Source organism: Trichogramma pretiosum, unplaced genomic scaffold, assembly GCF_000599845.2.
Source record: "Trichogramma pretiosum strain Unisexual culture from Peru unplaced genomic scaffold, Tpre_2.0 scaffold71, whole genome shotgun sequence".
Taxonomy (NCBI): Eukaryota; Metazoa; Arthropoda; class Insecta; order Hymenoptera; family Trichogrammatidae; genus Trichogramma; species Trichogramma pretiosum.
In genome coordinates, this window is record NW_019640814.1 from 285,473 (window position 1) to 520,472 (window position 235,000).

The following is a 235,000-nucleotide window of genomic DNA, read 5'->3' on the forward strand; positions in this document are numbered from 1 at the left end:
GTCATGCATTTCTTAGTAAATTTTGTGAAAGACAATCTTCAGAGCGAGCTTGTCACGCATTTATACAAATCCGACCAAGCGGAATCTTTACTAAATGAAAGTGAACACATTGCGGTTCGACGCCGAGAAGCTGCTGATATGCTCAAAGTAAGCCTTTTATCTCCTAATTTGACGATTTGCATTATGATCATTTGAACATACTTGATGAATTTAATTTTTCTACAGGCGCTCACTCAAGCGGGTCATATCATCAGCGAGATTCGCGAAACGCATATGTGGTAACATGCACCAAAAAGCAACGTTTTCACCGTTTGATTTATATAGAATAGTTTTCAACTTAGCGTATTAACAGTGTGAAAACATGAATTTTTTTAACTGTTAAGTCGTTTCTGTGTTACGAACACTTCTCGCATCTATGTATATTGGTTATTTGTAAATACGTAACATATTTTTACTTTCCACGCGAGCAAAAAAAAAAATTGTGCCAGTCTGATTTACAATCAATTTTTATTATACATTTGTGGCGAAAAGTATATTCGCAAAAAAAATGTTTGATTTCTATGCAAAAAATTTGTTAAATTATGCTATTCACACTGTCGAAAAATATGATGTTGTATATCGAAAGATATTGTAAAACCATGATAATTGCCATACTCACAAACGTATGTGACATACGTACTAATTGAATAAAACTACGATATTATGATACTTAAACCGATGTAGACGATAAAGCGTTCAAGCATTGAATGATAGATTGTTGTGTTTTAACAGTCTCGAGACTCGGTTCCGACAAAATTTTATCGATACAGTCCGAGTGCTCGAGCAAAAGTGGCAGTGCCTCACTATAATTACCATCGTACATTTTCGTCAAAGCCGAGAGTCTCTTTTTCACCGAATTTTGAAGCATAATGTAATACTTGTTGATGTCGGTTTTTTGACCACACGATGTGCACTCTGCGTAACTGCGCGTCGTTTTCCGGCACTTGCCGAAGCATTTTTTGCATTTAAAGTCGAACTTATCGGTGGGTAATTGCATGGGCCAGTCGTTGACACACGCGTCACACTGACAATCAAAGTGATACTTTGCGGCGGTAAATTTACGTCTGGTGTCTCGATCGCTCTCGAGAAAATGTTGTCCGTAGCAATCGAGGACTTCAGCACCTTGTGGTATGAAACGTATCGATCTTACCACGACTGCACCTATGTAAACATACAAATGTCATGAATTTATAAAAAAGCTCACTTTTTTACGAAGCGTACGTACCACAAGGATAAGAATGCCTAACAACGTTCGGATAACAACTATGATTCGTTAAGCTGACCGTACTGTAAATCGCACCACCAACGTTTCTTGGCTCAAAAATTTTGGACGATTCGTCACGTACGTTCTCGACAATTTCATAGGCGTTGCAGTTAATTGCGTGCATACTGTGCAACATGGCCACTGCCAAAGTACGTAGTAAATCCTTATCCGTGCTCGATTTCTCCGTCTCTTCGGCCGAAAGCGACAACGCGTCGATGAAGCATCTGGCCAAAAATATCGACTGGACCGCCCGCTCGAAATTATCCTCCGGCGTAAAATCACCGCCGTGGGTTTTCAAAGCGAACACCGTCTTGTAATCGTCGGGCTTGTACTTTTCCGGGTCCGGAGCCACTGCGTCGATCGGCGTCGCGTCCTCGTCCTCGTGTAGTTTGAGAAAGTCCCGATTGATACCCCGCGTCGAGGATAAATCAGCGTCACCGTTGATGCCGCTCAAAGCAGCGGTAATCACTGTTCTGTATGCCAAAAGTGAACTGGTCCTCTGAAGTTTGTTGATGTGAAAATAATTAAAGATCCTGCACTCAAATCTGTGATATTTATTCCACGACACAGCCCTGCAGTTTTCCGAACAAAATAAAACCTGTAAGCATTAACCATTTAATTATTTGTGGTGTGCATTAGTAGAGAGCATGAAATGCCGTCGATTACCGATCGGCAGTTACGGCAAGGCACCGGAGCGCTGTGGTCCAGTCTCAGCGACGCGTGACAATGGAGACAGTTACGAGCGAGAGCAGCCGTATCGGTGCACCAAGCGAAAGGCCGATCGACGATGACAACGCTGCCGGCTGGGATGTTTCTCCTGGCGTAAAGACACCTTCCTTTGCTCGGATCGTAGACGAGATCTACGGCGTCGGAGGCGCAAGACAAATATTCATGATTCTTGCCTAGCACCGCTGGTACCTCTTTGTCTTCCTGAAATTATTATTTTTTTTTATTCTGGTCTTCGAAAGGTAAGTGTTAAAGGCCCGTTGCACCTGCAACATCCGTACCTGTGAATTTTTCAAGCGAGTCGAGGACGCCACGGTGGGTTTCTGCCTCCTGCTCAAAAAGCGTTTGAACAGCTCTGCTTTTTCGTCTTTAAACCGCTGACTATCCGCCCGGTCAGTTCCGCAGCTCGTCGCCGCGAATCGACTGATCAGCTTCATGGCTTCGTTGACGTGATTCCGGGCCTCTACGTCTTTGCGCATCCCCTTGCAGGCATCGGACAGCAGAAACAAGACGTCCACCGCGTCGTCGCTCTCGTCCCCCCTCGTTATCGAGGCTCTCCTGTCGAGATACAGTCGACAGTCCCGCGCGCAACTCTGGAATCTGCCGGTCGCGTAGGCCTGGCGAGCTCGACGCATCAGGCACTTGAAAAATAGTTCTGAATCCGGGAGCGCGGCCGCCACAGCCCCGGTGAGTTTGTCGTTGTGCTCGCGAGTCAGTTCGTCCGCTTGCTGCATGAGTCGTTCGGCTGATTCGACGTCTTTGCCGTCGAATTCCATTTCTACTGCTATCGGTGCAGGACCAAGAGCCGTTAGGATGTGATCGATCATGGCTCGTCGGTTGTTCTTTCTGCTCGAATCATCGAATTTCTTGCGGAATTCGAGAGACGAGCTCGAGCCTCGAACTCGTGATTCGAAATTTCTGTAGGAGCTGTTGAGACATAATTTTTGCAGACATTACCTATTAGTAACTTGATCAGTTCAGTTATGATACCGCCAAAACAACTGCGCATTCTATTGTTAGACTATCATCTACAAACGGCATTTTTTGAGCAGACAGAATTATCCTAATTGTTCAACGGTCACCCTCGCACGTGTTCTGTCTCAGCCCAAGTATACCGGATCGAACTCGCAGCGCACAACGTTCATTGTTCCATTTCGCCACGTCTGATCTTATTAGTCACATGGTGCACTTCACAAAGTCGAGACGCAAGAGCCAAATCAACGCGAGTTTTCACGAAGCTGTCCTAGGTATGTAGAACTCAATGATATAGAATTTATAATCTATAATCTATTCCCATAAAGTAGCGTTAATAAATCGTGCGGTCGCCGACATCACTGCTCTGGCAATTACAGACATACCGCCGCGTACTGCAATCGCACAGTTCGAATCCCGAAAACTTGGAACGGATTCAAAACGAGTTAATCAACGCGTCCGTTGCAAACGCGCACGAGCGCTTCTCCACTCGCGTGTCACAAATAAACATTCGATGTTCGGAGAATTTATGCACCAATGATTACTCTTAAAGCCAGTTCTGCCGAGTGAATTCGATCGTCAATTTATCACTGCTTTTTTCTTTCTTTCTTTTGAATTGTATACGTGAGGTAGTCGTATTTGTGCGTCGGTCAAAATCAAAGTTTGCTACACGCAAATACACGAGGGTGTGAATTGCACTCACGTGTAAATAAACGAAAAGAACTAAAACTTTGGAAGTATCAAAAAATCGTCGATGGCTCCCCGGGCCTCGTAAAAAAACTGCACAACATTTACCTGCAATTCGAGGATTGACTGCTCATCCTGACTCGCTTTCGCCGAACTTTTCAATCGTTGAGAAAACTATGGTGTATAAGGATCAAGCCTACAACGAAGAAAAAAACAATCGTAGATTACCTCGTTTACTTATGAGCAGTCATGCGCGCGTTCTCGACTCGACTAAATAACACGGCAGCGACCTGGTGCCTAAACTTCTTTCTAAATTTAGATTTTTCTCTCTCTTTCTATTAATACATATATAGTTGATACCGCATGTAGGTGGATTTTACACGTCCGAGGCCTTGGGCTCACTTTTTACGCAAAAGGAGGCACATTGACAACTTGTATGCTTTTCTCTTCATGAAAAGAATATTTTCCCCTTATTACATCGTGCTTAAAAGGTTTCTATTGAGAATGTAGAAACGAAAAGTACCCGATATGTTCTCGCTCCATTCCGTCAAATGTTCGAAACGTAAATTTATTTATCGTGTTGTATTTCGAATTTTTGCAGATGTCAAATTAAAGAATTCTGCAAAGCCTTCGTACGATCATTTTCTTTTTTTGAAGTGACTAGTAGATACAATATATGGTATCGATGTTGATTTATTTTTGTACGTGAATTGCACGGAAAATGCATAGATATACAATCACATAAATTAATTTTAATACAAAGATAAACCAAAAAATTTAAATCGACTCTCAAATGTTGATATTTTCTTTAACAATCAACAAATTTTGACTGATTGGTTTTCTGCGTTAAGTGCCTAACAAATCTAGAAAATTCAATCATAATTAATCCCAGTTTCCACCACTAATTTTCTTTCTACCACACGAATACCTTTCTTTGTAAATCCGCTAATAGTAAAGTAAATATAATTGTATAGTTAATAATCTTAAATAACCCAAAATATAGATACTCGCTTTTAAATATTTAAATAACAACGATTTTAATAACGCATGTTGTTGAACGCATTTTTAATTTCAGTGTCGACTACTCAAGCTTATCTTTTTTTTCATCGTCATAATTAAAACTACAGAAATATGAATTTTGGGAGAACAGAGGGATACGTGGAAAGAAACTTATATTTATTTAAAAATTTCTCGTTTCGTTTCAAAGGCCTGAAAGAAGATACGAGGGTGAGATTTGAAATAATAGTTAAGGTATGAAGAAAAAAATGATCATTTTTTAATTCTTTAACTGTTACAAAAATATTTTGTGTATTCTTGAAAAAAACCATGAAGTATTCGACACGTTCTCTTCTGAAGCTTCCTAAAATATTAATTTTACCATCGTTTTTTGTTTTCTAGAAATTAGGCGCTAAAGTTTGTGAGGATGCAAAATATACTTTAGTAGAAAAACAGTATGAAAATCTATTCGATGGTGAAAATTACTATTCACTAAAGTATATCCTCGATTCGATTGAGGCTAGTGAAGCGCTCGACATCGATAAATATAGGTAAGATATTAACAATAGTTCGAATTCTTATAAACATACTTTATTTTCTTCTGTTTTTAATTTTATTTTTCGATATTTCAGACTCGGAAGAATAGTAACAAATCAGATCAGAAACAAATCAATTAGTTCCGAAGTTCAGATAATTGAATCAGACGATAAAATGATATTAGAACCTATTATTGAATTTTCTCAATCATCAGAAAATTCTATAGGAAATTTTTCAGAAAATTCTGTAGGAAATTTCTCAGAAAATTCTTGGCGGTTTGAAAGCGATGCTACATTAGAGTGAGTTATATTCAAATTAATTAAATTTTTCGGCACATCATTTCGTCCTCGAATCTATATTTTTTGTTTTTACTTTTATCTACTTGCGCGAGATCAATTTATATTGCTCCGATTCGCTCTCTATCAAATGTTGTTACTTGCGTACATTAAAATTTGCTTCAAATCAACAGCGATAGTGAGAAATGGTGGCTTAATTTACCAGAACCAGACTTGATAAAAATCGAAAAATGTCCTGAAACAAAAAGTAGATCCAGACGTGGGTGAGTCTTATTTTAAATGATTTTAACGTACCAACTAAGATGATAATATATCGAAATTATAATTTTTGTATTAATTTCAACTCTTAAGCTCGGATTACTCGCTCGAAGAGAAACGCACGATGATAGCATATTTGGTGGTTAATGACAAAATACGGCACGTGAAGAGCCGAGCGCCTTTTCTGGAAATGCATTGGAACGGGGTAAGTTTTCGCGCCTACTTCAATATTAGCGTTAACAATTTACTAAATTAATCGAGCATTTTTTTAGTACATGAAGCATAGATCAGTAGAGTCCATGCACAACAACTTTAGGCGAACTATCCTCCCAAATATTTCCAAGTTCAATTTACCTGCTGATATAGAAAAAAAATTTAAATTTAGTGGATCTAAATTTTAAACTGAAAATGACAGAAACTTCACAACTTTGTAAATATTTGATGAATATTATTTTATTTAAAAATTCGCGAAGAATTTCACTTATTAATCATGAAAAAATGAAATGAACTTACCAATCTCAATACGAATTCAATTTTTATGTTTATAATACAAGAGGGCGTTTTATCCCAGTCAAGCACATCGCGCACTCGACACTGTGCGCACACACGCGTTTATTCCGTTATCCGAAGTCACTTTGTCGGCTTAGGTTATGTCAAATTTCGAACAGTGTATGCTTCTGCAAACTCGATTCATGTGCATTTTGAAGTTCTTTTATTCGTTGTTTTATTTTTTGACTGGGGTTTGTTTTTATTTACTTGTACAGTAGTGCTTTCATAAAACCAAGTGTTCACATAAAAACATTATGCCACCTAAAAGGCCAAGTAGCCCATCGAAGCAGTCATCTGAAAATAAAAATGTAAATAAGAAGAAAAAGAATGTTCCTGTAAATAATCAAAATAATAATCCTGGATTAAAAGTACCTGGTTCCAATTGGGAAAAGTTTAAGGCAATGCTCGCAGAAAGTGATAAAGGAAGCACAAATAATTCAAGTGTAAAAAAAAAGAATTCACAAAATAACAGAAATATGCTTCCGCGTAATAACGGAAACATGCAGCCACAAAATAATAGAAATATGCAATCACAAAATAAGTCTAATGTTCAGGTAATAAAAAAATTCATTTATTACCTTATTCGTCTAATTAATTTATTGTGCTTATTCGTAACAAATAATTTTGGAAACAAGCAACAGACAACTAATTTAAGTACAAAGGGAAATATTCCACAGGGTCAAACAGCTTCCAATAAATTTGGAATCGCAACAATGGATCATAGGCACAACAAGACCTCAATGGGAACAGATCCAAAAAACAGTGCACCCTATTTGAAAACAAATAACAGAGAGGTAATCAGACTTAATTACTTATATTTCACGTTTACGTTTTATACTTATAATTATTTTTTATTGAAGTTACTGAATACAAGCAAAGGATCCAGTAGTTCATCAAATAATTCAAATAAAGATCAGGATACTACTGGTCTAACTAAAGCTATTGCTATTGACTGTGAAATGGTTGGTATCGGTGACGGAAAGGAAAGTATGTTGGCAAGGGTGTCAATTGTAAATCGTTATGGGCACTGCTTGTACGATACCTTTGTAAAGCCTAGAGAACCAATTGCAGATTTCAGAACTGAAGTAAGTGGAGTGAGGCCTCAAGATTTAAGAAATGGACAAGATTTTGAAACTGTACAAAAAAAAGTCTATGAACTTTTTAAAGGACGAATTCTTGTGGGTCATGCTTTACACAATGATTTGGCAGTTCTATTTATTTCACATCCAAGAAAAATGCTAAGAGATACTGCAAGGTACAAACCATTTCGAAAAGTTACCAATGGCAATACACCTAGTTTAAAAAAACTAGCCGCTGCGCTATTAGGAATCAGTATTCAATCTGGAGAACACAGTTCTGTTGAAGATGCAAGAGCAGCTATGCAAATATATCAAATGCACAAAAAAGAGTGGGAAGCTTCACTTAAGAAAAAAAGAAAATGAAATTTATTTTATTGACATTGTGACAAAGCGTGCCAAAAAGTGAGATGTGACAAAAAAAACTTTGCATTTGTGACATACATTGTAAAATGTATATATAGTTTTATAAATAAAATGTACAATTTTAACGCTAGATCCATAGTAAACTCATTTTAGACCAACTACTTACAGAAAAAATTTTCGACACTGTTGACCAAATTCCGGAAATCCTTTGTTGAATGCGAGATAAAAGTTTATCCAGTGGTTAGCCGCGACGAACAAACGAGTCAAAAGTAAGTGCAATGGCCTTGTTATCAGTGCCGATACAGCCTCGCACGCACCAAGACAGCAAAATAACATGAAATTCACTTGCGGTCAATGAGTATGTATTGAACATATAAATTCTCAGCTCGTTTCGCTAATTGATCTAGTAGTGTTGCAGAAGGCAAATATACGATCGTTTACGCAAGTTGTTTCTATTACTGCTTATTTTTTGCTCTGAACTAGATAAAAAAAAAGGTGCTTTTGATTACATTTCTTTTCTTTAAAATTCAGGATTAATTGTAACAGAAATTTTTTTGTTTCAACTCGTTTCTTTGATTAATTAAAATATCTCTGTAAGCATTCTTTCGAGTCTTTTATTTTCTTGAAAATACATTTCATCATAAATATTGATATAATATCCGTAATAGATTGAATTGTTAACATTTTTTTCTGATGCAATGAATTTGAACTTTGTGTATTCTTCAAGCGTCAGTCTCAGCATTCATACATCAAACTTAATAATGTACTTAATATGCGATATTTTTACCTCTCTGCCAAGTCATTGTTGTGCTCAGTAAATTATAAGATTTGAGCCTTTTATTATAAAAGTAAAAACCATAAAATGTTGTAGTCGTTTAAAAATCGCATTACTTTGAACGTTACAAAGTGTCTTTTAAAACAGAATTATAAAAGTTCGTTAAGCCGTGCTTTTGCATTCATCATTACTGAAATTAAAAAATTTAAATATTATGAAAATTGAAAAAAATTGGAAACATTTTTTGGATTTTTGAAAGAAGTGCCAAGTTTTTGAAGTAATTCTGGAATAAATGTAAATGGGCCTTGGTAAATTAAGTAAGAGAGTTCATTAAAATGCTACGGTTGTCATTGCGAAGTGGCCGATGTCCAAAGAGTCAATGATTTCGAATAACTTTTTTTTTGTAACATACGTAATTGATTTTACATTTGAAACTTTCTAACGTCTTATCGGGAGGAGCTGCGACCAATCGAATTTTTGACTTTCTCCTACCGAATTGTAAATAGCCGATAAAATACACGCGGATGGATCGAGATGGTAGGCAGTTGCTCGTCACGCAGTTGCGCGTATCGCACGATTACAGTCAGTGGAGGCCAAAAAATCAAATCGCAATAGCCGCGAGTTGATAAAATTGACCGATCGATAGAGTTAGCATTAGAGAAATTAGTTAAAGGGCCCAAGGATCAGATCGCACAGCTGGTCTCACTGGAGAATCGAATTCATCACAAATACACATACGGTTAAACATCGTAAATAGCCGAGAAAAGGCCTATACGGCAATCGAAGATAAGGCTCGTTGTGAATTATTCGCATTATATACGTGTGTCGTCGTTGTCGCCAGCTCGAGAGAGAGACGATCATCTTGGCCTATCGAGCAGCTTATCAATTAAAAAAGCATCTTTCTCGCTTTCTCTGTGTAGTCGGCCGTTGGTGGGACGTGGTCGCGACTCATAATACATACTCACTTCCAACTGCTCTCCGTCGTACGTTTTTCAGTTTCAACTAGACTTCCGAATCCAACAAGATGAGAGTAGCTGTCATTGGAGCCGGATCGGCCGGTTTGGCGGCGCTGCACCAGTGCGACCTGGCCAACACGGCCGAGCATCCCGTCGAGGTCGTCGGCTACGAAAAAACCGACAAAGTCGGCGGCACCTGGGTCTACGTGCCCGAGACCGGCAAGGACTCCTACGGCCTGCCGATACACTCGAGCATGTACGACAGCCTGAGGTAAGTCGCTTTCACGAGTCACCAGTCCTTTTTTCGCTTTTTTCTTATTCTGTCTGAGTCGCGTCGAATCGCGTGGCTACGAGCCACGAGCGATGTAACGCAGCTCGATCGCCGAGCCCACGAGTTCACGGCCGTTTTTACATGCCGTACAAAATTGATCCGTCGCGAATTCGATCGAAAGTCGCGTCACGATCTCGTCGAATTGGCCCCGCGCGAGAGCAGCCTTGACCGCGCCTTGTCGTCGGCCATTGAGGCAACGTATGAAAAAAAATTTGATCGACAAAAAAAAAAGAAAGAAAGACCAATAACGAACGATCGCTGTCCTTTCTCCAAGGACCAATCTGCCAAAGGAAGTGATGGGCTATCCTGATTTCCCGATTCCCGAAAACGACAAAAGCTACCTGCACCGTACCGAGATTTTGGAATTCTTGAACAACTACTGCGACCACTTCAAACTGCGAGAAAAGATCAGGGTAAGTTTTCCTGGCTTTGCTCGTACGCAATCGATGCAATTTTCAACTCTACCGATCTTTTATACCTTAGTTCCTGCACAACGTCGAGCTGGTCGAGCCCCTGGAGAACAACAAGTGGCGCCTGAATCTGCGCAATTTGCAGACGAACGAGACCAGCTCCGAAGAATTCGACGCGGTGATGATCTGCAACGGGCACTACTTTGCCCCCTCGCTGGCCAATCTAGCCGGCAAGGACGTGTTCAAAGGCCAGCAATTGCACAGCCACGATTATCGCAAGCCCGAGCCGTTCGCCGACAAGCGAGTCGTCGTGATCGGCGCCGGTCCTTCTGGTAATTTACAGCTTCGCCAATTGCGGCCCCATTCAATATTTCTCTTCAATTTATATCTATACGTACGTATTTATTACAATGCGACGCATTCGTTTGTACAGGCATGGACTTGGCCCTGGAAATCTCGAAGAAGGCTAAGCGCGTCATTCTCAGTCATCACTTGAAGGAGACGATCTTGACCAAGTTCCCCGACAATGTCGTGCAAGTGAGTAATTTTAGGCAGTGACTTTTTGCTTTCGCATCGCAAGTTTTTTAAACCGATCGACTGATTGAATCGACAGAAAGTGGATGTGGCCGAGTTGAAGGAAAACTCAGCCGTGTTCAAGGACGGAAGCGAGGAGGATATCGACATCGTGTTCTACTGCACCGGCTACAAGTACAGCTTCCCGTTCCTGTCGCCCAAGGCCGGGGTGAGCGTCGACTCGAACATGGTCCAGCCGCTGTACAAGCACGTGATCGCCGTGGAGAAGCCGAGCCTCGCCTTCATCGGCCTGCCCTTCTACGTGTGCGCCTTCAGCATGTTCGACCTGCAGGCGCGCTTCGTCCTCAAGTTCTGGACCAAGGAGTGCGAGCTGCCGAGTCGCCAGGCCATGCTCCAGGAGCTCGAGGCCGAGAAGAGGGAGCGCTTCGAGGCCAAGGGCTTCCAGAAGCGTCAGTTCCACATGATGGGCCCGCTCCAGGGCGACTACTACAACGAGCTGGCTCTGGCGGCGAAGCTCGAGCCACTGCCCCCGGTCCTGACCAAGCTCCACAACGAGAGCAGCAATCGATTCCTCGAGGACCTCGTGCACTATCGCGAGGATCGTTATCGCATCATCGACGCCGAGAACTACGTTCAGCTGAATTGATGGGACGTAACGACGACTCCTTATCTACCGTGCAATCGTGTATACGAGTATACACCCATGACCCAAGAGCGCGGATTTCATCTATCCGCGCGTACATGACATTTGCAGCTGTTTATCGGCTTACAAATTCGACAGTTTTAACGATTAATCGAATGTATTAATTATTTTATGACATAAAAATATGTATTATTATTTTAAACGATTCATGTACATAACATTTTAATCGAAACGAGCTCCAATGGCTTTTATTTATATACTCTGCAGTACGCTTATAGATTGAAATTAAAAAAAAACTTGCAACGTCTTATTTGGTTCTGTTGATTCAATTCAAGTGCCCAGCACGAATATAATATAATTGTTCTTTGACGATTCTCTGTTTCTATCGTTCCAATTTTATGCTATTAAGACAACTTCTCCGCTTCTACATGCATGAGTGTATGTATATACGTGAGTTTGCGTCTCGTCTCGCTTGTATATCTGTGCGTTTTACCGCAAATCAACATTTTACGTTTCGCGTAATCTCGAGATTTAAATTAATTTCTCGCCACGTGCGGTGTACGATAAGTTTGAAAAAAAATTGTCGTTGATGATTTTTTTTTTTAATTAGTGATTGCAGTCATGGGTTCGACGCGGTCGCGCCATTCTCGATCGTTTGACATTTTACTCGCATGCTTGAACGATGATCGTCGAAAATGAGTCGTTGTCTTTTTTAAGTAATGAGATTTCTGAAACTTCGAATAGTCGCAGTAAACACGTGTAGCGAGTTTTCTATATTGAGGACGAAAGCGTGTGCTGGAAGGCAATTAACCGATTCGAACTGCATCAGACCGCCGTCATCGAAGGCGACGACGACGACGACGACAAAGAAGAAGAAATCGATGCGCGCGTAAATAATAAGCCTCGAGATCGGGATTACGTGAAAACTGCGCTTCGTAACGACTCGTGCTCGCGCTCGCTCGGTGCGTACACGCGCGTTTGTAATTCTACACGTTGTAAGGTGTACAAACAAACAAACTCGGTTATATGTAGATGAGCGGAGAAAATGAAAATCGTAGATAGTTTTATCGTTCACGCGGGCTTCGTTACGTCGCGTGTAAACACTCGATCGATCGCTTTGTCAATGTGTCAATAATTGTGAGCTCAGCTGGTCGACGACGAGAAAAGGTAAATATGTAATCGATAGAAGTAAAAATTCCGTCGAATTAATTCGTAATGGTTGGAAATCGGGTCTATTATATTCGTACGATTGCGCAATGCCTCATTATATTTGTCAGCGAGTGGAAATTATACTCGATGGTCTATCGTCGACGACGACTCGCGCGAGTTCGGCGCGAGAGAAAAAAAATTAGTCCTATATGTATGTAGCTTAGAGAGCAGCAGCGATGCGCGACTTACACGATGCAGATTCATGGCTCTATATGGAGCCAGAGATACCGATACTTTTGCTTAACCGGTTGCTACCAGTTTCGTTTGGCGATATTATAGTCTATGCGTCGTACTGCGCGTCTCGTGCATCGACGGTGGCTGCGTGCAATGTTGTGCTATACGTATTGGCTCGATTCGCGCGCGCCTCTATTGCCTCGATGTACGACGACGCCTCGTGTGCACGCATCGCCGCCAGTAATTATACTCGATGATCGACGCGCGACGTCTCTGTAAAAGAGAGACGATGCAACGAAATTTTCATCGCGACGTATATAGCCTTGCCAACTAGTTGCGGCTGCGGAACGTCTCAGCGAGTAGCATATCGTGATACTTGATTCGGCGAGGCGCATCGACACTTTAACAACGGACGATCGCGCGTCTAATTTGTATTTGTGCAGGGACGCACTCGACGAGCCGAAATGCCGTCAAATGGGGAGCCGACGACGAGAGCAATCTCATTCTCGTTTTTACTCTCTTCGCTGACTGCAGCAAAAGCAGCAGCCAATTAACGCCGCAATTACACCCACGCATGTCTGCGCCACTCATCTCTATAACGCAGACGACGAGAGCTCAATCGAGTCTGCGCCAGATGCTATTTAGCATAAAACGCGCTGCGATCCAAGATGCGAAAAAAAGCGTCATTAATTCCTCGCTCTCTCTCTCTCTCTCTCTCTCTCTCTCTCTCTCTCTCTCTCTCTCGTGTTTTAACAAGTGCGCCTATCTGATATAGTTGCGCGTGCCTTTGACTTGTTTACATTGATATATCACTGCACTGTCTCTGTGTTACGCGCTCGTTGATTCTTCTTCGCCTCCTACCTCGCGTTCTTCTCCACTTTTTTCTATCTTTCAATTACTTATTGACGCTCGAATATCGGCCACCCAACTCAACCTATTATTCTACATATTTTGCAATATGTGCCATTAAAACAAGGTAATCGGACCGATCTTGTTGACGTTATTGCATCGATCGCAAGGGTGAGAACGGCATTTATCGATGATCTACAACAACCGATCGGCCTGTAGCGACGACTCGACCGATGAGCAACTAATCGAATGTCACTTTTCCATCCGAGTCGAAACTATATCAATTACTATCCACGAACTACTATCGACATCTTCGACTCAATCGACTCAATTTCATAAGCGCATTTTCTTTTGACGTATTTAGCTTCATTCAGCGATGATGCAATTTCATGCGTAGAGTAACCCGAGTTTTTATCATGGTACCCGCATGTCACTACGAAAGGCTCGAACTGTCGCGTTTGGAACAGAACAGTGTTTTTTTTGAAAAATACCGAGCCTACAGTCGACCGAGAGAGAAAAAATCGTTTGTTTGTTCGACGCATGGATTAGAAGCGCATTTTTGCCTTCAGCGCGGAGTGGAGGTCGATATACTCGCGGAAACTATTAATAAGCGCCGAGTTTTCGAATGGAAATATGTATCTCTCGTCGTTCCGGGAAAATGAGAGCGATTTATAGAACGTGGAAAACAATGCAGATCGTTGATATCGAGCGGAGCTGGCGTTGTTTTTTCGCGCGATCCTCGACGCCGCCGGCCATGCGCGCATTCCTGCAGCTTGCGATGAACTTCTCGTGTTAATAGCTCGTGCCTCTGTGTTACGTCTTTTCGCACAAACGCGTACTATTTTTCGACTCGATGTATCAGGAGCCGCCCTTTGCCATTAGGTACGAGGCGACCGATCGCCAACAAAGTCAAAAAAGGAGCAATGGACTGGGAGAACGAGATGCGCAACGAAATGAAAACGTGTACGCAGGAAGGAGCCGTCGAGTGGCAGGAGACGCGTCGGTTGAGACGAGAGCAAAGAAAGAGAGCAAAAAAGAAAGAAAGAAAGAAAAGAGCCGTGAAAGAGGAATATCTCGGCGAAACGCCGAGTTTTGTAACAAAACGCGCGCGAGCAGCAAAGTCTCTCGTGCGTTCGTTTCTGCGAGGAGTAGGTGTACACATTGTGAATATTGGCGGGGAGTAGTATAGTAAAGAGAACCGAGAAAGAGAGACGGAGCGGAGCAGAGAGAGAGAGAGAGAGAGAAAAAGTCCGAGAGCAACGCAATTCTCCGATCGTCGTATAATACGTTATACTACGGCACGAGGCGCCGCCGCCGCCGATCGCAGCACTCGTCTTTCGCTACTCGGCTAAGTCGCGACTGCTGAGGAGAATTACGTACGCACGGCGACGGGCAGACTCGCTTTTCCTTTCTGCGTCCGTGCAGCGCGCGCTTGGCATCGCTTTTTCCCGCGCCGGAGATCATGAGTAGAGCTTGACGAGAAGAAAGACGCCCTCGCGGCTGCGCCTTTTTCACCGCCGCAGCTTGTCAACTGGTAAGTCCGACGCCAAATTTTTTTTACCCTCTCGATTTTCCGCATTCGACGCGTGTGAGAGTGTGCCCGGCAAAAAAAATTCAGTTTCTGCTTTCAAGCTCCATGCTGACATGCAAGTGTACAGGCGCGACTCGATCTAAATTTGAAATCCTACGCGCCCGGCCTCGTCGCTCTTTTTTTTTTTTTTTAATAACGCAAAACTGTCTGATAATATATACACGATGCGATTGACTCGACACTCGCCGCTTCGGCCCGATTACGTACTTTTTTTCACGCACTATATTGGTTTTCTAAATGTTTTTCATTCATTCGCACAATCATTTTTGAATAAATTCTTTAATCTTATCGTGACTCGGTGCGATATTATAATACTTGTAATTTCATTTTTGCTACACGCTGACGTTTTACATCGTGCATACGAAGAAAAAACTTTGGCGCGTTTCAACTTTATGCTAATTTGCAGCTAGTCCGCGAGTTCAGTTGACTCTCGGTAAACACGCGAAAAATAGTATATAGTTACCGTTGACCGTTGACAGTTGCCGCGCGTACGAGTCGCTCGTTTTGCGGTCACACTTTACTTTCGGACGAAAACATCATAGCGAAGATTCGCCAATAATGTTAGATTAATGTAGCTTAAAAAAACGGGTTTGAATATTTCGTGCTCGTTCACGCTCGAGTCTCGAGTCTCATCACGTGTTCTCCCCGTTTATTCGTACATCATGTGAATGAAAGACGAGAGAGAGAGAAAAAAAATAAGAAATTGATATGTATTTAGCAGGGAAATCAATCGAGCGTAGAGTATATTTTTGTAAAACCGTTCGTTAGTATTTAATTGATTCGGAGAATGCAGAGAATTGGCGCGCTAAAAGCAAAAAAACCCACGCGTCGGCGGCTTCGGGGCTAACAGACATGTATACGCGCATCGCTCCGAAAACATCGCGGCTATATCATATCGACGACTATACACACACACACATACACAGTGGAGTCATTATGTGTAGGAAATATAAATTGGACGTGCTCGAATGCGAACGCATGTCGCGTGTTCGTCGCTGACAACAAAAAAAGTGCAATCGTGCGCACGATGGTCGATATAGAAAATTTGCATGTGCACACGTAAAAATCAGCTGAGAAGAAGTGTGCAAACACACGTGCGCGAGAGAACGAAAGAGTCTCCCGTCTACTACGGCATGTTCATTATAGGAAATCGCTCTCGAGTCGCGCGAGCTATAAAAAAACCTCAAGTGAGCGATTAGAAACGAATCGAGCAGTAATCGTCCGTCGATACATGTGCAGTTGCACATCGACTCTACGGAGCTCGACCCAATGAACTAGATCCATGCAGACAGAGACGCGCTACGGGGATAAGCTCGCGAGCTGCGGTGTAGCGCCTTCAACCACCTTCGGGGCTACCCGTCTTTCCTCGCAAATTCCCTGTTCCCGATTCTGCGCGCTGCAGTCTGCCTGTCAGTCGGTCGGTCGGTCGGTGGCGGAGCGCAGTAGTGCAGAGTGCAGAGTGCACCGTGTACAGTATACACAGACGGCGGGTCAGAGTGTGTCGCGGGGGGCGCCCCGTCGTCGCTCGCTCAGCTCTCAGCTGATCCGTCGTCGAGCGCGAGAATATAATGCTCGAAGGTATATATAGTGTGCAACAATAGCTCGCGTTCCGTCGTTCGGCCGTCGAGCTGTTGCGTGGGGGGCGGGGGCGTTTACGTATCAGGTCGATAACCCACATCGAGCAGAGCTACTACTGCTGCTACTACTTTATGTTCGCGGCACGCATGTCTCGCGCAAATTCGAGCAATTTTCGTCGACTCGTCGATCGACCAAGTAAACATTGGATTCTCGTTTGCCGCTGACGCTCGCTCGCTCGCTATATAGACTTCTTCGCCCAATAATTGCCATGCTGCTCCCGATAATATTGATTATGTGCATTTAATTGTCGCGAAACAGATAATCTCGCTGAGATAAGAGGGGAAGAAAGAAAAAGCTCGCAAGCTCCAAGTGGACCGGATCCAATTTCCCGACATCGACCGAACCACAGAGAGACCAAAATGAAGAAGGACATCGACAGCTTCGGAAAGTATCAATTCTACATCTACACCCTCATCACCTTGCCGCTCATACTCTCGGCGGGCTTTACGCTCGACTATGTGTTTACCGCTGGAGAAGTCAAGTACAGGTGCGTAGACGTTTAATAACAACAACGACATAATAACGCGTTAACATGCACATACACTTCTTGGCTTACGTGCATAATCGACGACGTTGGCTCGGCTCTTTATTGTGTGCATTTACGAGTTCGACGAAGCGGAACATCGCTGACTTTTTTTTTCCTTACTCGCTCGAACTAAACGGACATCGCGCGGTATTTGCCATAACGACGCTTTTTATTTACTGAAAACATATTTTTCTTGAACGATTATCGACGCGATTAAATAATGCACTCGATTGTTGACGGACGGCAAATAGGCGTAGCGGAAAAATCGTTCTTTTTTTTTGTCTATCTTTCTCCTTCTTTTTTTTTCTCTCGCGGCCTCGAGAGTTAATGCGCTCGAGTTGTATACGTGTTTCGGCCCATCAGGTGCAAGATCCCGGAATGCGAGGACTTGGGCAGCGCGACGCAGCTCCGAGGCATGAGCTGGCTCAACAACTCGCAGTCCTTGACCGAGAACTGCAAGCGCTACTCGGTGAGCAGCTTCAAGAGCGAGACCAACTGCTCGGCGCCGGGCTTCTTCGATCACAACAAGACCGAGATATGCAACGAGTGGGTCTACGACCCCGACGAGGTCACCATTCACAACGAGGTAATATAAGTATTACCTCGAGCTCGTCTGCGCGGCAAGCTCGGATCATTTTCACTTTTTTAACGAAATTTTATTTTGCGCCGTCCGCAGTGGGACATCAGCTGCGACTCGAATCGCTGGAAGCTCACGCTCATCGGGACCATCAACAACTTGGGCCAACTGGTCGGTTTGACCTTCGCCTCGACCCTCTCGGACAAGTAATGGCTCATTACATTTCTTTACGATTCCAATATTATACAATAATTGCAATTGTCGATTTGTTGCGCCGCAGGTACGGCAGACGGACTGTATTGACGAGCATAACATTCCTGACCGGTATAAGCGGCCTCATACATTCTTTCTCCGTCAATTACTGGATGTTCGTTGCCTTTGAATTCATCGACGCGTGTTTCGCTGCCGGCATTTACAGCGCTTGCTTCATTTACGGTAACTTTTCTTTTCATACATGAAATACAAGAAACCAAACTACTTAAATATATCAGGAAAAATTCAATTCATAGAAAAAAAATCATACCTCATGAAATGAGATTTTCGTGATATATGTGACGTGAGCTCTAATTATGTTGTTTACGCGGAATATCTCATGCTCCTTTTTTTATCGCAGCTATGGAAATGACCGGCGTCGAGCAGAGGGTAGTAGGTAGCACCTTCATATCGTGTATCTATGCCGTCGGTGAAATATGGCTTGGCCTGGTAGCCAAGTGGACGCGTAATTGGCGAGTGCTCATGAGAGTCATTTACGGGCCTGGCCTGCTCGTCATCGCACTCATGTATCTGCTGCCAGAATCGGTCAGGTAATTGTCAAACTCTATGATGCTCGACTAATTTAATCCTTCTACTTTCACTACATTTTTCCTTTCTTCTTTTGTCAGGTGGCTCCTCGCTAACGACAAGCGCGACAGGGCCGAAAAAGTTTACCGAAAAATGGCCAAAGTCAATAAGCTCGACATAAGCGAGGAGGCGTTCATCGAATTGAAAAATATAAACGACGAAAAAGAGAAGGAAAACGGAGACACGAAGAAGGACACGAGCAAGAGCGAGGACGAGTCGGTGGCGGCGGATTCGAGTCCCGCTAAAAAGGCCGAGCCCAACATAACCCAGATCCGTCACAGCCCCAAGATCTTGACTCGGCTGCTCATCTGCTCGTTCTGCTGGCTCACCAACACCTTCGTCTATTACGGCCTGTCCCTCAACTCGACTGAGTTCGGCCAGGGCGACAAGTACATCAACTTCATCCTCGTGGTCGCCATCGAGATTCCCGGCAACATCTTCGTCTATCCGCTGCTCAACTCGATCGGCCGCAAAGCGACCCTCTGCGGGGCCTTCGTCTTCAGCGGCGTCTTCTGTCTGCTCATTCAGTTCGTGCCCAGCTACGGAATGTGGCACTGGGTCGCCCTGGCCCTCTACGTCTGCGGCAAGGGCTGCATCACCATGGCCTTCTCGACGTCCTACGTCTACACGACCGAGCTCTTCCCCACGACCTTGAGGCACTCGCTCCTCGGCATTTGCAGCATGACCGGCAGGGTCGGCTCGATTTTGGCGCCTCAAACTCCTCTACTGGTAATTTTGCCATTTTAGCTTGAACTCGAAATTACGAAAAACGGTCTACTCGAATTTTTTTTTCTCCCAGGCCAAGTACATCTACGACGGCCTGCCACTGCTGCTATTCGGCGCCATGAGTCTGACAGCGGGTATGCTGACGCTGAGCTTCCCCGAAACCCTTGGTACAAAACTGCCCGACACTTTGGAGGAAGCCGAACGCATCGGTCAGAAGAATCCCGACGAAAAAGCAACGTCCGACCACAATGGCTCGTCGACGTTGTCACCTGCGTGATTATTCCAATTTTTATCTTATTTCCCAAATTCGTTCGACGCCAAAACCACTAGCGCATTAAGTTTCAGCAACTTAAAAAATCATTTTCATATTTAGCTACGAATAGGGACCAAAATATTATTCAAGATCCAGGCGTCGGATCGTCACTGCGAAAACGTATTATGATTTTGTAATGAAAGTGTCAAAGCTCTTAATAAGTTCTTTGAATTTATCTTTAGCAATGAATCAGTGTGGCTGGATGAGTTCAATAATGTCTATTGTAAATTATTCATTTTATTTGTCACCGCACATGAGGCATAAATTAAGTGTATGTCATATTTTGATAGCTTAACCAAGCTTACGTCGTAACTCATGCGCAGGACATTCAATTGTACATTGTTTATACTTTGCTCTTGTCAACAAAATCACCCGTCGACTCACTCGATGTTTATATCATTGATATATAATTTAGTTGGTGAGCTGGCTATGAAATTTTGCACCTAACTTTGATGATTGCAAAATATGTTACAGTATTAACTTAATTCTTGATTTATCAAAACTGAGCGCTCAGTTTTTTATTTAATTTTTTTCATTTGTATTTATACTTCATTTTCATGTACGTTTTTACTCAATACATAAGTTAATGAAAAAAAAATAGCTTTTAATCGTTGATCGGTACAAAGTTTAATCGTTATTTCATTTTAACGAAAAAACAAACAAAATAATGATACTTTATAAAATATTGTGATGATGCATTTTATTAGCGTTAATCGCAATTTTTTATAGTCTGTTACTTTTTGACTATCTTTACAAACATTCCGATGATTTTACAATGCTACTTGATGATTATGTTTTATACTACAAATATAATGACTGTTTACGAGAAAAAATCATAATATAAAAAAGTATATTTATTCAAAGTGTCAATACTGAAAATGATTGTTGTAAGATATAAAAATAAATATAAATTTTCTTAATCAACATTTCTTTCTTACCTTTACGATCGAAGTCGAAAAATATTTTGTGATATTTTTTTGCATATGTGCTTGAGAGAAAATTATACAATTAAGCTCTCTCTAAAATTAGTAACAAATAAACACAAATGATCAGATAAACTCACATTTTTTCTCATGAATAAATAAGAAAATATTTAATTATTTTTTAAATTCATTTGATAAATAAACCAGCACTATCGTCTAGTTTTGTTATATGGTCGTGAAAATCAGTTAATATCGATGTATCATAACATCAAATCACTCAAAATATTTCTCAAATTGTTAATATGTTTTATTATATTTGCCTCGAATAGAGTAGATCCATGAAAACGGTATAAGACCTCTCAAAGACATTTTATAATTATAAATTAATTTACTCAAGTTTCCAGTGTGAGTAATATTTTTCTAACTTGATTTTTCAGCAGAGGAAAATCATGTTGCGTTTGTTCCATTATTTCGTTTAAATTCTTATTCAAATTTAACTGATTCCGCCATTCCTCGTCTAAAACCATTTCGCTCTTGATAACCGATTTATAACAGCCATCCTTTAATTCTCGTAGCATATTGACTCTGCGTTGTTTTCTCACCAAAACTTCCAAGTTCTGAAAATGTTGTCAAAAATCATTTACGATCAATGCTTTCGCAATAGTTAAAGGTTTGATTAAGAGTTAGATTTACATGATGCTTTATGAGCTCGGCTTCTACGATCTGCTTTTCTATATCGGGCACTATATCTTCATTTTGCCTCAAAAGCTTTTGTCCCTCGTTGAGGTATTCCAACAAAGTTTTTTGCTGATCTCCTATGCTAGCAATTTTATTCTCTATTTGTTTAGTCTCCTAAAAGAAAAGCTTGCTGAGTGAGAAAAAATTAACACTGAACCCCAAAATCACGTACCTTGATAACTTGTTTAATTTTTGTTTTCTGATCGTCCAATCGTTTCTTCATTATGATTCTCTGATTATGCTGATTCTTGGGATTTTTCTTTTCTCTAGCCATTGCTTCGTCAACGATATTGTCCCTTCTGGAGATGCAAAATTCCATATCCTGCACGAGCTTCTCCTGAGCTTTTCTCAAATACGACAAACGTATCTCCATCTTATGTATCTCGCTCTTCATGAGGGCAATGTCGCCGCCCGAATTACGCTCTTCCTTGAATGATTTATTCGTTTCGGTAATCAATTGAACCTGGAAAAAGGATTCGAAGAAAAAAACGTTGAAAAATCATTCCAGATTGCAGTAATAGGCAGCCGTTCACGGGATCACCTTCTTTTCCCAGGACAAATTATCCTGCTGAGCAGCGGTCAATTGCTCCTTCAAGTTGCACTTGTCCTCGCAGAGCCTCTTGATGTCGGCCTGAAGCTGTATGAGATGGAGCTCGGCGTTCTTGAGAGACTGTATGTACTCGTTCCTCACGGAGTTGTTCTTGTCCTCGAGCTCGTTCTTCAGCTCCTTCTGGGAGGCGAGCTTAACGTTGATCTGGAGCAGTCGGTGCTGGAGGCCGTTCATGCTGCGATTGACGTTGGCCTCCTCCTTTCTCTGCTTGTCGAGCTGGACCTCGAGCTTGTAGTTCCTCTGCTCCATGAGCATGATCTCGCGGCAGATGCAGCTGAGCTCCTGTATCTGCCTGTCACGCTGCTCGCTCATGCTGTACATGTAGCCCTGCTGACGCAGCCAGAACTGCTGGGCCTTCTTGATCTTCTGCTCGGTCTCGTCGATGTTCTTCTCCATCGACTGGATCTTGGCGTCGTAGGGGTCGATCTCCTCCTTGCCGCGCGACAGCTCCTCGATCTTCTTGTTGAGCTGGGCGACCTTGCGCTCCTTCTGCTTCTGCAGCAGCTCGTGATTCTTGATGTCGGCCTGAATCTTCTCCAGGTCCCGGCGCTTGTCCTCGTTCTTCTGCTCGATCGCGTCCAGGTCGAAGCGCTCGCCGGCCAGCAGCGAGTTGAGCTTCTCGATCTCGAGCAGGGACTTGCCGTAGGCGTTCTCGGCCCGGTTGAGATTCACCTCGCTCTCGAGGTTGCCGTCCTTGGTCTCGTGCAGCATCCGGTTGAGATTCTTCAGGGCCTTGTCGTGCATGACCTTGTCGTCGAGCCTGGCCAGCAGGTCCTCCTCCAGGGAGCGTTTCAGCTTCTCGAGCTTGACGAGATCTCGGCCGAGCTGCTCGTCGGCGTTGCTCGCGGCATCGTGCTCCATCGTGGCCGCCGCCAGCTCTCGCTCGTTCTGATCGATCAGCTTCGATATCTTGTTGAAGTTCTTCTCCAGGCTCGAGTACTTTTCCTTGTCCGTGTCGTAGAGCTTTTTCACGAGATTGATCTCGTCCTTGATTCTCGTTTGCAGCGCGGTCAGCCTCTCGTTGTTTTCCATCTCTTTGTTCGAGTTCTTCTTCAGATTTTCCACTTGCGCTTGTAGATTTTGCAGCGACTCCTTTATTCTCCTGCGAACACGGAAAATTTGATTGATTGCTCGGCTTGCGCAAGCTCGCTAGCTTTTTAATATATTTCGTCGAGTGCCAACCTTTGCTCGGCGCCTATTTCCTCGTTGATCTTGTCCCTCTGGCTGATGAGCACGAGCACGCTGTTCCAAGCGCTGTAAAGGGTCTTGTGCTCCTTCTCGAGAGCCTCCAGGTCGGCCGCGGCGTCGGCCAGAGTCTGGCCGAGGGCCATCTTCTCCTCGTCCTTGATCTGCAGCTGCTCGTCGAGGTCCTTGATCTCGCTCTGCAGCTTCCAGACCTCGTCCTCGAGCTTCAGCAGGACAAAGTCCTTCTGCTGCTTCTGGTAGATGAGCTCGCGCTCGGTGGCCGCGTCCTTCTCCGATATCCTCTGGGATATGCTGAGGTTCGCGGCGAGGTCCTGCTCCCACTTGGCGAACTGCCTCTGGAGCGCGTCGAGGCTCTCGACGCTCTGCTGCAGCAGCTTCTCCTTGGACTTTTTCGCCTGGAGCTCGTCCTGCAGCCTCTTGTGGGCCGACTTGATCTTCTCCAGGCGCTCGCTGATGTCGCCGCGCAGGTTCACCACCTCGGCGAGCATGTCCTTGTACTGGTCGATGGCCTGCTCCTGGCGGGCGGCCTCCTGCTGCACCTCGTACAGGGCGAGGCCCTCGTCCTCGCGCGTCTTGTTGGCATCCTTCAGAGCCGCTTCCTGTACTCGCAAATAGAAAAAACGAATTGAAGGAAAGGACGCTTGGCGAGTGGACATTTTTCACGCGCTTTGCCGAACGCTCACCAACTCGCGAATCTCCTCTTCGAGTTTACCGTCGATGCGCTGCAAGTGAGATTTCAGGGCATCCTGGAATCTCTTCATCAACGGATCGTCCGGGTCGAGGATCTTGAAGGTGTCCTCGTTGAATTGGTCCATCCATTGCTTCTCGTCGTAAAAGACCGAGTGCAGAGGGGAACTGTGGTGGGATCTGCCCTGCTGCAGCTCGTCCAGAGTTCTGCTGCTCAATTCGTCGCGCTGCAGCAAGTCGTTGCCGATGAGCGCGAAGCCCACCCCCTTGGCTTTGCCGTCCGTCATTTTGCCGTCGATTTATGTTATTATTTACTCGTGGAAATTATTAAAAGGCAACTTGGAGCGAAGAGTCGTCGAATAATTCACCGGCCCGATCAACAACGTAGCTTTGTCGATCAAACTTCCTGACTACCCGACCACTTGGCGAGTTGTCATGGTGATGATCGACACGAGTCTCGCTTTTCTCAGCCAATATATGATTTTTCCCGCGTTACATTATATTTGCAGACGACAAGTTACGAATGAAATCAAAGTCGATCGATAAAAGCATCGATCGACAACAGAGAAGGTAAAATATTGGAAAAACAACGTGGAAGAAAAACGAAGATTCAAAATTAGCGCTCGTAACGGAACTTTGTGCAATCATCCAATAGTATTGTTCGCGTATACATCTGCAAACGTCAGAGTAACAGACCCGAGTCACTGCCACGAGCCCAACACACCCGATTCAGCCAACGGAACACGGCTCGGGCTTAAATATCCGATGGTCTCCCGGCGTCAAATTCCAAGTCGCGGGAACGGCTAATCTCCGGTATTATCGGTCGCGAACATTGCTGCGCCGATCGGGCTGCGCGCGACCAAGACTTTGCGCGCCAAAGCTCGCTCGTACTCGCGCGCTTTTCTCTCGATAGATATACACAATCCACGAGAGATTGCTTGGATAGCTAGCCGCGCGGCACACAAGAATCACGTCTTGACTCTCGCACTTATTTTGCTTCGGCTGCTCATTCATACAGTGTAGCTCTAAGCAGCTCTCGCGAGCCGCCGCAGTGCCACACGTCTCGCTTCCTCCTCGGCCGACTCTCAACAATTGTTTACACGTTCAATTATTCGACCTAGAGCTATTCTGTCGTGACTCGAGCGGTTGTACGGACTATCGTTGAATCGTTGGGAACGATTGCGGAGCAACAACATCGTCGACGCACAACTCGACCGTTCGACGATTGCATAGATACGTTGCATACTTCCATAGGCTAGCTCTTCGTCAGTTATAATTGTGCGAAGCCATGGCCAAGGTGCAAGTCGTAAACGTCGCCGTTCTCGACAATCCGTCGCCCTTTTACAATCCCATGCAATTCGAAATCACCTTCGAATGCATCGAGGAACTCAAAGAAGGTAGGTTTTCTCGAGCACCCCGCTCAGCTTTTCCGACGCACACAATCGAGTGACGCGACGACGATGGGTTGAGTATCTGCGTCGTTAGCGCATGAATTCTGGATATGGGATCGATCGTTTTTTTTCTCTCTTCAACGATTTAAGGTTACAACTATTGAGCTTGAGTAATGAGAGATTCGAGACGCTTCTTTTGAGCGCGCAGGTCTCGACAGGAATTCATCGAGTTCCTATCAGCGAGCTTCGTACGCAAATTACAATAGCATGTTTATTTTCTAACTGTGAAGTTAACCTGTACTTCTCTATAATGACTCATACGCTTGATTTGTCCGCGAGTCGCGATGTATTTGAAACTCGAAAAACATCGGTAGTACTAAGCGGACCCGTAAAATAAAGCCTGATGAATGAATAATAATCAGATTCTATTAATGTTGCAGATTTGGAGTGGAAAATGATTTATGTTGGTTGTGCTGAATCTGAAGAGTATGATCAGATCTTGGACACAATATACGTTGGCCCAATCCCTGAGGGAAGGCACATGTTTGTTTTCCAGGTAATGAGTCATTCTCCTATGAAATATCAACTTTTACTATAATGTAGCAATATGTAACTAATATGTTTTTTTTTTACTATTTAAGGCTGATCCCCCAGATGTAACAAAAATCCCTGTCAATGATGCATTGGGTGTCACAGTAGTTCTACTGACTTGTTCCTATAGAAATCAAGAATTTGTACGAGTTGGTTATTTCATTAACAATGAATACACGGATCCAGAGCTAAAGGAAAATCCTCCACAACAACCTCAGTTTGATAAAGTGCAAAGGAATATCTTAGCTGACAAACCACGTGTTACTAGGTTTAAAATTAATTGGGATGATGGCACAAATGCGCAATCCAATACTATGAATGATGGAATGGATGTTCAAAATGCAGCTGCAGATGACAGTATGACAGATGTTGCGAATAATTCTCTGAGTTTTACAGAAAATACGCAAAACAGTATGGAAGTAATGTAAAATATTATAGTTAATGTATTATATTTTACTTGAATACCCAGACTTGAGGTGGTATTCAAGCTAATCTATTTGTAATTTCATAGAGACACGTTTGCAAGTGAAACTTGATTTTTATTTTGATTGTCGCCATCATAGTCATACAATTATTAATTTCTTCATTTATTTATTATTTTTTTTTAATTTAAAAATTAATGACTTGATATGGGTTAAGTTTAAAACCAATATTTTTCATTGATGTCAAGTATATAGTCTTAGATTAAATTTAAAACTAATCTACTTGTGTACTGCGCTATCTGCAAAAAATTGAAAGCTAATTATTCTATCAAAGATAGTTTTCAAATGTTACAAGGCAATGGCAATTTTAACTATTTAATACTTGATTTCAAGATTTTATTTTATCTGTTGAAAAATTATAACATGTCAAAACATGATCAATACCATTTCATGTTACTTTTAGGTTCACTTGTTCATTGCCCCTAGATCAATTTTTATAAATTCCCATAAAATAAGCTACTACTTAAACAATCCCTGTAAATATATACATATTAAATAGTATTTTCTACTTACATATAGAATTCTGGGTCATTTTTTCTCCATATTAATCAAATGAAACAATATTTTAATTATTCATATACAAACATTTATTATACAGGCATTTTATACTTATACAAAGGTATTGAAAGGCTTGCAACTGCATTAACAACATTTCAACTCTTTTAATCTTAAACAGACCAATTTGAGTATTTTTTACTTTATTATACATGACTTTAAAGTTAACATATAATTTATGTCATGAAATTATTTTTCATTAATTTGATTATTAGTTTATGGATATAGGTATATGTTACATGAAATTTAAATATTAAAATTTTCTCAAACTTGACCTCGCTGAGGAGTACTTTTCAATGATAATTCTTTGTTTTGTTAATACTAATTTTACAAATGAACTGAATGGAAAAATTATAACAATATTTCAGTATAATTTATTATGTATTCTTAATGATTTCATTATTATTCTAAACAAATAGTTATATCAATGTTTAATTTTTCAACATATTATAGTGAGGTATATTTAACTTTACAACATCGTTTCTTAAAATTTATAATTGAACCTTTGTGCAGAATTAGTCAAGTTGTTAACGCTCATTGACTATACATAGTAATCATGAATAACAGTGACTACAATTTGGTTCTAAATTTAACAAGTTTATACGTATTTTTATGAGTATAATTTTACAAGCACTCCTACACAGTCTATACCATTCTGAAATCTCCAGTAACTTCTTATTTTTTAATTTACGATGTTTAATCTTATTATTCTTGTTTAATTAAAAATTCATTGTGATTTACTTTTTTCCAATCTTCATATGTTATGATGTATCATATGCGGCACCTGTACCATGCTAAGATTGTTCGATACTTTTTCAGTACGTCAATAATTGACTGGATATTTATCTTTTCAAACACATTAACAATTCGTAGAAAAATTAAATTTATTGCTCAAAAATTTGACGTTTAGAAGCGATTAATTACTTTTAGATTCGTGATTTTATCGGTATACCGTTTATTTACTATCTGCGGAAATTATTTTTCAACGCAAAAAAATGGATAACTATCATTTTTGGGAGGCACTTTCATATACTTTTGGCGCTACAACAATTTTTTGTGCACGCTAGGAGGAAAAATTATTGTTTAAATTCATTTCTTTTAGTTGGCACTTTATATAAATACTTGTAAAAAGATCACTTGAAAAACTGATTGTTAATATCTTCATCGCGTTTATAATCTTAAAAAAGAAAATTACATTGAACTTAAATACAAGAAAATCATATCGATATATTCATAGCATGTATTTTGAGTTTGATGATTATGGTACAGGTGTATTGATTATATTCTATATTGTCGTTAAGCAATATTCATGAAATTATCAAGGGTAATCGACCCAGTGATTGACCGGTTTCCAGTAAATGATCGTATTTTTTAAATTTAACAAAAAAATATCAGCAAAGTATTTGTATGAATCTCATACAATTATCCAGGGAATAATTTTGTCTATTTTCCGTGTCCAGTTACCTAAAGACAAGGAAACAGTATAATTATTGTATATCCCAAAGTAGTCATTCACTGATAAAAAGTGGTTAATCGCCGAGTGTATTACCCTCTTTAAGTAATTATATTCATTACAATATTTAATTATTTGCCATCGGAGTAATATTTTCCATATTGCTTTGAATGTATCATTTAATATGTTACTTCCACAGATTTAAAAAAATTTTTTACTGTTCATTAATTGTAACAAAGATAAATTAGTAGTAATTTGCAATTATCAATCATCTATATTAAGCAAAAATGTTATTACAACGAAAATTTTTTTTATGAATTCAGCATTCTTATATTTTATATAAAATGTAATTTCCCCACCATCATCTTAAAGTTATATCAAATCCCTTACTAAAATTCATAAAAATAAACGCATAAATAAAAAAAAAGTTATAAGAAAAAAAAAATAAACGTATAGGCTCAAATTATATTAATATAAGATGATTAAATCGTTAAAAAATATTATTTTCATAAACATTTGAATATAATTTATTCTAAGCTTAGATTGAACATTCAAATTATTATGGCACATTTGAACAACTTTATTTGAATATAATTGCAGCTCAGAATTATAACGTTTAACAATTTGAACATTGATTGGTCCATCTAAAATTTTTTATGACTGTCAAGACTATTTAGCTTTTTTCTTTTTTTTATAAAGGTTTTGAGCACCAGGTGGAAGGTCTTTAAAAACAATTTTAATTATTTTAAATATTATGTTGCTATTAATATTTAATAAAAAAGCTTTGTAAACGATAAAAAGTTATTGTAGAAAAATGCTTAAATTTTATGCGCTCATAAAATAATTAATTAGGCTTTATAATTTTTATTATTTTAATTAAGGAGATACCAAGAATAAGGTAAAAAAATTCAAACGCGTTTTTTTAATTATCTACCAAATATTTTTATAAAAAGCTACTTTAATATTTTTGTTTTGTTGCTCTTTAATCGCCTGTCATTTTTTTACAAAAATATTTAGAAGAAATTTCGAAAAATGTTTTTGAAAATGTTTATTTTTACGTTAGTTTTGGTATCTCTCTAATTATTATACAAGACATGTAACAATACATGTTGCGATTTTGTCAAAAATTTTCCAAATGAAAAAATTTCTGTCATTTCTTTTTTGGCAAGGTATTATCTGGGTCTTAAAATATATATTTTTTCAAATTCCAACAGTACACATAGTCACAAGTACATACTTATTAGATTTACATAATTTCCATCCTGTTGGGACAAAAATGAAAGCTGCAAAAATCTTATAGAATAATTTATTGTAACATACTTTTCCGGGAGACATACTTGAACTCTAACGACTCTGCGTTTTCTTTTCATTGGCAATGCAAACATACACTGGCCTGTACAAAACTAATGGAGCTTGAGACCCAAGGGGTTCAGTGCCATCATAAACTTGTCCCAAGAGAAATTCCGGGCCGATATAGCAACCTCCTTCTACGTGCTCCATTGCATTTTCTGTTTAAAGGTGAAATTGTGTAAATTTCAATTAGTACAGATAGTATTAAATTAATTTTTTTTTCATCGCTACATTACGAACCATATTTAATTTGTGGTTGTTGCGTCAAGTTCGGTATCCTGAATGGCACCGTTGCCACAGTCAAGGGAAAGTGCATTTGCATATCCTCTCCAGATTTTTCCAATTGTACACTGACCTGCACCGAACGAATTATAAAAATATGAAAAATTTGTTTTTTTATTTTTGTATGAATAAATGATAATGTTTACCCACCTTCAAAACATAGTAAATCTGTATTAAGCGACACACACCAACGAGTGTTGGTGGGCACACAGGAAGAATCATTTTTTTCGATGAGTCCCATTTTATTGCTGTACCAGGAGGTACCGGTTCTCCTTTATATTCCATAACTACTTTTTGAAGTTCTCTACTTGTTCCAAGAACACCTCGTTCAATAAAAAATTCGAGGTACTAAATGATATTAAGAATTATTTAGGAGCCTACATTGTGCGTTTATTTTTCAATAAATCAGTTCAATGAACTATACCTGAGTTAATTTGACACTTAGCCAAGCTTTTTCTACACCCTTGTTATCGATAGAAGCTCGTAATTTTATACTTTCACCACAGACGTAAGCGCTTCGTTCTAATTGAGCACTTAATTCTACTGGATTTCGACGGCAACAAAAGCAACAAGATGTTCTTACTTCAGTACCAATCATTGGTTTCTATAAAAATTATCAATTAAAGTTGATTTTTTTTTGTTTTTTTAATAAAAAAAAATAATCATTACCAAGTATTGTTCATCCATGCAGTCTATATGGGGCCCAATTAATGTAAAATACTTCAAGCCCTGAGGAGGACTTGCATATGGACGATCAACTGTTGCTTTAACATAGTAACGAATATAGCCAGTGCGAGATTCAAAGCTGCATGGTAAAGAGCTCTCTGGTAATTTAAAAGTAAATGGAAACTGATGTTTCCCACGAGGTAAAATTGGAATAGGACCGTCTGAAGTATCTGTAATTTTTTAACAATTAATGCTTTAAATGAGCAATTCAACAAGCATTTGAATACAACATTGAATTTACCATGACCCCAGACTACAATTCGCTCATCAACAAAGTATTGATCATCCTTTACATTTCTTCTATCTCCACTGACTAAAATTTTCCATTCAACGTGTGCTTGACTTCGTAGAGACAGTCTCATCGCTATGAAAGTTGTATAGCAAAAATAAGTTGTTGGTATTGTTTGCAAAAATAGTTGACAAAAGTAAACTCCGGTAACTCAAGGTAAAGAACTTTTTTATGATTCACATCAATGAATGGACAAAGCGATGAATATTGTAAAGAAATAAAAACTCAACATATTGATACAGAATAGTAAATTTTTATTTTTCAACTCCAACTTATACTATACATAATAATTTTACATGCACACAAAAAAGTAATAAACTTCAAATCTATATACAGCATCAATATTCAAATTAATAAAATACATGCAAAATGTTTGCTATAAATAAACATAACAGATGGTTGTCAAAACTAAACGACTATTAAAATGTGTCTTTTACATACATCTTAGTTTGAAGTTTTCAGTTGTGTGTAACACAACATGACCCCTGATCATTTCTCCAGCATAATAAATATCTTTTTCCAATTTAATGTCAAACTCACTTATGTTATCCATATTTGTAAATCAATTATGTGTCAACAAATGGTTATAAATTCCTCAATTCCAGTACTAAACAGCTTTCAATATTTTAGTTGAATGGAAGACAATTGGGAAAACTTTATCTTGTTCGAAAATACTCAAGCTGCATTAAAAGGAATATTACTTACACGATCGCGAATATCGTCATTTACTATCAATAAATGCAGTCAAGACAGTGTAAAGGATATCCAGTCGGAAGAGTTACACGAGTTCACGTATAGATGAGGAGAAAGACATTAGCAAAATAGTACAGTCATGAGGTAGAGGAAAAGGGACAACAAATGCATCATCTGCTTTGGGTCAAAAGCACCAATGGTCACATTGATGACTAACTTTTTACTCGCGAGCTATACACCTCACCATATACAATCGGCAATCAGTGCAAAGAGTCTACTAAATTACACTGAACAACAGACAGGCTCACCGAATCAACTACCAAACAATCACTGTGTGCTCGGTCGCGAAAACTGAATTTTTTCTTAAAATTTGACGAACTATACATTTTTGGCACGATAATTGTTGACACAAAAGAAATTAACGCGAGTTTAAGAGTTAAGACGATTGAAGTGGAGTCACTTTGTTGTGTGTATACAAAGGCGCGCGCAGACTGATATTTCCAGAGAGCAAAATGTACTCGACCCTGTTTATCGCGCACGTCCTACACCTACATATATATGGGTCAGATTCAGAATTTTTCAAATAAACCTGCGGGCGAGGTTCACGGATTTTCCTGAAATTTTGGTATGTTATAGTACATGATAAAAAAGTGCCAAAACCAAAATTTTGGACCCCCTCCCCCCTCCTACCCCCCTCCTCCCCTATAGACGTCCATTTTCTATCTATATTTTTTCTGAAGGCCTGAAGCTATTAAAAAATCTGAAAAAATTCATGAAGGTACTTTTCAACAATCCAAACAATCTTGAATTTTTTCAGATTTTTCGAGTGCTTCAGGCCTTCAGAAAAAATCATTGAAAATTTAAATTATTTTATTTTCGGTGAAATGGTTCGATGTACCAGACCGGAGTATTTTTTTCTGAATTCTGACGTCAAAAAACGATTCCTTGAATTTTTTCAGAATTTTTCATTCATGTCCATTCAGCCTAGAGCTGAAAAACCGCTTTTTTTCACGAAAATAATTTTTTTAAGGCGCTACGGAGCCTCAAAAAATCTGGAAAAATTTTTTTCTCATTTTGTTCATCAAAATACATAATCTCAAATTTTTTCAGATTTTTTAATTGAAGGCGATAGCGTCTGGAGCCGAAAAACGTTATTTTTAACAAAAAAGGTTCCTGGAACCCGATGGTTCCGGTAAAAAAATTTGAAAAAATTTTTTTTGAATTCCTTGTCAAATTTTAATAAATTTTGACCGTCGCAAAATTTCGATTGGAGCTTCCTAGCTCATTCTAGAGCATAACAAAGATTAGAGCGAAATTCTGAAGACATTCATCATATTTAAATTTTTTTCAGATGTCTTCAGAATTTCGCATTAATCTTTGTTATGCTCTAGAATGAGCTAGGAAGCTCCAATCGAAATTTTGCGACGGTCAAAATTTATTAAAATTTGACAAGGAATTCAAAAAAAATTTTTTCAAATTTTTTTACCGGAACCATCGGGTTCCAGGAACCTTTTTTGTTAAAAATAACGTTTTTCGGCTCCAGACGCTATCGCCTTCAATTAAAAAATCTGAAAAAATTTGAGATTATGTATTTTGATGAACAAAATGAGAAAAAAATTTTTCCAGATTTTTTGAGGCTCCGTAGCGCCTTAAAAAAATTATTTTCGTGAAAAAAAGCGGTTTTTCAGCTCTAGGCTGAATGGACATGAATGAAAAATTCTGAAAAAATTCAAGGAATCGTTTTTTGACGTCAGAATTCAGAAAAAAATACTCCGGTCTGGTACATCGAACCATTTCACCGAAAATAAAATAATTTAAATTTTCAATGATTTTTTCTGAAGGCCTGAAGCACTCGAAAAATCTGAAAAAATTCAAGATTGTTTGGATTGTTGAAAAGTACCTTCATGAATTTTTTCAGATTTTTTAATAGCTTCAGGCCTTCAGAAAAAATATAGATAGAAAATGGACGTCTATAGGGGAGGAGGGGGGTAGGAGGGGGGAGGGGGTCCAAAATTTTGGTTTTGGCACTTTTTTATCATGTACTATAACATACCAAAATTTCAGGAAAATCCGTGAACCTCGCCCGCAGGTTTATTTGAAAAATTCTGAATCTGACCCATATGTTGTACGATAGTTATAATGTCCTATAGGTTTGCCCTCGTTCACGCGTCATGTTATATATTTCACAAAGACGTGTGCGAGTGAGCAACCCTCGTTAAACGAGCTCTATATTATTCCGATGTGGCTGCGATGACGATTGGTCGGATTTGCGCGAAAGCGTCGCGCGATTTGCGACTTCAGGGGGGCGAGAAAGGAGCTTTACTTCGAGCAGCGGATCTCTGTTATGTTACAAAGCAGAAAAGCCTGCGCGAACAACAGTCGTCTGCAGCAGTAGCGACATCCCAGCAGACTCCCAATTTCAACAATCGTCGCCTGTCTTCTGCTGCTTTTTCAAGACTTGTTTTGACTGTGATATTTCATATAGCTTTTGTAATTGTAAATAATAAAATGGAGCAAAAAGTTTTGGATGAAATTGGGTGGAATACACCCGGAATGACACCGGAATCGAAGCGCTTTAGTATGATACTTGCCGGGATTTTTGGTAATGCTTTTATTTCAATTTTTATTATTAATTGTTAGGTATGCGTTAATTGTCACATTGTAAGTGAAATCAAAATTTTAAGAAGAATAGATGTTGAATTTTTTTTATAATTAAATGAATACTATTACAAAATTCTAGTTCTGAAAGTGTTAGTAATTTACTCGAGTTTGTATTTTTTAAGGTTGGAGTTAGACTCAAATATAATAGAAAATTTGAATACAACTTTTTAACTAATGTAACATTTTTTTAGGGGGAGTTGGAATTGCAATTACTGCAATAAGTTTGCCATTTTGCAGTCCAGCATTCAGACGTATTTGTTTACCATTCTGTCCAGCATCAAATGAACAAGTACAAAATGTCATGAAAGCATTGAAAGGAAAGCAAGGAACTCTTCTAGACATAGGAAGTGGAGATGGACGAATAGTAAGATTTCATTAAAGTATTTCTATTTTAATAACAGCGTTTTATATCAAATAATAATTACAAAATAAATCTCTTTCAGGTTATTGCTGCAGCTAAAGCAGGTTTCATAGCTGATGGTGTAGAACTCAATCAATGGTTAATCCGCTACTCAAAACTTTCTGCCTTATTTAATGGTGTATCGTCCAAAACAAACTTCTTTAGAAAAGATTTATTTCAATTTAATATGCAAAAATATAACAATGTTGTTATTTTTGGGGTGGATGAAATGGTAAGTAGTGTTTTTCAGAGTTATTCAGAAATCATATAATAGTTGACTTATTAGAATTAAAAAATTACAGATGCATGAAATTGAGGCTAAATTTAAAAAAGAATTGAAACCAAATAGTTCAATAGTAGCTTGTCGTTTTCCGTTACCTAATTGTAAGCCAATCAAGACAATTGGAACAGATGTTGATACAGTTTGGCTATATGAAACACCATTGCAGAAGCAGTAAAAAAACATCCAAATGGTATCAATTGAGTCAAATTGTTATATTATTGTAAATATATAATATAAAATTGTAGATAATTTTACAAAAAATAAGAGTTATTCATTTTTTTATCACATTATTTAAAACAGTATATGTGGTAAAATTATAATACTATCGTAACAGAGAGAAATGCGTTCAATATTTACAACATCTCTATAAGAGATCATTAATTACTATGTACAAAGAGAATTATAAGATAAAAAAACAAATTACAAACTTAATAAGCTTGAATGAAAAATTGACTTATTAGATTTATCACACCTATGAGAGGAACGCACAAGTACAATAGCACCTTGTAGACCGTTATGGTTCCTCTACGATAGGACACGACGAGATGTAGCAAACTCGGCAGTGTGAAAACGTAAATCAGACCGCTGATAGCACCGGTATAGCGGATGATGGTGCCGACGTGTGGCAGAAATATGGCAAAGAGTACGCAAATCGTCACAATGACAAGATTGACGAGGATGATCATGCCGCGATTGTAATTGTTCGCTTTGAAAACGGATGTGAGCAGTTGAGTTCTCAGCATGTAAGCGATCAATGGGTAGACTGTGAATAGTTGAAATAACAGCACGACTCTGGCTCCAACGGTTAAACCGTCATTTTTATGAAAATTGTTCAAGAGATTCTGAAAAATAATAAAAATTAGTCAATTCGATTGAGCAAGAGAATGGTGCAATAAAAATGGGCAATCTCTGCCTCAACTCACATCTTCGATGCATCTCTTGGCCAGAGGAAAGCAAATATAAAAGACAATGCCGACTATGATGTAAGTAATGGTGACGAGCGCGTAGGCAATCGTTAAATCTCGACCCTGTGAAGCATCAAGACAATTAGCTCGGTCAATGCTGCCGCCGACAATCATGTTTTCATTACGACATATTATGCGTTAATGTAGTGGCTATAAGTAATAATAAGCTGCCTAGATCGGCATGCGCTACGTACATTTTTACTCTGGTTGCGATTGCTCTGCATAATTGTTATGATAATGTTGTGTATGAAGAACGATAGCGACAGCATACCAGCTAATACTGGAAAAGTCGGCCGGAGTATCCAACTATCTTCCCACTCGATTTTGTTCATGTTGACTCCCCAAGATGCCGATTTCACAGCGACGAAAACGATCAAGTAAACGATGGCCACGGTACCTGCGTTACAAATTCGACAAATAAAATAATGATTTTCTCCAAAAAAAAAAGGAAAAAGTAAAAAATTACCTAGCGAGTTGAATTTCGTGAAAAAAGTCGTCGTGTTGAAATTTAAAAAGGGAAAGACCAGGAGAGCCAAAAATATCGGGACTGTCTTGTACAAATCCCAGACCGGTCCCAAGTTGTCAAACGAGTTCTCGTACATGTCCGTGCCGTTGAGCATATCGTCCTTTGGGCAGAGCACTGCGCACCGATCACGAATAATTAAGTACACGTAAAAACATGCGAGCGTGCAAGAGTAATACTTGATTATGGTTTCGAAGGTAGTCGCACTTACGATTGAACTCGGAATTGTTGAACGTCACGGCGTTCATGAGCGGCAAGTTGAGAATCGTGTCGTAGAGGAAATTGACGGAATTATACAGAAAATTTGACATAAGGATCCAATAAGCGATGTTGGCTCCGAGCAATACGGTCACGCTGAAGATCTTGGCGGTAGTCGCTGCCCATCCACCGAGCAGCGCTTTGCTGAGCTCCATCACTCCGGTTTTCGTCCCACCTCCTTTGAAAAATTACAATAAACCGAATTAATTTTTGCAATTGGAAAATTACAATCATCGGATAAGCCAAATTCGTTGGATTATTTTACGAAAATCACATCAATCGCCTCGAATAAAGTTGAGAAAAGTTGAGGAATGTCGAGTTACGGGAAAAGAGATGTTTTATCGCTTTTCACGACTCGCGCAATGGGCGGTTGCGTCGAATTGGCCAACGGAACGATCTCAGCGTGTTTTCGCCGGATTTTAATCAAGAGCTCGATTGATCGGGGGGAGCGAGAGGAAACGAGAGAGGCATGAGAGAGAGAACTGCAGCCGAATCTCAATAATTGCGATTGATAATTGGAAGGAACGTACCGTGATACTTGTGGACCTGAAGCAGCTTGTAGGCCGTGAAGAGGCACAGGGCGCTCATGGTGAGGATGAGGATGATGGCGGGCACGAAGCCGGCCATGTAGATGCCCCAGGGCATCGTCAGCATCGACGAGCCGAGTATCGTGTTCCAGACGGAAAAACTGCATCGAGGAAAAGGACAAAAGAGAAAAGACGACAAATAAGTATATTTCGATCGAAGCAGCGCAGTTACACAATTTGACGTTTCTCTCCGCGCGAGCGCGAGAAGTTTAATATACGACTCTCGGAGATAATGAGCGTGTGGCGTGCGCCGACGGAATCCGCGTGCGTTCGCATGCGTTTCGTGTGCGCGGCGATTAGTTTATTTACGAATAAAAATGCATCGATTTAAAAACCGGGGAAAAAAGGCGTTGATAATGGGGAGCTCTTACATGCTCGATCGCTCGATCGCTCGCGGAAGAGAAAGAAAGAGAAAGAGAGAGGGAGTAAAATGTGCATAAACATTGTATGCACCACACTGCGAGCATCGACCAAATTATTATCAAGAAGGTCATGTGGAATATATTGCAAGTTAATTTTATAATTACGAAGAAAAGCACAAAAGAGAGCTCACATGCCCTCGCGCGTTGTGGATCTTTTCTCTTTCTCTCTCCTCGATAATTGTCTTTTTGCCATTTTCCGATGATATTACATAGCGTTTACTTGTAAAGCAAAGTAAGAGGCGCGTGCGTCATCGTTCGCGTGTTATGATATTTTTTCCATGCGCGCCCGAGCACATTATAACGAGACATTTATTTACGAATAGAAATGGCCTGGGGAAAATCCATTGGCCGTCGTATGCATAGGGGACGATATAAGCGCGTATTGTACAAGCAAACGTATTACGGACGCACATGGTGACTAGAGAGCTCTGCTTGGGCTTGAGGTCGTCCAGATCGTCGCCGTCGCCGTCCTCGTGCTCCTGGCTCTGCAACGACTGCATGAAGAAGCCACCGACGAAATTTTCATTTTTTCCGTAGTCGCCCTGATCGTCCTGTGAAGAAAGGGACAGAGTCGAGTGTAAATTTTTTTAACGAAGCACATTTTAATGTAGTCGCTCGAGTCGGGTAGTAGCTCCGATCGAAAGGTGCAGTATAGCTTTTATATGCGATTGCCGCGCGCGGCTGCACCTATATAATAATATTAAAAGACTGCACGTATACGGAGACGCGCTGCAAACTTGAAATTCCCGTGCAACGACCGGTTAGTAGTTTCACGCTGATTAGCATATGAATGTACACACAAGGCTCGAGGCGCGAGTGCACGCGAACATTGGCTTATGTAAGTTGACATTTTTCTCGCCAGTAGCCATTAAAATGGCCATAAAAAGAATTGCGTATACGCGCGCGCACACGCATTGTCGATTAAAAAATCTGCATCTCTGCAGGACGATCGACTACTCACCGTGGCAGGATCGTCGCTCTCGATGTCGTAATAGTACTTGGCCTCGCGGCCCAAATCGGCGTGCAGGGCATGAGGCGGCAGCTTCAGGGGCGCCACCCGGCCGTCCTTCGTCAGCAGGCCGGGAAATTTGTTGCTCCCGTAGGTACCGACTGTTTTGGGCCGATTCAACGCCTCGTAGCGAGTGGTCGGCTTGGACGATTTGCCCGAGGCGCTGCAAGTGCGTTTCGAGATCGTGACGATGGTACATTTGACAGGCAACTAATATGTGTGTAAATGTATAATACAATGCGTGGGCAAATGAACGTTACTTGATGGAGCTGGTGACCGAGCTCGAGTCAAAATCGCTCGTTTCCGAATGCCGGAGAATCCGATGATTCCGATCAGTTTCGTCCAACTGGACATTGGCCTGGCTGCCCGACGAGCCGCTGGACGACAGCAGCAGGGGTGTGCTCTCCGAGTTGCTGTAGTTCAGGCCCTCCCGCTTCGACTGGCCCTTCCTCGCACTTTTATCCATAATTATAAAAACGTCTGTGTTGCGTCAAACGTGTACCACGCTATATGGTTCACAACTAAGCTATAAAAATGCGACTCTGCGCGATGGTTTTTAAAAGTAGGATTGCGCGAGCCGAGTGCACTTGCGGCAGCAGCAGCAACACCTCATCGTCACTCGCGCTAAATTAAAAGCTGCGGTATATAATTATGGGAGCTTGGCGGTCGGTCGCGCTCGAAACAAGACTGATCGTCGTGCGCTTCGCTTCGCGGGGCCGGTTCGAGCCGCAGCAGCAGCGCCGCGAGAGAGAAAATATCCTTGACCGTTTACCGACAATCAACTTCTGCTTGTATCTCTCTCGTTCTCTCTCTCTCTCTCGCAAACACGCTTTTTCTCGAGAATCGTTCTTCCCTCTCCTGCCTTTCAAGTCGCAGCGCCGCGAAATCGCGAACGAGTTTAATAATAATATATAATAGCGATACAGGGAGCCGATGGCCGACTTCCCATCGCGACTCGTACGTATAATTATTTATATTTACAAGCCGCTACGAGTACAGTCAATTAACTACAGTCGCTTCTCTTGTATTTTTTTCATAATCAGACGGAGATGGAACTGGGAATCGTTTGCGTACGTTTGTGCATCGACGATCCGAGCGCGTTCGGTAGCGGTGTGGCCACCGAGGGGACCTTTTTTTTTATTGTCATTCTACGTTCGACGTACGTATCGATATCCGAAAAAGTACGCGGCAATTATTAACGAGACACCCAATTAAATCTGTCGCACATTCATCATCGCTGCTGCTGCGGGGAGATCCGAGCACTCGAAAACGAATGATGGAGCGATCGCTAAAGTTTCATCACTCGCACGCGATCGACGTGCACCACACCGTAAACTCGCGCTGTTTCCCCCCGAAAAAAGTCACTCGGCACAGAAGCAGCGGCACGACGAAAAAAAAAAGAAAAAAATTGCCATTTTTAATGCAACGATCTCGATAAGGCTCTATTTTGGAGTGGTTACACTCGAGCGCGCGCGCGCTACTGCACTATCTGCCGCGAGATTACGCGGCTCGATTTGCGCTTTCGAGAAACGCGCTCGAGTTAAATTAGTACACTCTTGTACTACGTGCTCGAGTACCGGCTTAATTGCCGAATTTGCTCAAGTGACGCATCCGAAGCGCCACAATTTCCAGAGCGCGTTGGCCCGTCAATATTTTGCTAATGTCGCTCATTGTTGTTCGAATCGTACACACACATTGAGCTTAAATCACGCGCATTGCATCGCTATAATTATAACAGCGAAAATCAGGCAGTGGCAGAGATCGATGAGTTATACAGCTGCTACTATATAAAATAAGTATGTGTCGTGCCGAGAAAATCAACAAGTTCACGCCGTCTCGGCCAGCTCATCTTATATTGAAACATTTATCCTTATTACATCAGTTTGTTTATTATAATTGTGCTCCGCTATAAAGTTCATTTGAGAAATTGGAACTTTTTGTCGAGACAAAACGTCGACTCGAGCGGCAAATGCAGATAATGATTTTTTTCATCACCGCGTTTCGAGTCTCGTATTACTTCATAGCACGCATTTTCGAGTCTCTCATTTTACGGTTTTAATTCGAGCGGACGCGGCCTAGGTCAACGAAAAATTATTAACTTTACTATATATCTTGGCTCCATTTAGATAATGGAGCAGATTAATCGCACTCGTGTGTAGAAATGATCGATTGATCGCCGACGAAAACAATCCCTCGTCTCGGAGAAAAAAAATTCGTTCTATTCATAAGATGATATTAAACCAATTATTTAAATTACCAGCTGTATTATCAGATAATATCGAAGTAAAGTGTCAAGATTAAAACTACAGCTCAAATATTTGATTAACCATTTGATATATTTTTGACTTTGGAAATAAATACGTATCAACCATGTTATTCATTATTATCCTCTGGTATTAAGATGGTTTAAAATCTTCATCAAAACTTGAATAATATAGATATAAATTAATTATATTAGGCACCAGCATAATAAATATACGAAATTAATTTAAATTAGATTTACTTAGATAGGAATTAAATACTATTAATCGTTTTAAAATACATCATTTGGTTTAATTCAATTTTTCAGTTCTTAGTTCAATTAATATTTTCAAATATTTTATCTAAGGTACTTTAAAATGAACTTTTTTTGAAAATTCATGAATGAGAACTGATTTTTTTACATGAACAGCAAAAAAAGATTTGATTCTATACTCAAATTTAAACATTTCGATTAAAAATTGATGTTTTACTACAGATTTATTATTGTCGAGAACTTCACAAAAAGTGTATAAAAACTTGATCATAACGAAATCTAATTTCTACCGCTAGAAGACGAGTACCTTTATGTCTATAAATCTGCAAGTGGCAAAGTGGAAATAATTGTATAAATCAAAATACATAGATCATTCAAATCATATCAAGATCTTGTTTGGAATCGGTCAAAGTAAACTAGCGGAAAATTTCAACAAAAATTGCTTGAAAATTTAGGTAAATCAGAGGAAAAAATTATCCTTCGTTTAGAAGAAATTATAATGAATTCTAATTGCTTCAATACGATGCTTTTGGATTAATTTTAATGTAAATCTTGTAATAACGCACCTGAACGCATAACTTTTGGTTCCTAAATAATGCGTATTATGAGCAGATGATGTTTAAAATATAGATATACAAAATACATGTCAATCCCGATTCTTTCGATAGCTCTGTGCCATTTTTCCACTTATTTTGTATACCCAGATATTGTTAACACGATTCCTCAGTATCGACAAACATTTCACAATTTTGATATTCAAAGCGAGGCTTGAAATAAGCTGAAGTTAGTCCTGATTGCAGAATCGAGTCGTCCCGTGTCGTGTCAGTACAAAACTCAGAAGTGGAGTAGCGGGCGGGCGGGGAGAAAGCCCACAATGAAGTTCGTCATGTCATTTTCCCTGTCGAAGATAACTTCTCGATAGATCGTCTGGATGCGAAGTATGTTTACAAATATAACACAAAGGTGTTTGCATTCTTCAATACGATCTCCCCTCGACATCAACTCGAGCGCGTGTTAAAATAGACGTGCGAGAGTGCGGCTTCATTCACGGTGTCACAGCAGCCAATTTTTGCAGCCGTAATCCGTTCGCATATTACGCGTTTATATAGTGAAAACTTATTTTCACATCGTCTACCAGCAGCACGCTAAGAATGAAAATGTTGCTTTGAAACGAAGCATTCGTTTTAAATAAGTCTTCTTTATCGTTTTCCAATTTACCAACAAGTGCCAAAACTCTTTGCCACTAATTTTGCGTTAAGGACAACGTCAACTGTCATTCATGCAATCCTAAAATCGTAAACATGAACATAGACGACGACATTGAAGCTTCCCCTGAGTCCAACGTAGCTGGCCCTCGAGATCTCGGACTTGTTGCAGTCCATCGAGGAGTAGATCCTTCAACTGGTGGGCAATTTTTAATGCTAAATGCTACTTGTTATTTTAATTTGGTTACGTTTGAAATAACCTATTTGAACTTCTTTTGCGTCGTTTTATTCAGGAAACGAAGATGTAGAAGAATATCATGTCATTGAAGATGAAGAAGAGCAGGATGAATCACAAATTGATAATGATGTAAATATCAATGAAAACATAGAGACCAGTAGTGCACCTGATAGTCCTGAATCATCTGCAATTCATGAATTTGACATGACCCTACCTTCTTCTCATTCTGTACGTTTTAACACATTTTAAACAGTTGACAAATACATCTTGACTAAAACTTAACTCATAATTACTTTTTTGTAGTATTTAGGAAGTAATTTACAAGAGTTAAGAGGACGTACTCTACTAGATGAAGGGATATATATGAACCTCCCATTACTTATTAGAGAATCTGTCGTCCTTTTTCCTGGCCAAATTTTACCTTTGGCTAAATTTGGACGAAGTGTTGTGGAGATGCTCTTGAAATGTATCAGCGACAATCGAACATTTGGTGTGCTTTGCTATCGAGATGATAAGTTGCAAACCATAGGTACTACTGCTGAAATATATCAGTATAATGAAGAAAATTCTCCAGAAGGATTTTGTATAAAAGCTATTGGAAGACAGAAATTTGAAGTCTTAAGAATCATACATGTAAATTAGATAAACTTAAACTCACTCAACTGATTTTCTTAAATGTCTTAACATTTATTCTTAATTGTTACAGGGTTTTCAAAAAGTTTCAGCAAATGTTAAAATTCTACCAGAAATTGTTTTGCCATCGCCATTTGCTGATTATAGATCTTTTTCTTTGGATTTTCAAAGAGGTCAATTCGACAAAATAAATAATCATAAAAAAGAAAAGATTGAGAAAGTAGAAGCAATGTTAACTCATTGGCCTTCTTGGGTTTACAAACAGTTTGATCCTCAATCATTAGCAAGTCATATAAAACATCATTTAACTCATATTGAAACAAGTAATTTGAATTAAATTTGTACAGTCAAATGTTTTACTTTTTTCCATAAATTACAAATAAAACTTATAATTACTAGGAGGAAGTCATGCACCGGATGATCCAATTGAATTATCATATTGGGTAGCTCAGAACTTGCCCCTTACCGATGATGAGAGGGTACTGCTTTTAAAATTTGATTGCGCCATTTCAAGACTACAATGGGAATTGAAATATTTGACAAAAGTAAGTAAATTATTGTGTCACATAGATTATTCCACTGCATTCATTTTCTATTTAATTCAATAACCAATTTCCAAATTACTAATTAATAGGACCGTTATTTGGCATGTTCCAATTGTGGAATACAAATTGGAAAACAATCAGATGTATTTCCAATGAGTAAAGAAGGCCCACAGAATACATTTTGTAACTCTGGAGGATTTGTACATGATACCATTACTCTCTATGATGTTAGTAATATAATTCTTAGTGGAGAACAGCCTTCAACAGAATATTCTTGGTTTCCTGGGTAAATATTTGAATACTTAAAAAAAGGTTGGAACTAATCTTGAGCTAAAATATTGTCTATTTACAATGTTCAGATATGCATGGACCATAGCTTATTGCGAACGATGCAATGATCACAAAGGATGGTGTTTTGAAGCACATAATGATAAAAGTTTAAGGCCTCAGTCATTCTGGGGCTTAACGCGTAGAGGATTGAAATCTATCAAAGGAGATCTAATTGAAGATCTGTATGAATTAGACCCAGGCCTAGTAGTTCCTTCACTTCTTGATACATTGTTACGACATTAAAAAATAGACTGAATCATGAGTGACTAAGTTACAATTTCTTGATTTTTTACTTTTTAGGCCAACATGTTAAGTTTAATCTATACTTAGATATTGATAAATTTTGTAGCAATCTTATTATATGTAAAAACGAGATTTATATGTAAAAACTGTATGATATAGATGTTAAAAAAATTCTCTTTAATGAAAACATATACTGCTTGTGTATTTGTTACTAAAATAATTTTTCAAACTTTTTTTATAATAATTCATGTAAATATAGCAAACAAAAAGTTATAGGGTTTGAGAATAAAAATGACTTAAATATCTTTAATATTTCATTTCGCATATTATATATTTTTCGATTACCTTAAATCAATGTATCTATATAATATAATCATATGTTCATTATTTACCTCAATCGCTTAAATTTGCGATGTACTCTCACACTTGTTTTTATTTCATTTCTCCGATGTTTATCGTACTTTCCTAAAATCATTTCAGCATTATATATCGGACGATCATGTCTTTTACGTGCAATCCGTAAAAGTAATACTAATCGGCGTTCATTAGTTGTTCTTATTTATTTTATCAATAACTCGCGGTGGAGCATAAAATTTCATGTCAACTAATCTTTGTGTCTCCATCCAGCTAATATTTTTACACATCTAAACCTCGCGTAAGAAATTCCCTCTATTCGCGAAATCTCAGGCAATTGTTGAAAATTTTTTCTCTTAAATTTTATGTTTAATTCGTGTCGATGAGTGCAAATTGAAATTCACAAGAATTTTCACAGTCAGCAGCAATTCAGTTAAACAGTAGATATTCATAATAATCTTTGCATCCATTCTGTCTCAAGTAATTTTCAATGTATTCGTATAAAACATCGTCACGGGAAATTTAAAAATCTCACCGCTTAATTTGTATATATTTGATCTTCACATTGTATAGTAAATATAAATCTCGTGCAATCGATCTTTAGCTTGACATTTTTTCAGTAACACACCGATGGTACAATATTTTTTTAATATTATCTGTGCAAAATCTACAAACCGATCTTTGTTATATTCAAGTAAACAACGTAGAAAATTCACAAAACACTTTGATGGAATGAGCATCTGGTAAGTCAGCAGCTTTTAACAGACTCACTACATACAGGTATTTTTAGTCAACAATTATCTCTCTGTCTTTCCGGAGTTTAGCAGTGATTTGAAGTAATAGTAAGTAGATGTATCTTTGATTAATTATGAAGTCTAAAAATTTTACCGTTATTTTCACAATTTTGATAAATAGTTCGTATCTTGCGTTCTAATTTTTTTATACGGATAAAATAACAATATCTCATCTATTTGAATAGAATAATTGAAGTCAAAGGCTCAAATGCAATAATGTGGCATTTTTTCTTTACTGTAAGAATTTTATAATTTTACATTGTCAAGTGCAGACGACCAAGCGAATACACATGTTTAATATTTCAATTTTTTTACTACAACTTGATAATTTTACAATTTTTTTTACATATAACTCGTTATTATCCAACTACAAGATAAAATAGTTGAATAGCACAAAGATATTTAATATTTTCTTTGTGACTTCATGATTGACATTTCAAAAACCAATACTTTTTATATGTACAAATTTTTTAAAAAGCTACATGACATTTACAATGAGCCTTTAAACCTTTCTGCATTAATCTGTTTAATTTAAAACAACAGCTATTATATTTTTATCGCGTAGCCAATTTAATATCATTTTCCGAGTACTTGTATGAGTACTATTCAACGTACCGAACTCGCAGTATCAAACTTTATCAAAATATAGAAATATTATTTTCAAATCAATGGAAATTTTAATGGAATTTATATTCAAAATACAATAGCTTCCATTAATATCATTGATTTGAACATGAACAATAAATAAACATATAATCCTGGAAATAAAAAGATTGGAGATGCAAATTTAGCCTAGTAACTCTAAAATCCAGTAGTAAATATTCAAAAAGAAGCAATGTGTTGATTAATTGTGATAACAGTATGAAAATTGAAACAGTATATATATTTATATAATAGCAAGATAAAAGTAAAAGATCATTTTACCCGATTAACTCATATATTCTCTTTTTTCTCTATAAGTAGATAGTATTGAATGAATAAAATATACGGAATGAGAAGGGATATATGTATAGACATTTCAAGTCAGGGAAAACATATGCTATTGACTTATATACTTTATCATTTTCTTTTAATTTCTGTTAAGTTTCGCTTTGCTGCTTTCCAGACTCCGGTATCGTCATTGTTATACTTTTTATGTATATCAAAAAGCTGCACTCCTCGCCGTGCTAGTACTTTTTCCCAACAGACTTCGACACACCTATACATCTAAAAAAAGCAAGACATTTAGTCAAGATGAAAATTAATGTTTGATGATAAATCAATTAAGTTACGTACGATTTTGTAACATACTTTCAATTTCGGATGCCGTAGCTATGAACTTGTGCGTTTGAACAGCTGTGCTGGCTGATTGAACGCCAAGAGGTACATTTGATGTTGGAGCGCTAAAACCTGGGGGAGGTTGCATTGCCCAATGTTGTGCTGGTGTTGCCTGTTGTTCCTGTGATGCGTAATGCTTTTGTAAAAATTTAGTTATTATTCGGTACTTTATTTGCTTCATTAAAAAGAATTATTGATTGCCGAAAAAGTTGTACCTGTTGGGAACTATGTGCCACATTATGGGGTGCTGAGTATGGATGTGGAATTTGCCAAGTAGTGTTTGTGCTCTGGAATGGAAGCAATCGAGAGCTAACAATGGCTGGATCTACTGTATTCAAATCCGAAATTGTATTAAAGCTATTCCAGTTATTTTTGGGATAGAGCGTCTGATGGTGGAACTGTTGTTGCTGTTGCTGTTGCTGTTGCTGCTGCTGCTGTTGTTGTTGTTGTTGTTGTTGTTGTTGCTGCTGCTGTGGTTGGCTATTGAAATCGCACCAATCTTTTAGGGAGTACATTGCGTCATTGGTGCATTTAGCCACACCTGTCAAATTGATAGCACATTTTATAATCAATAATATAATTAATTAACTTTCTTTTACAGCGATTCTACTCATATTTTATTGTTGCATCACTCAATATATATAATTTAACAAAGTACCTTGAGCACTCAACAAAGGATTTTGATTTTGTAAAAATGAAGTTTGTTGTGTCTGCTGTCCTCCATTGAATAATACTCCTGAAGAATGATTTACGAAGGGCAATATTTTACTTCCTGAAAATACAAATTATTTTATATCTACTTTTCTATATTTTAATACTCATGTATTTGCATTTCCGAAATTTTTACAGTTTTTTTTTAAATTATAAATAATTTAACATTAAAAATATTAAGTTCGCAAATAAACCTAAAATTTACTCCAAGTAGTTTTCAAACCAATAACAAAACTAAAAATTTAATTGATTAGAAGGAGCCTTGTTCAAGTTTCGTAAAATATTTACCTGCTATATTATTGCTATTTGGTGCTCCCCTTGGTATACCAAGCCCAAACGAATTCATGTGATTGGGTGTGGAACTAGGAAAGCCTGGAGGTGGCAACCGACTACGCTGACCAAGTGTTGCAACTGTAACTGGACTTTGGGCACCATTATTTTGCTGCTGTTGTACTTGTTGCTGTTGAAGCAATGTTGGCAGGCGTGAGAGTATAGGATGTTGCTGTTGTTGTTGCTGTTGTTGTTGTTGCTGTTGTTGTTGTTGTGACTGCTGTTGAAGCACTTGCAGGTTCTGCAGCTGTTGTGTTTGTTGTAAATGTGCCAAATGGTTCACCTGAAATTAATTTTTGTACTGCTTTATAATAACTCATTGTATGGTGCAAACTAAAAAAAATTTGAGTAACAAATTTTTCATAAATCCGCAAATTGGAACTACAAAAATATATTCAAAAGGGACGTTTAAGAACAAAGGTTTCATAGATTAAAGCTATATAAAATCACGAATTTATTAACTGTAAACACTGACCACATGTGTACTAATACTAATGCCAAATTTAAAATTACATACCTGTGAGAACGGATGATGACCAAGATTCATACCACCGCTATGTGAATGTAACCTCGTCTGCTCATCACGTTCCGTCAGGTGGTGTGGGAAGAGAGTCTGTTGCTGTTGCAGTATTTCATTTTCCATTAATTCAGCAAGAGCTTTTTGTGTTTCATGGAACGGATCAAAACCCAAATCGTCATCTGGTTTCATTGCTTTCTTCATTGTGGGTACTTGCTGTTGCTGCATTAGCATCTCATTGGTCGCCGACGACGCATGACCATTAAGTTTCGAGAAATCAGTACTGTTCTCGGATGTTGTCTAAGTTTTATCAATTACCCCAAAAATATACGATGAAAATTTTTGTTTGTCTAATCCGAGATTATAAATTTTTAATTAAAATTTTACCTGTAAATTTAATCTATGTTGCTGATGCATTGCTGCTTCTTGTCTTAATTCTGACACAAAGTAAGATCTCAAATTAAGAGATTGTGAATTGTTGAGTAAACTTGATGCAACACCATTAACAAGACCACCATTGCTATTGTTTACATGAGACTGTGTTGACGGATCTGAATCCAATGTGAAGTCTTCGGTAGTAAATGGCATACGACTGACCGTAGGTGGGGTAGGTGAATTTGTTTTTGACGCCGATTGAGGCACCCCAGAAAGTGAAGATATTTTTGATACAGACGTGCGTTGATCTACCGATGTAGTCGTCGCAGAAGCTGAAGTCTGAAATCCGAACGCTGCTTGCCAGTCTTCACTGGAATACACTGTCGGTAAAGAGTCTGGAATCGGCGCAATAACACCCGTCGTCCAGTCATGGGTAAGGGAATTGTTTCCATTGCCTGAAAAATGTATTAATGATTACGATAATGAATTTATTTCAATAAGAATTTGAAAAATAAATAATAATAATAATAATAATTATAGTAACGATGATATGGGAGATTGCCTTGAAATTACTGAGTGCTGGTGATAAAAAACGAAAAAATACACTAATTTTTTCCCTGAACTCACTGTGTTACGAAAATTCAATAAAATTACGAAATCATATTATTTGGCGTGTATGTGGAGTTATGTGTGCACCAATGCATATTTATTCAAATTGTAACGCTAGCTAAGCGACATGTGCAAAAGAGCGGAAAAAATTAAAAGTAGAACACTAATACACAAAGCTATCTAAATGAATCTACATTCATGATAGAACTAGAAAGAAAGAGAGGGAGAGAAAGATAGTATAAAATGGTCAAGCGTGAAACGAAAACCTCTCTGGCTTTTGACCTTTCACCATAATTTCGTAATAATCGTTGATTGCAGCGACAGAAAAAATACTTGTAACTCTTGATACTATTCGTGATTTTTTTAACATATTATATTATATCTGTGTTATCTAAAATTATTATTAAGTAAAAACCGTGTAAATCAAGCACGTTTCAGCGGCAAATAATTGTCATACGAGTCTTATATGAATATCGTAAAAAGTAAGCTTCAAAGGAATATAATAAATCGATCAATACTTTGATGGTACAGGACTATTATTACGCTTTGACGATAAGTTATGGATCTTTGTTGTATACATTATTGTATACTCATTGCAACGCTTCATGGAGAAAGGTAACTATTTTTACTCAATGTAGTATATGTAAGAGTGAAATAAAGTGTTTTGATTCATAACAACTTAGTGTGAACCGTAAGTGATGATTCGGAGTAACTCTTAATCTTTCAATTTTCATAAACAGAATATGAAATTCGGCGGTACAAAAAAACATTTAATCAGATCATTGTTAGTCTTACCAAGAGTTTGTGAAGTAGATGACGACTGTACAGAACTCGCAGATACATTTTGAAAACTATTGGAGCTGAAGAAACTGTTATTGTCCGACTGAAAGAGCGATCTATGCACTGAACTGCTGTTGTTCTCCGTGGAATGTAGCCCTGGGGGTGCAGTTTGCTGCTGCTGTGCTTGAAGTTGCATATGCACCGAACTTGACTTACTTGTTGGTGTACCTGAGACAAGTTGATGTTCTAATTAATGCAATTGTTCGATTTAAATTTTGTCTAAATTTAGATTAAAGCAATTTTGGAAGCTCGGCAAATGCCAGAATAAACAGAGGTGTAGTTGTGCTAATACTTACCTTAGCAAGAGAATGACAAATAATATGCGTTAAATCGAGATTTAAAAAAAATGATCAAAACAATAATAGCTATTGTGAGAATATCTCTTTATTTTGGCATTTGAAATATTGAGTTTTACAAGCTACGGTGTATTTTGTAATAAATCACGTTAATAAAATAAAACAATGATTGGTCGCATCAACTATTAATGAGCATCACACATTTAATCTTTATCAAAAGGTCAGACAATCAGTTATATTTTTCTCCGACCCATGTTTACATCAATAATATCAGATGAAAAAAAAGCGCAAAACAAAAATGTTTCATCAAAAAATAAATAGTCAATCGTAGAAAAGTCTACAGGAAAAAGCGCGTTTTTGGTTGCAAAGATAATTCAAGTTTACCAGCACCAGCAGCAATACAAATGGCAGCAATAATCAGTATAATAACAACTATTATCATTGACTCACCTAATATATTCAGGGTACTGATAAGGCTCATATCTTCAGTCGATTCAGGCAAACGCTCAACCGCGTGGTTAACGAGGTACGAGTCCTCTGTACTTGATGATACAGTACTCGCAGGAGTACTTCTTTCTCTTTGTATATCCACGTCAATTTCGGAATGATTATTATGTTGCTGCTGATGTTGCTGTTGTTGCTGCTGTAGCATCATCTGTTGCATTTGTTGCTGTAACATTTGTGTATCACTTCCATTTTGATTTGTGGCACCACCGTTAATTTTTATTTCTTGCACCTGCTGCACTAATTTAGTCATTTTACTGCTACTGGCACTAGTGACTGTGTTCTGTTGTTGCACATTATTTTCAGTTTTTAGTTTAACGCTGGCTGATTTTTGAGTTTGCTGTGAAACTTCTCCAGATGCCGATAACGTCGTTGTTGTCACTGCTGAAGATGTAGCTGCTGTCACAGTTTGTATCATTGATTCTGAATTTTCTTTCTGACCATTTTGACTGATATTACTATTTGAATCGGATCGCCGTGTTGTGGAACTGCCATGTTTTTCCTTGTTTTGAGAGTTCTTGTGCTTATTTCGTGCTGCTTGAGCTTTACTTTCGCTACTACTACTTTTTCCTCTGCGTGTACTAGCAGCACTGTCTGTTTTATTGTTTACATTGTTCTGTGTCTGCTGCTGTGGCAACTGTTGTTGCTGAGGCTGTTTTTGAGGTACAGAGGGATTTGTAGGCACTACTGCAACTCCATTCTCTTGCACATTAGTTGAAGTGTTATGTGCTTGCACAGTTAGTGTATCTTTATTATTGACATCTGTAAAAATATCATCACCATGATAATTGACAAATTATTAATAATTTTAATTAATAAATAAATAACCTTTTGTGAGGCCTGGTTGTAACGAAGGCCAAGCTTCTTTGGCTTGTGTATTTGGGGCTATAGTTCCGCTTCCTGTTACAGGTGGAGAAGGAGTAGGTTTTCTAAAAGCCAATTTGAGAGTAAATTTAAAATCTTTACCTTTTGATAATTAATGACATTAGAAATAAATTACCTTTGTGTAGTATTAATGTGTAAAGATTGCACAAGTTTCCGCTCATATTCCTGATGTTTACCTTGATGCATTTCTTCTTTAGTGAAGGATGCTTCTTGATCTCCTAGTTCATGCAAATACATGCAGTCAGGCTTTGGACAACTCTGGTTCCTCATAAAGTGTGAACAATACTTTGTAGTACCTAATGAAGTTTTCACAGGTCGACCATCCACAACTATGTTGTTTATAGCCTCTATAGCTCTCAATGCATCTTCGTGTCTCTGCAAAAATATTTCCAATGAGTACTTGATACATGATAATTTTGTTATCAATTGTTATAAATTGATTCGCCTTACTTGATAAGTGACATAAGCAGATGCACTAGGGCCCTGCGAACCAGCATAGGATGTGCTTTGATTTATCACAACTTTGTGAATTTTACCGTATTTCCCAAAAAACTCATGCTTTTTCAGAATCTATTAATAAAAACCACATATGGCACTTAATAATTTTAATACAATAAATTTGAACTCAAATTTTTTCATCACTCACATCTGCTTCAGCTAGACGCACAGGTAAACCAACAACAAAAACCAAATTTTTCTGCACTACTCTAACATTTGCCAGATGTTTACGGTTTTCAGTAACACGCTGTTTTCGTTGTTGATCTTTTGCCCGTTTATCTGCCTTTAATTTGGCTATTTCTTCCTTAGACAACGGTTTGAAGTCTGCAGGATTTTCAGAATAGGCCTTGCGGCATGCAGGACATAAACCATTTTCATCAGTTCGAATTCTATGCCAACAGAAGCGACATATTTGATAGCCACAAGTGCATGGGAAAAAATTCAAATCATCCACTTCAAAAGGTTCCATACAAAGTGGACACTCCACAACATCGTCCCCACATTGATTCAATACTGACATTGCGTTTGCTGAAATAATTTTTTTTTGTCTTGGGTTCTGCAAGTAGTATTGCAAACAATTTCTGTTTGTACACAAATAATAAATAATTTTTAATTACAAAATTTTGCATGATAATAAAAGAGTAATGGAAATCAAAGATAAATGCACAATACTTACATTGAACTATCTACAAATTTCCCAAAAACTCAACCGACTATCTGTATTGACTATGTCAGCTACCTAAAACAAGAATAAAATAAATTGGATTAATTTCATAGAATTCAAGTTTTTCAATTTGTATAGACATTAATTTATATTTTATTTATTGTAGAGCTCAAGTATTTTTTAATATATATTTCTTAATATCCCAATTATTCAGAGTTTAATTTATCAATTAAGACACGTTGAGGCTCGGAAAAAAAAATTAATAGTTTTGATCATCGTTGATACATGCACAAATGAGTTACGGAAATAATCGAGATCGGGCAGAAGAAAAGAATAAAAAGAGCAAAGAACGAAGGATATCATTTTCAGATAGTCAGAAGCAATGTTTGTAAACAGGCGTCTGCGGCAGCTATGTTACATACGATGTTACGAGCTGATTTGCAAAAAGTAAACTCGTAACATGTAATCGATCACTACATACTAAACAGCAACGACTTGTCAAAATAATTTGAGAAGTTCAACAAAGGACAATAAGAAAGATTTGCAAACGAAACAGCTGTTGGCGTTGCTGAGTGTTTTTTGCACTGAGAGAACCGACGGACTAAAGACACAGCGAGCGAGCAAGAGAGAAAGAGAGAGAGAGAGAAACGTCATTACACATACGAGAGTTACATTAACCAACAGACGGACAGACACATACGAACACCTACGAACACCTACGAACATACACATATAAAAGTGTGCATACAGTATCTCTCTTTCTCTCTTTGGACGTACGTACAACGTATACATAGGCACGTATATTGCATCTCTCTACCGTGCTGAATTCCCGCAATAATCGCCTCCTCTCTCTCTCTCTCACTCGCTCTTGGCAATATAACTCTCGAGAGAGCTCGCGAACGTACACAGCAAAATTGTTCGGAGGCGAGGAGGAAAGAAAGAGAGAGAGAGAGGCATGTTGCAGCAGCAGCAGCAGCAGCACCACCACCACCGCCACTACCACCATCGTCAAAAGCCTTTCACGATAGGACTCTTGTACACATACGACATAGCGTGTATTCTGTGTGCTAAAGAATTCAATATATATAAGGATATACATACAATAGAGGAGAGAGAGAAAAGGAAAGGTGGTGGAATGAGTGCTGGCTGTGGAGGATGATGATGACGATAACCGAGCAGAGGATAAACATATTCATCGCTGTTTTTTTGCACATGAAAATTTGACATTTCTTTCCAAACACTTGTCATATGCTCAATATCGATCTTTTCCTCGATGTTTGTAAGAATCATACAATACGAGAATCAATAGTAGTAGCTGCAGCAGAACTAGCAGCTGACACAAAATTAGAATTACATATGCAGATCGTGAATACCATGCACTGAAAAGCTATAATTTATAGATGAGTGTGTGCCTATGTATGGCTGGCGTGAGAGAGAAAGAGAGAAAAGATTATCGTGTAGATTCATCACACGCATTTTTCCACCTTTGTCCGTTCGTTGTCTTTTACCTAACATCTTTTATTCTCGCGTCGTTCTCACTCTCAGTGCTGTGTGCATTTCACGTTAATCAGTGCACTGCGCCCTTTCCAAGTGGCAATGTGATTATGCTCTCTCGTCGCATATACTCACACACAGACACACACAAACACAGACATGAGCAGCACAAGACGTATTTGTTATATATACACATAGACAGAGAAACTCACTTACACCGAGAAACCGAGCGCGTGAGTAGAGCGCGTATACGTGTGTACAGAAAAGAAATATCAGCAGCAGCAGAACGTGTGCATATGCGCTGCTGCTAAACGAATACGATGCCCTCGGCTCTCTAGACTCGCGGATATACTGCTTTAGCTACTCTTTGCAAAGAGAGACAAGCGAGTAGCTGCAGCAGGCAACCTTGATGATGATTTTAAATATAGGAATAATCATCGGAGGCGACGGTAAGTGGATGCACACGAGAAGTGGAAGAATAATAATGGCACATGTGCGATGAATCACTACACGATATCCGACGAGGAGTATCAGAAGAAGCAGCCACAGCACTCACACTACATGGCTCACAGACAGACAGACAGTAGCAGTAGTAGCAGCAGCACGTAAAGATGACGGCACGACGATGATCTCTGGCATTTTCGTAGTTATTCAAAAACACTCTTGAAATTCGCTCACTCCCCGTATATGTTTTATATCTATAATAAAATTTAATATATAATAGATACACATAAACGAGCGCACTCGAACCCGCGAAGAGAGAAAGAGAAAGAGAGAGAAAGACACACACTCACACACACAAGCCAACACATACGCTTTTATATACTCGAGCACACAGGCAAAAACGAGCGCACGCAATATGCCAGTGTGTTCGTATGTGTGCGGCGATAAAAAAGCTCGACGTAAAAATAATTACTATCTATCGCAACTGGTCTGCTGTTGCTGGGCACGCTGCGACTTACGACTACTACTCTCTGCCTACGGCTCTCGACTTTTTCCTTTATACCGTCTGTATATAATGCGTATAATGTATCAAGGCTTGCACACTGTCGCGCACTCCGAAGATGTATTTTACACGAGAGAGGTTCGGTCATGAACTGAGGCTAGTTCATCATTAGTAAAATTGCAAACACGTATAGTAATATACATATATATAGCTCTCGGTGGACTGCTGCGTTCTGCGACTGAGATCGTGCTCGACTGCTCGTTGCTGCCTCTCTAGGCTATATAGGTGCGCGTGTCGGTGTGTAAAATATAGAGAAACGCGCACCAACACTTTGAAGAATTATAATTTACACGCACACACACACACTTGGCGAGTCAGAGATTCGTATATGGACACGCATGCACACACACGCACAGATATATACACTCGCGATTATGCTATGTACAACGTAAGAGAGAGAGAGGGACAGAGACGGGCGTACAACGACACGACGTGTGGATGAGAAACAACACGCAGGCAAGCACGCAAATCGCACATATGGGATGGGGCAAACAACTCGCTGCTGTTGCTCTCTACAGCATATAACACTCGCCTGCTTGCCGTGTGTTGTTGTAACGCTCCTACGTTGCTCCGAAAACTCAATAATTGAAGCAACTGTGCAAAATAATAGTCAACGGCCGACGGCCTACTACAATCTCGACGGCGACGACGATCTCAACGACGACGACGAGGAGGATAATGGAAATTCTGAAGAAGGTGGCGTAGCGGTGGCGGTGGCTACCACGGCCACGAGTCACTTCACTTATATCTATACGATATGTACGAGACGGCGATCGGCGAAGAGAGAGAGAGAGAGACCAAGAAGCCTTGCCTAGTAGCACCAACTGCTACGACGTGAATGACGAGGATGAAGATGGTTCATCGAAGAGAATTTTTCGCATCGCGAGAAAGATGAGCTGGCTCACTTGCCACTCTAGTAGTGGTAGTGGCATAGTATAGTTGTGTTGTATACATTTGTGTAGGCAGCGAGCTGCAGCAGCAGCAGCACAGCACGCGCTAAGCGAAAGAGATACTAATGCAAAAAAAATCTTATACCCACACACATACACGCAGTTACACACAGTTCTCACGAACGAAGAGATAGGACGGAGAGAAAGAGAGAGAGAGAGAGATACACGTAGAAAAACTCAACACTCACAGGCGCATACAACACGGATGGTGCTGGCCATGTACATCATAATTTGACCCGTAAGGTATTATTGCTACATGAAAGAGTGCGTTATAGAGGCACTGGTCTCATTGACCGAGCAAATGATATTCGATAACGATAAACGCTTTGTAGGATGTGAGCCGTACGCACTGTTACCTATACATAATACCGCGAATGTAAGCACATATAAATTTATACATATAAGTGCATTTGCTGTTCATGCATATGCGCTAGCTCGCTAGCTCCGCTATATTTGCCTGCTACATATGCTATATCTGATTGTATGTTATAGGCAGAAAAAGACAGGACGGGCGTGTGTAGTGGGTACTGTGTAAATGCGCACGACATGTTCAGTAGTAAGTAAGCGCGGGCGCGTTTTTTACGCTAACCTTAATTCCGGACATTCGCTGTTTCGCTCTTTCTTTCTCTCTCTCTATATCTGGTTCTAGGGTCGTGGTGTTATACGCGCACAAATGCCTAGATTGTGCAAGTATACAGTACGTGTGCGTCCGACGAGAGAGAGAGAGAGAGAAAGAGAGACGTACTCGGTGTACATGTATGCGCGTGCGAGTGTAAGTTGCGTTCACGACAGCGATTCACAAATTATGGTATATATGGTACTACGAAACAGACAAGACGGAGCAGCAACCGATCGCCCATAAGACGATGACGACTATGACGGCGACTATGACGACGACGACGACGACCACGATGATGATGGTTGACTCAATTCACATACCAGGCACACGCATGCACTGAGAACACGGGCTGTGTGGACAAACTACAACACACCGTTTCAAAGAACAACCAACTGAAGCAACTCTATTTCTTTTTTTTTCACAGCTTTTTTTTTGGAGTGATGCTACTGAGAAACTCGCGAAATCAACACTTGAGTAAACACCAAATCATAATTTTCAATGCAGAGGCAGGAGAAGAAGACATTCGGCGACGACGACAACGACGATGGCTGCGGCGGCATTTGTTGTGCTGCAGCTCGCACATATATACACATACACTGTATATCTGATTACCTTTGCATATATTGCATCTCGTAAACAAGACACGCAGAGAAAGCGATAAACTTTGGAGCGAGACGCTTTTTTTTATCGTGTGGTCTCGCAGAGACGCGCACGAACACGGATAATTTCATGTAATATAAAAACTCAGACACGAACCAGTCGAAGTTGAGCTGCTGCGAGCAATAAAAGGTCTAAATGAACGTTTGCACACATACGCAGAGACATACACACACCTAGGATAGGACGGAAGAGCTGTTCTCTCTCTCTCTCCCGTTCTCTCTCCTTCAATTAGCCTTTTTTTTCTCTTACAGCTATTTTTTATCGAATGTATTTACAACAGACGTGTATGCGCCATCCGCAATTTACTTTTACGGGCGCAGTTGTAGGAATGTTGTGGCACACAACACACGGCTGGCGACAAATATACTTCATGTACGTCGCTTATTCCGCCGTGGAAAAGATGGTATACTTTGTTTACTTACTTTTACACACACACGATGGCCGCGCGAGCACTAGTGCTGCTGCTGGCCCGTCTTCGATGCGACTCTCACATACACTGGCGTAAACGAACGCTCGGCTCTCTTCTTTCTCTCTCGCTCGATCGCTCTCTCTCTCTTTCTTTCACTCGCGCTGTATATATAATAGGCCTGTACAGCCAGCCACTCACTCCGAAGTTTTCTGGCGCACAACCTATATGGCCGTCTCGCTTCCTCTTTCTGGCAACTGTTACGGCACGGTCGATCGACGATCGCAAGACTGTAGAGAGCAGCAACTCGTTACTGCGTACGGCCTGTAAAATGCCTGTAGGTACCTACGAGCATATAGCGATATACAGAGTGTCGCGGAAAGGCACATACATACGCGCACTATAGAGAGAGACAAAGAGACAGATACGTATAGAGAGGCGAACGGCTGCCTCGTGAAACGCGAGTGCATGGTGTACACTGTACACGAAGAGAGCGTTGTAGTCGCGGCAAAGCTCCATCTCTCTTTCTTTCCCATTTTCCCACTGCCTATGATCGTCACCGTACTCCTATATAACCTATCCTATATATTCGCAGCATGTATAAGCCGTGCAGATTTGCCCGCACACGAGTGGTCGAGTTTATATACACTAACCATCGCACGCAATAGCACGCATATACACACACCAACATGCGAATACTGGAGTGTGCGTGTCCGCTCGCTTGACGTATTATATTTACTCGTCGTATCGTCGGGCAAACCCCATCGATGGCCTGTATAGTATACATTCGTTACAATCGTAAACCGTACGTATCTCTCAGGCATATACCATTACATGCAGATATATCGATAAATCATTATACACGTTAATGTATCGCATATGGTAGTGTTTATATCATCATTCATTATTATCTAAGCGAGTAGATTACACGAGGAGAGCGAGAGAGAGAGAGAAAGAGAGAGGCATTGATTCATCCTTTGTTCATCTTCTCCATTCTCCATTATCCACGCGACTCCGACCAACTTGTCGCGCAGTTGGTGCGCTATTCTCCTTTTTCCAGCAAATTAAAGCTAATTGAGCAATCGGTACCGGACCGCTTATTAACTTGAAATTGCCACCCTTGCGACATATCATCAAAATAGTTTTTTCCTTTAAAAAATACATACGATGCGTCTCATTTTTCTTTTACTTTAAACGTCCAAAATCGACGATTAGAATTCAAATGCACGTCGAGGTGCGGATTCTAGGTGCTGAATGGTGAATTGGTTAATGGTCAGTATGGGTTTTAAAAAAATTTAAATCTCGGCTCCATATAAATTTCTTTGAAGTCAGCGTTAACTAGGCTCTAGTAAACATATGCATATTTCTGTTGCATTTTTAACCATTCATTTAATGCGCGTTGGTCCGAATTTCGACGAATTTTCACCGACTAGACAAAGCATACTAAGTGATGGGTTATTATGAATGGCATCGTCACTCGCGTTCCAGAAACCACTTTCTATAAGTTTCCTTGAATTCTTAATTTTTGTTGTTCTTTTCAACTTCCAAGTCATCGTTCGCCGTTCGCTTGCCACTACCGTATACATGTGCTACTCCAATTCTATACCACGTGCTTTTCGTAAGACGTAATTTTTTCTATATTTACTCTGGTTCATTCCGGATTTTTTGGGGATATTTCGTCAGACTGTAACGGTATACTAGCATGCCTTTGAGAAAGTATCATTGACTTTGGCCCAAACTTTTCCGTCCAGATGCGAAAATGATTCTTTTGAAGATGGGTAAATTGTTCGATGCTCGCGTCTTACCGTTTCTAATACACCCACGCCGTTCATCTCGAGCACCAAATGCACATGGTAAACTGCCTTCGAATAAAATCGATCAGGTTATTAAATGCATTTTTGTCGATACATGTTTCATTGAAATTAAAATGCAGGGGGACTGGCAATCACTTCGAGTTTATGCCGAGTTTTACTCGCTTCAAAAATAATTTTGTTTATAGTGAATTTTTCAAAAACTATTTAGTTAAAATTGTTTATTCATCGTAGTCGGATGGGTGTCACAGACAATTTAAATTACATGTTATCAGGCTATCAACAAGAGGACTAGATTTTTGATTAAATAAATACTTCGTCCTTCGTTGCATTATTGAGATATAAATACTTGGTTGATTTAAACAAAAAATAAAGAAAAAGAAAAAAAATACCCGAAAAAGTTATCGGAACGTCAGATGACAGTTCATTTTCACAACTAGTTCGGGTATGGTATGCAAGAATATATAACATTTCGGTGAAATGACTTCAGTATATCACCGTTTAAAAACCTTCATCTCGCAATAATTCAAATTTTTGGAAAAGTAATTACTCGTCACTTAGAAACAATGATTGAAATTTGAAGATCAGCGATTTAGTTACTAAAATCTATCAACAAATTATACTGAAGACTTATTTAAGTTCATTGTTTATTATTTATTTACGAATATCGATAACTATAAAAAAATTCATGGACATGGCTGTTTTACAAGTATTAGAATTATCGAAAATGAGATAAAAAATTTTTAAATTATTCCCGCGCCTCGAATCGTGATTTACGATTGCAGCGCTACTACGAGTTGTTTCAATTATGGGTTGCAGTAGCCCACGAGGTCTGCGAGAGACAACAATTTTCATGCTGTCTGCATGCTATCATTGTTATCTAAATTTGCCGACTAAAATATAATTTCTGATCAAAAACGTTGTGTTGTGTAGCGTGTGCGTGTTTAAGGTTATAAGTCATTGAATTTTACAATAGTGTGTATGTGTATTCTTGTATTTATTAACGACGATTAAAAACATAACTTTTGAACACAGGTCGACGTCCACGAGGTGATTTGCTTGACACTGCTCTTTTTTGCATATTTGCAGACTATTGATCATCACCATGTCTATCGAACAAGTAACAAAGGCATTCCAACATTCATTAGTGTTAGATGATTTTGATGACGACGAAGAAATATATTTAATGGAAGTTCCTAAAACAGTATGTATTTTGTCTTATAAATCATATCCGCGAACTTTGGCATGAAATAACTAATTTTATTTGTGTTATTTCTAGTTTGATCCAAAACTTTTAAAAGGACAGACACTACGATTTGGGGAAAAATCCAAATTAAAAATTGGAGAAGATAAATATTATGCCACACAAAAGGAAAATAAATCCAACATGACATTTATTTTAAGTACTGGAAAAGAAGAAAATGAATACATGGCTGGTGAGAAATTATTAAGGACTTTTTCACTCTATTGTACCTAAATATTTCAACTTCTTAACAAACAATGGAATAGCAAAGACACTCTGAACTTCAAATTTTTCATTTCATTTTCTTAAACTACTTACTTAATTACTGATCTAATTACTAAATATTCTGCTAAAAAAGCCATATAGAACTTCAAACTCTTTAGTTGAACCTTTGTTCATATTGAGACTTTTATAGAAATACTCAGTTGAAGTTTCAGAACACTGGATTAATAATTTGTTAAGAGTTTTTAAGATTTGTTTTTCTTTAATGTTAGACAAATTGATTAATTTTTTTATGATATGATCATTTTACGTGAAGTTTCTTTAACTATTTTAGAATACAAGTATTAAATATTTATTATTTTATTTGCAGTCAATATAAAACCAGCCGGAACATTAAATATAAGAAGAAAATTACCAAATCCGGGAAAAGAAGTTGTACCCACTGAAGTATCAAATAGTGTTCCATTTCCAAAGGAGATTAAGACCAGACATCCATTTTTTGGTGTGCAAGCTGGAACATCATACATAAATATAAAAACTGAAAGAAATTCTTAGTAATGCTTAAAATACATAATATTAAGTTACTTATTTAGTTTCAAGTTGATTTAAGTAATGAATTAAATGACAAAAAATTAGTCATTCAAATATTGTACAGTAATTTGTAAGCAAATAACAAATTGAAATAATGTAAATATTATGTCTGTCGAGTACACAAATATTTGTGTAACTAAGTAAATGAATTGACACTATGCAACAGACAGAATTGAACAAACAGATGAAAAAAAATGATTATTGAATAGCATTTTTTATATTTGTTATAAAACTGAGAATAAAATTTTTGAGAACTTAATTAAATGATTGAGCCTTTTTAAGTAATTCACCGTAACAACCATTCTTCAAACAAAAATGATCATCTATAACACATAATAAATAATAGTAGATTATTTATGCCACGTAGAAGTAATGAAGTACCCAACTAAACATATTTAATGTTAGTGAAAGTTTAAAATTGATTAACCTTCTTATACCTTACTGAACAAGTTTTATAGATGTTATTTATGTTTATTTAAAAAAATACATTATAAAGCTACTGGTATATATTATGTGTATGCATATAATAAAATTTTCACAATAAGGTACATATGCCTCTATTTTCGGTCATGTCTCTATATCCGGTCAATTATTAATATTGACAACTTAATTGTACGTAAGAAATATTTAAAAAAAATTGGTTGAATGAATAGAACATCTGCAACAGAAATATATTAATCAAATGCAGATATCAAGTTTCAATCCTATATAAAAAAATGAATTCAAAGTTGACCGAAAATAGGGCGTAACTGATCGAAAATAGGGGCGTATACCTTTCCATATTTTTTGAAAAGGATCAATTTAATATATTAAAATAATGAAATTATGCAAATAATGTTAAATTTTAACGTTTGATTTGAAGAACAAAAGCAGATTCATACATTTTATCTCAACATTCTATAAGACTGTTGCTTTGATTTTTAAGAATCAAAAATTTATCCACGAACGATGTTCAAATAATTTAAAAAATCAAATGTTCAAATAATTTAAGTCTTCGTTAAAATATTATTACCATCATAGACTTTCGCGATGATCTCTCTAAATACTTTTTTTAACGGTACATTTATAACTAAAATTTATTCCATAATTCAAATCCATTCATTTGATGGTTAACGCAAAGAATCACCAAAAAGACCCCTAAAGACTACATTTGGCAAACTTGAGCGACAACTGGCGATGAAGGCGCGTAATTTCTATGCTAAAGGCCAAAACTGTATATAGTAGCGTATCAGTAATACACTTCCATGGCGTACAGCGGCATCAGATCCAACTTGCCAGTGGATCTCTCTTGTCTTTGATGTGATAGAGAGTATTTATGAGTGTGGTTTGCTTCGTACTTTCAAGTGTCAAGACTACCAAAGTAAGTCCATGCATCTTTTTATTTTCCATTCGACTAAATAGTTCGGTCGCCAGTTGAAATACCGCGATGCAAAGACATAATTTTTGACAATGGGTTGGCCTATTTACGGATTGAATGGTGATTTAAAACGAAAATTATAACCGCTTGTTCCTCTACACTATATCATATTAAGTTCCGTGTTAAGTCCCAATAAAGTGAGTATGTGTGCGTGACGTTTGTATGAGTTGTGTAAGGTTGTAGCAGTGCGATCCGTGCGAATTGTGATAGCGTTTACGATAGTTTGAGGCTTGATGCAAACTGTATACATAACGACATAAACATACATAGGTATATACATTTATACATTATGCACTTTGAACCGTGCATACCACTGTAGGTAGTGGTTTGAGCTCTTTTTTGGAACATCCATCCTTCATGCTTCTAGTGATAAGCTCATTTTTCTCGAGTATTTCAGGTGGTACTTGGCTCGTATAGTATCGTGTACGAGAAAAGATAGGCTATAAATATGGATCCAACACATTTATTGTCAAATGTGAAGGTGGAATTGAATACAGCAGACGAAGAGATGGAGATGGAGATGAATGATGCACCAATGCAAGTGCAATCTTCTGAGTCCGAACAACGGGCTGAGAGGCCTTCAGAGCAACAAGCCGAGCAAAGCTCCGCCGACGCCCTCGAAAACTACGTCGGTGCCGAGTTCAAGAATATCATGCGTACCTGTGGCCTTTGCTCGAAACAACTTACTCAAGAGGATGCGACCAAGTTACTGGAATGCCTACACTCTGTTTGCTTGACTTGTGTGCAGGCTGAGCTAAGGTCGCCTACTATCCCCAAAACTGCAACTGATAATGACACAGGTGGTTAGTAATTTTTCTATAAAATATTGCTAAACTTGCTGCAGCCTTCAGGGATTAATTAAACTTTTTTTTCAGTCACAATTATGTGTAGTATCTGTCAATTGCAGAGCTCATCGAAAAATATCATTGAAAATCTGATGTTTTCAAAAGTTATAAAAGATGATTCCAATACATCTATAGCAGATGAACTTGCAGAAAAGGAAGAGAAAAAATGTGGCAATCCTCACGAAGGTAACATTGTTCCTGCCTCCAGCTGGTGTGTCGAATGTGAAGAATTCATTTGCGATAGTTGTGTTTTGGTATGTAATTCATATGTTCTTCAGTCATAAGATATTTTTTTTACACCATTGTCCTAGTCTTATAAATTTGCTGTTGTTATAGACTCATCAAAAACTCAAAGTTACGAAAGATCATACAATAAAACCAATAAATGAAATAACATTGGAATCGGAAAAAGATAAAAAAGAAGAACCAAATTTTATATTTTGCACTGTACATCCACATGAACAGAAAGAAATTTTTTGCATTGTATGCGATACATTGACATGTCGTAATTGCCAACTGACAGATCACAGAGGACACGACTACAAATTTATTCATGAAATTGCAAATGAAACTCGTACATCTGTCACCAAGTTATTAGAAGACTTAAGGTATGAATTTTAGTTTGTATATTTTTGCATTCTAAGTTATGCTAAAATAATTTAAATTGGTTTACAGTAATAAACAAAATCTCTTGAAAAGGGGTTTATATCTCAGTGCAGAGAGAAAGAAGATGATAAATGATAAATATAAAGAACTAAGTGAAGAAGTTGCAACATTATGTTTAAAGTATGTTTTACATTAATCTAAATTTGCAATGAATAATTTTTATCAAGTATCAATAGCTTTCAATATTATCATTTTATAGGATAACAGAAGCCATAAAAGCCAGAGGAAAACAGTTACTAGAAAGATTGAAAACAGTTTGCGATAATAAAAAAAATACTGTTAATGCGAAAGAACAAGAATTGCAAAGGCTCACAACTATGAATGATCATTTACTTGTTTACATTTCTTACACTTTAGAAAAAGGAACTGACGTAGACTTATTGCATAGTAAAAAAGTCATAAATAATCTTAAAGATCGACTAAACAGTACAACATATGTAGTTCCAAATCCAGATATGCCTGTGAGAATACACCTTAGTATGGAAAGGATGAATGATTTAATAAGAGGTAAATATAAAAGAACTGCATTATGCAAGAAAACTATTACAATTCTCCCAAAAATTTTAATTTTACAAGTTATTTAATGAGTTTCAATTGCTGTAAAAATTGACAATGATTTACTTGTTATTCATATTAAAATTGTCAGTATAAATTGCATCCACGTAAAAAATTAAAAATTTTACTATGATTTACTTCTAATTAATTACAAATTATGATGTTTTTTATTAGTAATACAGACCATTGGGAATGTCATCGTTGACGGCGTTGTTTTTCCACCACCAACTCAGGTAGCCACTCCTCCTTTAACAGCGCAGACACAAAATGCCTCCATGCAAGCAGCAACTGGTGCTTCATTTTATCCTGGTAAATCTACGACACCAACAAATGAAGTATCAGGAGATCCAAATACAATTTCTCATAATTTGATAGTTGACGGTGTACAAGGCTCAATAACTGCAATACATCCCGTAACAGCCAGTAACCAAGGAGCGTCAAGTATAAGTTACATAGCTCAGCCTTTACAATGCGTACTTGGGCCACAGCTTCATCTTCAACAGCAGCAGCAACAACAACAGCAGCAGCAGCATCAACAACAACCACAACAACAACAACAACAACAACAACACCAACAACAACAACAGCAACAACAACAACAGCAACCACAACTACAACTACAACAACAAATACTATTACAACAACAACAACAACAGAGGTTGCAGCAGCAACAGCCTCAAATATCTATGCAAAATTCAATGTTACTAAATCAAGGAAATTTGCAACACAATTATTTGTATTCTATGACACAACAACAACAACAACAACAACAACAACAACAACAACAGCAGCAACAACAACAACAACGAGCATCATCTCAAGCTCGAGCATATAATATAAATAATCGTCAAGTAAATGCTCCACATATACCACAAATGATGATGGCACCGCGACCAAATCAACAACAGGTACATTGGTCTTAATTTTTTTTTTTTTTTTAAGTATTTCTATTACATTTTAATTTTTATTCACAATAATTCACTCCAAAGTCACCTAAGCCAAAATGAAAATGATACTTTTCTAATATATTTCTCCAGATTTTCCTATAATTTAAAACAATAAATTATTTGAATGACTAGAAAACAGTAAAATAACTAAATTTACGCAGTTTTCATTGAATAATATTTAGTGCAAATCTTTTAAAGTGTTTACAAATTTTCATTTTTACCTTGGCTTCCGTATTTCTTCGAGAAACGCGTTGTAATGAGATTTTACATGAGTGAATGTATATTTTAATCTATGAATTAAAAGTGATTTAATCAAGTTAAAATATTTTTCTTCGTTTCTTTTCTTTACGACAAAGAGAAGTATGAAAATAGCAAAAAGAAACTAAAATCAAGAGTAGAGAAAAAAAGTAAGATGAATTAATTACTTAATCCTATGAAAGATCAATATATTTTTATATTCAAGACTCAATCAGAAACCGTCGAAATTTTGTTTTTCAAGACAAGTGAACATTAGTTGGCAACAATTTAAATTTTCATACACAGTATTATGTATAAAAGTGAATAAATTATATCTGTAAAAGTATCAAACATTCGAATTTTATTTTTCCTAGTCATTTGAACATGAAAAGCTTTTGTTGACACACGAATGTTTTTACGAATCTTTTTATCTCTTTCTTTCTCACTCTCTCTTTTGAAAATACTTGACAAATAAATTCGATTAATTTTTTTTAAATCGTATCACTTATAATAATCGGTCATCTTAAAAGCATGATAAAATGAATATTGCAAAACGCATAACAGGTAACATCCTCAACGCATCCACAGCAACAAATGCCGCATTTGACACCGCAAGAGAGCCTTCTAAATCCAAATGCCAGTCTTCGAGGTTTACTGGCACACAACCCCCCAGCCTACAGGTAATAACTTTTAAATTGATTGATAAATAGGATGATTTCTCTGACTTCTGATTTACATAAACTTTTTTAAGCATATTTTTGTAATTTATTTCACGATTATAATTTCACAGGACGCCAGTATCTAATGCCGCAGGACAACAATACAGAATGCCTCACTATAATCGTTACCCTTCCCCAAATCTGCAGCAGCAGCAGCAGCAGTCCCAGCAGCATCAACGTTCTTCTCAGCCAATGGTTTCAATGCATGATTCTCAACCTCCAGCGTACAATATGAACTTACAAAACAGACAAAATTATATGGCTGCATACAAGCAATCTCAGCAACATCAGCAGCTACAGCCACCACAAATGCCTCGATGGCATTCACCTCAAAATACAACTTCGGCTGGAAATGTCCATCAACCCATGGTCAGTCCCCATACTGCAAATAAAAATATGTCTCAACTTTTGCCCAGCGAGTATAAAATAACCATACCAAAATCGAATGTTAACAATAATAATACTTTAACAGTAAGTAGCTATTTAATGATGCATTATTGATCTATTCAATTTCGAACATAAAATATTTAAAATGAATTTATAATTGCAGAGTAAAAATAATGCATCGAGTCCGAAACCTGCCGAATTAACTCCTGCCGTCACACCACCTGCTAATTTAAACAGCAATGTGAGTCATACAGTTAGTTCTTCGATGCCAAAAACTCCAAGCCCAGCGCTCAATAATGAAAAAGTTGCCAATGACGAACCAGAAAAAAATATCGATACCATTTGTCGTAAATCCTTAGATGATTTGATGGTTGTCATTAGAAAACTCGATAGTAATGGCATAAGTGTTACAGCCGAAGCACAAGCTGGTCAAAGTGATGCCCAGACTTCGCAAGTTGATAGTTCCACTGATGAAACTAATAATGCTTTAGATAGTACCTCTCCTACCGATCGTTAGTATTATTTTCATTATTTTTTTATTTTTTTTTATCAACATGCCATCAAATTTTAATGAAATATATTTTAAAAATGGTTAATTGCAGCTATGGCTACGGAAAAAGATGATCCTAACGAAGATTGGTGTGCTGTTTGCATGGACGGTGGTGACATGGTACTTTGTTGTGACAAGTGTCCAAAAGTTTTCCATCTGTACTGCCACATACCAAAATTGAAAAACTTTCCAAAGTAAACCTAATTTACGATGCCTTATATAATTTAAAGTAAACTTTACTTTGATGTTTAATTCTTGATTTTCAGTGAAAGTGAGACTTGGCAATGTATGCTTTGTACAAATGTACACGATTGTTCAGAAGATCCACCAGGAGAGGAAAAACCAAATGAATTGAGCCCTCGCGATTTAAGAATTGCTCAACGTTTAGTTTTGGAACTGTATTGCCAATACGAACAAAGCTTACCGTTCCGAGAAATCGTTTCATCTGAGGTAATACATTTATTATTGAGGCTATATGATTGTTTATAATTTTCAGAAGTATTTAATAGCAAATAATCTTTTTCAGATAACTGAATACCATCGTATTATTAAAAAGCCTATGGCTTTGGAAGTCATTAAGGCCAAACTTGATCGAGAACACGAAAATCACTATACCGATCTGAAACAACTCATATCTGACGTTAGACTAATGTTTAAAAATGCTTATAAATTTAATCTTGTACGTATAAGAATATTTTTCTATAATATAATATTTTCTAATATGCAGTTATGTTGATCATTACAATTCAAATATATTAAAATAATCTTAAGTTTTATTCTTCAAAGGTTGGATCTCAAGTCTATCAGGAAGCACGAAGTCTTGAAGATTTTTTTGAGAAGCTATTGATAATTTGGGTACCATCATATACTGAAGATAATTCATATAACCAAACACAAGAAGAAGATGAAGAAGTCTTCCCACCGAATAGAAAATACAGACGTATCGTCACTGATTAATGATCTGATCGTTTGTGTTATAAAAATTTATTGAAACTCGTCGGTTTCTTTTCTTTATATCTCATACTGAGAATCGTTTTATAAATGGGTATAAATGTAAAATGAACTGCCTTAAGCATATTAACTGATTACTTCAGTAATCGAATTTTTTTACGACGGTTATATAAATATTATATTTGGATGAATTTAATTGTGAATTGTGATGTTATTGGTTAAATGATATGAACGTACCGCACGACATGTTGTACGTTGAAAAATTGTTAATTTGGTTGAATCATGTTACGTTTACGTAAAGCTTAAGTATTAGCAAAGTAGAATCTAAAATTGTAAACCCTTATTTGAAAAATATTTCATTTCAGTATGAAATATTGCAATCAATTTTCTTTATAGCTTTCCTATATGAAAATAAGTACGAAAACTTTTTCGAAAATTACTCTTTATTTAGAGGTTTATACAAGCTGGCCTTGAATTTTTTTTATAAAGCCTGAAATAATTTTAAGAATTTACAATGGTTTTTCGTAGATAACTTTCAAATTCAATTTTGATATTAATTTGTATGTGTTGTTTTAAATGTTTCATACAGATAGAACCATTGTTATTGATTACATATATTGAACATTTTTTCGTATATTATCACAGTTGTGTGGTGGGAAAAAATTTTGATAAAAAACATTGATTATTTGACCAAGTGTGTAAATATTTTGAAAAATGTATTTTTCTTAATTTGACTTTTATGTATTCTTTACGCTGCAGATGAATTTTACTAGTACTACACTGATTTTGATTTTGAATGCTTTTTTATCCATAGATTTTAATAAATATTATCATTTTATATATAATCTTATATGAATCATTCAACTATAAACATAACATCATTTATTTAGATTTGTGCATAAATATTTTTGATGAACAAATTATAAAAGGTGTATGTGGTAAATATTTCTGTAATTTATAGACTTGAAATTATTAATAAAACTTTCGACTAAATATTCATAATTTTTTATTTCTACAAAATATTCACCATCCAATATCAACTATCCATTATTTGGTTTTTGATAAAAAGGATATATCTAAAATAAAACTCAATTTTAATTAGTGTTAATAAATTTATCTTGATTACCTTTCGATCAGTATAAAAATAAGAATTAATAAATATTAGAGATGATTTAACATCAATTTTAATATAACGTCTATCATTTCTTTATTAAATTTTTGGAGATAAAGGTGTGTTTGGTGCTGATTCTGGAGAACAAAATTTACAAGTTGGAATCATTTTTTGGTTTGAATACCCAGATTGAACACTATTCATGATCATGCACCTTTGACATACAACATTTCCACAGCACCAACAATGATACTAGAACACAATTAATTGAAAAAATAATGTTAAGAAATATTTTCGTTACTCTCGATCTTAATTTAATCTTACTTTTTTATTGAAAGCATCGAAAGTAGTTCCACATTTACAATCATTTATACTTTTGATTGATTTCCATTCTAAGGCCACTGCATTGAGTTCAGTAACCAGTTCCTTGATGTCTAACTTGTTTTTGCTCATTGTATCACTTGTTAATTGTTTAATTTTATCTTCGACTGGATTACTTTTTACATTTTCAATGTCGGATTCATTTTTATTTGATGCTACTTCTGTATGATTTATTGAATTTAATTGATTTACCGAATTAATTTTCTGAAATTATACATTTGTTTCTTGTATATAATAATAAATATAATCTATTTTCTGCATTATTTGAATATTACTTTCATACCTTTACTAAACTTTTTACATGGTCTTCCAAACAAGTAATATGGTTACTAGCTACAGTTAAAACATCTTCAACAGACTCTCTAGGATGAACACCATTCTCAAATCTAAAGTAAAGGCTTCGCCATAATCTGTTGGCAAAAGATAGACAATTAATATTCAGGTATATTTACAATTCATAAATACTTACACTATATTTTGAGGAAATAATTTTGGTTTAAGTATATGACTAGCTTCTTCTTTCAATTGATTACTTGAATATAACGGATTTATGTATTCATGAATGTGTTGAGTTATATGACCCCAAAGTGAATATGTTCTTTCTGAAAGTCTAATAGCATATTTTCAATTGGTATACATTTAATTCATTTTTTAAGTTTATAAACTTACTTCCATGTTTGTCTGTCTTTTTCACAATTACCAATAAATGTTCCGTACTGACAGCTATGCACATGATCATGCAGTGTTATTAAATAATGCTCATTAAACTGAAACATGTACGGGAATTGCTTAAAAAGCTGATAAGTTGCATCAATAAATTGAGTAAACACTGGGGCTAGCTCTTTGTTATCACCAGTAGTAAAACCACAGCGATCACTAAACTTATGCCCAAAAGATAGCCAATCTTTTTCTATTAATACCTTTAAATAATATTCAATATTAACTTTCAGTCATATTTAATTTAGATTTAATGTTGTTCATAAAAAATATGTTACTTGGAAACCATGAATAGTTCTATAAAAAGGATCTAACATCAGAGCAGCTAATGAGCAAACTTGCGCAGTTCTGTCCCATCCATCACTGCAATGTACAACTACACTGATGCCATTTATTACATTTCGTGCTATAAACCATGAAGTTTCTAAAATGGCCCGGATGTGTTTTAACCATCCACTACTTTCAAGTCCATTTAAAAAAGTGCTCATCGATGTGCACTTTTGTACTACAACAAATTGGGATGTTACCAAAATTTACAGTGAAATTTAAAATCAGTAACTAAAAACATACATTCTATTAACTTTGACAAACTTGATCTCATGACATGTATATTTTCAATTCCAAAAAATTGAAATTTAATATTCTCATAAAAGTTTTCGTTTTCATAGCCCTTTCCTGCAGCTCGATTTGCCATTGCATTTATCTAGATAAAATTAAAATTATAGTTTAGGGGTAATGATCAATTATTCAAGATTCTTTTCCATAGTTATCATTTGAACTTACTCTTGGTCTTGTATCTACAACATAAAGATATTTGGCTTTAGGGTTTGTACCAAGTAAATTACACATCATTTGTTCGTCCATACAGCAGCGAGCATTAAATCCAGATAAAGGCTGACTACATCTACAAATGGAGGCCTAAAAATGACTCATGTTACATGCATTTATAAATAAACAATGAAATTTATTTCAAAATTAAATTTATTTCAAATCACTAACCTTATTATTATACAAATAAGTCAAAACAGGGAGCCTTCCTTTACTCCGAAATTTAGCACTACCTGATAGAATAGTGTTACTACAAGAACTAGGAACATATAAATATTTTGGATATGTTTCACAGAGCTGAAAAATAAATTTATAATAAAAAATTTGTATAAATTACATTAGCACATAAGTTTTGTAAAATCAATCGATTAAAAAATATTTTTTAATTGATATGGTCATGCACAACTAAATTAATAGAGATACTTTTACATTAACTTACTTCATAATTAACATTGAGGTAAGACAAAGACCACTCTTCATTAGGAACACCTTGTCTAAGAAATTCATCTTGCGTACTAAAAAAATGCCAACCAAATTCTTGGGACAGACCTTCATTATTGCCTTTATAGTCGAAACAGTAAATGTCATCAATTCTTACTGAAAAAAAAACAAATTATTATGGAATTTATTTATATTTAGGAAAACTTATGAAAATATTTTATCAAATTATTACATGGTGATGATAATTTTGAAAGTACCAAAAATACTTCATGACAGTCTCGTTCTCTAGGAATAATAAATGTAACAACAAAAAAGTTTTTACATTTTATATGCAACGGAGATCCACTTGTTGATAGAGGTTGCTTTTCAACACTTGCAATGTGTGTATTTAGAACCTGAACATTAAACTGTTCATTAGAAAAATGATTTATTTCTTAAGACTATTAAATCATTAAACAAACCCAAATTTTTTTCTTTCCACTAGGTTCCATGAATATAAAATGCGTTTCTGTCAAGTAAAATGTACCTAAAGTTGGTTTGACACCAAATTTATCTAACATCAAAACATTGTCAACCTACAAAAAAGAATTGAATAAAAATGTAACTGTTTAAATAATGGATAAATTAAATTTAATCTCTAAAAAGTAAAATTATTTCACTGACCTTGGGAACTTTGATAATCTCGGAAACGTTCATTTTGATGAAAAAATTGTCTTAATGACCCTAAGAGATTCGAAGGATTTTTTAGTTAAGGAGATGACAAATTAAGGATAAATGAAGTTCACAGAAAATGCATGACTCCGACTGATTGATAAAGGGTTTTAAAGTTCGGAGAAAAAATTACTCGAGTTGGCCAAACCACTCGCAGTGCAAATATATACACTGTTTGTTCGACCACTATTATGTACTACACATATTGCACACGATACGACTTTTTGATGGAGCCTGCGGCCCAGAGACTATCTTTTACTGTTCATTCATTGTCACGTCACAATCGAGCGTAGTATACAACATTCACGAATCGATCCTTGCAGAAAACTGCAATTATCGACGAACTCGTCATCTGTTCGATCAAGGTTTATTGCATGGGAAAATTAAAAATATATGGGCCAGACAGGTTTTTAAAGATCTCTCGATAAAATATGTGATTTCAAGAAAAAATTGCGCAAAATTTCTAAAGCCAAGGACGAAGTTATTAGCATTGAAAAACATTGCGGGTAAAAGTTAGTCCACCCATCTCGTCTGACGTCAAATCCAAAAGATATTCGTCCGCGAGATCCTTTCCTATAAGAGGAGTGCACCTGCAACGGTGAATTGATGTTTCAGCATGCCCGAATGTGTGTGCGTGCATTGTAATAGCAGGATAGGTATTAGGTGCTCTCGGCTTGCGCATTTGAGTATATAGCCAGTGGTTTGCGCCGTCGGTCTGACGAGTCGAGTCAAGCTATTCCATAAGTGGCCTAGCCCAGCGCATTATGATCGTCGCTCAGCTCGCTTGTGTATGCCTTATATTCGCTGACTGAGTCTATACGGGCGCAACTATATATATGTGCAGGCGGAGTACAAGTACGCGGGCTACAAGTGTTTGTGCGTGTTTATATCGTGTATCCGAGATACATAATAGTGATCATAGTAATCATCATCATCATCATCGTCTTCATCATCATCATCATCATCATCATAGTCGTCGTCGCAGTTTGGAGCAGACTTGGGCGCTCGGTCTACAATTTGATTTTGACCCCGTTGCATGTAATACGGTCGTCGTTAGGCTCGAGACACGTCGCCTCGCTGCGATTACTTGCAACTGATTATTTTGATGGACGTTGCTTTTTTTGAGCACAATCGACCGCATACATCCGAATGATATACATTTATAGGTGTGTATTTTACTCACGTTGACTGCTGTGTATGCAAATACATAACCAAATTTTGAAAAATGCGTCCGAGAGTCAATTTATCGCCAGTAGCTGGACTGTCCGTGCATAATGTTATTAATATAGCTTATATCGTACGCATCAGCAATGACTCGCGAGATGATGAAAATGCGTTGGCGAAGCTGACTTTACTCTGGCAACGTAATAATTTGTTTAATGAATGATTTCTCGATTTCCATTGTTGTTTATTACAATATCGTTTTTTCCCATTGACGTTAGGATTCATTTTCAACAATGATTATTAAAAATAAGTTTTGAGCGAATGCATATTTTTTAACGTGTATTTTACACGTAGTAGAGAACCACAATCTCGAGTCAAATATAGGAGTCACGGACCACAGTATTGCTAAAGTGCGTGTGCCGTGTGTGCGTGACGTGGGTAATTGTGTGAGTGCCCACTGTGTATACATCAGTATGTGCGCTTGTTTGTGTGCGTGTTTGTGTGGGTGCAAATAGAGAGCGCCGAGGCACTTGGCATTTGCAGCAGCCCGAGAGAGCAAAACGGAGCAACGTCTATTTTACCTATACACTTTAATGCTGCGTTGTGTTCGTGCACCGCTTTACTGCTAGTGCTCTGCTCGTAGGCGAGATATAAACTGAAGCTTGATAAATCCAACATTTTATTGTTTTAGTTGCTCCGATTGAGTCAGTATTCAAAAGTCGGCAGGGTAGAAAAGGATATTGTCAAAGCTATTTTCAAAGGGTACAATGGAACTTGATTGTTCTTCTTTCGATTGCAATTATTGCATATTTTTACGTGGTTCTTTTCGTCTTACAGATGTTCAGCTCGGTGCAAATAAAACAAGAGTATAGTGGTGTCGAAGACAGAAACCTCCAAAATATGCCTGTCGGTGCGAACGAGGTCGTGGACTGCACAGTATTCGATAATCAAAATACACAGTACACCTATCACCAATTGCCTCATCTGTGGGATCAAGCTTTACAAACACCGTATACAAAGAACTCGGTTCAAAAATCCGATAACCCTGGTAAAATGGATAGTAGAGCTGTAAATGTAAGTTTAACTAAATAATAAGCAATGATTTAATTTTTCGTTTATTTATTATGAATATTTCAACAAACCTAATTTTATTTCTTTATAGCAACAAATTCCTGCTGTAAGTGCCAGTTATTTAAATCAACATTTACAACTGCAGCAGCAGCTACAACAACAACAACAACAACAACAACAACAACAACACCAGCATCAACACCAACAACAACAGCAACAGCATCAGAACAATACTTTTGTTATAAATCAACAGCAATTATCAAACATACAATCTAGCATAAATCAAGCCGTGGATTCTTCAAATGCAGAGAGTGGAACTATCAATTCTGGATTAGCATCGGCTATAATTACGAATGGTATTTTAATGAACCCTGCCCTTGCTGCAGCTGCTCAACAAAATACCGCTGTGATCAAACGAAACACAAGTAATCGAGGAACCAAATCCAATAATGCAAGTGGTACTACAAAGAAACCTGCTAAATGTCAATGTGAAATTTGTTTTAAAGAATTTGGACATAAAAGTAATTTATTCATTCACATGAGGACTCATAATGGTGAAAGACCTTACAAGTGCAAAGAGTGCGATAAATCTTTTACACACAGTGGTAACTTAGCAATACATATGAGAACACATTCAGGAGAAAGACCATATGCATGCAAAGTATGTGGTAAAATGTTCAGTCATAGTGGAAACTTATCAACTCATTTAAGAACACATTCAGGAGTTAAGCCTTTTAAGTGTAATATTTGTGGCAAAGAATTTCGTCACAGTGGTAATCTTTCAATACATGAGAGAATACATTCTGGTGTCAAACCTTTTCACTGCAAGGTTTGTGGAAAACAGTTTTATCACAGCGGTAATTTATCAACTCATTTCAAGAAACATCCAGTTGCATCAACTTCTGAAGTACACAATGATAATGTTACTCCTTCTCTTAGTGGAGACTATGTTTGTAATTCTATAGATCGTTCAACTGAGACTGAAAGAATATTAATCTCTAATTCAAGTAATTTAGAAAGCACAATAACAAATGCTTCTGAATCAATGACAGAAACAGAAAACCGAAGAGAATCAAAATCAAGTTAATAATTTTAAAAAATTTTCTCTCATACTGGCGTGAAATAACATTTTGTCTCTTGCTATACTAATCAAAAGTGCCCACAGTGTAAGCAAACTAATCAAATGCTTACTATAAGAGAGAACTGCCTCAGATTTGATTTCAGAATGTTTTATACCTTATGTATTTGAATGCAGTACATACTATTCGATTATATATTTTTTAAATGGATCAAATTGAATTTCTGATTTTTACATTTACAAATAGTTCATTAAGTAAGTGGTATTAAAAATAGTTGATCTCTCACTATAGAAATTTGTTGTGTAAATAAAATTAGGCGACAAATTTACTTGAATGATATCTTATTTTATATCTTATTTTAAATATTTATAGAGTGTGAAAAATGATTATTGTTAGTTTTTCTTACAATTTTTTAATCAAAGAATGTATTTCAACAAAATGTAACAGCATAAATATTTTAATCAATATATTTTTAATTTTTTTACTAATGTACATTAGGATCTGGCTGTTCAGGATAAAATACTTGAACAAAAATTTTAATTTTAATTTTAAAACACAATTTTGGTTGATTAATTCATCTTTCCATTTTGAAGTTTCAAAAAATTAAAGAAAACTGATTGCTATTCAAATTATGTACATAAAAATGATTTTGTACTCCATTTTTGCCTGGATAGTCACTTCATATATAAAATACTGAACTATTTAAAGTTCATTTGTTTATGCTCTTGAGAAGTCAGTTATTAATTTACCTTTATTGAACAATTATTATGAGGGCTACACATAATATTATCCTCAGAAAAATTATTTAATTACAAAATATTCACATATTTTATACTTTTATACTGTTAATCTTGTACATTCATTTAACTTAGTTACATCTTTATTGATGATAATCTCACGATCTTGTTATTGGTTCAGTTGTGGAAGGGGCAAATATAATGTCAAATGATACAGATTACATTAAAAAGCTCAAATGTAGATTAAACTTTTTTAATTTTATGCAATATTATTATTTTGTATACATTTTGCCAACTAAATTTTAACAATTTACTAATAAGTCATCCAATGTAATAAGTTAAATATTAATAATATAAAAATGTCAACCAAAATATAGATAATATTGAAAATACATAATAAAATAGTAATTGGTTGAAGTAGTTTATTTGAATCCTCCTGTGATAAATAATTATTTCAGTATATTACTTATGCAGAATTTTTATATTACACTTACGATTCATGTTATGTGCATACCATTAAAAATTGTATTTTCAAGTATCACAGTAATTAAATATTTCAAACATAAATAATTTCCTTTAAAAAATTAATCATTTTTTTCAAAATTTTATTAGACTATTTTACAAATTTAAGAACAAACTCAAATTCACTCTGAAAACGAAAACATTGAAATGTTTCTTTAAAAGTTTACAAAATTGAATGCTTTTTCTATATTACAATCTGTACATATATTTCAAGTCACTAAATTGTGACAAACTTACACAATACACATTTACTATGGTATCATAGTGATAAAATCTTTTTTAACTACAAAACATATAAAGTATCTTCTAGAAGCTAATTAAATATTACTTCCAAAAATTTAAAAATAAATTTTGATTTTCAAAATGATGTTATATACAAAAATATATGCAAAAAAGGCAAAAGTTTGCATTCAGAGCATCAATCTCCAAGGAATATATGTCAAACAATCATGTTGAAAATATGTAAGTTTATTAACTAACGTCGTTGAAAAATTGCTGAATTGTTCTTTTTCTAGCATGATCATTTTAAAAATTCCAAGTAAATTTTTTCCTATTTATGTGGTAACCTACTCCGCATCTTGTAGTACAAATGTATTATATGAAACTAACTAACCAACTTGATGGTAAGTGTCACAATTCATCAGTATTTAATTAATCCACACTTCAACCCATTGTTTGATAAAAAAAATTAATTTTTTGATAACTTCAATTATAATAACTACAGTGAACATTATCAAAAATAAAAAAAAGTAATTTCAACAACTATTTAGCACCAACAGTGAATGAAGCAGTGTGAATTGTGATTCAAAATATTTGAATCATTTTATAATACTGAAACGTGAATTTAACATAATTTCAAATCATTTAATGATTTCGTTAGATATTTGCTTCTTTTGATTCTTTAGATGCTTCAGTGGGATTAACAAATAAAGATGTAACTGCAAATATTAAGAAGACAATTCCGCCAATGATAGTGACTGAAAAACAAAAAAATAACTTTTATAATCTAATCATATCATGTCATATTATCATTCAGATAATCTAAGTAAATCAATACCAGTTCTAACGGAAATCCTCTGGGCAATCATACGTCCTCCCAGCACAGCTAAACCAGTACATATGGAATGTCCCAAAATTCCACCAACCACCACTCCATAAACATCCTATAGATAATCAAAGTCATGAACAGTGTCAATGAAATTTGATGTTTTTACATAAATAATAATATAACAGATTTATAATTTTAAAGAAAATTTAACAAAAAAACATTACCTCACGCGCTCCAAGAATAATTGTTGTAAGTTGAGATCTATCTCCCCATTCCGCTAAGAAAGTAAGAGAAAAAGCTTGTAAAAATATTCTTGAAATCATCATTACAACGCTTCTTTTAGGGCATTTTCTGATTGCACCAGTTTCTGGGTCTTGTACAAGGGTAGAACCAACTTGTTTCTCAAACTAAATTTGTAAAAATAATCAAATTTAATTCATGTTTTCAAATGATAATAGTAGTATTCATGAAATAATTGACTTACATCTTCTTCTTTTTTTCTAAGATCAGATTGGACCTCTTCAAGTTCCTCTTGTCCTTCATTAGCAGACATGGAAAATCCATCTTTTAACATCTTCAGACCAAATAAAGCAAATAAAGCAGTTGATATGTAATATACATATTGTTTTGGAATGATGTTAGCAGCCCATCCAAAAAGAACTAAACAAATAAATAAATATTACAATTTTTATTTTCTTTTGGAGCATTCTCAAAAAATCAAATTAATAATAACTAAACTAGTTGAAAAGAAAGTCCCAGTGTGCTGGTTATTCAGACTCAATATCTGATTTTTCCTGCCCTGGGACTTTTGTTCTCTTGATATTTTTACTATTAAAAAATCAAACCTGATAAAATAGTCATTAGTGCAAGGGCACTTATAGCTCCAGCAAATACAGTCAATCTGGGATGTTTCATAGCCATGATGGCAGCTATGAAAAATGTCTTGTCTCCTAATTCCGAAACTAAAATCACAGATAAGGATGCAACAAATGCATGAATAAATCCTAAATCTGGCAATATATCACTAGACTCTGTGTTAGTGTCAATGTTCTGTGAAATGAATATTACGCATTAAACAATTGTTACTAAAAAATATCGATAATATTAAAGACTTACGTTCGACAGTGTGGTGTCATAAATTTTCTCAACATCGGTAGGCATTTTTTCTCCCGTGCTCGTGCCAATAAATAAGCAGACAATTAATACTGTCACACATAAACAAGGACCTACACAAGCTGGAGGCTTAGCCATCTTAAATTATAAAATTTTTCTAACTATTAAACACAATGAAAATCGAGGTTGAAATTTCAGCAAAGAAAAATTCCGACTCCGCTGCTATAATTTCCGAATCAACATTCCGTTTGTGAGCGAGACTGATAATTGATCGACTGATCGCAAAGCGATCATGGGCTCAATAAGAGCGCAATTGCCACGGGGTCGTTTTTAAAAGATCATATTTTGAGGTTATAACTGGCAAATCATCGCGATTGCTTGAGAAGGTATGATATTAAACATGTATTAAATACACATTATCCACTGGCACTGGGTCGCAATAAGCTCACGTACAGAACATCAATTACAATCGTAGAGATAGATCGACGAGTTCAGCCAGACAATCTCACTCGTGATTTGACAATTACCACTTGCTACTCGCAGGTAATCCGTGTAAGTCCAATGCATGATACATATGCGATTCGTATATAACGCAGAAAAAAACTCAATTAGTTGACAACGTAACGTATGTGGGTGTTTGGCACTTGTGTGCTCTTGATAAGTTCTTGCTGATCTTTATCGCGACAAACTCGGTTATCTCCTTCGTCTGATACTCGATTGAACTTTTAATAGGTTGAAATTCGTTCCTCATGGTATTTATAAGCAGTGGATTTCAGCAAACTGCTTACTTTGACAGTCAGGCAATGCCTATTTTTAATTCAAAATATTTATGACGCACAGAAAAATGGACTAATGAGTACATCTGAACTTAGATCCAATTTCGATGCTCGAGCTTTCAGTAATCGATTTATTCGAAAATAATTTTTTTATTTTGTTATACTTGATGATAAATGTATCTATGTAATTGTACATTTCGTCTTAAGCAGTGTGCATCATATGAATTTTGCCACGCTTTCGGGTATCTTGTATTCTTCCATCGTGCACTCCCATTTGAAAGCTGTATAATCTGATTCGTAATATTTCCCTTGTTGGATAAGATTATATAACATAATGATCGACTAAATGTATAGAATTTCACGAAAGAAATAATTGTTCAAAGTGGACAAAAAAATTGAATGAACAATTTTTCGTTACTTATATTGTAATAAGAATTATGAATCAAAAGTCCAAGTGTTACAAGCTTCAATCGATATCTTCTTAAGAATGACGCAAAATTTATTGAAATAACATTACTTAAATCTTGCACTTTTTAAAATGTCAGGTTTATATAAAATAATAATTTGAATTGCTCCCTCGCACTTAGGTTGGTCGTACTGCACCAGCTGATAAAGCGTGAAGTACCCAGCACGGGCGCACGTGTTGCTGATCGTCGGCTCGTGTCTTCTCAAAACAAACAACATTTTGCAGTGTGCACAGTAGCTATTGTTGCGGCTATATAGCATCATGGAAGATTTTCTCAAAATTGATTGGTAAGTGAAAGGTTAGAAAATCTTTTTTTGTATACGCAACATCGGTCGTTTTTGTTCTTTCTGGATTTATTTATCATTGTACGAGAAGAAAAGATCGTATCAACAATAGAAATTCTTTAACTACAATCCCGTGGAATTTGGAGTTCCAAAAAATAAGACTAAATCGGTGCAAACGTCGAGTGTTCTTAGAGATGCAACTCGTTCCTTTTTTCGTTACACGTAAATACGCTTGTTGCAATGCGACAATGGCGTGAATCAGTTACGATTCCGAGAAAAATGATCGAAATAAATCGTCTTTATCTATATGTGTGTACTTCGCGAAAGCTGCTGGAAATCGAGCTACGTTATTTCACACTGTTATACGCGAATGTAGATACTCCTTTAACATTTTTGATCGGCATTAGTCTTTGTCCTTAATGTAAAGTTAAGGTTTTTTAAATTACTGCGCACATTTTATCAGTTAACACAGACTCTCCATTCCTTTTTATTTCGATTAAAAACACATTAATGTTCATGTTCGCAGGTGTACCAATATCGAGGACATCGTCGACGAAAGATTCGTCAACGAGGAACGCATGAAAACGGAAAGCTGCACGTATAAACTGCTAGGCGATACATTCGTCGATCCGTTCGCTCACCTAAGATCCGCCGAAGACAACTTATATACCAATAAAAAAGTTATTACGCGACAGCAGGACAAGAAAGAACCGAAGAAAAAGAAGGGCACGCCGCGTACCGATGCTGCCGATGTAGAAGAATCGGACGATGCACCAGCCACTGCGGCGGCGACCCCGAGAAAGAGAACGAAGAAAAAGAAGACGACGTAATTATGAATCGTACAGCGAGGATGTATAAAAATATAACAACAATAAACTTTTTTATTTTTTTGTATTTGCATCTCATTATTTGATTTCGCAATGCGATTATTTAAAGACTCCGTTCTTACGTTCCGAGAAGGCGCGAGGCATTTCACGCACTCTCGTTTATTTTTATTCATTATTCTTGTTCTCCCTCGACGCACGAGACTCATTTAATTCTATTAATTCATCCGATCGATTGGTATTGTGGAATAGAAAAGGTGGAGGTAAAAGCGCCAACACTACTCCAACTCCGTATAAATGGAATTACTCAAGTATACATGGACGATTCCCATGCCGAGCTGATTTATGTGAACAGGCATGTGCCTGTTCGACACATGCCTGACGTACTGTAAGATGCAATATATGTATACATAAACATGCATGCGTATGTGTTGACGCGCGGCCACTACATAATGCGTCAATGCACTTTATCCACGCGCGCCGCCTTATATCTTATGTCAGTTTCTATCTCTTACAGTTTATTTGCACGAGAAGCAGATACAAGATTAAGATGAATGCTTTTATTTTTCAAATAATACCGTCGCTATTGCTATTTTTTGTAATCGTCTCGGGAATAACATTTATAGAAATGTTGATTACCGTCCAATTTATTTACAGTCGAAACTCCGAAAATAACATCCATTTATCTCGTCATCTTTCATCTGAAATGCAGTCTCGTGACACATCTATTATACGCTCGTTGTAAACACCAATACAACAAGACGCGGTAAATACGGCGCACTGGGACCGTATAGAGCCAGGAGTCAGGAGTGGGACTGTAGAAAAGAGTTGGATTGGAGACGCACACACCGACGCTCGATTCCGTCTGTGTGCGTGTGTTTGTGCGTGCATATTATATATACGCGAGAGCGTATGGTCGAGAGCGAGAGAGAATATACATACGCAAACTGGAGTGAGGGACGCGTTCGCTTCTGTAAAGCAATTGGCAGTCGACACGGACAAACCAAGCAATGCATTTACTTTTCAGTCGTAGCGTGTGCGCGTTCATAGTAGCATCGTAGTGTCTTGTGTAGTGAATTTCTCTCTCTCTCGCTCTCTCTCAATATTTTTATCAACAAAGAGCCAACGAGGCGCTGCTCCGCTCGTGCATCGAGCCAATTTTTCTACGTAGTTACAAGTGTTTACGTGCGTCTCGCGGCTGCATCTCGACGAAAAATGACGATGATGAAGCAACAATAGAAATTTTTCAACCAACTCGCTCGACCGCGAGACGAGACAGAAGAAAGAAAAAAGTTGGAAATGATGCATGATCCGACGTGGTTAGTATACTACACATATTCATAAAATAGGTGTATACGCGCATTGGCTTGTTGTTTTTGGACCTGTATCGGCCGTGTTGCGCGGACGGCACCTGTGCGTGCGCCCCTCTCATTTTATATATATGCGTAATATATAAAGTCTGTGCATGCACCGACGATGACGATGATAATGATGATGATGAGGAGAAGAACGATGATGATTTTTGCTTCTCACGCTCGTTATATTAGTCGTTTACGCGAGTTCGCTTTTCTCGCAAGTTTTGCGATACCATTTAATTACGCGCTCGGTTAACTTATTATACCTGCATTGTGACTTAACTCACATTTAATCGAATAGAACAAAAAATACGCGTTAGTTCGGTTAATCTATTGTGTATTTTTTGGACGAGATTCGGACGACGATGACATGCTGATTCTTTTGTTCTTGCAGAATTCATTGATTCGAATAGGATAGTAATTTAGATAAAGGAGATTTTTCATTCTCACTTTCTACTGCCACTAATCGTCGAAAACAATAAAATCCCGTAAAAATGGAGCAAAAACATAAAGAAGTTTTGAGGCGTATGCGTCAAAAGATCGTCGAAGATTTAGACGTTTTCAATGGGATTATTCAACCCTTGATGACAGAATATGTATTAAAGGAGGAAGATGCCAATGATATTAAGAAAGGTGTCAGCAAAGAGGAAAGAGCAAACATATTATTGGACTTATTGCCAGAGTATGTATAAAATTAAAGCTGCAAATGAATTAAGCTTGTTCTGTGTTAATCTCTAATTAAATTATAAATAATTTTTGATTTTAGGCGTGGATGTTATGCTTTTGAAGTATTTCATCAATCTCTTAGACATCAATATGATTGGCTAAGTGATGATATGGATAAACTATTGGCCCAATATGAACCACCACAATCTAGAAATAATGCCATGGATGTACCTATTGTATATCCTAATTTACCACCTGTTTCTCCATTAACAGTTACCAGAGAAGAAATGGTAAGTTTCTTAGTCATTTAGTTATTAATTTCACATGAAACAAAAATTCTTGAAATCTTTTCATCTTGATAATATTGAAATTATTAAATCCTATGTCTTGACCATTCAACTGGATTTGGATGTAAGTATCATTTTGTATGCAAAATGATATGCTTTATAAAATTTATATTTTTGAGAATATTAGTAACATTTTTGAAATTACTTTTATTTATAGTATAATAGAGACATGCAATTATTATTTTATTTATTAATATATTTTAGAGTAAAAAAAATGAAAACACATTTATGAGTTTATATTTTTTACACAGTTTTAAATACAATTTAACATTATTTTGATCTTCATAATTTCTTTTCTTATTTTTTAAAATTATTATCAAGTCTTTATAAAGATATTAGTATTATCAAAAATAAAAAATAATTTGAAAAATCTTATCTGTACACAAGGTTCAAAAGTTGAAAGATGCATTAGAAAATTTGGAGCCTAATGGATACATAGCTCTTCATGGTATGAAAGGATTTGGAAAATCTTGTCTCACAGCAAGCACCTTGAAAGACAAAAATTTTACATTGAGATTATTTAACGTGAGTCATAATAATTATTGTTGTATAAATCCCTTACAGAAATTGAGTTTCTCTATAAATGTTTTATTACTTTTATTATTACTTTTAAAAACCTTTATTAAGTTCAAAATCCGATTTTCGATTTATTTTTTTTTTATTAAATCGAAAAAATTGTATAAAAATTTTGAAATTTTTCGAAAGTTTATAAAATTTAAAATAACTTTTTAATTTTTTTTTTAATGTTTAAAAAATCATGTTTATTTTTCAAAAATTGTCCTAAAACTAATGAAAGTTATAGGCAAATTCGATTTCTTTCAGGGACATATAAATTTAAAAAATGTAAACTTCATTATTATTCTTTATATTATAGAATGAAATTTATTGGATTAAATTTGGGTACAAGCGCAATATAAATGAAGAAATATTAGTTCAGCTTAATAATCTATATCATCAAATAAAAAATTTGGGTTCAATTGAAACTGTTAATTCGGAACCATTGGAGAAATCCCTGAAACAAATTATAGACAATCATTTCAGGAAAAAAAATCATCAAATGGCTTTACTAATCCTTGATGACGTATGTCATAAAGAAATTGTAGATGAATTTGATTTTGCATGTAAAACTGTGGTCATTACTCCTGATCTTGGTGTTTTAAATAAACGAACTCATATGGTTGTTAAGGTATTGATCGTTTTGATATTTAACTAATTCAAATATTACAGTAGATACTTAACAAATATATTTTTGTTTCTTTTAGATGAATCATGGATTTACAGAAAATGAAACTTTAGGATTGTTTGCTAAAGTTCTTGATATAAACATGGATCAATTGCCAAAAGAAGCTAAACTTATTCATGAAGAATGTAAAGGAATGCCTTTACTGATTGCGATGTTTGCAGCTCAGTTTGAATATTACAAACATGAAATGAGATCTCATAGAGGGAGATGGAAGTACTACTTGAATTGTCTTCAAACAAAAAATGCAAAAAATATGTAAGTAGTACTTGATTTCTGAAATGATAAATACTCTTAAATATGTTCAATATTTTAATTGAATCATTACTTCAGGATTATCTCAGAATTCATGGAGTTACAAAAAGCAACATTTGAAATGTGCATTGGGCAATTAGAAAATGAAATGAAAGAACGATATGAAAATTTAGCTATTTTCAGTGAAGATGTGAATATAACACCAAAGGTTTGATATTCATTAAAAATTAAAAATTAAATTAATGTTTAAAATTCAATTACTCATAATATTTATTTTTGGTTTTAGACACTAGAAATTTTATGGGATGAAGAACCATATTCTGTTGAAGATCAAATGCTAAAATTTTGTCACAAATCCTTGGCAGCAAGAAAGTGGAATGACGAATTAAGATGTTACATTTATGGAATTCATGATCTTTTATTATGTCATATCAGAAGTAAACTGACACTAGAACAATTACGAGATAAACATGTGGCTTTTATTGAAAAATATAGAAAATATTGTAATGGTGATTTCTCAAAACTACCAAATGATAATTATAGTTTTTCTTATATTGGTCATCATCTTGAACAGGCTGAAATGTATCAGGAATTCCATGGTTTATACACTAATTTTGACTTTCTTCAAGCAAAAATTAATTACACTGGTTTAAGCGATCTGTTTATAGATTTGAAGAAGTATAGAAAGTACATTACTAAAAATGGTGATCCAATTATTGAGTCAAATTTAATAGATCTTGAACATTTTTTGGAAGACCAAGCAAATACTTTAGCTAAACATCGTTCAATGAAATGTCTAGACTTGGTTCAAATTGCTTTAGATCATTCTGACAAAAGCTTTATAAGAAATACAGCTGAAAAAATAGCATCATCTAGATCTTATTCTTTATATTTGTCTCGAAGTATTAACTCCAAAACTAAAAAGTATTTGAACTTCTGTGAAGAAGTAATAAAGAATACTAGCACTGTTGCTTTTACGAATGAACCTAATCATATACTGGTTGGAACCTATGATGGTGAAATTATTCTATGGGATTGTGAAAACCGTAAACCAAAGTTTTTCTCTGGACATAAAGCGGCCATTAAAAAGATTATTTTATCAATTATCAATGGAGATTATTTTCTAGCTTTGAGTACAGATGGTTCTTTGAAACTGTTTGCATTGAGTGAAAATGAGTATACATGCAACGGGCTTAGTATTCCAACACAAAGTCCTAGACATAAGCAAACATCATGGACACGTTTTTTTGAATCTCCCCATGATGATAGTAAAAAAACACTTGTAGTTTACGGAGAAATTATTACTGATATGAAATTTGCACAAACAAGTAACAAAATCGCAGCTTGCACTGATCATGGAACCATTATGGTATGTAAATAAATTAAAAATTTTTACCAATTCGAAAATATACATAATTCATTTGAATATTTGCAGCTTTGGGATGCCAATGGAAATATTGAATGGCAGGATAAACTCAAGTCGTGAGTATTGACATATACTTTGTTTAATCAAATAATTATTACTATCAAGCACTTGATAAAAAATAATTTACTATTTTCCAGTCATCGTTTTGGTGGTATTTCTTTTACAAGTGAAGATAATTTACTACACGTCATGGACGAAAGTACTTCAGCTGTAAGAATTTATCAGAAGAGCGAAAATGGTTACACCTATGTATCACAATTTAATTTACAATTAAACAATCCAAAAGTTATTTATTTCTCGCGTCATCCAGAAGAGCACAATTGTTTAGTGATTGTCACCAACAAAAATTCTTTATATTTCAAATGGTTTTATAAAAATAGGCATATTCATAGTTTTGAAAAATTTGCTAAAACTGAAGAAGAGAATGAAGATGTATCATATGTCTGTGCAACTTTGACATATGATGCAAGATATTTGATTATAGCCAATTCAAAAGGAAAAATCAACGTGATGAAAGCATTTTGCCCTGATGATTTAATTACTTGTTTTAAAGGCAATGTTACTTCTCTTGATCCTTATTGGATGTACTTTGAAGATTTTCATATGGTAATTTTTCATAGTTACTATTGAATTAATCATAAATGTCACAGTTTCATTAATTGTTTTTTCTTCAACTTGACCTTTTAGATATGTGGAAGCGATAAGAAGATGATTTATAGATGGAAAATTAGATCGGATGAAAAACCAAAATCAGTCAAAAAACTCTTGTTTGATGCAAAAATGAATACAATTGGAGAAGAAAATATGGTAGTTTTGAAAACTTCACCAATAACTATAACGACTTCCAACGGGAAAAAAATTGAGTCAGTTCACGGAAAAATCATCAGCATGAAGTTAATTGAAGATTCATCTAAATTAATTTATCTGACAGAATCAGGATCGGTTACGACTACGGTGTGCGTAGTATTATACGATATGACTACCGAACAATCATCACTAATTGCTAAGCTCGACTCTTTAAATGATTTCATTGATGTTATACAAATGAAAGGAGATTATATGGTGCTGTGCAAAGCGAACAATAATTTGCAGGTATGCATAGTTATTTTTAAATATCTTTATATTTAAAGATTGATTTTTCTTTATTTTGTTATATAGGTGTGGCGTAATACAAAAATATCAAAAAAAATCGATGGCTCGGATTTTGTACTATCTGTACACCAGATAGCGAATAATTGCATTTTCACGGTATCTAAACATGGTAAAATGAAGTACTGGAACATCGAAGATTTTTCGTGGAGTGTTATGTACGAGTTTATCGATGATGAAGAAACAATTGTCAGTAGCCATTTAAGTAGCAACAAAAATTTGTTGGCTTTACTCAAAAATGGAACTACAATAATGGTATATAATTTGCCAAATGTCGAAATAGATCAATCAGATAGTTTTAAAATAGAAGCTTACTTCAAAAAAGAATATAAACAGGGTGTGACCTTGTGTGAATTTTCTAACGATGAAAAGTTTTTAGCCGTTGCTCTTCAAAATGGTGACATTTCCGTAAGTTAACACTTTTGATGATTTCTGGTTAGCTTAAATAGCATGAGCAATACAAAACTTTGTTATTTTTATAGATAATAGACGTGCCAACTCAGGTAGAACTAGGAAAATTGGATCTTCACTGCAGTCCAATTTGTCAGTTGCATTGGTCACCTGTGTGCATCAATTCAGCGATTTTACTGACTGTCTCTGGAGACGAATTAGCTTGGTGGAATGTTAATTACTTGCGTGGACCAAATCGTTCCCAGAATAGACGAAGTCGCATGGGCTTCGACCGTAGTCAAATTCAACAGGGCATTAGTCCGCGCTCGAGCTACCAAGCCAAACCTCAAGAATCGATAAAACTTCAAATAACTCCACCAGTAACACTAAACCTCGAGGAATTTTGGAGTCGAAAACTCGGTGTAGATGTTGATAGACCGGCCTTGCTCGGATGTGTATGCTTACCTGGCACGTGCACGGATAACGTGAGAATATGCGTAGCTCCGGATTTCTCACAATTTTTAACAGTTGATATCCACGGTACAATAAGTAACTATACAATTTTCAGTGTTTCTGATTCATAGCTAAAGTCTATTGATTGGAATAGATTGACGTGTTTTGTTACTTTGATAAATATACTAGTATGTGCCATATGTCTTTCATGGTTTCTAAAATTTTGATAAATTGTATATAAAAAGTGCTTAATGGTTCATTTTTATATGGACTTGAAAATTAAACGAATTAAGAGTAAATTGATGGATTAAAGTAACAAAATACTGGCAATAAGTAATTGATAAGAGAATCGTGGGTTTTTTATAGAATATAGAATACTTATATTCATGAAATATTCTATTGTGATATTACAATAGTGCATTTTTATCGATTTTATTAGTATAAACATAAAACAAATTAGAAGCGACGTTTCTGATAATTAGCTTGGCTTAGTATGTATCGATATATATTATAAAAGTGAAATACTTTTTTACTGTTTTAAGTATGCATGGTACGTAAAAGTTTACGATACGTACGTACATGTAATGATCAAGCCACTGCCAGCTGCATTTAATATAATTTTATTTTCAAGACGAGAGTTTTTATGGCAATAAATTGTGAAAAAGTATACAAGCACAATCAGAATTTTATGATTATGAATTTACATCGAATGCAATAATTTTTTTTCTACTTTGATCTAAATAAGTAATACTTATACACTTTTTTAATTTGAATTTTGCTTTAAAAAAATTTATTTAGATCCATTATATTTTTATTCTTTAAAGATATAATATTGATATCTTTGTTTATTTTAATATTTTTTAAAATGATTCAGATTTTCTTGTAATAAAATAATAGCTATAAGAAATCGGTGCCTTGTAAAAATTTGATAATTAATTTATTATAGTTATCTGATGCAATGTAACTCTTGATCTCAATCGCATTTTTACGCTACAAATACGTAGGAATACGTGTCTAAATTTTGATTCGTGCGATGATGAAGTGAAACTTCTTCATAAAATTAGATCCGCTTCCACGCGTTTCGATGTACATTTTACTGGGACTTGAATTTTTTCATGAATTCATTCAAGTGTATTTTAATTTTTTTAGACTTCTTTCTGAAAGAAGTTTTACTTTTTAAGGTTGTTCTCAAAGAGCTTTTTTATATCAATGTTTTTTTATTTTAAATATATATCTTATAATATTTAACATGGTGTGTATTTAAACTTGATAATAAGTAAATATTTTTCATGTTCATTCAAATGCCGGAAATATGTTTCAAATGGGATAAAAATATTTCATTTGTTTACGATAAATGTTGTTCATTAATTTGTGATGAATAATTAGGAAATAGCATTTATTCAATAACCGCTGTCACGAACAATATAATATTCTTCGATGCCAATTCAATGAATTTTGGAAATGTTTATAATTTGTCCATCTTTTTAAAGCTTTACTTTATTCGATAAATGGAGTTATTTATAACGATGATGTAGCCTGAGGCGTAGCACACTACTTCTTGTATAAACAATTGTACATAACTTAACGTTAAGTAATAAAAAATGAAATGACAAAAAAAGTAATAAACTATTTACATACAACGAAACATGGTATTGTATTAAGTTCATCGACCCTCTCTCGATAAGCGTATACAATTATATCGATTACGATTACATATTTGTACGTTAGTGTATTGCGCGACATAAGAACGTCTTACGCGTATTACGATATAAAATTAGACACGCGGAAAGAAGTGCATTTGAACTTGACAGCTGAGCCGCTGCGCGTCAGTTGCTAGCTACGCGCGTTGTTATTGTATTATAGATATAAAATTCACTTGCTGCACGATGACGCCGTTATGTCAGCGCGCGAGCTTATAATTAGCGAATACAACGCGTGGCGAACACATGTGTGCCGCAAGTATGCTTATATATTATCTTGCGAATTTGCGCGTCTCGAGTGTGTCGTGTATACGAGAGGGACTTGGCGCGTGTCTCGAAGCATATCCGCTTGGAAGTCTCGCTATATGTATACACACGATCTGTAGGTCGTCGAAAGCAATCTTGACGATGTTTAAAGGCCAATGTCAACCTGGTGTTTCTCCGTGACATAATCGGTTGGAAGCTCCTTTTTCTTCTTATCGCATCGCTCGATCCGCAAAGTAATTCGATGCAACTAAGTCTCTCCCGACGCGCGTACACCTGTATTACTCGAATTTACCGCAGTTGCATGGCTCGTGCGGTTTTTCAGCGATCGCGCGAGTACACGTCAATTGTTGAGCACGTCATCGTGTGTAGTACACGTAAAATCTCTTTAAAGTTGCGCAGAAATATTAGCGCGATAATGTCAAACAGCGACTGCTCGTGTACATAGGCGTGATTGAGATGTTTTTAACGATTATTGGCATTCCGCACGAGTTGCTAAGAGGAAAAATCATTGGATCGCGAGTAGCAGCTCGGTAGATCGGCGCTTCACAAAGTATATGTGCCGCGTTTAGGTAATTCGAGCGTCTATAGCCGTACTTGATGGATCTATAGGCACGAAGATACAATCTATCGCTCGCTCGTCGGATGTACAAGACAATGTCCAGATTCAAGCGTTTAGCCACGTGACTGGCCAGTGTGGGATATATACACAAGTCCAGCTTGTATAAAAGCAGATACATGCGTGCGTGCGAGACGCACATATATATATTTTGTGATACAGAAATGATGCTCGGCAGCGAGCATGCGAGGGTGGGGAAGCTGAAATTTTCGAGTTCTCCTCGCGGCTTCGAATCGTCAGAGAGTCGTCGTCACTCTGTATCGCGCGCGCATATCGCCCCGCAGCCAAGCCAGCAAGCAAGCAACGTCGTGCGCGCGCGAGAACCTCAGCGTTGTCAGTGTATGATCGCCAGTTGCGAGTTGGGTGCCTTCGTGTACACGAGCAAGAGAGGAGACTCGCTCGCGCCCGCTACACTCGCTCCGATTGATTTTGTATATAGCCTCGCGCGCGCGCGCTCACAGCCAAACAAGGAGGAAAAAGGGTGCAAAAATCGGCAAAATGTCAACGGCGCTCTATCAGACCGCCATGGCCGCTATCGGCAAGAAGGTGCCCGAAAAGTTGCAACCACTGTGGAAACATCCGGCAGGTAAGACGACGATTCCAGGCTCTTTTTTTCCGCTGCTCCGTTTGTGCCACGCGCTCGCTCGCTCGACTCCGCGGGGTTAACTGGGTCAAGGTTTAGCCGTTTGACCTTAGCTGTATAAATTCTATATACGTATGTCGTACGCTACTGTGTACGTAATGACGTATGCGCTCGCTCCTCGTGTATACTGCTGTATGATGCTGATTTCCGCGTGTGTACGAGACTCTTACGCGATCATCGGGCCTTTTTACTTTTGCTCTCTTGCGACCAACATATGTGGGAACGTCGCTTGCTATCTTCTTCTTCTTTTTTTCTTTCTACCGCCGTGCGTAGCGTCGTATACACATATAGGAGCTCCGACTGTACGGCACGCGAACGGAGTGATCTCGCCCGGAATGATGAGAATTACAAAGCTGTAAGACGATACTTTTACGCCTCGACAAAATGATCCATGTCGCGCGCCTCGCACGACTCGATTTACATGCGGCAATCCTTTTTTTTTCTCTCTCTCTCTCTCTCTCTTTCGCTTTTTCGACACTTTAAGCTTCGCATCGTTTATTGCACGCATTCTTTGAACGCGCGCAGAGGGGGCATTTCAATCGGGTTCGAAGGTCACGTCATTTTAACTGACTGCGCGCACTCGATAGATAGAGCCAAATTTCATGTGCACTCTGCAGCGCGACGCATCTCATTGAAAATGCATTGTTTATAAAAAAAGTAAAGATAATGAAACGAATGTCGTTGACGCTAATCCATAACGACCTTGCGGCGATTGACAACTTTTTTTTGCGCGTGCATCAATACCGTATTAGCGGAAGTCGCGCTACTAGCACGACGAGGCATTTCTCGTTTCGCATTTGATGAAACAAATTTAGAAGCTCTCGATTGTGTAATAAATATTGTACAACCACGATCGTATACGATTGAAATTCTCGACCCCACTTAGTTACAACGTGACCCGTTATATACTTGTGTTATATATTATTATTTAGATACATCATTTCGAAGAAAATAATACAATAGCTCGTGTACGAATTCGTATTGATCAATAGATCATTGATTTTTTTTGGCAAATGAAAAGTTTGATGAAAAGCTTGGTCTGTCTGTCCGTTGATAAATTCATCACGAGTTTATTCGACGCTCGCTCGCTCGCGATATCTTATCAGCAAAAATAAAACATTCTAATGATTTTCTGCAATCGCTAATACAATACTCTCTGTAATGCGCAACTAATCATCTCTATGCAATGATTTGCAGGTCCGCAGACGATCTTTTTCTGGGCACCAGCGTTTAAGTGGGTAAGTCTCGTATTTCCTGCCTCGCAGCAGTTGGATCGCTATTACGAATACGTTAGTCACGTGTGTTGCATGCAAATTGTCTGTTGACGGCGTGCCAACTTGACTTTTCCGTCCTTGATTCTGTCGCGAATTCCACAAACATTTTGCTTATAGCTTTTGTCGATTGTGTATTTACGAATAACTTTTTTATGTTTAACAGGGCCTCGTATTGGCAGGTCTTAGCGATCTTCAGAGGCCAGCCGAACAGCTCTCGATCAGCCAGTCGGCCGCCCTTGGCTTGACCGGTACCATCTGGACAAGATACTCCTTGGCGATCACACCGAAAAATTGGAGCCTTTTCAGTGTTAATCTTTTCGTCGCTTTCACGGCCATCTACCAAATATCTCGAGCTCTGAGGTACACACATTATCCCCAATATAAATAAGCAAGAATACAAGAACATATTTTTATTTTTCATCTTTTCTGTTGTTGCAGACATCAAATGGCACAAAAAAGCTTAGAAGCACCCGCGAAATCGACAGTACCCAAATAACTATGAAAATTGACGAATTAATACATTCCTCACGAACTTATTTAGCTTGGAACAAAGTGAACTATGAGAAAAATATATATTTTATCTAATGTATCGGCTCAAAACAAAGCTCAAGCTCCTCTTGTGTTGTAAACCGTGTTCGAGGTGCATTGGACTGTTTCGAACTGACTATAGGAAATATTAAAATTATCTGACTCGCAGGTCGACGCAGAGTCGCAGCCCGCGTAGACCGTCACTACGCAGCGAAGATATTTATTTTCATTCGTGCACATGGAATAAGAATATTATTTTTTATGAAAATGTACATTCTAAGTCTGTAATAGAACTTGTTGTAAATATGAATATCATGTCTGTTTACAAAATAAGGCATGTGGTGCAAAAAGTCAACTGTGAGAAAAGATGTTATTTATGTTAAAATTGTACAGTATATATAATAAGCATGACGTAATTGTTGGAGAGAATGAAAAAAACTCCCTAAACTATCGGTGCAAAAGAATAAAAAACTTAAACACTTTTTAAAATTGAGCGTATTTCATTCATTCATTCATTGACTTTTTCCCCAAAATCGTAAATAAATTGATGATACAAACGATTACACAATGTTTGAGCTTAAATAGGATCGATATTGATTTGAGATCAAATAATTTAGTAGTGATTCGTTTAATGTATGTAATTCAACTTCAAATAGATAATTAGCAAGTCAGCAATAAAGTAATTACCATTTAATTTGCATTTACACGTGCTACTTTTAAACTATTTATAAAAACAATCTAGTTGATTGTAAAAAAATTATTACAATCATAAACAAAGTTTATTGAAGCACGACACTATGCGTACATTTGAAAATTAAAATTTGGCGCCATTAGCTTTTCGCGCAAAGCATTTGCCTGAGAGTAGTGAGAGTGCGCGACCGCGTCCTTCGCAGAAACGCCATTGCTATCGACGCTTGTGTGCGTGTATGTGTGCGTGTAACTCGCTACGTCGATGACAATTTATTTTATCATAGAAAAAAAACTTGATGAGCTTGATCGGGAACTTCAAGTCAAGTCACAAGACCTCACCAAATCAAGTGTCAGTTTCCGAAAGTGCACTAAGTTTCGGCTGACTGCCTCGTGAATAGCCAACTGTACATCTTATCTCGAAGGAAAAGTACTACGTCAGTTTGCAGCTGAGGCAAAGCCTCATCAAAGTTTACTACAAAATTCCGAGCCGAGCAATGGGTCGTTATAGAAGGTAATTATTATGGCTGAATTGACAAGGAGATACTGATTTACCATTTTGAAGGTGGTTAATTATTCGTGTTTTGTAACTCCTATACTTGTTTTAATATGGTGTTTCGTGTTTATTTTGCGAGCTATTCAGTATTTTTGTTATGACCTTATCAGCAATTCATGATTCTTTTTCAACATAGTCGTAGTCGTGACCGAGACCGGAGACGGAGATCACGCTCTCGTTCCCGTAGTCGATCAAGGGATCGACGAGGATGGGGTGGAGGTAGAGATCGGGGACCCGTTGGTGGTGGTCGCAATGGTAGAGGTCAACCTGGAGCAAACTTGAAGAAACCAAGATGGGACTTGAGCAGATTGGAACCATTCAAGAAAGATTTCTATGAACCATGTGAGGCAGTTAAAAACAGAGATCCAAGAGTTGTAGAACAATACAGAAGTGATAAAGAAATTACCTTAAGAGGTAAAAATGTTCCCAATCCAGTTTTATATTTTGAAGAAGCAGGTTTCCCAGATTATGTTATGAGAGAGATCAGGTAACACAATTTAAAATTGTCAAATTATTTTTGTTTTTATTATTTTGTTTTTACCATTGGTATAAAATTAAAACATATTTTAGACGGCAAAATTTCAAAGAACCAACCTCGATCCAAGCCCAGGGCTGGCCAATAGCCTTGAGTGGTCGTGATATGGTTGGCATTGCTCAAACTGGATCTGGCAAAACTCTCTCATATATATTGCCAGCTATTGTTCATATTAACAGTCAGCCAAAATTATGTCGCCGTGATGGACCAATTGCTCTAGTTTTAGCTCCTACTCGTGAGCTTGCTCAGCAAATTCAGCAGGTTGCTGATGACTTTGGTCATTCTTCAGGTATTCGTAATACCTGCCTCTATGGTGGAGCCCCAAAAGGATCTCAAGCACGTGATCTTGACAATGGAGTTGAAATTATAATTGCTACTCCTGGTCGACTTCTGGATTTCTTAGAATCTGGTAGAACAAATTTGAGACGATGCACTTACCTTGTATTGGATGAAGCTGACAGAATGTTGGATATGGGTTTTGAACCTCAAATACGAAAGATCATTGAGCAAATCAGACCTGATAGACAAACCCTTATGTGGTCTGCTACTTGGCCTAAAGAAGTAAAAAATCTTGCTGAAGAATTTTTGAAAGATTATGCTCAAATTAATGTTGGTTCTCTACAATTATCTGCGAATCATAATATTCTGCAAATTATTGATGTTTGCAGTGAAGCAGAAAAAGAAATTAAGTAAGTAGCATTAAATGAACATAATGAAAAGATACTAATAATTTCTTTTTTAATTAGGTTGAGTACTTTATTGAAAGAAATCATGGCTGAAAAAGAAAATAAAACAATTGTTTTCATCGAAACAAAGCGCAGGGTTGATGAAATCGCTCGAAAAATGAAGCGTGATGGTTGGCCGGCAGTTTGTATCCACGGCGATAAAAGTCAACAAGAGAGAGATTGGGTTTTGCAAGGTACGTCACGTAATCGTTATCCTATATCTGTCACAAATTGTCACAAAAATGAAATAATTTTTTATGAATTTTAGACTTCCGATCTGGCAAAGCTCCGATACTAGTAGCTACAGACGTAGCAGCGCGAGGTTTAGGTAAGCTTTTAAACACCTGAATGAATAATCCAGTATGCATCAATCACAATAATTTTTATTTGTTTCTTTTGTGAAAAAAAACATTGTTAAGTGGTGTAAAATTTCGAGTCAGTAGAATTTAAATGTATATAAAATTTTGTCTTTCAATGCACCATAACTTGTAAATATAAACTGCAGTTACATAAGTGCATGGTAAAGTTGAGCGAGAGTAAGCGAGTTGAAGGGTCAATCATAAATGAGTATGAAATGTATAGTGAAATCAAAATGAAAGGGAAACGGCGAGTCCGTGTGTGCACGGCTCGCTAGAAAAGCATCATCAAGTCTGTTTGAAGAAAAAAATTAAATCGGCCGGATGATTTTTTATGCATTGCAGAGGCACATCGCGCGCAGGCCCATGTCGACGTCGACGCCGGGTAATGCAAATGCCTCAAACCTCTCGCCTTGGCTCAACATTAGCAGCAGCAGCAGCTGCATACGAGCGTGTAGAGTCGTCGCTCACACGTGCAGGCAGTTATCGCAGTGAATCGCTGCTCTCTCGGCGACGACCGACCGAGCGGTCGAGCGTGCGATATTCAAATCGGTGAGCTGTCCAATTCACAGGTGGATTTCGGGCGGAGAAGGAGTCAGAGAGAAAAATAGAGCGATAGAGGACGAGCGCAGGCAGGATCCCGAAGACCTGGAGTCCTGATCCGTCCACGCGCTAGCGTCTCTCACTGCAACTCACGCTCCGTCGCTGCGCTGCTCACTTAATCTCATGGTGTATTTGCATTGTCTGGGCGTCTAGGCGTCGTCAGTCGTCTGTGCGCTGAGGTGCCTTGGGCTGCGACCGATCGGGCTGAGACGTGACTCGGCCGCACACACATAACTACCTACTCTCACGCGCGTGGTGCCTCCTCGTCGATCGTCCTGCTGCGTAGTCGTCGTCCTAGTCGGGACGCGCGCACAGCCTCTCCAGTAGGTGCAGTCAGCGAGCGAGAAGGGCGACACGTGTTTAAGACCGCCTCGATAATTATCGCCGACTCCCCGTTGACGAAGACGTCGATACGACGTCGACGACGATGACACGGCGTCGACACGGCTCTGGCAGTTTTCGCTTGTGCGACGTACGCAACACAGCCACGCAGCGTGTTGCGATAGCCCGCACACTTTATTGCCGAGGCACAGATTCATGTACGAGCGGAGAGTGCAGCTCTCTACCGTCCTCCTCCTCCTCGTCGTCGTCCTCCATCTTCCTTCTCTTCCTCGCGCGGCTCGTCGTCTGGAGGCGACGCAATCGCCGAGAGATCGAGACCGAGACCGAGAAAGAGAGAAGAGATGTCGGGCGCAGGCAGGGCACGCAAGCGGCTCCCCCGATCGCAGGTTGGCCGGCTGCAGTTCGCACACGCGAGACCTGATAGTCTCGATAATTGCGTTTATCGATGGCTTGGCTCTCTATGTGTGCCGTCCCCGAGACAGAGAGCGAGAGATGACGAGCCAGGCCCGGGTGGCGCGAGACGCCCACTCCGCCCGGCCCACGCTCTCCTCGCCGACCACCGCAGAGAGTGCGCACATTGTTCTGCGTGTGTGCTGCCTTGCATTTAGTATGATTATTACAATCTCAACAGTTTGTCCATCGTAATATTATCTTTTATTTTATTTTTTTTCCTTATTTTCTTCTTCTTCGAGTCGTGTATAATCTGTTCTTTGTTATATGCGACTGGCAATAATTTGTCATATTAAAAGTTCAAACAATCATGCTTTTACCAGTGAACGTTGGTAAATGATAAATGAACAGTTACGCACACATGTCTATTCGCGATCTTAAATTTTTATCCTATAAACAATGAATCTACAGTATTTATACATTTCTGTCTTAATTTTTATTATTATTTTTTATTTCTCTGATTATCCGGTATGAAACATTGTTTCACTTGATTTCAAATTTCTAGTATACGAAAAGTTGAAAAAAAATTTAAAAACCATGTAAACTTCCGTTTATGTAAGAAACTTTCGTGTTTGAAAAAAATCCCCGTATCACATGCATCAAATTGATTTAAGCGATCTTAACTTACTGTGTATCCATCAATAATAATTAACCAAAGTCACAGGTATTACCAAAGCTTTGCTTCATCATGCTTTTATTATCAATTTACAGATGTCGAGGACGTTAAATTTGTTATTAATTTCGACTACCCGTCCTGCTCGGAAGACTACGTGCATAGAATTGGCCGTACTGGACGCCGACAAAAGACCGGTACAGCGTACACCTTTTTCACGACGAGTAACGCTAGCAAAGCTAACGATCTCGTCCAAGTGCTGAAAGAAGCGAACCAAGTTATCAATCCGAAACTCCTGGAACTGGCTGACAGAGGAGGCGCTTTCGGCGGCCGTCACAGAGGTAAAATTAAAACAAATGAATATCAAGCTGCGAATTACGAGAGAAAAAGAAACGATTTTAACCCCCTGAAAAATAATTAGGTGGCAGAAGCAGATGGAGAACGAGAACCGCCAGAAGGAAGGAGCGCAGCTTGTCGAGGAGCAGATCTCGCAGTCGGAGTCGTGAGCGCAATGGCAACTCACGGCGGAGCTATTCGCGAAGTTATTCGCGTAGTTATAGCCGAAGTCGTAGCCGTAGCCCTTTAAGGCGTTAAGAAAATCTATATCGAATAAACAATCATGTAAATGTAGACAATTATTATTTCAATGTAATGATTTCATTCTCGTTCATTGTCAACAAAATTGTATGCAGAAAAATTTAGGGCATTGTTAGAAATTGTGTGCTTGGGCCAAAATTGTATTTTTGTCTATAATTTTAAATGATACATTTCCTGCATGGAAACAAAAGATCTTGTACTGTGTAAATACATTACATAATATTTATAATAAATATATTACATATTATTATGTATTGATTGCAATTTATGTAGCTTTTTGCGAAGAATTTTGAAGAGATTATAACATCTTTGTTATGCATTTTTAAGTGATCAAAAGATGTTGATTACATTAGCAATAACTCATTTTTTTTTGCATGATAACAAGCGATTGGCGTTATGTTTATGAAATCGAGTTCATGTCTCTCAGAATAAATTTTTTAATCAAACTAGAAAAAACCGCGTTATGCTTATAGAACCCGGAAAATGATGTACACAATTACTCTAGTATAGCAATGACTCAATTTTTAAAATTGTATTATTTAACATTTTTTAGCTCGATTATTTACTATTAATACGAACTAAGAAAGTTTTTTATTGTAACTTTAATATCTATCTATTACACTTGAAATAAGAAAATGTAATCTATAAAATTATTTGTATGTTGTCAGATGGCAAGAATAAAATAAAATTAAACATATATCTCTTGCGAAGAGCCGCTTTCAGTATTATTCCGTTGTGACATCCCTCCTGTCCGCATTAAAAAAGTGTCTCACATTGGTAGAAATCTACGAGCGAGAATCAATGTTGAAATTGCTGCGTTTAAAGCTCCGGGAAATTGCAAATTCGTAGTTACAGTTTCTCGAGCCTCGTCGCACCTTGCGTCTGCGCGCACTGTTTATGCCTAGCTTGTTGCTAAATGCTGCTGCTGCTGCTGCTACTGCTTAGCTGCAGTGCACAAAGGGAGGGGCTAGTTTTTCTGCAGAGGGGGTAAAGTTCAACTCTTGCCTGAGTTTTGCAAGGTTCTCGAGCTCGCCGTAGCCTCCCTGTATCTCAGCTAGGCTCCAACGGAAGTCCGTGTCAGCTGCTTGTTTCCGTCGCTCCGTACTCTCCTCGAGCGCCTGCAAGCCAATTCGCGCTCACTCTGCACCGGGTCTCGAAGGTAAGTCTCTTTTTTAACGTGCAATCGATTTTCATTGCCCCATCTTCCTCTCGAGCCATCATCGTTCCCCCCGAGTTCCGAGCACCTCAAATCGTATCAGTACACACATGCGAACGATCGCCTCGTCCGAGACTCGACAAAGTCACACACACCTGTTCTTTTGGCCTGTCCATCAAAGGTTTGGTCGTTCTACGATCGCACCAGCAGCAGCGAAGGGCAGTCCCAGATTAGAGAAGCATTTAGGCAGGCAGTACGAGCACGACACGCATCGTTCATCGAAGCGAGTGACTCAACCGTTGAGACTAGCTCAGAGCCTCTGTGTGTAGGAGAAATCATAAAGGGTCGTCAGGCGTCGTGAGACGAACACAGCTCGTGCAAAGGCAGCGAGAAACGAGGCGAGAAATTTGCTAGATCCTTGCAGTGATTTAGCCTATTACCAGCTGCCATTATCAGAATGTACAGCGGTGGTTACGCCAATCAGACTTCGTGAGTACCGACACAATTCTTGTTAGAACGTTTCCTCGTCTTTCTCATTTTGCGTGGTGCATGAGATTATCCTTTTTTTCATTTTCGCCCGCAAAAGCCAAAACGGGTCGGGCTTGTGCATGTGAGTCCGTGTGTATGTGCGGTCAAGCGTTGGAAAATCGATAATATGGCGGCTTTTATATACATGCACGTAGCTTGTATATATTCGCGTTATGTACACACTATGAAAGGCGCGCGCATGTGTGTGACTGTGTGTGCGAATGTGTTTATGTATTAGTGCGAGACTAGTCGGGTTTCCACCTCTCGTAGAGTTTGGCCCCCAACCTATAGTCTAGTTTTAGCCGATGCGTTTCTCTCTTTCTCTCTCTCTCCTCTCGACGTTGCATTTCAGAGCTTAAATAGTGGGGCCGATGTATACATGTATACAAGCTCGAATCGCTGCCAGCCGGGACAACTCTTTGAGCATCGGCGTAGCAGCAGCAGCACTGCACACAAAAAAAATCGCGCTCACACATACACGCACACACATTCAAGCTCTCCGCTTTCGCAGCCGCTGCTATTCCGCGATGATTAAACATATATTACAGCAGGCGGATCTGTGTGAGGGGACTCGGGGAGATGCCTTGTACATATAAGTGTATATTGCTGTATATACATAGCTGTCGCCGCGGGCCGCGCGTACAGCACTCGCAAATGTGTGAGTGTGTGTATATATATAAACAGCCTCGGCCATTTTGTTAACTTAGCAAAGACAGAACGAGAGAGAGAGAGAAAGAGAGAATATATTTCTGGGATATATGGCCAGACAGTAAGCAGGGAATTTCACTGCTGCTAGTAGAGTTATAAGCTGTGTGCTGTGCGCAAGCTATAACTCGAAAATCGAACGTGGCTATCATATCCTAAACTTCAATTTTTTATTACTACAAGAAAAAGAATACATTATGGCAATGGCAGCGGAAATTTTTACTGCAGATAATACTATGTACTGGAGGTTGGTTCTATTTTTCAAGCTTGCAAAACAACGGTGCAATATGACGGTCGTGCATTAATATAAGTTGTTCGCGAAAAACGTCCGCAATACGTGTTCGAATTTTAGCTAAAGTCTCGTCATCCCATCATATATACATACGTATATTATTCGGACAATGGACGTGTGCGTTCGTACGTGGCTATTGCATGGTTGCCAGCTTTTGTCTGCATTATTTTCACATGAAAATGGGCGACCCTGTTAGTCGCTCTTGCATGTATAACATCTGACACGATCGCGCCGATGAATATAATAATTAGAAATTACCTGGCACTGTATTGATAATAGAATGAATTGCAGATTCCTAATTATCTACTGAGCTTTTAAAAGCCGACCCAATTTTTAATGTGAATGCGCTTCTGTCAGTGCCGAATGGACTTACTAATATCTACATTATAATATTAATATAAAAATTATGATAAATCCAAACGATTTTAAGCATAATTTTAGCTTCGGAGTACATTTCCCTGCAAATGTATGTGGCTATTAGAAGGGTTGTGAAATTCCTATTTAATTTAATTTTTAATTCATTTATAATAAATTAAAATCCACTTAAAAGGGTTTTAATTAAAAAAAAACATTTGATTTCATAAATGAAAGTTTCAGACCCAGAGGAAACAGAGACTTTGGAAATCGTAAAGGAGGTGGAGGTATGTACTGGAACACCCAACATCAAACTCAACAACATCAGCAACATCAACAACAGCAGCAACAAATTGATTTTATCAATAAAAATAAGAAAAATCAAAAGAAAACTCCTGGTGATTTGTTGAAAAAACCAAATTGGGAAATCATGGCGTTGCCTATTTTTACCAAGGATTTATACGTGCCTCACCAAAATATCTTGTGCCGTACAATGGATCAAGTAAACCAGTTCAATGCTGGTAAAGAAATTACAGTTAAAGGCAACAACACCCCTTTCCCAATTCAGACATTTGAGGAAAGTAACTTTCCTGATTATGTCATGAATGAAATCAGGAAACAAGGATTTGCAGAGCCTACTGCTATTCAATCTCAAGGCTGGCCAATTGCTCTAAGTGGACGAGACATGGTTGGCATTGCTCAAACTGGATCTGGAAAGACTCTAGCTGTATGTACTTTTTTTGATATTTTAGATAATTGATTTCTACAATATGATAATTAAATTGTAATTTTTTTACAGTATATGCTTCCAGCTACTGTTCATATTAATAATCAGCCTCGTTTAAGCCGAGGAGATGGACCCATTGTTCTTGTCCTTGCACCAACTCGGGAGCTTGCTCAACAAATTCAAAGTGTTGCTCGGGATTTTGGTTCAGCGTCGTGCATTCGTAATACTTGCATTTTTGGTGGTTCTCCCAAAGGACCTCAAGCTCGTGATCTTGAGCGTGGTGTTGAAATCTGCATTGCTACTCCTGGTCGATTGATTGATTTCCTTGAACGAGGAACTACCAATCTGCGAAGATGTACTTACCTTGTACTCGATGAAGCTGATCGCATGTTGGATATGGGTTTTGAACCCCAAATTAGGAAAATCATTGAGCAGATTAGGCCAGACAGACAAGTTCTTATGTGGTCGGCTACCTGGCCAAAGGAAGTGCAAGCTTTAGCTGAAGATTTTCTTAATGATTACATTCAAATTAATATTGGCTCTTTAAGTCTCGCAGCAAATCATAACATCCGCCAAATCATAGATGTTTGCCAAGAACATGAGAAAGAAGGAAAATTAGCCACTCTTTTAAGAGATCTGCGATGTGATCAAGGCAACAAAACTATCATCTTTGTTGAAACTAAGAAAAAAGTTGATGACATCACCAAAGTGATTAAACGTCTCGGCTGGCACGCGATTGCTATTCACGGTGATAAATCTCAACCAGAGCGCGACTATGTTCTCAATGAATTCCGTAGTGGAAAAACTCAAATCCTCGTTGCTACTGATGTAGCTGCTCGTGGTCTTGATGTCGAGGATGTGAAGTATGTCGTTAATTTCGATTATCCCAATAGTAGCGAAGACTACGTTCACAGAATCGGACGTACTGGACGTTGTCAAAGTTCCGGTACAAGTTACGCTTTCTTCACGCCTGGAAATAGTCGGCAAGCCAAAGATCTTATGTCCGTTCTTGAAGAAGCTGGTCAGCCAATTAATCCTAAACTTGCAGAGATGGCAAATACCCAACGCGGCCAATTCAACAAAGGTCGTCAACGATGGAACGGTCCCAACAACCGTATGCCCGTACATCATAATAACAAAGATCAGATGAACGGTAGTCCACGCAACAATCGTCGCGGAAGCCCATCACAGCAGCAAAATGGCTGGCAAAATAATTTTAACCCCAACAAAATGGGTCAGCAACAGCATATGAACAATGGGCGTCCACCAATGATGCGTCAGCAAAATAACTACAACAACCGCAATCAAAATGGATATCAGTCACCTCAAGGCAATGGTTATCAACCTCAGCAACATCGTCAGAATAATGGAGGCTACCAAAATAGCTATCAATCCAACGCCAATGGGCTTCAGCAGAATGGTTATGGTCAACAAAATAATGGAATGCAACAGCAACGTTATCAAGGCTATGCTGGTAGTAACAACAGCTACCAACAAGGCAGTCGTTATGGCAATCGACCATCTACCAATTATGGTCAACCGAGGCAACAATCGAACTCAGCTACGATTCAACCTCAGCACACTCAAACCCAGCAACAGCAAGCTCAACAACAACAGCAGGGAATGTATTCCATCCCTCAAGCCTTCATGATGCCCTCAGCTGCTGCTGCAGCTGCAACTGACTCAACTCTTCAGAGTATTGTCAACAACAAGTTCTTCCAGACAAACAGACCACCAACTACGGCCAACCCTTGCGCCTATCAGTCAGCCATGAGTTATGGACAGTTCCAGGCTGTACCGCCGTATGGTTATCCATACCCACCAACTCCGGTACAACAGTGATTACTCTGCCCAAACTAATGGATTCTTTTAACAGCGATTTTTCTTCTACTTGCTTTATCGCACTCTCTATATCACTCTAGTAATACTACTTTGTTGTTGCAATGGGCACTAAAAAACTTGGGTAATTTGAAACCTCGAATTTTTAAGGTATAGTCCAAGAGGCAAAGCTTCATAAATTTATTCATTTTTGGTTTATATTATTACTACGTAAACTAGTTATAGTTATTACTATTATTGAATATTTCATTTTTTGTTTTGCGACGTCTAAAAGCACAGTTCATAAACAAATGCGCTGTGTTCTCTTTGTATCACCAAATTTATTATTGTTCTCGTGTTAAGAAACGATATATTAACGTTCTTAAATAATTCTTTCTTTACTATCGTACTTTTCTGGAATGATGCTAAAAATACACTAGTAAATGTATCCTCCGTCGCGTCCTTGACACGACCGTTGATCTTAATTATCCTACATTGGACGTATTTGTTTATTAACGAAAGAATTCAAAATTATGTCCAAAGAGATGCTGATAATATTTAGCATGAAATTTTTTTAGGATATAAGAATAATAAGTCGATAAATCATTGATTCACAATAAATTATAAAATATCGTGATAGTATTTTAAATCGGAACGAAAATATTCGGTTATTTTACTAAGCACATTCCAGTGAAGTCTGAAAGTAGAGATCTAGTTAGTGGTGGTACATCCATAATTATATGATAAATGTACCTCATATATCTGCATACACTATGGTATATTAATATCGATAAAACCAATATTCATTGTGACCAATTAAGTAAGTGCATAATCTCGTAAAACACTTGGTCATTTTCGTGGTAATCGATAGTGGAATAATCAATTTTTTGCGATTGGTACGAGACAGCAACAAAGCAAAGAAAATTCTTACAAAAAAACTATGTGTACTATCTGTATGCTTTTCTGAAATGCACGAAACATATAGAAGGGGAATGGGGGTTATAGAATTTCTAATGATTTATAATTTAATTATTATTTAACGATATTAATATATATCTGTTGAATGTATAATAAAGGGACAAAATAGGTAATGCTCTTTATATACACAAAGTATACAATTGTCGACAAAACGAGAGAGATTTACAATAATAGCGCACGATATAAATCCAATTATTTTATTCGACAAAAAAACGAAATAATCGTAACTAAAGAGAAAAAAATAAGTAATGTGACGCCAATCACTAAACTCAAGCAGTTGAGTACATATAAACGTTATACACGTATAAAAACATTAGGTTCTTGCTTGGTCGTACTACTGTAATACTGCAAAATGCCGAACGTATACATAAGAAACGCGTCGCTGTACTTTTTCTCACATACACGTTTAAAGTACGCGAACGAAGCAACTTTTTCTTCCGACGATAAGAAATATAAACAAGCAAAACGAGCGATGTAGGGTACGAAAACGCTTTACGAAGGTGAATGTTATGTTAGGGTATGCCACTTTAAAAAAAGTCAAATAAACGTATTCGAGCGGGATTCGATCTTTCTAAGCTTCATATGTATAAAAGTAAACAAAAGATAGGGCACGCTAAGTGTGCGACGAATGTTATTTTTTTTATTTATTATAATACTCCGCGAAACGAATAACAATGTAGTAATACAAAACGGCGAATAAATGCTACGCAGCGAAAAATGTCATTTAAATCTTAAGAGAAAGGAAAGCACGAGAAATGATTTTGATCTTCCATAAAACATCGTTCATTGATAAAGAGCAAACCATTATTATTAAGGCGCTGGACGAATATTAGTTGAAATGATAATAAAACTTGCATGCGCGATGATCGATTTTCGAGCCACGGCATGTGCTGTGTATTTTGCGTAACTGAGACTGTAATTACTACTTCGGCGAGTAGTTCAACCGTGGAAAAAGACTGGAAAATAAGCATTAATCGATCGCGTAGTCGAATATGGCTGTGCATTTACCGGAGCTCGGTGCGTTGACCGAGTCTTTGGTATTTTATTTTTCTATATATCGCAGAATAATCGATTGTTATTGTAGTTTCAAAGTTGAAAAACAAGAACGATGTTCGAGAGAAGATATAATAACTTAAAATAATGGACGAAGTGTTAACCATGATATTTCGTTTGTCTCAATTTTTTTTGTTGATGTTTTGTAATGTCAGTGAAAAGAAAACATTGAATAAATTAAAGATAAATAAAGTAGATTTTTCGCGAGATATATAATATACGCATCCACGAGGATCGAACGCTGTGATTCTCTTGATAAACAAATTTCTAGTCGCAGTAGCAGCGATCGCTGTACATATGTATTGAAAATAAGTATATAATTTTTGTAAATATTTAAACATTGATGCGAGCTATCAATGACTGTCAAATTTTCCTGCAGATCAATCACAATCTGAATTTATATTTATATATGTATACTTGACAACTGCAACAAAAAATTAAGTAACAGTGTGAAATTGTACTTAAGGATTTTTAAAGTCTTTTATCGCATAAAAAAATTTTCAAACTGATGAATCACACTGAATAAAGCGAAAATGGATATCACGTGAATGTCCAAGTATATATATATTTTTTGTACACTCGCTACTTTTGCGATGAGTAATAAAGCTGAAAATGTTGGAAAAGAAAATGCGTTCAGTAAAGTCGTATATAATATTCTCGTGTATAGAGCCGAAAAGTAAATATCGATATTATTACTACGTTTTTTGCGATGTGAAATTTTGCGAAAAATATTGGATTATTGTATAGAGAACCTTCGTAAGCGTACCCGTGTGTAGTATTCATTATATTAACTTCACGTCTTTAAGTTTAAAAAAATCGTTTGTTTTTGTTATCTGTGCCTAATCACTACATCGTACATGAATGAGACAAGGTAACGAAGTATAATCTCCAAGAGAATGCGCCGTATTGCATCTAATAGGTTTTCCTCTGTATCGTTTAACCGTTAAATAAGAATGATAATGTTTAATCTTCCGTTATTCGTTTATTTTTTTTTTTATTATATTTAATACAAATGAAAGAAAAATCGAAAAGAAAGTGTGAGAAACTATATGTAGACTAAAACTATATAATGCGTTGCGCGTGTCGCATATTTTTATTGCGAGCTAAATAATGATCATAACGAGTTCACGATTGATAACGATTATATTTATATATTTGAATAAATGCAAAGCGAAAAAATGAGATTTCGGGGCTATATCATGTGTATAGTGAGAAACGAAGAAAAGTTTGATAGTCTTCGTAATACTTCTTGAGCGAGCCTCCGGTTTGTTACTTTTTTTGTTGTTTTTATTTTGTACGTTCATCACTTGGTGAGGAATTCAGTATTTTTTTTAATGAAAAAACGCACAGAGCTTGTGAATCGTCAAAGCCATTATAAGTACGTCATGTTTATACTTTTTGGTAAAAGAAAAACTGGAGGCTACCGCGCACATTTGCTCGCATCCCGCAAATAATAGCCAATTAATTATTCTTCTTTCTCATGAAAGTTCCTATTATATGTTGATTTCGAATTATTGTCAGCTCGCGTATTTACCTGTTAAAAAATCAAGCGAATGATTTTTTTGCATTACGGAGAAAATGTGAAGCTGTTGATATAGTTGAAAAAAATTATATACGCCAGTGCTGGGATGCGCGCGTAGTTCTGTGATATGTATCGACGTATAACGTTATTAAAAAATAAGAACCCAAAGCGATGACTCCAGCACGGAGTCTGTCGCATTTCTATCGTGAATCGCGTTCGTAATAAGCTTATATAGGAAAACGATGTGTGTAAAATTACATTATTCGCGCGTCTCGTCGTTCTTTTCATCGTTTTATATAGTAATATATCAAATTGACAAATACATACTTGAAGTGAAATAAAAAGTAACACATATTTCGACGCTTAAAATATTTATTTATATTTGAAAAATGAATACTGAACAATAACTTTACCCACCCCATTCGATGAATAAAGAATCAGGTGCAATGGTGTCATTGTGGCAAGTTATGTGTTTATATTATATTGTAATGATTAAAGAATTGCGAGAAATTGGAAAATGAAAAAATCTCTCTCGCTCTCGAAGATTGATGTATCGTGTGCTAATATTAAGATAAACAATTATACAAGTATAGAAGAGAAATGTGTGAAGCATACAGCGCCGATGCTGTGCGCGCGAAACGCAACTAACTACCTAAGTTCCAAAGGTAATAAAAAAGATAAAAAAACATCAACAATGAGATATTTAAAAATTACAAAAGAGGCCAATCGAATTCGCTCTACACGATAATTAAAGTAATTGTAATGGAATAAAAAACTTGGATAATAGTATATGGGAATTAACGAGACAAATTTTAATGAATGATGAAGTAGCCAAAAAATTAATAAATAAATGAATGAATATTTGCGTTCGCTTGCGGAACGCGCTTACACACGTGAGAGCTGTGACGAACAGGTCACAGCGTTTTCATCGTATTATAAAATATAATTGTACCAAAAAAAAGGTATGAAACACGTTCCTCTCTCTTTAGTTTTTGTTCGAAACGGAGTCATAATTAATCTAATGATAATCTTTTTATTTTGCTCTCAACAACGTTAGTGTATTCCCATTACATACGCATCGTTGAAGGAACCGCGCTTGCGTGCGTGTAACTAGCTAAATATTCTTTTTACCTCTCGCCTAATACGCCTTGAAGCTTAAAGCGAGACGGTCATTGCCTTTTTAAAGAAAAAAAGTAATACCCGATGTGATAATTTAGTTAACTTTAATGCGGTATCGAGATAACTGCACGTGAAAGGCACATCAATTACTATTTGTTATTCAGTCACAACGACAAGATTCCATACACGTGTTCTTGTTTAAAATGGAAAAGAAAAAAAGTGCTTCAGTGGAAATGTTATTTATTTATCTTTTTCGACCGTACTCGATAATTTTTGGTATTTACGGTGAATATTGTAATTGGACAATCGGTGTCCTTGCATTCATATACAAGGTCAAAAGCCGTAAGCCCGTTAGTTTGAATATATTTTTCTCAAGTCCCTACGAATGTCTGTACATCGTAAACGTACAGTTTCAATGTACAAAGATTTAAAAAAATTGTAATAGATATATATTTGTTATCGGGATAACGCGAGGGGGAAACAAAAATCATGGAAGACTGAATCTCTATTTCACTAATTTATCGTTCATGCGTAAATGCATGAAAGTTCATGTTTGCTCATGCAACTGTGTATTAGTTTAATCAAAAAAGTAAAGAAATATCGTGAAAAATTGTGTTTTCATGGGATTAAAAAAAATAAATTCGCGATTATTGTTGGATAATCGAGACGATAAATTTAAAGCCGTCCACGACGGACATCATAATATTTGCATATGAAAAATAAAGAAACTGTGTTTCTTTCCTCAAAGTTCGATAGCGTAATGAGTTTGTATATTGCCTATAATATGTATATTTTTTATATTCTCGAGCCGAGCTCTTTAAATAAAAAAGAATTATTAATTAGTTCCAAAAAGAAAAGAGTAACTACGGATTTTAATTTATCTCGACGTGAGCGCGTTAAAGTTTAAAGTCGCAATGAAGTCATTACATAAAAAAACTAATAATTGCCTCGTTATTGAGGATAGTTAAGGTACACAGGGTTTACAAATGTATATCATAATATCCATGGAATACAAAATATGACCGTTCACCCTCGCTGCTGCATCGTTTTTTAAAGTCATCATTACACTTATTAGAGAATATAACATTTTATTTTTGTTTTATTTTTAATTTTAAGTGCATAAAATTTGTGATCCAAATCTCGTTCGTCGAAAATAAGTCTACATTTTGCTTTAAATAAAATCTACCAGAAACTGCGTAATCTCCGCTGTCATTGAAAAATCAGCGGAAATCTGAAAGTTGCCTGTCATTTTTTCGCGGAAAAGGTGAAAGACAACGTCACCAGATTCTAGTCAAAATTTATCTATGATAACAATATGGCAAATAGTCCCGTTACTTGAGTATCGTATCGATTATTTTCTTACTTACCTATAATAACTACCGCCCTTTATGCTCGTTTATGTTTATGTTAGACTTGAGTTATAACGACCCGTGAACGCGAAATTGACTTTTTTTCATTTGTTGAAAATTGAAAAAAACGTAGGACTCAACAAATCACGAGCGATTTTTCTCTAAAGTAAAAACAAAAAGAGAGAGAGGCTTTTATGATAATGATTTCTGAATTATGTTCTCTTTGCTCGAGCGATTGCTCAATCATTCAATCAAACTTGTTGTTGAAAAGGGGTTTTTGAAAACAAACGGAAACAGTGATATTAACGAATAATGTATTTTAAACGAATATTACTAAAGGAGAATTAATATTGAAAAAAATGACGATGAATGATGAATATAATATCGTGTAAATCGAGCAGACTTGATGGGCCCATAATGATATATGTTTGTATATTTGATAACTAGTTTAGTAAAAATAAGCGAAAAGACAAATTTTCACAGACGTGCGAACACGATGTGCACCTATAAAAAATAAATAACAGCAAGATGTACCGCCTATACCGAGTGGTGATTTTACAAATAGTTTTCCAGATGTAAACAAAAATAATACAAAGTGTTTGTTGCTACGAGCATATTAATAAATTTTTTGTCGTCTACGTGTCGTCAACATTAACGACTGATTGTATTAAAAACTAATTACGTATGAAAGAAAAATTAATGTAAAATGATGAGCTCGCAGGGACGAACCGATGCCACGAAAGATGGGGCAAAATTGGTAAAATCCTCACCGAATGAGAAGCTGTTAACGTTGTGTACAATGCAAAACGAATTTTCAATAGTTGCTCGTATGAACCGATGCATACGGCATCGTCGACAATTTCTTTATTTAATTTTTAATCTCTCCGTCGCACTGAGAAGAATGACAGTTTACATTATTTCGATGAGTAATACTATATTTTATAACGTATGACAAGGAAGAGAACCTCGCCAACGAAAGAGTTTTGATTTTATTGTTATATATGTTTTTTTTGTTTTCTCAAAATTATAAGGAGGAAATAAAATAATGGAGGAAATAGCGAAAAATTACAAAATTATTAGAATATATGAAAGAATAATGGGAGAAAATCTTGTATGATGATTTCCAGCATAGTGAATAGGAAGATAGTCGAATGAAGGGGGCAAAATTGAAACGTTTTGAATAATAATATTGAATCACAAGGAGAAATAACGATTAGCGATTGCTACAATTATTTATTAATATAAAGTTAAAAACAAAAGGAAAGAAAGACAAAACGTGTCAGATACTGATCGACATTCAAATAATCTTCTTCTGTAGGTTTCACTAAAGTGCATTTCTTGTATGTTATACAGTATTATGAATAGAAATAAAAAATAAATACATTGCAATTAAAAAAATACGACTCGATCATTTCATATCCCAAGTCCCAAAAAAAAAACACGTTCCACTTCCACGCATGAAAGTAGTTCGCAGATCTATCGACTTTGATGCACAAGTAAGTATCATCCTCATCATCATTATCATCATATGCCGTCGTAGAGCATTCGCAAAGAAATGTAACGCACGACACCGTGCAGAGGCGAGCATTATTCAGGTCGCGAGCGCAGAGAATGTACAAGTCCAAAAAATGCTTGCTACGAAGGTATCACCTACATTGCAAATATAAGCAGCGGGCATAAGTGTGTGGGTGAATTATGCTCCTCACATTGACACGGGCCTTTTAAATTTGCTCCCGAGAGGTGCATAGGCATAAAGGTGGGGACTGCGCAACTCCACCGCCCGACAACCAGATGTTGTGTGCACCGGATGTGACGTTCGTTTCCATGGGCAGCTCTGTACTCGACTAGTCAAATCCGCGTCCGTATGACGTCGCTCTCGCTGCGTCTCGGTCCGCGCACGAGAGTATCGACGAGAAGAGAAAGCCCCCTTAAAACTAGAATCACAACCCGAGGAACGAGACTGATATTTAAATGGCTTAGAAACACGGAAAATGCCGATGACACATCTAGATCGCGTTGTTGTTGCGAAGAAAACCGATAGCAAGAGGAAATGTTCACTATTACGTATGCGCTGATTCGTTTGTTTAAACATTCAAAGGCATCGTTGAAAATCGTATCTTCGGATTGCAGCGTAAAGTTTAAGCGGGTTTGAAGTCGCGCGCAGTCGACACTGCCCCAGCGAGTTCGAGCTAGCGCGCAGACGCCGCCACTCGTTCTCGAAGGAAACGCGCGCGCACGTCGTCCTGCTGCATCGATTTGACTCGCGTCGTAGCAAAGTAGGCGTTAACGAAGCTCTCGCCTCGTCACCTCTGGAAGGGGAAAGAGAGAACTGCGAGCTACGAGCGAGCGCTAGTCTCTGGCATTACCCAGGAATTTACATCTTTCCGTTCTCAGCCGCGGCACGGGTAAGTTCTCTCCTCTAGTGCTCTCTCTACACTATTGATTTGTGCCTGCAGCTGCTGCTGCCCGAACAAATCGATACATATATAACGCTCGAAAACGTTCCAGCAACGTTTTTGCTCGTTCATCCACATTTGTTAAAGACGATCGACATTTGTTTATTCAACAGAAATCGCCGCTGAAAAATTCATTAACAATCAGCTCGTCATCATAAAAGTAGCTGATTTCGGACGGAAACAGGGGTCTTTGTTAGCTGAACAAGAAAAATCAATTCAACAACCGAATAATCATGTAAGTAATATGACAACTCTTTTTAACTAACAACTAAACTAATATTAACAATCGCACAAGCGTAGTTTTACGAATAAGCGCGAATGAAGTGTGTGATAGCAATATTTCTAACGGTCGTACTCGTACGACCGCCATCTTGATTCTCGCTCGTTCGTCGTTCTCAATATAGCGTCGTACGGCCGAGTCAAGAAAACGGTTTCTCGTTCGTATTTCTCTATTCTTTAACTAATACAGTTAGTCACGTTGAAAACGTGCATTTTTTTACTCGATCAACAACACGTGGTGTTCGTATCTGATAATTTCAAGGGACTTGCCCATGAAGTTCGAGGCCTCTTATTTTGGCATGACTCCATTTTGTACATCGATGGAGCATGAATGCTTGTAAGAGGTATATTAAACGGTGAGCTTTTGCCTTCGGTGTCCACACGTTTTAATGTCTGGATCCTTCATTCTCAATGTTCACGACACAATTTAACAATAAATCAACCTTTGGCTCGGAAGTTACATAAGAATTCTGGGCTATCGGTTATAAGACGTAAAACGAAGTACGGTATTACCCAGCTTTCGTTTAGTCAGAATGTTGGGTTATATCTTACTTCGCCATGTGCATTCGTTCACATACTTGAACCGAGTATGTGTCGAACTTTCTAATCCGTAAAAATCTATATAATGAATCATGCTACATCAAAGCACGTGCTCATGAATTGGTTATGAATTTCTTACAGGACTTTCTCCAACAGCACTGGTGGAAGCGCGGCGGCGTACGGTGGAGGTAGCAGCCGAGCTGCTGGTAGCAGTGGTGGTGATGGCGCCGGTCGCGGAGGACGCGGTACTGGGGGTGGACCCCAACGCGTCTTCGGACGTCAAGGCACCCGCTATCAAGGTGGTGCCGGTGGTAGCCGAGGTGGACCGATGGGAAGCCGCCCAAGTGGCCCTGGAGGCCGCAGTGGTGGACCCGGAGGACGCAGCGGCGGTGGCATGCGCATGGGAAGCAACAACGCCAACAACGCTGGTAATAATCTTCGCAAGCCCAACTGGGACTACGAAGACCTGCGCCCATTCAAGAAAGATTTCTATGTACCTCACCCAAATGTTGCCAACCGTCATCCATCAGAGGTTCAAGAATATCGTGATCAGCACAAAATCACCCTGCGTGGCGAGAAAGTTCCCAACCCAATCCGCTACTTTGAGGAAGGAAACTTCCCTGATTATGTCCATGAAGGTATCCGCAGAATGGGTTACACTGAGCCTACCCCTATTCAAGCTCAAGGTTGGCCAATTGCCATGTCAGGCAAAAACATGGTAGGCATTGCTCAAACTGGATCTGGCAAGACCCTTGCTTACATTCTTCCAGCTATTGTCCATATCAATAGCCAAGCACCCCTTAGCCGTGGTGAAGGCCCTATTGCTCTTGTCCTTGCCCCAACTCGTGAGCTTGCTCAGCAAATCCAAACTGTAGCCAATGATTTTGGCTCTCTCTCCTATGTCCGTAATACTTGTCTTTATGGAGGTGCACCAAAAGGACCCCAGGCCCGTGATCTTGAACGCGGAGTTGAAATCTGTATTGCTACTCCTGGTCGTCTTATTGACTTCCTTGAGCGAGGCACTACCAATCTGAGAAGATGCACGTACCTCGTTCTTGATGAAGCTGATCGCATGTTGGATATGGGTTTCGAGCCCCAAATTAGAAAAATCATTGAGCAAATTAGGCCAGACAGACAAGTTCTTATGTGGTCCGCTACTTGGCCCAAGGAAGTAAGAATGCTTGCTGAAGAATATCTCGTTGAATACACTCAACTCAATATTGGATCATTATCGTTGGCTGCCAACCATAATATTCTTCAGATTATTGATGTCTGCCAGGAGCATGAAAAAGAAGCAAAGTGAGTTGAAATTTAATTTCTAAGAATATTATTTATTTTTTTTTCTAAAGGATGATCCATGTATATGATAGTTGTGATTATAAACCACATTACCTCTAAGAAGAACTGATAATATCTTAATATATTCTTGAATATTACATAATTTAGAATTGCATGATAAACATCTGACTTTCTTACAGACTGGGAACTTTGCTTCAAGAAATTGGAAAAGTAAATGATGAGGGTGGAAAGACCATTATCTTTGTTGAAACAAAGAAGAAGGTTGAAGATATCACAAGAAATATTCGCCGTTATGGATGGCCTGCTGTATGTATGCATGGTGACAAATCACAACAAGAACGTGACTATGTTTTAAGAGGTTGGTTGAATATTTAACATTGACTAAATATTACTTGCATTAACCTGAGAAAAATACCACAGAACATCACCTGTGTAAAACTTTACTTCAGTAATTTCAAATTGTTATATTAATATTTTTATTTTACAGAATTCAGAAACAGAAAAGGATCCATACTTGTAGCAACAGACGTTGCTGCCCGTGGATTAGGTATGTAATTGTTATTTATTACTCGGAACACACGAAGCGAATCGTGAGAAAGCGTTATTCAACCGCGGAGTCATTTAGAATAGGGTGTAGTAGAGATGGGTGGCGATGTAGCACAGACTGGTTATATGAAAGGATGCCTAGCCTTTGGATCTTGGAACATTGTTTTAAGCTGTCTATTATGGTAGGTTTTTGTCGTTTTGGAGCTGCGACGGTTCTGATTGTGACTGACTTAACGACTGAAACCAATCCAAGTAGCTGAGTAATTTCATTACTGTTTTCGTATTTGTGGTGATTTTCTCAATCTTGGCACAAGACTTTTTACATTTATATATATTTTTTTATTTTATTTTTTTGTTTTTCGAATTTTTTTTGCTCCAGTTAAAAATATAAATCTCACAAGTTGAAGTTGTTATACAATACTTGATAACGTTTCAACTTATAAACTACATTAAAGTCAATAACAATAGCATTGAACAGTAAATTATATTGTAGTAGTAATTGACAGTTTTGGATTAAGACTTGAAGTATATTCTTAATTGTTCTTTTAATAATACTAGAGATTGTGCAAATAAGTTTGAGAATTCTGAATACGGAGTAGTATTTATTACTAAGGAACAATTCCAACAAGGGCATCATACACCTTATGTTGATCAGTCTGGTTGTCTTTTGTTTCAGAGGCACATAAAGCACAGATTTTGATGAGTGTGCGGTGAACAGATAATTTATGAATTATGAGGATATTATTGAACCGACGTGAAAAATAAATGGCTCACTCAATTTCTGTGCACTTGAAAGGCTATATATTGAAATATATAGACAAAGTACACGCAGGCACCCTTCCATGGTGCCAATTGTGTACTAAATGTGCCTCTGCGTACAGCCTGCGTACCACAACTTAAAAATTATGCGCGTATAAATACAAAACGAGTAGGAGGTGGTGCTCAGGTTATTATCATCTTGGAACGTTGGCTGCTGGTTTTTGCTTAACACCTCACACTCCATAGCCAATGGTCTCAACGATCGCGAGACAACAATCATTTGATTTAGCTATTATCGCTACTCGTGGGGATGTATGGGAAAAGGATGTGCATAATTCTACCATTCATGGTTTGTATTTTTGTTTTATGCAGCTGCCTGTATTCAATTCTATAACTTTTTTTTACTAGTAATGAATTCTTTCTGCTAGATTATTATATAATTTATTCATTTTTTTACAATTTTTTGATTACCAATATAATTCTATTTTTTATTTTTTTCTTTTTTTGTATTGATATATTATTAACATTTGAGTTTTGAATAATAAGCTGCATATGAATTAAATCAATGTATAGAACATGAATGAAAATTGTACTAATGGTACATGGTGCACTGCGGTAGGACTCGAAATATATCGAACTATTATTAATTAAATTTTTACTTTTAGACGTTGATGATGTTAGATACGTCATAAACTTTGATTACCCCAACTCCTCTGAAGACTACATTCACCGAATAGGAAGAACAGGACGTTGTTCTAGTTCAGGCACCAGTTACGCCTTCTTTACACCACAAAATGGAAGACAAGCTAAAGATCTTATAAATGTTTTGAAAGAAGCAAATCAAATTGTCAATCCTAAATTGACAGAACTAGCAGCTAAAGGAGGTGGTTTTGGAGGACGCAGTAAGTATTTTATTTTTGAAATGATGATCCTTAGTTTTTTTTATTTAAAACTCATCAATCTATGTCAACTTTCAGATCGTTGGGGATATGGTGGAAACAGAGGCCGTGAGAACTTCTCTGGCTCACACAAACGTTTTGATAACAGAGGTGGATACAACAACTACAGTTGATTATCCACTAGTGTAAATGCTCAGTTCGACAAAACTGAGCAAAAGCCGAACGGATGGGGACACAAATTTAATAATTTTTAATCTTAATCTGTGATTTGAAGATGAATCCCCATCCATTATGCTTGTTATTATATAAGATAATTTTAAACTCAATTTATTAGATAAATTCAAATTATTGGAACGTAATTCGTTCTAGTACGCTTTTTAGTTGTTTTGTCAATTTTACGTTGTTGAACCAGGAAAATCATGAATCCATTTGAAATAGACGATGCCTGGCTATTATTTGCAACTACCATCGGATTATATAGACAAAGCGTAATGGATTATGTTGATTAATAGTTTCTTTTCTTTTGTAAAAATTTTGAGAATCATTCTCAATCGTGCAATGTTAATTGCAACGTCGATATTGGTCGTGTTTTATAAATTACGATGTTGAAAAGTTAAACCTTTCAAGTACAAATATTTGAAATGATTATGTATTTCGGTTGTAAGCGGCAAATTACGACGTATGAACCTTGATATCTATAAATAGCATTGCAGTATCATTCCAATATCTGGTAGATAGAGCTTAAATATTTGTTCTCTCAATTTTTACTCATATTCACTTCACATTCAACATTTAGTGAACTTTTCATATATCATCCTAGATGAATTGTATTACCGGTATATTATGTTAGTTTTCGTTTTTTATTAGTATTTGTCTACAATTAATGTGTGCATCGTCGAAAATATATACATTGCACATCTTATATACACATTTATGTTATACCTGTAAACATAACAGGGTAACCAAAAGAGAAAATAAATAAAAAAATAATCACCGTAATACAAATAGCATACTTTATTGACCTACAAAATATATTGTCAACATCCCTTATTATCTTATCCTCTTTTTTAGAGATCTTAAATTGACTGACAATCTCTGTCGCCTATGCATGTGAAAAACTTACGAATTTTGATTTTTGAGAAATTAAGAATTTGAAACTAAACTGATGCACATCATGCGCATGAAGCATCTGTGTAACATGAATGTTGTATTGTATAGAGAGATGTTTCAATAACTTGACTCGTCAATTCTAGGTTATCTGCGCGTACCCATACTGCGCAAAGATCGAGGGAAGTCTTGCTTGACACTCATAGCTATGTAGTGAAGCACCCTATCCGGTCATCTGCGTCTTTGCCAGCTGACTTTTAAGACGTTCCATCTTTAGTTAGCTGTCTACTGCTCAATTCGATTGTATTTAGTCTGAAAAATTACTTTTTAAATAATGGCGGACATAGAAAAACCAACTGGTCTGGACTGGGTCAAATTGCGCGAAGATATGGGCGAGGTTATTGACAGAGAAAGCGGTTTTGACAAATTTATCAGAAAATCAAAAGAAAATCCACTGGTCCCAATTGGTGAGTTTTTCCGTCACTAAAGCTCAAATGATGACAACGTGTTGTCGATTCACTCATGAACATTCGAGTAAACTTGTTTACACTGCCATAAGACATTGCATGTTATTAAGTAATAAGTGTAAAATTTCCAAGTTCCAAATATTTTTTACAAGTTTTGCACCTGGAAAAATTCATATATGTTTTCATTTTCATTAGTTTCAGTTATAAAAAATCATTTGGAGTATGGTTTTTGTAAAGCTATTTCGTTTATTCTGCTATTGTTATGGTTAAGCACGAGCGGCCATTTTTAAAGAGCTGAACCAATCGGCGTTCTGCTTTACCCTTCTTTCACAATTTAAACAGCTCAAAAGCTAAATGTTCAAATTTTTGCTATCTTGTTCAGAAAACTCTAGTTCATGATTTGTATTTTAACGATCAAGTTTTGTTTTTAAATATAAATATTAATAAATATATTTTTTCAAAATTTTCAATTATTGGTCGCAGTCGTTTCACAGATTTATAGGGAGTAAAAAATTACCTTTTTACGTTTTGCACGATTCGAATATTCGTCTGCATATAATCAGAAAGAAAAATTTATTTTATGGTTTTGACGAGAAATTTATACGACAATAACTGAAACAATTAATAACGAATAAAATACAGTTAATGTTGATTGTCTCAGGTACGCTCTTTACTGTGGGTGCTCTGACCTACGGCCTGGCCAGTTTTGTTAAAGGTGATTCGCAACGTCAACAAAAATTCATGAGACTTCGTGTGGCTGGACAGATGTTTACAGTTGTCGCCGCTGTGGGAGGTATCCTATATTCGATGCCACCTGGCAAAAGGTCCTGGAAAGATCTCATCGAAAAAGGCGACCCAAAAGCACAGCTTGCTGCTCAACAAAATGCCAAGTAATCACGAGATAAATTCGATGACTTTTGTACACTAGCGACGATCTTGAGCTCAATGTTGACGCGCCTATGATAGGCGTCTTATTATTTCTATAGCTAACATAGGGTGCGCAAATTTTATTATACCAAAGTTTTAACTGCACTTTTTTTCTGACGCAGCATCAAGCATTGTATACTCAATTTATTGATTTTGTAGATACAGTTTTGTATATGTAAATACCGATCGGTTCTCATAGAAAAATATGTATGTTCTTATAATAAAAAATTATTTTTACAAAGTGAAAGGTATTACTCCCTTTTATTTTAACCAATACTTACCATACATGAGATCGTGAGGAGAATAAATCAATATTAAATGATAGTTCTAATAACACAAGCTAGTTTCTAACTGGAAAGATTAACAGATCAAGATTCTCAACTATTTGAACAATTTTCTAGTATAATTTTACCAATAATTCGACTTTTTCTTCTAAAAATTGATCATTAAAATTTATGATACATGAAACATATTTATAGAAAAAAAAACACATTTCATAGAATCAAGATGTAGATTACTTATTCACAAAATAATTCTTTTTTGCCTTTGGAAACCAGTAAGATAATCATTTTCTGTCTGTAGGGTAACATCATAAATTCAAAAATATTGAAATTAGAAAACCAAATTAGAGCTTCCAAAATAAAAATTTATTGATATTTAAAGAAATCTTCATAGTTTATTTTATGAATTTCATCAGCTTTTTAATTTTGAATTTTACTTGTTGACTGTCAAGAAACTGTTTAAAGATTATTACAGTTGTTTATGAATGAAAAAGTATAATTAAAAATTGGTAAACTCTTAAGCATCGACGTCATAAGTTTCAGTACAAATTATTTTAATTATATGTATTTTTAAAATTAAACAAGCAATAAGGTTTCTATGTTTTTCATAATAAACATCTTAATCAAAGTTCATTTTTTTTGGTCCTTATCCTTTTCCTTTTCTTTTTCTTTATTCAACGCCCCCATAGCTTGACGCACCGCTTCGGATTGAGGATCTACACCAGGCAAATTTTCTAGTACAGATTGTAAAAATTCAGTATCTGCCATAACAGTTGCATAGTCTTCTTCTACTTCCATTGGCTCTTCTTTAGGTGTTGCTTCTTCGAATTCTTGAATGAAATATGCAATTAAAAATTCAAGTATGAAAAATTAATTGTCAAAAGAATTATTGTCATGCTTATAAATACTCACGTTGCTCTTGCATGGACATTTGCATCGCAAAAGCAATTTGCTCTTCTTCTGTCATATTAGAAAAGTCTGGAATACTAGCTGAGGTAGGAGCAACAGTTTCAACAGGAGCAGCAGTTTCCTCAGTTCCTTCCATAGACATTGCAAGAGCACGCTTGAGCATTGCTTCTTCAGTGGGAATTTCTCTGTTAGCTTCAGTTGTTTCTGTTCCAGATGCTGGAGCCTCAGGATTTTGAGCTTTTCTTGCTTCATCTTCTTGTCTTTGCCTTTGTTCTTCCATGGATACGCGTAGAGCCTTAAATTAAAGAAAATATATATAATTTAAAGGGTTTTAGGAAATTGTTTAAATTATTTTAAACTTAATTGAATTGATATATATGATACTTACTAAAGCAAGCTCTGGATCTTCATTGGGATCCACTCCAAATTCAAAAGCAGCACCACTCATACCAGCTCCACCCAATCCATCTTCTCCTTGAATGATTGGGGAAGAAATAAGAGCATCAGATAAATGAGGTCCAGGAGGTATTGTGACAAGATGACTGCTTGTTCCATCTTTTCCATTGAGTGCATTAATAAAGGCAGTTAAAACGTCATTGTTAATTGCTTCTTCTCCAAAGCTGATAATGTCAACATTGACTTTTTCTTTTTTTAGACGCTTAGCTAATTTAACAGCTTCTTTCTCATCTATTTGTATTGGACTACCAATAAAAGCAACAATTCTCATTTTATGATTTTTTCCTTGACGATGTTTTAAGGCTAACTGTAATCATATGGTAAAATGTTGTGTAATAACTACAAGTAAGGATTAAAGAGATAACTCAAATATTTGTCTTACATGTGCAATTCTTATTCCAGTAATAAGAGAAAGATTTCCATTGGGCTGTACTTGATGAAGTTTTGACAAAATACGCCCTACGTCACTAGTCAATGTGGCCAAGACTTCCACACTAAAATTTTTTGGTTACAATAAGAATCAGTTCAATATAAATGTTATGAAGAAATTAATAAATAATCTTACTTTGCAAGTGTAATCAGGCCAACATTATTTTCAGGATTTGCACGAGATTTTGAGTGGCACACTAAATTAATAGCATCTTGTTGAGCTTGAAGTCTAGTAGGCATAAAATCTCCATTTCTCATGTAGTCGCTGTTGTCGACACTGAACAAATAAAACAATTAATTAAAAGCTTTTCAATAATACAATCAAAACATAAGTGCTTCCAATTCTAAAAGTATCGTATTTTTGAATAATTTAAGCCAATACATAATAAGCAAGAACAAATCCAGAGGTTATAATTTCAGATCAGTTTTCTTAAGAATAATAAAAAACTTTAAGTTAGTAAATTGAAAGTATTGGCAATTCTTGAAATGAGTTAACACATTTGTATTGATTCCAACATTTCATATTATCAAACAAAGAGTTTTCATCTTCAACTTTGCTATGTCACTGTGTATGGAATCAAAATACAAGAGCTTCTTGTAACGTAACCGAGACACTGATTGAACATTTTTGCTAAATTTGCAGTTGGGACATGAAGTCTTTTATTTTTTACGCATTAATAACATTAACCGAATGACAGATTTGTACAAAAAACACATTATTTACCATATCATAGTACTTTCGAGCACCATTTTGGACGACTATAATAAGATTCACTGATCGACAGTACTGACTTGAACTTTAATGACGGTCTCTCATTTGGCGTTTCAGTTTAGCTCTGTTCCGCCGTCCGTGTTTCATCTTTCCGACCACAGTCCACAAGCAACACGACTACATTGAACGCGGTGAATATGGATCGCGAAAAATTCCGGGAAATGCGAACATTTCGATAACCTCGTTGGAATATCCTTATAACGCTTGTGTAATACAAGTAATGATGGTAGCTTTGTCTCATTACACACATTTGAAATTTTTTTGGATTCCGTACAATACGATTTATGGAAGTCGAAAAAAATTTGATCAAAATAAACCATTCTACTGAGAGAAATTATAGTGACTCAGATAGGAACGACGAATTTGTTAAATTCTTACAAATTTTTATTAAAGTGTGATTGTTGAAGCGAGTGTTTGCAAAGGATTTGCTATAAAAAATTCAAAAGATTTTATGAATTAAATGCCAATTAGTTTTGAAAGCTCAACGATCTGGATTGATAGACGGATCTTGTCAGGCGGCGCATTAGCTGCAAATAATCATCGGACTCTCACTCGTCTCGGCTATCGTCCGCAAGTGCTGAGTTCTTGCTGCACGCGGCACTCAGCGGTGTGTGCGTGATATACCTACTGTGCCAGTGCGTGTGATATGTATTGTATATGAGTATGCTCATGCAATATCATTCAAGAGCACATAATTTTGTCAATCATCGTTCGTTCTCGTCGGCGCTCGTGGTTATCGTTGCGCGCTAGCGCGTGCAAATATTCCAAAGCATTTACACGCTCCCTCGCCAATAAACATCATCGACACAGAAGATTTGTAGACTTTCTTTTTGTCGTTGGGCTCGGTGCTTTGCGGCGTGCGTGCGGCTGGTCTGGAGCCGTGCTCGGGAAGGTGTAATTTTGTGCAATCCTCGAGAACCAGTTGAGTACAATCATGAAGCAAGTTCAGCGCTTACAATTAGCAACATCGCTCTCATAGCGCGTGATTATGTTTTAAGCAATCGTCTCGTGTAAAAGTGTGTGTTACATGTGTATGTTTACATGTGTAGCTGATATTTATACGAATAAGCACATTCGTACTTGCTGGTGATTTTCCAATTATTGATTAGCACATAAAGCGCGATTATCATGTCGTTGCACGAGGAAAAAGAAGAAGACGAGCAGGATGATGTGCCGTCTGCTCAGGAGCAACAATCCCAAGAGCAACAGCCGAAGAAACAACAACAACAACAGCAGCAGCAGCAGCAGCAGTCGCAACAATCACGTCAGTTATCAACAAGATCGAACCAAAATTCCAGGCAGATTGTTGTAGTACAACGTGACGAAAATGAGACACAGGATTGGAATATGTCCTTGGCATTTAACAAAACCAGACATACTATCACTATTGAGACTGTCAACAATTTCTCTCATTCCTGGAGGATGAAAGAAAGAGTTAGTATTGAGATTCTTGCATTATCTCGTTAATTTTACTACAATCAAAATTTTCTTGTTTACAGATGAAGACAGTAAGTGTAGCATTAGTTTTATGCCTTAATGTTGGGGTAGACCCACCTGATATTGTAAAAACACAGCCATGTGCTCGTTTAGAATGTTGGATTGGTAAGTATTCATTGATTAAGATTTTCTCTATTATATAATAATATTTTAATTTATGACAATGATTCATAGACCCTTTGTCCATGAGTCCCCAAAAAGCGCTTGAAACTATTGGTACAAATCTTCAGAAACAATATGAACGTTGGCAACCAAGGGCTAGATATAAGCAAAGTCTCGATCCTACAGTTGAGGAAGTTAAAAAGTTGTGTACTTCTCTTAGAAGAAATGCCAAAGAAGAGCGGGTGCTTTTTCATTATAATGGACACGGTGTACCCAAACCTACTAGTAATGGAGAAATTTGGGTGTTCAATAGAGTGTGTTGACCATTTTTTGTATTCATTAGTTTAATATTATTCAGTTCAGAATAATTTTTTTTGAAATGTTTTCACAACTCATTTATTTTCATTTCTCTGCAGACATATACTCAGTACATTCCGCTATCAGTTTATGATTTACAAACTTGGATGGGAGCTCCCAGTATATACGTGTATGATTGTTCCAATGCTGGCATTATTGTTGATTCTTTCAAACAATTCGCTGATCAACATGAAAAAGAATTTGAAGTAAGTGTACTATATTGAATCTTACATGGAGAATATTTATTGTAATTTTTAAATTTCTTTTGCAAGATGGAAAAACAAACAATGCAGCAGAACAGATCAGCAGGTGCTATTCCTATTGTTACGCCTTCTTACAAAAATTGTATTCAGCTAGCAGCTTGTGCCGCTAATCAAATTTTACCAATGAATCCAGATCTTCCTGCAGATATATTCACCGCTTGCCTTACAACACCTATTAAAATAGCATTGCGATGGTATGTAGTTGCAAATGTTTGTTTGAATATTCTTCAATATGATAACTGTTTCAAATGTCTAATGATTCTAGGTTTGTAATGCAAAACACGTCCAAATTAGTGCCAAAAGTTTCATTAGAATTAATAGATAAGTATGTATTTTTCTAGCAAATTGGCACTGATAAAATTATTTTTTTTTAATATATAATTATTAAAATTGATGTGTTTTCTTTTTAGAATACCTGGTCAACTGTCTGACCGAAGAACAATGTTAGGTGAATTGAATTGGATTTTTACTGCAATAACAGATACAATCGCCTGGAATACATTACCAAGAGGTTGTACAAATATTATTTGTAATTTATTATACAACTTTTTTCATATTATATAAATTATTTTATTTATATTTTTAGATCTATTTCAAAGACTTTTCAGACAAGATTTGCTCGTTGCTAGTCTTTTTAGAAATTATTTATTAGCTGAAAGAATATTGCGTTCTTATGATTGCACACCAGTGTCCTGTCCAGCATTACCACCAACTTTTCAAGTAAGTATTCCACATATAAGCATATTCACAATTATCTGATATTTATTATATTTATGACTCTTTAGCACTCAATGTGGCAAGCATGGGATTTGGCATTGGATCTATGCCTCGCACAGTTGCCTAACATTCTGGAATCAGAAGACAGATTTGTTCACTCACCCTTTTTTGAGGAACAATTAACAGCGTTTCAAGTCTGGTTGACATTGGGTTCGAAAAGTCGTAATCCACCAGAGCAATTACCGATTGTCCTTCAAGTACTGCTAAGTCAAGTGCATAGGTTAAGAGCTCTTGAATTGTTGGGCAAATTTTTGGATCTAGGACCTTGGGCTGTTAACTTAGCCTTGAGCGTTGGTATATTTCCTTACGTTCTCAAGCTTTTGCAAAGTAATGCCCGAGAGCTTAGACCATTGCTAGTATTTATATGGGCTAAAATATTAGCAGTCGACAATGTAAATTAAAATTTTTTTATCCTAAAAAATACCAATTATTTAAAACTAATGAATAAAACTATTAATATTTTAGACTTGTCAAGGGGATTTGGTGCGCGATGGTGGACATAAATATTTCCTCTCAGTACTTCAAGATACCACGTTGCAAAGTGAACATCGAACTCTGGCAGCTTTCGTTCTTGCTTGCATTGTCAACAATTATCCTGCAGGTCAAGAAGCTGCTCTTCAAGGCAGTCTCGTATCAATCTGCCTTGAACAAATAAATGATCCTAATCCCCTTTTGAGACAATGGCTGGCTCTGTGCCTCGCGCGACTTTGGCAGAATTTCGATACAGCCCGATGGTGCGGCGTTCGCGATACAGCTCATGAAAAACTGCACAAAATGCTACAAGATCCAGTTCCCGAAGTTCGAGCTGCGAGCGTATATGCTCTCGGCACTTTCGTCAGTAGTGTAACGAAGAGGAGTGAACATGCCAATAATATTGATCAAGCTATTGGAATGATGCTTATTAGCACAGTGACGAATGACATGAGCCCTATAGTCAGAATGGTATGAAAAATCGAATAATGCAAGCAGATTGGCAGTATAAATTGAATTAATTTTATTGAAATCTTTTAGGAATTGGTAGTCGCTCTTCAATGGTTGGTACTTCACTTTGAAAATTTATTTGTCAATTTAGCGGTAGCCGAAGAGAAGGGACGACGAGAATTGGTGGTTGAAACTTTATCGCCCTTCAGTGGCATGCGACGCATTAGCTCAAAAGACCGTTTAAAAATGCTTTCGCCGAATGCCCACGGTAATTCTGGAAGCGACTCAACCGATGGTTTCAATTCGGATAAAATCAAGCGGGTATCTTCTGTATCCTCCATCAGTACTCTAGGTATCATTTTTGTCTTCATTTTATCTCCTTTACTAATACAATTTTATGTATATTCATTGTAACTAACAGTCTGTATTTCACTAATTCATTGCACGCATTCGCATTGTCAGGAGGTAATTGGGAATTCGTGCGGAAACCAAGTGAAACTCTGGGTAATCATCATTCATAAAACATTGAATATGTGTGCTTTTGTCTAATTCTATCGTATAATTATTCATTTAATACTTATTATTAAAATTTCATTCAATATTGAATTACTTTACAATATTATTTTAGGCCACGGAATGGGTTATCTTCCTAGTTTAGCTTATGGAAGTGTTTACATGAAGTTATGGCACGGGCTTTGCGCAATGGAATATGATCCTTCTCCAGGTGTAGCTAATTTAGTACAAAAAGTTGTCGGTCACGTGCGTCAACAAGTCAAGGAAACCACTAAGAAACCGAAAGAGTTGAACGATTCCAAAATGTCGTCGTCTCTATCTTTGCCTCCCTCACCATCTAATAAGACAAACAATTTTCTCAGTAACAAAGAGGATTTACTACGAAGCAATAAACACCAAAAGCGAAAACCTGGACCAAACGCCGTACGTAATCCATTAAATTTCTATATTCAAACAAAAATGTATTTGAATATATTTTAATGAATTGAACATTCAGGCAATAGCGGAAGGAATCGAAGTCCCGCTCAGTGCGAGAAATCCACTAGTAACTTCGAAATTCGTTGAATGGAGTTGTTCCCAATTTGCCCAGCCAGTAAGCTTTTCGTCTGAGGTAGATACTAGCAAAGACATCGAAAGTCGCGCTCATCATGAACGCGAGTGGCGGTATGTATTATTATTGCAATACATACTATTCTCGGCTCATGTTGGTAATGTTAAAATTGTTTCTTGCCATTGTTAGGTACTTGAGAAACAAGCGGCAACGACACGAGGTGAAGGATGAACAAATACGAGCAGTTAATGGACGAATCGACTCGCAAGTGTTCGTCGCCCGCTGCCCACAGTCACCGGAACTTTTGTTATTCCACCCATTCGATTCGCATCTGGCCGTGGCCTGTAAAGATTACTTCGGGTGAGTTTTTAATGAAGCGACTTTAGTTACTTATGTGTACGAATTGTTATTATACGGAGCAGGTATGCGTCGCACGTAATTGCGCTCGACTTATTTTATGTATTTAGGACTGCGAGAGAAATTCTAGGTTGATGCCTACTTACTACGTACTAGTAACACAAATGATCAATGTGCTTGATTGCATAATTGATTTAACTGCAGTTAATGCGCTGATGCTTAAAACATTATAAATAACTATCAAAATATTTGATTTGTTTGTCACACAGTATTTGGGATTGGCAGTCTGGTACTAAGCTTACGTATCACGCGAGTCGTGGAACTATGCGTCCTTCACGTATCAGCAGTCTTCAGTTTCTGAATTCTCACGACGTAGCTTTATTGATGGTTGGGTCAGACGATGGTTCAATCCGCGTTTGGAAAAATTATTACAATATGCTTGGACGTGAGCCAACATTACTGACGGCTTGGCAGGCGCTCTCAGACTTACAACCTATTGGCAAAATTCATATGGGTATGATTTTTACCAATTTTGAAAATTTTCTTTGTTTATGACGTTTGATAATAATCTATTATTTCCGATTTTAAGGGTCGTCGGGATTAGTGACAGCCTGGGAGCAACGTTCGTTGACTTTGGTAGCTGGTGGTGATGTGAAGAGCATTCGTTTATGGAATGCTGAGACTGAATTGAAGCTTCAAGATTTACCAACAGGCACCGATTTTTGTGTTACGTCTCTAGATACTGATGATATCGGTAAGTTTATAACTACGCAATCGCGTATACATTCAATTTCGTTATTATATTTTCTCGAGACCTTTTTCATTTACGAAAGGGTTGAATATACAATGACTGGTTATTTTCAGGGAATATGCTGATAGCTGGTTGTGGCGATGGTACAGTACGTATTTTTGATCGCCGTTTAGCTCCGTTGGAGGCCCGCGTTATGACTTACTGCGAGCATAGCTCGTGGATTCTTGGTGCATCGCTACATCGCAAAGCTTTTCAATCGGTACCCACGAGACTGATCACTGCCTCGACCGCCGGAGACGTAAGGTACTTCGATTTACGAAAGAACTCATCTGTGTCTCATATTCAAACTATGGAAGGCATCACATCCTTTGCCATGCATGATGCAGCGAGTGTATTCGCCTGGTACGTGTTATAAATACATTTTCTGGTTTATTTAAAATATTTCAAGCCTATGTACTCACAATGACAAATTATTTTCAGCTCGACAAATCAAGTAACTAGGATTTACAACCTGTCGGGTCAGTATCTCAATTCTATCAAGTCGCACGAGGGTTTCATGAGTTCGCGCGTTGGACCTATTAACTGCTTAAATTTCCATCCGTATCGGGTGTTATTAGCAGCGGGTTGCGTCGACAATACTGTAACGGCGTACTCCACTGGTGAACACCGTAGATGACCCTCAGAATATGAATTGATTCAGGGCTATGTTTTTCACCTTATTCACTGAATCATAATCGAAGCTACAAAGACTTTGCGCTTTAAGATTTTATATCCTACCCTTCTTATTAACCTATCTTATCACTACGACTTTATTTTTATGTGGATTCACTAAATTTTCATTTCTGCTCTCTACTTGTAAAAATTTCCGAAAACCAAGTTGAAATGTAAATTTACGCGATTTTACCAGTAAACAATTTACAATTTTTCATAATAAGAAACTACCACCAACGGTAGATGTGATATAAATATGTAATTCTTTTTTTTCCTTACGTTGCACACACAAAAACAATGCATCAGTGAAAATTGTAATGATATATAGAAAGTATGTAATGATAACTATCGTATTTGAAGTACGAGTTGCGATGTTGATATGTATATTTATTATTTAGTATGTAAATTACAATAATGTATAACTTACTAATCAATCATGTGCATAAGAATGCAAGCATGTGTTCAAAGTAATGAATATATATTATAATGATAAATGAATTGATGAAACAGGGCGGCGAGTGCCACTGTAACTTTTACATGTATAAGAAATGAAAATTGATGAGCGCGAATTCGCGCGTAACGATATAAATGCCGATTATGTCGTTGTATAAGAGGCCTATATAATCGTCCGCTCGCGTGCTATTAAGATGCTTAAATGCTTCACTATAGCCGCAACGCGACAAAGTTTTGTGTGCTAGTGCAATCAATGGTAGTGGAGAGAGAAAGAGAGAGAGGAAGAGAAACGCTTTTGTACGTTTCCCTCTGTGTCCTATCTTTTTTAATTGACGTCTCTCGAGGCAAAGCTTTTCCAGCATGTACTTAACAAAAAAATTTAACATTCTTTTTTTCTTATCTATTTTCTAATCATCCATGCAATTGGTACGTTTGTAAAGTTCTTATACGAGTATACGAAATAAAAAAAGTAAATAAATCATGAAAGCTTTCATAAGTGTAACAAATTGACAAACAATAGAGTATGCAAAGAAAACTAGTCATAAGTGCCGTGATGTTTGTAAGCATAGTTTGAGAAAATGAACCAATAAGAACGCTCGTAACTAATTCGTTAATGACATCATAATCAACAAGTGCAAGTTTTCAATCGGAAAGCAATAATAATAAAACATGGATTAGGCCTTTTGCACGCTAAAGAGTTTTAAAGATATTTGCAGTAAAATGTAATTAAATTGTAACAATAAAGTGCAAGCACTGAGTTTGAGGAAAATCGGCGTTAATTTTATTTCATTGTTCCTTCAGCGAGGAATAAAAACGTATCAGTGGTACGTAGCACGATAAGAGTGATCACGCGCGTCGAGTCGTCGATCAACGGAGTACCGTTAAATTCGCGAATTTATTGGTTTTATAAATTTGCGCATTACGAGGCTCAAAGCGATACTATGTGTCACAAGTACACGTGTACGTGCACTGCCGCTTGAATTTATCGAAAATAAGTAAGAGATCAGGATAACTGCGAGCGAGCGATGAATCATGCACATGTGCTTGCGAGCGTCAATGTACAACTACGTTTGACACTCGCGCTACGCGAGTGTCTCATTTTTTTTTGTTTTCATTTCGCACGAAAGCAGCGCGTATAACTCACGAAAAAAAAAAAAAGAAATTCTCGGTCATAGAGCTAATGAGTCGTGACGTTATCTAAGTCAACGCGCCGAGCAAAAACAAAAAATAAAATAACTGTCGCGTGTTGGTATCGATTTCTCAGGTGCGAGCGCGATGTGTATCGAATAAAGCTAATCGCTTGCGACAGGTTGGGCCGGTGAAAACTTGTGGTTTGTTATTCACGACTGGGCACCGTATGTAAGAGAGATGATTATAAAAATCGTTTCTAATTAAAATGACAATCAATCGGCCGCGGAGAAATTCCGGATGAAAAAATTTGTGTGTTATATGGCAGCAGGCCGTGGTGGTTTCTGATCGTATAACGGATTACGGAGGTGTGAATTCGAGGAAAGAAGTAACAGATCGTGTCGCTTCAAGGCTGTCATTTGGACAGCGATATATTTGTGACGAATTGTAAAAATAATAGTACCGAAATACTCGGATGCGTACCATAGAGGTGTCTCTCTCTCTCCCAGCTTCAACGCATGGGCGAGAAGAAAGATAAATAACACAGCTATCGGTACATTTGTTACCTTCGGTGCCGAATATTCTCGCAAGGAATGAAGTACAATAAAGGACAATTTATTTTTAAGATGTGTAAATTAGCCTAATATATATTCCGAGCTGTGACTCGTAGCTCGGCGTCGGCGTTCGTTAGAGAATGCAATTGTAATGTATATATAAGTATGGAGGTGGCGGGAAAACTACGCGCGCTTCGCAAATCGCAGCTCGCGTCGTAAATAGGCCTCTATAAGGCAGGAAACTAGATGGGATTTTTTCCCCCTCGTCTTTGTAGCTCTGAACGTGTGTACATAGATATTGTGTGTTCGACACGCGCCTGTGTATGTGAGAATTATATATATGGATCTCTTGAAAAATAAACAATCGGCACGACGTTGATCGGCTAATTATACACGGGATCGATTACGCGAACGAGATGACGTTTTCTACGTTACTTCTAAAATGATATAATTCAATAATCACAGGCTGTCAAAATCGTTAACCGAAAATCAAACGGGCTTTAGGAAAGTCGTCTACCTGCACAGATTATTACCTAGACTTATGGCTTTCGAGCGATTCTCCTAATTGGACATTCGAAAATAGCGTCGCGCGAGTATGCTTTAAATCCGTAGCTAATTATTATGGGAACTACGGTGGATGAAACGATACTAATTTCGAATCGGGCTCAAAAAAACAAATCATTTGGCCAATTCCAAGGGCACACAGCATTGCAAGTCAGAAAAAAAAATTTAAAGCACGCAGCGGCGCAGATTTTCCAAACAAAACGATGCTAAAAAAAAGGTGTTGGCGCAATAGACGATAAGAGATAATATTGACAGCGGAAGCTCGAATTATGTTACATATACGACTATACGACGCAACATACGTGAAAACGTAACGGCGTAAAGTCATCTATCTAGTCGTGGATATACGCGAGTAAATATTGGGTGGGAGGGGGAGGCGCAATCGCACGTCGCGATGATTTTTAGCTTATACAATGTAGAATCCGTGGCCGCCACCACCGCTGCCGCACGCTTCAAGCTGCTGCTGCTACTTACGACACGGCACGAGAGCAGCAGAGCTCAGCGGCGGCGTACAATATCGTCTGCGGTGCTGCGCGCTCCGTATAGTCCGTCCGTGTGCTGCTGCTGCATTATACGCTGCTGCTGTGCGTTGTCAAGTCAGTCGGTGTTTAGCAGCCGTTGCGTCGACTCGTCGTGGTCGTTTGTCGTCGATGTGTGTGCGCGCGCGCCCGAACGTCACTTGTCGTCGATATTTGGTCGTTTAGTTGTTTTTGTTGTTGCTGCTGCAGCTGCTCCTCGTTATTCTTGACATTATTTTTTCCTCGTCCGCGTCCCTTTACGTTTTTACCTATCTGTAATTTAACGTTGGCCGCGAGGGACGAGTGTGCTCGGACCGCCGAGGATCGACGGCTGAGATTCGATTCGATATAGTTTTGTTGATTTTTCGCCAAGCTCTCCAGTCTCGACGGCTGCGATCCCCAGCTGCACAATGGACCGCGGCAGTAGGTTCATCGTGCGCAAAATCGTCATCGACTTTTTATGTTTGCTCTGCGGTGAGTACATACATCTAACGCAAGTTTATAAAATCACTCCTCCTCCTCCTGAACCTCCTCCTGCTGCCGCTGCTCGTGTGTTTGTATACATTCGCTCTCTCGCGTACGAACGTCTCACCTGCTCTTATTTTTATTTTTTTAATTTCGCGTTGCCTTCAAAACAATATTATTGCTCTCTCGCGCGACTCCGTAAACGCATACCGCGTTATATACATACTATTCTTGTATGTCAAGGCGCGGTGTCGAGCGCTATTATAGCACGAGCACTGAGAGTCGGAGAGCAGTAGCTGCTGTAGTATATAAGCAGTAGTAGCACAGCACATGCGTGCAAATCTGCGACGAGCAGGCAGAGGCGGCAGTGATGATGCACTCGACAAATGATGTCAACTCATCGGTGCGCTGCTTCGAAAGCGCGAAAATTTCGAACGACATTGCATCACGACGATGCCGCGTTCTGCGGTATACTTTTATAATTTACTGTCTGTTTACCTCGTCTCTTTCTTTACTCGAGTCTGCTTGTTTTGCGCTTTGCCCGTATAGTAGTGCGTCTTATCTGCGTATATCTTGAAACTCGGTAACGCGAGAAAGAGGCAGACACACGCGCGAAACACCTAATATAATATACGCGTGTATCCTATATCTGCGTGCACACGGACTATGATCGATCGAAAGGCGAATGCATATTATGCACTCCCTCGCCTTCTCTTTGCTCTCTGCTGTGTGCTGCAGTTTGGCCGCTACAAAGTCGCTACATTCGAGACCGCCGACTATAGGTAGTAGTAGTAGTAGTAGGTATATAGCATCGAGGTGTATTATACGCACGCACACACACACGGCTGCTCTGCGCTCTGCACATTTATATATAACACGAGGGCGTTGAACGACTCGACGACTTTGGTGGTTGTTGTTGTTGCCTCCAGCCGACTGCCCATTTTTCTCTCTCTCTCTCTTTGCATTGTGTCTCGTGCGTGCATGTCTGCCGTGTGCGTGTGTACGGCCATCGAGCAGCTTTATAATATAATACTTATATTGGCGAATTGCATATTTTCAAAATATAGACGTAGTTCGTTTATTTCGTACATGTATACATCTTAAAAGTAGGGATTCCCAATGGATATCCGACGTAAAGCTGGGAAATTGATCCGCGCAAAATGTTTACGCCGGTTCCGCGAGTAACTATATTCGTGCCGTAGGTACAGTATGTGCCGGGGCAAGAATCGAGCGGCTACCTCTCCCCTTCGCTCCAACTGATTTGTCAGTTTCTCCCTTGGCATTATAGAGCCGATGTATATAGACGGTATACGTCGTGTAAGGGTGCCCTTTTCCTACCCTCTCTGCAGCACGTTCTTTCTCTCTCTCGTTCGAGTTTCGCGTGTAAGGCATGATTCAGCTCTATCTTCGGGCAAACACACTTACCTTCGTCGTCTTCTTCTTATATGTACGTCGCTTGCCGATCGGATATTGAAGTCGAACGACGACGAAAGGCGAATCGGAGCTTTTCGCTATGAACGAAGCGAAGCCACATTACCATTGCCAATGCGTGCAATAGAAAGCAGCGGCGACCTATTGTCTTCGTCTCCGGGTGTATATTATACCTATACCGCATCATTATTATTATTATATATATAGATGAACTGACAACATCGGCATAGGCAGCAGAAAAAGGCCGGACTTAATTGGTCTTTGTGTGCCGCTCTTCGCTTAGCTCATTTTTTCTTTTCTTACTTTTAGCCAGAGAGAGAGAGAGAGAGAGAGAGAGAGAGAGAGAGAGAGAGATAAGACGTAACGCACAGAAATATAGTCGCGCGCGTGTCCAAGCCTCTGTATTAGCTATCGCAGAGATGGAATTTACGTACGCCAACTACGATTATGGATCGCGACCACTAGTCCACGACGTTTTCTCTTCTTTTGTGTACACGTGCAGATGATGATGACGATGACGACAAAAAAAAAGTGTCGCACATCGACCGAGCGGTTGACAAAAGCCGACCTACCGCTTATATATACGCGCGTATAATACACTACATACACGTACCATAATCCCGAGCCGCTGCAGCTGTTGAGCGGCGCATTGAGCGCTTAGCCGGCTTAAACTCGGCCCCGATCTGCATTCGTTAAATGTGACGCTGCTGCTGCTGCGCTGCGTTATCCTCGATATCGGGAGAATTCATTGAGCGAGAAGAGGAATTTGAATAAAGCCATTAAATGTGTGTCCGTGTACCGAGCAAACAAAAATGTATAATAATGAATGATAAGTTCGAGTCGCTCGTTGTGGGACGCGCGCAGTCATGCTATAATACACCTTAACATAACAAGTAAGAGAGATGGAAGAACCCATAAGGATGGAGATAAACATCTTGCCAAGTTGTATATAATAATTTCTTAAGCTCCGCTGCAGAGAAGCAATGGATTTTTCATGATAATTCTTGTGTACTTTATTTGTGCTCGTCTGTGTACTTTTCCGAAACCCTTTTCTTCGATCGTAAAAACTCCCCGAGCTCGTTTCTTTTTCTTTCTCTCTCTCTCTCTCTCTCGCTCTCTTTCTCGACGTAGTTGGAGCGAATCGAAAAAGAAGAGTCTGGTGCACAGAGGTCGTTTCGTCGTTATTATATATTGCATTAAAGTGGCATATACATGTAATTACATGTACAGAGTGCACGCGGGGGCCTGCTGCGGCTTGCAAAATGAGCAATTTTGGGTAGGCTGCTGCACGTACAACTGCACTTGTGCAACACTCTCTCGAGTGCGTACTTTGAAAAACGTTATTTTCGTCTTATCTCGCGCTCTCGTATAAATTTTAATTGTGTATACGTATATTCGACGAAGAAAGAGTTGCGAGTCGACGAGCAGCAGCGTGAGGAGGCAAAAAACATGTTTTCGCGCGAATCTGCGCGCCAAAGACAAGACGCGATGCAAATACATCAAAGTGCTATCGGCTCAGAGAAAAGAGTATCATATTGTCTGTATACAAATGCAAGAGAAAGAGAGAGACCGGCCGTCTCGACTATAAATATTAACGTGTAAGCGCGAGAGAGAACAGCAGCAGCAGCTGCATACGTACAAAGAAAGAATAGATGAAATAATCAATTTTTATTTCCTTTTTATACGACCGGTAGCGAGGCTACAGCTCGTGATTCAGCGGATTGCGAATACTTTTGCTATATAGTTTAAAAGATTTTCACGTATATCTACAGCGCCAATCTTGCGAGCTTCCGTCGTCGTCGTCGTCTTTCGCGGACGAGAAATGATATTCGAGCGAAAATTCGTTTGAATTCCCTTCCTAAACTTTCGATGTAAAAGTCCATTATGCGCAATGATCTTGGACAAAGGCGAAATGAAAGAAAAAAAGCAATAAGTCTGGTATACGAGCGCGTTTTATATATATACGCGACGCGCCCGTTCAACAACGGACGAGAGCTGCCGAGACGATGTTGTATCGAGCGCTTCGTTCGTCCACACCCTGAGCTCGCGCGCCTCTGTATTGTACTTCTTTTTCGTTTTCTAAGGGACAATGTTAAAAAGCTTATAATATGTGCCCCAGGGGTGTTTGATTTAAACATGCATAAAAGCACGTGCGCGCGGATTCTTTTTCCTCGTTAGTCACATTCGTCGAGCACCATTTCGGGGCTTCTTTTTTATAATTTTTTTTTTTTTTTTTTTTCGGTGGGCCTAGAGTACTTTTTATGCCTCGTGCACGTTTACAAGAAAAGAGAGAGAAGAAAAAAAAATCACGTCTTTTAGCTTGGAGCGGAATTCATTCTCTACGTCTCTTTCTCTCTCTCTCTCTCTTTCGAGAAGGCAACCGCCTGTACAATGTCCACTTAAGCATGAATGAAACGTTTTTATTTATTTCACAATGTATTCACGCTTTTAGAGAGAGATTTAAAGATTTGAGGTGGCATCGATCGAATTTTATTATTCGGTTTATGGTCGGCGATCGGCGTCACGGATTTAACGCCTCGGGGACCGATCGAGTACTGTTTATACGCTCGCATCCGCGCTACCACGAGGAATTCGTTGATTTTGATGTCGGCGGCTGATTAACGTGATTTTCGTGTTGCATCGTCGATTATGGCCGCTATTAGAAGATGGAATTTAATAGAGTTTTAAAAATTTTTGAAATTCACGTATTTACGAGCTGGCTCGACGAAAGCTAGAGAGCCCGGTCATGATGACTTTTTGTGTACTTTTAACGACTACGAGATGGAAAGCCGCATCAGCTCGAAGATCTCGAGGGACAAGCATATATCATCGAAGCAATCGCCAACCACTTGGATTATCGATCACAACTGGATAAAAGGCTTTGCTTTAGGCAGTTGGAAGCTGCGATTTCGCGAGCTTATATAGCCGGCAAGATATTAATACTGACAACATTATGGAAGATTCTAATATTAGAAAAGCTACTTAATAAGGCCGCAGAGTTTGTGCTTCCTTTCAATTTGCCGCGGCGGCAAAGCATTAAATTCCATTAGGAATGTGTCGATCGCGATTACAGCAGCTATATAATACATAATAATATAAACAGGCGAGAGAGAAAGAGATGATATCGCGAGGGAGAAATGACAGATGAAAAAAGCCATACGCGCGCAAGGTCTCGGCGATAAAGATGCGCGGCTCGTCTTGCTCTTATTTTGCTCGCGAGACTCGACGGTGCGGAGTCGCGAATGTCGATCTGCTGCCCTGCACAATAGCAAAATAGGACAGATGTCCGTCGCGACCGTTCGGTACAGTAGTAGTGAAAAGCTCGACGCGTGAGTTGCTCCTATTACCCGCTAAGGTAGCGTGTGACATCGAGCCTATATATATGAACGTTTAACACGCTGCGCTGCTGCTGCTGCTGCCGTTGACCTTAGGCTTCCTTATCTCGATACGTTCGTATACTTGTAGCATGATTTAAAGTTTTGCCTCTCTGGTGCGTACCGCAGTGGGACACATTTATATACCTGGAAGATAAGAAAGAGAGAGAGAGCCGTTACAAGAGTACATTGTCGCGTTTGCCGAGGCTCCTTACTCATTACCTTATCGACTGCTTGGGAGAAATGAACGCGACACATTTGCACACACACGCACACACACACGCGCATCGCCTCGAGCTGTCACGCGTAACGACAGACGGAGCTAATGCATGAGTACACTCGGAGACACACCTGTTGGTTTAGCGATTTTTCAGCGTCTCTTTGTACTTTTTCTCGCGGTTTCACCTACATTTTTGTTCCCCCCCGCCCAGTTTTTAAGCTCGCGCGCGATCAGCGCGTCAGACGCGGCTTCCTTGCTATGCGTATACAATCAAATTACTCGCCCGATCGTTATTAAAATAACAAACGAAAATTTCGCTCACGATTAAAAATAGCTCGGAGATTTCGGGAAAAAACCGAATTTTTCGGCCTCCTTGATACTCGTATACACACACAATGTCGTCGAACGTTGACCTTCCGTGTTATATACGCGCAGAAGAAAACACGTCGAACGGCAGCTAAGCAGCAGCAGTGACCAGCTAAACTATGCTCGCTCAAAGGCAGCAGAAATAGAAGGGAGCCTCGTTTAAATGCCCCAATATTTCTCTCTTCGGTCAGTGCAATGCAGCTGTATATATGCGCGCGAGAGCACTTGTTATGTCTTGGAACGCTTTAAATTCGTGCGAGCGCGCGTGCGAAATTACGTTTTTCCTGCATGCCGCTAGCGACGACGCATAAAGCTAATATTCCTTCGACTTGATTTTATCCTCTCTTCCTCTTCCTCTTCTTGTGTTCTTCTCCTGGAATCGAGAGAGAGAGATTAGCAGAAAAGTAATAATGGAAAATGTGTTTGTTATCTTTTGCAGTGGGCATGATAGTGCTGACGTTTTATCTATTCGGCACTCCCTACAAGCGTGGCTTCTTCTGCAATGACGAATCGTTGGCCCATCCGATGGTCGACTCCACCGTCACCAGTCCCATGCTCTACGTCATCGGCCTATTTCTGCCCATCTGTACCGTAAGTATCACGTATTCGTATTACGTATTAAATCTGACTTATTATTACGCGTATTAGATATGGCTCTCGAGACCCGAGTGCCGAGTGATTTTCGGTAATTACGTTCGGCTCGGTTTACATCGTAACGTGCCATCTAAAGCGAGAGCAGGTTCAACGTTTTTGAGTGGTCGTTAAAACCTTTGAACCAGTCTTAGATTATATACACGACTATAAAACCGCATCTCGCGTACAACAGCTAAATCATTTCAAGTGGATTATCGCGTCGCTTTTGGAAAGACGACGTTTCGTACTTTTTGGAAGATTATTATAAGCCATATTTCGAGCGTAATTTTTGGTAGTACGTTTAATCTGGTCTCGAATTTCGATTATTTATCGGCTGTTTTATCGTTTGTCAATTGGCCAATGTTATTTACGAATTTGGTAATCGAATGATTAATCGGAAAGACCGCGAAGAAATTCACACTTTCGTGACGGTTCACGCAGCGAGATAGCGATTTCCTCACTCGGGTGCATAAAATTCTTGAATATTTTCAAATTGAATAAGCAATCTGGCGACGGCGAACGCGCGCGCGCGCGTAATAAACACAAATGACATGCAATTTTCTCTCTTTTTATAATAGCTCGGTTTTAAATTACCGAAAACAAATGCAAACGAATCGTCGGACTATAACTCGCAGAAGTTTGTTGAACTGCACACGGCGCGTCCTTCGAACTTTGACTGCTGCAGCTTGTAACGCGCGACTGTATACACGAACGCGCTCGCGTGTGCGCGTGTGTGTTTGTGTGTGCCGTAAGAAAATAAACGTCTCGAGCTCGTTTTTTGATTGACGTGCAGAGCGCGGCGCTCTCGCGGCTATGTAATTATCTTAATAACAACAATAAACGACAAAAAACGCGCATGTTTGTGTGTGAGAGAGAAAGAAAAGATTTTTAAAGCTGGCGCGCATGCACACGTGGTGGTGCTGTGACGATCGTTGCAGATGCTGGCGTTCGAGTATCATCACGCCAAGGGCCTGCCGGAGAAGAAGCCACTCGTCGTCTTGGGAAAAAGCATACCCTACTGGATGACCATGGCCTACGAAAAAGTGAGTAAAAAACTGTCGTGTGTATAAAACGTTTATACTTTTACGACGCGATCACGGGCTTTTTTGTCCGGCCGATCTCTCGAAGTCGAGTTATGACTGATCGACGCGCATATCTCCTTGAAAAAGAGCTAATTGTTAAACGACCGAGACTCGACGTCAACGATCGCGTCTCGAGGAGAGAAAGTCAAGGGTTGTTATAATTATACGTTTTACCGAGACGATTTTTTTTCTCTGGGTTCGCCTCTCGGTTTCCAGACTCGGGGATATGATATACGTGTCGATGCGAATATATCGTTGTCGCAGCAAAACTCGAATGGGCAGCAGCAGCAGCAGTGCATCATGCAAAAATGCATACAGCTTGTGCGCGCGGCCAAGCGTGTAAGCGCGTACATCGTGTAAAAATTATGCATATACGCACGATCCTTGCTGGGCGCACTTTGCGTTACACACTCGGTGCGCACACGCTCGATCGATCCGATTCCGTCCAGTGCATACTCGAGCTCTCGACGTCGAATCGAACTCTTTTTTTTTCACGTAGGAAGAAGCAGCGCAGCGGCAGCAAAAAAAGTCGTCGAGCCGCGTCTGCCGTACACCACTACGTATACGCGTATATCCGATGACACACATGTGATAATGAACGCAGAGTTAAGGGGAGAAAGAATACGTTCAATTATTCGTCGTACGTACTACAAGAGAGTCTGTGCTGCTGATGCTGCTGCCTTTTTACGGAGGCTGCTGCTGCTGCTGTGTATAACGTGCCCCAACATCCGGACTGAATATTCGCTTGATGCTCTTGTTGTCTATATGTATATATGTGTGTCGCCACAGATCGGGGTGTTTGGCTTTGGAGCAGCCGTGACGGTGATGACGACCGACATAGCCAAGTACACGATCGGCCGGCTGAGGCCGCATTTTCTCACTATATGCAATCCCAAAATCAACTGCAGCTGGCCCGAGAACCAGCACAGGTACATCACGGACTACGTGTGCGAGGCCGACGGCGTCTCGCCCAAAGTCTTGAAGGAGCTCAGGTAAGCCGCCGCCACTCTCCTATATACCTATACTATAAGTATGATAGATGACGAAAATTCATCTACGTTTATCGTTTATGCGACGACGACGACGACGATCCCCGATGACGCGGCCCACGCATCGTACACCGCACACATAGCCGATAACGATCGTTTTTAGTCACGCTTCTCGCGCCCGCGCGCATTACTCGGCGTATAATGTATAAAAGAAGACACGCGCGCGCGCCTCCAAGGAGTAATGGATCTTATCGGTGCCGCTCGCTCGAGCACATATTATTACGGCGCATAGCCATATAGCGCAAAACTGTTTTTCAACGTTATTAAAGCGTCTCTATAAATCGGCATCGCGACCCAATGAGGAAAGATTCAAACGTGTGCGAGACATTATAGTATACTTACGTATGCATTATTTTTTGTCTTATTCGAGAAAAACAAGCAGAGAGATTAAATAGAGACGATTTTAGCGATGATGATTCGATTTACAATTATTCCATCAAGCGTCGGGCACACGCTTTTATATAATGAAAAAAAGATAACGCGTATTATAAGCTATCTACTCGAACGCTGCAAAACTTCGCTTAGGCGATTGTGATTTTATCGCGAAATCGAGCCCTGATCTATAAACGTAACATATACATATCTTGCAAATCTGTAAGATGATTGATTGCCAATTTGTAGCGCCTCAGCTGCGACATGCATACCTACAATAATCGAGCGTGTTGGTTGCATTATGCAATAGACTCGATCTATATCAAACAGGCTATATCGAGTGGCCTCTTCGCACAAACCGCTACCGAATAATAATAATTCTTCAAAAAGTGTGGCCCCGCCGACCACGTGTACACGATATAGAGGCGCGTTTGTGCGTTCAAAATTATTTCTCCTGAAAAATCGAATCGAGATTCACCGGAACACGCTAATAAAGATATACAAAGTCCGCGATTCAAGCGCGTTCGCTTCTTTTTTCTTTATCATAGAGAATCCACAGTGACTTCTTTCACGTCCAAGACCGAGAGTGTAAAATTTTGATAAATGTATACATTCTACAGAAAGAGAGAGAGGCCAAGGGACATAATAAGAAACGATTTTACAAAGCCCATAAGCGAACGGGGGAGTGCGTCGATTTGACTCTCGACGTCACAGAAACGAGCGAGAGAGAAAACGGAAGACGCTAAAGCTTGTGCTATAGAGGATGTACATTCGAAGAGCAGTAGAGTCTCTTCCCAAGCCAACCGCGTGTCAAATGTGCGCGTATTATTATTTTGGTCGATTACTCGTGCGGTTGTTGTTTTTTATTTTTATTTCTTCACTTGACGCGGGCGCTGCTGTTCGGTGTGCTGCAGAAGGCCCACTTGAGCTCGCGCCGATTGGATTATATTATTAATTCGAAAGATTTGGTTTGCGGTCGTGGCGCGTCGAGTCGAAAGACTCGGGAGCTTTCGTATACGCAGGCCCAAGAGCGAGAGAGGAAAGAAGCGATTTGTATTCCGTTTGTAGCTTCTCGAGTCCGACTCAGCGATACTCGTCGCGGCGCGCAGCACGTGGAATATCTGCGCTTATACTTTCAGCACGTATTCCGCGCCAATATCGCTTATCGCTCGATAATCGTTAAAAAAAAAAAGGAGTACGTACGTAAACGCAGAAGCAATTATATCGATCAAGTACGTACATAAGCGTTCGTGATACTTTCTGCAAGGGTAAAGAAGCCAAATGTCGCAAAACCTGCTGCTGCTGGGCTGCTCACGAGAGACCCGGACAGTATCGGCAAGTTTATAATGCAAGAAATTTTTGAGAGTGCGCCTGCAAAGGAACTCTCGTCTCGGGCCATTACAGCCTACTTTCTCACGACGATGCGCGTGTGTGTATACGAATATACAACGACATAAATCGTACGTAAATGCGTGTCCCTTTTTTGCGCCGTCACCGAGGTCCTATGCGCTACTTATACGCAGGCAAAAATCTGCCCAATGCCGTCGTCGTCGCTGCTGCTTCTTCTTTTTTCTTTTTTTCTTTTTTTTTTACGTCGCAGCTCCATTTTTTTGTTGCTGTTTTGTTGCGTTTTGCCTTACTTGCGCCGCATAACACGTGCGTCACTTGTTTTGTATGTTGCAGACTGTCCTTCCCGTCGGGCCATTCGTCCTTCGCGGCCTATACCATGATCTTCTTGGCGGTAAGTCGTTACGTGTACATATAACAGCTCAAAATGTTGTGCATTATAAATGTATAAAAGCGCGACTCGATCATTTTGTCGCATTACGTTATCCGCTATATGGTAAAAGTTGCGTAAGGCCGTTTAACTTCCGACTTTTGATTTTTATGTGTACAATATATAAATCTGCGCGCGCTCGCGAGCTTTTGAATAATTTCTCGACTTTTCGCGCTAACTTGTAAGCGTTTGACAGCTCCTTTTTTTGTCTCGCTCCGCGCGCGCGACTGAAGTATATTATGCTTTACATTATACGCACGCGCGCGCGCGCGTCAGGGAGCTTAAAATCACGTTTTCGCGAAATATTTTACTGCGTCGAGAAACGACACTACATTATTCCTTGCTCGAAGTGACCATAATATTTGAAGAGAGAGAGAAAAAAAAATTCTGTCGAGCGCGTAGCGGAGCGATATATCATAAAGTGAGATAATGCAGAAAATATGTAATATATCGTGCGATTTGTCAAAAAAAAAAAGAAAAAAAAAGAAATATTGTTTATATTGCCAATACAGCTGTATCTGCAACTGCGACTGACGTGGCCTGGTAGCAAGCTGTTCAGGCACTTCCTACAGTACATCTGCATAATGATGGCTTGGTACACGGCCATGACGAGGGTGTCCAACTACAAGCACCACTGGAGCGATGTTCTCGCCGGCCTCGGCATCGGCACTGTCATCGCCCTCATTATGGTCGGTATCTCACTTCTCACTTCTTCTCTCTTGTAATATATTCTCTCTAGCACTGTCTGTCTGTCTCGCCGACGCTACTTATTTTCCTATACGTACAGTTGGCGCATCGCAAATAACGAAAATTGGCCTCCTTCCAGGTATTCTGCATCGGCGATCTGTTCAAGGAGCGACGCCTGCAGTCGGCTTACAATCGCTCGCAGCTGATGATTCAGAGAAGCAGCGACATGGACAAATTGCGCGACTACAACGAAGCCACGTCGGCGATGCAGGTGAACCCGTCGGTGCTGTCCGGCTCGGCGCCGCCCTCCTCCCAGTCGCCCATCATGCCCAACAACAACTCCGGCGACAATGTCGATACCCATCAGGTGACTAACGGCATCAACAATCGAGTCTGATGACCAACAGAACTCGCGCTCGGCTTAATGCATACCACTGCTGCTGCCGCTGACGCTACTTCTACCACAATTACCTCGTCGTCGATCTGCCCAGTGGGATCTTCAACCTGAATATATTATATTTTTTAACGTCGAATGCCTCGATATTATTTGGGCTTTGTCGATGCGCATCCGCTGCCTCCCCCTCTCGTATATCCCTTTTTTTATTACATGTTGCCTGCCTCGTGAGTATGTTTTTTATGAGTACGCTGCTTGAGCACACACGCATACTATTTTGTTGCCACCGATCGGTGCTGCGTTGATCGCGGTGCTACGAAAGGTTGTTCTTTTCCTCTCTCTCTGTACGCTATTTTGTGAGCATGTGTTTCAGCGAGTGTCTCTTTTTTTTCTTTTCGTTATTTTCCGCGCCTTGTCGGGTGCGAGTGTGCATGTGATCAGTGAGATTGTGCTATTATTTTACGTACACACGCAACATACATTTTTGTTCGTTGACGCATTACTATATTATTATTTTAGCTATTATATATACATTATGATGTAAGTGTGATTTATCAGTATTATTGTCTCTACTATCGCGAATTGCTGATTATAATGTGTGCCATCGCGTGCGCCGATTATTAATTTCGCCCCACGAGATTTTTACAATCCGAAATTAGTAACGAGCCGCTTGCGACGATGAATACATTAAAAGGCACGAGTGCGTATCGAAAACACGCGCGTTGCATTGTGTGAGTATATCGCGCGTGCATCGATTGCAACAAACAAATGTGTACGCGAGCCTCTGATTAAATGCTTTTAACTTGTGTACTCGGGGAGAGGGGGCAAAATAATATAGACGTCGTTATTTTTGTAAAGTTAATATTGTGTACCGCGACGATATTGTACGACACACCGAATGACATATGTAGAAAGAATAGTGCTGCAGTAGGCATATTATTTAGCGCGAACGATATTTTTATTTTGTAATTACTATACACAGATGTTTCTTGCTATTATACATGTGAGTACAAAAGTGTATTGTGCAGAGCGGATACCGAAAAATGGTTGTGTACACGAGGACAATTCAATATTACCGATCTGCGATGGGTAATATTTCGGAGCTTACTGTTGCTCGCGTTCTTACCAGCTCCAAACGAGCGAAAGGATTCGTTGAATTTGATTTTCTATCGACGATCGTACTACACGATGAGAAAATATTGTAAGAACGTTACACATTTGAAATCGCTTGTTACAAGGTGGTGTGCCTTGCAATATGTAACATGTGTATAAATCGGTTTTAAAAAGAGCTTTGATCTGGATTTGATCTGATTTTAGGAGAAACGAACGATAAATTACAAACAATTGCCTAAAGTAACTTCGGTTGTTCGTAAACTGCATTTCGTAATAGAAAATTACGGCGGCAACCGAATATTGATAGAACGAAGTATTTTGCATAAACGGACTAAACAATCAGCACGAACACGAGTTCGCGTCTTTGTTACTCGCCTTTTTTGCTCGCGAATATTTATACACATTGGTGAGTGGTGGAGCCCGCGAACGTTTAATGCGAGTCACGAAGTCGATAATGTTAAACGAAACTATATTCGTTTTATAGACCAGAAACGAATCTCCACTCGCGAATCTCGACTCGTAATATTCATAAATATTTTAATACTAATGATATTAATTCATTTTATATGGAACAGAAACATTTGTATAATGTAAAGATGAGCTAGAATGTGTATGCGTCGAAATTGAGTTATTTCGTGCATGAATCATACATTGGTCAGTTTCCAATTTAGGAACATATGTATTTTTACTTACTGTGCATCGAACTTTTTATTAATCGCTACATTTTTTGCCAGTAGCCTTTTAATTTAGAAGCACATTTTATTTGCGCAATGCGCATTTTTTCAATTCGATTTTTTTAAAGTGCGCATAATAATTAAGAATCTAGAAGCAATATACGAAATTGTATATAAAATTACCACGAATATTAATGTTTAGTATTTTGTATTGTAATAGAGATTATTTCCATCTGTAAGGAGTATTATGCTGTAGCTTGTTCGTTCAATTGTATATAATTTTTAAGAAGCAATGCGAAAATACATATCGTCACAGGCTTTTATTTTTAAGTTCTATTCACGCTTCTGGCCTGTCATTTGTCGCTTACAAAAATAGTTCATTTATGTAGGTTCATTATTTTAAGCGATAAACGGATTATATTATTCGAAATCAAAATATATGTTTATAAAACAATTGATTTCAAAGTGCACTGTTATTCATATTATCATTAGATCAGCGACAGCTATTTTATCACTGGCATTACTATTGTTTGCTGTAAATTTATACTTTGACACACCAAATGTTTTTGAAGTGGAACTTTAGCTTTGAAGTATATTATAATAAACATAAAGAATCACATTAGAATAAAAAAAATTGATAGGTATCAAACTCGAGATTGTATTTTTTCATTTAATTTATACGCAGAGAATCGTAAAAAAGTCTATACAAAAATCAATGATCATACGTATGATGATACGTAAAATATTACCGGTTCATGAGGTACTAAAAATCAGCACAATAAAGAGAGTCTACAAGAGTGATGTATAAAATTTACATTGAATTATTTTAATAAATCTCGATAAAAACACATTTGATTAATTAATTATAATTCTGCTTTTTTGTTGTTAATTTCATTGTAAAACCATTTTTATCCTTGTTTCCTGTCATAAATGTTACATTTGCTATGCACTGCTTTGCATAAATATGAAAAAAATTGTAGCTCATCTCTACTCGTGATAAGAAAGTACAATATAAATATTTACGTTTTCAGTTTGTCGAATCGACGCCACTGAGGAGCGAATCTCCAACTTACGGTGGCACCGATGGGCTCGTTGGTAATAAGTCACGCAGATACCGATAATTGAAGTATTATAGCCTGAAGAATTTTTTCACGATAAAGCAATCATCATGGACTCGAATTTTAGAAAATACTCATAGAGATTAATTAACTATTATTTGTACCTGATAATACCTTTCTTACTTTATATACTTAAAAAAAATAATTGAAATAAGGCAATAAACAGTAATTTTTAAGAAAATGCTACTTGACAATTTTCATTCATTTTTTGCGGGTTCCTTCCGGCGCCACAGTGCGCAGATTCAATAAAAATGGCGTCCGCAAAAAACGGCGGCGGCTCGGCGCGCGCTGTCAGCTCGACAGACGACGCAGCTGATCTACAGAGCTATTTCAGTGTGTACACGCAGCATTAGACAAATGATTCGATTATTCACTTTGTCGCGAATCCGAACCCGTAGTAGTTACTGTGCTATTTGTGAATGACTGTTTTTTCTCGCTCAAGTCGCTTAAACAAATGTCGGAACATGTGATCGATCGTTTGAAAGTATACTTTTTTGCTTTATTTTTTACAGACACTTTTATTAATTTTCATTCAGTTACAAAACAACAATAAGCTGTGCACTTGTTATGTTTATGCGCAATTTACATAACTCCAATGGGCCCTACTTAATTGTTGGGTTTATTTTCTGCCTCATACTTATGGTACAAATTAAACAGATATATGACAACAAAACAAAAATCAACAGATACAATGGCTATCATCAATTTGTAAGCATGAAATTTTCAATGAAACTTTTTCAGTGCCTTCAATCTAATCATCAAATTCAATATCAATTAATTTATTTTTTAGATGAATGAGATATCATCTGATATGGTTGATGTCGAAGAGTCAGTTAATAAGACATTTACATATGTACATCGATTGAATGAAGTATTACTGAAAAACAACGATAAAAAAGACAAGCGCACGCAAAGACCAGTATCAAAATATACTAGAGACTAATTAGATATTTAAAGGTAATTGATTTTTATTAAAATTTTAATAAATGGGTTTTGCCACTATTTCTAGAAAGCAAGTGAATCCATGCATTGAAGGTTATTTTTGTCGCCATTGAATGGTTCCAAAACTCCACCAGGAGAACAGATCCATGGATCTTTAGTCTTCTTTTGCCACTCAAAGAGTCTATTTTTAAGCTCGTCGAATGTTGACTGTAAATCATAGAAATTTTAGTCAAACATGAGATAAACTTTTCAAAAAGAGTCAGTTTGACAATTGTACATACTTTCATAGATTTCTTGAGAGCAATATTATTCTGTTCCTCTGGATTGTATTTTAAATCATACAATTCCCATTCTGGGCGATAATAATAATTCTTCAAAAAATTTTTATACCATACAAGTGGTTGCTGGCTACGTGTTCTATTGAGCATATCCTGAAAACAAGTTTTACTCGCAATAGAATCCAGTTGAAATTAGTCATACATGAGTCTTACCTGGAACGTATCAGAAATGAAAAGATCTTGGTCGATGGGGAATGGCATTTTGAAATTCAAATTGTGTATGAGTTTGTATCTCTTTGTTCTAATGGTTCTCATGGGATAATACATGGTAACTTCATGATGAATTTGACTAGCGAACACTGCCGTCTGATTGTCATCTGCGGGTTCTGCAAAGGAACGGAAGTTGACTTGTAAAAGCCGCAAATAACATTACAAGTCGCGGTTCTCGTAACGCATTATTATACCTTCTTTGAGCAAGGGCAAGAGCGATTTTCCCGTGAGATTGGCAGCGTGCTTCTTGACTTTTCGAGCGTCCTTGATGCCGAACCAGTCGAGCAAAGTCGGCGTGATGTCGAGCAGTGACGTCATGCTGTGCGTGGCTTCGTTTTTCCGATCTTTGTGTACCGGTGACGATATGATCATTGGTTCGGCCATACCTGTCAAGCACATTCATCGATCATTAGCCCGTAATATTTCTATGAAAATAAAATTAATTGTATATCGTCCGAACCTGGGTCGTAAAGGTTGGTTCTTCCACTGGGGAACGGTATGCCATTGTCACTGGTGTAAATGACCAAAGTGTCGTTCTTGAATCCAGCATTTTCCAGCTCTTTCATGAGCAAACCGACTCCTGGTGAAAGTTAGCGTAAAATTGCGATAAGCTGATTGGGTGGGAGAAAGAAGGCTACTAGCTGCCTGCGTACAATTAGGTTTAAACGTATAATAAGGTAAAACAATGAAAACCTTGATCCAATCGCGACATGGTGGTGTACTGCGCGGCTATTTCACGCCTGGCCGACTCGGTATCCGGCACGAAGTACGGCACCTTGACCTGCTGCCAGTCGTAGTAGACGGGGTTCCAATCGGGTATCTTACCCATGCCCGGCTGGCCGTTGCCGAATTTCTCGCAAAAGTTGCCGAACTCCGGATGAGTGTGGCCGCAGCGATGAGGATCGTGAAAAGCCACGTAGAGGAAGAAGGGCCTAAAACGAGAAATCCCATAATGGTTCCGTCGTCTTTTATCGCGAATTATTAATAACATTACTCACTGGCTGCGATTCTGCGTGGCGAGAAATTCCCGCGCCAGCTCCTTGATGCGGCTGATGTTGCGTCCGACTTGGAGGATCGACTCAGTCTCCTCGGTGTGGGCGAAATCGAAGGGATAGGCCGAGTTGGGACCGACGTGCTTCTTGCCGATTATGCCCGTGCGGATCTTCATCTTTCTCAGGAGCTTCGGCAGGCTCTGGACTTTGTCGAACGAGTCGAAGTGGTGCACGCCCTGGTGCAGTCCGTACATTCCGTTCTGGTGGCTCGGCAGGCCCGTCAAAAGGGACGCTCGGCTATGCGCGAATCCAACGATCGGGTTCGTTATCGAGTAAGTGGTCGATCAGGCTGATAGAAATAGAAGTAAATTCAAATACATACCTCGGGGAGCAGCTGCTGACCGAAGTGTAGGCGTTGTTGAAAATCAAGCCATCCTTGGCCAGTGCGTCGAGATTCGGCGTCTGGCAGATTTTATTCAAGTAGGAGCCCATCTCGAAGCCGGCATCGTCGCCTGTAATAAACAGCAAGTCGGTGAAACGTTTTACGAGACGCACTTGTCGTGTAGAGTACTTTGCAATTGCAAAATCTCCGTTTCTCTCTCTCTCTTTCTTTCTTTCTCACTTTAACGTTAAACCCATTAGGGCAAAAAGAAAGCTCGTAATCCTCTTTGGCTCTTGGGCGTAAAGCCCGCTTAACTCGGATCGCAAGTATCGGGCTGCGAGTGCGCTCTACGCGCATAAGTAGAGAAAAAAAAGTAATAATCTTTGAGTAATTCTTACCGAGCATGAGAAGAACATTTTTCGGTTTATCGGCCGCTGCTGCGACGAGCGCCAGGAACGCTAGCATGAAAAATCGTCCGCCCATCGTTTCGAAAAGCTTTTTTTCACCCGTTCATGAAAAATCGAAACTGCGTGTATTTGTTCGGGCGATTTATATCGATGTAATAGGCAAAGCCCGATAAGATGTCGAGGCGTAAACAGAGCTCACGAGCGCCTTTACAGCGACAACAATTCACATTAAAACGACTCACACACGCGTCAAAGTCTCATAGAGTAAAACCTTCAACGAAGCAGCAGTAGTAGCAGCGCCGACGCGTTTATGCGCGTATAATATCGTATTATATTATCGCTCCGTTCAGTACTGCGGTCCACGTTTGGTTCTGCTCGTTGCTGCGGCTGCTACTTACTGCTCCAGCGATACATATACACATTATTTTTTTTTTTTTTATTTCTCCTGCGCGCGTGTACAAGAAAGTTTCTTCTCGCTCTGTCGTCGTCGTGCTGCCGCTGCCGAGCAACAGTGAGTGAACTCCGACAACGTTTATGTGTGTATCCAATCCTTTCACTTCTGTGCAAGCCGTATCTCACTGCGCGCAGCTCCAGTAGTCTGCATTAGTTGTTGTTGCTTCGCCTTTTTTTACTTCGCGATAAAATATTTATATGCGAGACTCTCTGACGTATGGAAGTACGTTAACGTTAAAACCTTGACCGACGGGCGTATGTGTGAGGTTGCTTATTTATCGCTCGGCTTCTCTCGATTTTCTCTCTTTTCGACTCTATGATGCATTTTGGACGATGGATTTTTATGGAAAAAATTTCGGAGCTCTGACCGGCTTTTTGTGTACATTGCCAATGCCGTCTGTTTGTATACGTGTGCGCGAGTCATTAAACTGGATGCATGTGACTGTCGGCGCGGCTGTCAACCTTACAGGCGCACACCTTACTGATCGATCTTTTTAACTACATTGCAGATACAATTCATCATGCCGAAAATTTGCTGCCTCTTCGACGTCGACGGTACGCTCACAAAACCGTTACAGGTACGCGCGCTTTATTTTTCTCTTATCTTTTAATATCGGCGCGAAATGGCGCCGAATTCGAATTAACGACTCGGAGTCTTATTTTTATTCTTTCTCTTTTGGATTTTGACAGTGCATCGATCCCGAGCTCGACGATTACATCCAAAACACGCTGAGAAAGGATGTCGACGTCGCGGTGGTCGGCGGCTCGGACCTCGCGAAAATTAAGCGCCAATTGGGCGGCGACGAGATCTTCGAAAAGTACGACTACGTGTTCGCCGAGAACGGATTGATCGGCTACAGAGGTGCCAAACAGTTACCGTCTCAGGTAATTAAATGACTTCCCTCCTGCAGGCACCAATTTTTTTATTATCTCGCGCGCTGATCCACGATCGTAAATTCGCAGACGCTGCAAAAGACCCTCGGCGAGGATACCGTGCAGGAATTCGTGAATTTCACGCTGCGATATCTCTCGGAGATAAGGCTGCCCTTCAAGCGGGGAACTTTCATCGAGTTTCGCACGGGCATGTTCAACATCTCGCCGGTCGGCCGCAACTGCAGCAAGGAGGAGCGCGACCAGTTCGAGCAGTACGACAAGGAGCATCACGTGCGCGCCAAAGTCATCCAAGCGCTCAAGAAGGAATTCCCCGATCTGGCCTTGACCTACAGCATAGGTGAGCAATAGCGCGATACTCTAGTTCTGTAATTGCACAACGAGTACATTTGTTCTTGCTGTTTTTTTTTTCGCTCACGCAGGTGGACAGATATCGTTCGACGTATTCCCCGCTGGTTGGGACAAGACCTACTGCTTGAAGCACGTGCAGGGCTACGACGAGATTCACTTTTTCGGCGACAAGACTTGGGAGGGCGGCAACGATTACGAGATCTACGAGAGCGATCTGACGGTCGGCCATCGGGTCACGGGGCCCAAAGATACCCTGCAGCAGCTCAAGGTGCTCATGAGCGTGCTGGACGAGAGGAGAAACAAAGAAACGCTCTAGAGTTCTAAGTTTGATATGTCGTAGCATATGATGCACACTTTTTTATCGTGTAAATAGTTACAGCGAATAATTCTCTTCGTGTTGATTTTAGAAATATTTTGTACATGTTTTACTATATTATTGTTGTTACTTATGTAAAGCATACACACATGCACATTATCTCTTACACACACGTGCGCATACTATATTGTTCATGAGACATTCCTTTGTACAATAACATGATACGTCGACGTGATGATAATATGCGTATTCAATTTATATTTAACAAATATAAGGCATTTTTAATATTACTGTTATCTGATTTAATCAGTGTAAAAGCTATGTAAAGCGTCGGTAAAAACAAACACTTACGCTGTAAAGAGTAAATTGTGATGATTCCAAGCGAGAAAAAAAGGTCACTGCTTTTCATATACAAATTATTTTAATTATATCTCAAATAAATCTTGAACATTTATAAAATACAAATTCTAGTTCCTCCAGAGCAACACAAAAATATAAAAATTTTACATGAAATGGTTTTTAAAATTAATTTAGTATCTATAATAATTCGCTTATCGTGATATTTTTATAACTAATTAATAATAGTAATAAGCATCTTCGTGTCCGACCCCGTTACCTCGTTAACAGCAATTGTACACTCTAACGTAATATTAAACGCGTGCGAGAAGAGTAGATTATTTAAGAAAAAAGAAATAATAATGCGCAGAGTTGATTATTTATAAATAAACAATGTACAAAGATACGAATGATCGTGCGTGGAGCGATAGCGAGAATCACACCCCTCGGTAAACCGGCGCGCGTTTCGAGGCGAAGGCGGCCAAGCCCTCCAATCTGTCCTCCGTGTCCAAGAGTCTCGAGTAGCACTCCTTCTCGATTTCCAGGGCTTCGTCTATGGGCGCCTCTGTGCCTCTGTTTATCGCTTCCTTTGCCATTCTGTAAAAAAAATGTATACATTCATAATTGTTATCGATATTTTATATACGGTCATTTTTCGTGCACGCGCGTATACTGTACAAAAGCGCGCAAAGTACGCGTCTCGAGTTTGAAAAACCAGTCGATCGGATGTCGCGCGACGCAGATTTTACCGGCCACGCTTTTACCGCTCACATGCGCTGGACAACTTTTGAATGTGTTGGTTCGTTATATAAATTCCGGATTTCTCGATTATGCCCTCTTCGATCGCTACGGCCGCGTCGCGTATTGACGAACGCGCGTAAAAATAAGATTTCCCCGATTATGCATTATTTCTTTTCGTGCTTGTTTTTGCGTTCCCGAGGGCTATTTCCGTAAAACCAGTATTATTGAGGCGAACGTTTATTCTAAATCTCGAGTAATTGCGTGCGCGTGAAAAAATTTGCCTCGACGTACTTTAAGCCGCACATAAAAAAACAACGCCTTGCATTGATTCATTCACATAGTTAAAATTGAACTGACCTAACGCCAATGGGACCATTGGGAAGTATCTCCCTGGCGAGAGTCAAGGCCTCCTGATAAGCCGCGTCGCCTTGGCGGTTCTGATCAACGAGCCGATTGATCAGACCCAATCGGTGGGCTTCCGCGCCGTCGAAGATACGGGCCGTGTAAATGAGCTCCTTGGCGAGGCTCGGCCCGATGAGTCTCGGCAGCCGCTGAGTGCCTCCAGCGCCGGGGATTATGGCGAGCTTCGTCTCGACGAGGCCCATCTTGGCGTCGGCCGCTGCGGTTCTCAGGTCGCAGGCCAGGGCCATCTCCAGTCCGCCGCCGAGCGCCACACCGTCGATGGCTGATATGACGGGGGCCTTGATGACCTCGATCCTGTGAAAGAGGCTCCTGAGCGAGGACACGAAGCTGGCCACCTCCTGGGGCTGCATGTGGGACCTCTCGCGCAGATCGGCCCCGGCGCAGAAGCACTTGGGCACGAGGCTCCTGAGCACGAGCACGCGCACCTTGTCGTCCTTCTTCACGTGCTCGATCGCCTCGGTGAGCTGGTCGACGAGTCGCCGACCGAAGGCGTTGCGCGACTCGGGCCGATTCAGGCCCAGAACGACGATGCCGTTGTCCTTGCCGTCGAGGTACTTGAGCACGACCTCTCGCTGCTGCTGCTGCTGTTGTTGGCTCTGTCTGTCTTCGGATTGGCGGATCTTCGTCTGGGTCTGAGTGGACAGGGCTCTGAAGGCGAAGTTGCTCAGAAAGCGAGCCGGACGAATTATCAAGGCCATTGTGTGCGAGACTGGACGAGCTGGCTCGTGTCGATAGATAAGCGGCTGCTACTACTCGGCTCGAGTAGATGCGGAGATGAAAGCTGCGAACGAGAGAGACAGTGATAAATGGTCGATCGGCAGATCGATGACTGCTTATACGTCAAATGGCCGCGTAACGCATTTACAACAAAGATTCAAGGTTGATCGTTACGACTCGAACGAGCGAGCGACGATCGAGGTCTGCGGCTCGACTCGCTTTTCCCTAGGCATTTTTCTATGTTGCACAAAACGCACCGTCTTATACGCGATGTATATAGGTGAGTCGCGAGTCGCTGCAAAGAAAACAACGAGCTCACGTTTGTTATGATGTAAAATTTAATCCGTGGATTATGAATACGTGCAGGAAAGTATCTGCGATCGACTTGCACCCACTACCGATCGTCTTATCGATTTTCACGGTTGCAACTCTCTGGAGCAAAGCCGCAGCGAAAATATCCTATTTGCGTACTGTACAACTCCTTGTACAACGATCAAGCTCTTTCGTATGTGATTCGCTCATATTATTATCGGAAAAAACAACAACAACATCTGAATCATAGGTCGCTTGTGCGCGCGTGCACGCCGCGGTTTGTTTGGAAAACGTCGAGCAAGAATAACAAATCGCGACGAATAAAAAAAACTCGCGCGATAAGACTTTCCTGATTTATTTAAGCTTTTCGAGACGCGCACCACAATACGCGGAGAGCCGAGTGCAGCTGATCGTACTCGTATGCTTCGGCGCAGCTCATGTTTATTCGCTAAAAATTATTATAATTACAAATTTTTTCTTTGTGTCTCGAAGTGACTTTTGCGCGCTTCTATAAATATAAGCTCCAAAGTAAGCCGAGGAAGGAAAAAAAATAACCGAGAGACATATAATGTAGCCTGTGTCGTTAAACAAAAACGTATCGTCCGAGGCTCTTTGGAGGCTCGTTCCTCGCTATTATGTTAATGTCATAATTTCCTATTCAAATTTAATGCTAATTAGGTAAACGCGTACGTGTGTATTCGCGCACACACACACACTCATCATATGTGTTACGTACGTGTGCGTTGCAAAACTTTCGCTGCCATTTATAAATATATTATATATACGCATCGCGCAAATATACGTACACGTACGTGTAGTATATAATATATAAGATTGCCGATCGCATCGCGGCCTATGTGTACAATATTTACCCAGAACAGTTGCAGATTTCTTGATCTTCTCAAATACGTCTGGGACGACGTGCGCTCACGAGAGATAGAGATAACTGCGCGGATGATACATTGTATTCGCAATAATTACGCCTATCTTTAAGCGCATCTTAAACTAAAGGTACGTGGTCGCGGCGTGACGATAAGGTGCAGGCATTATCGCGCGCGGAGCTCTTACGATAAAGCCAAACACGACTGCGTGTACTTAATACTTTTTTTTTTCACGCATCCTACATTGGAAAAATGAACGTATGCGTATAACGAGAGATGAGCGGGTCGAAAAACAAACAGCCTTGAAAGAGAGAGACGATAAAGAAAAGACTCGACTGTTGATGATCGTTGCAAATGTGTATATAAAAAAAAAAGACCGAAGAAATAAAAACAAATTGTGCGGAGTCACATTAAACGTAGCGAGCGTCGCGGCGATTATTCGGCTCATCGGCGGGCGAAAAAAACACACTTGCGGCATTATGTAATTGATAAGGAAATCGACTCGAGCATAACAAGCTCGCGGGCTCGAGAGAAATAAAAAAATCGTACGTTAATAACGCGAGCAAATGTAAACACGCCTTACATTACGCTCGTATATGCGGGTAAAAAAGTATGGAAAAAGGGTCGTACTCACCGAAGGTGTGGACGCGCACCGATCAGAAAAATCGCTGCCTAAAAGCCAACTGCTGCAAGTACGTGGTACGATTATGTCTTTTGTCCCATGGCTCGTTATCGGCTCGGCGTCGACTTTCGCGGCTCGTGCGTATATATGAAAATATATATCGATCGCTGCTGCGCCTATGCGTGCGTTTTTGCACCGCCGCCGCTGCTGCTGTTGTGGCTGACGCTGCGCCAAGTGCGGAGGCCGGTCCCAGACGCTCGCGCAGACACGAAACGGCGCGAGGCAGAAAAATGAGAAAGCAAAGAAAGTTTTTTTCTTTTTAATCAGTCGCGCGAGTGCTATATACGCGTACACACATTCGCGCGCGCACACACACACGAGCTACATATGCGTATTTTCCATTTTTGCCGAAGCTCGAGCGCGCGGCCGAGGTGGGGTGCAGTTGCGACTCTGCCGATCGCTCAAGTATATGATCGCTTATACGTGAGCTCCGCTCGAGCCGTTTCTACGCGCAACTCTTCGTATATATGTGTATTCGCGAGCCGACCGATCGCTGCACACTACTCTGCACTACGGATGCTGCTGGTGATGGCGAATCCATGCACGCGAGACTTCATTTGCACACAACCACAGATAAATCGCATCGAGTCCCGTACATCTACACATGCGCTTGCGAATCCCTCCCACTCGTATATCATTTACGAAGCGCTCTTGAGCTCGTCGTTTACGCATTTTGCATGAGATGATAGATCGCGCGATCGAACGTGTCTTGTTGTTGTTGCTATTCGCTGCCTCGTCATTTTAAGATGATGATCGGTACTCGAGGATCCACAGAGCCACTTCACTTTATCAAGGCCCAACGGATAAAAAAAGCTCTTATCGCTTATATTTTTCATTTTTGACCACTTGGGCAGAATGTCCACTTGTGATCTTTATCGAGATGAGTCGTTAAAAAAAAAGTATCTACCACTGTGTGTCGTTGAGTCAGGAGTTTTGAGATTCATCGCAGCTTTCGTTCGAAATGAAACGACGTGCGACATTTTGTGATGAGAAAACGCTTGTATCGACTGAAGGTGTAACTGTCACTTACCTTTGGTAAAAAATCGTCCCGGAGGCAAGCGGAATACTTCTTACCGGTTATCGGTAGGTTTCAAAATTGTCTTTTACCTTTTCGGCAAGTATCATCATTTTTGGAGGACATGGTACATCGATGTTTTTATCATAATAAACAATGGCCAATAAATTGAAGGCCTTTAAAGTAAAAAAATTTACGACCTTATTACTCGAATCTTTGAAATTCATAAAATAGCCATTGAAAGTTCGAGGTACAAAGAAGAAATGATTTACTTATACGTAAATGAGGATTAACAGTAGGTTGCACAATGAGACTATCGCTGATATAAATTTCATGCGACGGCGATAAATGTCAACGTTTGAAATACTTTTCCGCTCGTGCATTCAGGCAGTTTCTTATACGACCTATATAAACTTTTAACAATAGCAGCGTCGAAAGTATTTTTTTATTTTTCAGCCCTTTGAGCAACCTGTCGATTTGTATCCAGTACTTTCTTCTTCTATACGTCGCTTCAAAGGAAAAAAAACAAAGCTTCAATAACAATCGTCTAATGTTTCTTTTGAGCTTTGAAAACAAACGATGAACAAAAAGAAAAGAAACGAAACGAAAATCTGAAGTCCAAGAAGACACGGAGCAATTGTGCAATTTTAATCTTTACGTTAGATGCTCACAGAGGTATACTTTTTTAAATTTCCAATTGAACGAAAATAATAAAAACGAAAGTGCTTTGATGGCACTTTTGGGAAATTGTAAAGGAATTACGCAATCGACTCGATAATTAGCTTTCGTTATGACGTATTTTTGTCTAATCATCTCTCTTGAAAAAATCCTCAGACGTCATAGAGCACTTGTCGCGCAGGTAATTCCATCCCATTAGGACATTGAATTGACCATTGAGTAGGACAATGTGTCGCGCATCGACACGTACCTACATGCTTATACACGAGTATAGGTGACGACGACGACGACGACGACGACGAGAGAAGGAATCTTCATTTTTAGAAGAGAAAGTTGGCGCTCTCGGCGTGCGCGTTCGACGGTGAAAGTTTTCGGTTTCAATCGCCAATCGGTGTGTATATATGCTGCGCGCAATAATTGTGTATATCTATATATGACACGATGTGCGTATACACATCTCATATGTGTATTATATCTATAAGTACAGTTCGATGCCTGTTGATTTACAACTCGAACGAGTGTAAATTTGCCCGCGCGGGTACGTGTAGGTATATAAAGCGCGCCAAGTGTCCGCGTAATATAGGTCAGATGATACGCGCATACATTTATCATACATAAGCACTCGCGAGCCAGGCATCAGGAAAAAAGATCCCATTCACGCGGCACACGGAGAGCAGAGTAGCGTTTACCTACACGCGTTTACACGCGTGAGCGCGGACTATTCGCGTAAATGGATACCCGACTCGGGAGTAATGGCATAGTCGTTGCTCCGCTATATTACTGGCCGATCTCTCTCGCCCATAGGCAAATTAGCTCGCTCGTTCGCGCGGCCAACGAGAGCAAGAGAGAGATAATTCGCAAATCGAGCGAGCTAATTGAATAATCGGATCGATTATGAGGCAGCTCTCGAAGCGGAAGTCGCTCTTCTCTGCCCGCGCGTTTCGCAGCTTTTTTCCCATCGTCATCGCCACCGGGCATTGTTATGGCCTGGACTGCATCAGGTGGCGCGGCGGCTCGAAAGCAGACGCCTAATCGCGCTCCGACGTGCATTTGTTTCTGCCGACACTTCGCTCTATAACCTTTGTTTACTAGCATCAGCAGCAGCAAGAGTGAAATCTTCCGCAGCTTTCGGATATCGGTAGAATGTTGAGGCAATTGACGCGAGTTTACGGAGCGAGGCGTTTGGGTCAGCTGCAGGCGAGGCGCTCGGCGTCCCACGGCAACGGCGAGGGTCCGCTCACCGTCTCGGGGGGTGCACCCAAGGACAAGGCCATCATAGGCAATCGCGAGATCGTCAGCCACGGCTGCAACGGCCTCGCCATTTACAACGACGACGAGAACTATCCCTTCCCGGCCATACGCTACAAGGAGCCCGACCCGGATATCGCCGTAAGTTCGGCCTGCAAGCTCGACCTGCTACGATGGTATTTCATTTGTAGGAATCGCTGTTTAGGCACTGAGAGAAAAAGAACGCGGCGACTGGAGAGATCTGTCGATCGAGGAGAAAAAGTGCCTGTACAGGGCGAGCTTTTGTCAGACCTTCGCCGAGTTCGCCTACGCCCCCGACACCCACTGGAAGTCCACCGTAGGATCTGTGCTAATCGGCCTTGCCTGCAGCCTCTGGCTCTTCATGTATTACTTGGACCACAGTACGATCGATCAGATTTGTTATTGATCTTTTTTTTTATGTTGACACCTCCATGTAAACGAGTCTTTTTCTATCTTCCCGTAGTAGTCAATCCACTGCCGGACTCGTTCAGGCCGGAAGCTAGAATAGCCCAGTACAATCGAATGGTCGATCTGAACATAGCCCCGTTCCAGAAGATACCCGTCCCACCCGGAGCAGAGCCACGCGTCCACCCCAAGAATGCCGAAATGCTCAAAAAATTGCTCAATCAAGTCCCTTAGCTTGTAATTTGACTAATAAAATCGTTCCTTCTCTTTTTAAACGATTTAGACAGTTGTCTTGATGAGTGAAACGTCGGGCTGCCTCCTCGCGAAGGCGAATTAAGCTCGATCGAGGTCGTTTACGTTTGAATCGTCGTCGTGGAGCGGAGTCATCGGTAGCAACGTAGTAGCAAAGAAAGAAGCGGAACGAGTTCGGTGTAAAAAAAAAAAAAAAAAGACAGAGAAAAGAATGTCGAGCGAAAATGCCAGCTTTTTTGCTCGCACGAGAGGCGCACGTCAAAATCGAAATTCCAAGGGAAGCTGCTGCGTTTTCTCATCTCTCACTCGGACTGGGAGCTGATGTTTGTACGTACATAAGCGCGCGTGCAGCATCTCTACACTCGTGTATAAGAGAATCGCTGGCCGTATAGTAGCAACAAACGAAAGAAGAAAATAAGTAAAGAATCTCTTTCTCTTTGCGAGCGAGTCCGAGAGGAAGAGAGAGATGACGTCCGAAATGAATTTGTGTGCGAGTGTGTACGCACGACCGGAGCAAAGGAAACACAAAAAAAGCTTCGATCGTGAAATACCACGCCGAACAACGAAAAAAAAAAAGTCAATGCAATTTTTGTCGAAGGTGCGATGTATATATCAGGGCATTTGCATTCGCGTATAATGTGGAGTAGAGTCCAGCGATCGGCGAACGAGTTACCGATTGGAATTCGTACTCGTAAGAATGTGCCATAGTGCCACACAGAGCCAACTCGCGTCGCGCATATCCTGATTACTAATACATTACGCGTGCCTCGCTGCGAATTCGTGTGTGTGCGCCAATGCTAATATCATATACAGCAGGTATATAGTCAGGTATGTATAGAGAAATAGCGAGAGAGGAGAGGAGCGCGATCAGCATCATGACGACGACGACGACTGTACGCGGCGGCGGCGATCAACGAGTCGCGGACTACTTCGACGACGACGCGGCTCTTTCTCTCTTTTATATTATAAACGCCGAGGCAAGGCAAGGCTTAAGCGAGCGAGCGAGCGAACGGACGGTGACACCAAATCCCATATTTCCTCGTGCGGATGCTTCACTTTCTGATAGCTGCGCGACTGTGTGTGTGTGTGTGTCCTGCACAGCGGAGAACCCGTTTTACGACGTTGATACATACACACACACACACAACGATATGCAGCCGCGATCATCCACCGCGCAGACGAGCCAATATTTATCATGCACAAAAGGGACTTTCGATTCGATCGACGTCTAATGCTCTCGGGGATTTTATAATCTCGCATTTTGCCGTATTACTCATAGAGAAACGAGCCAATAACTGAATCAACTTTTCGTCACTTCGACGCCTGCGTGTCTCACCTAAAGAAAGAAAGTTTCGTTGCGAAATCATTTTGATTCTCTTCGATTAGAAGTAATACCGATTCCCGTACAAGCTTGTCTCCCTCGTAACATAATTTTTTTCTTCTTCTTCGACTCGTAAATATCGGAATTCGGTCAAGGTGACAAATATTCTTTTTTTTTCGATCCAATTCATCGAAGCTTGGTTCAATATCAATACGACTTTTTACAACTTTCTCGTGTATTTTTCTCGGACTCATATTTTCATTTGACGATCGCTCCTGCTCCTGCTGCTGCTGCTGCCGCTGACGTCAAAATTGCCTCTTCCGTGTGTATTTGTGTGTACATGTATCCGTGACGTACGCTTCAAATTCTACGGGAACGATGTCTTAAAAAAAAAAAAAATTATTTCACAAAATAAGATGAGACATTTTTTAACGTACATCCCGTTATGAACGATTTTTTTGATCGAAAATTCTCGGCTGATAATGACGACATTTTTACAATCCGTTACACAGTCTATGAAATCAAATACCTGGTGATTTGGCTGATCTTTTAATGAGAAAAAATGTCATTATCTCACATCTTATTTCCGTAAACACGACTTGTTCATCTTTCAGCAATTCGATTTCTATTGTACCGTTGAGAGTTGCTCGCATAGATTTCGTGACCAGCTGAAAAAAAGTATTTCTCCAATCAAGATTGACACAAAGTCTGTGATGTATTATTCATTGGATTAATCAAATTAAATTTTTTGAAAACATCAATTGGAATTTAACTAATGTCCTATATTTGTTAAAGTAATAAAAAACAAGTATATCAAGAGAATGTCCCATATGATTATTTAAAAATGGTAATTTATAAAAATTAGAAAAGGAACAATTAATATTCAAGAAATGAAACTGATTTTTTTTTATGAAGGGTAAAAATATACACGACTTGTATTATATATCACGTCAAAGACTCAATACAAAAAGAGAAAAGTATATGAAAATAAAAACTTGGTAATGTTTGACATTATCTCAAAATCATAGTTAATCACTTGTCGGTGACGAAGAGAGAAGAAATTTCAGGGACGATTGGAGCGATAACTATATGTAGCGCGATCGGAACATATAATAGTGCACATTGGAAGGAGCCGCAGCGAACGTAGTGCCGATCGTAGAGTCGAGGGAGTGCATTTACTACGGCCTGCATCCTACGCAGGATCGTCAAAAGCACGTGTGCGTGCGTCAAAGCTGCCTCTATCGTCGTCCTTTTGGCTGAGATGCGAGAGAAAGAAGACAGGTACGGAGAAATGAGAGAGAGAGAGAGAGAGCAAAAGAGACGAGGAAGGGGGCACTCGATCGGCTCGGTGCTTTACACCTCTGCGGTGCGTGCCCCACTCGCGACGACTCTCGGGGGCACCTGTGTGCCCGATGTTGTTTGCAAGCTACAGCGATACAGAATCTCGGCAGAGGCTCGCCGTTGGCTCGACCATTTCTTCTCTTCGCTCTGGGCCTTCCCCTCTGCTCTCTCTATATAAAGCCGAGTGGACGTAAAGGCCCAATCATTTCTAAATAAAGTAGCTAGTGGCGTGCATCGCGAGGCCACCCATTCGTTTAAGTACAACAAGAAGGACAGATTTCGGTGAAACACACGTCAAGTTCGCAGGGTTTCGCCTGTTGTTTTTTTTTCGTTCCAAGCAATTAGATAAACCAAATTTCGGGTGAGTTTCGTAGTGCGCTCTAAGCCGTGTGTGTTTTATTTTTAAGCTGTGACAACCAACGGGGGGGCTCACCCTTCGACCGATTTTTCGCAATCGCTTAAAGCCAACGTCGATAAGTGCCGGTTTTTTTTCATTGTGTTTGCATCGCTCTTTCGATCGCGCGAAGACACTCGATAGAGCCGCAAGCGAAAATTTTTTATACCGCCTATGTGAGCTTTTTCGAAAAATTTTTTCTCCTCGCAAGTCAGTGTTATTCAAAATTTTGCAACGGATTGGGATAAAAATTCGAAACTTCTATAAAAAAAAATTTAATAATTTTAAAAATAATTAAATCAAAGCCGAAAACTAATAATCGTGTGCGTCACGTGCTGGTTGTTTGCAGAGCCATGAAGCTGGCTTTGGTGTTAGCGTTATTGAGCGTGCTGGCTCTGTCGGCCCTCGCCAGCCCAGTGCCCTCGTCCAAAGTCCAGATCGTCGAGGCCCCAGCCTCGGCCGTCCAGTCGAGACAAGCCGCACCAGCGGCCGGTCAAGCCGGCGCCGCCGCGTCCGACGACGATGACGACGACGACGACGACATCGACCTCGACATCACCGGCGAGGACGACGACGACGACGACGACGAGGACGAGGAAGAGGAGGAAGACGACGACGACGACGAGGACTACTTGGAGAGATTCATCGACGAGGTCCTTGGCGGTGAGTAAACACACAAGCACACACGAAAAAAATCATTTAATGCGAAAAATTGCACTCATATGTGCACGGTATATTATATGCATCGTAGGTGAACTCGTTCACGTGCGAGAGAGCAAGTAGCGAAACGACATAACTGTGAACTATACACATAAGTACGAGCATATGAGGTGCGCTCGCGATAACGGCTCTTTCCTCTCTCTCTTCCATGCAGTGCACCGCTCGGCACATGTGTGTGCGTACGCGCGGCGTTCGAGTGCCATCGTGACATGAATTACGCATCCTCGCGAAAAAAAATAAATCGACTCGTTTCGCTGGCAGCGCAACGCGCGATCTCGGCTCGTGCGCTCGTTTTTCGACACCCTCCGGTATTTTTTGTTTTCGGAAAACAATGTAACGATAAAAAGATTTCGCGCATCTATTACGGGGGCTGGGCGTTCTCGCGCGTATCGCTGCAGTCTCGCGGCTATGCCGAGCCGAGCACTCACACATATAATATGCGCCTCGAAATTCCGTTACGGCGGAAACTTAACGGTATCGAGAGCCAAGAGGCCTATACGCATGCACGAGAGGTCGTTAATTTCGTCGTCGAATTAACATAATATTAGCGGAGGAGCAGTTTATACATCGTACACGTGGAATGTGCTTTCGCGCGCCAACCATTGCAGTGTATATGTCTCTTTCTCTCCCTCCCTTGCTGCGAGGCTAGCTCGAGGCGGTAGCTTGTTGTCATTTTTTTGTTGTTGTTTTTTCTTCTTCTTCTTTTTTTCGATGCAATTGACACAGATTCGTTTTGCGATTTCACGCGTCTCTTTATGACAGCGAAGATGACGAGGAAAACGAGGGAAAATATCTCTTTCTCTCTCTCTCTCATTGATTGCTCGAAGCTACTTACTCTCTTATGGACGCGTATAAACGGCTATTTCCGTTATTTCCGCGATGCCGACATGAATTTTAATGTCAAACAGATAGATCGAGAGAAAGAGAGAGAGAGAGAGAGAGAGCGGAAGAGGGAAAGAGACCGATCTATATAATAACGCGACAAACTTTTCTACTTAATCAGGCAATGCTATAGTTTTTATCCAGCTGCAACGGAGGAACTTTGCAAAGCATTAGACGGCATTATCAGATTTCCGAAGTGTCGTCTTTTTTTCTTCTCTTCTTCTTCTTACTCCGAAATAGTTTCAATTTAACTTTCTCGCGCGACACTAAGCTCTGTGCATATATACGTATAGGCGTAGCCCGTCTTGCCTTTTACGCGCGCGACCGTCCGACGCTGTTGCTGTTATTGTTGCTTTTTATTTGGCTCTCGTATAGAAAATCACTTTATCTGCTCCCATTTTCAATTACTATGCTAATGCGCGTAATAAGGATCCCGCCTCTGCTGGCTCCTGCTGCTTTTCGGGTTTTCGACCGTTTCGTCTTTGCGCGTAATAACGGAGCTCGCTGCTCATCGCATAAATTAAGCGAATCGTCATGATAAAAATAAACGGTATATTTTTCGAAGCTCGACAATTATGGTTAGTCGAAAGAGCGCAGCGCATCGAGTCGCGATTGATTAACTTTCGCGCGAACGGAATTATGCGCTCGCACCAGAACGAGTTTCGCGAATAATTAACGGGATCTCCGTTGGGATTCGATGTAACATCGCTTAAATATGATTTGACTCTCTCTGCGCAGGTGAAGACGACGACGACGACGACGATGAGACCAACGCCGTGCCATCTGCTCCAGCTCCCGCACCCGCTGCAGCCTCCGTGGTCCAACCCGTCGCCGCTTCGGCCAACTCGCCCGTCATTCCACCCAATGTACAGGCCGACTTGATCGAGGAACAGCTCAACTCGGTAGGCGTGACCAACGTGCCCGACATCGACTCGTCTCTCGCCGACGAGACCAGCTCCTACGAGGACGAGGAGGCCGCCGAGGCTCAAGCCGCCAACGCCGTCAACGAGGTCGAAGCCGCCGAGGCCCAGACCGCGGCAGCCGCCCAGCAAGCCGCCAACGCAGCCGCCGCCGCTGCCCCGGTCAGCAACGCCGTCAGCTCCGACGAGGACGACGACGACGACGACGACGATGACGAGGAAGACGTCGATCTCGACATCGCCGAAGACGACGATGACGACGACGATGATGACGACGACGAGGACGACGACGAGGAAGACTCGGCCGCCACCGAGGAAGACGACGAGGACGACGACGACGACGAAGAGATCGAGGGTCTCGCCGACATCGCCTCGGCTCGCGCCAGTCGCCAGCTCAAGTCCGGCAAGAAACCCCACCACGTGCACCGCGGACGCAAAGCATCGACGAACGGTCAGCATCACCATCACCGCAAAGGCTCGCGCAAGCACAGCGCCAAGCCCAAGCAGCACTAACTAGTATAGTCTCTCGCTCCGCAACGGTCTGACCCCCGATCGCGAGACACATGTACTTTTGTTGTTGTTGTTTTTTATTTTCTTTTTAATGATTTTCATTTTCCATCGTCATCTCCAATCATCGTTGACTGAATTCGATAGGAGAGTCGTTGGCCCGCGTTGCCCGGCACCCACCACGCGATTTCATCGACGAATGCTTCTTGCCGATCAGAGGCCGATCTCCGGTCCGCGATTAGTATTTCGCGCATCACCCCATTTATTCTCGCATCGCTCATTTACCTGTATGATATCATTTACGCCGCGTTTCGCGCGGTGGGTGCCCTTCGACTCCCTTGCAAAAAAAAAAAAAAAACAAACGAACCCCCTCATCATCCCCCCCTTCCATTTATTGCGCGTGTACGGAAAAGCATACGGGTTCACTTGCACGTGCCATTCGTTGTTTTTCTTCTTTTTTTTTTTCATTGATTCGCCATCGAGAGAGGCAGCCCGAGATTTAAAAGGGCGCTGAGAGATCCGGCTCACTTGAATAATCCATAGGAGACTCTCGCGCTCTGCTGCCGCTGCTGCCCTTTCATTTTTCGTTCATCGCTCCCATTATCATCGTGATTCCCTTCGTGGATGCGTTGCATCCATGTGCTTCTCTTAATCGTTATCATCGTTCTTTCCTCTCGTTGAAAACTTTTGTTGCCATTTCGCGCGTCAACGAGTTGGCAACGAAAGTACGCGATAATTCGCATCCTCATTCATCGTTTTCTCCTTCATTCATTCATTTCATCGCATCAATGAATTCCCACGCATAAGCACATTCGCCCACTTATCGTTGTTGTTTTGTTGTTGTTGATATATAATCTCATCGTCATCTTCGTTTGTTTCGAACGATCCTTTTCGTCAGTGCCCGCCCCGACACTTTGCTCGACAAGCTCGTTCTCTTTGCTCTTTCTCCTTCGTTCGTTTCTGCAAATGCGCAAACAACGTTTTTTCTTGGCTCCGGCTCGGCCTGATTTTTTTTTGCTCCATACGAGTGTCGTCTTACTCGATGATAAAAAAAAAAACAAAAAAAAAAGAAGAAGCAAAATTACCAGGCATTAAACGAACGGATCCGGTGTTGAAGAAACTTACACGCGGATACCTGCCAAGAGAGAAAGGCGAATAACAGGAGGCAAGAAAAAGAAAACGTCTGTGTGTATGTGTGTATCTGTGTATACGTAAAAGTGTAGGTAAACGAAAAGGAGAGAAAGTGCGGGCGGGCGCGCAAACGATTGGGCGCGTACGAGGAAGGTACGGACAGACACACATATTGCTAATATGTGTTGCAGTAAGGCGCGTGCGTGTATATAATAAATAATTAGTGCCGATCAGAGAGAGAGAAATATATATGTGTGTGTGCGGAAAATCAGGACACGGGGTTTGTGCTGCTGCTGCTGCTGTTGCTTGGCCTGCGATTATTCAATTATTCATGTGCTGCAGCTCGCGCGTTGTTAAATTGCCGCTATAATCCATACGTATAGCCAACCATATATACATCCACCTCGTGCTGCATGTGTGTGCATAATTTATATATCAATTGCTATGATGGTGTCGATTATATGAATTGCCGTTACATTCGCCTAGTCGAGACTTTATACATGTAGATTCTCACGTGTGTATACGAGGACATGCATCGATCACGTTTCACTCGCACGGACACCTGACCAAAAAACCGACGACGCATAACGTACACCACTTGCAGGCTTCAGGCTGCATTCACGACTGCTTTGGCCTTTTTTTAACGACTGATCGCTCGCACGATTATATATTGTTGTATGGAGATCTGAGAACGAGAGATTGACATAATCTTTGTGTGTGCACTTGTCGTCATTTTTTATATATGCATATACAAAAAATATAAAGTAATAATATACGCACACGCTTATGCTTTATACGCACGACGAAAGAGCGAACAGTTTCTTTAAATGAATGTTTTTTTTTTAAATTTATTATTATTATTATACTTTAATATTATATCGACTATGCTATTATTATTTTATGATAATTTTTATGATATTTATAATTTTGTACAGAGACTATTGTTCGACTATAAATAAGATGAGATAAAATAATCACATCATCGTTTTACATACATCGTAATCATCGTCATCTCATTTCATTTCATTTTATTTTGTTTAATTATGAAAATTTCTTTCTCATTTTTTTTTATCAATTAATTTTATCAATCATTGTTTATATAAACCATAAATTGACTAAAAAAAAGTGACAAAAAATATAGAACGACTCATTGTTTTTCCAACGTAAAAACAAGAAAAAAAATCATCTGTGTTTTGTTTTGTTTTTTTAATTCATTTTATTGCAAGAATCGTAGCGGGTGTGTGTTCATCAAATGTGCTGGACGCTCAATGATATTTTTCGCGTTTTTTGCGGTCACATGCTCATCGCAATTTGTCTGATGTTCGCGAACGCGCTCGGATCGTCTCTGAAATTTTTTCTGTTTTTTTTTTTTAACCACGACTATTGGACTGTTTACGAATTTAAAATTTGACATACGATACGGACGACTGTCATCTGATTTTTATTCAATCATTCATTTGTTAATTTGTTGCACTGCAAGCATAAGTAGAAAAGTTGAAATAAGCTGTACAGCAATACAAGTATAATCGCACTACCATAGCAAATAGTTGAAAAAAAACCTTTGGGTTTCAGTACTTGGTCGAGAATAATAAAGCACCAAATCTCGCGAGCACACGTATTATACATAAAAAAAAAGTAATCGAGCGTCTGGCACATGTTTTGAAAAACGCACGATCCTTGCAATAAAAAACAATCACTCTTCACCCGAACCGGCATATCCTCAAGCTCCCTCGCTCGTCGTAATTGCAGCTCGCGCTGTTATACTCGCACTTTTCTCGACGAGCTGATAATAATAAAAAAGAAAATCAGCGAGTGTATATAATTGATGCAAAACAATAACAACAACAACAACAAGAGCACGAGAGGCTCGCTCGAGTACAGTTGTAGAGAGTAAAGATCGCGCTTGAACTTGGGAGGATTCGACGCGCGGCATAAGCAAGCTTATTGTCCTTGAAACGGACGAAGCAGCGAGTAATGCGGCCACGAGGCCGCCGGTCAGTCGTCGTCGTCGTCGTCGAAGCTTTCACCAAGAGGCATCGGTGGCGATGACCGCTAATATCGCCAACTTGACCCTGACCCACTCTCTCTCTGTGGCAGCGGTAAAGAAGCACGAGACACGCCGGGCCGGGGCTCTGGCGTCAACGCGCGAGCTTATATACGGCATCTCGCGGCTTTCTTCTCTCTTTCTCTCTTTCGATGTATAATGGCAACGACGATGATCCCTTGCTCGCAGCCGCATCAGCCACTTTCAAATACGACAACAACACGCGATATCTCGCGAGCCTCGAGAAGCCGGAGAAAGATACTGTACGGCCAATGTCATCTCTCGCTCGTTTATACGCGGAGGCGAAATATTTTGTACTTACGCGAGTGACGAATGTAAATCCAGTCTTTGCGGAAAGAAAGTCGCGCGCGCGTTTCCCCTTCGTTTTGAAGACTGCCAGTACGATACGGCTAATATATATATATTTTTTTTCATATAAAATAAGAAGACACGCGAATTCCGCCTGGCTCTCTTGCAGCCGTGATAATTAGCACTTTTCTGCACTGACGCGCGTACAATTTCATATATACTTGTTGTATCTGCGTGAGGAAAGTGTTTTTCTCTCAAATCGCGCATTAACGACTCGGACGTTTGCTCGCGGCACAGCGAGAGAGTAGGTCAATAGGTGAATATCGCCTGTGTATATATGTATCCGAGCGCGCGTTTTAGCAGGCAGTAAGCGGCACGATCATCGCGCGTCTCGAGAGAAAGAAGGAAACACGGCGAGTAAAGTGCGCCTGACCCACATTTCGTGCGGCGCGCGCGGATATTCTCTCTCTCTCTCTCTCTCTCTCTCTCTGTCTCGGAGAGGAACCGGTTATCGTCGCGATCCTTATGTCGTCAATATTCGAGTACCGTTAACTTTTGCGCGTACGCACACACACACACACACACATTGTGCTTTTTCTGACCACGACCATAAGAGAGGAGAAAGAGAGAAAAGGTCAACGACTGTGCGTGCATATCGCGAGTCCTAAGTACGTGGCCGATTAAAATTACGCGCTCGTGGCTCGCTGTTCTCTGCTCAAGGACGCGTCGTAGCCTCCTTTCGAAGCTCCCCTTTGTTATTGTCCTCTCGAGCTTATATCGACAAAAAGAGAAGTCGATCGAGCGATTATGCACTCGAATATAATGCGAATTCGATGAATGCGGTTTGCAGGCACCGTGACTATGGCCAACAACAGGGACGTCTCGTCGATCTACGTGGCCAAGTACAACGGCTTCGTGGACTCGATCCTCGAGCGCATCAACCGGATCCTGCGCGAGAAGTACGACCCCGTGACGGTGAAGCTCGCCAGCAGCAGCAGCAGCGGCAGTACACCAAGCAGCAGCGGAGTAAAGGGCTCGACCAAGAAGCGCACCACCTCCAGCAAAAAGAAGAAGAAGACGAGCAGCAAGAGGCGCAAGAGCAGCAGCAGCAGCCACTCCAAGAACAAGAGTCGCGTCGTCGAGCCGAGGAGCATCGATCGACAGGAGGACGTCTCGAGCACTACTCCCTCGAGCCCGAAGGAGGTCACTCAGCAGCTGGAACAGATCGCGGCATCGCAAATTAGCAACACGGAAGCGTCGATCGGCGAGTCCGCGGCCATGCAGCAGTCGACGAGATCGGTATCGAGCACCAAGAGCAGCCAATCGGCCACGACGAGCTCGCCGGCTCAGGCTCAGGCGAGCGATCGCGGCACCAGCCCGACCAAGAAGCGCCGACCGACCAAGAGCGGCAGCAAACCCAGCGTCAAACCTACCACGACGACCAAGCGTCCAGCCAGCTCCAATAGCAACAAGGTTGGTACATCACGAGCAAAGGTTTCAAATTATCCACTTTGAAAAAAAATTTCAAACACGAATGTCAACAGGTGGTGAAAAAGCCAATCAAGACAAGCAGCACCAGTACCAAGCGCACCAAGTCCAAGGCCAAGGCCACCCTGTACGGTCTGTCGTCGCTCAAGCGCTCGGGCGACGTCTCGGTCAATCTGGCGAGCGATCACACGACCATCAGGACGAAATTCAACCTCGGCCCACTGGTTCTCAGGGTCGAGAAGGAGTTCGGCCGGGACGAGCGCAAGGAGGTGCGCAGCGCCACCGCCACCACCGCCGAGATGTCCGGCAGGCTCAGCCTGAGGGTCTATCACGGGGGCGCCGCCACTCTCCACTCGATACGCGTCTTGCAGCCCAAGCAGGTGAGCGATTAGTCCAAGCCATAACTCGTGGGCTACTATGGCCGATGACCGATGATGACTGTGTATGATTTGGTGTTTCCGTTCGGCGATCGTAATATGAGCGCAGATGAGAATCGAGAGCTCCGACGACCACGACAGGACGCGCGAGTTCGTCTGGGAGCGATCGGCCCGCATAGCCCATCTGGTCTCGCAGAAGCTGTCGAGCGCCACGAGGTCGATGCTGAGACCACCGCCGAGGCAGCAGCATCAGAGGGCGGCCAGCAGCTTCGTCGCCGCTAGGGCTGCTTAGACAACACCAGCTACTTCGAGTTCGAGGTCGATCGAGTGCTGCAGTTTACCCCATTTCTAGCGATTAAACTCTGTATATTTGTTACGCGTATTACTTTAATTTATCTATCGATTATTGAGGCTACACCGACTTTTGGCCGGCTACCAGTAATTTTAATCAAACTCATTGTATGTATATACACACATTTACATATTATCGCATGCGTATATTATTATTATTATTATTATTATAATATATATTGTAACGATTGCGTCCTTACAATATTACATCATAGATCAAATCGTCATTTCAAGCGAATATTTCGCACAAATCAATTAGTTTAGAGTAATTCGTATTAAATCTGCGTTGTATATATTTACCATTTCGTGTAATTAGGATGTTTCAATAAAGTCATAATAAGGATATTCATCGAATCTATGTACGTTTCATTCCAATACATCCTCATGCAATATAATTAAGGTATATGCCTCTATTTTCGGTCATGTCCCTATATTCGATCAATAATTAATATTAACAAATTAATGGTACGTAAGAAAATTTTTTTTAATAATTGACTGAATGAATCTAACATCTTCAACAGAAATACATTATTCAAAATCAGATGTCAAGTTTCAATCCTATATAAAAAATTGATTTAAATTTGATCGAAATTAGGACCTGACTGATCTAAAATAGGGGCGTATACCTCACAGCCATATCGACGAGGGCAAAAAACTAGTTATTTGAAATATGCCGCTCTATTTGAGTCGTTTACTTTTGAACTTACATTTTAGACGCGTACTGCGCACACAAAGCTGAAAGCGAAGTAAATAATTCGCAGAATTGCAGCTGCCGCGGGACTCCAATTTATACGAGAGACGAAATTGCTCGAAGGTCGCGGGCCGCGACTCTAGTTCTGCTCTCTTCTGCACTGCAGCGCCGAAATGCCGCGCATGCGAATGAAATATGGCGTCCGCTAGCCGCTACGCTACTCTTCTACTATATCATACAGCATACAGCCGCGCGTCAATGTAATACAATAATATAGGCTGCTACGGGCGCTCTGCAGATTATACTGCTACGCCGCGAGCCATGACCGTTTTTTACTGAATCGAGCAGGTGTGAGTGATTCTTTTTTAAACTCATTTTACCACGTTATTTCGCCTAATTCCAAAGTTTCAACTGTTACGTTCGATCTTTTTTTTCAATCGAACTAACGTCGACAATTCTTCACGTGTCTAATTTTTCCTAACGACTTTCCTACCTTTCTTTTTACTCCTGTGTCACTTACCTGACACGAGAATTAGAGATTAAAGTTTTTAACTTGTATACTTGATACTTGATATTGTACAGTGTAATGTTACTCATAACTGTTTACAGCTCCAGCGATCCAACATGTTCATACTTATTTTTTGGTCCTAACGTAATTATAAAGCGTGGATCGAGCTTTGTTGATGTATTGAAACTTCAAGGCATCTAAATGCTAATTTCAATATGCTGTAGGACGATGCATTTGTTTTCATTCAGTTCAATTTTGTAACGTGAATGAATAGGGGTGAATACAGGTAAATATTAGTTAATATTTTTCATCGTCACTACTAATCTGTCAAATTTTCTCATAGTAACTTGATTTTCTTAATTTCAGGCCTAGTTAATTAATTTTTAATCAATTCTATTTTATAAAAATCATGTTGAGCTACATTTGGTCTCTTGTCAACTGGTACCTCAGACCATTTATAAAATGGCTACTTCGCCACACAACTCACATGTGCGAACTTCAAAGAATATGTTATGGAGAACCATCGGGGGCACCACGTACTTATTCCGTTGAAGTATCTCTACGATTATCCAGAAATCCTGAAATCAGATCATTGCTAGCTTATTTGGATGATATCGCTGATCAGCAAGCAATTACTATGAGATCTGAGCGAGCCATTTTGGAAGAAAGCATCAAGACAGTGCTTATTACAAAACATATTAATCCAACAGCACACCCTGATTTTGCAAAGTCTTTTGGTAAATGTGTTGAGTTGATATGGGGTTATAGGCAACTTTGTGTTCATTGCGAAGAATTGAGACAAACTCCATATGATTCTGATAATGCAAAGCATGAAGGTTTGCTTTTAAAATTGTGGGATCTTCTCATGCCTGGTGAAGAACTTGATGGTAGAATAACCAAACAATGGCAAGATATTGGATTCCAAGGAGATGATCCAAAGACTGACTTTCGAGGTATGGGAATATTAGGTTTGGAAAATCTGGTTTATTTTGCCCAAGAGTATCCTAGTGCCGCTACTCATGTATTATCTCATTCTATGCATCCTAAATATGGATATGCATTTGCCATTGTTGGCATTAATTTAACTAGTATGGCTTTAAGATTATTAAAAGATGGATCTGCTAAAACTCATATCTATAATGCATCCAAAACTCTACCAACGATTCGTGCCTTTCATCAATTTTATTGTTACTTGTTTTATGAATTTGATGGCTTTTGGATAGAATCTAAGCCTAGTAATATGATGGAATTCTCTTCCATTCAAGAGAAGTTTGAACAAAATATTAAGGCTGCTCTTGCTGATTCTTCAACAGTTTTAAGAATAAATTTATCTGTAGATAATATTTAGCACAAATGTGCAGATTGTGTATAAGATTTCTTAATTGATCTGTTAAATTTAGGTTTTTTCAATTGACTTTGCATAAAATTAGCGTAGTCGTAAAATTTCTAGACTAGAACTGCACTTATTTTATGAATCTTATGAATTTAAGCCTGGAAGAGATAAATTTCATGCATTAACTTCTGTACAAATGAATTTTTGAACAATTTTTAAAAGTCAAAGCAATAATTCTAATAATATGTTAACAAGTGGAGTATGACTGTAATGCACATTAAAAATGTGTCTTGACTTGTGATAATTTGCCATTGCTGTAAGTATATTTTGTAAACTCTGTATAAACTTATCATTACTCAAAGCTTTTGTCAGCATTTCTTGGTGTTTTAAGACCATAGTATGCACTGTATTTGTTCACTTAAAAGGGGAAAACTTTTTCACCTATTACAGAATCAGCCTTAAATATACAATATTAAAATAAGCAAACAAAGTCTTTTAGTTATTCTAGATTCTAGATAACCAACTTTATTCATTATGTATAAAATATATAAAACAAATGTCAATTTCATGGAAGTGTACGTTTGCTCTACTTTTTAGTTTACACATATGTACAACACTAGCAAAAAAAAAAATAACTTCTTAATCCATTTTTTGTTGAATCTCAGTCTTTTTTCTAAGCTTCACTATTCCTGACACTACTACCATTACACCTACAACCATACTACCAAGTTTAACTACCCAGGGATTTTCTTTGAGAAAATTGACTGATAATTGAACTAGATCATCACTGAAACAAAAATAATAATGCATTGTGAATTATATATTAAATTAAATTTTACTAATAAAAATCATTACTTTAGACATCTTTGTTGTTTTTTGAAAAAAAATATATCCTACAGTATCATGATTATACTTACAATGGGCTTTGAGGAACTGGAACTTTTTCAGCTTGAGCATTTTTGTACCAATCATTGGCAAATGACACAAATGATTTGACATCATATTTTGGAATTTGATAACGGTACATTTTACCTTGTCTAAATCTAAATAATAAATATAGTAATTTAGTATTATTTTGTTGGTATAAATTTTATAAAAAATGTTAAAATAATTTACTAACAAAATAAATTGTGGCACTTCGAGAACTCCAAATCGTCGAGTAGTTACAGCACCAGAAGTATATTTGTTAATGCGAGCTACATTCATTCTTCTCTTCAATTTAGCTCCAACTGCTTCCCATCGAGCACCTAATCTTTGGCAATCAATGCAATCTGTACTGTAACTAAAATAATATAATTTAATTAATGGCTTGATTTCATAAAAATGAGAGTTAACAAATTAAAATAAATGAAACTTACAACATGACAAACCAGTCACCTGTAGTGGCTCCTGTGCTTGCTTGAGTTAAATGCTCAAAAGTATCATCAGTTAGCTCTTTGACCACTGGTTCTTTATTTTCAGAGAAAGTTTGAAACATCTCATCTTCATTGATAGGGCCTGAGCAGAAAAAATAATATGAAAATCAAAAATTTGCAAGCACAAAATAACAGCTGTCTAATAAAGTCTGAACTGACCATCATATAAAAGAGGAATGCCCTGTCTGAAAAAGACTACCGCAGGTTCCTTTCCAGGTGCATAGAGTCTGAGCATTTGACTGTTGACAACTTTGACAACCCATGCTGACATAGAGTCTACCAAATCCTCTCTAATCCCCAACAGATGGTTCTCAAACTGTTCACACTGCTCACAGTTTTGTTTGGCTGTCAACGGAAAGTGAAATTTATGAAAGGGAAAAATATAAGAAATGATAAAGGACATATGAGCTTGAGAGGAAATATGAACTCACTGAAGAGGGTGACGACGAACTTTTCCGTCTTAATGAGATTGAGAAGCTCATCGTCGCTGACAGTCTCGAGGTTAGCAGTCGCTCCGAGGCAGCAGCCGGCGTTCAGCAGCAGGACGAGGAAAAACAGAGCGCAATATTTGAGACGAGCTCTGGCAGCCGGCTCAGCGAACAGTCGCATCGTCGCGTTGCTCACTCACTTTATATATATATCTAAAGGCTACAACGTGATTGGAATTTCGAACTAGTTTTGCAGCCCTATGGGATTCGGAGCTATATTATATATGCGCGCAGCAGCAGCAGCTCGAGAGTGTTTTATTCCTGTCAGTGTGTGGAGCGTTGTGTTGCTAGCGTGCACACTGCACATGTATGTACACAGAGAACAGCTGCTTAGCGCTCTCTGACACGTCACAACACAACAACAGACTACCGCGGCTATGTCGCGATCAAAAGTTCCGCAGGGGCAGGCGTCTGCAGATTTGCAGCGCAGCAGCGAGCAGAGGAAATAACGCCACTATCGTACGCGACCCGACGTACTGCCGGTGGGGGCTGTGATTATCAAGTCCTATCCTTGGAGTTGGTGAAATTGTGCGCGTAAAGCATCGAGTGTTATAATACCTGCGGAGACTCCATTTGATTTTCGTCGCCGGGGCTTGCGGCGAGTGCATCGCTCGATAAAATATGTTTAATTATCATGATTATTAAATATTAAATTCGCATGGCGCTTATTGCTTGTAATATAAAGGATATAGATGTAGATGCAACATCGCAGTCAGCTATAGAGATATGGCGCGGGTAATTGAATTAAATTAAATTATTAATTTTGCCGAGCTTTGACGGATCGTTTGAGCTTTACTGCGTAGTGCAGCACACGCGGCGCGCTTGTTGTTCTGAAATACGAAACTGAATATTTTTATAATTCGCGTTTTATAATGCTCTGATTGATCAGAATTCGAGTACGCGTGCAAATCAGTCTCTGATCATTCGATCGATTGGGTTTCACTTCCTCGGTGCGGAATCGCTATCGTACGACAAAAAAGTATAAGATGCCGATTAGGCGTGCACTCGAGAGATAGAGCGCGAGCCGGCGGAGGTGTTGAAAATTTCGGAATTTTGTCCGCTGCTATCTTTTATCAGTTTTCACGCGCTGCGCAACGCGCCTTCGCACGAAGTGGATTGCAGGCCGTAAATTAAAATCACGGCCAACGCGCGCAGAGGGTCCATATACCGCACCGACTGTATATATACGGGGAGTTACATAGCGCGGCAAGTGGCGTCGCGCGCGAGGCCAACTTTAGCCGCAAATGATTTACAAGATAAAGTTGGCTTCTCTCTCTCTCTACATACATACAAGGTGAGTGTATGTAGGTAACGCATAGCTTTTGGCCCTTATCTGCAGAGGGCCGCCAAGTATACACTGTATATAAGGACAATTATACAAAAAAAGGCACATTTGTCTGTCCCGCGGCTTACGCAGGCCGCTGCCAGTTGAATTAGCCCTTCTAAGCCTGTGGATTTCGTGTATTCTGCATATAACTTTACTTTACCATATGTAATTCGAAGGATTATTTAAATACACCGGTCAAAAAAGGGAGCTAAATGCCATTGTCGTCAAACGGTCTGCGAGCATACAGCGAAGTAGGGTGGAGCCTGTATCAATATAGCCTGGTATTGTTATTATTGTCGCTTGGGTTATACACATATAAGGGAAGATTCCCTTAGTGTGTTTATGTAAGTATGTGTGTGTGTGTGTGTGAGTGTGCAGGTATTTTGACAGTTTAGTATATTGAGTTAAACGAGGAAATCAGTATAGATCTGAAAGTGTGAGAGTTGGGATTAAGGTGAATAATTGAGATAATTGTCTTTTCTCAATTTACAGGTATAATTTGTAAATAGTAACATATAAGTTTAGATAATTTATGTTTAATAAAAATAACTCAATTTACAGAGCAACACAAGGATCAATTCATTAATAAAATCCCAACATCTTTCACATTATACACATAAAATGGTCCCCACTATAACGCTCAACTTACGCTTTCTAATCGTTGCTGCACATAACTCGCCCAACACTCGTCTGTTATTGCATCTCTTACATTACGTGTTCTTTACTCTGGGTATATGGATCGTAGTGTATATACAGTCATTACTCGTTACGACGCTGCAGCTCAAACGGAGATAGATCATTTCTAACGTAGCAAGTGATTTTTGCGTAAAAAATTGTTATAAATTGTGTGTCGTGTGTCAGTGCGTAAAAAAATGTCATACAATAACGAATCCGACGAAAGTTACCATGGCGAAGATGCAAGCAACGAAGTCGATATCTATGATTTCAAACACGTGGATGATTTTAACCAAAAAAAAAATTAGAAAGTTTGAAGAGTTTACGTGAAAATATTAATTGGATCGGTTGGTTCACAAAAGAGCTATATTATGATCTAGATGAACTTTATTCCATAATCAACGATTGGGAAGGCCAACTTCCAAATCTCCAAGACATTTTTCTTAAAAAAGACATTGACTTTATTCTCTTGGATTCAATAGTGCACATTGGTCGTGGTGGATTAGATGAAGGAGAATCAATCATCAAGTTCGTTGCTCGTACCGGCTACAAGGACAAACCCGACTTTGATAGAAATGGCAAGCCATTGTTGCATCGCACTACAGCGGTGCATCGTGCTTACAGGAGTCTTTTACCCAATATAAATAGGATCCGTGAACTTTTTAAAATATATAACAGATTTGACGCGAATTACACCGATGAATCGGGCCTAACCCATTTCCATGTGGCCTGTGAGTATGGCTTTGACGACGTCGTTGAACAATTTCTTGATTGTGGACAGGATCCTCATTGCCTCGCACCAAAATCAATTTTTCCGCTCCTATTAGCTGTGCACTAGCATCATAAGAAGGTGGTCAAATTGCTGTTAAAAATTGGGGCCGATCCGAACATGGTCAACAAGGATGGATTTACTCCTCTGCACATTATTTGCTGGACAGAAGACAGTGATAACTTCATTGAGACATTTTTCGAGATCAGTGATGAAATGGATCAGTGATGAAATGGATCAGTGATGGATGGGTAACACACCATTGCACTTGGTGCTGGAACACAGTCGCAAGAAGATATTGGAATCGCTGCTGAGAAGGGGTGCCAATCCCAATTTATTTAATAATGAAGGAATACAAACACAAGTACTTTTTCATTCTACCCCAGCCGAAACCAACCTTTTTCGTCCCTGCGGCCAAAACGAAAAAGTTAATTTCTGCTGGGGGATTCATGAAAAATAGTACACGCACCTATGAAGCGAAAAAGAAAGCCTCAGAGCTCGTGTTTATCAACCTCGGCTTCGCCTTGGCCGATAATTGCACATGCTCTGAGGCTTTCCAGTTTCTCGCTCCCTAGGCACGTAATATACTATTGGAATGATCAAACTCATAAATCAATCTCAAACAGTACTTTTACGATTTAAATCGCGATAAATAACGTAGAATGAAAAAAATGTGTGCTTACGGGGACATACCTGTATTAAATCCTGTATTATCCTATGAATAAAAAAACATGAAAATGAAATATCAAACTTAAATTTTTTGTTTTTTAATTTACAACACTGATCCGTCCCCTTAAATATACGAGCAGTACTCTACGTGGTGTGTTGATAAGCATTGATTTTCTGAAGAAGTGTACGTGACCCTGGAGCTGCACTTCAAAGGGCTTGCTCTGAATCGTACAAGAAGTGATTAAAAACACGACTCGCCAGAAAACGCAAAAGAAGAAAAAATTTAACACCCACAGTATAGGAAAAATGTTCACGGAAACAGCATACTATATCTCTATATCTTTATATCAATTATATCTCAGTAAAAAAGCAGAATTTCGGAGTTTTGAAAAGTACTTAAAAATTCAATAAAAAAAACATCGAATTTAAGGCACGTTTCTTCTCTTGCACCAAAGTTTTGTCACACGCATTTACGTGAACTATTCGTTTTATATCGGAGCTTCTACCTACTATAGTTGTTAAATTAGAGTGTCTCGCGCCTACCAAGTCCAATTGGCATAATTCGCTTTTCATTATATTGCCCGTGCGTTTAGAGCGCAGCAGCTGAGTTTGCGGCCTTTTGCATCGTAGCGGAGCATCGGCTATATGCCCTCTAGCCAACAATGCGTACATAATTTGAAACGAGACGCGCTAATTTATATCCCTATATGGCCTGCTCAATATAATATAACGCAAATAACATGTCATCGCTGCTGTATCGAGAGAGGGAGAGAGAGAGAGAGAGAGAGAGAAAATTCCCATAAATTATTATATTATTATGGCCGGGCTCAATCGAGCTTGTAGCTCTGGCTGCGTTGCACGCGGACTCGGCCGCGCCGCCGATTGTTATGCATAATTAAGCCTCTTAAGCTTTATACTTTGCAATTTATCTTTGCTTTCTCTCTCTCTCTCTCTCACTCGTACGTGCGTATTAATAAGCCCAGGCGCCTACATGCAAAAAGTCGAGCTGATCGAGCTGCTCTCGCTCGAGCATTTAGTTGTATTGCACAACTCAGGGCGGTATTTTCAAAGTTTTTCCTGCCCCAAGCTTCCATTTGCGTGCAGCCATCAAATGCAATAATTAATCATTCAGCGGTCCGTATAAAGCTCTGTACGATACGTTTGACGGTCAGGTGTATTATACAGCTAAACACGTTTTAACGAGAAGCTAAAAAAAATTAATTTCTAATTAAAGTAAATCGACAAATTCTTTCTCGAAAAAGTGACCGTCTGATCATGTTATTGCGTAAACAAGTTATGACTGGTCCTTGAAATTTTCGTGGTAGTGCCATACGAGTTTTTAAAACTCATAATAATATGATAGTCTCTGAGTCAACTTGTTGTGATCGTCCATTGAACGTTATTGGGATTTGAGATGTGCTTAAATTATAACTGATATATCATGGGTCATTTTGGTTGAGTAGAGGTTGCACCTTTATATCTTATACATGGTAGCTACAAACGGTGCACCTCAAATATAGTATTGATGTGGAGTTGATTGCGAAGCGCTTTAGATGCGAAGGGGCTGCGGTGAGTAAATGAAGCACGAAATTTTACCTGACTGCACGTATGCGCCTTGATTACGTTGCGATTGAGATGTAGGAGAGTATTGTTTTTACCCCGTAGTAAATACGAAAAATTGACTGGATATTAGCAAAATTTAATTTTTGCTAATCCATGGTTTCCTGTGAGCCCTCCAACAGGCTCATGCAAGAACAAATACTAATACGAAAGCATGTATGTGCATTTATGAATTCGCATTTGCCATGCGAGATCATACTTACTTAAACGTAATTGATCGAGGTAGAACAATAATCGCAAAAATTATGTCTTTCCATCGTGTGGGACAAGGGGGTATAGGTATCGTAAATGTTGTTTAACCCATTAAGTCCCAAGAGGATGTTTTTTCAACACTATATTCGGCCACTTTATTTTTGGTGTAAATGGGGTCAAAAAAATATGCGAGTAACTAATTCTAATGTAAAATTTAATGCCCTTTCAGAATCTGATCTCAGATTTTTGAAAAAGTGATCAGGTCAAAAGTTACACTTGATTTTACCCAAAAAACATGATTTTAAAAAAAAAATTTTTTTATTTTTCGAATTTCCAAATGAAAACCATTAGAAATCTTAGGGGTTTCGTGCAAATATCGCGTCCTCGATACCTAAACTAAAGGTTAATGGGGTTTAGATTGAAAAAAATAAAGTTAAAAAATACTTTTTTTTCTCAAGTCCTTCGTTTTTGAGTAAAAATTCTATAAATTTTCATTCAATTTTGCGAGTTTCGACCGCCATTTTTTGTGTTTAAACATTAATTTTTTTAATCGGTACCCCGCTAACTTTCAGTTTAGATATCGAGGACGTGATAATTGCACGAAACTCTTGAGATTTCAAATGGTTTCCATTTGGAAATTCGAAAAATAAAAATTTTTTTTCTTCAAAATCACGTTTTTTTTTTATAAAATCAAGTTTAACTTTTGACCTGATCATTTTTTTGAAAATCTGAGATCAGATTCTGAATGGGCATTAAATTTTACATTAGAATTAGTTACTCGCATATTTTTATGACCCCATTTTTTACCAAAAATACAGGGGACGAATAAAGGGTTGAAAAAACGTCCTCTTTGGACTTAATGGATTAAAATAATTAACTAAAAAAGTCGTTTTTTCGTATTGTACGAATGTCTGAGCCAACCCCAAAAAATTTGACAACTATGAGCGATACGTATTTCGATGCAAAATTTTATCACCTTTCAGAATCTGGCGGAAAAATTGAGATTGGTGCATTATTTCAGATGTTATGAGCGATTTCGTGCCGAAAAACGTGGTTTTTGTGTGAATCGAGAAAAGTGCATTTGTTTCTTCAAAAATACGGCAGTCAGTAGCTTCTATGGATTTCTCAGAATGTTGTAAAGTGTGAGGAGAAACGTGATTTTTCGAGGACCCGAAGCCGAATTACTGAATTTTCAGCTACAAAAACGCATCCCACAAAAACAGCTGTATCTAGAGGAAATTAAGACCGTTTTAAAATCTGAATATGGCGTTGGAAAGGCGAGACGAAAACCTATCAAACAATGCATTCACATTTTTTCAATAGGTGATCTTGCTGAGCCGTTTTTTGAAGAAACAAATGCACTTTTCTCGATTTTTAGTTAATTTAATGTAAATCCACACCCGTCTTGTGGTACGGGTTTTTTTCACCATATGAGCTGAAACTTGGTAGAGGTCATTTTTTTGGAGGTTTGAAACTTTTGAGGGGGCGTCCCGTTGATTAAAAAAAAAAAAAAAAATATTGTCAGTCTAGTATATATATATGAAGTACGTATACACACAAAGAGTAGTGTGGTAACTGTCAAAGAGTATATACGCGCAGCTAACCATCAGGCGCGACGACGATGACGACGACTCTGTGCATTGCCGCATGCCTCGTGAAACGAGTTTACGCTTCTGTTTCGTTGCATCGTTATCGAACACATGCTCGTATGTTGTATATACCATTGCTGATACAGAATATATAGCTAATAATTAACGATGAGATACCCATAGAACTCTCTGTGCGCATTCAAAGGGCGAACGCAGAAAACGCGCCGAGCGTGCGTGTAAATTGACTTGTATACGCAGTTAATTTCAATTTCTATGCGAATACTTCATCTGTATGATGCATACAAAATTCGCTAATTACTTGAAAATTCTCAAAATCATAGTGATTTCGAAAAGCTTGCTAACACCCGTTTCAAGATAATTTAAAGTAAATTTATTGTGAAAAAAAAACGATGTACATTTTGGTTTTATCGCGAAAAAACGAGCGTCATGATCTTAATATTTAAAAAAATCTACTCTGCTTTTTAAAATGAATGAGCGTAGTAAGATTATTAAAAAAAAAATTCAAATGAAAACAGCATGATTATTATGAAAAATTCGTACTCGAGCTTTAAAATGAATTTCACATGAAACATGTGAAGCTAGTTTTAAGCTGCATAGAGGACGGATGCAATAAGGAGAGGCTATGGATGAGAAATTAAAAAAAAAAAAAAAAAACTAGTAAAAAAATTGATGCTACAAGCTTCATTACAAAATTGTCTGACGCATTTCAAGTGAGATGGGCTTTGTAGTTTTTTTTTACTCGAATTAAATTATTTTAAAATCATTCAAAAATTGTAACCAGTCATAAAAAATAATAAAACAAAATGACGTGATAAACGTGATGGTTCGAGCACGATGCAACTGATGTTATTAAAATTTTTCATTTCCTTTGTTTCCACAATTCGTGTTCAGTTTATACCTATATAATAAAGGGAGATATGTCATATATTGGCACATCTTTCGTTAAATTAAACACAATTATAACTATAAACGTGAAAGTGCACGTACGATATCCAGATTCAATATAGATGGGATTTTAATTTCATTTTCCAGCTTATCTGATCATCATACCCATTTTTTCAGAGCCACGATTAATATTTATTTTCGCGATAATGACTTCAAGTAAGCCAATCAAATAAATAAACTCGAATCTAGATATGGAATTTCGGTTCTGGTCAATTTGATTGCCGCACGAGTTCTCTATAATATTATTTCATACGTTTCCGTGAATAAATTAATTTTCAAAATCGAATTCAATTTATTTCCACTCGAATAAGCAATGATCATCGATTTCATGATTGAAAACACGTATATTAAATTGCTTTGAGCAAAATATCAATATCTCTTTGAAGTCACTTACTAAGTACGAATTTCAATATTATTGTAAATGTTTTTCACTCAGATCAAGATTGAAATTAAAATTGAAAACTAATGACTCGGATTATGATAGTGTAAACTTACATTTTACATTAAGCTTATATCGTTTGATCGAACTTGGCGGAACTCCATTGTCGGCGGTGCAAGTGTAATTTCCCATGTCCTCTCGGTGGACTGACGATAGGTTCAAAGAATTACCATAAATGGCCGAAGCTGTAAAACAAACAACAATCACAAAATTGGCTTATATTCTCCGTTAGAACGACATTCTTGCTATATATGCACGTGTCTATATAAAGGCTTGCAATCGTGAGCATCAAAATAGAGCAACCTGGGCTAATCGAGGCTGTCTGTATCGACTAAGAGCGCCAGGCTGCAGTCTGGGGTATTATAATGGAAGTTGACAATAAATGACACATGGCATGGATATTATATAAAGTCGACTTTGCAACGAACTAACTCGACGTTCGAGAATAATCAAACGGACGAGGGGAAACACGATAAGTCGCAGCTCGTCCGCTGGAACTTTATGGAAGCAATAGTGGCAGCGTTCGTTTAGATGTGCGCGGTGAATGTCGAATTATATTTATACGTTTATTTACGTGAACACGTTTAATATAGGATTATACATACCGTGTTCCACCGAAAATAGAAGCTTTTTCAAGGTCGTTTTAAAAGCCCTACAGATACAAATAAAGCCCTAATTTTAGCGTGCATTTTCTTGTTCTATAATATACTATTTTCCTTGTTCCATTTGGAATATAGGACCGCTGAGAAATTCAAGCATCACATATGAATAGGATTCGTTCGAAGTAATGGGCGCACATCATCATGTAAACACATTTAGCTGCAGGAGCCACAGGCGTCTCTGCTTATTTCAGCTCTTACACGTCATAGCCGATGATACCGCACTGCACCGCGTGCATAACACGTACACTTTCTCGCGCTCCAATGATCGACGCTTCGAGTCAGTTGAATAGACTTTACATTAACACGTGCGCGTGCATTAGGCACATCGGAGGATGTCGGAGCGGCGCTCGCTCGAGAGTCTTCGTGTTTCGAATGCGCTCCAGTAAGCTCGGCTGCGCGCAGCTATATGCATATGCATACGTTCCAATGTGAACGTATTTACATCGGGCAAATTAGATTAATCCAGCGTTGTCGTATAGGTAAAACACGCGCGTGCTGTTACAGGCATATCGAGATAAAATCCAGCGCGCGCGCGGCTAGTTTGCACAAGCTGCGCACCAATATGATGCGCGAAACAAGTCGCTCTACTAATATGCCGTATATACGCAGGCCACACACAAGCTCGAGCTGGTTAGCGTCGATTAATGAAGTGTCCTTCATGCAGTGTGGCCAGCGCCGCACGCGCATATGAAATCATTGCTCTGCGGCCATGTGGCGCATGTGGACGCGCGCGCGATACAAGCCGGACAGCGGACTATTGCTGGGCGCGGATCGATCGATGTATTATAAACGCGGATTTGATTAACATTATAAATTCAGGCTGCCGATGCTGTTGCATATAGCCTCGTGCAAGCCGTATTCGGTCAACATGTTTGCCCTGTATGAGCATCGTGTTGCACGCACACATACTACTACACATGCATGAGCCAAATATCTTATGCGTCAACCATTGGTTCGGGGAGTTGTTATTCACGTGCTGGAGCATCTGTGTATCGTGTACACCGATGAAGCTCGACTGTATATTTCGAGTAATTCTATCATCCCTGCAAGCCATATAGTCATTTCATGTAACTGCGCTGCGATTCGAAGTTTGCCATGTGTTTGCCACAGTTTGCCGTGTGAATTTCGCTGCGATATTTTTTCCCGGTGAAAATATCAATGGTATTAATTGATCACTTGTATGTTTGCTTGTAATTTCATTTCACGTAGAATTTTATTTAACCATTTGAAATATCACATTTCAATCAGGAGCTTTTCAATGTTTGCCGAGACTAGCGAAGACATTTTTACATGAAAACCCGCGTTTTTTCCATATCATTTTAAGCGTTAATACTCCAACATCGTGCGTATTATGACACGTCGTGCCAATTTTCTTACAAAAGCCGTCTAATATTCGAGGAATTTCCATATTTAATTTTCTAATGCAGCCTGTATGTATTTATTTGTCACTTTCTGGCTCATCATGCTGAGTATCACGCCACGGTAGTCTTCAAACGTATATACATAAATATGAATCAGGCGCGCACCACGAGAGAACAAACATTTATAATAGCTTCTACATTCGTAAAGCAATTCGTGTTTCTGCAGAGTATACGAAATGAACACAGTGAATTATACACGCGGCCGCAGTTTGAATAATTTTAAGTTGGCGCTCGCGTGTACTTTGTACCGGTCAACTATATAATATCATATAAATATTCCATTCCAAAATGGATTTTTAAATGATCCAACCGTATCCAGGACCCCGAGAGAGGTGTGTAGTAACAAAAAAAAAAAAAAAAAACAACAACAGGAAAAAAAATACTAAAATGACAATGTCACGGGCCATTCGCTTTTAAATCTGCATATAAATATATACGCGGAGGTGGAGCTGTGCTACCTGCACCGCACAAACAGAGCTCCATAAGCTACGGAGCAAAAAGTTCATTAGCAGCCGTCGCGATACGGCTCGGTCGTTTTTCTAACGCTGCGCGCCGCAGTAGTCGTCATTGAATCGTTCCAGAGTCTTGCACTCTCAGAAAAATATATGTGTACAGCGGCAGTACACGCTGTTGTTTATGTACAAGCTGAGTATATATATCGCACGCACATATAAAAAAAGGGCTGTTCTCATTAGCCGACACGAGTTTTTTCTCTCGCGCTCGAAAATAAGAAGAGAACGAGAAAAGGCACACTTTAACGAGGTCGCATGCACGCACGTATCGGAGCTTTCGGGTATACACGTAACCTATCCACGCACCTCTACACTCGTATACACTCGTAGCTATTATTCGGGCCCTTGTTTTGCACTGTACGCCGTATATACATATAGAGCTAAGCTAGTAACTCTTGAATACGACTCAACGACCACGTCAGCGTAATAAAAATGAGAGAAAAAAGTGCGAAAGTGTACGTCGTCGCGCGATTTGCTAAATTGGATCGTTTTGTTACGAGGGCTGTATCAAACATTTTCCTTTGTTCATTTTGACAAACGAAAAAATGTAACCATTCGAATGTCGATGACGTGTTTTTTTCCCTCGTTTTTTATTGCTTCGAATCGATCATCCATTGAAATCAACGCAACGTCGAGCAACTGTTTTTATTTTTTGAAGTTTACACTTTTTTTTCTGCAACGATGGCCGACCACAAGCGCCGAAGCTAGGATTTTTCACCGATAATTTGAACATATTAATATCCAATGATGTTGATGGTGCAATTTTCACCGCGAGCTTTTGCACTAAAAGCTTCTGGAATATTTTTTTCGCTAGAAAATGGGCAAGGAGAAAATGTCATTTGGTCTGCGTTGTGGGCAGCGATTTTTATACGAGGTCGATAAAAAAAAGGCGATAACAAAGCTACAATAGTCTCTCGCCCTTAATTAGTTTATGGGTCAGCTTTAAAGACCGCCTTTGTTTAAAATTGCGTTTTCTCCAAGCCTGCACGTAGTGTTTTTCAGCAGCGCCGCAGATAACTTTTTTTGCTTTATTTATAAAATAGATGTAGAAGTAAAAGAAGATATCGAAGCTTGAGAATGCAGTGTAAAATACTCACCCGACCAGCTGCCCGTGTGTATCGGCGAGCCGTCCGGCCTGTGCCACTGAATGACGGGGGTCGGGGCTCCAGCGGCATGACATTCCAGGCGCAAATTCACACCTTCCTCAGCTACGACGTAATGAATCGGCGAAGTACCTGCGAGCGAACGCGACACCGATAATCAGATGAATGCAGCGACTGCGAGAGGCCCTGCACACACACACACACACACACACACTCACACACGTATACATCTCGACTCCTCGCTCCCGATGCACATATCGGCCCCCGATGAAAGAGCTCATTAATATCCGGCACAGAAATCAATATTCATGCAGCGGAGCTACTAGGCTAGCATGCCAACGGCCTCAGCTGCTACATGGCTAGCACAAGCTACTCGCTTAATTATATTTCAATCGGCTTTGATGCGATCGCGCGACTCTCCGATAGGTACATATACGAGCGCATGTTCGGCTTTTCTATCGCTCCCTGCGCCCAGCGCGCACACATATATTTACAGACTCGCGTCGAGTGAACAGCGATGATGCGCGCGATGTGCAGTCGCAGTCCCCAGAAAGTTATCTCGCGTGCAGATTCGAAGAAAAGCCCGCGCGAATGCGCTTGATTAATTGTTTACAATGGAACTTGCGCCGATGATTTATTCAAGAAATTGCGCATCAATCTTCCGATGAATACACGCGCGCAAGCAACCTTTGATAAGGCAGTCTATTTTTATTCTCTCATATTATATACGCGTTTATCCAATTTATAACTTAGCGCGTCGTCGATTCAATGCGTATTCATCGGCGGCGCAAAGCGCGAAATGTATGGAAACGATTCGGGCGATCTTTTCGCGCTTTCAATATACCTTTTACTAGTTTCATTATCGACGATACGAGAGCTTGTAATGCTTTTGTTTTTCTGCGTGATCATAAATCGCAAAAAAATATTTTAGGTAGTATACCGAAAACTTAATGTCGCATGATGATTTTACAGCTGGTTAATGTCAAAAAGGAAAATAAGCTCCAAGAACTTTGGTAGTGCTTAGTCTGCACGTTACTTGGCGAGTTTTATGCTGTTTTTATGGTTTTCATTCCATAATTTATAGCCGAGTCTGCGTTAAGATCTCAGGCAGTTTGTTGGAAATTTAAAAGTTACAGACCACCTGTTTAGAGGGGCTCCTATTTCCCAGTTTCGCATCATTTATTCTCTCTAGCCGAGAGAGGTGATATACTCTGGCACACACGCGCGCGACGGGTAGATTTTCAGTCGAGAACTGCACGAGAGAAAAGAGAGCGCCGGAGCTGTTTATCGAAGGTGGCAACTCACCGACGATCGATGGCGGTATAAGAAGACTGTGAGCTTCGAGGCTGAGATTGGCTTTGAAAGGCGTGTAGGCGACGATGCTCGGCGCTCCGGGCTTGCCGTCTTGGCCGGGGGGTCCTCGCGGACCGGTCCTACCTGCAACATACAGGTCAGTGCCGTAGTACGTGAGCTAGCTGCCGGTGAGTACAGTAAATGCATGTGGCTTTCCAGAATTGAGAGAGAGAGAGAGAGAGAGAGAGGGCCACCGCCGACACACCCGCCAGCTAAATTAAAGCTCTCACCGCAGCATCAGCATGATTCGGCCTGCGTGACTTATGCGCGTTCGCAATCAGTGCGAGTAATATCGTCGACCGGGTGGTTTTGCGGTTTTTATTCATTTACGCTCGGATCTTCCTCGCGCTTTCTCGCTCCCGCGTACAAGGCCCACGGGACTTTCAGACAGAGCAGGTGGCTAATTTTTTGCAAAACTTTTACAGGACGAAACGAGAGGAAAATAAAATAGAAAATTTAAATGGATTTTAGCCGAAACCGATGGTTTGTCGCGCTCGTTTGTCGATCCGAGAAATAAGGCTGGTGTATATAAGGTAAGATGATTACACTTTTTCGTCAGAAATTTTATGCTGGAAAGAGTCAAGTGAGCACCAAACTTATTCATAAATTAAAATTCTGTTATAGGTGCACAGTGAGACTGAGACTATACATATATCTACATATTATACTTAAGCGAAAGAGAGATAGAGAGAGGCAAGCGGAAGAATTTCGCTACTCGAGTTTGGCGCTCGGGGAGCATTAATTTCCGACGCTGATGCTGCGCTAGCGAAACTTGGTCCTTCATCTCTCCTTTGCCCCTCTCTCTCTCTCTCTCTCTCTGTTGCGAGCTGGATTACGGTATATCTCGTAAACGGTCTGCAAAGTTGCTCTTAATAAGTACTTGGCGCTCGGCCTCGACATGCAAAATAAAGAAAACACATAGCATAAAAGGCAATACGATGACGTACGACTAGTCGAGCGCCACGCATAATTACGGCAGGTACTGCTCGACTGGTCCTCTCATCTTTTTGCCCTTCTATTAATTAGCAACTTTCTTGAGGCGCGAGCATAATAATATTTGCTCGTTGAGGCGCGAGATAAAACAAAAAACGAGAGAGGAGCGAAAGTTTAAGGACATTACCTTGCAGCCCCGGCTGTCCTGGAGGTCCTTGAGGTCCTGGCTTGCCATCCGAACCTGTAATAAATTAGCTTGGATGTAATCGCATGATATTCGTATACAACATAAACGTAAATAGGATTGAAAATGTAATTTATTCAGATTCAGTGGATGAGAGTGGTTTTAGTCAGACCATCGAGCCTCGCACTGAAATAAGAATCGATTCAAGGGAGCCATAAGTATACTGCAGGTTTCGACTGGCCTGTATTTACATTTACAGCGTCCTAGCAATAATTCAGCGCTGCTTACACGTATCTCTAATGTAGTTTCTTGAAAGCCAAGAACATATCCGAAGTGCGAGTCTCGGGCGTAAGTGAGATCGTAAAAATTTATAACCTACTTAGGTTCGACGATGGAAACGAGAAGGCTCCCGGTGCCGATATTCGCATGATGGCTCGAGCATAATATCACGGCGTCGCGAGCGCGCGTATACGTGTACACAGGATCGTTGATAGGCTAGGCGTCGTCGTTGCGGCTGCACCTGCACATGCATCGGTAGCGGCGTATACTATACACACACACGTACTCGGTAACCGAATAGGTGCACGTGCCTTTGGTCTAGAGCTAGCTGCTCTGCTGCGCAGGTGGAAAGGGTACGTGTGTGTGTGCGGCCTCGCGGTCGTTGTCCACACGACGACGCTGATTGCATTATTTCGATCGAGTGGAGCTTGCAGCGTGCGGTATGAGCCGCAGCGGCGACCGCCTGGCATATTACCGCGCTACTCTGTACGTGTGTAGCTACGCTGGATAGCTGGGTACGCTCGAGCTTGCGCCTGGCGCGCGCGATAGCCTGCAAAATTACGAGTGCAGTGTACAGAGCTAGCCCCGAGAGCTCTGGGCGCCGCTTTGATTCCTCGAGCCGAGCAATGCACACCGACGCGCGAGCGATTCGTTTTCTTTTGTAATTGAATATTGCGCGCGCCCAATATCGAAATCAATTCGACGGCATTAACACGCTGCTCGAAGCGCGCCGCGGCGTATTTGCTCGATCCATTAAAACTGAAGCACCTTTCCCGCACCGTTTCGCGCGTTTGAGTAGCGAGCTGCTTTTTTTTTTACATTCCTTTATATAGCCGCGCGTGTACAGTCCGTATATGTAGCGCACGATTTCGTTTTCCGAGTGCAAACATTAATTCTGAAGCTCGTCCGCGTATCTCTTTTACGAGCTCGATCGCGGAGCAGCAGCACGTCGAGTTGAAGCGCCGCGGACGAGCGCACGCGTGCGTGGTGTATTTTTGGGAATAGGCAAAACGAGCAATAATTGACATGTATGAAAATAAATAATCTCTCGAGCTCCGAGGCATGGGAAAGTTATACGTGCTCGTCGGGGCGGCCGCTTGATACGCGCCTGCACTACTACTACTACATGTAGCGCATATATATATACGCAAGCTCGTCGGCACACACAATGGCTAGAGAACACCGCAACGCTTATAACGCGCTTTGCCCCGAGAAAGACTGATGCCGGCATCTCGCAAACTGAAACAACAACAATAAATTGCAACGTACGGAAAGTTTGCATCTCGACGTTAAAATTTGTACAGGCGACCGTGTTACTGCCAAATGCGTGTGTTTGCGTGGCTGTGTACGTACGTCCGTCTGCTCGCGCGCACATGTACGGTATACAGGTATTTTAGCTCTTATTGCTTTCTCGCGCGCGCACAAACGATTACGCTCGCGCGCCGTATTATACTTGTTCGCGATGTAGGTGTGTGTGCGAATGTGTGTGGGTGCTTGGCGCGCGCTGCATATGCAGAGCGCCGGAAAGGTTTAACGTAAAGTAAATTATATTATGCCCTACACACGAGGCCTTCAAAGCAAAAGCTCAGCAGTGAGAGAGTGCAGAAAGACGAGTCTTTTGCGCGAGCGCGCGCGCACCTTCGTATATAAAAGCTCAGTATACCTCGCGCTGCATCTACACCCACCTACCCCACCTACCTACCTAGCTACCCTCTGTGCTACCAACTGCTATTATACGAGGGCTTTGCAGGGCCAACTTATCAGTGTATATTGCATCGGAGTGTAAACAACTTCGCGATGTAGACTAATTTCAGGCTTTATATTTGACAGACGTGCGGCTAACTAAAGCTCAGCTTTCAGCTGCTTTTCGATCTTTGATCGCGTACCTATACGACCTTTCTTTTTATTATTAACTCATAGTCTATTCACTGTATTGTGTTTGTGCGATTCATTCCTTGAGATATTCGTATACAACGAACAACACTGCTGTATCGCGTTTCTCATTTGCATTGAAAAGTGACTTTTGCAGTTTATTAAAGGCGCGCGCGCGTTCGAGAAAGACGGAAAATCTTACATCAGCATCGAATCTCCGATCAAAGAGACGTCACGCACAGTTTTGAGAAAAGTCAGATCGGAGAAAAAGTCTCGTTGAAGTGTTTCTTCGACATCGTGCCGTTACGATAATAGTACGCGTTATTCGCTCGCAGTGCGCCTATAATATAGCTCGACTCGCAAGTGAGAGAGTGGGAGGCGTATTGGAGTGAACGTGGAAATGCTTGTAAGCTGCAGCTGTCCAATAAGAATCAATAACAAAACTGGCGTAAATCTATGTACATATATAATGGGTTACTGCCTCCGATGCTGAAAATCCAGGCGGCTCTATAACTGAGCGGAAATTCGATTTCAGGTCGAGAAGTAGCTCTGTGTACTTTGGGTTCGAGGCGACGCCGCTGCCACCGCTACCTACCACCGACGACGACGACGACGACGCACGACCACTCGACACGGAGCTGCTATAGAGCACTATATGAAAAGAAGTGCTTGACTGCCTGCGACTACCCTACGACTTGCTTACGCGCACCATTTGGTGTTCCACATTGAGAATAAGAGAGAGAGAGAGAGAGAGAGAGCAAGAGCAAGAGGAGGCGGTAACAGCAGAAAACGAGTAGTTTAAGCCAATGTATGAACAGCCAACATATGGAAATGGAGAAGAAGAAGAAGAATAAAAATCCAAAGTCACGTCCTCGTGATACTTAAACGAAAGAAAACGGCTTGTTCGAGAGCGCACGACGATGCACCTCGACAGGCGCCGATATACGGCTTACGCGTCTCTCTATCGTTCCAATGTGATCTATTCGGAAAAATGGCTAAAACTATATCTATTTACACAAGGGCGCGCACACGAGCTCGCAGCTGTTGACTCCGCGCGGGTACAGCTTACACACAAGTACACTTTTCAGGTCAATGAGCTTCGTCGTCGTCGCGCGCGTGTATATAACCGCAGCATTGTGTGTGTGTGTGGAGCGGTAATGGCTCAAGACTGCACGCGCGCACCTCTGTATAAATGCAGCCAGTTTTTATAATATTCGATCGGCTTGAGCGAGAGCAAAAGAGAATGACGTTTGATATACCGTTTCATTTTCAGATTTTTGAATAATATTCCTTGTAACTTGTCGTGGTTCGGAAATGAAAGCAAAAAAAAATAAGGGAAAAATGTTTTCTCTTTCTAGCCAGGGAAAAAATTGTTTCCACCTCTCGAAAAAATAATATCGCGTTACGCTTGTGTGCCATGGGTTTGAAGAGACAAAAAGAAGTCCGCGCGCAATATTTGATATTATCTAGAATGAATGTACGAGATTTATCGTGCAGTGCCTCTCTCCCTCGTGTGTACGAAAAGAGAGAAAGAGCTAGTCGTACGTGGAATTGTACAGAGAGAGAGAGAGAGAAAACCTTTCAGGGTCGTCGTTAAGAAGAAAGAACATTTTCGACACTGATGAAAAATATTCTCGTCCACCGCGTGTCCGTGTACAGCCGTCGAAAAGTTGAGCCAGGACTGTATTTATTTCGGCCGCTCGCAAAGGCTTCTCGTTGTCCATTTCCAATGATTGCGGTGCGCGCAAATACAAAAATCTTCAGAATTTAAGTACAAGCCAGACAAAATATGAGATTAAAAAGGATCTTTTTGATACGACCGATATTGATATACGTATACTCCAGTCGGAGAGAGGTAGTCTACATATAAACGAGATGCGCCCGGTAGACGTACGTACGCGCTTATATATTCAACTTTGAGTTTCCTTATGCGCAAAGGCTTTCAGCGTGTTGTATAAAGGGTCGCGTACACACACACACATACACACACAGTGCGGCAAGGCCAAACCAGCGCTTTTGACTTTATATTCACATTATTACCATAAGTAAAATATGCAGCACGAGTTAAAGAAATATGAAAAAAGCACGAAAAATATAGCTCGAGCATAAACTTCGACGTTCATTAAACGACAACACGGTGAAATCGATTTCGACATCTGCGCCTTCGACAATACATCGGTAATGAATTCCAATACTCTCCGCCGCCGCAGCGAATATATTTATAAGGCCGTGTTTATCGCCGCGTTATGTACGACTGGAGTCACCTTCCCCCGGCTGCAGTATACATTATAGTTGGCGCGTGCAATCGATGCCCATCAAAATTCAATGGGGAGGAGTAATATCGACTCGCTTATATATTTTTTTTTTCCCTCCCCGATATATCGTATGTATATAAAATTACGGCGAAGGAGGCAGCGTGACGGGGCGCGAGGAAAGCCTTATCCGACAATATGAGCGATTGCATAAAGGAAGAACATAGGAGGTTCGGAGCTGCGACTACAGTACAGAGCTTGCGCAGTCTGGCGTGGGAAATATCCGATCACTATACATGAAGATTTGCACGCGGGGGCCCTTTTTTATCGATCAGTATTGCTCATTGTCATGCATAGGACCTCGAATGCGCGGCACAGCTCTCTTTCTGGCGCAGACATGCACGCGTGCGAAAGAGGAGCTCGGTGAATAAAAATGACGCCGCACCGCCGCTGCGTGTACATGTACGTGGATGTGCGCTGCGCCACCTCCGTAGTCGTCTGAGTATATTGAAAAAATAAAAAAAAGGGGGGGAAAAGTAACGGAGATTGAAGCTCTCTTTCCTCTCGTTCTCTTGGAGCAGCGCCGCCAGGCAATTTCATCGTGGACAACAATACATATCGCTTAGAGGTATAAGCATGGCGATGTATACACAAGTTGCCCAGTGTGTAGCTCGAAAGTGTGTTTGTTTTATTTCGAAAAAGAGGAAGAAGAAAAAATCTCTCCTCGTTACTTTGCTCGCGAGCGTACATAGACACTAGCTGCCGTCTATATATATACAGGTAGAGCATAATTTCAACTTGAGCCAGTAAGCTTCGCGCAATATCTCCACCCTCCACCCTTTCTATAGCTTAACCTTTTTCCTCTCTATCTCTATCTTTTTCTTCCTTTATACTGCAAAAAAAGAACGTAGCCATGCGTGATGATTATATATTTTTAGCAAACACATCATCTGAAAAGGCAATCTCCTTCGACATCGATTTTCTTTAAACACTGGCAACGCTACGGATAAATATAGTATTTTTTTCCCCCTTCGCCGTCGTCTTCTTCCACCGGAAGCAAAAAAGAATATAATCGTTTACAGGTCCAGATAACGAGCCGTACAAACAGGCGAGTCGAGCCATTACCGCAGTCGACTCGGAAAACAACGGCAACGAGAAAAAAAGTATCTTGACAAAAGTTGCGCGAGAGAGAGAGAGAGAGAAAAAACCGCAAATCGCGAGCGAGAGAGCGAGTAAGCAAACGTGTGGCAGTTAAAATGCGTAAGAAGCCTCTTCGGCTTTGTTCATTATGCATGCCGGGGAGGGAGAGGGAGAGGGAGAGATACGTGGCTCGTACGTGTGCCAAGCTCGCCCGCTGCTATTCCATTTCTCTCTCTCTCTCTCTTTCTCGCTTTTGCTGCGTAAATGTCAGCCGAGAGACTTCAACAACGTCTCTCGCTCTCGTGCAGCTCTCTAGTAATTTCCATCATTGTTCACGCACATTTTGAGCAGCCTCGCGTATCGCCGCCGCGTTTATATACCTATACGCACTACGTACGAGGGGGCGCTTTTAAACTCGTGTTTACGCTTCAGATTTAATAATATATAGCAAAACAACGAGTGAGAGCATGAAACGAGCTGCAGAAACAACGCGACACTTTTTTTTTCAGCTCGTATTTCATTACAGGGGACGTGAAGAATTTCATCGGCACGGCGCAAGGCTCCAAGGAAGCTATAGTGCCAAGGCGAGATGAAACGTATACTCCTGTACAAATTTATACAGGTACATAAAGGCATGCAGTATATCTATAGACGGAATAGCTCCATTCCAACGGTGTATATCTTACTACACGCGAAGCTTTAGGCTTTTAGTCAATCCCGTTGACGAGTATATAGCGGGCGCACAGCGCCTGCTTATAGCCATTCGTCGCGCACTTCTCGCATTTTTCCTTCGTCAACTGGCTTTGCCTAAGATGCGCTCTCGCTGTCGTCGCCGCTTCTGCTGCTGCTGTTGATGCTTCGCCAACTTTTTCTCAGCTCCCCCCCCCCCTGCCTCTCGAGACCTCTCGCGAAGCTCAGAGTTACGTGGCGGCGGATGAAAAAAATTTTCTCTCTCCTTCTTTATGAATTTTCTCCCATGTGATTATCGAGTACTTTTGGAGGCTCGACTGCTCTTTCCGTCGATAGGTATGGATATGCACTCGGCGCGAATATATATAGACCGAGGCGCGCTTATAGATAATGCTTAAATACGACTCTATCCATAGGACATTGCCTTGAGTGCCGCCTCCTCCTCGGGCGCTGCTTACCGTGGAAAACTTATTCAATTTTGGACGCGCTGAAATTTAATTAGCGGGTCATCGAGACGATGATACTTACATTATAAATACTTGGAACGATCTATATATATTTTAAAGATGCCAGTCGGCGTGTTCGAGGGCAGCGCGATGAAAATCATTATTAAGTTCGTTATAAAAGTCTTCAGCTGCAGCTGAATTTGTTTTACGGCCCTCGTAAAACCGTATTATAACGGCGTCGCCCTCTGGCATCTGATCGACGATAAGTGTGATGTGAATTCTCGTTCCTTTACATCTGCATCAATCGATCGCGATGGAAATTGCGGACACTCGACGAAAGCACGCCATGTAACAAGTACAGAAAAATTTTTTAATTTTTCTTTCAATTATTTACTTTAATTATTTTCTTCTAATTATAGCACCACATAATTATTCCTTTCTTTGATAATCTACGAAGATTGATAAAAAAAACGAGTGCGGTTTAAAAATATGTTCACATTCGCGTCAGTTGAGCATATTACAGGCTTCTGAAAAGAGGCGCGCGAGAAAGGTAGCTGTGCGGAAAGACCACATCGTGCCCACAAAAGCGAGGATTCATAATAAGTAACGACGACCACGACGACGACGATGAAGATGACGACGTGAAAAGGAAAGAATATGAGAGAGCTTGCGCGAGAGCAGCGAGAGAGAGAGCGGGTCATTTGAGCAACCTTCAAAGCAAACACTGCGCGCGATGCCTCGGCTACACATGCACAGAGGTACGTGACACCTCGTCGCGACACAGTTTCGTGGCGCTTGCACTTGCTCTTGCTCTCCCTGCAGCGGCGCACACTGTATATACCTTAACGACGCTGACCTGAAAAGTCTTCTATCTTTTTTCTTCTTCTCTCTTTTTTTTTTAGGAGGAGCTCAGGTGATGTACACATCGATATGAAAAGGCTTGCTTTCATTTAGACTCTCGTGCGCGCGGCCGCAGAGCGCGCCGAGATAAAAGTATACAGGTGCGAGCGTTGACCAGGCTGCAGCGGAGCACAGCTAGAGTAGAGTGGAGCTTGCAAATAAATGCCAGGACGTGAATATTCAAGCGCGAGAGACACACGCGCGTATATAATACGCTCAGGCGTTGCTTTTTACTGCCTATACGCCGGGAGTGCAGCCGAGTCGACCCCGGGCTCAGCTGTGCTCCCTAGGCGCGTATATGTAAGTTTATGTAAATTCGATCCGACGAGATTTGTTTCTACGAAGCGCGTATACAGTGGAACCCGTGCGCAGTCTTGTCATTTGTTTGCAATATCTTTATCCCGTTTTCTCCTTCTCCCATTCTCTCTCTCTCTCTTCCTCTCTCGGAGCGTACGTGAGCGTGCGTACGTACGTATGAGAGCCCCCCGTGCAATGACTCTGTCAGCTAAGACGGAATTGGTTTTGTTGTGTTCCTCGCGGTCCTCGTCTACGAAACTTTACTTTCCCACTCCCACTCCCACTCCCACCCTCTTCCTCTCTCTCTCTCTCTCTTCCTCTCTACCCGTGAGTTGTGCGCGCGAGGCTCGACGTATTTCTGGGCTAAATGTCTCCTCGTATATACATAATGCGTATCCATGGCTCTGATTTACACGTGTATACGCGACACAACCTCAGCACATAATACGTGTAGCGTGTGCATATAGCCGCGCGTTCCGCAGGTGACTGTCACCTACAAACTTGTCGCGCCTGGGCTCCGTGCGATATATATTCTTGCGCGCGTTCGAAGCAATTTAAAGCAAATTTCGTGACTTTCTGCCGGCTAATAGCGTTGCGCTGGATATTGCAACCTTTACTGTCTCTCAACTTGCCTCGACGTTGATAATGTACGAATGGGCTCGAGAACAGCAACCCGATCGACGAGTGCAGCGCAGCCACGGATATAATGTCATTCGAGTGCACACGTGCCATATATAAAATTATCATGCATAATTCGAGATGGAATTCATAATTCATACTTTCGACTGTTATCGAATAATTCGAGAGTTCATGAATTTAGAATTTCATAACGAACGCGTAGTACAGAGCTTATAATTCTCGCGCGCGCGGGCATTGATTAGCGCGTTCCATCCGACGTGGACGCGGTTATCGATAGTTGGCAAAAGCTTCCACTTCTACGCTTTGCGGATTATCGATTCGCACACAAAAAGTTTTTCGTTCGTTTAATGCCGTCCTCGCCCGCGCTGATGAATGAAAAAGCCATACATTTTTAAAGTTGAAAAATATTTTCAAACTATTTAATGGCGCATAGATTTTGCGAGTGAATAGTTGACCATTTTCGTGGTCGTTTTTTATCTAAAAAGACTCGTTTCATATCGAAGCTCGTTTACAAAAAATATTACGGTCTTTTAACGGAGCTTCATTGAGAAAGATTATATTCAATAGCCATAAAAGAGTTTAATAATAGACTCATAATCCATAGTAAATGTAAATTAATATTCATAAATAAATGATGCAAGAGAAAATCTAAAGTACCGAACAAAACAATCGTAATGTATGAGAGTAGAAAGCTCGAGTGGTAATTGTTTTTGTTTCTGTACGGGGGGTGTAAAATGTGCGAACACATACGTACCGTCGGTTCCGTTGTATCCTGGTGCTCCGGGTGTTCCGTTCAGACCGGGATTACCATCTTGGCCGTCTCTGCCGTCTTTGCCGCTTCTCCCAGGAAGTCCGTCGAGTCCAGGCTCGCCCGGAATACCTGCACGAATGTTACAAACACGCACGTGTGATATATACAAGGCAATAAGTAATCTTGGTGCGCGCCAAGAGAATGAATACGCGTAATAGACCCTCCCTTCCTCGCTCCCGGGCAATATATGCAATTCTCGGGTATACGTAAGCTCGGCTCTCTCGCCTTTGAATCCATTAAGCAAGCAAGGGGACAAGGGCCGGCCAAGCGTCTGTATTATTTCAAGCCGATACAGTTGAGAGAACACAAGCAACCCGAGCTCTCGATGTGCTTGCGCACACACACACGGATCGACTACCAACTACCCTTTACAAGTCCAAATCCCATTGAGTACAAACACTTTGCGCGGGTCTCACGATGATTTTATAGCTGCGAACGCGTTTGTTTTGTGCGGAATGTTAATTATCCGTCGAGCTATTTTCCAGACTATTACCGTCGACGCCGTCGAGTCCGGGGTCGCCTCGTAGTCCCATGGGGCCGGGCAGACCCCTCGGGCCCGCCGGTCCTGGTGAGCCTGGTATACCCGGCAAGCCTTGGTCGCCCTTGATGCCGGCTGGCCCAAGCGGTCCGGGCAAGCCTCGATCGCCGGGCGGGCAAAATTCTCGGGATTTCCGGCAGTACGTTTCTATGGCGTCGGTCTGCAAAACGAAGAAAAATGAATATTCATCATTGTTTACTTTCCTGTAATGTCAGACTAGTTTGAAAAAAAAAGGAAAATTTCTCTTTTTTTCCCAAGAAAATATCCCATCGTGTCCCGGAAAGCCAGAAATTCTAAAGGCAAAAATATTTTACTTGAATGCAATGATTTTTTTGTTGGGAAAAATTTTCCTGAACATATTACGTCGCAGAATTTTCATTCGTGCCACATTTTCTACGAATATCATAAAGCTGATTGTATTCGCATCTCGAATTTTTCGAGAGGAAGGGCGAAAAAAAACAATTTTGTCATTTGCTCGTAAAAATGCATCGCACCAGATATTAAATTGGGATTTTTCATTTTTACCTTTGAACAAATTAACGAGCAGCTGCAGTAAACAATTTTCACATAAAGCGCTGAACGCTAACTACGTCAATACACATAGAATCTGCCATACTTTTTAAAATTTTTATTTTCAATGCCGGAAAATGTAATTAAAAGTCAACAATAACATTTACATGTTTACTGCGCGCGACAGGCTTTATACAGAGCCGGCGAAACTTTCCGTCCTCAAAAGTTGCGCTGACAGCCGGGCGACGCGTACGGCCAACGGTATCGATAGGCCATAAATAACACCGATCAAGCCTCTTATGACCAATAAATAAACGAAATCCACTATCCTCGCTCGAACCCTTCCTTTCTTTCTTTTTTTTTGGGGGGCAGTGGGCAGATAACACGCTTTCGTTGGCGTGTCGTGGTTTTATCCATGATTTGTGGCGCCGCGTTGTTGCGCTCAGTTGCAGCCCAAGCCACGAATGGAGGAGATAATAGCTCGGATCTCTAACTTAATACAGAAAAATAAAGTCTTGTCGTTTTTTCGGGCCAAGATTTTGTTTTTCACATAATATCATAATGCAACGCGAGTAGCTTTTTCTCAGCAGAGGCTTATAGAGCTGGCTTACAAAATTTTTTTCGACGTCGAGGCGCAAAGAAGAACGCGAGTCTTGCCTTATCTGGTTGTTTAATTAGAGTTAAAGCTACGTGCGCGGCGAGTTAGAACTAAATACGACCAGCTAAGTACGGCGAAGATATACACGCGCGCACACACTCACACATGCTGGGGCTAGTGCGCGCTGCGCATCGTCTCACACTGTAACTCGATTTGCGGCTAAGTGATCCGCGCTAATAAGCCCAAAGCAGATTATCCAACGCACTGTCGCTTCGTACTCTTACCCCTGCGCTGCGCTACTGTCATTGTAAGCTGCTTGTCGGGTAAACAGACGAATGATTTAAATGCGAGTCACGCGCAGCATGACGATATTTTTTAACGAGAAATTCATAATTATGCGGCTCATGTATGAATTCGAATAAATAATATGTCCCATTCAACCAACTATTGGTGTTTATAATAAAAACTAATTAACGCTAACTATGAAATCAGAAAAGAAGTAGAAGCAAAGTTAAGTAGGCTTGAAAGTACAATTGATAAAATTAATTTTTTTAACTTTAGGTGTTTTTGAAATCAAATTTTAAATACTCTTAAAATTGTTCGAACAAAATTAGCACGGACATAAAGATTTTTAAAGTATAAAAATAATTGTTTGAATAATCTTCACATACGTTGTAAACAATTGCCATTACTTTGGCTACTTTGAAATGAGTAAGCACAAAAAAGTTATATCTTTTTACGCAGAGCTAGTAAAGATTAATGCCTATTACACTCAGTCAATACATTGGTTTCGGTAAACTATACCAGTTAAAAGTTTCCTGATTAGATGGAATACAATTCACTGTGTTTAGTAAGCATTAAGATGAATTCTTATTTGTCGAAATCCCGACAAATATATACTAATGACTTCTGTGGGTTATTTTACATGCAAACGATAATTTCCTGCGGTACAGAAACTCAACCTCCTTAGCGAAAACAACAAGAGGAGGGTTGTTGTCCTCGTTAGCGACACCAACCTTTCTCCACTTTCTCGATGTGTTTGCCGAACATTCCGAGCTGATAAGGAGGACGTTTCCTCATTAACTATTGACTCAAGCAAAGCTGAGATAATCACGAGTGAATTTTCCAAAGCCAAGAGTAAGAAAAAGCTCTTCAGCAAATACCCGAGGCCTTCGCTGCAATATTCGTTGACTGTTGATGTAAATACCTAATAGCAGTCAAAAGTGACTGAACAACTTTGCATGTTAGAGAATTCATCGTTTTAAGAACAACATTTCAAGGGGCCACCAAGTTTATACTACAGTTTTCTGAAAATGTATTATAAATAACAAAAAACGAGGCTTAATTCTTCTAAAAACAAGATCGTCAATTATATTTTCACTTGTAATGTCATATAACGAGCATAATACTTGCTACACTTTAAAAAAATTTTATTCGAGTCAGTGGTATTGAAAAGCAAATAGTCTCTTGCTCTTTCATAAGTACACAGAGAGAAGTGCAGCAGTGAGAATTATTAAAATCGTATGAAATTTAACTATCATTTTTTTGGAACCGACGTTTTTTCGGAAAATGTTGAATGTTTAATGTTTTTTTTATATTTCTTTATTAACTATTCATTTTTCACTTATTTCTTGCCACACTTTCATCTTTCTATCAAAATTTAAAAAAAAAATGGCGTACGTTATCGAAAATCTCACTGTATTTACTGTAAACTACTAATAAGAATTTTGTTTATATATCTGTTATAAAACAGCTGATGTATTGAGCCTATTTTGATTCATTATTAAATATTATGGTAAAAATTCGTGAGATTGTAACAATTTTGATAATTTGATTTTTCTTGCAAGCGAATCTGATATTTTTTGAAAAAAGGCCAAAAATGTCTCATCGTGTTTTGCGAGGGTAATTTTACCTCAACTCTCAATCTTGTGAATAAAAAAAAACTAGTTTACAAAAAATTTAATATATTATTCCCGTGTAATTTGGAATAATTCAAGGGCAAAATATGATTTCATGAAAATTTGAACAGGTAATTTTTTCAAGAAAATTTTCTAGTTATAAGAAAATGTCGCCTGTAATCGTTACATTTTTCAGGCACTTCTTGGCGTATAAAAAATCCCCATTGCTCAAATCTTTTGTCGCTCGATGAAGTTTTAGATTTATGTGACTTTCGATGTAGGGTGTTATAAATTTTTGCTCACGAGGAAAACTTTTAATTGCAGCGTTTCAAAGATGTGAATATATGTATAATACAACTCATGTGGCGAACAAATTCCTCGAGACGCGTCGCATTGGCATAGTTTGTGGCTGGAATTTAAAGCTTACACAGTCACAGTTTTATTCTTCTTCGCATATACATAGTTATATGTATATGATCGTACGCGAATTTTGATCCGAGAACTTTGCTTATGTCATATATACACTGGTAGAATAGAAACCAATTCGAAACAATTGTTAGGTACGATTTAATGATAAATCTCAATTTGCAAAAGTAAATTGCAGCTCCCAGTGTACTTGATTAACCTTATAATTATGCCTTCGATGGATGATCAAAAGTTTATGGTTGAATAATTACAGAGAGTGTGGACAAAGTTAAAGAAACGAGATGAAACGAGGCAAAAAATGCCGCAAAACCAAGAAAAAGAAGCGAACCACAGCACACTAGATTCGATTATTCGACCATTAAAGAGTCTCGAATAGCTAGTTACAGGAGGAGAAAAGCGTATTATTTGCTCGTACTCTTGGATACACAAATGAACGAAATCGATTTCTCGACGAGCCAGGCCTGGCATTCCCTCAATTGTGAGAAGAAAAAAGAGATGAAAAGCCTCTATCGAACAGATCACGTATCATTAGGCAGACGCTTTATGCATACCTCACCGCGCTGCTGTTCAAACCTTTCCATTTCATTGTCTGTCAATTCTGTAATCGCGGCTCCACACGTCATGCGTCTTTGGAAAATGGTTCAAGACTCATATTTTTTAAAACTATACGTGAGACACATTGCATAATAGAAATAAGCAAAAACACAAGAAAATCCGAAATTCAATAGTTATCTTAAAGAAAGAAAATAGCCTAAAAGTTACTTTATTATTAGTAAGTGTCTATTTTTCCGAATTGCTTTTAAAAAGGAGTGGTGGAAGGGCCCAAAACTTTAAATAAATTTCAGCATAGAAGAAAAATTTTTTTATAAGCCATTCAATTTAAGTGAAAATCGGCCATATGCAGTTTGTATAAAGCTACAGTGGAAGCAGCCACGGCAGCGCGAGCGTCATAAAAAATAAAAGTAAAAAAATGTCCTATCCGGTAGCGAAGAAAGAGCTCGCGCATCAATGCTCACGCTTTCGCTACTTTTTTTCTACCTTCGCCAATGCGCCGGGCTCTCCCACGGCTGCTGCTGCTGCTGCTGTCATTAATAAAGTTGATGGAGTAGAACAAGCTCTACAGGGTTTGTCTCTATCTCACCCTAGGCTGTGTGCCTCTTTCGCTGGAAAACGTGTCGCATTGCGAAGTGAAAAATACAGAGTCAATCGTTTGATAGCCCCTCACGATAGATCAGCCCTCCTGCAGGCTGCAACTCTCGAGCGGGGTAATGATTGAGAGCAAAAAAAATTGCCCAGCCTCGAGGGACCAACGTGGAAGCTACGAATAGAGCTGCTGCGCCCCGCGCGCGCGCTCACGGCGTTGAGAGAAATCCGCAGCCGAGATATAGCGCGCGAGCTCGTGTGCCGCCGCCGGGCCAAGGTAAAACCATCAAATACCATTTCCCATTGCGAATGTTTTGCAGCCCGGGCGCGATGTATTAATAGCTCGCATTGTGATTGCTGCCAACTCTTTCCACGAGAGTTTGGGGAATAGCAAAGTTCGCAACGAGATCACATTTAGTAGATATTCGCGTCTACTAAAGAGAAAGCCTGAGAGGGAGAGCATACCGGTGTAAAACAAATTATACACGTGGCAGAGGTATATCGGTTCAACAAAACTACGGCTAGAACCCTAGGTGATAATTGAATGATGCAATTTGGCCGAAAGTTTGTTGCGTGTATAGTTCGTTGAATCTCTCTTCGCACGTATATAAGCGCATGGCTTGAGTACGTGCGTACGTGTGTCAAGTATACGAGTGTTTACGCGGTCACTTTTTGTTTCCTTCAAGAGAAAACCCCGTGACGCTGGTAAAGCCGACTTTTGAAGCCGAGTGTTGAATGGACAGTTCATTAATATTTTCAGAAAAGAGGTAAAATATCTAAATTACAGAATATGTGTCGATTTTGAAGTACTTTTTTTTATTCAGACTCAGACAGGGACCAATAAAAGACGGTATTCCATGGAAACTATCAATAACAATTAGTATAGTGGATGCTTTTAAACAACCACCAGTTGATATATCTTCATGTATCTGGATGATACGATCCTCTTTTATCAAAAGATGACTAGAGTTCAGTGGCAGCTCTTAAAAACTTCATACTGCAATGATTGGCCTAGGCTCATAACTCATAAGGTCTTATACCTGCCGAATGGCGGCCAATGTTCTGAGAAAAGAAGAAAATTAATCTAAGTATCTAGTTTCCTCGGCATTAATTTGACGATGTGTCGATCAATTGTCCTCAAACTAGCGACCTATGAATTCTATATTTTGCCTGAGGTTTTGATTGTAACTATTCATACTCCGAAAAATATGCGCAATCTCAACGTTGTAGCTAAAATTAACCTCTTTCGAAGTCACGAAACGTGTAAACATTTTCAAAAACAAGAACTGCTAAAAAATGCAGATTAAGAGAAAATCGTTCGATGTCAAGATGAATTTAAAACCTCCTACTTCACTGTGTTCAAACCCTGAACATCTTCCTTATGATTCAATAGATTTTTGTACAAAAATATCAAAAAAAAATAAATTTGAAGATATAATGTAATAAGATTCCCGAAATTTTTAAATTTAATTCAAATTGCATTGATTTCAATATTAATATTTTCAACGGTTTATACTTACTGGAATACGGGTGTCTGCGGTAACCCATACCCATTCGTCTCCTTTTGCGTTGGCCATACTTTTCGAATCCTTTGACTCAATGTTCTTGTCGTTGCGATTCTGAAAAACAAACATATTTTTAATAATGTGCATATTCGTGACCTTTTTTTCACTCCCCCTAAGCTTTCACTGAATAGTTTCTGATATATTATACATTTTCAAATTTATATTAGGAAGACTCATATTGCGAAAGAAATACTTTTTTATTGCATAACGAAAAATGATTGATTTTAAATTCTTGAGCACTATTTTCACATTTCCTGCTCGCTTCCGGTTACCACCGTGGAAGATTAACTTCAATTTGAATTTAAGGAGGTTCGGGAGTGTTTGAGGGGGACGAAGCGGGACGCGAGGGGCTCCTATACTTCCAATGTTAAATTTTCAGCGCTGCCAACTTCGAAATAACACGAAATTGTAGGTTTTTTCAATGAGCTGGCACACAATTATAGCTATTATTAATAATTCAATCATTTTGATGAGTTTTTTTCGATGTTTTAGGCTTAAAACAATACTCTATTTGTCATTAGAGTCGAATGAGCACATATTTTTGTTGTTCTAGCTCATTTGTTGGTTAGGGTACGCGCAAATGACCCACGAATTTTTACACATAACAATTTATTTCTCGATAACTAAACGGTCGATGAACTTCTTTTTGCAGTCAAATTATTCCTTATTAAATTTCCTACATGTACGTATTTTTTTCTATTTAGTTTTTGTTTTTTTACATTATGTTTATGCTCATTGAAAGCGAAAATTCATGATTTCTCGTAAGAAACCATGTTAAATGGTCAAAAAATTTTTTCATCATTTTAACAAAATTTTGCGGTGAAAAGTTGTATTTTGATATAAACATTCATATTATAAAGTTTCAAAGCAATTGAACGTGTTTTAAAAATTTGGCTGCATTTCGCTGAGACTCCCGAACCTCCTTAACTCAGCAATTAGTTTTCAAATCATCAATACTTACCTAACTAATGCTTAAATATACATAAGCGCAAATACCAAACAGTAAAGCTCTAGACTAGTTAAACTACCCTGCTTTATGGGTACAATATGAATTATTTTGCTGAACGTTTGGAATTTCATTACTTGATAATCATCATATAACCTATGTGTACCATTGAATAAATTTAAAAAAAAACATTTAGTACCCAAGGCTCCAAAATCATTTAAAAATAAACAAATATTCTGGAATATTTTATAGACATAAAATACCTAAATGCTGTTTGCGAATTATCCACAAAAATTCAATTGATTATTCATGAGCCACGATGCACAACGTTATTTTAGTGCTTTTTAATTTCTGAATGACGCTTGCTACGCTGAATGTTGTATATTGCATGCAAGAAAAGCACTTCTTACCCACTAATTGTACTTATGCTACCTATAATGTCGTTTGTGTTTCACTTCTATGGTCTTGATGATTATCGAACAATGGCATACGTTTTCCGCTCTCTTGATCAATACAGACAACGTTGAAGGATTTATATTTCGGTTTTAAAAATATTTGTCAACGGTCGCTATTTATTCGATCAAATATATATACAAAGTATCGTTTCTCAAAATAAAAAAGCATCAAGTTGTAGATTCGCACAATCATAACAAAGACAATAGAGAGTTTTACAAAAGTTTTCACAGACGGCTAAATTCGTTTCTGCGCGAGTTAAACGTTATCGCTCGCAACTGTTGAACAGCTGAACGTACCGTTCCGTGCATTTATTTTGGCAAAGAAGAGCGAGCACACATGCCTTCATAGTATACCGAGTACAATTTAGGTTTGCTTGACACGTAGATGAAAAAAAGTGAGGGAAAGTAGAAGAATATTTTATTTCTACAGTTTGCCATGCGTGCGCCGTTTAAAAATACGGTTAAAACATGAAAAATTCGATGTGAAAACCGCCATTTCGTTTAGTCTCGCTTGTACAGGCAGCTTTTGCTGCTCTACCTTGGGCAATTATTTTAATGTCCTTTTTGCTCGTTGAATTTAAAATTCATTGTTCATATGAGTTGGAAAAATAGTGTCGAATTTAGAACAGTTCGCGCACCCTTTTTTACTCTACTGTAAATATATTTAAAAATTTTTCAAATTTATGCTATTAATATGCAATATTCATATTATCGAGGAATACTCAGTTCAAAAAGTGTCCCTTGCTTTATAAAAAAAAGTCTCGTGTTTTGGCGACAACACAACTTAAAAAATGCCAATGAAAATGCAAAAAATACTGAGTTCCGCAATGCGATGAAGGAATAAAGCAGTTTACCGGGCGTATAAAAAAAATTCGAGGAAAAAATCTCGAGTGGGATCTACGCGCTGAGCTCGCAATCGCAAATAATAATATTCATATAAATCGTGCAACGGGCGTAAAATTGAAAAAATGCGGGCGCATTAATCCGCGCACGACTCTAATAAGCGAATATACAGAGAAGTCTCGAGCCCCGTCTGCGGGGATAACGCGTGCGGCGGTGACTTTTTCCTCCAGCCCCCCCGCCACGCGATAAGCTTTTAAAGGGCAATAAAAAGGTGCGGCGTTTACGCAACCTAAATTTGGCGCTGATGCATCGGGTGAGCGAATTAATCTTGCGGATATAGTTATTATACCACGCACAAGACCGAGAAATTCATTTTCCAGGACGTCTGCTATTCGGCTGAGCTTTTGCGTGCGATGTATAATATACGGGTAAAGTTTGCGCCCAAAGCTGCGAATCTCCGCGCCAGTGCTGTTTTCTATGAGAACCGCAGAAAACGCATTGCATATATGCAGCCCGCGCGCCATGCACACACACTCACACACACACGCAGACCTACACAAATACGCACGAGCATAGATATAGATAGTTCAGTTTGGTCATAATCCCAAGCCACGCGGGCTCTTTAATTTCCTGCGATAAATCTGACGGGTATAATATTCGTGTGCCGCGTCGTGCGCCACTCAGCCGAGTGATTTACACCCAAAGCCGGTAAGTATACATATACTGCAGATCTGAATTTAATTATTTAATTTCCTTTCTTCATTAAATGTATATTAAAGCGAACTTCCTTTTTTCACATCTTCATCGCGCCGGTAGATGTAGAGAATTTATTCGTACGCACGTGGCTCTTTATGTATAGTCGAAATACGCGGAAGCTTCGGGATTACCAGAGAAAGAGAGAGGGAGAGGGGTCTAGATGGTTTAATCAGAACCAAGAGTATAATTATAGGTTATATGGTCCTTCCAATTAATCTGGTCCTTGCACGCGTATCTATGCACGTGGACTTGAACTGAACACATGCAGACCCACTCACACGCTCGTACAATGCGCTTACTTTAATGAAAGCCCTCTTCTAGTAGCAGCAGCCCCTCTTACTTTCCGGATATCCTTTACGACTTAATACCCACCATTCGCCTTCACTTAGGATTTAGCCTCGCCGGAGCTCTGACCAACTGTACTGTCGGTCGCGCGACTATTCAAAAACTTCGATATGCCCGGTTAAGGTGTAAAGCTTGATTTGGTTTTTTTATTTTTCTCTTACAATTATAACCCTCGAACCAGATGCAAAAGCTTACTTTGAATTTTTTTCAATCTACTTTTTTCCAAGCACGAGTAAAAAGTTCTAGTCTAAAATTGCGGTTAAATAGGTAAATGAAAAATTTTCTGTACAAAAAATTCGTCAATTTGTATGCTAAAAAAGACTCACCCTGTAGACATCGGAGACAGCATTGTCCTCGGTAAGTGGCATCGAGCTACTCCTCTTGCGTCTGACCGCAGTTTGACCATGACTACCTCCTGTAGTGGCGCTGGCGGTGGCAGTCGCGGCAACACCGGTAGCCGAGATCGTCGAACATCCCGCAGTCTGCACTTGCAGCACTTGGTGTTCGAGCTTCGCCACGTTCACGTAGAGATAAAGAAAGCTGCCGAGCTGGCCGATAAATTGAACGAAAAGGAGCGCATAGAAGAGTCTCGTCGAAGCACTTGTCGACACCATATTTCCTTTGCTTTCGATCGTCATTGTCACTTCGCTCCGCTCTCAATGATTTTCAGTACTATTTACCCTTACTTTTATCTCGCTATTCCCCACCATTCCGTGACTCGACGCGTTTCCGCGTCACTAATGCACTTAGCGCGCATCGATGCTTGCTGGGGGTGACAAACAAAAAAAATATTAATATGTTATTCCAAAAATGTACCAATGAATAGTTTCATTTCATTTATCGTAAAAGAAATAACAGTTTGTAGTGAAAATCAAGTGATAGAGGCAGGCTTCTTCAAATCATATTGAGTTAACTTTTAATTTTATCTTAACGCGTTTAATTATTAGAATTATGACTTATTCAAATTTTTTTATAAATCAATGCTTAATTTATAGGTAGTTATATAAATAGTTACTCTGTTCATTGATGGAAGAATAATTTGTTTTTACAATGTTCATTATCGGATAAACAACTCATTAACTTAAAATTGACTTTCTGTTAAATAATAACATCACATATTCAAAAATTTTTATTGTCCACTGCTGTTGCAAAATTCCTCTCATTCAAGGTATCTGTGAACAAAACAATAGAACGATATTTCACTCGCTGTAAGGATAAGTATTTATGATGTTAAGAATAAACTATAAGAGAAGCATTTATAAAAAACTAAGTTGCTGTAATTAAGATTCGTTGAGCAAAATTATCTTTTTATTTATTGATAAAAGTCACAATTCCCATTCACAGCTTTTTTTTTAAATATATCTTTTCAGAAAAGTAAGTTTCTTACTTACAGTTTAATGAATCATCTTTTTTTCTCGGATAAATTTCGAAAACTTACTTTCTTTTATGAAATGCAAAATAGCTACTCGTGAGCAAAGTTTAAAGAAGAAAAGAACAGTGTCTAGGAATTGTCTGTTTTTACAACTACACGCGCAAAGTGCAATAACCTATCTAAGTGATTAATGGCTTGAATTAATCGAGTTGCTTAATCATGTTTTATTATTCAATAATTTTGAAGCCAACTTTGAGAAAAAAAGTATTTTGTTGGAAAATATCTATATCTAACTAGAACCTTACATGTGAATAAGAAACAATCATTTTTATTTTTAACTTTTAGCTCTATTAAAGCTCTTATAGAAAAAGAAAAGAGCTTATTCTCGGGTGAAAGCATCATCTCAGAAACGAAGCGTAAGTGCCTTTAAAATTTAACTTTTTTGCGATTTTAAAATCATTTCAATTATTAAAAACATACATTACAGTTTTGTAAAAAATTGAGATCGATAATTAATAAAAAGTTTCGAGTTTTTAATCGCCCCGTCACGGAGGTTGAGTAGCAATTGCAGCATGACTTTTACGATCACGAAATAAATTGCTAAATTAGACTTTTTCTACTTTTATACCGCTACTGCGATGTGCACCCTCCACGACAAGTAGCGCAATCCAGCCCGCACAGAAAATACAGCGTGTGCTTACGTACACGAGGGGCAATTTTCACCGTCATGCGAAAAATCTCGCCACAGTTTTCATTCGATCGTTCGTGGAAAAGCTTCACCCTAGTAGCAGCTAATTTCGAGCGAATCGCTCGTGATTCCCTCCTCAAGCTTATACCAGCGACGTTATCATTCCTCCATTCATTTTTCTTCGTGTATAAGTTTTGGAAGAAATTGCGATGGAGAGCAATCAGGAGAAAGATTCTAAGTATTTATTTTTCTGTGTACGAGAATGTGATTCGAACGCATCGCCGTGGAAAATTATTCACCGATGTTTTTTGTCAACGTAGTAATTGTGAAAAGTTTACTTATTTTCTTAATCGGATGGAGAAGAAAGGTTTTGACTATGTATTTAGCCAGTTATACACAAGAAAAATGGTGGTAAGGTTAATGACTGCTTCATATGTTATTTGAATGACTTCGTTAACTAAATCACATAATTCCTCATAGTTATGTTTATATTCTTGATTTGTTTGAACCAGTCTGTTATATTTACTTTCATTTGATTTTAACATTGGGGTGCCCTCTTTAGCAGCTCTTATAAAAAAATGTCCCTTTTCTAAAATTTTCGAAAAATTTTTTCTGACATTTTTCAAATTACTTTGAGCTCAAAAAAGCTCTTTTATGTCTGCATTTTTCGTTAATGTTCAGCTACAAACTGCGAATATCTCTATGCACTTTCAATGCACGGCATAAGCACTTACTTTAAACTTGCCAAAAAGCTACAAAAATCGTGATAGAGTTTGCAGTATAATACTTTGAATTTCAAGTAAACCTCAAAAAAGTCTGGTTTCCCCAAAATTTCTTTCAATTGGTGGTGGGTATTCTGTAAATTACTATGGTTACAGTTAAAGCTTTTATTACAGTACTTCGTTAATCCATTATCATTTATTAAACGATTCTTGATATATAAGTTAAGAGCTCTATCGATGTTCTTATGATATTTTTATCTTACTTATAATATATAGTATTTAAATAATCTGCGATTATCGATATATTTTACTGTAGTTGCTATATTGAAGTATAAATCTGATTTAATTTCTAATCCAAAAATAATACCGTTAACCCTCAATAATTTACATATTTTACAATAATTTTTTAATGCAACTAATTTGGATAAATTTTTATTTGTAAATGAAACCATTTTTTCTAATTTTCGCATTTTTTGTCATAATGGTAAGATCGATCTCAAGATAATAAATTCAAAAGATTTCATAATAACTTTATTTCTGCTATACCTCTACCATAAATTTGATCGGAATTATCGTAAGATATGATATTTTTGACGTACAAGTAAAGTCAATTAAATTATTTCTACTTTTTTGTCTCTATTTTCATTACTTATCGTTAGAAACTTTGAAAATTTATTTGAATCCAGAACATTATTTTTTGTCGAAAGGGAAAGAAAAAATTGCACTTAAAGCAGTCAAAATAGAAAAGTTTTTTTCGCTGTTAACTCTATTCCTCTGTATTTACTTAGGGCAGCGTAAAATAAGCCTGAAAAACATCCCATTACTCACCACAAATTCCGGATGGTATTTGCAGGCTTGTTTAACAAGACTCACGCGAAAAAAATCTTTCTTTCTCGGTCCCGGTACACCCTGCTAAATTTCTCACGAGAATCAACACAACGCGTTCAACACTCACACACACACGTGCACAAACGTACACGCAGTCCAAGTACCCCAAACAACGGAGAAAAGATCAAAGGGAAAGCATTATACACCAAAGAGAAGTTATTCGCTTGCGCGCCAACATCCTGTGACCATCACGTTCTCGTTTTTGTCTACGCCTTTTTTTTACGATTCGACCCGAGCTTGCGAGTTGGGATGTGCTATTTGCAGAGTAAAAACGAATTTATCCACTGCGTAAAGCGTAATCAGTTGACTTGATTATTTACTCTGTTATGTATGAATGTTACAGTAAAATTTCGTTTATCGTTACCTTGCTAAACTTCTTGATCTTTCTAATAGTCGGTAGAAATAGTTTATTTAAACTTGATGCTCATTTTCCATAGAACATTATGTATCAAGCTTTATTGATATATTAAACGCGAGCTTCTCCTCTATTTTTTCTTTCGTATTATAGACTTTTCTTAGAAATAGCTGTTAAATTCCGGAAAAAATAATATTCAAACAAAATTTCACAGTAGAAAAAATGTTCTCTTTATTATCAGTTATCTATTTTCAGTTATCTATGAATAATTCATCACAATTTTGAAGTACTTAAATAGATGAGTAATGCCTCGTTGCGAATAAATGACTTTTTCATAAACTCAGTTGCTTTTATTTATTTTTACCGAAAATAATTTAATAATAAAAGTCACCAAACCCAACACAAGGTACAATTTTTTCAATGTAGAAGTTTGTGGAATCCCCAAATTTTTTTCGCATTCCTATTTCATTACGTTCTTTGATTTATTTTAATTATTAACATTTTATCAATTGACCGTTTAAAAGACATAATAAAACTAGTATAATAATTTGTATCAACATTTTTAAAATAATTTCAACTTAATTTCATTATTCAGCGTATATCTCTTATTGAAAGACCATTAGTATTTTTTTATAATTACAAATTTGAACTTATCATGCTTTATAATGTCTAAGACTTGACTGATTTAATTCTTTAAAACTTAAAGTAAAATATTCTGTAACAAACTGTAAACTTTGTAAATCGTAAATATTCAAAAATTCAATGTATTTTAAATGAAGTAACAGAGTAAATTTTATATTGATACCAAATTGACTCTATGAATGACGCATATTACGGTGATACTTGCGAGAATCGACAAATGCAATTATAATTCAACGAATGAAATTATGTGAAAAATAAATCGTCAAAACAAGACAATGATAGATGTCTGTCTTTTTGGCTGCTTTACGAGTTATTACGATTTACGTATAATTGAATAATGCCATGCTACGGCTCATAAATATACGCAATATTCATAAATGAAATAACATCAGCAAGCAAACTACACATACCGGTGGATACAGTACGTGCAGACACCTGTGGCCCACCCAAGGTTCAATCTATCCAACGCCTAAGCAAATATGTAAAATGTTGCACCTATTTAGATTTAATGAGTTTCATTGAGCTGTCTGTTATTATTTACACTGTCGTAAAATCACCAGGACACTGTCACTCGAAGATTCGCAGGATTCGAAGTTACCGCAATCTACATTCACGCGCCAATACCAAAAGTGGCCCGATGGCTCGCACTACCTCGCACCGACTGATACGTGCGAACGAAAACGCGTGCTTGCAGCTTCAGACGGATGAAGGCGGCCGGGCGCTTGCGCCACTCTTCTTCGTGCATTCACCACCGTCACCACTGCCACTTCTACAGTCGGCATTGTGCACAGTCGCACAGTGTACACAGAACTTTGCATAGACGGCAGCACCAAGAAAGCGAGCTTTCCAGCTACCTACCTGGTATAATATATCCTCTCTTTCGTTCATTCGCAAGCTCAGTTGGCTAAGGCAGAATAGACTATGTATTATGGTATGATACTTCGAACTTAACTATAGTTAACATATAAATGCAACTGTGATGTAAGTACAAAGGGGTCGAATCTGATCGTAAAGAGATTGGTAATGTAGCGAGCTTGCAAATTTTAAGATACACAATTCATCTTCTTTGCATTTGTATATTACACGGATTTCAGAAAGTTACATTTACCATAAAAAAATGAAACAAATATGATGTTTTCTTATCTCTATTCATTTTGTTTTTGTTTTTTAATCATTGTGAATAGCACTGATACACAATAATATAAATAAATCTTTAAAATAATATGGAAACATTGAAGATACAGCCAAGTCGAAATAATGAATAAGCAAGATATTTAATAATATAGATCCTGTAATGAATATTGTTATAGATTTAATCTAGATTAGTTCAGATGAATCATCAAATCGGAAAAATGTTGTTCATCGAAAAAACTTGTTATCGAATTAAAAATTATAAAATGTTTTCCTTGTACCCAAAAAGATAATCAGCGATATAAACTTTTGCACATAATTTGCACACCGTAACCAAGTTACTTCATTTTTAATAACCGAATGCAAAATTTTAATCTTATGATATCATTTCGATGCCGGAAAAAGAACACTTATAGCGCATTACATGTACATAGCACAAACTCGATAAACTAATAGTTCTGTGTGCCGAAACCTTTACATGTATGTATGTAGTTGATTGGCAATTAACGTGCGAAATTCCAGTAGTCTCTAGGATACTCGCGCGATCAGATTATAACGAAATTCTTCGGTGACGCGATAATTGCATCTGTCGGGAGGATCCGGGTATGGTATGCAGTGCTTACGCTATTGCAAAACGACGTTTAGCAACTATAGTATTCGGTAAAATTTTCAGTTTAACACAAACAACGTTTGATCAGAAACATTAATTTTTTTTTGCATTACTGTCAATATAATTGTTTTTTAGTCATAGATAAGTTTTCAAAAAATCTGATCATTAGACAGCAAACGTTAACCTCTGATAGCTTTAAAATTGTTGTAAAATCAATGAATTTCGGTAAAATGATAAAATCAATTGATAAGCTGTAAAATTAGGGATTTTTTTGGATAAATTGCACTAAGAAAAAAAAATTAACAGTAGCAATGAAAATTTCTAGCGATGGTCAGCGTAAAAATTTTGTAGAAGTCTCAAATTTTAGCCCATATATATTTGACAATTGTATCATTTATCAATAGTTTTACTTTTAAAATTTTTTTAATATTTGTCAGCATACATTTTCAAACATCTGAACTTTTCATTTGCTGCAGTGCTCCGCAGTTACAGTGGGTGTATTTAATAAGTGCAATAATACTTAAGAAGCAATTTAGGAAGCGAACTGACGAACAAATGCTTGCGCACATACGGAGTCATTACAACTGGAGCTTTAGGATTCTTCCAGGTTATTTCATGATAGAAATATTCACTTATATTTCTCTTCGAGTATGACTACCAATTTCATTCTTGTTATACTTGGTTCCAAAATTAAGCCGGGTCATTGAGTGCTACCTCTTTGTATCTCAAACTATAGTGTGACATCAATTCACACGTAAGCATGAATAACAGATGGCTACTATAAATGGTACCCACCTTGAATGTCAGACTCTTCTTATAAATGGAAGACACTCTAAATGAAGTTGCCTCGGCGACAGTGTGAGTAAAGCTGCGATTATGGGGTCTTTCTCGAGAGTTGCTGGCAACCAACATTAAAGTAAACCTCTTAACCGGCGGATGGAAAGGTCGTGCGTATTGATACCTTAGGGGATTGCCTTTAGGGGACTGGAGAGAAAATACAAATCACTCACTGTCGCAGTGAAATTTTGGCACAAGATAATTCATGTGATTACTAATTCATTATTCATAAGCTTGTAAATAATTATATTCGCATATCGTCGACCATCGTCAAAAATCAAATGCGTGTTCCTTATGTTCTACCAAGTAACGATGTGCACTGCGCATCGAAAATAAATCCCTTATTTAACCTAATATTAAGCTAAGCTAAAGAGTTTATTTTCGAACTGTAGCGCCGTTTAAATGACCTTGAAAAAAAAAAAATTACATATTCGAATGTGAAATTTTTTTCAAATCTGAAATAAAAAATGGGGGTCACCGAGTGAAAAATCGATTTGGGTTCGCTGTAGCTTAAAGTTTATTTCAAAGGTCAAATTCATGGTCAACATTGGATTCCTCGTCGAAAAATACGTCAAATGTGGGATTTTTGATTTTTTTTAATACTTAATCTATCCAGCTCTAGGTAGTTTTTTCATGAAAAGTACATGTCTCGACCTGAAGATTGCGACCATCTGGGTTAGACAATATGTTCCGGTGCCTGAGCTACGACTTTGTGTAGAATACGCAAAATTATGTAAACGACTAATTTTAGACCTCTGAGGGACGTAATTTTCGGCCCTAATGTCCCTTACAGGTATGAAATTTTAACTGAAGGCTATATTTTACCAAAATAACATACTAAACTTGAAGGCTGATCTGTGAATCCTCCAAAAAAGTGGTAAATATATAAAAAACTGCTCATATGGAAAACTAAACATCAGTATAATATAAATTGAAAAACTAGTCAATCAGGAAAAATTAACTCATATATGTGTGTCACCATAAGTTTTATAAATGTTTCTTGAGGGTTACGATTACTTTAATATATATTTAGCAAGTTTTTTTCTAAGATAAAATGAAATAAATTATAATTTAAAGCAACCAATAATCGTAGTATTGGTTTTTACAAGGTTACATTTGTTTCTGTAAACGGAAAAAAATTTATTTTGTGTGGGTTAGGGATGAATCATAATTCTTACGAAGTACATAATAGTATATTAAGGAAAAATATTTATTTTTCATTATTCATTTTATAACAAGTTATAGAATCATTTATTTTTTATCTAAGTAAAATATTTGCCATATTATAAAAATAATTAAGTTGACATCATATATTTTTGTAATTAAAGAATTATATATGTATATGTACATCGATAAAATATAAGAACTTATTTATTATTGCACTAATTTGGAAACATACTAATCTTACCAAAAATAAATTTTATTAATTTTACATATTTTCGAGTTAACAGTTATTTTCTAATGATTCACAATTAAGTGGTCATGCATAGAGGAATGATTCATTTCGCGTTTATGTTTTTGTTTCAAATGAACTTTAGTATGTCTTTTTTTTTCATCGCTCCGAGCAAACTTCCTTCCACAAAGATCACAACAAAATGGCTTCTCTCCAGTATGGGTTCGTACATGGGTTGTTAGATGATCGCTCCTTGAAAATGAACGCATACAAATTCGACACTGGAATGGTTTTTGACCCGTGTGAATACGAATATGTCTTGTAAGCTCATCACTTCTTGAAAATCGTCGGTCACAATTATTAACTGGGCAAGCATAAGGGCGTTCATGTACGGGTGTTTTACTTGGTCGATTGGGGTACTTTCTTGGTTTGACAGGCATTAATTTCAATGGGGTCGAGCTATGTTGATAAACTTGTGATAGAATTTCGTGGCCCTTAGAAGTACTTGGATTGTATTCAGCCAGTTGCATTTCTAATTCTGGCGTTTCCATACATGATTGTTGACAAAAAATTGTATTGTTAGATGGTTCTTGTTTCAAAACTGTTTCTTGAAGATTCTCAATCAATTGTTGAGTTATCATATTATTTCCATAAGATTCATCTCGAGCATTCAACCAGTTTGTAGTTTCTGAATCTCCATTGTTGCGATAATCTGAGATAGGTGGTTTTGATTCTATTACTAATAAGTCAGAATTTTCATTATGATATTCGGAGTTAATATTAGAATGTGGAAATGTAACATGAGTAGAATTATTTTCATTTCCTGATGTACTCCACGTTGCAGGAGAGCTCAAATTGTGTGTAGATCGATTGTTACTACAGTCATTGTCAATAGCCTGTGTATATGACGTAGCAAAAACAGCACTGTATTTTAATGTTGGCATTGTAGAAATAGAAACGTTATTAGAAATAGACGGTTCAGCGATGGAAGAATTTGGAACAGAATATAAAATAACTCCACTTGATGATGCATTCGATTTTATATCAATGTCATCAACCAAAGATATATTGGAAGAATGGCTACAATTTGTCAATCGGGATGGTGGCTGATTTGAGTCATGGCAAATGCAATTTTGGGATTTCGAATCATGCTTTTCACATGAGTGACGAGAAACTTCTCCATCGATTGGTTCCTCTTCCAGTGAGAGCTCAGAATTAGTTAGACTTCCTGAAAAAATTAATTATGTCCATTAATTTTACGAAAAAAATCAACTCACTTTCTCTCAAAATCAGAAAACACTTTTATTCAAGTCATGAGCGTTAGAAAATGTTTTAAAATTATATAAATGGTTTAGTCAAGTTGATTATTTTTCAATGACTACATTTTTTTATTTCATAAACTATTTTTTTAATAAAATACTAGTACTCAAAAGTGGTCCGATATTGACAAAAACTGGTTTTTGAAGGTCAATTACCGATTACATTTTAAGGGCTTATATACACCTTAAACTTGAAATTATTTTTATTGAATTTTTGAATAGGATTTTTCCTCCTCTTTCCATTGCATTTTTCGAAATTCCAAAATTTTGATTTTGCACTGAGATACAGCTGTTTGCGTAAGCCTTTTTCTTATACTACACCCGTTAAATTTTTTCTTCTTTTGCGTTTTCTGGAAAGTCGTGTTTTTGGTCACGTGTCGTAATATTCAGAGGGTATCGATTGAGCTTCAGCACCAGGGTCGCGTACACTTCTTCAGAACATGAATGGTTACGGCCACTACCACGGGTGAGATGATCGAACTCCTAGGTCACTCTCAAATAGTAATTTTATGACTTCAATTTCGGCAAAAACGAAAGATGAAAAAAATGTGGGCTTAACTGTTCATACAGAGCAATCTGCGAGTTCGATCGTCTTATCCGTGGTAGTGGCCGTAACCATTCATGTTCTGAAGAAGTGTACCCGACCCTGGTGCAGAGAGCTCCATTGATACCCTCTGAATATTACGACACGTGACCAAAAACACGACTTTCCAGAAAGCGCGAAAGAAGAAAAGATTTAGCACGTGTAGTATAGGAAAAAGGCTTACGCAAACAGCTGTATCTCAGTGCAAAATCAAAATTTTGGAATTTCGAAAAATGCAATAAAAAGAGGAGGAAAAATCCTATTCAAAAATTCAATAAAAAAATGTCAAGTTTAAGGTATGTATAAGCCCTTGAATAGTTATGCATGTTTTTCTATAATTTTTTTTGTGAATTCAAGCAGCTGTGAGTAATCTTCAAGTTTTTATTATTAAAAAAGTAAATGTAATTAACTGTCATAATTTTATAAGAAAATAACTGGATACTAGAAGGTCATCCTAATTTTAACAATCGTGTACTGCAAAAAATGTAAAATTTTCAACAGTCGGAAAACAGTCTCGGTATAACATCAAATTGTCTTCAACTTTCAAGATATTATTTTGACATGCAAGTGATTTTCGACTCTCTTGTATTCGAAAAAGATAAAAAATTGTGTAATTGGGGGACCTAAACGTGAACTTAGCACAGTCCTGTAAAAAAGCATACGATGCTTGTGACTCAAGTAGCCCATTCTTTGCACGACACTAGCATCCTCTCTACGCACGGGCTCTAGCCACGCCGTGTAATAATGGCCTTCTTAAGTCAACCGATTCATAATAGTAGTTTACGATGCAAGGGCTATGAGTAACACTTTACGACACGTGTAGGAAAGGGCTCTCGATGGCACGAGGATTGTACTACATTTTATAGCACTGGGCTAAGTTCACATTTATGCTCCCTTTTCCGAGTTATAAGTCGCGCTTTCTGGTACCACGAAGTGAGAAATGAGATATCTGTATCATGCAAGTTTTTTGCGGATACAATTCTTCGAAACAATATTTTACGTACAAGAGTTTATTTTATTTTAAAAAAGATTTTAAAAAAAGAGGAAAGATCAAAATAGTCTGTTCGAGAAATTTTAAAATAAATTATTTATCAATAAAAAGAAATTTCTCATAAATTTCTAATGGGTGCTCAGAGAGAAATATCGGAAAAATTGTACGCCAATAGTTTGGAATACTTCCGTAGTATAGCGCTCGCTACAGAAATATCCCCCGATTTTTCTCTCCAAGTGGAGTGCATTCGATTTAATTGTTTCGATTCGCCGATTCGGATGTTCAGACAATATATGTATTAAAAATATTCTTTAAAAATATACTAAATGTACCATCTACGATAAGTAATGAAATTTTGATGTTTTTGAGAAGTCAACAGATTCTCTCGGTAATTTTTACATACTTCTTAGATAAATTTTTCATAAATTTAATATGTAAAATACAATTGTTTTAATGATAACAAACTAAGTTGGTTCTGTTTGAACATTTTTCTGTGCCGAGGGGTTATTCATGGCAATAATTATTAAAAAAACTGATCACGGTGTCGCTCGAGCACAAAAAGGTATCTTATAAGCTCAGGGTCAAAAAAGGCTCGAAGTAGAAAATGTAATGTAATAACATGTACTCGGGCTGTTTTCGACTCGAAATTTAAAAATATCTTTTTCCGTACTTATTTAATAATAAAGTTAACCGAGAAAGAAATATTCGAAAAATTTTTCAATTGAAATGTACATTTGCAAACTATTTTATTTTTTAAATAAATCTGATTGTTTAGATATAACATTATAAAAATTTTTCCTAATTAAAAGCAATCTAAAAAGTACTTTATCATTTATAATTGACTGTATTTGCAAACTTGTTAGAATCGCTTCATACATGTTTGAATAACAATAAAATACAAATGGGTTTGGCTATTCAGGGGAAATTTGTACACAAAATTTTTCTTTTTCAACTCCAAATGACCCTAGAGATCTCTAGAAAAGTATGGTAAAGTTCGGTTAGTTAGGTTAAGTAAGTTAAAGTAAGTTAGGTAAAGTAAGTTCGAACACAAAACTGAAAAATCTCTAGGATTTCGCGTACGAATTTTTCCCTATATAGACAGTTCGTATACAAATATATCCGCGTAGCATATAAAAAAAATATAAGATACAAATTTTAGAAAACGTTTTTAAAAATATTTAATTTTTTCCCTGACTTCGGCGTATTGTTGATTTTTAATTTTTAAAGTTTTTTAATTCCATGAAAAAATCTTCGTACAAAATCGTACCACCCTGTTCAAATGAACCGAAAGTCATGGGTAGTTTGAGAGTGTATGCATATGTCATTATATATCTATACATATCCGAAGAAGATTACTTTTGTGTACACTGTACTACTTCATTTTATCATATTTCTGTGATTTTAACCGAAAAATATTCAAGATAAATTGTTTTTAACTATGATGAGTAAAGATAATAATTAAAATTTAAACGCATTTAATAAATATTTTCTATTATTTATAAAATCGGAGGCTAAAATACAAATCAAAATGGTTAAATAATTTTTTGTGAATTTTTTTAAGAAGGCCTGCAAATATCGATATGCGTAAATTATACAGGTAATTGATTAAAAGCAAAGATACTTAAGTTTTCCAAAAAAAAATTAAAAGTCGACAATCTTTTGAAAATGCAGAATACAATTGAGTATGGGTTTAAAAATTTTTTTATAATAGCTTCATCAATTTTAATGAATGATTTAATTTTAAAAACAACATAGAATTTATGAATTACCTGATATTGGAGGTGGTTCAACTAATGCAGCTGGTCCAAAAAATGAAGGTAAATCACTATTAGTGGTGATAGGTGTATTGAGGTCGTCTAATTTATCTTTTTCGTCAGGAATTCGATTGCTTACTATATTTCCTAATGAGCATTGTGATTGATTATTATTGTCAGACGATTTCAAGTGACGCTTTTTCGTATTTTCCAGTGATTGATTGTAAGAATTATTAGATTCAAATTTTTTGTCAAGCTTTTGCTCATATGGCTGGCAATGAACTTTACGCAAAGAAGAACATTGACTAAGAGATGATTTTGAAGTTGCAACAGAAAATGAATTTGTATTCAACGATGTGAGTGTACGCGTTTGTAAACAGGTTGGTGCCGTTACCGTATCCGAGCCATTTGTCGCAACCAATGATGATGGTTCAGTCATTAAATTAACAGTGGCAATGCAACCATGTGCATCTGGGTTACATATAGTTGTGGTATTGTAAGTTAAACATGTATCAAAGCTTAGTTGAACAGTTTGTAAATTAAAAGTTGCATGATGATGCCCAACAGGTGGCGAAGAAAGTAAAAACGGCGTTGTTAAAGCTGAGTGGCTGGGACAACCAATTATTTCTATGCTACTATCCATGGTCATTATCTTATAAACTGTTACAGTGGTTTTTACCACTCTGCACCACGTTAGAAGTACGAGTGTGACGAAGTTTCAATTCAACTGCCCGCGTAGTACAACATTTCGACTTATTCGAAAGTTGTAGAATTAGATTAACACATAACTGAAGTAAAATTAATTAATTTATTGTTTAAATCTGTGTATGTAAGAGTGTTTGTATTTATCCATATACCTACATATGTTATATATATAGTTTTTTCATATGTAGGTATATATATATATATATGCATAAGTATGATTTACATACATATACTCAAAATGTATTCGCACAGAATTATTATTTACAAATATATACTGATAAATGTAAGTGTTTGTAAGTATGTTTATGAGTGAAATGTGAAAACTTGAAAGCACTTTTCCGTTAAATAAACTGAGAACAATTTTAAATGTTAATACTTCGCTACTACGAATATTGAAACCTTGATAGTTACATACAGACTGAACTCTTCAACGGCGCACCCTGTAGTTTTATGAATGGACCGTAGAGACTGTCCCATATTTGGAAACGCCGAGCAGCTGCTAGCCAATCCCGCTCTTCGTATCAATCCACGCACAACCGTGTACGTATACATGAAATTTGCATGCAGCAGTCTACTCTTATCTACTACGTAACTTCTCGTTTAGACTACCTTTTCATATTATTCATTTTTAAATGCTTCGATTGCTAATTTTTAATGGATGAAATTTAGTTTATAGGAATTATACTAGAATTACACTAAAAATAATTGGAAACAATGACTGCAGATTACTTAGTCAATGCAAATGCTTTTTTATACGTTCTCCAATGACGTATACGATGTTGACGTCTACGGTCATTCATCGAGTTATCGATTTTTTATACTCCTTCATTCAATTTTACATGCTGTAGTAAAATTACGCTGCTTGAGGTGTAAATCAATAAATATATATTTTTTGCGTACAATTTATCAATTCAAGTATTCGATTTGAACCGATTTCTTTTAATGAATATCATTGTATCTAAAATTACGAGGTACATTTACTACACTAAACGTATTTCATTAACAATTAATTTAATCGCTTACATTAAATTGTTCAGTTTGAAGCATTTATTATTTTATTTATTCATCAGTCGATATTTTTTATATCGATTAAAACTATACAATTCAATGATCGATTCTCTCAATAAATAAAATATTTTTTTATTATTGTAGGTGTTTTTATTTTTTGTTTTTTTTTCTTATAATTAAAATGTTTAGAAAAGAAAGTTTAGCCTTAAAATTATTGTTTTGCTATTTCGCCGAGAATGAGTTTATAGTATTTATATTTGTAATATTTACTGTATTTAAGATATAACTATTCAAACTTTACGAAGAATTAATAAATGAATTTTGTCATAAATAAATTATTTACTTTAAAATATTATTTATGTATATGCAATGTATGTAATCCTGACTTCATACTGGAAAACGACTAATAAAAATAACTATTAAACCCTTAACGAATATAATAGAAACATTACTTCAATTTTGCAGGCCTTGAAGACTACAACAAGAAAACTGTCGTTTTATGAAATATTTAAAATACTTTATCCTCTGCGAGTTATCTATAATTTTTTATTCAACCAAGGGTTAATAGAAATTTTGCGATATATTCTCGATCTTTTTGTTTAAGTCTTAAACGTCATTTTCATAAAATATATAAAAATATAATCATAAAGTCATAAATGACTTATAAAATGATTATATATTTCACCAATCGCTATGATAATAGCAAAATTTCCGTCCATTTTTCATTTATAATCACTTTTTCGAGATGCAACTCTTTTCTGGATCCGTCTTATCTTCGGTTCTGAGAAAACTCCGTATGTATAATATATAATAATGCCCTCACGAGAATTTTTTTTTCTAATAACTTTTATAAACTTTTTTTTATAAAAAGTGTAATTGTTGCCTAATGAAAAAAAGTTTATGAAAGCTTATACTTTTTTTAAATAAAAAACTTTTAAAAGTTGATAAAAATTTATAAACGTTCACAGAAGCCTATAACAGTTTGTAAAATGTTATAAAAATTCATAAAAATGAATAAAGGTTTAAATTATAGTAATCAAAATGATTAAATCAATTTTTCTGGGAACGTCTTTATGTTCCTTTATTTTTTATAGATCGAAAGGGGTTTCATAAAATTTTTGTCGATAATTAGTAGATAGAAAATTTTAAATTGCACTCTTTTTGAATTGAACTTTAAAAAACGATTTTTATTCAAGACCAACATTTTACTTATTATATCCTTCATAAAATAAGGCATAACTAAAAAATATTTATTATATTGCTTTAAAGTGAACAGCTACGAGTAAGAATAAGCGTATCTTGAACGCTACACCCAGAAAATTAAACAGTAAATCATATGTAAATTACACTACTATCTTCTATTAACGAACTTCCAAAAAGCAAGTAAATTTTGTAGACTTTCATTGAATTCTAGAAAGTTTTTATAAATTTTTTTTAACTTTTATTAATAGCTTAGAATTTTTTATAATAGTTTCAAATTTTTTGTTTTGAAAGTAGTAGTACAAAAAGCTATGAAATTTAATAAACTTTTATTTGTGCTACCCCAACCTAAAGTAACATTTTACTCCCGCTGAGCAAAACCAAAATGTTACTTTAGGCTGGGGGATTCGCAAAAAATTGTATGTGCACCTATGTAGCGAAAAAAGAAAGTCTCAAAGCGCGTGATTATCAACCTCGGCTTCGCCTCGGATGATAAATTACACGTGCTCTGAGACAGTTTTTCACTCCCTAGATGCAAAATATACTATTAAAAAGACTATTAAAAAGATTTATGCAAGACATAATTTTTTGCAGGAACTAATTTGATTGGGAGGTATTGAATATTTGCTTAATTAAGTTAAAATATGAGCTTGAAATGAATACTATCGAAAATATATCAATTATGTACTCTGTGCGTGTTCTCTTTCGAAAAGAAGAGAAGAAAAAATATCATGGGCTGTAATAAAATGTAAAACTGTGAAACTACTAACTATCTCAAACAGAGAATTTATAAACAGTTTACTACATTCCCATGTGTGTTATGAAGTACAAAATAAAGTAACATTTTTTTAGATATTTTTAAATTTTCTTACATATTATTTTAAGGATTTTGAGATTTAATTATTATTTCACTATTTCAAGAATGTACGAAAAAAACGCTATGAAATGAACTATACTGAAAAGTAAAATAGTGCAGAAATATTTACAACGCTTATAACAACTATTTTACTTTTTGGTCCCGTTCACAATATTTTTACATCTTTTCTTTGAGTTTTTTTCATTGCGGTCACTTTTAAACAACAGCATAAAAACTTTTATCGTAGAACTAGATTAAACCAGAATAGTCGCTAACTCTCAGAATGATTTCTAACTTTTAAAATAAGATTATTAATTTTTAGTATTAACTCTGGTAAAAAAATTGTTCAATTATCAGAATTATGAATAAAACTGCCAAACATCAATCAGAAAATGCAATGAAATGTAATTCGAAAACATATAAAATGTAGAAAATCATTTTAAATAATTTTAAAGAAAAATAACACAGCCACACAAAAAAAAATTTTCAAATCCACCGACCGGACCTAGTGGACTTTTCGTTCTAGGGTCGGTTTGTCAAGGCTGGCTCATTTTAGGGGTCATTTGATGGTCAAATAATGGGAAAGTGGTAAAAAATCTGAAAAAATTCATACATTGGTTTTTGAGGATGCTGAATCCAAATCCGAGGTCGGATGACCTTCTGGAGGTCACCTTCAAGGTCATTTGAAGGTCAAACTACAAGAATTCAGTAAAAATATCGGAAAAAATCACACTTATGTTTGGAGGGTCGCTCAATCTGAATCAGAGGTCATTTCGACTGTATCCGGCCACGTACAGGTCATTTGAAGGTCATTTTAAGGTCAGATCACGAAAAAAGCTTTAAAAAATCTGAAAATACTCATTCATAGGTTTTTAAGGATGCTGAATTCAAATCTAAAGTCAGATGATCCCTACGACCTTAACTTCACGGTCATTTGAATGTCAAACTTAAAGAATTCAATATAAAAATCCGAAAAAATCACACTCTTATTTTGAGGGTTGCTGAATCTCAATCATTGTTCATATCGACTATACCTAGCCATTTTAAGGTCAATTGATTGTCATTGAAAGGTCATGTCAAGGATTACCAAGTGAACGCGATAAAATAACAGAAAAAGATTGTATACAGGTTTTTGGAGCTGAGGAATTTAGATATTTTGTTATCAAGATCAAGGTTTTTTGCATAATTTTTTACTTTTTTCTTTTGTAATGCACCTTTTTTTCTTCAAACGATCGGCGTATAGGCTGCTGTTTGCGTTTAGTTCCGCTATGTTGGCTCTTTCTCTTCTACATCCAGCAGTAATCAGCCATCATCACAACATCCCCTCTACCTTGATATCGATGCTCCATATGTTTTATATCTTGATGGAACCATTCTCCTTGCCATAAACTCCACAGTCTTCTGGGAGCTAATCTGCGTATAGGTATGCAGGGAATACAGTTTATAAGAAATATTACATTCCATTTTGTCGAAATGTTTTATCATCATTGATATTAAAATTTTTCTATGATCGCTTCTGTGATTACCTTGAAAATTTTTGAAGCTAACCCATGTACCATGGTCCATTTAATATTTCTTATTACAATTTTTAATCGGATTTATGAGAAAAAATAGATTCTCAATATTTGTAGCATTCATCATGACATTTTTAGGAAATAGAATGTAATATGTTTTATAAACTGTATTCTCTGTATAGCCATACATATTAGTCCCCAGAAAACAGATTTTCAGACTTTTCAAGCTTTTTTCGTGATCTGACCTTAAAATGACCTTCAAATGACCTTTTCGTGGCCGGATATAGTCGAAATGACCTCTGATTCAGATTGAGCGATCCTCAAAACATAAGTGTGATTTTTTCGGATATTTTTACTAAATTCTTGTAGTTTGACCTTCAAATGACCTTGAAGGTGACTTCTCGAAGGTCATCCGACCTCGGATTTGGATTCAACATCCTCGAAAACCCATGTATGAATTTTTTCAGAATTTTTAACACTTCTCCATTATTTGACCTTCAAATGACCTCTAAAATGAGCCAACCTTAAAAAACCGACCATAGATTCGGATTCAGCGACCCCAAAAACTTAAAGTCCACTAGGTCCGGTCGGTGGATTTGAAATTTTTTTTTCGTGGCTGTGTAATCATTGAAAAATTCTCCCACTCTTTTCAATTAGAATGGTTTGTCAACGAATATTCAGAAATTTTTAAAATTATTAAATTATATTAGTAGAGACATGATTTTCTCTTTTGGTATTTATTTTTAATTTAAAAAATTTCAGAAGAATAATAGTACTTTACGATACTAGTGGCATAAGTAACACTTTTTGGCACGGCATAGTTTAGGGCCCAAGCGCAGCGAGGGTCCTAATAGCAGAGTCTAGAATCGGAGTCCAGCATCAGGACTATTTTTCCATGTACTATATATCTACCATACCTTATACATACTAAAATTTCGGGGAAAATCCATGGACCTTGTGCGCAGCCTTATTAAAAATGTTTTGAATCTTACTCATGTTAATTTCATCTACGTATACTGTATATATAGCTTGGATTGTAATGTGTAATACGTTATGTATAATATGACTTTCAGGCATCAGAGCCAAAAAATATTTTAGATCCATGTGTTTGATGGTGTAGAAGCACTTGATTTACAGGCTGAATTAGACACTTACGCAAAAGCTTGAGTGACCTGTTAGACCTGAGCAGTATTGATAATGCTGCATCTGATATACGTCCATACGAAGTTGATGTTCCTAAAGGTAGCGTCCTTGCGCATACGCTCCATCTGCTTTTCACCGCCGATTTTCCTACTTGCTCAGGACACAGTCTTACTACTAGCAGTTGACATTACGAAGTCTTGTATACGCTCTAAGCTCATCTTGGCAAACTTTCAGAGTGGTGAGATAAGTGAATAAATCGTGGACTCATTTTGCGATCACGCATCAAACAACTTGGATTATAACTTCGAAAAATGTGCACTGACCCCAGATATATTTTTCCCAGTGGAACACGGAACGTTGCATGCTTCTACATGTTCTATACCGACCAAATATCCCAATTTTTTTTGGACAACAAGCTCCAATTGAATCTTAAGATCGTAAAACCTATACCGACGCTCCCCATGAAGGGTAACAAGTTTGTGTGATAATTTAAATGAAAATGTGCTACTGGGTATCCAGTACTGGAGTGTCGCTTCTACTTCAAATGTCAAAATAATTGAGAAATTACAATAAAAAACACTACGCAATTTGGTTCAACTCCGTTCGTACATACCTATAGCGTACATATCGATCGTGAGTTCAAAATAAATCCCGATGTTTTCACACGAGATACAAATCGAGGCTCGAAAAACATCTAAATCAACTTGCTAAGGTCTTGAACAACAGGAAAGACACTCGTAACATAAAAATTAAAAATTAAAAATAATTGTCATGACTGCTTCGTGAAGTATATGTCCATATAACGTGTTTTTTTGACAATCGAATAATCTATAAACTTTTTGTGAGCTAATCATTGGATTGCTCGCAGACCTTCAAATTTTCGCGTACCAATATGAACAGTGTATGTTAAAAATATCACCGAATATCACATTTTTAATAGATTGCGACAATAAAAAGGAGATAAAAAAAGTTTAAAATAGTAATTTACGGTACAAATGCCATAAGTAACACTTTTTAGCACGACATAGTTTAGGGCCCAAGTTTAGCGAGGGTGAGGTGAGGTAAGGTTAATGCACGAGCGTAGCAAGTGTGATACGAACGCCTCGGTGCCAGAAGGTGCGACCTATGACATTGAAATGTGAATTTATGCCCCGTAGTGCTATAAAAAATTGTATCTTATAAAAATAAACGAAAAAAAATTTGTTCGCAGTTTTCATAATCATTAGTTCAGCATTCATTTTGACTAGTTCGAGTTATAGTTCCTTTGTTATTATTTGTTCTGTAATTCTTACTCATTCAACATTATGCACTGGCCTGCTAGTAGGGTACTAGCAGGTACTATTATCATAATTGATATTTAATACCTCTGATGTATGAAGTTGAATTAGTGAATAGGCAGTGTAACTACTTAGGCAAGTACTTACAGCAGTTTACTAGCAAGGGCAATATCTCATAGATAACTAATATTAACTCAAATCAAAACCCCTAGAAGTATTTATACTAATGAAATGAAATAGACCATTTCGTGGCTTTTGAACAAAAAGGTCATACAACGAAATCCGGTCAGCGAATGGTCAATCGTAGTGGAAGAGAAAACGATCTCAATAAAACAACAAATATCACTAAAACTATTGAATCAGGAAGTACTATACTGAAATCATTGGTTTATAGATTGATTTTTTTTTAACTCAATTAGCTCGTGTACTTGAATTGAAAATTTCAATTCTAATTGATGTTTTTATATTACTTTAGATTAATTTGTAAAACGAATTCTTCTGTCTCAAAATAAATTTTCAATTGAATCTATTAATTTTTTTTCTCGACTTTATTCAAACTTTTTAACGTTATTCAAGCACGCATTGTAAATAATTCAAATAATTATTCCGAATTTTCTTATATTTGATTATTTCGAAAACTATTGTTAAATATTCAAGTTTTAATATTAATGCTTCAATTTTTAATTATTATCTCTTGTGAATACATCTTGGTTTATTTGAAGGCTTGCACAATAAGAGTCGAGGTAGTGCCTATGGACAGCGAGCTCGAAAAAACTCAAGTATGAAAACTCCAGTTTTCTTAGTTCTTATGAAACCACTACATCAAAATTATGGACGTGGGAAATGAATCTATTCCCGCATTATTACAATGTCATTCGGATTTTTTCCCTTGGGTTTACCATGCGCTCGAAAAACAATTGTATGTTTGATGCAAAAAAGGTCAATCATGCCGAAGAAAAATTGAATTAATTCCCTAAATTTGTGAAAATTTGACAAACATGTTGCAATAACCTTTAAAAAGGTATGAGAGATTCCAAGTGCTCATTGAAAGAGATATAGAAGTCAACCAAAACATCAAAATTTCAATCCACTTCTACCGAATATTTCTCTAGAAGGCTCTATGGCGACCTTCATTTTGAAGTTCTTAAATAGAGCCTTTAGAAGAAATATTCAGTAGAAGTTTCAGAAAACTGTATTGAAATTTTGATTTTTTGGTTGGGTCCTGTATCCCCTTTGTTCAAACAGTTATAACGGGGAATCTTTATAATTTCTAAAATGCTAAATCTACGGTTTTGCAAAGAAGAGTGACATGTTCTGTTTCCTATACGATGAGTTTACCTATCATATTATAGTGAAAGGCGCATAAAAATACAAAATGTGTGGTATTATATTTCCAATTTAATTTTTTTATTCCTTCGAAAGTTTTCCCTTATAAAAATTTTCTATAGGATCCCGCAAAATTCCTACTGGAATCCTATAGGACCCCTGTAGGAATTTTGCGGGATACTATAGGAAATTTTTGTAAGGGTTGCTCATTCAAAATGTTTATTTGTTTGAAATATCGCTTTAAAAAATACGAAATTATTTGTTTAATCAGCGTCCAAAAGGTAATCCATGTAAAACGAACCCCTTTGAATTATTTTTTTCTCTAGGCTTTATATGATTTGGCAATAATTAAAATTCATAGTTGTTAAAATACCATGGGGCATCTCCTTAAATAAAAAGGGAAACGTGCGGCAACCCATGAGCTTCTAGAAGAAGTTTTTCAATTGCGAAGACGAAACTGATTTAAATTGTAGGATTACAAGAAATTCGATAAGGTATTCAAAAGACTTTCAGAAAAATTGTAAGCAAAAAAAAATAAAATCAAT

The 235,000-nt window shown here is 38.6% G+C and overlaps 37 protein-coding genes across 73 annotated transcripts in view; 24 read left to right on the plus strand and 13 right to left on the minus strand.

Annotated features, from left to right (window-relative positions):
- Positions 1 to 714, plus strand: part of LOC106657707 (dynamin-1-like protein) — a 4,053-nt gene extending 3,339 nt beyond the window's left edge. For all 3 annotated transcript variants that reach the window (XM_014379363.2, XM_014379364.2, XM_014379365.2), the window contains exons 7-8: positions 1 to 147; positions 226 to 714. The exon at positions 1 to 147 is cut by the window's left edge and continues 65 nt beyond it. In XM_014379363.2, the coding sequence (XP_014234849.1) occupies positions 1 to 147; positions 226 to 282 (204 nt within the window). In that variant the 3' untranslated portion in view covers positions 283 to 714. The remainder of the gene's footprint in view (positions 148 to 225) is intronic.
- On the minus strand, positions 699 to 3,874 carry LOC106657668 (SET and MYND domain-containing protein 4-like). Its single transcript, XM_014379289.2, has 5 exons — positions 3,797 to 3,874; positions 2,311 to 2,956; positions 1,970 to 2,233; positions 1,265 to 1,901; positions 699 to 1,200 (listed from the first exon to the last, which is right to left on the minus strand). The coding sequence occupies exons 1-5, from the start codon at positions 3,820 to 3,822 to the stop codon at positions 710 to 712; spliced, it is 2,064 nt and encodes a 687-aa protein (XP_014234775.2). The 5' UTR covers positions 3,823 to 3,874; the 3' UTR covers positions 699 to 709.
- Positions 2,895 to 6,248, plus strand: LOC106657710. 2 transcript variants are annotated; one of them, XM_014379371.2, is made up of 7 exons: positions 2,895 to 3,276; positions 4,764 to 4,939; positions 5,087 to 5,235; positions 5,317 to 5,520; positions 5,691 to 5,780; positions 5,869 to 5,980; positions 6,048 to 6,248. In XM_014379371.2, the coding sequence occupies exons 2-7, from the start codon at positions 4,820 to 4,822 to the stop codon at positions 6,174 to 6,176; spliced, it is 804 nt and encodes a 267-aa protein (XP_014234857.1). In that variant the 5' UTR covers positions 2,895 to 3,276; positions 4,764 to 4,819; the 3' UTR covers positions 6,177 to 6,248. The 2 variants fall into 2 exon arrangements, with proteins under 2 accessions (XP_014234857.1, XP_014234858.1); XM_014379372.2 differs by lacking the exon at positions 2,895 to 3,276 and having other exon boundaries at positions 4,677 to 4,939.
- Positions 6,249 to 6,381: 133 nt separating this feature from the next.
- Positions 6,382 to 7,906, plus strand: LOC106657709 (RNA exonuclease 4). 4 transcript variants are annotated; one of them, XM_014379368.2, is made up of 3 exons: positions 6,383 to 6,878; positions 6,987 to 7,118; positions 7,185 to 7,905. In XM_014379368.2, exons 1-3 carry the CDS (start codon positions 6,579 to 6,581, stop codon positions 7,764 to 7,766), a joined length of 1,014 nt encoding a protein of 337 aa, XP_014234854.1. In that variant the 5' UTR covers positions 6,383 to 6,578; the 3' UTR covers positions 7,767 to 7,905. The 4 variants fall into 4 exon arrangements, with proteins under 4 accessions (XP_014234852.1, XP_014234854.1, XP_014234853.1 ...); XM_014379367.2 differs by having other exon boundaries at positions 6,384 to 6,878; positions 6,960 to 7,118; XM_014379369.2 differs by having other exon boundaries at positions 6,384 to 6,878; positions 7,002 to 7,118.
- Positions 7,907 to 9,074: 1,168 nt separating this feature from the next.
- LOC106657683 (flavin-containing monooxygenase FMO GS-OX5-like) lies at positions 9,075 to 11,718 on the plus strand. The gene is made up of 5 exons (XM_014379310.2): positions 9,075 to 9,768; positions 10,103 to 10,241; positions 10,312 to 10,570; positions 10,672 to 10,775; positions 10,852 to 11,718. The coding sequence occupies exons 1-5, from the start codon at positions 9,566 to 9,568 to the stop codon at positions 11,416 to 11,418; spliced, it is 1,272 nt and encodes a 423-aa protein (XP_014234796.1). The 5' UTR covers positions 9,075 to 9,565; the 3' UTR covers positions 11,419 to 11,718.
- A 758-nt stretch (positions 11,719 to 12,476) lies between these two features.
- Positions 12,477 to 20,778, plus strand: LOC106657674 (organic cation transporter protein-like). Of its 2 annotated transcripts, none has more exons than XM_014379299.2 (8): positions 12,477 to 12,582; positions 17,135 to 17,363; positions 17,766 to 17,988; positions 18,079 to 18,185; positions 18,260 to 18,414; positions 18,593 to 18,782; positions 18,861 to 19,548; positions 19,619 to 20,778. In XM_014379299.2, exons 2-8 carry the CDS (start codon positions 17,236 to 17,238, stop codon positions 19,820 to 19,822), a joined length of 1,695 nt encoding a protein of 564 aa, XP_014234785.1. In that variant the 5' UTR covers positions 12,477 to 12,582; positions 17,135 to 17,235; the 3' UTR covers positions 19,823 to 20,778. The 2 variants fall into 2 exon arrangements, with proteins under 2 accessions (XP_014234785.1, XP_014234786.1); XM_014379300.2 differs by lacking the exon at positions 12,477 to 12,582 and adding an exon at positions 14,976 to 15,181.
- A 395-nt stretch (positions 20,779 to 21,173) lies between these two features.
- On the minus strand, positions 21,174 to 24,603 carry LOC106657686 (coiled-coil domain-containing protein 40). The gene is made up of 6 exons (XM_014379314.2): positions 24,019 to 24,603; positions 23,312 to 23,934; positions 22,061 to 23,231; positions 21,692 to 21,982; positions 21,475 to 21,633; positions 21,174 to 21,398 (listed from the first exon to the last, which is right to left on the minus strand). Exons 1-6 carry the CDS (start codon positions 24,307 to 24,309, stop codon positions 21,174 to 21,176), a joined length of 2,760 nt encoding a protein of 919 aa, XP_014234800.1. The 5' UTR covers positions 24,310 to 24,603.
- A 324-nt stretch (positions 24,604 to 24,927) lies between these two features.
- LOC106657672 (histone chaperone asf1) lies at positions 24,928 to 27,004 on the plus strand. The gene is made up of 3 exons (XM_014379293.2): positions 24,928 to 25,419; positions 25,854 to 25,969; positions 26,055 to 27,004. Exons 1-3 carry the CDS (start codon positions 25,311 to 25,313, stop codon positions 26,430 to 26,432), a joined length of 603 nt encoding a protein of 200 aa, XP_014234779.1. The 5' UTR covers positions 24,928 to 25,310; the 3' UTR covers positions 26,433 to 27,004.
- A 2,478-nt stretch (positions 27,005 to 29,482) lies between these two features.
- LOC106657685 (arrestin domain-containing protein 3-like) lies at positions 29,483 to 32,389 on the minus strand. Of its 2 annotated transcripts, XM_014379313.2 has the most exons (8): positions 31,583 to 32,389; positions 31,094 to 31,216; positions 30,796 to 31,022; positions 30,551 to 30,730; positions 30,277 to 30,474; positions 30,085 to 30,199; positions 29,832 to 30,002; positions 29,483 to 29,756 (listed from the first exon to the last, which is right to left on the minus strand). In XM_014379313.2, the coding sequence occupies exons 1-7, from the start codon at positions 31,692 to 31,694 to the stop codon at positions 29,839 to 29,841; spliced, it is 1,119 nt and encodes a 372-aa protein (XP_014234799.1). In that variant the 5' UTR covers positions 31,695 to 32,389; the 3' UTR covers positions 29,483 to 29,756; positions 29,832 to 29,838. The 2 variants fall into 2 exon arrangements, with proteins under 2 accessions (XP_014234799.1, XP_014234798.1); XM_014379312.2 differs by having other exon boundaries at positions 29,483 to 30,002.
- A 1,569-nt stretch (positions 32,390 to 33,958) lies between these two features.
- On the plus strand, positions 33,959 to 35,610 carry LOC106657676 (protein FAM173B). Its single transcript, XM_014379302.2, has 4 exons — positions 33,959 to 34,436; positions 34,687 to 34,859; positions 34,939 to 35,127; positions 35,198 to 35,610. Exons 1-4 carry the CDS (start codon positions 34,085 to 34,087, stop codon positions 35,351 to 35,353), a joined length of 870 nt encoding a protein of 289 aa, XP_014234788.1. The 5' UTR covers positions 33,959 to 34,084; the 3' UTR covers positions 35,354 to 35,610.
- Positions 35,592 to 39,624, minus strand: LOC106657675 (sodium-coupled neutral amino acid transporter 9-like). The gene is made up of 9 exons (XM_014379301.2): positions 39,203 to 39,624; positions 38,895 to 39,105; positions 38,345 to 38,484; positions 37,455 to 37,612; positions 36,878 to 37,102; positions 36,610 to 36,783; positions 36,338 to 36,540; positions 36,102 to 36,206; positions 35,592 to 36,020 (listed from the first exon to the last, which is right to left on the minus strand). Exons 1-9 carry the CDS (start codon positions 39,406 to 39,408, stop codon positions 35,607 to 35,609), a joined length of 1,836 nt encoding a protein of 611 aa, XP_014234787.1. The 5' UTR covers positions 39,409 to 39,624; the 3' UTR covers positions 35,592 to 35,606.
- A 2,553-nt stretch (positions 39,625 to 42,177) lies between these two features.
- Positions 42,178 to 44,929, plus strand: LOC106657682 (protein cereblon). The gene is made up of 7 exons (XM_014379309.2): positions 42,178 to 42,861; positions 42,956 to 43,128; positions 43,204 to 43,533; positions 43,607 to 43,856; positions 43,933 to 44,078; positions 44,168 to 44,364; positions 44,438 to 44,929. Exons 1-7 carry the CDS (start codon positions 42,759 to 42,761, stop codon positions 44,649 to 44,651), a joined length of 1,413 nt encoding a protein of 470 aa, XP_014234795.1. The 5' UTR covers positions 42,178 to 42,758; the 3' UTR covers positions 44,652 to 44,929.
- A 1,074-nt stretch (positions 44,930 to 46,003) lies between these two features.
- LOC106657705 (myb-like protein Q) lies at positions 46,004 to 58,883 on the minus strand. Of its 6 annotated transcripts, none has more exons than XM_014379354.2 (15): positions 58,682 to 58,883; positions 53,358 to 53,420; positions 52,830 to 53,262; positions 52,634 to 52,753; positions 52,299 to 52,558; positions 52,127 to 52,227; positions 51,245 to 52,060; positions 50,454 to 50,666; positions 49,062 to 49,504; positions 48,675 to 48,974; positions 48,116 to 48,440; positions 47,775 to 47,888; positions 47,332 to 47,657; positions 47,075 to 47,252; positions 46,004 to 47,005 (listed from the first exon to the last, which is right to left on the minus strand). In XM_014379354.2, exons 3-15 carry the CDS (start codon positions 53,199 to 53,201, stop codon positions 46,998 to 47,000), a joined length of 3,576 nt encoding a protein of 1,191 aa, XP_014234840.1. In that variant the 5' UTR covers positions 53,202 to 53,262; positions 53,358 to 53,420; positions 58,682 to 58,883; the 3' UTR covers positions 46,004 to 46,997. The 6 variants fall into 6 exon arrangements, with proteins under 6 accessions (XP_014234840.1, XP_014234843.1, XP_014234842.1 ...); XM_014379357.2 differs by lacking the exon at positions 58,682 to 58,883 and adding an exon at positions 58,497 to 58,656 and having other exon boundaries at positions 47,075 to 47,237; XM_014379356.2 differs by lacking the exon at positions 58,682 to 58,883 and adding an exon at positions 58,497 to 58,656 and having other exon boundaries at positions 47,090 to 47,252.
- Positions 58,884 to 58,985: 102 nt separating this feature from the next.
- Positions 58,986 to 62,600, plus strand: LOC106657706. Of its 5 annotated transcripts, none has more exons than XM_014379358.2 (4): positions 58,986 to 59,285; positions 61,381 to 61,495; positions 61,571 to 61,727; positions 62,127 to 62,600. In XM_014379358.2, exons 1-4 carry the CDS (start codon positions 59,248 to 59,250, stop codon positions 62,309 to 62,311), a joined length of 495 nt encoding a protein of 164 aa, XP_014234844.1. In that variant the 5' UTR covers positions 58,986 to 59,247; the 3' UTR covers positions 62,312 to 62,600. The 5 variants fall into 5 exon arrangements, with proteins under 5 accessions (XP_014234844.1, XP_014234847.1, XP_014234848.1 ...); XM_014379361.2 differs by having other exon boundaries at positions 59,034 to 59,285; positions 61,327 to 61,495; XM_014379362.2 differs by lacking the exon at positions 58,986 to 59,285 and adding an exon at positions 61,122 to 61,270.
- Positions 62,601 to 63,581: 981 nt separating this feature from the next.
- On the plus strand, positions 63,582 to 70,616 carry LOC106657694 (E3 ubiquitin-protein ligase TRIM33). 5 transcript variants are annotated; one of them, XM_014379330.2, is made up of 15 exons: positions 63,582 to 63,707; positions 64,162 to 64,567; positions 64,640 to 64,863; positions 64,946 to 65,217; positions 65,285 to 65,395; positions 65,475 to 65,782; positions 66,005 to 66,139; positions 66,206 to 66,738; positions 67,579 to 67,694; positions 67,805 to 68,204; positions 68,284 to 68,632; positions 68,723 to 68,864; positions 68,937 to 69,120; positions 69,197 to 69,349; positions 69,442 to 70,616. In XM_014379330.2, the coding sequence occupies exons 2-15, from the start codon at positions 64,213 to 64,215 to the stop codon at positions 69,625 to 69,627; spliced, it is 3,468 nt and encodes a 1,155-aa protein (XP_014234816.1). In that variant the 5' UTR covers positions 63,582 to 63,707; positions 64,162 to 64,212; the 3' UTR covers positions 69,628 to 70,616. The 5 variants fall into 5 exon arrangements, with proteins under 5 accessions (XP_014234816.1, XP_014234811.1, XP_014234814.1 ...); XM_014379325.2 differs by having other exon boundaries at positions 66,005 to 66,738; XM_014379328.2 differs by having other exon boundaries at positions 66,005 to 66,738; positions 69,457 to 70,616.
- A 183-nt stretch (positions 70,617 to 70,799) lies between these two features.
- Positions 70,800 to 74,114, minus strand: LOC106657695 (myotubularin-related protein 6). The gene is made up of 13 exons (XM_014379331.2): positions 73,763 to 74,114; positions 73,561 to 73,674; positions 73,332 to 73,494; positions 73,098 to 73,255; positions 72,830 to 72,955; positions 72,614 to 72,748; positions 72,401 to 72,533; positions 72,109 to 72,335; positions 71,783 to 72,033; positions 71,583 to 71,723; positions 71,397 to 71,523; positions 71,057 to 71,317; positions 70,800 to 70,984 (listed from the first exon to the last, which is right to left on the minus strand). Exons 1-13 carry the CDS (start codon positions 73,793 to 73,795, stop codon positions 70,832 to 70,834), a joined length of 2,022 nt encoding a protein of 673 aa, XP_014234817.1. The 5' UTR covers positions 73,796 to 74,114; the 3' UTR covers positions 70,800 to 70,831.
- Positions 74,115 to 74,570: 456 nt separating this feature from the next.
- LOC106657696 (Krueppel homolog 1-like) lies at positions 74,571 to 77,452 on the plus strand. Of its 2 annotated transcripts, XM_014379332.2 has the most exons (4): positions 74,571 to 74,976; positions 75,666 to 75,736; positions 75,812 to 76,048; positions 76,137 to 77,452. In XM_014379332.2, exons 3-4 carry the CDS (start codon positions 75,812 to 75,814, stop codon positions 77,130 to 77,132), a joined length of 1,233 nt encoding a protein of 410 aa, XP_014234818.1. In that variant the 5' UTR covers positions 74,571 to 74,976; positions 75,666 to 75,736; the 3' UTR covers positions 77,133 to 77,452. The 2 variants fall into 2 exon arrangements, with proteins under 2 accessions (XP_014234818.1, XP_023317771.1); XM_023462003.1 differs by lacking the exon at positions 75,666 to 75,736.
- An 81-nt stretch (positions 77,453 to 77,533) lies between these two features.
- LOC106657697 (transmembrane protein 165) lies at positions 77,534 to 80,699 on the minus strand. Its single transcript, XM_014379334.2, has 6 exons — positions 80,548 to 80,699; positions 80,277 to 80,481; positions 79,916 to 80,091; positions 79,656 to 79,838; positions 79,441 to 79,546; positions 77,534 to 79,360 (listed from the first exon to the last, which is right to left on the minus strand). The coding sequence occupies exons 1-6, from the start codon at positions 80,680 to 80,682 to the stop codon at positions 79,260 to 79,262; spliced, it is 906 nt and encodes a 301-aa protein (XP_014234820.1). The 5' UTR covers positions 80,683 to 80,699; the 3' UTR covers positions 77,534 to 79,259.
- A 321-nt stretch (positions 80,700 to 81,020) lies between these two features.
- On the plus strand, positions 81,021 to 82,931 carry LOC106657667. Of its 2 annotated transcripts, none has more exons than XM_023462008.1 (3): positions 81,021 to 81,096; positions 81,908 to 82,073; positions 82,597 to 82,931. In XM_023462008.1, exons 2-3 carry the CDS (start codon positions 82,048 to 82,050, stop codon positions 82,898 to 82,900), a joined length of 330 nt encoding a protein of 109 aa, XP_023317776.1. In that variant the 5' UTR covers positions 81,021 to 81,096; positions 81,908 to 82,047; the 3' UTR covers positions 82,901 to 82,931. The 2 variants fall into 2 exon arrangements, with proteins under 2 accessions (XP_023317776.1, XP_023317778.1); XM_023462010.1 differs by having other exon boundaries at positions 81,048 to 81,087.
- Positions 82,932 to 83,865: 934 nt separating this feature from the next.
- LOC106657673 (apoptotic protease-activating factor 1-like) lies at positions 83,866 to 90,956 on the plus strand. 3 transcript variants are annotated; one of them, XM_014379297.2, is made up of 13 exons: positions 83,866 to 84,213; positions 84,644 to 84,931; positions 85,016 to 85,205; positions 85,659 to 85,787; positions 86,137 to 86,448; positions 86,525 to 86,760; positions 86,836 to 86,965; positions 87,044 to 88,126; positions 88,193 to 88,239; positions 88,321 to 88,789; positions 88,871 to 89,275; positions 89,342 to 89,740; positions 89,815 to 90,956. In XM_014379297.2, the coding sequence occupies exons 2-13, from the start codon at positions 84,744 to 84,746 to the stop codon at positions 90,304 to 90,306; spliced, it is 4,080 nt and encodes a 1,359-aa protein (XP_014234783.1). In that variant the 5' UTR covers positions 83,866 to 84,213; positions 84,644 to 84,743; the 3' UTR covers positions 90,307 to 90,956. The 3 variants fall into 3 exon arrangements, with proteins under 3 accessions (XP_014234783.1, XP_014234781.1, XP_014234782.1); XM_014379295.2 differs by having other exon boundaries at positions 83,867 to 84,213; positions 85,650 to 85,787; XM_014379296.2 differs by lacking the exon at positions 83,866 to 84,213 and adding an exon at positions 84,516 to 84,564 and having other exon boundaries at positions 85,650 to 85,787.
- Positions 90,957 to 92,991: 2,035 nt separating this feature from the next.
- LOC106657681 (mitochondrial pyruvate carrier 4-like) lies at positions 92,992 to 95,667 on the plus strand. Its single transcript, XM_014379308.2, has 4 exons — positions 92,992 to 93,344; positions 94,599 to 94,639; positions 94,839 to 95,035; positions 95,114 to 95,667. Exons 1-4 carry the CDS (start codon positions 93,257 to 93,259, stop codon positions 95,169 to 95,171), a joined length of 384 nt encoding a protein of 127 aa, XP_014234794.1. The 5' UTR covers positions 92,992 to 93,256; the 3' UTR covers positions 95,172 to 95,667.
- A 429-nt stretch (positions 95,668 to 96,096) lies between these two features.
- On the plus strand, positions 96,097 to 101,366 carry LOC106657711 (probable ATP-dependent RNA helicase DDX17). Of its 2 annotated transcripts, XM_014379373.2 has the most exons (7): positions 96,097 to 96,404; positions 96,583 to 96,933; positions 97,017 to 97,670; positions 97,728 to 97,900; positions 97,975 to 98,034; positions 100,169 to 100,411; positions 100,492 to 101,366. In XM_014379373.2, the coding sequence occupies exons 1-7, from the start codon at positions 96,388 to 96,390 to the stop codon at positions 100,662 to 100,664; spliced, it is 1,671 nt and encodes a 556-aa protein (XP_014234859.1). In that variant the 5' UTR covers positions 96,097 to 96,387; the 3' UTR covers positions 100,665 to 101,366. The 2 variants fall into 2 exon arrangements, with proteins under 2 accessions (XP_014234859.1, XP_023317584.1); XM_023461816.1 differs by lacking the exons at positions 100,169 to 100,411; positions 100,492 to 101,366 and adding an exon at positions 98,408 to 99,598.
- Positions 101,367 to 101,686: 320 nt separating this feature from the next.
- LOC106657703 (DEAD-box ATP-dependent RNA helicase 20-like) lies at positions 101,687 to 112,620 on the plus strand. 6 transcript variants are annotated; one of them, XM_014379347.2, is made up of 4 exons: positions 101,687 to 101,826; positions 102,005 to 102,312; positions 103,946 to 104,429; positions 104,502 to 112,620. In XM_014379347.2, the coding sequence occupies exons 2-4, from the start codon at positions 102,281 to 102,283 to the stop codon at positions 106,269 to 106,271; spliced, it is 2,286 nt and encodes a 761-aa protein (XP_014234833.1). In that variant the 5' UTR covers positions 101,687 to 101,826; positions 102,005 to 102,280; the 3' UTR covers positions 106,272 to 112,620. The 6 variants fall into 6 exon arrangements, with proteins under 6 accessions (XP_014234833.1, XP_014234832.1, XP_014234835.1 ...); XM_014379346.2 differs by having other exon boundaries at positions 101,688 to 101,826; positions 103,940 to 104,429; XM_014379349.2 differs by lacking the exon at positions 102,005 to 102,312 and having other exon boundaries at positions 101,688 to 101,826; positions 103,940 to 104,429.
- Positions 112,621 to 114,572: 1,952 nt separating this feature from the next.
- Positions 114,573 to 120,045, plus strand: LOC106657690 (ATP-dependent RNA helicase p62-like). Of its 2 annotated transcripts, XM_014379321.2 has the most exons (7): positions 114,574 to 114,673; positions 114,838 to 114,959; positions 115,685 to 116,842; positions 117,022 to 117,200; positions 117,330 to 117,389; positions 118,813 to 119,049; positions 119,125 to 120,045. In XM_014379321.2, coding segments are annotated over exons 2-7 (1,731 nt in total). In that variant the 5' UTR covers positions 114,574 to 114,673; positions 114,838 to 114,957; the 3' UTR covers positions 119,220 to 120,045. The 2 variants fall into 2 exon arrangements, with proteins under 2 accessions (XP_014234808.1, XP_014234807.1); XM_014379322.2 differs by lacking the exons at positions 118,813 to 119,049; positions 119,125 to 120,045 and adding an exon at positions 118,065 to 118,392 and having other exon boundaries at positions 114,573 to 114,673.
- Positions 120,046 to 120,225: 180 nt separating this feature from the next.
- LOC106657693 (HIG1 domain family member 2A, mitochondrial) lies at positions 120,226 to 121,794 on the plus strand. The gene is made up of 2 exons (XM_014379324.2): positions 120,226 to 120,620; positions 121,282 to 121,794. Exons 1-2 carry the CDS (start codon positions 120,488 to 120,490, stop codon positions 121,512 to 121,514), a joined length of 366 nt encoding a protein of 121 aa, XP_014234810.1. The 5' UTR covers positions 120,226 to 120,487; the 3' UTR covers positions 121,515 to 121,794.
- Positions 121,795 to 122,211: 417 nt separating this feature from the next.
- On the minus strand, positions 122,212 to 124,454 carry LOC106657691 (26S proteasome non-ATPase regulatory subunit 4). Its single transcript, XM_014379323.2, has 6 exons — positions 124,347 to 124,454; positions 123,759 to 123,899; positions 123,576 to 123,687; positions 123,126 to 123,500; positions 122,741 to 123,032; positions 122,212 to 122,658 (listed from the first exon to the last, which is right to left on the minus strand). The coding sequence occupies exons 1-6, from the start codon at positions 124,370 to 124,372 to the stop codon at positions 122,459 to 122,461; spliced, it is 1,146 nt and encodes a 381-aa protein (XP_014234809.1). The 5' UTR covers positions 124,373 to 124,454; the 3' UTR covers positions 122,212 to 122,458.
- A 74-nt stretch (positions 124,455 to 124,528) lies between these two features.
- On the plus strand, positions 124,529 to 131,158 carry LOC106657689 (regulatory-associated protein of mTOR). The gene is made up of 19 exons (XM_014379319.2): positions 124,529 to 125,828; positions 125,894 to 125,996; positions 126,066 to 126,307; positions 126,410 to 126,556; positions 126,623 to 126,807; positions 126,879 to 126,938; positions 127,024 to 127,124; positions 127,200 to 127,333; positions 127,399 to 127,782; positions 127,856 to 128,332; positions 128,402 to 128,663; positions 128,774 to 128,815; positions 128,940 to 129,247; positions 129,321 to 129,487; positions 129,564 to 129,734; positions 130,001 to 130,245; positions 130,321 to 130,485; positions 130,596 to 130,884; positions 130,963 to 131,158. Exons 1-19 carry the CDS (start codon positions 125,523 to 125,525, stop codon positions 131,156 to 131,158), a joined length of 3,984 nt encoding a protein of 1,327 aa, XP_014234805.1. The 5' UTR covers positions 124,529 to 125,522.
- A 3,261-nt stretch (positions 131,159 to 134,419) lies between these two features.
- On the plus strand, positions 134,420 to 149,346 carry LOC106657701 (putative phosphatidate phosphatase). 2 transcript variants are annotated; one of them, XM_014379339.2, is made up of 8 exons: positions 134,420 to 134,884; positions 140,706 to 140,857; positions 141,838 to 141,942; positions 142,771 to 142,973; positions 145,086 to 145,143; positions 145,692 to 145,868; positions 146,006 to 146,233; positions 149,079 to 149,346. In XM_014379339.2, exons 1-8 carry the CDS (start codon positions 134,821 to 134,823, stop codon positions 149,166 to 149,168), a joined length of 1,077 nt encoding a protein of 358 aa, XP_014234825.1. In that variant the 5' UTR covers positions 134,420 to 134,820; the 3' UTR covers positions 149,169 to 149,346. The 2 variants fall into 2 exon arrangements, 1 of the variants encoding a protein (XP_014234825.1); XR_001339520.2 differs by having other exon boundaries at positions 134,422 to 134,884; positions 146,006 to 146,487; positions 149,079 to 149,168.
- Positions 149,347 to 150,131: 785 nt separating this feature from the next.
- On the minus strand, positions 150,132 to 152,624 carry LOC106657700 (N-sulphoglucosamine sulphohydrolase). Its single transcript, XM_014379338.2, has 9 exons — positions 152,428 to 152,624; positions 152,030 to 152,159; positions 151,654 to 151,944; positions 151,349 to 151,587; positions 151,116 to 151,235; positions 150,850 to 151,041; positions 150,599 to 150,771; positions 150,389 to 150,538; positions 150,132 to 150,314 (listed from the first exon to the last, which is right to left on the minus strand). Exons 1-9 carry the CDS (start codon positions 152,510 to 152,512, stop codon positions 150,171 to 150,173), a joined length of 1,524 nt encoding a protein of 507 aa, XP_014234824.1. The 5' UTR covers positions 152,513 to 152,624; the 3' UTR covers positions 150,132 to 150,170.
- Positions 152,625 to 152,771: 147 nt separating this feature from the next.
- LOC106657702 (phosphomannomutase) lies at positions 152,772 to 154,896 on the plus strand. Of its 2 annotated transcripts, none has more exons than XM_014379342.2 (5): positions 152,772 to 152,972; positions 153,399 to 153,467; positions 153,580 to 153,774; positions 153,853 to 154,120; positions 154,203 to 154,896. In XM_014379342.2, exons 2-5 carry the CDS (start codon positions 153,411 to 153,413, stop codon positions 154,445 to 154,447), a joined length of 765 nt encoding a protein of 254 aa, XP_014234828.1. In that variant the 5' UTR covers positions 152,772 to 152,972; positions 153,399 to 153,410; the 3' UTR covers positions 154,448 to 154,896. The 2 variants fall into 2 exon arrangements, with proteins under 2 accessions (XP_014234828.1, XP_014234829.1); XM_014379343.2 differs by having other exon boundaries at positions 152,795 to 152,947.
- A 244-nt stretch (positions 154,897 to 155,140) lies between these two features.
- On the minus strand, positions 155,141 to 159,071 carry LOC106657698 (methylglutaconyl-CoA hydratase, mitochondrial-like). 2 transcript variants are annotated; one of them, XM_014379335.2, is made up of 3 exons: positions 158,492 to 159,071; positions 155,882 to 156,728; positions 155,141 to 155,380 (listed from the first exon to the last, which is right to left on the minus strand). In XM_014379335.2, the coding sequence occupies exons 2-3, from the start codon at positions 156,643 to 156,645 to the stop codon at positions 155,221 to 155,223; spliced, it is 924 nt and encodes a 307-aa protein (XP_014234821.1). In that variant the 5' UTR covers positions 156,646 to 156,728; positions 158,492 to 159,071; the 3' UTR covers positions 155,141 to 155,220. The 2 variants fall into 2 exon arrangements, with proteins under 2 accessions (XP_014234821.1, XP_014234822.1); XM_014379336.2 differs by lacking the exon at positions 158,492 to 159,071 and adding an exon at positions 157,849 to 158,187.
- A 2,304-nt stretch (positions 159,072 to 161,375) lies between these two features.
- On the plus strand, positions 161,376 to 162,140 carry LOC106657666. Its single transcript, XM_014379287.1, has 3 exons — positions 161,376 to 161,621; positions 161,686 to 161,881; positions 161,965 to 162,140. Exons 1-3 carry the CDS (start codon positions 161,376 to 161,378, stop codon positions 162,138 to 162,140), a joined length of 618 nt encoding a protein of 205 aa, XP_014234773.1.
- Positions 162,141 to 165,567: 3,427 nt separating this feature from the next.
- On the plus strand, positions 165,568 to 173,884 carry LOC106657665 (dentin sialophosphoprotein-like). The gene is made up of 6 exons (XM_014379286.1): positions 165,568 to 165,877; positions 167,555 to 168,121; positions 171,777 to 171,801; positions 172,603 to 173,215; positions 173,293 to 173,595; positions 173,702 to 173,884. The coding sequence occupies exons 1-6, from the start codon at positions 165,568 to 165,570 to the stop codon at positions 173,882 to 173,884; spliced, it is 2,001 nt and encodes a 666-aa protein (XP_014234772.1).
- A 991-nt stretch (positions 173,885 to 174,875) lies between these two features.
- On the plus strand, positions 174,876 to 176,839 carry LOC106657678 (ELMO domain-containing protein 2). The gene is made up of 3 exons (XM_014379305.2): positions 174,876 to 174,984; positions 175,244 to 175,428; positions 175,509 to 176,839. The coding sequence occupies exon 3, from the start codon at positions 175,552 to 175,554 to the stop codon at positions 176,488 to 176,490; it is 939 nt and encodes a 312-aa protein (XP_014234791.1). The 5' UTR covers positions 174,876 to 174,984; positions 175,244 to 175,428; positions 175,509 to 175,551; the 3' UTR covers positions 176,491 to 176,839.
- A 126-nt stretch (positions 176,840 to 176,965) lies between these two features.
- Positions 176,966 to 178,737, minus strand: LOC106657677. Its single transcript, XM_014379304.2, has 6 exons — positions 178,322 to 178,737; positions 178,050 to 178,235; positions 177,834 to 177,972; positions 177,596 to 177,757; positions 177,393 to 177,518; positions 176,966 to 177,262 (listed from the first exon to the last, which is right to left on the minus strand). The coding sequence occupies exons 1-6, from the start codon at positions 178,497 to 178,499 to the stop codon at positions 177,115 to 177,117; spliced, it is 939 nt and encodes a 312-aa protein (XP_014234790.1). The 5' UTR covers positions 178,500 to 178,737; the 3' UTR covers positions 176,966 to 177,114.
- Positions 178,738 to 181,483: 2,746 nt separating this feature from the next.
- Positions 181,484 to 213,264, minus strand: LOC106653304 (collagen alpha-4(IV) chain-like). Its single transcript, XM_023461879.1, has 10 exons — positions 213,157 to 213,264; positions 212,468 to 212,907; positions 208,752 to 208,850; positions 202,612 to 202,816; positions 202,062 to 202,187; positions 192,796 to 192,849; positions 191,628 to 191,759; positions 190,317 to 190,454; positions 186,681 to 186,809; positions 181,484 to 181,557 (listed from the first exon to the last, which is right to left on the minus strand). The coding sequence occupies exons 2-10, from the start codon at positions 212,777 to 212,779 to the stop codon at positions 181,484 to 181,486; spliced, it is 1,269 nt and encodes a 422-aa protein (XP_023317647.1). The 5' UTR covers positions 212,780 to 212,907; positions 213,157 to 213,264.
- A 7,447-nt stretch (positions 213,265 to 220,711) lies between these two features.
- Positions 220,712 to 226,686, minus strand: LOC106653411 (early growth response protein 1-like). Of its 2 annotated transcripts, none has more exons than XM_023461954.1 (3): positions 226,547 to 226,686; positions 225,442 to 226,214; positions 220,712 to 222,007 (listed from the first exon to the last, which is right to left on the minus strand). In XM_023461954.1, the coding sequence occupies exons 2-3, from the start codon at positions 226,073 to 226,075 to the stop codon at positions 220,845 to 220,847; spliced, it is 1,797 nt and encodes a 598-aa protein (XP_023317722.1). In that variant the 5' UTR covers positions 226,076 to 226,214; positions 226,547 to 226,686; the 3' UTR covers positions 220,712 to 220,844. The 2 variants fall into 2 exon arrangements, with proteins under 2 accessions (XP_023317722.1, XP_014228323.1); XM_014372837.2 differs by lacking the exon at positions 226,547 to 226,686 and adding an exon at positions 226,359 to 226,535.
- Positions 226,687 to 235,000: the final 8,314 nt, after the last annotated feature.

Excerpts from the sequence above, each read along its gene's own strand:
- LOC106657693 (XM_014379324.2), top strand. The coding sequence starts at position 120,488 with ATGGCGGACATAGAAAAACCAACTGGTCTGGACTGGGTCAAATTGCGC. Across the intron at positions 120,621-121,281 it reads AAATCCACTGGTCCCAATTG|GTACGCTCTTTACTGTGGGT; the intron begins GTGAGTTTTTCC and ends TGATTGTCTCAG.
- LOC106657667 (XM_023462008.1), top strand. The coding sequence starts at position 82,048 with ATGGAAGATTTTCTCAAAATTGATTG. Across the intron at positions 82,074-82,596 it reads GATTTTCTCAAAATTGATTG|GTGTACCAATATCGAGGACA; the intron begins GTAAGTGAAAGG and ends TCATGTTCGCAG.
- LOC106657673 (XM_014379295.2), top strand. The coding sequence starts at position 84,744 with ATGGAGCAAAAACATAAAGAAGTTTTGAGGCGTATGCGTCAAAAGATC. Across the intron at positions 89,276-89,341 it reads AAGCGAACAATAATTTGCAG|GTGTGGCGTAATACAAAAAT; the intron begins GTATGCATAGTT and ends TTTGTTATATAG. Across the intron at positions 89,741-89,814 it reads TTCAAAATGGTGACATTTCC|ATAATAGACGTGCCAACTCA; the intron begins GTAAGTTAACAC and ends TTATTTTTATAG.
- LOC106657681 (XM_014379308.2), top strand. The coding sequence starts at position 93,257 with ATGTCAACGGCGCTCTATCAGACCGCCATGGCCGCTATCGGCAAGAAG. Across the intron at positions 93,345-94,598 it reads ACTGTGGAAACATCCGGCAG|GTCCGCAGACGATCTTTTTC; the intron begins GTAAGACGACGA and ends AATGATTTGCAG. Across the intron at positions 94,640-94,838 it reads GGGCACCAGCGTTTAAGTGG|GGCCTCGTATTGGCAGGTCT; the intron begins GTAAGTCTCGTA and ends TATGTTTAACAG.
- LOC106657675 (XM_014379301.2), bottom strand. The coding sequence starts at position 39,408 with ATGGATAAAAGTGCGAGGAAGGGCCAGTCGAAGCGGGAGGGCCTGAAC. Across the intron at positions 38,485-38,894 it reads AGAGCGACGATCCTGCCACG|GACGATCAGGGCGACTACGG; the intron begins GTGAGTAGTCGA and ends CTTTCTTCACAG. Across the intron at positions 36,541-36,609 it reads CACGAAATTCAACTCGCTAG|GTACCGTGGCCATCGTTTAC; the intron begins GTAATTTTTTAC and ends TTTGTAACGCAG.
- LOC106657674 (XM_014379299.2), top strand. The coding sequence starts at position 17,236 with ATGAAGAAGGACATCGACAGCTTCGGAAAGTATCAATTCTACATCTAC. Across the intron at positions 18,783-18,860 it reads CTGCTGCCAGAATCGGTCAG|GTGGCTCCTCGCTAACGACA; the intron begins GTAATTGTCAAA and ends TTCTTTTGTCAG. Across the intron at positions 19,549-19,618 it reads CGCCTCAAACTCCTCTACTG|GCCAAGTACATCTACGACGG; the intron begins GTAATTTTGCCA and ends TTTTTCTCCCAG.
- LOC106657690 (XM_014379321.2), top strand. Across the intron at positions 116,843-117,021 it reads GAGCATGAAAAAGAAGCAAA|ACTGGGAACTTTGCTTCAAG; the intron begins GTGAGTTGAAAT and ends ACTTTCTTACAG. Across the intron at positions 117,201-117,329 it reads ACGTGACTATGTTTTAAGAG|AATTCAGAAACAGAAAAGGA; the intron begins GTTGGTTGAATA and ends TTTATTTTACAG.
- LOC106657683 (XM_014379310.2), top strand. The coding sequence starts at position 9,566 with ATGAGAGTAGCTGTCATTGGAGCCGGATCGGCCGGTTTGGCGGCGCTG. Across the intron at positions 10,242-10,311 it reads AACTGCGAGAAAAGATCAGG|TTCCTGCACAACGTCGAGCT; the intron begins GTAAGTTTTCCT and ends TTTATACCTTAG. Across the intron at positions 10,571-10,671 it reads GATCGGCGCCGGTCCTTCTG|GCATGGACTTGGCCCTGGAA; the intron begins GTAATTTACAGC and ends TCGTTTGTACAG.
- LOC106657685 (XM_014379313.2), bottom strand. The coding sequence starts at position 31,694 with ATGGATAACATAAGTGAGTTTGACATTAAATTGGAAAAAGATATTTAT. Across the intron at positions 31,217-31,582 it reads TGAAAACTTCAAACTAAGAT|CGATGAGACTGTCTCTACGA; the intron begins GTATGTAAAAGA and ends CAACTTTCATAG. Across the intron at positions 31,023-31,093 it reads AATTGTAGTCTGGGGTCATG|ATACTTCAGACGGTCCTATT; the intron begins GTAAATTCAATG and ends AAAAAATTACAG.
- LOC106657682 (XM_014379309.2), top strand. The coding sequence starts at position 42,759 with ATGAACATAGACGACGACATTGAAGCTTCCCCTGAGTCCAACGTAGCT. Across the intron at positions 43,534-43,606 it reads AAGTCTTAAGAATCATACAT|GGTTTTCAAAAAGTTTCAGC; the intron begins GTAAATTAGATA and ends TAATTGTTACAG. Across the intron at positions 43,857-43,932 it reads TTTAACTCATATTGAAACAA|GAGGAAGTCATGCACCGGAT; the intron begins GTAATTTGAATT and ends TATAATTACTAG.
- LOC106657703 (XM_014379344.2), top strand. The coding sequence starts at position 103,254 with ATGGCAATGGCAGCGGAAATTTTTACTGCAGATAATACTATGTACTGG. Across the intron at positions 103,304-103,939 it reads GATAATACTATGTACTGGAG|TTTCAGACCCAGAGGAAACA; the intron begins GTTGGTTCTATT and ends CATAAATGAAAG. Across the intron at positions 104,430-104,501 it reads GATCTGGAAAGACTCTAGCT|TATATGCTTCCAGCTACTGT; the intron begins GTATGTACTTTT and ends ATTTTTTTACAG.
- LOC106657694 (XM_014379325.2), top strand. The coding sequence starts at position 64,213 with ATGGATCCAACACATTTATTGTCAAATGTGAAGGTGGAATTGAATACA. Across the intron at positions 67,695-67,804 it reads CACAACCCCCCAGCCTACAG|GACGCCAGTATCTAATGCCG; the intron begins GTAATAACTTTT and ends ATAATTTCACAG. Across the intron at positions 69,121-69,196 it reads GAGAAATCGTTTCATCTGAG|ATAACTGAATACCATCGTAT; the intron begins GTAATACATTTA and ends AATCTTTTTCAG.
- LOC106657710 (XM_014379371.2), top strand. The coding sequence starts at position 4,820 with ATGAATTTTGGGAGAACAGAGGGATACGTGGAAAGAAACTTATATTTA. Across the intron at positions 5,236-5,316 it reads CTCGACATCGATAAATATAG|ACTCGGAAGAATAGTAACAA; the intron begins GTAAGATATTAA and ends TCGATATTTCAG. Across the intron at positions 5,781-5,868 it reads AAAAGTAGATCCAGACGTGG|CTCGGATTACTCGCTCGAAG; the intron begins GTGAGTCTTATT and ends TCAACTCTTAAG.
- LOC106657691 (XM_014379323.2), bottom strand. The coding sequence starts at position 124,372 with ATGGTGCTCGAAAGTACTATGATATG. Across the intron at positions 123,688-123,758 it reads GGCCTGATTACACTTGCAAA|TGTGGAAGTCTTGGCCACAT; the intron begins GTAAGATTATTT and ends AAAAAATTTTAG. Across the intron at positions 123,033-123,125 it reads AAGATCCAGAGCTTGCTTTA|GCTCTACGCGTATCCATGGA; the intron begins GTAAGTATCATA and ends CTTTAATTTAAG.
- LOC106657697 (XM_014379334.2), bottom strand. The coding sequence starts at position 80,682 with ATGGCTAAGCCTCCAGCTTGTGTAGGTCCTTGTTTATGTGTGACAGTA. Across the intron at positions 80,482-80,547 it reads ATGACACCACACTGTCGAAC|AACATTGACACTAACACAGA; the intron begins GTAAGTCTTTAA and ends TTCATTTCACAG. Across the intron at positions 80,092-80,276 it reads ACTAATGACTATTTTATCAG|TTCTTTTTGGATGGGCTGCT; the intron begins GTTTGATTTTTT and ends TTATTTGTTTAG.
- LOC106657695 (XM_014379331.2), bottom strand. The coding sequence starts at position 73,795 with ATGAACGTTTCCGAGATTATCAAAGTTCCCAAG. Across the intron at positions 73,675-73,762 it reads AGATTATCAAAGTTCCCAAG|GTTGACAATGTTTTGATGTT; the intron begins GTCAGTGAAATA and ends TCTTTTTTGTAG. Across the intron at positions 71,524-71,582 it reads TTATTTCCTCAAAATATAGT|ATTATGGCGAAGCCTTTACT; the intron begins GTAAGTATTTAT and ends TTTTGCCAACAG.
- LOC106657701 (XM_014379339.2), top strand. The coding sequence starts at position 134,821 with ATGGACCGCGGCAGTAGGTTCATCGTGCGCAAAATCGTCATCGACTTT. Across the intron at positions 141,943-142,770 it reads TGACCATGGCCTACGAAAAA|ATCGGGGTGTTTGGCTTTGG; the intron begins GTGAGTAAAAAA and ends GTGTCGCCACAG. Across the intron at positions 145,869-146,005 it reads CTGTCATCGCCCTCATTATG|GTATTCTGCATCGGCGATCT; the intron begins GTCGGTATCTCA and ends GCCTCCTTCCAG.
- LOC106657666 (XM_014379287.1), top strand. The coding sequence starts at position 161,376 with ATGTTGAGGCAATTGACGCGAGTTTACGGAGCGAGGCGTTTGGGTCAG. Across the intron at positions 161,622-161,685 it reads AGCCCGACCCGGATATCGCC|GCACTGAGAGAAAAAGAACG; the intron begins GTAAGTTCGGCC and ends ATCGCTGTTTAG. Across the intron at positions 161,882-161,964 it reads CATGTATTACTTGGACCACA|TAGTCAATCCACTGCCGGAC; the intron begins GTACGATCGATC and ends ATCTTCCCGTAG.
- LOC106657668 (XM_014379289.2), bottom strand. The coding sequence starts at position 3,822 with ATGAGCAGTCAATCCTCGAATTGCAG. Across the intron at positions 2,957-3,796 it reads AGTCAATCCTCGAATTGCAG|CTCCTACAGAAATTTCGAAT; the intron begins GTAAATGTTGTG and ends ATGTCTCAACAG. Across the intron at positions 1,902-1,969 it reads CTTGCCGTAACTGCCGATCG|GTTTTATTTTGTTCGGAAAA; the intron begins GTAATCGACGGC and ends TAATGCTTACAG.
- LOC106657706 (XM_014379358.2), top strand. The coding sequence starts at position 59,248 with ATGGCCTGTATAGTATACATTCGTTACAATCGTAAACC. Across the intron at positions 61,496-61,570 it reads TAATGGAAGTTCCTAAAACA|TTTGATCCAAAACTTTTAAA; the intron begins GTATGTATTTTG and ends TGTTATTTCTAG. Across the intron at positions 61,728-62,126 it reads AGAAAATGAATACATGGCTG|TCAATATAAAACCAGCCGGA; the intron begins GTGAGAAATTAT and ends TTTTATTTGCAG.
- LOC106657665 (XM_014379286.1), top strand. The coding sequence starts at position 165,568 with ATGAAGCTGGCTTTGGTGTTAGCGTTATTGAGCGTGCTGGCTCTGTCG. Across the intron at positions 165,878-167,554 it reads CATCGACGAGGTCCTTGGCG|GTGAAGACGACGACGACGAC; the intron begins GTGAGTAAACAC and ends CTCTCTGCGCAG. Across the intron at positions 168,122-171,776 it reads CATCGCCTCGGCTCGCGCCA|AAAGTCGCGCGCGCGTTTCC; the intron begins GTCGCCAGCTCA and ends CTTTGCGGAAAG.
- LOC106657698 (XM_014379335.2), bottom strand. The coding sequence starts at position 156,645 with ATGGCCTTGATAATTCGTCCGGCTCGCTTTCTGAGCAACTTCGCCTTC. Across the intron at positions 155,381-155,881 it reads AATGGTCCCATTGGCGTTAG|AATGGCAAAGGAAGCGATAA; the intron begins GTCAGTTCAATT and ends TTTTTTTTACAG.
- LOC106657672 (XM_014379293.2), top strand. The coding sequence starts at position 25,311 with ATGGCCAAGGTGCAAGTCGTAAACGTCGCCGTTCTCGACAATCCGTCG. Across the intron at positions 25,420-25,853 it reads CATCGAGGAACTCAAAGAAG|ATTTGGAGTGGAAAATGATT; the intron begins GTAGGTTTTCTC and ends TTAATGTTGCAG. Across the intron at positions 25,970-26,054 it reads GGCACATGTTTGTTTTCCAG|GCTGATCCCCCAGATGTAAC; the intron begins GTAATGAGTCAT and ends TTACTATTTAAG.
- LOC106657702 (XM_014379342.2), top strand. The coding sequence starts at position 153,411 with ATGCCGAAAATTTGCTGCCTCTTCGACGTCGACGGTACGCTCACAAAA. Across the intron at positions 153,468-153,579 it reads CGCTCACAAAACCGTTACAG|TGCATCGATCCCGAGCTCGA; the intron begins GTACGCGCGCTT and ends GGATTTTGACAG. Across the intron at positions 154,121-154,202 it reads GGCCTTGACCTACAGCATAG|GTGGACAGATATCGTTCGAC; the intron begins GTGAGCAATAGC and ends TCGCTCACGCAG.
- LOC106653411 (XM_023461954.1), bottom strand. The coding sequence starts at position 226,075 with ATGACCATGGATAGTAGCATAGAAATAATTGGTTGTCCCAGCCACTCA. Across the intron at positions 222,008-225,441 it reads TGAACCACCTCCAATATCAG|GAAGTCTAACTAATTCTGAG; the intron begins GTAATTCATAAA and ends TAATTTTTTCAG.
- LOC106657689 (XM_014379319.2), top strand. The coding sequence starts at position 125,523 with ATGTCGTTGCACGAGGAAAAAGAAGAAGACGAGCAGGATGATGTGCCG. Across the intron at positions 128,816-128,939 it reads GAAACCAAGTGAAACTCTGG|GCCACGGAATGGGTTATCTT; the intron begins GTAATCATCATT and ends ATATTATTTTAG. Across the intron at positions 130,246-130,320 it reads TATTGGCAAAATTCATATGG|GGTCGTCGGGATTAGTGACA; the intron begins GTATGATTTTTA and ends TCCGATTTTAAG.
- LOC106657709 (XM_014379366.2), top strand. The coding sequence starts at position 6,579 with ATGCCACCTAAAAGGCCAAGTAGCCCATCGAAGCAGTCATCTGAAAAT. Across the intron at positions 7,119-7,184 it reads TGAAAACAAATAACAGAGAG|TTACTGAATACAAGCAAAGG; the intron begins GTAATCAGACTT and ends TTTTTATTGAAG.
- LOC106657711 (XM_014379373.2), top strand. Across the intron at positions 96,934-97,016 it reads TATGTTATGAGAGAGATCAG|ACGGCAAAATTTCAAAGAAC; the intron begins GTAACACAATTT and ends AACATATTTTAG. Across the intron at positions 97,901-97,974 it reads GAGAGATTGGGTTTTGCAAG|ACTTCCGATCTGGCAAAGCT; the intron begins GTACGTCACGTA and ends TATGAATTTTAG.
- LOC106657700 (XM_014379338.2), bottom strand. The coding sequence starts at position 152,512 with ATGGGCGGACGATTTTTCATGCTAGCGTTCCTGGCGCTCGTCGCAGCA. Across the intron at positions 151,945-152,029 it reads GTCAGCAGCTGCTCCCCGAG|CCGAGCGTCCCTTTTGACGG; the intron begins GTATGTATTTGA and ends ATTCGCGCATAG. Across the intron at positions 151,042-151,115 it reads AACCAACCTTTACGACCCAG|GTATGGCCGAACCAATGATC; the intron begins GTTCGGACGATA and ends TGTGCTTGACAG.
- LOC106653304 (XM_023461879.1), bottom strand. The coding sequence starts at position 212,779 with ATGACGATCGAAAGCAAAGGAAATATGGTGTCGACAAGTGCTTCGACG. Across the intron at positions 190,455-191,627 it reads TATACCGCCATCGATCGTCG|GTACTTCGCCGATTCATTAC; the intron begins GTGAGTTGCCAC and ends GTTCGCTCGCAG. Across the intron at positions 181,558-186,680 it reads ATATAAGCTTAATGTAAAAT|GGACGAAAAAGGTTGGTTTC; the intron begins GTAAGTTTACAC and ends TTTTGGCCGCAG.
- LOC106657705 (XM_014379354.2), bottom strand. The coding sequence starts at position 53,201 with ATGTCAGTATTGAATCAATGTGGGGACGATGTTGTGGAGTGTCCACTT. Across the intron at positions 52,559-52,633 it reads CTGCTTATGTCACTTATCAA|AGACACGAAGATGCATTGAG; the intron begins GTAAGGCGAATC and ends ATATTTTTGCAG. Across the intron at positions 52,228-52,298 it reads CACATTAATACTACACAAAG|AAAACCTACTCCTTCTCCAC; the intron begins GTAATTTATTTC and ends ATTGGCTTTTAG.
- LOC106657696 (XM_014379332.2), top strand. The coding sequence starts at position 75,812 with ATGTTCAGCTCGGTGCAAATAAAACAAGAGTATAGTGGTGTCGAAGAC. Across the intron at positions 76,049-76,136 it reads TGGATAGTAGAGCTGTAAAT|CAACAAATTCCTGCTGTAAG; the intron begins GTAAGTTTAACT and ends ATTTCTTTATAG.
- LOC106657678 (XM_014379305.2), top strand. The coding sequence starts at position 175,552 with ATGTTGAGCTACATTTGGTCTCTTGTCAACTGGTACCTCAGACCATTT.
- LOC106657677 (XM_014379304.2), bottom strand. The coding sequence starts at position 178,499 with ATGCGACTGTTCGCTGAGCCGGCTGCCAGAGCTCGTCTCAAATATTGC. Across the intron at positions 178,236-178,321 it reads GTTCGTCGTCACCCTCTTCA|CCAAACAAAACTGTGAGCAG; the intron begins GTGAGTTCATAT and ends TTCCGTTGACAG. Across the intron at positions 177,973-178,049 it reads CATTCCTCTTTTATATGATG|GCCCTATCAATGAAGATGAG; the intron begins GTCAGTTCAGAC and ends TTTTCTGCTCAG.
- LOC106657676 (XM_014379302.2), top strand. The coding sequence starts at position 34,085 with ATGACGATTGGTCGGATTTGCGCGAAAGCGTCGCGCGATTTGCGACTT. Across the intron at positions 34,437-34,686 it reads GATACTTGCCGGGATTTTTG|GGGGAGTTGGAATTGCAATT; the intron begins GTAATGCTTTTA and ends ACATTTTTTTAG. Across the intron at positions 35,128-35,197 it reads TTTTTGGGGTGGATGAAATG|ATGCATGAAATTGAGGCTAA; the intron begins GTAAGTAGTGTT and ends AAAAAATTACAG.
- LOC106657686 (XM_014379314.2), bottom strand. The coding sequence starts at position 24,309 with ATGACGGACGGCAAAGCCAAGGGGGTGGGCTTCGCGCTCATCGGCAAC. Across the intron at positions 23,935-24,018 it reads AAGAGGAGATTCGCGAGTTG|GAAGCGGCTCTGAAGGATGC; the intron begins GTGAGCGTTCGG and ends TTGCGAGTACAG. Across the intron at positions 21,983-22,060 it reads ATTTGTCCTGGGAAAAGAAG|GTTCAATTGATTACCGAAAC; the intron begins GTGATCCCGTGA and ends TCCTTTTTCCAG.